The 288,358-nt window shown below is 43.7% G+C and overlaps 2 protein-coding genes across 2 annotated transcripts; one reads left to right on the top strand and one right to left on the bottom strand.

Moving 5' to 3' along the window:
* Positions 1-75,177: 75,177 nt before the first annotated feature.
* DUSP16 (dual specificity phosphatase 16) lies at positions 75,178-124,759 on the top strand. The gene is made up of 6 exons (XM_065422534.1): positions 75,178-75,408; positions 76,661-76,799; positions 107,010-107,173; positions 116,208-116,367; positions 118,579-118,702; positions 123,580-124,759. Exons 1-6 carry the CDS (start codon positions 75,178-75,180, stop codon positions 124,757-124,759), a joined length of 1,998 nt encoding a protein of 665 aa, XP_065278606.1.
* A 23,299-nt stretch (positions 124,760-148,058) lies between these two features.
* BORCS5 (BLOC-1 related complex subunit 5) lies at positions 148,059-270,744 on the bottom strand. Its single transcript, XM_065418576.1, has 4 exons — positions 270,354-270,744; positions 268,305-268,448; positions 179,502-179,659; positions 148,059-148,925 (listed from the first exon to the last, which is right to left on the bottom strand). The coding sequence occupies exons 1-4, from the start codon at positions 270,409-270,411 to the stop codon at positions 148,695-148,697; spliced, it is 591 nt and encodes a 196-aa protein (XP_065274648.1). The 5' UTR covers positions 270,412-270,744; the 3' UTR covers positions 148,059-148,694.
* Positions 270,745-288,358: the final 17,614 nt, after the last annotated feature.

The raw sequence follows: 288,358 nt of genomic DNA, 5'->3' as shown, positions 1-288,358 counted from the left end.
AGACAGTGGACTGGACTAACAATGTGAGAGAAAAATGTAAAAACCACACAGTAAGGGTATACATAGGAATATCAAAGAAAGAAATAGATGATGTACTGAGAAGGATGAAAAATTGTCTAACCTCTTGGGGTTTAGAAAGCACAGCCCCTTTAAAACTTCATCTGGAGGCAGAGGAAATGCTGGTTGTTCTTGGAAAAGGGAAGTCAAGAGAGAGAGACAGTGACAGGGGCATGTGTGTGTCTATAGCTTGAGACAAGAGGCCCTTATGTAGTGAAGCCCCCGAGAACCAGCTAGAAACCTGGGAGGGACAGAGCGACCCACGGGGGACACCCTAGAATGGGAGCCAGAAGGAGCACTGTGCCAGGAAAGAATCACCTGAGAAGGACAAACCGGAACTAGACCCAACGTCACAACCACACAAAACTGTGGGGCCGTGAGTACTGGGGCTTGTGACTCTGCATTGGAAATAAGGAGAGGCTGTAGCTAGCTCAGTGGGAGGTTGTCGCTCTGTGTGGGTTTGCAGAATGCAGCAAAAAAGGGCACCGGAGGGGTTTGCTGCGGAAAGTTTACTGGTGCCAAAGATGACCAGGAGCACCCAAGACTCACTATCAGATTGGAACTCTGCCTCCTGAACTCTGAATCTAGATGCAGTGCTCGGTGTCTATCCTTTTATATTGTGGAATCACCGGGCCCGGGGGTCCTTGTGTTGAATGTAACCTGGTTTTACCACTTCCCCATCTGTTCCCTCCTGTTGTTTTTCTCCATTCATCCGTCTGTAAATACATATTTCTCTTTTCTATATTATTTGTAGTATTCTGGGATGTTTGTGTGTTTATTCTGGGGGGGGTAGGAACAGATGCCCCTGGGGTCGAGGGGATTTTCCCTACTGCGTTCCTGAGTGTGCCTTTTCTTGTCCAGAGATGCCCCACAGAGCAGACTCCATCTTGCCCACAAGGGCAATAGAGTTACAATTGGAAAGCACACAGACCAAATGGGGTGCGGGGATTCTGGCTGAAATGCCTAACAACTTCCCACAATTGTTTACTTGAATAACTTAATAAATGTTTAAAGAACAGATGTCCAAGATGGATGGTGACAGGGACAACGGTCCTCATACAAAAAAAAGAAAGAAGGCCAGAGTGATCCTATGAATTATAGACAGATCCCATGGTTACCAACTATGTGGAAACTTCTAACAGCAATTCTGGGAAAGAAGAACTAGATAGTGCTAGCTCACAATGGAATAGTGCCTCCTGAGCAAAAAATGCTTCACAGCAAACATGAAACAGAAAAAAAAAATCACCTCAAGTTGAACAGGAGGATCACAGAAGATGCAAAACAAAACAAAACAAAAGAAATATTCAGAGATGGTGTGGACAAACTGCCAAAAAGTATATGACAGCTTCCCACCTTTGTGGATCATTGAGACACTACAGATGCACAAGATTCATCCAGAGACAATTTCCTTAATGCAGCAATCTATGACTAGGAACTTTGGACTCTACCTGGAAGGGACTCTCGTTGTTGAGGTCCAAATTAGAAGAGGAATGTTTCAAGGGGACTTCATAACACCAATACTGTTCATGGTAGCGATGCTGCTGCTGACATGGAGGCTCCTTGAGATAAATTGTGGTTGTCATAACAGCAAAGAGCAACAAACAGGTAGCCATTTGTTATACATAGATGATCTGAAAATACGTGGATGGCACAAAAGGAAATACAGAGATTGATAACGTGTAGAAAAGTTTGATGAAGATACAAAGCTATGGGTTGGCTTGGATAAATGTATGTCGGCATCTGTAAAAAGGAGCCAGCTGCTACAGTCAGATGGCATACAAGTTAACAAAGGTACTATCCAAAATGTCTCTTAGCATAGCCCTGCAAATACTTTGGAATCAGGAAACTGCCAATATTTCAACATAAGGAATTCAAAGAAGAAGTGAGGAGAAAATATTACAGATGAATAAGAAGTACTCTAAGGACAAAACTCAACTCAAATAATTTTATCCAAGTCATTAATATGTGGGCGATACCGGTAGTACATTACACGGCTGGAGTGATCAAGTCGAATCAAGAGAGAAGAAAAATGTGACATCCAAACAAGAAAACTCCTGGAGATGCATAGAGTAATGAATAGCAATTAACATGTGGACAGGTTGTACATCTCATGATGTCATGGGGGAAATGGTCTGTTATCTATGAAGGAAGCAATTCGCAGGGAAGAATATAACATCAAAATATAAGAGGATATAGCCAAAGTAAAAGATCATCTGATAGCAATAACAAGTGATGGCTGAGCATGCATCCCAAAGAAGCATAAAAGAAAGGAGAAAGCGAATCTCCAAAGAAAGACTCAAAAGATTTACACAGAAATCAATGCACAGACAGTGGTGGAGAGAAATCTAACCCACTGGTGATCGAAAATTAACAAACTCATGGCTGGCAGAAGGATACCTCAAAAGAGAGAGAGACTCATTATGAGTTCACAAAAGCAGTCCTTAAGGCTTAATTACGTTCAAAACAAAATTGACCAACGGAACTGCTCCGCGAACTGCAGAACATGTTCTGAAGGAGAAGAGATCGGGAAGCATGTGTTAAGCACCTGCAGGAGCGTGGCTGGGAGAGAATATATAAACTAACAATGAGGTAGCCAAGTGTCTGCTTTGGAGCATCTATGGCAAGTATGGATTTAAATGCACCATGCGGTATTAAGACCACTGAATTGAAAGTGCTCTAGAGAATGAAGAGGCTAAGATTTTACAGCATCTGGCAATTGTCAGAGACCAGATGGTGCAGGCAAACAGGCCAGGCATAGTTGTTGTAGAAATGAAGACAAACGAGACCATGTTAATTGATATTGCCATACCAACAGACAGAAAAACCGAAAAGAAACAAGAAAAGAAGATGGCAAAGGATGAAGAACTCTGCCACGAAGTGCAACAATTACAGAAAACTCGAAGAGAGACAATCCGAGTGATTGCTGGAGCACTTAGAGCAATCCCCAAGGGGATGAATGAGCAGCTCAATAATATGGTAGGACCACAAGACATCACCATCAGTGACCTTCAGAAGATAGTAACACTATTAGGCACTTAAGAAAAAGCCCCAAATATCGGGACTGTCCCTATAAAATCGGGACATCTGGTCACCCTTGGCACTGTGAGAATTTTCAGGAAAGTCAAAGGAGAACAAGTGCACGTGAGCACCTAAAATGCAGAAATTCTGCAGCGGGTTTAACAGAACACCTCACTACCCAAACCTGCAGAGTCAGTTCATAGGCAGGATTTATTGATAACTCATGGGGAGAAATTTTAGACAGTAGTCTTACACTTTGTATGCTTAAAGATCTTGTACATTGTAAAGGCTATTTGTTGTTTATTTGGTTTTTTTGGTTGGTTGGTTGGTTTCTTTAATCCCCATGATGTAAACTGAGGGATCCTAATAATAAATTATTTTGGTCTCATTTGTGGTGATTTTTCTGGGCTGTGATTTTTCTGACAACATAAACAGGGCTGTTGCAAGTTTTAGATTGTTAAGCAGAGAAATTACTTGTAAATTAAAATCTCTACATCCTGCAGCAGGAATTAGCTGGTTCACACTCACTAACTAGCTATCAGAAGCAAAAAAGCAAGGGTCAGACTCTCCACTACCTTGCACTTTTACTTATAGAAGTGTAAAGCTGGTGTAAACCCACAATCATTCTGAGTGGTGGAGAATTTTGACAGTGGAGAATGAGGCCTAGCAGCTTTGGAGCTGTTAGAGAAAGACATGTTACTAATGTGGATTTTGTTAAGAATTGAAATTACTCAAAGATAACGAGACAAAGCAAAGAATAAATCAAATCATTGATGGAAAGGTTGGTGGAAGGGTGGTCTGAAGCTCAATGAGGTAGTTAAGGGAACAAAAATTAATCTCATTGCTGAAACTACAAACAAAGCAGAGCAGTACAATATGCCACATTCAGGAATGTCCTGGCCATGTTGATATGTGTATCTGGCACTCAAACAACAGAGAATTATTGCGGCTGATATGGTAATTGCAGAGGTATAGAAAAAAGTGGGTGGGTCATGTGAAATTCATGACATACTTGAGGTGAACTCACAGCAGAAGTATTAGTCACTTTTAAAATTGTGTACACGGATCTCTGTGTGTGACTTGTTTTGTAAAAAGCATATTGTTCATTCTCAAGAGGTTTAAAAATCTGCTCCATCTCAGTGTTGTTTTTTGTTCTAGAGATATTTTGCAACATGCTTTCACTCCTTTGGCCTACGCTGACAAATATGCCTACATATGCATACCTATTAGTGCCAGAGAAAGTCTGTGGTCTGTAACTGGCCCTTTCAGTACTAGTGCTTGTGGTTGTATTGTAACCATGTTTAAAACTATTTTGAATACAGTTTTCCCAAACATGGTTTATGTAACATGGGCTGTGTTTACACTCAGAATATTTACAAAGCCTGAGTCTAATATTGCAATCCTATCTAAGGACACATCCAAGATTTCTACATAGTTTGGAAAAAGAGTTAAGGCTCCATCCACACTGCAGGATGGAACTGTGTTGTAACCAGGTCATGCCATACTAGGCATGCCTTCACTAGGAAATCTTATCATGTTTCTGTACTATTTGTGAGGAGTGGAGTAATGCGAGACTATGCTTAATGTAACTTGTCTTTGTCTACACTGATTAGTCCATCTTAATGGGTGGGCATCATGTCAGTGTGAACTAGACTCCTTGCAATCATGTTTAAGCTTGATAGGATTTCCTTGGGAAGCCAAACCCTCTGTAACTGTGTCGCCTGACATGACTGTAATTGTAGATGAGTCCTCATCCATGAGATTAAGCCTTGCTGACATGAGTAGTCCATTGACACCAATGGGGCTACTGATGCGAACAAGGATTACTTATATGGTCAACGATGCAGGATCAACCCAGTATTACAACCATCTCCCGAAAATGTATTGATTTCACTGCAAGTAGCATCTGACATTTAAAATCACCAGTCAATTCTAGCTCCCAAATTGTCAGATGAAAAAGGTAAGATTCAAGGGAAATGAAGTATTAATGTGCATAAATATCTGTTAACTTTATTTTCTTCTCTTTTTCTTTTTTTAATTGGTTTTAGCCTCCAGACTGTCTGAACCTTGAAAGCATAACTAATTTGCTAGAGGTGTATTTTCAATTTTAGGGAGTTAAATGTAATTATGGTATAAGCTCAACATTAATTTTTTTTTTTGCAAGCAACAGTAAAATAAACCATCTGATTTTCTTCTTCTTTTCTTATCTAAAAGAACCATATTTAAACCACAGAGTCAACTGTGGAATCACTTTTGACTTTTCAAAGTTAAAATACCCCTAACTGAAATTTCAGCAAAGCTTTGGTCAAAAGGAGGACAGTAGGCTTTGCCAAAAACTAATGTAAATTAGAATAAAACTGCCTGGTTTTTGATTGGTGCTGTCTTACCATCTACTTCAGAAGAATTTAATTTTATTAGTGGGAAGGGGCACAGAAAAGTCATCAAATGATCTTACTATGAGCTCCTAAAGGTGTCCAAGTTTAAGTACAAAAATATGCAGAGCCCGTTACACCCACACTGCCCACCATGTGCCAGGTAACTGATGGTCAAATTGCACACTGTGCATCTGCCAGCAGAAGAGGCTCTCTATAGCATTTCCTCTGGATCCCATGGAGGGTCCAGGACCAGAAACTGCATATAGAGAAGCTTTACTAACTCCTGAATGGATCCCCCTGTGTATGGTGTATTCCCATACCTCCTCTCCTTCTGCCCCTACCCCCCGCCACACACCCCATAGGAAGGTACCAGAATTATTCCCCACAAGGAAATAGGGAGCTGGAAGAAAGCTAAAAGGTTCCATGAGACAGTGTAGAGGCACAGGGCCTGTGCATAGATGGCCCCTTTACCCAGAGACTCCCCTGAGACCCACACTCTGGTGGAAGAAATTGGAGGATGCTCCCACACTCTGATGGCAGAAATTGGGGGATGCTCCATGAATGGAACTCACTGAGTTTTCTCCATGGATCTTTTCACCAGTGTGGGGAAAGCTGGGCCTGAGGAAGGAGCACACCACACACATAGAGTGTCACTCAGTTGTCACTTCAAATCCTTCAAATGGCCAACTTAAGTGGATTGCCACCAGTCAGATGGGTATTTTGCAGTAAAAAATACAAGTAGTTGTTTTCTCTTTTTCAGTTCTTTACTCGAATGAGCTATTTATTAACCAACCACCTCACTGCTACAATGTCCAGTATATAAACATTAACCAAGGAAGTGATGAACAGTTGCACAGTTGACTGCTGACTTTTCAGCTTGAAATGTTCATCGTTCATACAGTATCTGCCAGGTAAAGATATACAGTATCTTCATCCTACCGAAATAAGAGCCAGCCATGTAGAGTTGCAAACTTTCCCATTTTCAGTGGAACCATTCCCTTTTTTTCTCTATCAACTTCCTAGAAAATCCTGTCTATTTTAGACAGGGAAGGTCCCATTGCTAAATCTCTAGCAGTGCTGCTATGGAAAATTCTCCCCTGACCCTCTCAGAAATGTCATTCAGAGTCTCTCAGATAGCTTTCAGCATTCTTAAGGGGGACACATTTCACCCTTTTTCCCCCCTGTAATATTTAAAGCAGACAGGTGGCAACCCAACTGGTGGCAAATTCCGAAGTATTTATATCTTTTAACTCACAAATGAAATGAAGATGTAATTGGAAATGTCATGCATTGAGTGCATGAGTAATGTGCCCACACATCAATCATCCAAAATAAACTGGGTTATTATGTGCATTTGTTTGTAGTGCACAGTAGCTATTTGCAGATAGACTAGCTGAAAGCACTCGCCTGATTCTCCATTGCCCTGCCCCTTGTGTAGAGATTTAGAGCCAGATTCTCTAGTCTGCCTAGTTCACTTTGTGCCGCTTATGCTTTGCTCAGGCACAGTGGAAAATCTAACCCTTACACCAAACTGGGCATAAAAAGCTTCCAAGTCAGAATTCTGTACTCTATTATATCAGCATTTTACACCCACTTTGGACTCAATACAAGTGTAAATGACTATGCTAGCTACAAGGCAGTGGAGAATCAGTTCCAATGGGCCAGCTGGTGTAAACTGGCATAGTGTCTGGCCCAACCTGTTTAAAGAGAGTCAGGATTTTAAAAATGAAATAAAAACAAAAACCAAAAAAATCCCCATGCTTGTGTTGCTAATTTAATGTTAAATTATTAAAATAAAAAGAATTCATCAAGTGAGGCTGGTGGTTTACTATTCTGCACCTCACTCAGCTTGGATAGTTGTCAGTTGATTTTATTTCTAGTCTCTTTCACTTCCTGCACTAGGAAAGTGCCATTGCCTTGATGTTCAAAACATGTCAGGAATATTTTTTTTAAAATGTTTTCATTGACAATTTTAAAATATATATGCAAACATTCCTATTTGTATGATGTTTTGTAAAATTCTCTTTTGTTTTCTTTTGAAACCCAAATTTGAAGTCAATGGCCCTGTTCCCACAAACATGTAGGTGCTTCACTTTAAGAACATGAGTAGTCCCACTGCTGCCATTGGAAATAAATACTTAAAGTTAAAGTAAGTGTTTGCAGGATTGGGAGCTAAAATTGATAGATAATGTCTCTTTAAAACATTTAGAACAGGCTAACTGTCTTACAAAAATCATCTTCATTTTACATAAATATACTATTTTGTTGCTTCATGTTTAAATGTATTTAGCTTATAAAGCACACCAATAGACTGAACTCTCATTGTAAAACACTAAAGAAAGGGGCCATTTTCTAATTTTCACTAATGCCCTTCTACACCATGCCAGCAGTGTAAAGGGGCCTTAAAGTGAATGTAAATATATAAGAATTTTATAACCATTTTAAAGCGCCTTTATACTGCCAGAGCGGTATAAAGGGGCCTTCATGTAAATAAAAATTAGGCCCAGAAACTCTTTAGATATGCTAATGATGTCTATATATTAGACTAAGTCCACTTTACACCTCTCAAACAAGGCCCTTAAAGGGGATATAAATATAATTTACTACCACTATAAGGCCCAATTATAGAATACAAGAAGTTATATTGGTCCAAAAAAACCCCAGGAACTACACTACATGGTAGAGATGCCACAAAGGAAAAAATATGGAAAAAAATCTAATGTGTCTTTAAAAATCAATTTACTCTAACCTGGAACCACTAATACTAAAATGGTTTAGTCATCATTTTATGATTATTGCATAACTCACTTCACTACAGAGTTAAGATTGTCTAGCTGAGCCTTTCTTACCTTAACTTGTTTGAATTTCATTTATGTGTAGATTTAATTCTGCATTTTCTGAGTTTATAATGCTTGGTTTGGGGATAACAACACCATCCCTGCAATATTTTTTACTGTTGAGTTACTGGTACATACCCCCAACCTTAATTCCATCTTAACATTGTTTTTTGTCTGGAGAATATGTATATATCTCCTGTAACACTGCTGTAACATTTGGTAGGTAAATATTATTCCCATTTTCAGGTGGGAAAACTGAGGCATAGAGTGAGTAAAGGACTTGTCAAAGGTCACTGAGTGAGTTGGTGTCAAACGCAGGAATAGACACAGGAATCCAGACTCCCAGTCCCCTGCTGAAACCATTAGATAAACCTTTGTTTAGGATGCCAAACTCAGTTATAACAATGAATGTTTTTTTGAACTTGAAAATATGACATTGTTTGACCATAGTTCCTTCTATAAAAATAAGAAGTGATTCAACATGCACTTACTTGAAACTGATAATTAGATGAGACCATCCCAAACATTTCCATTAGAGAATTCTTTTTCCATTTACACTTTGGGAGCCAAATTACATTTACTTGACATTTACATTACTATTACTTTACCAAGTAAACTACATTTACTTTACTATTCCAACTGATTCGTACACAAACAGGATTTATCCTTATATGGGTATTCTTTGGTGCATCTGCTGACTGAGTCTAATTTTTTCAATGTCCACAGTCCCCAGTAAACACCTTAAAATGTCCTTATCCTCCAGCTGGAATTTCCCATCTTGGAAACGCCCCATCCACAGTTGATTTCATAGTACTTTAATTAGGATTTTTGATAATCACAGGGATATTAGTCAACATATTTTTATCTGGAACTCACCCTCATATGGTCAGTGGGCTGAAATGAATTTTCAATGACTGGAGAGTCAATGGGACAAATTCAGATCTGAGGTAAGCATGTGTAACCCCAGTAAACTAATTGGAAGTCTGTGGAAGATCCAGAAATAGAAGATAGAGCTCCTAACTTCCAGTCCTGTACTTTAACCTTAGGGACATTCTTTCTCTTCTCTTTACACGCAAAACTCAAGCCAACTCTTTATAAGGGTTTTTTTTTTTTAAATAAATAAAGATCTTCTTTTGTACCCCACTGTTTTTCATTTTTTAACACCTCCGCACTTTTTGGTTCTAGCCAGAGATGAAAATACAAGTATCAATATAAAACCAGAAAGACTTCTCTTGATATATATCTATAGTCTAACTGGAAGCAGGGAGTACTGAAAATCTCTTGATAAAGTCCATTCTTGTGAGATTTCCAACCCAGCTTTCTAGCCACTAGATAAGAGTATCTGTTTCTAATACAGAGGAGTAAAATAGTTCCTGCACATCTGAATGGCAATCAAGAAGAGAGAGTAAAAATAAATGATCAGTCCTTCACCCCACCTCCACCTTAGATTTTTGAACTCTTGAATGTTTCTAAAATAGGCATGAGTTAGCCTTGCACCCTGAGAAAAAAAATTCCAGGCTCCAAAATCTTCACAAGCTTCTTTTCCATGTAACCTGATATTTTCACCTGTCTTTCCTGACATGCTCTACTGTCTGTTATTAGCAATTGGTCTGGCACCAAATTGAAAATGTTCTTGCTGGTGCATTCACACAATGAGGTGCTCTTCAGAGAGAACAGTGACCTTTTCTTACTGTGTTTTTGCTGCTGAGGTCATAATACTGATTTTTGGGTGCTCTCTCCTTTATTGTTTATACAAATGAAAGCAAGTTACTGTTCAGAAGAATTCATGCCTTTCTTTCCCACATTAACCATGAACAGTAACTCACTTTTTTTTTGGTTATAGATCTGAGGTTATGTCTACACGACAAGCACTGCAGTTGCACAGCTGCAGCGCTCTTGTTACGGGGCTGTAGTGTGGACACTTACTACAGCAACAGAAGGGAGTTTTCCGTCACTGTAGTAAATCCACCTCCTCAAGAGGTGGTAGCTAGGTTGATGGAAGAATTCTTGTATTGACCTAGTGGTGTCTCCACCAGGGCTTAGGTCAGCTTAACTATGTCTCTCAGGAGTGTTAATATATTTATCAGGTGACAGTAGATTTATTTCCATAAAGTACTTGTACATGCTGTTTCTTAAGAACAATTCTTTTTTATGCTGTTCTTTGTAAATAATGTTTGCTATACTTTCCACCTTCAAATGCCTTTTCCAGATGCAGTTGTGCAGTTATACCTACAAGAAACCATAATGATCAATGATGATTTGACTGTTCATCAGTCAGAGCAGATGATTTTATTTTATTTATTTATTTCAAAATCTAAGATAATAGGGAACCATTAGAAATCCCCATATTTAACCTATAGAATCACATGATTTTATTTTCTTTAGCCTCATCCTCCCTCCCACCTGCAGTTGTTTGTCACACCTACATGTTGTTTCTTGTCTCAGATTGGGCCCTGATCCTTCAAGCACCTGTTTAAATGCTTCATTTTATTAACATGAGTAATCCTATCGACTTCAATGGGACTACTCATGCAAGTAAAGTAATTCTTCAGGGCATAGACTGTCTCTTACGGTGCTATAGATGCTGTCAAATATAAGTTGTTATAGTGTTTTAGATGAATGTTATTTTAAATGCCCCCAAAACACTGTTAACAGGGTTACGGTTGCCCAGTGGTGCCTCGTACCCTTCCAGAATGTGGATAGTGGCTAGACTTAAACCTCTGAAAACCAGGAAATGCAAAGTTAAGCTATACGCCACCTTAATTCCTCTCCTTGGAGCTGGCAGTAACCACTGGGAACGGGTCAGTAAGGAGAGTGCCACGATAAGTAGATAGGAGGAAATTCTAAGAGAATGTGCCATTATTTGCATGGTGCTCCACGGGTTTGAATTCCAGCATTTATCTACATGCACTCCAACTGCCTTCACTGTGTTAGGTGTAGCTGTATGGAAGGGTGGAGGGATTAGTTGAAGCAGCTTGATAGAGCTGTTACTGTGACATTGCAAGCGGTGTATGTGCACTTTGAAGGATTGAATATTCCTTGTTTCAGCACTGAGTTTTGTAGATCTGCCGAGGTGATCTTCTTGCCATGGAGATTGGTGGCAGTCTAATGGCACACAGGACAGTGGTCTCCAGGGTTCAGTGATGGGTAAGTGAAGGCAGTGTCTCAGCAGGAATCCTTTAGGCAAGGGTGAGGGGATGATAACATTTATCAAGTCTGGGGTGGTATGTGAGGAGTAGGCTCAGCATCTGAGTATAGGCCAGGTATAGGTAGCTCCTGTTCGCTATGCCTGACCTAAACCAAAGTTTTGCCTTTGCAAAGAGAAGGTGTTGGACTGTGTCCTACAGGGCTCATGTGCTCTGTTCCCAAAGTGTTATGTAACATCTGCGAGAGTAGAGTGCTAGCATGTGTGTTACAGGTGTGTTGGGGCATTGCTCAAAGAGGGCAGAGTTAAGGTTGTGTTGTGGAGGTGGCGTGTAACTTAACTTTGTATTTCCTGGTTTTCAGAGGTTTAAGTTTAGTCACTTTCCACATTCTGGAAGGGCATCAGGCACTACTGGGCAAGTTTAACTCTGTGTTAACAGTTTTGGGGCATTTAATTTCCTTGTTTTCTAAAAAATTCTCTCTCAGCATCCCCATTTACCACAGCCCAGCTCTCCCGCTCCATGGCCTCTGGCTCCTTGGCAATGATTACCCTGGCCACAGAATGAACTGGCTGCATGTTAGTCCCTTCACCACCTTGCATTATCTTCTTGTCTCCCATGTCTCTACCTGTCAGGCACAGCCTGGTTCTCCCCCACCCCCAGCGGTCCTCCTCACTGACAGACAAGTGTCAATGTGGCATCCAGAGACTGAGGAGTGGAGGAGGGGCTGCAGGAATTGTGCAGGGAGTAGCATGGAGTCAGTGGGCACAGTTTTTGAAGTGGGTGGGGGCAGACATCACAGGGGCATGAGAAGAAGGATGACCCAGTAGGTAGGACCTGGGGCTTGGAAAACTTGGGTTAAACTCCCTGATCTGCAACAGACTTCCTCTGTGACCTATGGGGATGATGGCACTTCACCTTACAGGGGTGATGTGAGGATAAATACACTACAGAGTCAGGTGTTCAGCTTCTATGGCACTTGGGGCCAGCCGCCATAGAAAAAAGGAGTAGCTGTCATTGGTTGATGGTTGGATACGTGAGACCTGGGGGAACAGATCTGAAGCCCCTCCAACATCTCTGCACAGCTCTGACCACTTCCTTTCCACCCCACTCTTCCCTGCACTGTTCCAACACTCCCTGCCCCACACTGCTCCAAACCCTATTTGTCCCCAACAGCTCAGAAACCCCTGTCACTGCTCCAACTCCTCCAACATGTCCATATCTCTGAGCCCCTCATGCACAATCTGCTGCTACAAGTCCCACTCCCACATCCCGAGTGCGTTAAGCCTTGCTACACACTCCAGCTCCGAACCCACCCATCCCCCAACTCCACTCTCCTTGCCACTCCATACCCCTCGTAAGCTTAGAGGGGCCATAGTGGTGTCCCTAATCCCCCTCACCACCCTTGCTATCACCCCCATTCTATCCCTCCCACTTCCCCTCATCCCCTGGCCTGAGCTCCCCCAACTCCTCTCCCTCATCACCCTTTCCAATTTATTCCTCTCCCCCTAATCCCCTTCCTTTCTCTGCAATCCCAAATCCCTCTCCCCTTATTCCTTGCCACTCCCCCACTCCCAATGCCCCCCCTCCTCTCCCTGCTCTCTCCCAACCCTCACACTCTCAGCACTGGTCCCTCAGACACCCAGTGCTGCTCTGGCACTTCCACGTTCCCTAGCTTGGCCCCAAAAAAGATATAAGAATTTAAAAAGGTTATGAGCATCTCATGTTAAGGGGACTGCGTATCAGGAACCCCCTGACTCAGTTACATTGTTCAGGAAACATGATTGCATTTATCCTAACTGTCTTTTATCTACCCTCTAGTTAATCAGTGCTCAATTGATTAATCAATGTTGGCACTCTGCTACAATAATGCCCCAGGTGGAAAGTAGCAACATGCCCAGCAATGATTCTCATATATCTGTGTAGCGCAGGTGTTATTTATTAGCTTTCAGAAAATAGTTAGAGCCCCTTCTAAATTTGTTGTGCAAATTATCAAGGCACATTTTTTAAAATAAAATATTTTTTTTAAAAAGCCCCAAACCCTTAACAGAAACAGATAGTAGCAACATTCAGGCTACATCTTGTAGTCTTGCTGCACACGTACATTCAATCTCTCTGGTTCATGAATTTTAGCATGTACTGTTCTCAAGAGCCAAATTCTATGGTCAATAACATTTTCAATATTGCTTCCCCTAAGGGGCAGTGGCATGCACTAGTGAGATAAATGTCAAGCAACTGAGATCAATTGGGGGACAATGTGTGCGAAAAAAGCATTATAACTTATAAGAACCAATAGTTTTTGTAAAATGCTGTTCTTTCAGGGGTTTTATCTCAGGAGCACCTTGCTCAAATGACCCCCCAAGTTTGGACTACTAACACTACTAAGCACCCCTAAGAGACAACGAAAGTTTCAAGACAATCCAAGTAAGCATGCAGATTTTAGAGTACTTAGAAGTATCTACCTCTAAACAGAACCTGCTGTTCAGCCTTGACCATACAAAGCTGTTGCTTCAGTATAATAGAAGATAAATCTGGCACTACTATTGATACTTTTTAAGAACATAAGAATGGCCATACTGGGTCAGAACAATCGTCCATCTAGCCCAATGTCCTGTCTTCCAACAGAGGCCAGTGTGAGAAGCTTCAGAGAGAATAAAGAGAACAGGGCAATTACCTGGTGGTACATCCCTTGTCATCCAGTCCCAGCTTCTGGCAGTCAGAGGTTCAGGAACAACCAGAGAATGGGGTAGCATCCCTGACCATCTTGTCTTATAGCCATTGATGGGACCTACTCTCCATGAATTTATCTAATCTAATCAATGTTGCAAGAGACCATTCAAAAGTGAAACGACCAGTTAACATCTCTACTGTAGTAGGACAGAGGAGGGTTATTGGGTTACAAATTGTTGTAATAAGCCGTAAATCCAGTGTCTTTATTAAGGCCATGATTTTTGGTGTCTAGCAAAGTTATGAATTTAAGTTCCCAGGCTTATCTTTTGAATCTGTTGCACAGGTTTCATCTGAGGACGAGGACTCAGAGGTCAGATATGGAATGATTGTTTTGTGAAAAGTGTCCGCCCACAAGTGATAGAGTGTTTTTGTCTTTTATTATTTTTCTGTATGAGTTCACTTGAGAGCATAGTGATTGTCTGGTTTCACCCACATAGTTGTTATTGGGGCATTTAGTGCACTGGACGAGGTACACCACACGTGGTGATAGGTATGTGTAGGACCCTTGGATCTTGAAAGCTGTCTTGTGGGGGTTTTGATCATCATAGCAGGGGAGATAAGTCTGCAGGTTTTGCATCTGTTCTTATAGCAGAGGCGTGATGTATAATTACTTTGTGTGATATAAAAAGTATATCTAGATGTTCCAGCTTAACTTTCTATTTCTTTTCCTCAAGGTTTTTGTTGTTGTTGTTTTAAATAAGGAATTTCTCTTTAAAGAAGAGTATTTCTAAGATCTTGGCCCTGATCTTGCAATGATATCAAAAGGGCTCCTCGCAGACACAAGGGTGCTCTACTGGGAAGTCAGCTGAGGGACCAGGAGCCTTGTGGCTATTTTTCTGTTTTACTTACAATTTGATGTAATATCACTTTAAATTGATAAGTACACATTTTGAAAAGTCACCTGAAGCGATTATTGCCAGGTAGGATAATTATGATTTGTTCTCATTTCTCTAGCGCAGTGTACCGTGAGGTTATTTTGAATTTGTTTTGGGACCTGTGTCACAATAAAACAATTAGTTAAAAAAATGTGAAGAATGAACAGAAAGGGAGGGGTAATTAATTCTTCCTTTTAGGGCTTGATCCTTGTTCATGATGAGTTGTACTTTACTCCATGAGTAGTCCCATTGAACCAATGTCTACACCACCTTGTCTACACTTAACATGCTGCAGCAGCACAGCTGCGCCACTGTAGCGCTTCAGTGAAGGCGCTGCCTATGCTGACAGGAAGGATTCTCTTGTTGGCATAGGTAATCCACCTGCCCAAGAGATGGTAGCTAGATCAATGGGAGAATTTTCCTGTCAATCTAGTGCTGTCTACACCAGGGACTAGGTCAGTTTAGCTGCGTAGCTCGGGGTGTGGATTTTTTAGACCTCTGAGTGATATAGTTATACCATCCTAATTTCCTAGTGTAGACCAGGACTAGGGTTCCTGAGCATGGCCCAGTGGTTAGGGCACTGGTTTAGGACTTGGGAGTGTTTGGGCTCAATTCCTTGCTCCACCACTGACTTCCTGTGTGACCTTGGGCAAATGACTTAGGGCTGATCTACACTAAGAACTTACATCGGTATAGCTGCGTCTCTCCGGGGTGTGAAAAGTTCACAACCCTGGAGAAATGTAGCTATACCGACCTTACCCCCAGTGTAGACAGCACTAGGGTCAACAGAGGAATTGTTCCATTGGCCGAGCTACTGCCTCTCAGGGAGGTGGATTACTTACACCAACAGGTAGGGTGACCAGATGTCCTGATTTTATAGGGACAGTCCCGATATTTGGGGCTTTGTCTTATATAGGCTCCTATTATCCCCCACTCCCTGTCCCGATTTTTCACACTTGCTGTCTGGTCACCCTACCAACTGGAGAACCCCTCCCATCAGTGTAGGTTGTGCCTACACTGAAGTGCTACAGTACCACTGTTGCGGCAGCAGCATTTTAAGTGTAGACATACCCTTGGTATTTCTATTCCTCATCTCTATGATGGGCTTAATAACATTCCCTGGCCTTATAGGGGTGTTGTGAGCATGTAACACAAGGGTTCCTGCTTGTGTTAAGGGTACAGTTGAATTGGGGCTGGGGCTGGTGGTAAAATTCCGTAATGTAGACATGGTGCCCAGCTGAGACTTAGCAGGGTTGGTTTAAACGGGCCTGTGAGGGAGAAGGCAGGAAAGGGAGACAGAGGAGGATGGAGAAGGGGCTAGATAAAGCCCAGGAGAGAGAAGAGAAAGGAGACAGGAGAGGCAGGGAGAAGGTGATAGAGCAGTAGGAGGCAGGAGAAGCAAAGGGAAAGAAGAAAGCAGAAGGCAGGGGCTGGGGAAGAGAGCAGGAGTGAGAAGAGAAGGAAGGAGAGATAGCAAGGAGAGGAGGCGGGAAAGAGGGAGGGAGAGCAGCAGCAACTCATTTGAATAGCTGCCTCATTGTATCGCAGCTCTCCAGGCTCCTCCCAGGGGCTGCCTCAGAAACAAAGTATTCAAACAGGAGTCCAAGGGGAAGAAATGTGAATCCCGCCCCCTTTCAAGCCGAGAGAAAAAAGCCAGACAGCACTGGCGTGACACCAGCATTAGGTTCACTTCAAGCATGTGCTGAGGGGGGGACACAGCCAGAGTTGGGGGCTGGAGCTGTTGCTGTGGGGGGAGAGAGAGGAGCAGGGGCTGCTTTGCCAGAGGTGGCTGCTGCTGTCTCCTTACCCTGCTCCTCTGTCCCTCCTCCCCCAGGCTGAGTTCATTCACTGGGATTGGTTTCAAATGACGCCATCTCTTTATTTTTACACCAATGACCTCATCCCAGCAGCTTGAAGTTTACTGACCAGCAAAACTCTCTCTCTCCTCCTCCTTGTGTCTGTTTGTTCTAGCCATTTATTAGTAATTGTGTGGTTCCTTTTGGAAACCTCAGCCTTTTTAACTTTCTTTTTCCCTTCGCAGCTTTTTTTTTCTCCCCCCCCTTCATTTTCTCAAGCCATCGGGGGGGGGGGGGGGGGAGAGGAAGAAAAGCTCCAAACGTTTCCTCTCTCTCCTCTCCACCCCCACCCCCCTTTAAATAGATCAGAATAAAGTTTTAAAGAAGAAGAACAGCCTGGAGCTTCCCAGCGGCTGGAAGGAGAGAAAGTTGGGTCTGGCAGCAGTTCCAGTAGAGAAGAAGCTGGTGGTAACTTTTTTTCCTTCTCCAGGAAACAAACGGGGGGGAAGTGTTGGGAAGAAAGTAGAGGAAGGAGGGGGCTGGCAAAAGGGTTTGGGGGAGTTTTCTCCCCAGGTTCCTAGGGGCAGCCCCCCACAAACAAGAGTCACCCCCTCTTTCCCTCCAGTGCTATAGGGACACCACTGTAGGGTGGGCTGGAGATACGATCTGTGATCTTTTTGCAAGGAATCTTTAAAATCTCCGGGGTGGGTTGCTCCTCTTCCCCAGTGTTCTGCTTTGTAGTTTTCTTGACTTGTGTTCTTTGGTGGTGGTGTGTGTGTGTGTGTTTCAGTGTGTAGGCCCTAGGAGCAGAGGGAGATAGCAGATAAATGAATTGGGGTGAGGGAAGGTGGTGGAAGCTGCTAATAGTGATGGGGTTATGATATTATTCCATGCTCTCTCCTCATCTTCCCCACAATCCTTTCATTTTCCCCCTCATTTTTTATTGGAGGGTTTCTTTCTCTGGCCCTGACTAGTCTACAATCCCTTTCCTCACCTCATACGGGAAGAAAGGGGGGACAGATGAGCTGCCAGTGTGAGACACTTTTTAGGCGTTAAAAAAGTACCAGCTCCTAACTGTTGTGCGTTTTTGATTCTCTTAAACACTGCAAGCTGTTTTGTGGCTGTATGGGGTTTGTTTTGTTTTGTTTTTAAATTCACCTTTGGAAAAAGTACATAGCCACCTGTCTTAAATCCCAGATTTTAAAGGAGAGGGACAGAGAGAGAAAGCAGCGCTTCCTTTTGTGTGAGGAGGGAAAAAGCATGATTTTAAAAACAAGCAAAAATTAGGTAGTTTGTTTACATTAAGTGTATTAAATAAAACAACCTTTGGAGGATGTTTTGGGAATTTCTTGACTTTTTTTGTTTGTTTTTGCTTCCAGGAACAATAAGTGCTTCTGACCCCCCCCTTCAAATTTAGTAAACAGTAATTTGAATTCATGATTTCAAATGTTTTTAATTATTTAAAACAATTAAGGTTTTTTAAAAACAATCTTGTTTTACGGTACTATCCAAAACTTTAAAAATGAGTGAAAGTACTGCCTTGAACTTTACTAAATATTTTAACTAAGCAAGCCAACAAAATGGAGGGTTGACGTAGAATCTTAAAAAAAGTTACCTGTGAAACGTTAGCTTGATTCCATTTTAAATATAGTGATTTTGAAAAGAGCTTGATTAGTGTTTTATATTACTTCAAACCCTCCCTGGAATCATTTTCTGAATGTTTTAAGAAACCATGGGAGAAGGAAACACCTCCACACATCAACATGTGCTGAATAAGGTGTATGTGACAAGTCTATTGCATAACCTGACCAGCAGTGGTGTTTTCAGTGTTCAACACTAGTAAACTACATCTAAGATGAAGGGCGCTAAGCTGTTAAGAAATCTTAATATGTTTTTGTACAGTTATTGCAGTTCAAATTGATTATACATGTATTCTCTTGTCCCTCTCTTTCTCTTCATCTTCCTCCACCCGCCAGATGAAAGAGGCATTACTAGTACATTTTACTGTTTTGGCTATGGCTAATTTTTGCTCACATTCGGTGTATATCCATTATAACATAAATATATACGCACACTTTAAACTTGCTGGAGGCATTTTAAGCTGTTTCTCGCTGAAAAGATGTGTTTTCAGGTTCTCTCTGATTTTGAGTGTGTATGATCTTGCTTTTAGAATGTGTTTCTGTTCCTGGCAGCATGTGGACACAGAACTTATGAAATCACAACTGCACAAGAGGCGTTGGATTTTAAATGGGTGTATTTTTAGGGAGGGTGGAGAAATGTTAAGGATTAATTTCTTTGTTTGGTGTTCACCTTGCTGGCTCACTTGAAATTGGAGCATTCACAAGCCTATTCCTGAGATGAAATATGAGGGAAGTTTGTATGTTTAAAAAGCATATAGGGTTTTTTTGGTGGTGGGTGGGAGGAAGGAGGAGGGACTTCCCCTCCTTTTTCTTTTTTTTTTTTGCTTCAGCTTCTGGAAACTGGAGACAATTTTAAAGAATATGCTATTCCCAAAGAGTTCATACAATGACCAGATATGCTTGTTGGTGTTAGCAGACATTCCATACAAAAATAGAAATTTGCAAGAGGTTTAATATATTCTCTGCAGTAAGCTTCCTATTACAGTGGTGCTTGCACGTATCCTGATAGTGTGTGTGTTTTCTTAAATACAGCAGAAGTAATGGAGAAGGAAGTGTAAGTTCTAGGTGACAGCAGCAGGATTTTGGGGGGCGGAGTTAATATTAAATGTGCTAATGTCTAAAAAGACCATTCAAGTGTTCTAAAAATCCAGTGTACTTTATGCCTTATCTAGATCAGGATTTTTTTACTCTAAATATCTTTGACTCTGATGGGTCCAGTTTTATATTTCTAAATGGAAGTACTGGGACAAAATCAGTCCACAGTTGCACCAGAGTAACTATGGAAGTAAATGGGCTTGATTCATCTTTGATTGTGTAAAGTGCACACGCTTGGTCCAGTGGGGATGGCTATCCTAGCAGGGGCATTTGACCTTGGTAGAAGGGTGGAGTTACGGTTATAGCTGCCATATGCAATTGCAAACTCCAGCACCAAACAGACTTTCTGCTATGAGAGTCCTAAGCTTCAGTTTCTTCCAGCAGAAGCTGGCGGTACGCAGGGTGAACAGAGCCAAATAAAGTTACTGGATTTACACTGGTGTAACCAAGAGCAGAATATGTTCCTCTTTCTCTCTATCTGAGACCAATTTAAATAATTCAGCTCGCTAAGGCTTTGGAGGGCTAATTTAGGGTCCCTATAGGATCTCTGGAAACCTTATTATGTCTCAAATGTATTGTCCAGCTGATAAACTAATTCCAGCTAATTTTCAGGCTCCTGTACCTGCAGGTGAGGCAAAATTCTGTTGCCAAGCAAACAAAAACCTGATGTGGACAAGTGAAATGTTGTTGTTTACCGCTATAAGGCACAATACTGACCTGCACTTAAAAATTGTGGCTGTGGTGACTGGCCAGTACCTTTGACCTCAGGCTGAAGAAGAGAACTGGCTTCCCCACCTCGGGTTTCATGTAAATCCTACCAAATGGCAAAATAAATGGATCATTTGCCTCCCTAGGTTCTGATCCTGAAATGAGCTCTAGGACTTGGGATTCTGCCCAGGCACAGCTCATTGCACCATTAGGGTATTCTGTTAAATTATTTCTCTGTCTATACTCAGTCCCATGCATCCCCATGCTGCATTTTGAGAAGAGTGGTTAATTAGTGATTGCCTAACTAGCGTTCGGTGGCGCTCACAAGGAAACTGAGGCTGGGGAGGCCAGTTTTCACTCCATTATTGCCTGGTGCTGTACTAACAAGTAGGAAATCATAGGCATTGTCCTGAATGCTGACCATCTCAAGTGGACAAATCACATGACAGACCATGGAGTTGCTAGGGCGAACCAAATCACACTAGCTGTACTGGTTCAGAGTTACTAACTTGTGTGGCTTGGTTTATTAGTCGTTGTTGTATCTTATATGATTTTAACCAAGGGAGCAACTAGCCCCAGAGCAGAGATAAATGAAGTAAGGCAAGCTAAAATAAGTGCATTTCTGAGGGAGACCGTTCCTGGCAGAGGGTGGCAGTCACCTTTAAGTCATAAGTCCCAGGCTGTCAGTGCACCTTTTGATTTTAAGGTAGGTCAGACCAGCAGCTTTCTTTTCTAAGGGGGGATACCGAACATAACACACTCTCTCTCCCTTCCCCCCGCCCCCTGCCAAATATTTCATTCCGACTACTTAAAAAAACAACAGTAAACTGAGAAACATCTTGTCCAACAATGAGATTGGGCCAGATCAGATGCCTTTGTGAAAATGCCCATATAGGAACCAGAAAATTCCATGTAGGAGAGTATCTGAATTCCTTCTGTATTCTTCTACTGAAGGAGTTTGACCAGTGGGTTGGGGGGTCAGAATTTGCACATACTCTTCCCTTACTTCACAGTGAAAAAACCTGGGTTCTGTCCCATGAGCCACATGGATTGTGTATAGAGGGGCCCCTTTATACCCTTGGAATCGGCACACAATCTAGCTTGCGTCTGTCTCTATTTTTTATTTTTAAATCTGTTGAGTCCTTGTGGCTATTTTGTTGAATGTTGCCTGGCCATGTGTGGTTATTAAAAAATATAATAATGCCCTGGGTTTCTAGAAGTTTATGTGGGAAGTAGCACGTCTCTGTATGTTAGAGTAGAAGATCATTTCCCCTCCCCCCCCCACCCCACCCTAGACTTCTGGAGTGCATTTAATATGTTTGAGATAGAGAGTTGCTTGTGTGGCATATGCAAATATCAGAAAGTGTCTTTGCATTCCATGAGTTCTATGAAGAGAAATACTCTGAGTAAACTGATCATCAGGAAATGGCAAATTCATTTTTCATGACTATTAATTGTTGGCCTAACACACATGTGGCATGTGTGTAAGTTCTGCATGAATAAAAGTTGGGGTCGAAAGATGTGGCTATTGGTTGACACTCTGATGTAAAGCCTCTTGTGTCCGGCTCTGGTTTCAACACAGCTGAGCACAGTAATGATTGGAAGTCATTGCCATCTCTCTGAGGTGGATGAAGTGTGAGTGAGTGGTCTTTGTCATGTTTCTAGTAGATACTTGAAGAACCAAATCCTCTATTCTGTTACATCAGTTATATAATAGTGTAGCTCCATTAATTTCAGGAAAGTTACCAGGTGCAATAGAGTGGAGAAACAGGCCTGGAATCTGAACTGCCTTCATTACTAGAGATGGTTCTGAGTTGAAGCACATTGCTGGGCTAGGAATGTTCCCACTACTGCTGACCTTGCTGTACCTCTGGATAGATGTTTTCGGTCTTCTGGGTTCTCTAGTATTTTCCTTTAACGTCTGAAGAAAAATAAACATGTATTTTAAGGGAAAGTTTGGCTCTGTGTCCTTTTTAAATTTCTGTAGTTTAGTCAGAGCATCTCTGAGTTTGCTTAGGGATCTGGCTTGCTGGCAGCTGCTGGCATCTCTAGTGGTGACCTTGTTGGCCACCAATAAGTTATTTTTCCTCAATGCCAGAAGCAAGTCGGCATCTAGGGGAGGGAAGGGGAGGGGGGCAAGGCCTTGCGTCTCCTGCTGCACTCTGTAGTCTGCTACTGAGCCAAGACTGACCTACTCAGAATTGGCTCTGAGAAGATTGGCTTCTTTCCATTTTGTGTCCCTATGAAATGCTCCTGCAATTTAGAAACTAAGTGGAAATAATTGGGCAGGCCAAAGAAGCAGGGAAGAGAGCGAAAGAAAGTTGCCATTGGTGCTAGAAGGTTTGCTATGACACTGCACTGTGTAGTTGTATCTTTTTAAACTTCTGAGGTGCAGTGAGGTAGGCAGAATGATCCTTTCTTAGCCTTGTTACCTTTCCTCCATCTTCCCAGTCCCACACACTGCAGTTCTTCTGATTTTTCTTCTCTTGCACTGTGTGAACCAACTGAATCATTAGCTATAGCATTTATGGTCCATAAATATGCCAAATTAATTGGTGAACAGAGTGCTTTAGCTGAGGAAATCCTTAGTTAAATCTATACCTTTATTTGACACAACATGAGCCATGCACCTTCAGCAAACTTTTTAAACATTTCTCTTCAGTCACAATATTAGAATAGTTATATAACCGATAGGATCATCAAAACTATAACTACCCATTCTCGGTGACTTGACTAAACCCCCTACACACAGACCCTTTCAAATGTGTTTTCACACCCTTTTGTTTATAATATTTCATGTTTAAGGTAAGACTTTCTCAGTTTTCTTTTTACATGTAACAAATATTGATCTGTTTGTGTTCCATCTCCTCTCACATAAGTTTTAATTTTTTTTAGATAAAATAATATAAAATACATCCTGTTGATTTCTTATGATAAATCTCATTTAAAATATTGAATGATAGTTTTATGGAGAATGTCTAACTATTTTAAGTTAGGTCAAATTTCAGCCCTAAACTACTGGACAAGGTCTCTTAATGTTGAAATCAAACTATCGATAATTAGTTTCATTGTGCTGTACTTAATTTTGCTCTGTGAGTGAAATGGGGCTGTTTAGTGACTAAATTATAGATTAATGGGTTTCTGCACATACCGTCTTTCATTTAAACGCCGTTGAATATTTGTCTTCAATGTTTGATAGTATTTAGTGGTGATGGGAGGCAAAAAGATTGACCTGAGTGCTAAATGGTAGCAACATGTGACTGAGAACTTTTGCAGAGAGCATAAAATGAAGAGGACAACAGAGACTAATTGAATGAAATTCCTTTTATGCACACATTCTTGGGTTTGAATGACTAGTATGTATTCAGCCTGCTGGATTAGAAGGCTTTGGCTCTGCATGGATAGCATAGATGTTGCTCTCAAAATAGGAGAGAATTTGTAGGCAGCTTTCCTTCCCCCCCCCCCCCCCCCTTACTCCTGATAAATTCGATTCTGTACTTCATTTTTCTTCTCTTTTCCTTAGTTTTATAGTAAGGCTTGTTTAAGGCTAAATCCCTATTAATTACTGGAATATGAAACAACATCCTATTGCTAATAGTTTTTTGTTTTTGGACTGATCTGTATAATTCACTCCTGGTTTGAAAGGCTCCTGTCTCATGCCAGGATTTGGGTTTCAGGCCAATGAAGATATTGCAGTGTAGTACGCATGGGGGAGAGGTAGGGTTGGGGGCAAGTTTAGTGCCACATTTCAGATAAGATGTTAAGGTCCTGCATGACTCTGGGTGTCTGTAAGTAAGAAGCTGATGAGCCCCCTAATATATTCTAACAGTCTAGGATAAATCTGACTGTTCTGACTAACTTGCTCTCTTTCCCATTGAAACAGATTCTAATTCTGAAGGCTGTGTGAGAGAACTGTTTAAGAGTATGTTATGACTTCAGTGTTTCCCTAAACATCAACCATGCTACCAATTTCCAGTTTATGACTGTAATGCTATTTGGAATATATGAAAGGTACTATATAAAATCTAAATTGCACTCTAATTCAAATTTTATAAAGACACATCAGTTAACGAGACATAATTCTATAAAAAGTAGATGTATGTACTTAATGATACTTTAGTCATTCTCCTTCCACCTTTGAATTCAATGTAACCAATTGCTAAAAGAAAAACTAGCTGCAGCTACACTTGATTTAAAAGTTGATGTTTGGTTCACGTCTCTGTCTTACCCCGCTTAGACCATAACACAGCAACCAATAGACAAGTAAATTAGGAATAGATACTTCCCAGAGCAAAAGAGCATGGCCAGCAAAACAACAGTATCCTAGTATTCTCCTATTACAGACGCTCCCCGGGTTACGCAAGACCTGACTTACGCAAATTTGCACTGATGGAAAAAGTTCCATAAGCCAGAAATAGGATTTTCGAGTTGAGGAAATATTGCGTAACATACGGGTATACGTTTCCGACTTATGCAAAATTCGAGTTACGCAAGGCTTTCCGGAACGGGACGATTGCGTAGGTCGGGGGCGTCTGTACTCTTGTTAAAAATATATTAAAATGACAAAGTACATTAGGGCCAAAATTTAAAGAACAGCTAAATGTAGTCATCTCAATTGATATTTAAGAACCTGCCTGACTTCCTGTAGAGCTGTCAATCCAATAGCTTCCATTCGTGTTGGATTTTGTTCTTCTAGGCTCAATGTTTGCTTTCTTATTTAAAGAGGAGCCAGACCAGAAGGGGTGGTTAAGCAACATCTATTTATGCTTCCTTTCACTTCCCAGAAATATCACCTCACTTCATTGTGTCACCCACATATTGTCAATTATATAGTTAAACCTGCTTAGTCATTGTGCTGCCTTGTCACTTTTTCTTAAGAGCCAGAACTTTAAAATTTTGCCTCGGAACAATCACCTTCCCTTGTGATGACCACAGAGTTAAAAAACATATGATGCCTTCCTGAATATTTTTGAAGAGAAGAGCACCATGTTTATTGTCTGTTCTGGATTTTGTAATGATCCAGGGGAATCTGTTTTTGAAGGCTTTCAGCCTTTTGTCTGATTACCAAAATAGTTTGGAGAAAAGCATTCGATCTGACTTGTGCCCCCTCCCTCCAAAATCCTCCTTTGGTAGTGGTAGGATGTTAATCATCAGTACATTAATTGCCCTCATTGGAAGAGTTGCACTAAAATTGGAGAAAATTAGAGGAATCTTCCAAATAAAATGTATAGAGCAAATAGTATAACATGAACTCCGTTTTAAAAAAAAACAAAACAAAACTACTCCCTTCTCATGTAACTCATAAAGATGTCCTGACAGTTGAGCAAGGAAGACAAACACTTAAGAGAAAATATAGATATCCAGTCTTAGCACAGAGGCTTAATGTATTGTGAGTTCCATATAACAGTCCAAAGATCAAATCCAGAATAGCAGAAGACAAATGGCAAATCAGCTATTCATACTGTAGAGTAGCAGGCACTTCGAAAAAGTTAACACACATTATTGCCTTTGGGTTTGGGGGTGACATTGTACCGATTTAAGAGAGACGCACGTTTTGGGCCTAACCAACATAACCCAGTGGCTGGCTGGCTGGCTTTATTTATTTTATTTATTTATTTTGGTCAAACTTGAGTAGCCCTTCTATCTTTTACCCTGTGAACCAATGTGGTGTGATTTGACAACACCGTGCAGGTGTGACCTATCTGGTATGAGGAAATGCACAGTAATATTCTATCTGCTGCTTTTGTTGAGATGAAACCTATAGAAAAGCAATGGGGAAGCTTAGGTATTTTGTTTGTCTCTAACAATGTTATGAGTTATTAATGACCTCTGCCTGTTAAGGGACAAAAAAGTTAATGGCAAGTCCTTTGTGTGCTTTATTTAATGGTGTAGTAAGCAAGCATATTTAGCTATTTTTGTCCAAACAGTCTGTATGGCAACATCTGATTTAGGTGGGTATGAAATGTCTGCATTGCTAAATGAGAACACATCTTTCCTTTAACTCAAACCTTGAGAGGAGGTGAGGTGGGGATGTAGTATTTTGAGAAATTTTTTCTCTCTGAAATTTATTGAATGACTAACCTCTTTCTAATCCAGCTGTGGCACAAATATTCAAGATTTTGCACAAAATAGGCAGGATATTTCTTGATTCATTGGCTTTTAGGTCTCATGTTCAGTCTATAATTAACATGTTGTAGAGTAGGAAAGGATATAGGGGGTGATGGTGGTCACTGGCTCAACAATTGAGAGCTAGCCTCCAACCCTTGTTCTAATAAGAAACCTCTGGGTTGTATTGTTTGGGGTTGTATGCACTTATGAGGCCATCGCTTAGCAGCACCTAAAAATAGCTGAGTATAGTGACATTTTCTTAGCAAACACTAGTTTAAAGAGACACAATGTTTGTTTTAGGAATTTTAAAGAGTACCAAGATTTCTTACAGAACTCCATCTGATTTGCCAGAAAAATGGTCTTTAGGGCATTTTAAACCAGGGTGAAATCTTTAAAGGCTTAGCTTACTGAAATACTTTAATTAAAATAAGCAATTTTTGTGGGGGTCTGGGTGAGGGGTTTTAAAAATTCCTTAGCAAGAGTCTGTCCTTAATATGGACAACTGCTGTCTTTGGCCCTGATTCAGCAAAACACATAAGCTTGTGATTAACTAAACAAAGTGCTCAAGTCCTATTGAAGTCAGTGGGTCTTAGGTATAATAGGTTCTTTGCTGAATTGGTGTATCTTTGAAGTGGGAGAAAATGTTGTTTTGAGATGTATCTGAAAATAAACAATGCTTAGGGGGATAGGACACAGAGATTTTTGGAACAGTTATGTCAGAAATCTCTTGCACTGGTGGATTTGTTCTGTGTTGTTTTTGTCCTATCTGGTAACCTCTCTTTTCAGGAGGGCCAGCCATTATTTTTAGTGAAATATTTGCTACTTTTCTGTTCTATCCTTCCTAAAACTCTCTTATATTAATATGGGGGGAAATAACTTTTATTTCTTCTTGAAATGTCTCTAATTGCTGTCCGAAGTTGGCTGTCATATGTTACAGTTGGACTTGAAAATTTTACTTACCTGTGGAAAGTAGGATTTTTAAAAAATACCCCCCCATCAAATACCATCAGCTTTTGCAGAATGTAAGCTATAGTAATTTAAAAACAAAACATCTGCCCTCCCAACAAATCAAAAACATAAACAAAACTGCTACCATATTCTTTTACCTCCATTTCCCTCCCCCCCTCTCCGCCCCCCAAAAAGCTTTCTAGCCATTATGGTTGTGTAGATAACTTTGCAAACATAAACCAAATATACCTTGATGTACCGTACTATCTTACCATGTCTGCAGACTGAGCTTCAATGCCTCTGCTGCTGCTCAGAGTGTTGCCAAGCTTCAGTGGGTGGAAATGGCTCAGTCTTGCCAGTTTCCTCTATAGCTGTCCACAGCCAGGTGGGCAGCGGTGAAACTGACGAAAATAAGGCCAGTTTGACTTTGCTGCTGCTGTTTAGGACAATGGGGATGAAATGGGGGGGGGGGGGGAGAACAAGTAGGGAACACAATTTAGAGGAAGAGAGGGCATGATATAAGGAGGAAGACGGAAAAGAAGATACAGACAGTGGAGACGGTGGAGGAGAAGATGCACTATGATCTAGTATGGGAAAGAAGAGGAAAAGGAGAGTGAAACCTGGTGGGCAAAGGAGATGTTGTGCACTTTTTAAAAAAAAAAAAGCTATTAAAATGGAATGTTGTTTTGAGAGTGTTCTAATACAATTGGGCTTTGTTCCTTTAAACTATAGGGAGTGTGGTTCTAGGTTGGTGACAAGACAGGTATTTTCATTGTGATTAGTAGCATTGTGCTAGTAGGTATCGAGTAAGGTTGTGTTCCCCCCCCCCTCCCCAGTGTACGCGCGCGTACACACACACACACACACACACACACACTTCCCCCCCCCCCCCCCCAAAAAAAAAACAACCCAGCAACAACAACCAAAGCCCAACTTTGGCACAGTATTTTAACATAGGCTTTTTGCAATTAATATATGATAATCACTAGATGTAGTCCAACTATATTTTAGGAAGTATAGGAAAATTCAATTTCTGATAGGATCAGTATTGCAAATACTACAGGTCCAACTAGAGAATGTAAGAAAATTTTAATACTAACTTACTTTGAGTGGGAGTTACTTTTAAGAGCATACTGTTTTTGTAAGTCTGTAATCCTAGTTCAGTTTAAATCATCATAATATAATAGGCACACTCAAAATCCTGCATGTGGAATTGGGATATGTGATTGCTCTTGGGAAAGGTTATATTTTTTTCTGGCCTTGTGTTATGGATTTTAAATAGTAAAACTTAGAAAGGCAACCAACAGATTAATTGCATTTCAAATGCTACACCATAAAAATAGCCTACCTTTTCATCATCTGTAGAGGCCTCTATTTATTTAAGACCCAAGGACAGTAGGCCACAAATAACTTGCTCTCAGGCACCTGTAAAGAAGTATCATCTATAAATTCCCCCTCTAAGGTGCATCTATTAGTCTTCACTCATTGATTCCCTGATGAATGCATGATTTACCTCCTTCCCCTCCGCCCCCATTTATCCTTGGATGTTTACATCTGTACAGAACATAAGTATGTGGTTAGTTCAGATGGAATAGAAATTTTGCCTTTAACATGACTTAAACTTTAAGTGATCCAGTATATGTGACTAGTGATCTGGAGTGCTTCTAAAATATGTCCAATCCAGGAGACTGATGCCCTTTAGTCACAGCAGGCACAGTGGTGCTTGTGTTAGCTTCCACAGACCACCCTGCTGTTATTTATTAATTTTTTTAATTTAAATAATCTAGTATTATATTAGGGTTCACGCTGAGTGATGTACAAACACATAAGAAATGGTCACTGCTCCAAACCGCTTCAATCTAAACACACACAACAGAAAAATATTGATCGATGCCTTATAAGCAAAATATCAAAGGTATAAAACTTCTCTAGACGTTAAAATAAATATTCCTCAAACCATTCTCTCTCCTTCTCTGTTCTGACCTCTAACCAGCCTGCTCTTGTATTGCTGACCAAAGATCAATGGGAAAGATCTTCAACTGAGGTAAATTAACATGGCTGTATTAACTTCAGTGCACCAGCTGACAGTCTGTCCCACTTTGGCTTGGTCTACACTTACCTTAGTTCGAATTGGGGGGGGGGGGGGTATGCAACTTCAGCTACGTTATTCACGTAGCTGAAGTTCAAAGTACCTTAGTTCGAACTTACCTTGGTCCACACGCGGCAGGCAGGCTCCCCCGTCGACGCCGCGGTACTCCTCTCGTATAGCTGGAGTACCGCAGTCGACGGCAATCACTTCCTGGTTCGACTTATCGCGTCCAGACAAGACGCGATAAGTCGAACCCAGAACTTCGATTCCCAGCCGCCGAACTAGCGGCTGGGTGTAGACATACCCTTTGTCTCTAGTCTGTCCTGGAGGGACCATCAAGGCATGAAAGGTTTCCCCTCTCCATACCTATTCAATGCTTGCCTCTCTGCTGAGCCAGCCAATAGTTGTAGTTGTGGCTTTGTGATTGGACATGTCTGCTAGAAATGAGACTGAAACAACAAATTCATTTCACATAGTCCATCTAAAAAGCTGTAAAATGACAACTGTTACTGGTCACTACACACCAGGACTGGCTTGAACTGGCTGCTTTAAAGTCTGAAGGGTTCTGTAATCCATTTTAAATCTCTTGGTCTCCCAAGAGAGACCAAGAGATATTACAAATTGAAATTCATCCTCACATGAAGACTGTTTCACTGCCTTAGTTAAAATTACTGGCTTTTCCTCTCTTTGCTTACCATATGTAAAGCATTTTGGAATATTTTGAATGAGTGCTATGTAAAACCATAGTCTAAATAGATCTAGGGACAGCATGTTACAGGAAACTGTTTAATATTAGTTTATTTAAACTTTTTTATAACCGTCTTGCAGACCTATCCTCTTGGGCTGCGTTCTCTTCACATTTCACAAGCTGAGCAGGGTTGAGCCGAGATTCAGAGAGCACTTGGATATGAGGTCTCAAAGGAACATGTAGGAAATGGTGTTGGTGATTCCATAGGTAGAAACACAGAAATTGGTGTACTGGATCAAGTCCCTCTAATCTAGTATCTTATTTGTGAGTGTGGCCAGCACCTGATGCTTTAGAAGAATGTGCAAGAAACCCCAGAGAGGACAACTAAGTCTTTTTTTTTTTTTTTTTTAAATCAGACTTGATTTGACTTTTCATTTTCATTCAATCTCCCTGTGTCCTTGCATTTTGAGAATAGGTAAATAGGAGTGATTGACTTTACCTTGTCCATACCATTGTTTTGTATAGCTCTAACATGTCCCCTCACCAAACTAAATGGTACCAGTCTTTTTAGTCTCACTTCATATGGAAGTCTTTCCATACTTGTAATAACTTTTCATATCTGACTCTGACCATATTAAAAAATAAGGTCAGAGATGGACAGTAAAATATTAAATATTATGTCTCTGGCTATAGCTATCTATAAAATATTGTGTGTGAGAGAGAGAGAGAAAACAGAACTGAACACAGTACTCCAGGTGAGGCTATGCCATTGATAATACAGATAATACTTCCAGTTTTTTTTTTTTTTTTTTTTTTTTTTAATCTTAGCATTTGGTTTTTGAATGCTGCTGCATTTGATTAGACATTTTTCATTGAGCAATTCCACAATGATGCCTGGATCTCTTTTCCATGAGCAGCTACAGCTAATTTAGAAACTGGTCATTCAAATTATTCCTTCTAACCTTGCTTTTGTAAACATTGACTTTAATCTGTATTATGCTGCCCGTTTACCTAGTTTGGTTAGGAACCTTTGAAGTTCGTCACAGTAGCCTTGTCTAATCTAAATTTTGTCACTAGCAAACTTTGCCACCTCACTGCTTGTCCCCTTTTCCAGGTCATTAATAAATGTTAACCAACACTGGTCTAAAACAGAAGCATGTGGCAAAAACATTAACCCTGCTGTTAACATTTTTGCCAAGTTAACTACTTTGTCTTGTCTCTAATCTGTGGTGATATTTTACTTCTTGCTCCATGATTTAGATTCCTTCTATAGCCTTTTGTTAGGGACTCTGTCAGACTTTTTGGAAAGTCCAAATAAATCCCATCAAATAGTGTGGGGTTTTTTGTTTGTTTGTTTGTTTGTTTTGTTTTTTTATAGACACTTGACGTACTCGAAATCTAATATGTTAGAGGGGCATGATTTTCCTTTGCCAAAGTGGTTTCAATTTGTTCCTGTCTTATCATGTTCTATAATTCTACTTTTAGTTATTTCAGCCGGTTCACTTGGTACTGAAGTAGGGCTCACTGGATTACTTTTCGTACATTTGCAAACATAGGTACAACATGTTCTCTCCAATCCTTCTGAAGTACCTGATTTTGAGGAGAGAGTGCATATTTTTCTCAGCTCAGTCGCTTCATTTTTTTAGTTCCCTCATAACTCTTGGATGTAGAACCTGTGGATCTGGTGATTTACTACTAGTTAATCAATTTGTTTTAACACATTGATGTCTAACAGTACCTCATCTAACCTACCTTGGGCCTACTATTTTCAGGAAAGAATTTTCCCAGTGTCCCGTGTGGTAAAGCTTAATTTCAAAAAACCCACACACTTTCTCAGCAATACTGTTGTTCTCCTTAACTGCCCCTTTGAGATCCAGTGCAACTGTTAATTCTCTAATCTTTGTATACTTAAAGAATTTCATGCTAGTGTTTTTATAACTTTAACTTTTTGGTCTCCTACACTTCCATTTCACCTACTGTGGTTTAATTATGCTCCTTTCTATTTGCTCCACTGGGTTTGGATTTCCATTTTCTGAGGCATACTCATTTGTCATGAATAACCTCTTGGATGTTGCCATTTAACCATAATGTTTCCCCCCCTTGCCTTCCTGCTTCCTTTCCTTGTTAAGTGGTATGCACACCTTCTGTAACGCTTATGGTTTGTTTAAGTAGCTTCCATGCTGAGACTAAGGATTTTAATTTCCTCACTTTTGACTTCTGAATCTCTTCCCAACCTCATACATTCAAAATAGAATTGTACTGCACTGTCACCAGAATAGCTCCATCTTTATTTGTGGTGGTTAATGCATTTGATATTAGGGACCCCTGACCAAGAAGCCCTCCTCTAGTGGAAATTGCTTTACCTAGTAGACCCTGACATTCCATTAATTAGAAAGGAGATTTTACTGCAGGGTGAATAGATGTGCATAGTCTGGCAGTGGTGAAAGAATAAAGAAAATATATTGAACAGCCCATGCTCCATGCAGGAGCCCCGGGTAAGGTTCTGCCTATACTGCAAGTTACAAACAGGTCATGAGACAATGGCTTTGAAATTGGGTAGCTTACATTACTAGGTTAGTATGTTGGGCCCTGTGTGCACAGTGGTGGAGATGTAAGCGAACTGCAAAACATGCAAAACAATCTCATGAGGATCAGTATGGCAGGTGTACAGACTTGCCTCTATTCTGAGCATAGATGGGGGGGGGGGGGGGAAATCACCAACCCCACAGCAGATTTTTCTCACTCTTGTAGCTTGTTAAACCATTCTTGAATGGCATTAAAAAACCCCTATGTTACAGCTTTTTCTTTTGCAAGAAAAGCCTTCATTAAATGAATTGGTGTAATCACTGCCCAACCTTGCCTGAAACAGTATGCAGCTAAATAGCAGGAGAAACAGTGAACTGTGACCCCTTTCTCAGCTTATTCATATTGACTTTCAAGCCAATTTGGAAGGTGACCTGAAGTGGGAGGGGGGAGGAAGGAAGAGCAGATTTGTGCCACTTTTTTGGCTTCATTTTGATTTATAGAAGGTTTGAAAGTCCTTGTGTGTGTGTGTCTGTATGTTTTCCACCCACCCCCACATTTTACTCCTAAAAATTAGTATGTTTTTTGCTAAAGCTCTCAGTTGGAGGCCCCAGAGATATGGCGTGGGGGCACTGCCATTCTTAACGGAATAAACTATTTGTTAATCATAGGAATTAAATACTGTAGTGCAACCCACCCCCTTCACCTTTTAAATGGTCTGTGTAAAAAATCACTTCTCTTAATTGACTGGGTGTATTTGGTTGGTATTTGTGGCATCATAAGCCTGTGCTGTTATCCATAAGCTTTCAGGAAATCAGGGTAGATAAAACATGAATTTTAATGGGGAAAACCCACAACATTTCAGGCTATCTTTTATACATCATAATGAAACAAGACTCCAAGACTTTTGAAACCACCTCTTAGTTCTTGTGCAGGTTAAGCAGAGTGTTCTTTAAATCATTCAAATGCTCTTCCTTCTTCTCCCCCGCCCCCTCCTTCCTTAAGCAGGAATTACCAGTCACACTAGACAAGGTGGGAAGAGACTGGGGTTTTCCCTACACTTTCACCCATGAAAATCTTCACACTTTATTTCCCTATCATCTCTTCTTTGTAGCATTTGTAATGTCACTTCACCTCCATCATATAGCATCTTTAACTGCTGTTGTAACCCACTGTTTGTGTCACCTGGTAGGTGTGCTGAGCAGTGACACAACCTGCTCGCTATCCCTGGAGGAAATGGAGAGATTCTTACATACATACATACATACAGGTTTTGCAGATGGGGAAATTAGAGCCCAGAATTAGGTGTGTGCAGTAACATGGCATGAATTATTGATTAATCTGCAACACTTCTCTTGTACAAGGATCCCTATTTAAGGGACACCACCCAGTTTTTAAAAAAAGTCTGAGGTTTTTCATCAGTTGTTGCAAAGTAACACCTATGAGTACTATGCGTTTAGAAAAATCTGTTTGTTGTGGTTACTCTGTGCATTGAGAGCGCAATGTTTGTAGTCCGTTTCTCCTGTCTATTCAGTCTGTTTCCCCTCTTGTCCGTGAGCCTTTCCTACACTGAAATAGTTATCTGACAATCCCTAGTAGTCAGTTGCATTTTTTAAAAATATTTGTTTAAATAGAATTGAATATATACAGAATAAACAGCATATAGCCTTTTCAGCTGCACTGCTATGACTTTTGGGGTTGGGGAGAGGGTGATCAGCACAAGCAACTTCTTTTCCCCTGGCTTATTCCTCAGGCTAGAGATGTACCGTAAATTTTCCAAGCCCTTGTTATGTCTCTCTGTCTTCTGCCTGTGTGAGGTGGCATTCTGACCAATATAGACATAAGAACAGCCATACTGGGTCAGACCAAAGGTCCATCCAGCCCAGTATCCTGTCTACCGACAGTGGCCAATGCCAGGTGCCCCAGAGGGAGTGAACCTAACAGGTAATGATCAAGTGATCTCTCTCTCCTGCCATCCATCTCCACCCTCTGACAAACAGAGGCTAGTGACACCATTCCTTACCCATTCTGGCTAATAGCCATTAATGGACTTAACCTCCATGAATTTATCTAGTTCTCTTTTAAACCCTGTTATAGTCCTAGCCTTAAGGACTCAGGGAAGGAGTTCCACAGGTTGACTGTGCGCTGTTTGAAGAAGAACTTCCTTTTGTTTGTTTTAAACCTGCTGTCCATTAATTTCATTTGGTGGCCCCTAGTTCTTATATTATGGGAACAAGTAAATAACTTTTCCTTATTCACTTTCTCCACATCACTCATGATTTTATATACCTCTATCATATCCCCCCTTAGTCTCCTCCTTTCCAAGCTGAAAAGTCCTAGCCTCTTTAATCTCTTCTCATGAGAGACCTGTTTCAAACCCCTAATCATTTTAGTTGCCCTTTTCTGAACTTTTTCTAATGCCAGTATATCTTTTTTGAGATGAGACCACATCTGTACGCAGTATTCAAGATGTGGGAATACCATGGATTTATATAAGGGCAATAATATATTCTCTGTCTTATTCTCTATCCCTTTTTTAATGATTCCTAACATCCTGTTTGCTTTTTTGACTGCTGCTGCACACTGCATGGACATCTTCAGAGAACTATCCATGATGACTCCAAGATCTTTCCTTCTTAGTTGTAGCTAAATTAACCCCCATCATATTGTATGTGTAGTTGGAGTTATTTTTTCCAATGTGCATTACTTTACATTTATCCACATTAAATTTCATTTGCCATTTTGTTGCCCAATCACTTAGTTTTGTGAGATCTTTTTGAAGTTCTTCACAGTCTGCTTTGGTCTTAACTATCTTGAGCAGTTTAGTATCATCTGCAAACTTTGCCACCTCACTGTTTACCCCTTTCTCCAGATTATTTATGAATAAGTTGAATAGGATTGGTCCTAGGACTGACCTTTGGGGAACACCACTCGTTACCCCTCTCCATTCTGAAAATTTACCATTTAGTCCTACCTTTGTTCCCTGTCTTTTAACCAGTTCTCAATCCATGAAAGGATCTTCCTTCTTATCCCATGACAACTTAATTTACATAAGAACCTTTGGTGAGGGACCTTGTCAAAGGTTTTCTGGAAATCTAAGTACACTATGTCCTCTGGATCCCCCTTATCCACATATTTGTTGACCCCTTCAAAGAACTCTAATAGATTAGTAAGACATGATTTCCCTTTACAGAAACCATGTTGACTTTTGCCCAACAAGTTATGTTCTTCTATGTGTCTGACAATTTTATTCTTTACTATTGTTTCAACTAATTTGCCCAGTACTGATGTTGGACTTACCGGTCTGTAATTGCCGGGATCACACATAAGCTTCTAAATAATTTAGTTATGATGTCATTGTTTCTGCATCTCCACACTGGGATGTCATAGTAGCTAGGAGAAGTACTTGTGGCACCTTAGAAAATAACAAGTTTATTTGAGCATAAGCTTTCGTGGGCTAAAACCCATTTCATCGGATGCATGCAGTGGAAAATACAGTAGGAAGATATATATATATATATATATACACACAGAGAACATGAAAAAATGGGTGTTGCCATACCACCTGTAACGAGAGTAATTAATTAAGGTGAGCTATTTATAGATTCATAGATTCTAGGACTGGAAGGGACCTCGAGAGGTCATCGAGTCCAGTCCCCTGCCCGCATGGCAGGACCAAATATTGTCTAGACCATCCCTGATAGACATTTATCTAACCTACTCTTAAATATCTCCAGAGATGGAGATTCCACAACCTCCCTAGGCAATTTATTCCAGTGTTTAACCACCCTGACAGTTAGGAACTTTTTCCTAATGTCCAACCTAGACCTCCCTTGCTGCAGTTTAAGCCCATTGCTTCTTGTTCTATCCTTTAGAGGCTAAGGTGAACAAGTTTTCTCCCTCCTCCTTATGACACCCTTTTAGATACCTGAAAACTGCTATCATGCCCCCTCTCAGTCTTCTCTTTTCCAAACTAAACAAACCCAATTCTTTCAGCCTTCCTTCATAGGTCATGTTCTCAAGACCTTTAATCATTCTTGTTGCTCTTCTCTGGACCCTCTCCAATTTCTCCACATCTTTCTTGAAATGCGGTGCCCAGAACTGGACACAATACTCCAGCTGAGGCCTAACCAGCGCAGAGTAGAGCAGAAGAATGACTTCTCGTGTCTTGCTCACAACACACCTGTTAATCCATCCCAGAATCATGTTTGCTTTTTTTGCAACAGCATAACACTGACTCATATTTAGCTTGTGGTCCACTATAACCCCTAGATCCCTTTCTGCTGTACTCCCTTCCTAGACAGTCTCTTCCCATTCTGTATGTGTGAAACTGATTGTTCCTTCCTAAGTGGAGCACTTTGCATTTGTCTTTGTTAAACTTCATCCTGTTTACCTCAGACCATTTCTCCAATTTGTCCAGATCATTTTGAATTATGACCCTGTCCTCCAAAGCAGTTGCAATCCCTCCCAGTTTGGTATCATCCATAAACTTAATAAGCGTACTTTCTATGCTAATATCTAAGTCATTAATGAAGATATTGAACAGAGCCGGTCCCAAAACAGACCCCTGCGGAACCCCACTAGTTATGCCTTTCCAGCAGGATTGGGAACCATTAATAACAACTCTCTGAGTACGGTTATCCAGCCAGTTATACACCCACCTTATAGTAGCCCCATCTAAATTGTATTTGCCTAGTTTATCAATAAGAATATCATGCGAGACCGTATCAAATGCCTTACTAAAGTCTAGGTATACCACATCCACAGCTTCTCCCTTATCCACAAGACTTGTTATCCTATCAAAGAAAGCTATCAGATTGATTTGTTCTTTCCTGGCTATTCCCTATCACCTTACCACCTTCCAAGTGTTTGCAGATGATTTCCATAATTACTTGCTCCATTATGTTCCCTGGCACAGAAGTTAAACTAACTGGTCTGTAGTTTCCTGGGTTGTTTTTATTTCCCTTTTTATAGATGGGCACTATATTTGCCCTTTTCCAGTCTTCTGGAATCTCTCCCATCTCCCATGATTTTCCAAAGATAATGGCTAGAGGCTCAGATACCTTCTCTATTAGCTCCTTGAGTATTCTAGGATGCATTTCATCAGGCCCTGGTGACTTGCAGGCATCTAACTTTTCTAAGTGATTTTTAACTTGTTTATCTGCTAAACCTACCCCCTTCCCATTAGCATTCACTATGTTAGGCATTCCTTCAGACTTCTCGGTGAAGACCGAAACAAAGAAGTCATTAAGCATCTCTGCCATTTCCAAGTTTCCTGTTACTGTTTCTCCCTCTTCACTGAGCAGTGGGCCTACCCTGTCTTTGGTCTTCCTCTTGCTTCTAATGTATTGATAAAAAGTCTTCGTTTCCCTTTATTCCTGTAGCTAGTTTGAGCTCATTTTGTGCCTTTGCCTTTTTAATCTTTCCCCTGCATTCCTGTGTTGTTTGCCTATATTCATCCTTTGTAATCTGTCCTAGTTTCCATTTTTTATATGACTCCTTTTTTATTTTTTAGATCATGCAAGATCTCGTGGTTAAGCCAAGGTGGTCTTTTGCCACATTTTCTATCTTTCCTAACCAGCGGAATAGCTTGCTTTTGAGCCCTTAATAGTGTCCCTTTGAAAAACTGCCAACTCTCCTCAGTTGTCTTTCCCCTCAGTCTTGAGTCCCATGGGACCTTACCTATCAGCTCTCTGAGCTTACCAAAATCCGCCTTCCTGAAATCCATTGTCTCTATTTTGCTGTTCTCCCTTCTACCCTTCCTTAGAATTGCAAACTCTATGATTTCATGATCACTTTCACCCAAGCTGCCTTCTACTTTCAAATTCTCAATGAGTTCCTCCCTATTTGTTAAAATCAAGTCTAGAACAGCTTCCCCCCTAGTAGCTTTTTCAACCTTCTGAAATAAAAAGTTGTCTGCAATGCAGTCCAAGAATTTGTTGGATAGTCTGTGCCCCACTGTGTTATTTTCCCAACATATATTTGGATAGTTGAAGTCCCCCATCACCACCAAATCTTGGGCTTTGGATGATTTTGTTAGTTGTTTAAAAAAAGCCTCATCCACCTCTTTCACCTGGTTAGGTGGCCTGTAGTAGACTCCTAGCATGACATCACCCTTGTTTTTTACCCCTTTTAGCCTAATCCAGAGACTCTCAACACTTCCGTCTCCTATGTCCATCTCCACCTCAGTCCAAGTGTGTACATTTTTAATATATAAGGCAACACCTCCTCCCTTTTCCCCCTGTCTATCCTTCCTGAGCAAGCTGTACCCATCCACACCAACATTCCAATCATGTGTATTATCCCACCAAGTTTCAGTGATGCCAACAATGTCATAGTTGTATTTATTTATTAGCACTTCTGGTTCTTCCTGCTTATTACCCATACTTCTCGCACTTGTATATAGGCATCTAAGATACTGCTTTGATCTTGCCTCCCAGTTTTGTCCTGACCCTTCTTTCTCTCTGCCAATATAGCCCACACTCCGTCTTGTTTCCGACCCATCTCCCAAGTTTCCATGTTCCCCACTTACCTGTGGGCTTTGCTCACTTGTCCCCGTCGAACCTAGTTTAAAGCCCTCCTCGCTAGGTTAGCCAGTCTGTGTCCAAATAGGGCCTTTCCCCTCCTTGAAAGGTGAACGCCATCTCTGCCTAGCAGTCCTTCCTCGAATAGCATCCCGTGGTCGAGGAAGCCAAAGCCCTCCTGGCGACACCATCTTCGCGGCCAGGCATTCACCTCCATGATGCATCTGTGTCTGCCCGGGCCTCTACCTTTGACAGGAAGAATTGAAGAGAATACCACCTTCGATTTTTGTAGTGATAATCAGGATGGCCCATTCAGTTGACAAGAAGGTGTGAGTAACAGTAGGGGGGAAAAATTAGCATGGGGAAACAGTTTTTACTTTGTATAATGACCCATCCACTCCCAGTCTTTATTCAAGCCTAATTTAATGGTGTCTAGTTTGCAAATTAATTCCAATTCTGCAGTTTCTCGTAGTAGTCTGGTTTTGAAGTTTTTGTTGTTGTTGGGGTATTGCGACTTTGAGATCTGTAATTGAGTGACCAGGGAGGTTGAAGTGTTCTCCGGCTGGTTTTTGAATGTTAGAATTCTTGACATCTGATTTGTGTCCATTTTATTCTTTTGCGTAGAGACCCTCAATTGGCGTAAATTGATGTAGTCACTTGATTTTTTAATGGAGCCATGCCTGTTTACACTAGCTGAAGATCTGGCCCCATATGAGCAAATATTAAGTAAAATCTTGGGTGGTGTCTTTTTTTTTTTTTTTTTTTTTTTGGAGGGGGCGTTCTTTTATGTGTCTGGTTCTTTTTAGGGAAAGGGAATGGAGAAGGAGCCTGCTTTGTGCAGTGTGTGGAGATTTTTGTTTCGGTGGGGATTTTTTTTATTGGCATCTTCCAAGTCTTTTCAAAACAGTGATCTATCACCACAGATGGAGTATAGGGTTTTTTTTTTTTTTTTCCTTTTTAATTTATTTAGGGTCAATTTAAATCATCCAGCCTGCTTCTAAAGCTTGGAAGTGTGTCCTCCATATAAGTTCCACTTCACCCATCTTCTTCCCCTCCCACACCAGGTTGTTTTTTTGTAAAACCTGACAGGTGTGGTGTGAGCACAATAGCAGGAACCAGAAACTCCTGTATTTTAGGCCTGATCTACACTAGAGCCTGACTTACATGTAAAGTTGCACTGGTTTAACAAAAGGTGTATTCTGCAGAGCAAGATAAACAGCTACAGGTTTAAACCAGTCGAACAGTGCCCAGGCAGGGATTTGCAACAGTTGGGCTAAATCCTTTTAAAACCAATTTAAGTTTAAACCTCTGCAACTTCTGCGTGTAGATAGCCAACACACATGCGTGCGTGCGCGCGCGCGCACGCACAAATGTTTTCCTATGGTTAACAGAATTTTAAGCATCTTCTGGCACCTAGTGTAGACTGGATTTAACACCACCTTGTAAAAATATTTCTGTTTCGTGGTCAATGCTAGGGGAAGACATGTTTTTCAACCCCATCTTCACTAGATGCTTGGTGGTGTTTAAAACCTTGTAAGCTAATTTTTTTTTTTTTTTTTTTTAAGAAGAAGAAAAATAATCCACTGCTTTCAGACACACCCCTTCAGTCTAGATTAGATCTTGTTATTGATTCTGACACAATCTCTGTGCCTTAGAGTAAATTGCTTACCTTTGGTCTCCAGATACCGCCTCAGTGAAAAAATGGGACAAGAAATACTTCGCACAGCCACCAAGTGACTGACTGATATTTGTAAAGCTATTTGAAGATCAACATTTCTAGGTATTTATTATTGTTTAAAAAGTTTCAATCACTCTGTAGTAACTTGCTTTCCTTAGCAGATTTTTCAGATTAAAAATGGAAACTGACCATGGTTCAGGGAACTTGGTAAACAGAAACATTCTCCTTGCTGCATTTTAGCTAATGGCTCCTCTTTGTACCCGATTTGCTTTGACTTTGTTACTTTGTCACTGTGGGTTTTTTCTTTTTTTTAAAAGGATTGTCTTTTCAGTCTTATGACATTGAGAGTGGGAAGAGACCCTTTAAAAGTGGGAAAACTCCCATTGATTTCAATGCTGCATGTGAGGTCACACCACGCAGAGGATGCCATTTTGAAGAGCGCCTTGTCAGCAGGACCTCTCGTGCACTCTGTGTGTGTGTGTGTGTGTGTGTGTGTGTGTGTGTGTGTGTGTGTGTGTGAGGTCCTGCCAGCAGGAGCAGGGCACTCTTAAAAAGGGCGTTTTCCATGCATGAAACTCGATAAAATCATGTTCAGTTTTGTCTCGGTACTAGACCAGGGATAAATGATAAAAAAAACAGGACTGCTCATTTTAAATCAGGATGAATGGTCTGCCTACTCCCTTCCTTCAGGTGGAATGGGGAGTCTTGTTTCATGATACCATCACTCAATCACCACCCAGCTCTCTGTAGTCCAGGGGTCGGCAACGTTCGGCACGCGGCTCGCCAGGGTAAGCACCCTGGCGGGCCGGGCCAGTTTATTTACCTGCTGACGCGGCAGGTTCGGCCGATCGCGGCCCCCACTGGCCGCGGTTCGCCGTCCCGGGCCAATGGGGGCGGTGAGAAGCCGCGGCCAGCACATCGCTCGCCCGCGCCGCTTCTCGCCGCCCCCATTGGCCCGGGACGGCGAACCGCGGCCAGTGGGGGCCGCGATCGGCCGAACCTGCCGCGTCAGCAGGTAAATAAACTGGCCCGGCCCGCCAGGGTGCTTACCCTGGCGAGCCACGTGCCGAACGTTGCCGACCCCTGCTGTAGTCAGTGCAGGCTGGGTCTCCTTCACCACTCCCTCCCAAGTCCTATGGAAAGATAATACAACCAAAGACTACATAAGCTTTTCCCCACCATGGGATTCCCTGGGAACTGTGCAGCCGGATGGTAATCCCTAGTATCATGACTCCAATGGATCTGTGCTGGGCGTGGGGGGACAGAGCCTGTGACTTGAGAGACCTGGGTTCAGTTGCCTGCTGTGCCACAGACTTCCAGTGTGACCTTGGGCAAGTCGCTTAGTCTCTCTGTACCTCAGTTTTCCAAATGTCAAATGGGGATAACAGCACTTCCCTACCTCACAGGGGAGTTGAGGATAAATGCATTAAAGACTGTGAGATGCTCTGATACTATGGTAAAAGGGGCCAGATATGTAGCTTAGAGAATGGAGGGGGTACTGCCAGTGACCAAAGTTGGTGCAGGGCCTCCATATATGTTGCTGATACCACACAGATCCGGGGGGCAGGAGGGAGGGAAGGGAGATCTACCAGATTAGAAAGAACCTTGTCTACACCCCACCCCTGGCAAAATAGTTTGAAGTAATTGCCGCAAGAAATTCCATGTAAAAAGCACCTGCCCTACCACCACCACTTTTGAAATGGGAAGGCTCCTTTGGGGTTTTTTGTTACCACTTAGGCCTTGTCTAAACACACAAGTTGTACCACTTTAATTATACGAGTATAGTTAATGCAGTACAAACCCCACCCTTGAGTGCAAAATGTAGTTACACTAGTGCAACTATGCTTATACTGGTATAGCTTATTCCCCTTCCCATACAGAAATAAGCTACATCATTATAGGCGCATGTACGCTGGTATAACTGCATATTATTTAAAAAATCACACATCCCCAATGACCCAATTATACTGGTACAAAAACTGTGTGTAGACCAGGCCTCCTTCCACTCCAAGGCATAATTAACACTTGAGGGTGGGGGGAAAGCTGTTTTTGTTAAATGCAATGCAACACATGTGCTCCTTCTCCGGCCTGGGGACTTGCAGTACACCTCTCCTGAGGAACCCCTCCACCCCTAAGAAGTTCTCCAGCAAAACCAGGGAAGAACAAACTTGTCATTCCTGATATTTCTAGTAATGTTTAAAAAAAATACCCCATCTTGTTTCCCTTTCTTTTGAAGGGGATAAAATAAACTTTGTGGGCCTGGTTTTTACTTACACACACACACACACACACACACACACACTTTTTTTTTTTTTTTTTTTTTGCATGTCACTTCTAAAATCAGTGGGACTGAAATTTGTCTTTTAAAATTTGCTGTGTTTTGAAAATCAGTTTGAATAAATGTGTGGGGCTTGAAATTTTTTGGAAGTGGGATTATTAGAACTACTATACTATAAATGGCTATGATGAAAACCCCTGGTACCATAAAACCAATCCTTTCAGAATGGACTTGAGCTAAATATATCACTAATATTTGGTAGAACTCCAAAGTGTTAAATAACTGTTTGGATGATTGTGTTTGGGGGGTATAGATATTACTTGTTTTGGCCTATAAAGCTAATTTCGCAAGTTGTTGGGTTTTTTTTTTTAATTAATGTGTATTTTCTATATGTTCCTTTTCTGTATTGTGTCTATTAATTTAGCACCTATGAGCCCTAGCCCTGGAACAGGACCCCCATTGTGCTAATTGCTGTACAAACACAGAACAAAGATGGTTCTTGCTCCAAAGAGCTTATGGTCTTAAGTATGAGATAACAGGAGGATACTGACAGGGAAGTACAAGGAAACGAGACCGCATTGGACAGCATGATAAGTAGTGGTCTTTACATACCAGGAGCCTAACAATGGTCTGTTTTTTGTAGGCCTCATGGCAAAGAAGGGTTTTAAGTAGAGATTTTGGAGGAGGAGGTAGCTCTGTGGATGGTTGCAAGGAGTGCTTCCAGCATGAGACAAAGCGCGAAGGCGCTCATTCGAAAATGTAACAAGTGAATGATGAAGGCTGGCGTCATTGGCCGATTTGGAGGCAGGAGCTGATATCTTAGTAGTGAATGAAAGATGATGGGTAGAGTGGGAGTAGGCCGTGAAGAGCCTTGAAAGTGAAGACAATCAGCTTACCTTTGATGTGATAAAGAAGGGGATGCCAGTAAAGGGATGCAAAGTCAGGGGTGATGTGATCCAAGTGACAGCTAGGAAAATGATCTTTGCAGCTGCGTTCTGATGGATATGGATTGTATTTGTCAAGGACAGAGAAAAGATTGTTGCAGTAATTAAAGATGTGAGATGATGAGAGCCTGGACAAGAGGTTTTTAGCTGTGTGGATGGATAGGAAAGGCCATATGGTAGATATGTGATGCAGAAAGAATTGGCAAGATTTACATAGCCTGGCTGTGAAGACCTAGAGGGAGTTTTGAGTTGAGCTGATGTCCAAATTACAAGAAAGCAGGTGGGAAGGGCTGTGTAGAGCTGTGGGTCTTCTGTACAGAGTTGGTAGCTGAATTTGTGTTTGCAGATGAGATTACCCAGTGGTAAGGTGTACAGGGAGAAAAGAGGGATCAAGGGACAAAGCCTTGTGGAACCCTCCTCCCCCAACCCCTCGTGCCCCTGAAAGTTGGAAGGGGGTTGAAAAGGATTCTCCAAAGGACACACAGAAGGAGCAGTTAGAGAAGTAGGAGCAGAACTAGGAGAGGCTAGAGTCATAGAAGTCAAAGTAGGACAAGATTTCAAGAGGAGGAGCATGCTCCTCTGTGTCATTGGTGCCTGACAACTTAAGTCAAAGAGGATGGTGCATTACTTCAGATCTTTGGCTAGGAAGAGGTAGCTCAAAACTTTGAGAGACATTTCAGTGGACTTCTAGGGGTGAAAACAAGGCTGGAGAGGGGCTTGGCTAGAACTAGAGATTGGAGAATCGTTCAGTGAGCTTAGAAATGTAAGGGAAATGGGGCAGTAGCTGGAGAGGCAGGTGAGATTTTTGAAGATCCGATTTTGAGATGACCATATGCTTCTGTGCTACTGTGAGGGGAAAGAGCCAGAGGAAAGTGAGTGTTAAGTCTGAGTGCTGAATGCTAAAGATTAGAAACAGGCCTGACTGCAGATTTAATGACCTCTTTTATACCTAACGGTGACCTAAAACTTTGAGATAATGGTGATGTCATTAGCTAATGAAATAATTCTTTTAGTTTGGCCAGTGATCTCAATCTTTTTTCCCTCACTGCCTTTATTTAATTGCAAAACAACGGGATGACTAAAAATCCAAAAGAAGTGTGTTTTTTCAATGGTACAGTGACTATTTTCACCACTCTCCATTAGTTAACAAAGGGGAACTTTTGCTAAAGTTGGGAAAACTCCCAACCATTTACATGCATGAACTTCTAAAAGATTTATGTTCAACCTCTTTTTTTTAAAAAAAAAAACAAAACCTCAGCCACAATTCCTGAGGTTAATTCTTGTCTTTCCATCAATCCTTCTTCCAGTCTGTTATTGCAAGAAGTGAATGTGTCCTTAGCCAAATCCAGTCTTGTGATATGTGGTTGTTACAGAGCCAGCTTTTGAGACAGTCTGATAGCAGGGTCACATGGGGCAACAAACCGGTAAGGGGCAAATTTACTGCCAGTCTCCAAAAAGTAAGCTTGTGAGAACTTGCTTCTGTTACATAAGACCTCATCTCTTTTGGGCTGCTGTTACTATCATATATTTTTGTGGTGCATATACTCTGTTTGGGGAGTGGGTTGTTTTTTGTTTTGTAAGACACTGATAAGATGGCATCTCTATGGGGCAGAATTGTGATAGTTAAACTGACTTTTCAGACCTTCAGAGGCTTGGTTTCTGGTGAACTGAATGAACCTTGGCTCTGAATTTCCTGCCTTTCCTACTGCTTTTAGTTTTGTTTTGTTTTGTTTTTTGTTAACTATGTTTTTGAAAGAGTCCATCAGAATCATAGAGATGCACCTGCAATCCAACATTACCTTAATGAAGCTTTTTGTTTGGTACTTTGTGGTCTCATTTGTTTTGCTCTATATTCCCGTCAATTGCAAATGCTTTGGCTGTTTGTTTAGATTTATAACTGGTAAAAGTGCTAGTCTCTAAAGCAGATCACTTTCTCAGGTACTAAAAACAGATTGCCAAATAATGCATATGTCATGGAAATTACTAGGGCTTTGGAACTCTAGCATCTCTTATCTTGTATGGCTCAGTTGATACCGTGGTATCTTTAATGCAAGTGCAGAGCAGATGGGTCCTTGGTTACATAACTACCCATTCACTGAATTGGGCAGGGTTCTTAAGAAAAGTAGTATGTAATCATGTAATTAAACTATCATAATGCATATGCACAGGGGGGCTGAATTAAGGTTGTATGGAAAACCTTAAACTGTGACATGGCCTAACTTCTGAATGCTTGACTTTACAACTATGGTGTGTGGGGTGTTTTTTTTTTTTTTTTTTTTTTAATGTAGATCTCTTAAGTAATTCCCAGGAGCAGCAACTGCAGGGAAAGTCCTTGCTCTCGAGCTGGCACATGCTTTGTCCGGATGGAATCTTACGAGAATTTAGCTGCAAAACTCTAAGTCCCTAAGGAGCATTACCAACTGCAGTTTATTTTTTGGAGACTTGAAACTTGGCTGAGTTTTCATGTGGATGGCAAAAGGCACCACCACGCAACACCAGCGTGACCTCCCTGCCAAATGTCAAGTCCCTGCTCCAAAGCACAGAGGTTCTACGGTTTCTCAGCAAAATGGTTGAAAGACTTTTTTAACATGGGCAAAACATATTTTTCCATAATCTTGTTCTCGCAAACAGCTGAACCGTTTTAGCTGAAACTTTCCAAAAAAGCTCAGCCTGAGACAGACACCTGGCATGGGAGATTTCAGCCCAAATGGTTTACATTTGGCAAAGTTACAAGCCACTAAAAGCCAGGGTTTTATAGGAAGTTCAGGCAACCTCCTAAGAATAGGCAGCAATACCACTCCGCCTATAATAACTAATTTGGTATTAAGATTTCTTTTTAATAGGGCAGTCAAGCTCAGGGGAAAGTATGGATGACGGTACAAATAAATAACTACTGATTGAATAAAAAATCAGCGTAGTATAGCTGCAGTGGGTCTTCTACCTGCTTGCAGCTCTGTGCGGCAGACTCAGACCTATCAGTTGCTGGCTCAGGAATATACTTATCTTGCTGAAGAACCATCTGATTTTGTTCTGCATCCACAGCTGCAGGCAGGTTAGTTAGACCTCCCTCTGGCTTGAAAAGTGTTTTTTCTCTGAACTAAAAACAAACCAAAATCTTACATTTCTGGTGCAATTGGGCTTTAATTTGGCTGGATCTGTGCTAGATATTCAGTTTGTGGCGCTCGGGTCACTTAATTCTTGGCCTCCACCAGCATGTGCCCTGGCATGTTGCTTCTCAGTCCCAGTATGGTGGACAAACAAGAAAAGAAGCCTGAAGGGAACAACCTGCTCTTTTTGCACCTCTTCCCAGGAAGACCAGACAGTGAGCTTTGCTGGAATTGTGGCTGAGGGGAAAATGACTTCCCTCTTGCATGTCTTGATCCATTCCACAAATACATCACCCAGGCTTCCATCCTCTGAGTCCGGGGAGAGCCGAGCTGAGGAGACAACCTCTCATTTCCAAGAGGACCTTCTCACCTAGACTTTCCCATCCAAGAGGCATCGCATTTATAGGGAGAGACTGGTTCTCCCAGTGTAACGCCATTTTTCTTTCCCTACAACCAGCTGACAGTCACTGCTGGGGACTGCAATCTTGGACTTTCCATCCTCTACAAAATCCCCAGCAGAGAAGCCCAGGAAGATATCTGAATAGATGGAGAGCTGCCTAGCTGATATTTTATTCACTGGATCTTGGCCAAGTACTTCCAGGGTACTTCGCTCCTGTAACAATTTAAAAGGCACACTTTTTTTTTTTTTTTACTCCCATGTACTTGCCCTTGGAAAATCTGTCTTGTCATTTGGTTTGTTGATACTGTATAATGAAGCCTTGAAATAGGGGAAAAACATGAAACGTTATTAGTTTGGAAGAGCCAGGTTATTGGGTCTTGGTTTCCTTCTATTCTGTACGGCTAGTTTCCATTTCTGTATTTTCTGCTATTATTGGAGTTGGTCAGTTTTTTTCCAGAGGAAACATATTTTTCAATTCTCTTTTGTGTGAGAGGGTTTTTTCAGAGAAAATACCATTTTTCTTTTTTCCAGCAGTCCTAGTTATAATGTAAAAAGCGACAAAGAGTCCTGTGGCACCTTATAGACTAACAGACGTATTGGAGCATAAGCTTTTGTGGGTGAATGCGTCTGACTGGAGCTGTAAAAAGCAACAAACACGGCTACCCCTCTGATAGTTATAATGTAGTTTAGCAGGACCACAGGTTTTCATTGACCATTCTACCAATGAAAGTGAGAACTTTAATCTTATCCATGCTGCAGTTGACACTGGTGCTGTAAACAGCCCTGACCTAGCCTGGATTTTTCTGCATATAGTGGGAAGGGATCTTTTCCCCCCAATTGCGTGCTAAGGAACCCATGCTATAGCATTACACCACAGAGTAGTCTATGGTATGGATTTATGACATCGTGTCAGGAAAAACAAAAATTCCATGTCGCCACTGGTCAGAAAAAGTGATTTTATTTTATATATATATATCTTTCATAGAGCTGGAAGGGACCCCGAAAGGTCATTGAGTCCAGCCCCCTGCCTTCACTTGCAGGACCAAGTACTGATTTTGCCCCAGAACCCTAATTGGCACCGTCAAGGATTGAATTTATAACCCTGGCTTAGCAGGCCAATGCTCAAACCACTGAGCTATCATTCCCCCTTAGTGGACTGTTCTATTGCACTTTCCTTTACACCCTTTGTATGTTTCAGTGTTGGGAGTCTCTGCTGCTTTTGTCATTAGAAGCAAAGAAATCAGTTTTTGTTAAGACGCCTACAGCAATAGATAATTTCCCCCTGTCCCTCTCCCCAAAAATTGCTGCTTTACTTGTAACTGGCCAGATACCCACAGTATTTTGCTGTCTTAGGGCCTGATCCTAAGCCCACTGAGGCCATTGTCAGTCTTTCCATTGACTTTTTGGGCTTTAGATCAGGCCACCAATGACCAAAGCTTAACTGTTAAATCCAAACTTCACAATATACTTGCCTCATAAACCATCCCTTATGCCAGAATCCCCTAAGTACTTTACAAGAACCTGGGCAAGACCTGTGTCTGAAACAATAAAGATTGAAAAACTAAATTTGTTTTTTTGGTTTAAAAACATTATATAATCAACTGAGTTTGCCTCTTTTTTTTCTTTTTTGGGGGGGCCTGTATGCAAAGTGTCTCCAAAATAAGGGCCTAATCCTGTGAGATGTGTGCCTTCAGAACTCATTCAGGACTTCACTAGATCAGGACCTAAAGGTTAAAAACAACTGGAAGCACCTGCTTCCTAGGTGCTCTAGACTAGCAGTTTTGCTTTAAGTCAATAAAGCACTACCAAACCCCCTCCACCAACCCCTCTGCGCAATATTTGACAGGAAGCCAACGTAACTTCCTCGAAACTGAGGTGGCATGCCTGAGTCAGCTTAGTATGAGCTAAGAATCTGGCAGCAGTGTGAAGGCTGAAAGAGGTGCTCAGGAAAGCTATATGCTGCTAAATGTGGCATGTTTGAACATGAGACTGACATCATTATGAGTTCATAGTCACCAAAGAACAAAGTATCAGCCACAAATTGGACTGACCTAATTTTAAGTCACTTCTGAAAACTTATTAGTACAGCATGAAGCTTTTGTAAGCTGCTTATTTCCATCTTAGCCTCTTGATTAAGCAACAAGTCATCCATTTCTCAGAGAACTTTCTAGTTTCTTTTTTCATAGGTTTCCCTCCTCGACTCTTTCTATTTTGGCCTCATGCTCCAGATGGAAGACATGATTAGAATGACCACTTGTGGCATACTTGATATTCCAGGATCAGTCTCTAAGAAGTAGAGACTGGAGGTATAACAGAAGACATATGCCGCTCATACATGCCTATCAGCTTCTTAGAGTGTAACTAGAAATCTTTATTAAAAAAAAAAAAAGGGGGGGGGTAAAATACTCCCACCTTTTGTGAAACATATTTCAGTCAAACTTTTCTTGAATCACATTGTCAAAGAAGCTCTTTATCTTCTTACGGTTTGTAATAACTCCTCTGGAAACTCAACTCTGAAATGTTTCTGTCCTAAATTTTGTTTCCCTTCATCATAAATATACATGTTGATAAATACACTTAAATTTTGGCACCGGTATTCTGGGATCTTTCTTTATGAAACTGCTTTGGGGTTTTGTTTGCTTTTTGTTTTTTAACTTCTAAAAAGCACACTCTTCCCAGGATGTTCAGGTCATGTATGATCAAGTTAATAAAACACAAAGGTATATTTGAGGTAGCTTTAGAGAGAGTGAAAAACTTGCCACTGGTGGTGAACAACCAATCCTTCCCCGATTTGCTAATTGCCTGCTAAGTAGCTGGGCTTGGCAATTTAGGGTGAGCTTTTCAAAAGTTTCAGAGTAGCAGCCGTGTTAGTCTGTATCCGCAAAAATAACAGGAGTACTTGTGGCACCTTAGGGTATGTCTACACTACAGGATTAATTCGAATTTATATAATTCGAATTTAGGAAACCGATTTTATAAATTCGAATGTATTCGGCCACACTAGGCACCATTAATTCGGTGGTGTGCGTCCAAGCTACCATAGTAGCATCGATTTCCAGAGCGTTGCATTGTGGGTAGCTTTTACATAGCTATCCCATAGTTCCCGCAGTCTCCACCCCCCTTGGAATTCTGGGTTGAGACCCCAGTGCATGATGGGGCAAAAAACATTGTCGCAGGTAGTTCTGGGTACAGCCTCCCCCTCCCTCCCTGAAAGCAACGGCAGACAACCATTTCGCGCCTTTTTTCCTGAGTGAACTCTGCAGACTCCATTCTGCATCAAGCATGGATCCCGTTGTGCTCCAGAACGCAGTCTTGAACATTATAAACACCTCGCGCTTTCTCGTGGAGTTTATGCTTACACAGGACCAGAAACAAGAGGCGAGGAGGAGGAGGAGGCGGCGATTGCAGCGCAGCGACCAGCGTGATGAGGACATGGACACGGACACAGAATTCTCTGAGACCGCGGGCCCCGGTGCTTTGGAGATTATGATGTTAATGGGCCAGGTTATAGGCTTTGAACGCCGATTCTGGGCCCGGGAAACAAGCACAGACTGGTGGGACCGCATAGTGTTGCAGGTGTGGGACGATTCCCAGTGGCTGAGAAACTTTCGCATGCGTAAGGGCACTTTCATGGAACTTTGTGACTTGCTTTCCCCTGCCCTGAAGCGCCAGAATACCAAGATGAGAGCAGCCCTCACAGTTGAGAAGCGAGTGGCGATAGCCCTGTGGAAGCTTGCAACGCCAGACAGCTACCGGTCAGTCGGGAATCAATTTGGAGTGGGCAAATCTACTGTGGGGGCTGCTGTGATGCAAGTAGCCAAAGCAATCACGGAGGTGCTGCTACGAAAGGTAGTGACTCTGGGAAATGTGCAGGTCATAGTGGATGGCTTTGCTGCAATGGGATTCCCTAACTGTGGTGGGGCGATAGATGGAACCCATATTCCTATCTTGGCACCGGAGCACCAGGGTACCCAGTACATAAACCGCAAGGGGTACTTCTCAATGGTGCTGCAAGCACTTGTGGATCACAAGGGACGTTTCACCAACATCCATGTGGGCTGGCCGGGAAGGGTTCATGACGCTCGCGTCTTCAGGAACACCAATCTGTTTAAACGGCTGCAGCAAGGGACTTACTTTCCGGACCAGAAAATAACCGTGGGGGATGTTGAAATGCCAATTGTTATTCTTGGGGACCCAGCCTACCCCTTAATGCCATGGCTCATGAAGCCATACACAGGCAGCCTGGACAGGAGTCAGGAGTTGTTCAACTACAGGCTGAGCAAGTGCAGAATGGTGGTAGAATGTGCATTTGGCCGTTTAAAAGGTCGCTGGCGATCCTTATTGACTCGCTCAGACCTCAGCCAAACCAATATCCCCATTGTTATTACTGCTTGCTGTGTGCTTCACAATCTCTGTGAGAGCAAGGGGGAGACCTTTATGGCAGGGTGGGAGGCTGAGGCAAATCGCCTGGCTGCTGATTACTCGCAGCCAGACACCAGGGCGATTAGAAGAGCACACGATGAAGCGCTGCGCATTAGGGAAGCTTTGAAAACCAGTTTCATGACTGGCCAGGCTACAGTGTGAAATTTATGTTTGTTTATCCTTCCTGAAAACCCGCCCCCTTTATTGACTCATTCTCTGTAAGGAACCCACCCTCCCCCTTCCCCCAGCTTGCTTTCAAAGGAAATAAAGTCACCATTGTTTAAAAATCATTTATTCTTTATGAATTGATTATAAAAAGAGGGAGAGAACCTGAGTGGGGTTTGGGAGGAGGATCAGCGGGAAGGAAAAGCCCAGTAAAAAAAGGTTAAGAAAATGGCAGCCTTTTGCTTGGGCTGTCCACTGGGGTGGAATGGGAGGGTGTACGGAGCCTCCCCCCCCCCGTGTTCTTACACATCTGGGTGTGGAGGCTATGGAAAATGGTGAGGAGGTAGGGGGGTTATACAGGGGCTGTAGCGGCACAGAACCTGAGTGGGGTTTGGGAGGAGGATCTGCGGGAAGGAAAAGCCCAGTAAAAAAAGGTTAAAAAAATGGCAGCCTTTTGCTTGGGCTGTCCACTGGGGTGGAATGGGAGGGTGTACGGAGCCTCCCCCCCCGTGTTCTTACACGTCTGGGTGTGGAGGCTATGGAACATGGTGAGGAGGTAGGGGGGTTATACAGGGGCTGTAGCGGCACTTGGTTCTCCAGCAGCCGTTCCTGAAGCTCCACCAGACGCCGGAGCATGTCTGTTTGCTCACGCAGCAGCCCCAGCGTTGCTTCCCGACTCCTCTGATCTTCCTGCCGCCACCTCTCATCTCGAGCGTCTCTCCTCTCCTCACGTTGGTCCCTCCTGTCCTCACGTTGGTCCCTCATGTCCTCACGTTGGTCCCTCCTGTCCTCACGGTCACTGGCTTCTTTCCTATACTTGCAAACCGTCTCCTTCCACTCATTCAGATGAGCTCTTTCATTCCTGGTGGATTGCATGATTTCGGAAAACATCTCTTCTCTCGTTTTTTTTTTACGACGCCTTATCTGGGATAGCCTTCGGGAAGGAGGAGGGAGGCTTGAAACATTTGCACCTGCTGGAGGGAGTGAAAAAAGGAGAGAATTTTTTTAAAAGATACATTTTTCAGAACAATGCTTATACTCTTTCACGGTGTATACTATTCACATTACATAGCACATGTGATTTCTGTGCAAGGTCGCATTTTGCCTCTTAATATTGAGTGCCTGTGGCTTTGCTGCTAGAGATCACAGACGCAGGTCGGGGAAACAGAATTCACCTTGCATGCTGCCATGGTAAGCCACTGTCTTTAGGCTTCTGCGCCCTGCTTTCCCACATACCAAGCAAAGCCCGTTGTGCTGCAGTTTTCCTGTTAGCTTGTTTTCTGCTGCTGAAGGTTAACACCCCCCCCCCATCCAATTCTCTGGGATGAGTGCTTTATCCCTCCCCCCACCGCCTGGCTGGTATCAGGGAAGATCCCTGCAGGAACCAAACTAACAAACCCCCCCCACCCGCCATGAATTCTCTGGGATGAGTGCTTTATCCCTCCCCCCACCGCGTGGCTGGTATCAGGGAAGATCCCTGCAGGAACCAAACTAACACCCCCCCCCCCACCCGCCATGAATTCTCTGGGATGAGTGCTTTATCCCTCCCCCCACCGCGTGGCTGGTATCAGGGAAGATCCCTGCAGGAACCAAACTAACACCCCCCCCCCCCACCCGCCATGAATTCTCTGGGATGAGTGCTTTATCCCTCCCCCCACCGCGTGGCTGGTATCAGGGAAGATCCCTGCAGGAACCAAACTAACACCCCCCCCCCACCCGCCATGAATTCTCTGGGATGAGTGCTTTATCCCTCCCCCCACCGCGTGGCTGGTATCAGGGAAGATCCCTGCAGGAACCAAACTAACACCCCCCCCCCCCCACCCGCCATGAATTCTCTGGGATGAGTGCTTTATCCCTCCCCCCACCGCGTGGCTGGTATCAGGGAAGATCCCTGCAGGAACCAAACTAACACCCCCCCCCCCCCCACCCGCCATGAATTCTCTGGGATGAGAGCTTTATCCCTCCCCCCACCGCGTGGCTGGTATCAGGGAAGATCCCTGCAGGAACCAAACTAACACCCCCCCCCCCACCCGCCATGAATTCTCTGGGATGAGTGCTTTATCCCTCCCCCCACCGCCTGGCTGGTATCAGGGAAGATCCCTGCTAGCAAAACGCGAAAAGCTCTGGGCCAATCCTCCCCCCCCCCTTGCACTTGGCTAAATGCAGGGAAGGATTTCTTTTCAGCCACAGGCAAACAGCCCAGTAGGAACGGCCACCTCAGTCCCCTTAATTAAATTCCCTTATTTCAACCAGGTTACCCTAAGCGATATCACTCTCCTGAGGATTACACAGCAAGATAAAGAACGGATGTTGCTTGAATGCCAGCAAACACCGGGACCATACGCTGCCAGGCTCTGTCAGGCAATGATACCAGATTACTTGCTACTAGCATGGCGTGGTCAAGTGTCCTACCATGGAGGACGGAATAAGGCTGCACTGCCCAGAAACCTTGTGGCAAGGCTTTTGGAGTACCTCCAGGAGAGCTTCATGGAGATGTCCCTGGAGGATTTCCGCTCCATCCCCAGACATGTTAACAGACTTTTCCAGTAGCTGTACTGGCTGCGAATGCATCCCAAGTGCTCAGGGCAAATTAATCATTAAAAATGCTTGCTTTTAAACCATGTTTTATATTTTAAAAGGTAAACTCACCTGAGGTCCCTTCCATGGGGTCATGGTCTTGGGTGCTGGCTTGGGAGGCTTGGGAGGGTACTTCAGTCAGGGTGAGAAACAGTTCCTGGCTGTTGGGGAGAACGGAGAGCTGGGTGCTCTCTGCCAGCTCGTCCTCCTCCTCCTCCTCCTCTTCCCCTTCCGCGGAATCATCAGGTGTCCCTGATGAGATTATCCCCAGCTCGGAATCCACAGTCAGAGGTGGGGTAGTGGTGGCGGCCCCCCCTAGAAATGCATTTAGCTCAGCGTAGAAGCGGCATGTCCGCGGCTCTGACCCGGAGCGACCGTTTGCCTCCTTTGCTTTTTGATAGGCTTGTCTGAGCTCCTTGACTTTCACGCGGCACTGATCTGTGTCCCTATTGTGGCCTCTCTCCATCATGCCCTTGGAAATTTTTTCATAAGTTTTGGCATTTCGTCTTTTCGAACGCAGTTCAGCTAGCACTGAATCCTCTCCCCATATAGAGATCAAATCCAGTACCTCCTGTACGGTCCATGCTGGTGCTCTTTTTCGATTATCAGCCTGCATGGTTACCTGTGCTGATGAGCTCTCTGTGGTCACCTGTGCTCTCCACGCTGTGCAAACAGGAAATGAAATTCAAATGTTCCCGGGGCTTTTCCTGTCCACCTGGCCAGTGCATGCGAGTTCAGATTGCTGGCCAGAGCGGTCACAATGGTGCACTGTGGGATAGCTCCTGGAGGCCAATAACATCGAATTGCGGCCACACTAACGCTAATTCGAATTGACAAATTCGATTTTGGCGCTACTCCGCTCGTCGGGGTGGAGTACAGAAATCGAATTAAAGGGCCCTTTAATTCGAATTAAATGGCTTCGTTGTGTGGACGGTTCCAGAGTTAATTCGAATTAAAGCCACTAAATCCGAATTAAAGGTGTAGTGTAGACCAGGCCTTAGAGACTAACAAATTTATTAGAGCATAAGCTTTCGTGGGCTACAACCCACTTCTTCGGATGCATATACTTCTTCGGATGCATATAACACTTTTCAAAAGTGTTTTGCATAATGGCCTTACTCTGCTTCCATGGAAGTTAATGTTAACTTTTTTTTTTTTCTTTCACTATTTTATTTGTTCTTGTAGAAGTAAGACCTTGAACTACTAATTATAGCATAGAACTATTATTTTTTGTATTCTCATTGCACCGAGGAGCATGAATCAATGGATCAGGGCTAGTATGAAGTCCAGTGCTTCTTCATTTGTCATTGAGAACAAATGCTCAACAAAATAACAGCTGCTGACCTACAGTTGCTATTTAAAGGGATCTGTAAAATCATTCATTGTGTAGCTGGAGGAATCTCTGAGTAAATGTAATTAAATCCAATGCTTTTTTTTAAATTCTTTTGTGTATATCTATTTTATAAATGTGTAGACATTTATAGGCGCACTTCAGACAACGAGTATGTCACGTAAATAATAGCCCACGTTGTTCCCTGCATCTTCAAAGCTCTGTGGCAACATTCTTGTGTTATCTGCTGCAAAATTATATAATCCCTGTGGGTAATAAATGCTCTAGAAAACACTACATTTGAAAATATTAAATGCTTCCAAACTGAAAGCGTAGTAAGGGAGCCTAGCAGATATTTTGTAGGGGGAAATTGTGTGGTTATGGCATTCTTCTGTATGTATCTGCTACTATATATCCGAGGTTCTCAAACTGGGGGTTGGGACCCCTCAGGGGATCGTGAAGTTATTATGTGGAGGGGGGGGGGGGGGCGTGAGCGGTCAGCCTCCATCCCAAACCCTGCTTTGCCTCCAGCATTTATAATGGTGTTAAATATATTAAAAAGTGTTTTTAATTTATATGGGGGGGGGGGTCACACTCGGAGGCTTGCTAAATGAAAGGTGTCACCAGTACAAAAGTTTGAGAATCACTGATATATATAAAATATTCAATTTGTATTTTTTGATAAATTAAAGGATAATAGCAATGCTTGTTTTAAAGCATTGTTTTAAAGTTATCAAATTTTTTTTTAAACTTTCCCGGTTGTGGGAAAGTATTGGGGGAGGGGAAGGGGTCAGACAATAAAAAAGTATGACAAATGTTTCCTGACAGTAGACGTTAAGATTCAAAAAGTTAAAACTTTATGACAATTTATGTTTTAATGGTTAACGTCACATGTCAATATACAAAGTGAATATCCTTTAAAGCAAACTCTAAGTTCTTAAGCCGCATTTTTCTTTCTTTGGTAACAGAAATTTACAGATAGGCAATGGAAATATTTTGTCTGTGTATGCCCAGTGAAATAAACATCTACTGACATTTATTGATTTAAAAAAATGTAATCCTTGCAAGCGTGTGTGTGTGTATGTGTGTGTGTGTGTGTGTGTGTGTATATATATAATATAAAAAATATGGTGCCATAGAGAGGTGCAGGTGGGGCACATAAAGCAGAAGTCATATGGCTGGAAACAGTAAACCCCTAAAAATTAAATACAAATTCTGTGTTTTAGCATGCCGACTACCTGATTGACCTGCCCATTGTGCCATGTGCTCTGGCAAGTTAAATACTGTTGTGGCTTTGAGACTACTGCTAAACTTGAACCCTAAATGCAATACCAAATAAGCTCCTAGCACCTTTCATACAAGCATCTCCAAGCACGTTACAATAAGTACCTGCTGTGTGCTGTCACAGACCTCTGTATGTCCAATAATAGAAAAATCTGTTCGTACAATGTCATTCAAATGACAAACTGGAAGTAAATGGCTGATGGGAACAAGAAGCATCCCTACAAATGATGTGCATGGGGCTAAACTTGCCAGGAAAATGTTTTCAGTTCTGATTTTTCTGAATTATCCTCTCAGAAGTAAGTGTGTGTTGGTGGAAGGGGGAATGATAGGATTTTGGCCCCAATCTTGGATCTGAAGACCCTCATGTAGACTCTCTCTGCATTGCAGGGGTGAAAGTAAAACTGATCTCTTACTGGTACAGGGGCTGGTGACTCGGGCAAAAGGGGCGGGACTGGGGGTCAGCGTCCCCCCAGCCAGCCCATCCGCGCTGCCTGGCCCACGCCGCCTGGGGCTCCAGCAGCGATTTAAAGGGCCCAGGGCTCCAGCTGCTGCTGCAGTAGCAGCGGCCGGAGCCCCGGGCCCTTTTAAATCACCGGCCCCGGGGCAGCTGCTCCCGTTGGTGGCTGCGGGGGGGTGGGGAGGGCAAAAGAGGCAACAACGTTAAAGCCTTTGCCATGGCAGCGCTTTAACATTGCTGCCCCTTTTGTGCCCCCCACCTCAATCGGCGGCCCTGCTGCTAGGGACCCAGCAGGGCCGCCGACGGGGGGCCCAAAAGGGGCAGTGACATTAAAGTGCTGCCGCAGCAGTGCTTTAAAGTCAGCTGTACGGGCCGGTACTGGCGGCCACTTTTTACTGGTACTCCGTACCAGCCCATACCGCATTACTTTCACCCCTGCTGCATTGCCTCCTAGCTCCCAAGAGAATCATGCTTCAGTGACTTCTTACGCTCTCCATCTGCTGGTGCTCCCCAAACACCTTCTGCTTGGGGGTTTTGTATAATAGAATTGAGACGACAAGAAGCAGCTTCATTTCTTTGCTTGATAGGGATGGGCTTAAGCACATGCTTAAGTGCAATTGCTGGACCCAAAAATATCCCTTCAGATCACAATGGTGCATATTGGATACAGACATCTTGCAGCAGCATTGCTCTAGGTGCTCTGTTAACAGAGGACTTCCCCTGGGCTCTCCCTAACACTTAGGCTTTGTCTACACTAGCACTTTTGTTGGTAAAATTTTTGTCGGTCAGGGGTAGGGACACCCCAACTGACACAAGTTACACTGACAGAAGCCCTGGTGAGCACAGCGCTCTGTCAGTGGGAGACACTTTCCCGCCATCATAGTTACTGCCGCTCGTTGGGGATGGTTTAATTATGCTGTGGGAGAACTCTCTCCTGTTGGCATAGAGTAGGTACATGAGAGATGGTATAACAGCACAGCTGCAGTGGTACAGCTGTGCCGCTGTAAGCTCTCTAGCGTAGACACAGCCTTCACCTCATTTTAAAAAAAATTACAAAAGTCTTCATTTGGGGGTAGACTTGTGCAGTGTCTTGAACTTGTTTGACAATAAGATGTAACTTACATTTAATAGCTATCTGAAATGTTACTTGTGGTAATAAGATTGCTTTTTTTTTTTTTAAATATATTTTTGGGTGCCGTTCCTGAGAGCTGACTAGACACGTGCAATACTGTGTTTCCAAACAAAGCAGGAAGAAGCAATCTATTAAAGCTGACCTAACACTTAAAAAAATCCCTGTAGCTTTTTCTCATGCCCTGGTGTGAATGAGTTGAACGTTTGTTGCCCTCTGAGAACTAGTGTCACTTCCTCAAATGGGTGAAAGCTCATAGAAATTAACCCACCATTTACCACAGTGACAGCGTTTAATGCATTTTTCAGTTTTTAAATGAGGCCCGCTCCTCTTGTGAAGGTGATATTTTGTTTAGAACTATGATATTTAATTCCTGAAAAGTCACCCCTCCCCCCCAAAAAGAGTTATTCTGTTTCTCTCCCACAATAAAACCACCATTACGCGTTCTAGGCTCCTTGGTGAAGAGTTCAGCACTATCCTTCCACTTGCTCCCTGAAGTGGCCACAGAAAAGGATACTTACTTTTGCTGGATCATTACTGGGGCTTGCCGCTGATCCACTCTCTCCCAAAACCTCCATCATTACACTTGCCTACTAGGTTTTTTTTTAAAGAAAGCTAATCACAACACCCTTTTACTATACCTGCGATCCTAATCTTAAAGGGGGGGAGACATTATCTATATCCTCAGGGGTCATGCTGGATAAGACAGACTTGTGAAAGAGGTGTTGTACTGGAAATACTGTACTTAAGTTTTTACTCTAGCATTCCTCCTCAGTCCATTGGCTTTTGTTTTTAACTTGTTCCCTCGTAAAGATGTTACATAAAAACCACTATTTACATTGGTCTACCCAATTAGGGTGGTTCTTGTGGAGCAATTGTATGCAATTTGATTGTATTGCTTCTATATTAAAACCTTGAATGAATTGGAATTGCCCCCACGCTGTAAATGAGTGTGTGGCCTATGCTGCTTAGACACATGGGTTACTGAAATGTAAAGAGCTCAGAGCCATTGCTAGCGCTACAGAGTAGTTGGTAACTCTAGTCTTTATTCGTGCATTTTAGGTTTTTGAATCATAAACCACAGTGTCACATTTTTGGAATGTATGTGGCCAGTCTCCACATCCTGTGGGATCCCATAAATAAGACTCTTACGTATTCTATGTAGGGTTTATAACGGGAAAGAGGCAACTACCATTGACCTCCCAATTTGCATATTTGAGGGTAACTGTAAATCCTTAAATCCTCCCTACATCCTGTAACTTAGGTCTTGAAAGCATTGTCTTGAGAGGAGGATTGTGTGGAATCAGACAGATGAGTCTTTAGCTGGAGCAGAATGACCCAGCCTTAACAGACTGACCAACTTTATATCAGACCCTTACGAGGCAGAGGATAAACCTACATGGACCAAGACAAAAGATGACAGAGCTCATTGGCAAGAGGCAGTGCCCCTCTAGCTGCGAGGGGAGGAAAGGGTGCTGGGATTCCTACAAGGATGCTGTCCCAGAACCATGCTAGAAGGCTTGGTGTCTCACATCAGCTTTTAGTTAGTGAGTGACACATTTGAAGCCGCACCATTCAACCCTAGTGGCTGCTAAGAGGGAGAGGCGCATTCTGTCTCTCTTTTTGTTACAAGATTGCAGCACAGTAAAAACTGAGCAGTTTGGGAAAGCTCTGAGTAGCAGCAGGGTAGAAAATACCCACATTTCTGATGCAAGATACAAGCAGAATGTAGTACAGTAGAACCTCCGAGTTATGAACACCTCGGGAATGGAGGTTGTTCGTAACTCTGAAATGTTCATAACTCAACAAAACGTTCTGGTTGTTCTTTCAAAAGTTTACAACTGAACATTGACTTAATACAGCCTTTGAAACTTTACTCTGCAGAAGAAAAATGCTGCCTTTTTTGTCTCTGTTGCTGCCTGATTGTGTATTTCCGGTTCCAAATGTGATGTGTGGTTGACTGGTCAGTTCGTAAGTGTACTGTTGTTCATAACTCTGAGGTTCTACTGTATTAATAATAATTTTAAAAGGCTTGACGGCTTTTCTTATATACCATAAATAAGCAAAATAGTAAGTTAATTGTTTTATAGTCACCTTTATTTACGGTGTATTAACTTTTCTAGGGTCAGCAGAAAAATCCGTCTTTGTCCCAATGAACAAAAACTATTGTTTAAGTGTGAATAGCTGAAGTTTGCATTTTATATTCGGGGATCTCTCTCACATTTTGCTTAGTTATAACATAGCATCCTCCTCTCCCTCCCCCTCACAACAGGCTAAAGAGGAGAATAAAATGCTTCCGAAAATTACAGGAAATGTCTGTTCCTGCAACAACGCTGCCAGGGAATTTCCAAGCGTACTTAAGTGTGGTTATGAACATTGCCGGGGCCCAAGCAGTCTCGAGTTATGAGGAATTCCTATTCTAAACATGTTTTACTGGAAGGCGGTAAAGTGCTTTGAAATTGCTAAGTGTGTCTGTTTGGTTGTTTTATCTGGTCTTCAGCAGAGTGAATGTTGTCTAGTTGTAGAGTGATATGCTGGAATTCAAGAGTTCTGTGTTCCATTGTATATGCCTGGCTAGGATACTTAGCTTCTCTGTGCCTCATTTAGGGTGACCAGATGTCCCAATTTTTATAGGGACAGTTCCGATATTTGGGCTTTTTCTTATATAGGCTCCTATTTAACCACACACACACACACACACACACACACACACACACACACACACACACACGGTCCCGATTTTTCACACTTGCTAGCTGGTCACCCTAGCCTCATTGCCCCGTGTGTAAAATGGGGAGAATGCTAATCTAGCTCCGCAAGGCGCTGGTTAGGTTTAATAATTGTTTGTGGGGACTTTGAGGCCCATGGATGAAAGACGCTGTGTATGTGCCGAGTGTTACTACACTATTATGATGGTTATCTGAGGCATTGTGGGGGAATTTGCACAAGAGGGACTAAGTCAAGACTTTGGCAACCACACACCATGGCAAAAGGTGTCCTGGGGACTATTCCAATACTGACTCTAAGAAGTTTTCTCTAAGCAAAACCAAAGGTGTGTTAAGCACTAGGAACAATTGTTAATAGGCTGTTACCAGCCAAATGCTGAACAAAGACTGCACAAAGAGCTTTCACTTCTCTTGCCTCTGTCCCTACCCTGCTGCCTTCTATTGGGATCCCACGTGGTGGGGAAGAGGGGGGAGCAAAGGGAAGAGATTTGCAGGTTTAATTCCTGTGTGGGCTTCAAAGGAACTCTGCTGGAGAGAGCAGGTGTGAGGACATGTTGAATTGGCACAACACTGAATAGATTATCTTGTGCTGTTGTTCTTGGTGTGTGCTGTCCTTCCTCTTTCTCCCCCCCGCCCCCCCATCCCCTTTCTCTATTACACACATGTATGTGCATGCAAGTGTTGCATCCTTAGCCTGGAACTCTGGAGGAGTTTCTGCCACCGGGGAACCTCTGCTGGCATAAACTTAGCTGTTGGTGGCTAACATACTTTTATAAAACTTACCTACCCAGGGCTCCTGGGGACAAACTACCTGCTAACAAAACAAGTTAGAGGTTGTGGGTATTGTTTTACTGTATCATGTGCAAACATGCCATATTTTGCAAAGATTTTAATGCCTGTTAACACAAAAAAGTGGAGAGGCCATTCCTGCAGGTCCTTCCAATGCAAGATGGCATTAATTTGAGAGAATCGATAGCATCTTTCAGAATGAGCTCTGCCCTTTTTTGTGATGACTCCTTATGGTTTTGTTAGATTGTATATGCTACATTGTTGAGAACCACTTCTGGATTTCATAATAAGGCAATACTTGGCAATGGTTTGTTATGACCATTAAGTAGAGTTGCCAACTGTAGATAGTGATTTTTGTTTTGTTTAGCTTCCCAGGATCTATTGAGTGTGGAATGAGCATTAGTGTCTTTATTTTTACTTCGTTATGATCCTTACTTCCACTTAATTATCTTGCAATAACCACAGGTACTTGTAGAGTTTTTATACAGAAATTAGTACATATGCTTTAAATTCTGAATAAGTTAAATATTGGTTCTAGGCAGTTTCCGCTATTGGACTAAGTTGCAACGTGATGGAATTGGGAGCAGTTAGTTACCATTTCATATTCATGTGTAGCCAAAAGACTGTCAGCTAACTTTATTAATAGACACTAAACATGCACCTCTGAGGACCCTTGTAAATGTTTATATGGGATGCAGTTGTACAGGTCTGAATTTAAGAACCCAGCAGGAAGGTGGGTCAGCCCAGTGTTCATAAAGCATTACATCTGTTTTAATGTCCAGCTTTTCATTGTAGTCAAAGGCTAAGACGTTTGTCTCTAGAGAATAGCAGTTGAATCCCCCCACAATATCTTCCATTTTAATGGGAAAATTTCTAGATCTACAGCAAGTTGTGGGGAGGGAGTACTGCAAATTAATGTGTTTGCTTTTGACATATTTTTTTTAAGGCTTTACTTTGTTTTATGTTTTAGGTACTTTCTTCTCAATGATGTGTAGGGTGAGGGAGTATCCCACCTGGCCAATGTAGAAATTGGCTTAGATTTGGGTAATCGTTGGCAATTGCAACTGTGAATTGATAATGTTCATACCACCTCTTGACTTCTTACATTCCTTTACACTTTTTCATAAATTACATTGCCAGGTGAAAGTGAACTAGCTCCCAGGTACCTTTTGGTATCTAGAATGAGGTGAATTTTGAATGTTCTTATGTTAAAGATCATGTTGGGCTAGTGAACTTCTAAAATCAGTTCTAGTCTTTGCTGGTTGTCTGCAGTTCCCTGAAGATGGGAAGCTTAAAAATTTGTACTCTGACATTTGGCGTTGAAGCAGATTAGATAAGCTGCCAGTGCAAATGACACATGCTCTCACCCAACAATGAGAAATGTTTCCATCTGGAAACAACTTATTGCTTGGGTGGATGTGGGGAGGGAGGCCAAGAAATAAACTGGGTGTGCGAGCTGCGGATTATTGAGCGAAGCACTATATCAGCAACATTCTTCAGCGTTTCCCATGACTTCATATTCTAGCAATCAGGTTTCTCTGCTATAATAAACATTGTAAATAACCCTAATTGATCTTTGGAATGAAATAAACAGCTTGACATCTCAATAAGAGCAAGTGATGATCATCAATTAAGGCCACTCTGAGTTGGTATTCGTGCATTAGGAGGCCTCTCAATAACATTACCCGTGGATTGAGAGATAAATAGGACAGTAACAACCAGTTGTTGAGAAGCACACTTTGTCACTTGTGAACATTGTTTTAAATGACACTTGTATAGTGCGCAATATCCCACCGTTGCTTAAAAGTAAACCCCGCCCATCTTGCTTAGCTCAGCTGTCTGAATCTGCTGGTCGTGAAAAGCACTTCAATGCAGAAATCAAACGAGACATGTATTTTGAAAATAAAGGGCAAGACTTTGCAGACTATAGACCGCAAGGTGACCGGAGTGTGCATCTGAGTGAAACTTTTCAGCTGATCTAGGTCAAATGAAACAGTTCACAAATTCGTGTCACTTGTGGCAATTGGTTTGGTCAAAACGAAAAAAGAAAACATTCAGAACTGTCAGTGTCAAAACGAACCACTATCAAAGCTTTGTTGTTGTTGTTTTTTTCCCCCCAGGCTAGGGGATTTATGCACCATTTACAAAATGTAGGAGATGGTAGTGGTGGAGGTGAGGTACCCCCTTTTACCAAACAGCCCTGTGGTTATGGCATTCACCTGGATGGGGGAGAACTGGGCTCAAGTCCCTGCTCCAGCTATTCTGAGGTGAGTCCCTCTTAGTCTCTCCCGCTGAAGCTGTTCTACTCTTTAAAAAAATACGTAAATATTAATTGGAGCAGAGACTGGAACCTGGGTGTCCAGTACTCCATGTATTCTATACAAAGCGGAACAGCTTCAACAGGAGAGAGGGCGCAAGCCCCACCCCAGAATAAATGAGAATTCCAAAAAGCTTCAGTTTGATCCACACCAATTTGTGTTCCAATTTCTGAAGTTGCCAGCGAACCCAAAAAATCAGCTCTACACAGGAAAAGGCACTTTGCATTGTTAGGGCCTAAATAATTTTTAAAAATCTAGCGCCAGGTCTAAGGTTTGTAACTACAACTTTCCAGTTAGTGCTGATAAGGCATGCTTTCTGAAAAATGATATTGTTTGGGGCTTCAGACAGCAGCGTATGAGACTAACTACATTTCCAGTAAATACCCAAAATAAAAAATAGATTGTAAGAGGTCTTTTTAAATGTTTCTATTCTGCTTTCTATATCGATTCAAAAATTTGGACAAGAACTTAATTAATCGCTGATGTGATGCTCTAGAATATGGTCATTTATTGGCAGTAGAGTCAGGAATGCAAACTATAATTTTAATATATAAATTTCAGATACGTTCTACAGGTTATTTGTGCAAAGGAGGTGCTTTTCCTCCATCCCGGTCTGAGCTGGGCAGAACAAAATTTATCCAAAACTCATTTAAAACTACTAATCACAACTACTAGCAATTACTGATCAAATAGCATGAAGAACAATTTGCTGAGCAATGATGCATTGACGGAAAACTGTCTCTAATGCATGTTTGCAATGAATTGCACTTCCCTTTATCATAAACAAGCATTCGGTTTATCAGGTAATCAAAAATGCATGCTACCTGCATCAGAGTTGGGCAAACATCCTGGGTTTCACTGCAAAATCAGCCAAAAGGGGGAAGTATTAATTTTTAAAAAATTAAATAAAATGCACAGGGTCAAATTTTCACTTATAGGCACCCTCTGTTCATACAAACCATACCACTTTACTAAGACAGAGACAATAATGCACTTGCATTCTGGCTCTAGATGGTTACAGACATGAATTGCAGATAGACTGGAGGAAGGGCAGGCAGGAGCATGTGGTTGAGCACAGAGATAAAACTTTCACAAGTGCCTAAGTCACTCTTGAAAATAGTACTTTGGTTCTGTGGGCCTGAGATGCTTTTGAAAATTTTTACTTGAGGTCCTCTCTATCTCATTGTCTTCCTCACTGCTCTTTACCATTAGACCAATTTAGAATGCCCTAGTGGGGTAGTGCAAAACCTACTTTTTTCCATTCTCTGTGTTGATCTTAAATCTTAAGTTGTCCTGTTGTATTCATTCTCTCTGAAGCACCTGGCACTGGCCACTGTCAGAGACAGGATACTCAGATGGACCATTAGTCTGTCCCAGTGTGGTCGTTTTTATGCTCTTAAGAGGTGAGTCTGAGTAACAATGGTGCTGCTTGGGTCATCTGCAGTTATTGAACCCAGGGTCTGTAGGTGTAAAAACATGAGCATGAGTCTATGGGTTCATCTACACGGCAGTATGGACGTTGTGGCTCCAGCAGAGACTTGGGCTAGCCCACACAAATTCAGACTGGGGAGTTGGATGGGCTTGAGACCCCAACCTGCCTCCTGAGCCACAGTGCCCAGGCTGCTGCTGTTTTTAGCGCTGTAGCTCCCATTGGAGCTAGTACGAGTCTGTCTATCAGAGCTGGGAGGCTCACTTTCCGGCTGCAGTATAGACATCCCTTCTGTGTGGTCTAGGCCAGGGGTGGGCAAACTTTTTGGCCCGAGGGCCACATCGGGGTTCCGAAAATGTATGGAGGGCCGGTGTAGTGTATTGTACTTGCTTAGGGTTACCATATTTAAAAAATAAAAAAAGAGGACACTCCATGGGCCCTGCCCGCCCCCCCTTCCCAACTCCGCCCCTTCCCCGCCCTAACTCCCCCTCCTCCCTCCCAGCCACGCGAAAAGGGCTGCCCGAGCGCTACCAGCTTCACGGTTTGCTGGGCAGCCTCCAGACCCTGCGCCCCCGGCCGGCGCTTCCCCAGCGCAGCTGGAGCCCGGGAGGGGAAGCGCCCAGCTGGGGGCGCAGGGTCTGGAGGCTGCCCGGCAAACCGTGAAGCCAGTAGTGCTCGGGCTTCGGGCAGCCCCCATGCCTCTGGACCCCGAACCGCCGGCCGGGCACTTCCCCTCCCGGGCTCCAGCTGCTCTGCTCCGGTGGCGCAGGGTCCGGAGGCAAGGGGGCTGCCCGAAGCCGGTAGCGCTCGGGCAGCTTGGCTCTTAAACAGAGCCGAAGAGTCAGGGGAGGAGCAGAGCAGCTGGAGCCCGGGAGGGGAAGTGCCCGGCCGGTATTTTCCCGGACATGTTCGGCTTTTTGGCAATTCCCCCCGGACGGGGGTTTGATTACCAAAAAGCCAGACATGTCTGGGAAAAAACGGACGTATGGTAACCCTATATTTGCTCCCTGTAGGAATGTGCTACTTACGGTGTACTACTTACAGCTGCCAGTCCTGGTGCTCTGAGCGGCATGGTAAAGGGGTGGGGAGTGGGTGCGGGGGAGTTCCGGGGGGGCGGTCGGGGACAGGGATCAGGGGGCAGTTGGATGGGGTGGAGGTCAGGGGACGGGGGGGTTGGATAGGCGTGGGAGTCCCGGGAAGCCTGTCAGGGGACAGGGGTGTGGATAGGGGTCAGGGAGCAGGGGGTATTGGATAGGGGGTGGGATCCTGGGGGGAACCGGGGGGGTCACGGTCAGGGAACAAGGAGCGGGGGGGGGGGTTGGATGGGTCGGGAGTTCTGAGGGGGGCAGTCAGGAGGCGGGAAGTGGGAGGAGGTGGATAGGGGGCGGGGGCCAGGCTGTTTGGGCAGGCACATCCTTCCCTCCTCACGTGTAGTGTACTAAATTGCTCCCCGTAGGAATGTGCTACTTACGGTGTACTATTTACAGCTGTCAGTCCTGGTGCTCCGTAAGTAGCACATTCCTACAGGGAGCAATTTAATACACTACACCCCGGCAGCTCTCGCAGCCGTGCTGCCCGGCAGGAATTCGCAGCCCAGAGCACTGACGGCACGGCGAGCTGAGGCTGCGGGGGAGGGGCTGGGGACAGCCTCCACGGCCGGGAGCTCAAGGGCCGGGCAGGACGGTCCCCCGGGCTGGATGTGGCCTGCAAGCCGTAGTTTGCCCACCTTTGGTCTAGGTACTAGGGAGGAAATGGAGAACCATAACTTGTTAGCATGAGTTACGTACGTGACATACAGACTTTGTTATTTTACGCAGCTGGTCTATAGAGTTAATAGGTTTGGTCTTGCATCATTGATTGAAGTTGATGGGGGTGTCCCCACAGGACTTCACTTTGAGCAGGATCCCTTATGCCCCACTTCTCACTGTAAATTATCCATCCCTCCCCCACATACATACAGCTTCTCACTACTGGTAGGTAACAATTAGATCTAGCCGTTTACTGTTCTGTTGGTCTTGAATTGCAATATACCTCCAACTGTATGGGTAATAGACACCTTTCCAGAACAATTTTGTTTCCTTTTTTCTGCGGTCAGTGTGGGGAGACCTCTAGTTGGTAAATGGCCCATAATTTGAAACTTGATTCTGATGCAGTTTTGCTTAAACAGCAAAGGTTTTTGCCTTGAGAATGTCTTGTTCAGTCCCCAGATAATCTTTTTAGAATGCTATTGATCATGTGGGTAGGAGAGAACTTGTAAAACAGGTTGCAGAAAGTAGAATTTATCCTATGACCTATAGATGCTTGACCTCTGCCCATATATTATTTTGTTTGGATCCATGACCAAGACTAAACCTCAGATTATTATTATTTTTTTTTTAAATCTTTTTGCAAACAGCAACAGGAGAAAATCCACTCCTTTTCTAAAACCATCATTTTGAAATGCCTTCCTTACACAGTTCTACCACATGAGCAATTTTGGGGGTGGGGTTTGGGTATCCGATGTGATGTACTTTAAGCAGCTTCGCTTTGTGTGTGGGTTTGGGGTTTTTTCTGGAAATGAGTACCAGCATTCTGAAAATGTAAGCACCCCACGTGAGAGAGACTCATCTTTCAGATCTCCTCAGAGTAATACAGAAGCTTTAGTACCAACATTTCAGTGGAACCTTGTCACTTCAGTAAAGAGGTATCGTTTAGAGCCGGCAGCACGGCAGTACCTGGTATAGCAGGCATCACTGAAGTAGTAAAGGTTTCAGAGTGGTAGCTGTGTTAGTGTGTATCAGCAAAAAGAACAAGGAGTACTTGTGGCACCTTAGAGACTAACAAATTTATTTAAGCATAAGCTTTCGTGGGCTAAAACCCACTTCATCGGCTGCATGCAGTGGAAAATACTTCCTAGTTCTTTTTGCTGAAGTAGTAAACTAATTATTACTACCATGAGTAGTGTTCAGGTAGTGCCATTGCTATGCAACAGACCCAGGTTCAATTTACGTACTTTACTACCTATGCTGGAAATGCTGTGGAGATCACAAGATCAGTCCTTACAGTACTCGCTTCTCCCCACTTAAAGAATCAGCTGAAATCAGAAGGAGCACTTTTTTAAAAGGAATCCGCTTTGGCCAGAATAGTTGTTATAATTTGGGGCCTTTGAGAGAGGCTGAGATATTTTGTGAATGGGTATACGTTTTAGGGGAGGAAAGAAACTTCACAACTCTGACTCAAAGAATTCTCCTAGAAAGTGGTAGAAGTTAATCTGAAGTGTTTTAAAATGCAGTATTAAAAACTGTGGAGTACTTTGGTTGCAAAGACAAGCACTAGAAAGTTAGATGTCAGATTTACAATTGTCTGTGCAACCTTAATTCTGCCTCCTTGTGCATTCAGCCTGCTCACGGAATGAGGGAAGGGTTCTATGGGGAGGGGTGAATATGTGACCGTGGAATTAAAAACCTGAGTCATACATATGCTCAAGGGCTGCAAATTTAGGTTACATGGGCAGACACTAAAAACAAACAAAAACCCCTGTAAAACCCATAAAAATTGCCAGAAGAACTCCGGGGCAGGTGTAGAAAACAGTCACTTTTGACTTTTTTTTTTTTTTTTTTTAATTGACTAAATTTCAAATTGACTGTCCTTTTGTTTTTATTATTATTAATTATTATTATTTATTTATTTTTCAAATAAGTAGTAACTAATAAGCAATGTTGGACATCCCAATTTATTTGTGACAAAAACTCACAGTATGGTAAAAAGACCAGGAGTACTTGTGGCACCTTCGAGACTAACAAATTTATTTGAGCATACGCTTTCGTGGGCTACAGCCCGCTTCTTCAGATGCATAGACTGGAACATATAGTAAGGAGATATATATACAGAACATGAAAAGGTGGAAGTAGCCATATCAACTCTAAGAGGCTAATTAATTAAGATGAGCTATAATTAGCAGGAGAAAAAAAATCTATTGAATCTATTTCCCCCATGTTAAGTATTCTCACACCCCTTGTCGACTGTCTGCAATGGCCCATCTTGATTATCACTACAAAAGTTTTTTTTTTCTCCTGCTGATTATAGCTCATCTTAATTAATTAGCCTCTTAGAGTTGATATGTCTACTTCCACCTTTTCATGTTCTGTATGTGTGTATATATATCTCCTTACTATATGTTCCATTCAATGCATCTGATGAAATGGGCTGTAGCCCACGAAAGCTTATGCTCAAATAAATTTGTTAGTCTCGAAGGTGCCACAAGTACTCCTGTTCTTTTTGCGAATACAGACTAACACGGCTGCTACTCTGAAATCTGTCACAGTATGGTGACCTTCCATGTTGACAACTTAATGCAACATCCTCATAACTGGCTGATGTTTTGTAGTTCCAGCTAACTTCAATACCTGTGATCATCCTGTAACTTGGATTTTCTAAGATGTTTCCTGGTCCAAAGATCAGCAATATAATGGCCTGCTTATGACACTGCAATTAAGTGCAGCCTCATGACGTTGTCACTTATGTTGCAGTGGAGCGCAACAAATTGACAGTGAGTCACTCCATGATGCAATTTAGTACGTGAAACTGGCAGCCGTACAAATGAGACAAAACTAAAGTCAAAGTGCTTGTAACATTCAAATTACTACTATGTAAACACAGCCAGAAGTTTGCAGATTACAAAACTGTATTAGAAAATGTACTAAAAGGACTCAGAGAGACATGCCTCTTTATTTAAAAAAAAAAAAAAAGGGGGGGGGGTGGAGGGGAGTCCCTACTATCAGATTTTTTGGGTCTTTAAGAAGAATTTGTGGCTTTAGAAAAACTCACACTGTGAGAGAAGGTGCTGACTGAGTCAGCAAGATGGAATAAATTGCCTGGGAATATTTCTCTTTTTCATAGCCTCCTAACTTAATTAATAATCCTTTTCTGAAGGAATGTTTTTAAACATTTGTAAATCGGTAAAATTAAGAATGTTGAAAGTTCATGAAACTTCTTACCTACTGTATTTCTTCTTGTTATTCAGACTTCAACTCAGCCCTTTACTTATCCAAGCAGAAAGGCACCCATTGACTTAATCAAGCTTTGGATCAGGCTCTAGTATGTCTGGGTACAGAGAGGTGAATCCAAAATTCAGGGTACAATATATTAATAAAAATCTAAAAATATTTTTTTCTTGCTGGTTTTAGAAATTAGGCATAACTCACTAGGCTAACAAGTTCCAGCCATGCTTTGTTCTTTTATAACTAGATAGTTTAAAGCCTGTTAACTAGTTTAGCTTTTTTTATTCCCTTCAGCCTACTTTTAAAATAAGCGTGTACTTAATAGTGAATATTCTATTTAGGAAAAGCATCTGCCAATCAGATTGCATAGATAGGATTTCACTAGTTCCTAAAGGTCTGCTGTTGTAATTTTCCCCACTACTTATTTTGGCCTCTGGAGAAATATGTATTTCACTAGGTCTGAATAGAAATGGTGGCAACTTGCCATTAAGCAGTGGGGTCTTGGCAAATAGATAAACAACATTTTATCAACCCAGTGACTGCTTATGTAAAAGTCTGGCATTTTTCTTGTGCTGGTAAATGCAACGCTGTTCTCTTTAAAACATGAAACAAGTTATTTATCCTAGGGTTGGTTGGGGTGTGTGTGTGTGTGTGTGTGTGTGTGTGTGTGTTTTAAGACTAACTCTTTCTGTCAGAATGAACCTTGTTCACTTTTCTGAATTGAGCTTAGATATATGGGACGGGGGTGGATGTGTTTGAAGAATAATTATCTAATTAATAGAACACCTACTGCTGTGGGATTTCCCACTGCTAAACACAAATGACCTGTTACTATAACAGAAGCCATGTATACAACCATTTCTGAATTAATTTGAATTCATGAGCTTATCACAATAAAGCTGTTGTTTTCTTCAGACTTGTCTCCGCAAGGTGTTAAGTGCCTCCTGCAGGGTGCTGAGCTCCTTTAATTCCACTTGTAATCAGTGGGATTTACAAGCACTCACCACCTTACACAATTGGAACCCGTGTTGTGTTCGTTATGCTTGCAGACCAAGGTGCATGTGCTACTTTAGACCCCGATTCTGCCCTGGGAAGTCTGCAGGCCCATCCCTATCTCAGCACTGTTCGTAGTTCAGGATTAGGGCTGTAAGATGTGTGTTCTACCCTGGACGTATTATGGATAGATTTAGATGAACACTAAAAGAAATTTGAGGTAAGATTTTTCTTTAAAAAAATCCAACAACTTAGTATTGCAGATGGGGTTGTGTTCAAAGCCTCTTATCTTTGCATGTGCATTGTGTATTAAATTTCAATTCCCCCCCCCCCCCCCAAATTAGTGCTTTGAAGTTTATAGAAATGTTTCAATGCTTTAATTTGTATCCTCCTAAGACAGGGGTGGACAAACTTTTTGGCCCGAGGGCCAAATTGAGGTTGCAAAACTGTATGGAGGGCCGGGTAGGGAAGTCTGTGCCTCCCCAAACAGCCTGGCCCCCGCCCCCTATCTGCCCCCTCCCATGTCCCGCCTCCTGATTGCCCCCCTCAGAACCTCTGACCCATCCAACCTCCCCCGCACTTCTTGTCCCCTCACCGCCCCTAACTGCCCCCCCCCAGGCCCCCCCCCCAGCCAACCCCCCTGCTCCCAGTCCCCTGACCTCCCCCACCCCATCCACACCCCCACCTCCTGACAGGCCCCCTGGGATTCCACGCCTATCCAACCCCCATTCCCTGTCCCCTGACCGCCCCCCCTCAGAACCTCCGCCCCATCCAACCGCCCCCTGCTCCATGTCCCCTGACTGCCCCCTGGAATCCCCCCGCCCTCTTACCATGCCAGAGCCAGCCACGCTGCCTCACTGCCCGGCAGGAGCGGCGGGCCAGAGTGCTGGCGGCGCAGTGCGCTGAGGCTGCGGCGGGGACAGCAGGGGAGGGGCTGAGGAGTAGCCTCCCCGGCTGGGAGCTCAGAGGCCGGGCAGGATGGCCCCATGGGCCAGATGTGGCCCGTGGGCTGTAGTTTGCCCACCTCTGCCCTAAGAGACTGATCGTTATGGGGATTTCAATTTTTTTTTTAAACCTCTTCCCTCTGCTCCTTTTCTCTAACAATCCTGCTGGTTGGATTATCCTGCTCATGTATCATCAGTCTGGTACAACCACTAGCAAATTAAGATTGCCTGGTTTGCAGGTCAGATGCTACAAGCCTAGGCTATAGCTAGTTGACATGACAGAGCTGCTGGATTTGTACTTTGCTTTGTGTCAGAGGTACTTCAGTTTTACATACAAGACATTTCCCTAAACGACAGAAAACAGCAGCACTACACTGCAGAACCACATATAAACTAGAGAATGCAACCACTTGTATCTGAGAAGGATATATTGCACAGATTTAAAAACAAATGGTTCATTTTGGGTATGTCTACACTGCAATTAGACACCTGTGGAGGGCCCATGCCAGTTGGCTCGGGCTAAGGGGCTGTTTAATTGCAGTGTAGACATTCAAGCTCAGGCTGCAGCCTGAGCTCTGGGACTTGAACATCTACACTGCGATTAAACAGCCCCTTAGTTCAAGCCTTGCAAGCATGGACCAGCTGTGGGTTTTTAATTTCAGTATAGACATGCCCTTTGTGGTCCTGCTAGCCATGCTGAATTTCTGGCAGGTTTGCCCTTGTTTGTTAACCCTAAACTGTGTCGGTTGCTCTGCCCTCTGAGTACATATCCCACAGGTTCCAAAGCAGTGTCCTCTGGGAGACTTCAAAAAGCAACTGATTGACTGTATTGGGAGGACAAGTTGAACCATTTCATCTAGTTTGTCCACCACTCTGGCACTAAAACTGTTTAAGCTGGATTGGTTCAGGTTAAGTCAGTATTTAGCTCTGCTGAAGTCCCCTCCAAATGGTATTTAGCATGCATGTAAACTGTTTGTAACACACCTCTCACAAGTGCTCCAATTAGACTGAACAAACAGGGCTTAGCATGGTGAATTTCTCTAGCGTAGACAAGACTTATGTCATTGGTACTGTATGTTGAATGATAAACCAAAAAGTTTGGGTCCTGAGGGCAGCATGTTGATCGTGTGTTCTCTTCACCCACCTTCTCCAACCAGGGGAGACAATATTCCATTTTAGCTCCTGACAATTTCCACTCAAATTTTTGCCCTCACCTTAAGGTGAAATTTTCAAGAAAGACAGTGCACAAGCTCACACACAAAATCCTTTTCAAAGCATCAAGCTCTTACATTTCCCTAATAAATTGTAGATCTTCTCACTAAATCTGCTGCAACACACCTAGAAGAAGTTTCTTTGAACAGGAACACCACTGCTTAGAGCAGTGTCGCATAATTCTATTCTAATGCACAGTCTTACAAAGAGATTGTTCCAGTGGCAACAAAATTCTTCAGTTAAGACTGACTGATTGTATTTGCCCCAACAGGGTAATTGTACAGCCGGGATAGTTGGAGTAGAGTCAGAAAAGAGTCAGAGCCCACACTTCCAGATATTACCCCTAGCTCTTTGGAATGTACAGCAAAGAAAATGTGAAGTTTCAAGTGTATATTAAAAATGTAATGTCCACAGAGCATGGGCTAGATTGTGATAATTCAAATACTGTATACTGCAAGCCCCCTTTTTTTTCTTTTTTCTTTCTTTCTTTGTCTTCTAGGCCCTCAGTCCGGTGCAAAGCTGGGAGCATAGGTAAAGAATGATGTAATGCAGTGGCAGCCCAAAAGCATCTTTTGTTTGAATTGTGAAATGGCTACTCCATAGTCGTCTCCTGATGAATCAGATGTGAGGGGCTGCTTTGTGGAATGAGTCCTTTGTAACAGCGCATCAACTGGAAGCAGAAGGAGACATTCATTTGGAGGGCTCTTTCTGAAAATGGGTTTAACTTTTCTTTTGCCAGTCACTACCAGCATGACCTCATACACTTTCAGTACAATGGAGTGGCTAAGCCTTTGAGTACATAGCCATTACATCATCTCTGCAAATTAGAGAGGGAGGTGGTAAAAGAGGCCTTATTGTTGTCATGGCTGATGAGATGATCAGGACTCAACTCATGGTTGCTGAGAGGTTGGTGGCTTTACTGGAAAGTGGCACAGAAAAATTGCTACTGATTGATAGCCGTCCCTTTGTGGAATACAATACATCCCACATCTTGGATGCTATCAATATCAACTGCTCCAAGCTTATGAAGCGGAGGCTGCAGCAGGACAAAGTGTTGATTACAGAACTCATTCAGCATTCAGCAAAACACAAGGTAAGGATGGTTTTTGCCTTTTTTATTATTATTATTTTTTATTTTAAGGCAGTGTGGAAGTAAAACTTTAAAATAAAATTAATTTACATTGTAGTGAAATGAGTAATGATGAACTGCAGTCTTCCACAACTTTATTATCTACTTCCCAGGAGCTACAGTAAATAAACTATTGGTGAAATTATGCTATAGGCGATACAGTAATGTTTAAGAATTTAAGATTACTCAAATAAAACTCCCCATCAGTTTACTTTTCTATAACCCTCTTAAGGGTTTTTCATGTAGTATGGTCCTTATATGTAGTTAATTCATATTTCAAGTATATGTTTTTGCAAATTAAACTTCAAACTTCTTGGTGTATGAAATACAGTGAATCCCATGGTAAGGAGCCCCTCGAGAGACCAACACAAAAATCCAGTTGTTGGAAGTTGTTTTCTTTATACATGTGGAAGAGAACTATATTTAATACTTTCAAGGATTGTTTGGGATGGTCTTTTTTTAGGCAGCAAGGATTGCTTATTAAGGGGTTTCACTGTATGTTGTGGAAGGAAATGTGTAAATTAGAAAAAACCCACCCATTCTGGGTAACTGTGAAATATCTTTTGTTTGGATTGAAAAGGTAAGCATTTCAGAGTTAGGCCAATGAGAGAGAATTTGAAGTGTAACTTACGTGAAGCTATTTGTGGATTTTATTTAAGAGGTCTGTTAATGTTTTTCCAAAATATTTTGGGTTGGGCAGAAAAGATTGGGGTGGGGAGGGGAAGAGAGTGAATGTCTGCATAAACTTTTTGCCTCAGGTTGACATTTTATACATGGTGTAATCTGGAAAGTCTAATTTTCAAAAAAGTTAATCAAATTTTATAGATGTAATAAAATATACTTGTAGCAGTTCAAGATCTTTTGGTTAGATAAATAGTTTGGGAGAAGAAACTAAAGGTTTGTTGATTTACATTTGAATGCAAAACACCTTTAATTTCAGGTAAACTTTTTTTTAAAGTGGCTCAGATTTGCCCCGTGGATGAACCTCATGCAACAAGCTTCAGCCCTGATCAGATATTCCATTTACTAAACCCCGAAGGGATACAGTACAGTCAGGTCTAATAAGAGGTCTAAAAATGTCAGTTTTGTTTAAACCTGTATGTAAAATCCAGATACTGAAACCACTGTACAGTAAATATGTAGGGTCTCTTAATTCTGTTTGGTAAGGGGGAAGGTTTCCTATCCTTTCCCTTATCTGCAATTATTTGCTTTTCAGATTGAGATTGATTGCAAGCAGGAGGTGGTGGTATATGATCAAAGTTCCAAGGATGTTGCCTCTCTCTCATCTGAATGCTTTCTTACTGTACTACTGGGCAAGTTGGAGAACAATTTCAACTCTGTACACCTGCTTTCAGGTAGGATGCAAGAAAATCACTTGAGCGAGGGAGGGTGTAATTCTTTATATGCAGAGAGAGTGCACACTTTTTTTGCTTTTTTGCATGTATTAAGAAAAGTGTTGTACTGAACCTGCTGTAGTCAGTTCACTTCAGTTTATACATGTAACTGTAGGGTTTAAAAATAGTTACAGTACTATGTGCAGATGTATATGCTGCACATGTGAGCATCTCTATAAAGCTTAAGGTCTTGACTTCTATTTACACTAGGGCTCTTTACAGTATTCTGGCTCTGTAAAATCAGAATTGGGTCTTAGGCTTTTTACCTAGAAATGCTGATTATATTTGACCCTGAAGCAGCTTTAGGAATGCAGTTCCTGGCTCTTAAAGCCTTGTATACACTTGGGGGGAGGGGGGTAAGGAATGTCCCTCCATCGCTGAATCGGAGCATAGAACTAAAATGTCCACGCTGTGGAAACAAGCACTATATTCTCAGTCTTGTGTAGTTTTTTAAATCTGTTCTCTCCCCTTTCCCCTGCTCTCAATTCTCTGAGAAACAGAAAGCTGAGACACTATAATACAGGGTTAGTTTTTGTTTGGGGTGTTTTATGGGGGGAGGGTTGAAATGGAGGGGCAGCAGGTTCTCCTATTCAGAAGAAAATGCAGCAGACACACACACACATGATACCAAGTGAAGCCAGTGGTGGGGAGGAAGAGAGAACTGTATAGAGCAGTGGTTCTCAACCTGCAGCCCGTGGGCCGCTTGCGGCCCAATCAGCACAGAGCTGCAGCCCATGTGACATCCTCAGGGCCATACAGGTAATATTGGATGCAGTCCACATACCCTACACGGTCAGTCCCCTCCTTTCATTGAGTTACTTTCAATGGGTTAAGTGGACCAATGGGAGGCGCACACACATCAGTATAGGACTGAGTTCGGTCTCTGGGCCAAATAGGAGTCAGCAACACTGTGGATGCAGCATGTATCTCCTACTTGTATCTCCTACTCTAGAACCCACATCCTTCACTTGGGCAGATTAAGGAGAAGAGTTGGTAGGCTAAGGAGAAGGGAGCTGAAAGAAAGGTTTGCAGGGCTTGTTTGGCAGGGGAGGAAAAATTTTAGAAACCTGCCCTCCAAAAACAACAAAAACCCTCAAAGAAATTACTTGAGTCATTGGGAAGGGAAAGGTGCATAGAAATTAAGGAGAAAATGGTTATAAGAAAATGGAATGCAGAGGGAAGGGGGGAAAGGGAAGAAATTCTAAAGAAATGTTTCCTTGTAGCAGGAGGCTGCATTTGAGGTTTTTCAGTGACTTCATCCAACAGTGGTGGTGAATCGCTTTGGTTGCTGATAGAAACTGAGAAAATTGCCAACTCTAATTTGAAAGCGGGGTGTGAGGATCTCAGGGAGATCTTCCAACAGAGAGAAACTTAACTAAATGCCTGTTGCTATTGATGCAGTGAAAAGTCTCCAGTGCTTGAAGCAAAATGAAGTTATAGTTATTTGACTTCAGTGGGAGCTATGCACAGACACAGAGTAGACTTGTTTAACTGTGTCTGAGTGCTCGGAGACTAGTTTTTACTTCTTGACTGTCTTATAAAGAGTTATACTTCTGAGCTTTAGTTTCAGTCTCTACAGCCAAATAATTCTTCTTGTGTATGAGACACCCCCCCCTCCCCCCAGCCCAGTAAACAGGAATAGTTTTACCCTCAGGGCACTGGATACATTTATTGAGAAATGCTGAGATATGTGACACATGCTTTATTAAAATTGAAACTGTTTTTGTTTACAATGGACTTGTTAGAAGCAGTTCATGCCACATCATGAAATCCTTTTTCTGATCAAATGTTACAAGTGTCTAACCTGTCCAACTGGCTATGTTGAGGGTGCTTCCCTTTTTTTTTTTTTTTTTTTTTTTTAAACATATACTGGACTGTTGCATCATGCCACAATACAAAGTAGTCATACTTAAAGCACCCAGAGGGAAGACGTACCAAATTCTTACTCCTAGAAATGCCATACAGCTCCATAATAACTAAGGGACAGATCACCTGCAGAGGAACCTGAAGGAGGCGGCCAGAGAAAACTCCATGAGGCTCACCTCCTAGCATTTTCAGGGAACCATCATCCTCTAATGGGAGTGGGGAGATCAGTCATGGGATCAGTGAGGAAAAGACACCTAAGGTCTGTGGAGATTGACACTCTGTGCATCTGCTGTTGTTTTCCTACTGGTGATATCGCTTGTCTCAGCTGTGATGGAGGTGCAGTAGAACTCAGTACTGCTTTGGAAACAGCAGTGTGTGTTTAATAAAAAAAAAAAAAGGACGGAAAGCTGGGTGCTGAGCAGGGGAGCATGTTCAGTCTCCTGCTCTGCTCTCCCAGCCACATCCTCCATGTGCCTCCTAATCTCCATGGAGAGAAGACCCCAAAGAGCAGCCACACAGACTCTTCTGTGGCGTCTAGGTGACGAGTGAGTGATAGTGCAGAGGGAAAGCACCCCAACTCTCCATGGCCAGGGCAAATCCCACTTGTGTAGGTCATGTTTACACTAGGAATAAACGTTTATTATTGGCATGCTAGTTACGTGTTTAAAATTAAAACTTGCCTGGCCTGGTCTAAACTATTAAAGTGTTAGCTGATCAACGTAAACCTAGGCTCCCCACTAAAGTTGAGCCCCGACCAGCTAATGTGTGACTACCCTAGTGTAGACAGGACAATATATACTTTAACATGTATTTAAAAACCTCTTTTCTTAGTGAAGGTGAGGCTGTAGATTCACCCTCACGTAAAGTGGGGATACTCTGGTTTTTGTGGTTGCAAAGTATAAACATAATTGAGAGGTGGAAATATTTACTACATGTAGTAGATTAATAACTGTGCTATTTCAGGAAAGATGAGCCAAATAAGAAACGACTATGAAAAAAAAATTGATATAACTATTTGTATACTCAAACTACACTGCTTCATTGCCAAATTTCCTTCTTTTATATCCAACTTCCTCTGTTTTTAGTATTTGTGTAGGAAAATATCTTGCCCAGTCTAAAATTCTGTTTATTTTTAATAGAAGGTTTGTAACTAAAAAAGGAGCAAGTCTTACACAAGTGGTGGACAGGGCTATAGATTCTTCTTCGAGTGCTTGCTCATATCCATTCCAGTCAGGTGTGCGCGCGCCGCGTGCACGATCGTCGGAAAACTTTTACCCTAGCAACACCCGGTGGGTCGGCTGTGGAGCCCCCTGGAGTGGCGCCCTCATGGCGCCGGATATATACCGCAGCCGACCCAGCGCCCCCTCAGTTCCTTCTTACCGCCCCTGACGGTCGTTGGAACTACGGAGCACAGCTTAGCTGGTCTCCACACTCCCTAGCGTCTAGCTTATTTCTGTAGATAGTTTAGATAGTTGTATAGTAGTTAGAGTCTTTAGATAGTTGTTATTTAGCTGGTAGCTGTTATAAATTGTGAGCGGGGGTTAAGGGGGTTGTTCTCCCCCCTTTTTTTCCCCCCGGAGCATACCGGGCTCATGCCCAAGGCTCCTGGCTTTAAGCCGTGCGCGTCCTGCGCGAAGCCGATGCCAACAAGTGACCCGCACGCCTCCTGCTTGAAGTGCCTCGGGGAAGCCCATCACGCAGATAAGTGCCCAATCTGCAAGGCCTTCAAGCCTCTAACGAGGAAGGAGCGGGACTTTCGGCTTCGGCAGCTCCTCATGGAGGCGGCGCTCAGCCCGGATCCTCCCTCGGCGCGCCCGACCCCGGCACCGAGCGCGTCGGTGCGCAGCGCCCCAGCGGCTCCGACCGGCGCCGCGGACAAGTCCTCCCGGCACCGGCAGACTTCGGCACCGCGCCCACCTCAGGGGACTCGGCGCCGATCCCTCTCTCCAGGCCATAAGAAGGCCCGCAAGGCTCAGGACACTGCTGCCCTGAAGACGCCGGCTCCCCCTGTGCCGGGGGTAGAGCCGCGTCCGCCTTTGGACCGCCAAAAGCAGGCGGCCACACCGTCGACTCCGGCACCGAGGCCGTTGAGTCCGGTACGGACTGCTTCCCCACCTAGGCTGGTGGTGGAACCTTGTCTCCCCTCGACTCCGGAGACGTTTAATACCGCGAGGGACCTGATCGCACTCACGGAGCCGGCACCGTCGCAGCTCCCGGCACCGGTGGCTCCGCGCATTGTGCAGTCGAGAGGCAAGCCTGCACTGGTGCGCCCACCGTCTCCAACCGTGGACTCTCGGCACCGCTCCAGGTCTCGGAGCAGGTCCCGACGCCGCTCGGAGTCCCGGCGCCGACTATCACCTCGGCGCCGGTCGTACTCGCGGTCGAGATCCTCTTCGCGACGCCGCTCTACATCTCGGCACCGTCGCGACCGCCGGCGCCGATCGGACTCGAGGCGCACCTCCCGGTACCGGTATGAGCGCCGATCGAGGGACCGCTCCCGGCACCGGGTGTCGTCGCGATCGTCGTCCCGCTCCAGATCCGGATCGCGGCACCGGCGGGGCTACCGGCACCGATCCCGATCCAGGCACCATTCTCCGGCACGCTGGGACAGATCGTCCTACGACCGGCACCGACCGGCACCGCACCAGCCGGGGACGGATGCTTCGCGTTCGGCACCGCCATGGCCGTCAAGATCCGCGTCCCACTCCTCTGAAGGGGCCTCTAGATCGGCCTACCCTCCACAGGGACAGGCGGCTTCGGCGGACTTCGGGCACTCGCAGGACATGGCAGAGGACCCTACGCAGGGACCTGCTCACTGGTCCTTTTGGACCCCATGGGCCTATCACCAAGCCCAAGGGGCCCCACCGTCTGCCTCCCGCTCGGCACGCTCTGAGCCCAGAGCCCCGGAGGCCACCATCTCCCGCCCCCCGCCAGGGGGCATGGAGGCTCCAGTGCCCACGCCGGCGCAGGCCATAGACACTGGGACGAGCGAGGCCCAGCTCCAGGAGCACCTGGAGCAAGACTTGCCTTTGGACCCCTTGCCACCGGGCGTATCCTCCTCCTCCTCGCCTGATGAGGCGGTAGCGGGGACATCCGCCATGGGTCCGCCCCCCATAGACCTCCGGGCCCACCAGGACCTGTTGCGCCGGGTGGCGCGCAATATGGACCTTCAGATGGAGGAGATCGTGGAGGTTCACGACCCGATCGTGAACATCCTTTCAGCGGACACCCCATCCAGGGTCGCGTTACCGCTGATTCGCTCCATTCAGACCAATGCCACCTCCATCTGGCAAACCCCGGCCTCTATTCCCCCCACGGCCAAGGGCGTGGAGAGGAAGTACTTTGTACCCTCCAAGGACCATGAGTACTTGTACACTCACCCTCAACCGTGCTCGCTGGTGGTCTCATCAGTAAATGCACGGGAGCGCCATGGTCAGCAGGCGGCAGCGCCGAAATCGAAGGACGCTAAGCGCTTCGATTTGTTCGGGCGCAAGGTCTATTCCGCGGGGGGGCTTCAGCTTAGGGCGGCCAACCAGCAGGCGCTCCTAAGCCGATATAGTTTTAACACCTGGTCCTCCATGGAGAAGTTCAAGGAACTGGTTCCCCAGGAATCTAGGGAAGAGTTCGGAACTTTGGTAGAGGAGGGTAAACGGGTGGCACGCACCTCCCTACAGACCTCACTGGATATAGCCGACTCGGCCGCTAGGACCCTAGCGTCGGGTATAGCTATGAGGCGAACCTCCTGGCTCCAGGTGTCGGGCCTGCCACCTGAACTGCAGCAGACCCTCCAGGACTTGCCCTTTGAGGGTCAGGGCCTGTTTTCGGAACAGACAGACTCGAGGCTCCAAAACCTTAAGGACTCTCGAACAATGATGCGCTCTCTGGGGATGCACGTCCCGGGTCCACAACGCAGACCCTTCAGGCCCCAGCCTCAGAGGTTCTACCCTCCCCCGCCTCGCCCGAGACAGGACTTTGCCAGGAGGCGGGGTCGAGGCGGTAGGCGACGGTCGACCGGCCCTCAACCCGGTCAGAACCAGGGCCAGCCGAGACCACCTTCAGGGCCTAGACAAGCCTTTTGAAGGTGCGGTCGAGGACGGCACCAGAACCAGCACCCAGGATTCATCTCCCCCCTTCCGGGATCGCCTTTCCCGTTTCCACCGTGCTTGGTCCCTTATAACATCAGACCGTTGGGTCCTTCGCACGGTGGAGAAGGGATACGCCCTCCAATTTTCCTCGCCCCCCCCCTCCCACTCCCCCTCCCCGTCCCTCTTCAGGGACCCTTCTCACGAGCAACTCCTTTCACAGGAGGTTTTTGGGCTCCTCTCTATGGGAGCCATAGAGGAGGTTCCGCAGGAGTTAAGGGGCAGGGGGTTTTATTCCCGCTACTTCCTGATCCCCAAATCGAAAGGGGGTCTACGTCCCATCTTAGACCTGCGCGGACTCAACAAATTCATAGTAAAGTTGAAGTTCCGCATGGTATCATTGGGGACCATTATTCCCTCGCTGGATCCTGGAGACTGGTTCGCCGCCCTCGACATGAAGGACGCTTACTTCCATATAGCTATTTATCCGCCTCACAGGCGCTTCCTGCGATTTGTAGTGAACAAGGTGCACTACCAATTCGCAGTCCTTCCCTTCGGCTTGTCCTCGGCTCCCAGAGTGTTCACGAAATGTCTGGCAGTCGTCGCGGCATACCTTCGCCGACGAGGGGTACAGCTGTTCCCGTATTTGGACGACTGGCTGGTGCGCGGCCGCACCAGGGACCAAGTTCAAGCTCACGTCCACATGGTGACACAGACTTTCCACGAACTGGGCATTCTACTCAACAGGGAGAAGTCCACTCTGGTGCCAACACAGAGAATAGAGTTCATTGGAGCGATCCTGGACTCCAGAAGCGCACGAGCCATTCTGCCAGAAGGTCGCTTTCAGTCCATCGCACGCGTCATTCATGGACTGCGGGCATCTCCGTTCACCATCATAAGAACATGCCTTACCCTGTTGGGTCACATGGCCTCGTGCACCTACGTAACCAGCCACGCCAGACTGCGGCTTCGCCCACTGCAGGCTTGGGTGTCATCGGTGTACCGTCCTCACCGGGACGACCTGAACATGCTGGTCACGGTCCCGCCCTCGGTCTTGACCTCCCTCACCTGGTGGTTGGATCGCGCAGTGGTCTGTGCAGGAGTGCCTTTTCACGCCCCACAACCTTCCCTCCACCTAGTCACGGACGCTTCATCTCTAGGATGGGGCGCTCACCTCGGGGAGCGTCATACCCAGGGTCTGTGGTCCGCTTCCGAATTAGCCCTACACATCAACGTCCGGGAACTGATGGCGGTGCGCCTAGCCTGCCAGGCATTCCTCAACTTCCTACAGGGCCGTTGCGTGCTGGTCCTCACCGACAACACCACGGCCATGTTTTACATCAACAAGCAAGGCGGAGCCCACTCATCGCTCCTATGCCAAGAGGCCATTCGCTTGTGGGACTTCTGCATCGCCCACTCGATCTATCTCACCGCATCATTCCTGCCTGGAGTCCAGAATACGCTGGCGGACCGTCTCAGCAGGTCCTTCCAGACGCACGAGTGGTCGATTCGCCCGGATGTCATCTATTCCGTCTTCCGGAGGTGGGGATTTCCCCAGATCGACCTATTCGCATCCCGGGCCAACAGGAAGTGCCACGCATTCTGCTCCCTTTACGGACGAGCTCCAGGCTCTCTGTCGGACGCATTCCTTCTAACGTGGAAGGGTCACCTGTTCTACGCCTTTCCCCCATTTCCGCTTGTCCACAGGGTGCTGCTCAAGATCCGCACCGACCAGGCACGAGTAATTCTAGTGGCTCCCGCTTGGCCGAGGCAGCACTGGTACACCACACTGCTAGAGCTGTCGGTTCAAGCGCCGATCACGCTCCCCTTGAGTCCGGATCTCATCTCTCAGGACCACGGCCGTCTGTGTCACCCCGACCTACAATCGCTCCACCTCACAGCGTGGATGCTCCATGGCTGAGTCAGACGGAGCAACAATGTTCGCAGTCCGTCCAGCAGATCCTGCTGGGAAGTAGGAAGCCCTCTACACGGTCCACTTACTTAGCCAAGTGGAAGCGGTTCTCCTGTTGGTGTCAGCAACGGGCTACGTCCCCCTTGCAGGCACCTATCCCTCTCATACTGGACTATCTCCTGTCACTAAGACAGCAAGGCTTGGCGGTATCTTCAATCAGGGTTCACCTCGCCGCCATTTCGGCATTCCACCCAGGAGAACTCTCGTCATCGGTCTTCTCTAACCCGATGGTCGTTAGATTCCTCAAGGGCTTGGACCGGCTGTACCCACAAATACGCCAGCCGGTTCCAACGTGGGACCTCAACCTTGTTCTCTCCAGGCTCACAGGGCCCCCGTTTGAACCATTAGCGACCTGTTCGCTCCTGTACTTATCCTGGAAGACGGCCTTCCTCGTAGCCATTACCTCAGCACGGCGTGTTTCTGAACTCAGAGCGCTGACGTCCGAGCCCCCATACACGGTGTTCCACAAGGACAAGGTGCAGCTTCGCCCCCACCCTGCCTTTCTTCCGAAGGTGGTTTCACCTTTCCACGTAAACCAGGACATCTTTCTCCCGGTCTTCCATCCAAAGCCACACGCTACTCGTCAAGACCAGCGTCTGCATTCTTTGGACGTACGCAGGGCCCTGGCTTTCTACATTGACCGTACAAAGCCGTTTAGAAAGACGACGCAACTCTTCGTTGCGGTGGCCGACCGGATGAAGGGCTCACCGGTCTCCTCACAGTGCCTGTCCTCTTGGATCACGTCCTGCATTCGTGCTTGTTACGACCTGGCCGGTGTCCCGACGCCACGCCTCACCGCTCACTCCACGAGGGCCCAGGCCTCCTCGACTGCCTTCCTGGCTCAAGTCCCGATCCAGGACATTTGTAGAGCTGCAGTGTGGTCTTCGGTGCACACGTTCGCAGCGCACTATGCGCTGGTGCAACAATCCAGAGACGATGCTGCTTTCGGGTCAGCGGTTCTGCACACAGCAATGTCTCACTCCGACCCCGCCACCTAGGTGGGGCTTGGGAGTCACCTGACTGGAATGGATATGAGCAAGCACTCGAAGAAGAAAAGACGGTTACTCACCGTTGTAACTGTTGTTCTTCGAGATGTGTTGCTCATATCCATTCCAAACCCGCCCCCCTTCCCCACTGTCGGAGTAGCCGGCAAGAAGGAACTGAGGGGGCGCTGGGTCGGCTGCGGTATATATCCGGCGCCATGAGGGCGCCACTCCAGGGGGCTCCACAGCCGACCCACCGGGTGTTGCTAGGGTAAAAGTTTTCCGACGATCGTGCACGCGGCGCGCGCACACCTGACTGGAATGGATATGAGCAACACATCTCGAAGAACAACAGTTACAACGGTGAGTAACCGTCTTTTAGGCCACAGTAGGAAATGTAATCTTAGAAAAGTTGCCTTTCCTGCTTGAGAGTATTTTAAGTATGAGTCTAATGGAATGAATCTCTTTTTGCCTGTTTAAAAAAAAAAAAAAAGCAATAGCTTGCTGGTGCCTTGCTCTGTAGAAGACTGGATACAATTGTTCTTTCAGCAAGTTGATGACAAATCCTTGTATAACATTTATGGCTAATAACGAGTTTAGGGGTCACTGCACTTTGCAGAAAGGAAAAACTTAAGTCTAAAGGTTTTTCTTAATCGCTGTGTAGCTTATTTACAACAATGACCTGAAATAAATGTGTGTTTTGCGGGAGGAAACAAGCAAGTCTCAACAACAGTTAATAGACTTCTTGGGAGTGATCTCACTGATCCCCATTGCTGAGTGTTCAATGAGGTGGGTTTTTGTTGTTGTTGTTTTTTTTTAAATTGAGGCTTAATATAAAGGCACGCTCCCCCTTGAAGATTACTTTTAATTGAACTTACAAATGGAAAGCTCCTTAAAGGGACACTATTAGCTAAAACCCTTGATTTGACCTAGTAAAAACACTTAATCTTGTAGGCAACATTCTTAGGATTCTAAAGATCTGTTTTGGCTCTTAAATTTACTACTGTGCTCACAATATTGAAAAATGGGCACCCACTGCTTATCCCTATTCCCAGTGCAGTCAGTGGCACAACTCCCATTGACTTAAATGGGATCAGGATTTAAAAAACCAACAACTTTTGACTTGAACATTCTGTTCCTACCTCTTAAAAGTGGACGGTGTCTTAGCCAAGACCTTTTTTTAAAGCCACTATTGTTGAGGTGGTGTTGCTTGTTGCAGGATCAGATCCATTATACACATGTAAAAATGTCTAGATCCAGGCCTAATTCTGTAACCCTTTGACACAAACATAGTTCCAGTTACTTCATTGGGATTGCTTTTGGGTAAGGAAGGGTGGCAGCAATAGGGCCCATTTTGGTGGTAAGTCTCAAGGGCCACTTTTACTTCCGTCAGTCACTGAACTGCCACATGCATTTGATGCGCCCATTACTCCTGGGGGAATTCTGCGCAACTGTGCAATGCAGAATTTTGCAGAAATTAACGTTATGCATGCAGAATTTTCTTTCCCCCACAGAAATGGGCTGCTATCCACCACTAGGGGCCACCGGACCCAGCACAGCTCAGCTCACACATAGACACTGCTGAGGGGAGGGAAAAGGAGATAGAAGGCTCCTGGTAGCTGCAGTTACCAGTGCGCACTGAGGGAAGGAGAGGGCAGCGTGCAGGAAACTCCATGCAAGCCTGGAGCATCAGGCTGTTTCTCCCTCAGGATCCTTGGGTTCGGGGGGGAGGGAGGGGGAGAGCAGTTGTCTGAGCTGGGGGGCTTATGGCTGGCCTGTGGGGGGGTTGGGGGTATGGGTATCTGGGCAAGGGGGAGAGGGTGCAGGTATCTGGGATGGGAAGGCCCTGTGGCTTAGCTCTGAGGGGGACAGGGAGTGGGGTTGGGTGTATTGGCTGTGGGGGCCCTGCTGCTGGGCTTGTGGGGCAGGGGAAGGAGGCAGAGAAACAGGAAGTGGGTTGTCATAGGAGTTTCTTATACACAAATTCCCCCAGGAGTAGAGTGTTAGTCTGTATTGTCAGCAAGTATATGTCTGTAAAAGGTATTTTGAAATAAATTACCAAAATAATTGAAACTGGTGTGATTATGTAGTGTTATTTTGACAAAAAATGTACAGAATTTTAAAATATTATTCATAGAATTTTTAATATTTTGGTGAAAAATGCCCCCAGGAGTTACCCATGTAGCACTATAACTGGCATCTTACAACTGCACATAACATGAGTATGGCTGATATAGAAAACTTGCATAAGAGAGTATGTACACTAGTGCTAGAACACTACATTAGAAGGATGTTAAGGTTGCACTCAGTAACTAGGAAATGCCAGAAATAAGGTTACCTGTGCAACCCTAATTTGGCCCCCCTTGTACATATACATTATGATACAATAGCTAATTACATGATCCCATACTATTTTTCCATAGGACCTCTGCCTTAGTTGCTACACAGGATTAATTCACAGATTTTTGTATCTTTTTTTCATTGTGTGTGGCTCCATGCATTATTGGACACCTCCTTCACCCATGCACACACAGATCATCAGCAGGGTCAGGATCTGTAGTTCCCCAGAGCTGTCCCCTGCCACTTGAGTAATGGTTTAAGTCTTAGAAGATAAGTCTTCTATCTTAAACTAGGCAAATACAATTTAGATGGGGCTACTATAAGGTGGGTGCATAACTGGCTGGATAACCGTACTCAGAGAGTTGTTATTAATGGTTCCCAATCCTGCTGGAAAGGCATAACGAGTGGGGTTCCGTAGGGGTCTGTTTTGGGACCGGCTCTGTTCAATATCTTGATTAACGACTTAGATATTGGCATAGAAAGTACGCTTATTAAGTTTGCGGATGATACCAAACTGGGAGGGATTGCAACTGCTTTGGAGGACAGGGTCATAATTCAAAATGATCTGGACAAATTGGAGAAATGGTCTGAGTTAAACAGGATGAAGTTTAACAAAGACAAATGCAAAGTGCTCCACTTAGGAAGAAAAAATCAGTTTCACACATACACAATGGGAAGAGACTGTCTAGGAAGGAGTACGGCAGAAAGGGATCTAGGGGTTATAATGGACCACAGGCTAAATATGAGTCAACAGTGTGATGCTGTTGCAAAGAAAGCAAACATGATTCTGGGATGTATTAACGGGTGTGTTGTGAGCAAGACACGAGAAGTCATTCTTCCGCTCTACTCTGCTCTGGTTAGGCCTCAGCTGGAGTATTGTGTCCAGTTCTGGGCACCGCATTTCAAGAAAAATGTGGAGAAATTGGAAAGGGTCCAGAGAAGAGCAACAAGAATGATTAAAGGTCTTGAGAACATGACCTATGAAGGAAGGCTGAAAGAATTGGGTTTGTTTAGTTTGGAAAAGAGAAGACTGAGAGGGGACATGATAGCAGTTTTCAGGTATCTAAAAGGGTGTCATAAGGAGGAGGGAGAAAACTTAGCCTCTAAGGATAGAACAAGAAGCAATGGGCTTAAACTGCAGCAAGGGAGGTCTAGGTTGGACATTAGGAAAAAGTTCCTAACTGTCAGGGTGGTTAAACACTGGAATAAATTGCCTAGGGAGGTTGTGGAATCTCCATCTCTGGAGATATTTAAGAGTAGGTTAGATAAATGTCTATCAGGGATGGTCTAGACAGTATTTGGTCCTGCCATGCGGGCAGGGGACTGGACTCGATGACCTCTCGAGGTCCCTTCCAGTCCTAGAATCTATGAATCTATTATGTGGATAGGCTAATGGAGTGGGATGGAGATGCGCTTTGCCAGTGGGTTTCACAGCTATTTGCTAGAACATGTCACCTGGGAACAATGGTTCAATTTTAGGCTCTTTGGAGGAGTGTGATCTAGTTGTGTTTATTAGAGCATAAGCTTTCGTGGGCTACAACCCACTTGAAATGGGTTGTAGCCCACGAAAGCTTATGCTCTAATAAATTTGTTAGTCTCTAAGGTGCCACAAGTACTCCTGTTATTTTTGCGGATACAGACTAACACGGCTGCTACTCTGAAACTAGTTGTGTTAACTCTTCTGCTCCTCACCCCTCTGGAATTCAAGCCAAGCAGCTTCCTCCTTCTCCTTGTTGCATGGGCACCACTGGGAGAGATTTGGGAGCATAGGACAGATGGTCTCTCTGCTTTCAGTTCTGGTGCCTGGCACCACACTGGCCTCAAGCAGTTAAATGGAGCAATTGCAAGAGTCCTGCTTGGCCCCTGAAGCCCTGGGAGGGAACATGTGCAGTTAGCTGCAGACAGGAGCTGGAGCATGCCCAGTGCAGATAACATTTTTGGAGAATTTAGTTGCAAAACTCTAACCATCTTTCCCCCCCCCCAGAAGCTTATAACTTGGCCAAAATTGGACAGTTTCCTCTCCCCCCCCCCCCGACTCCCCACCTCCCCCTCTTCCCCCCCCCCCCCCCCCCCGGGGACAGCAAAAAGCTCATCCTTTTCTTCTGGCCAGCCCCCTTCAAACTTCAATTCTCTGCTCTGAAGCCTGGAGGTGCAAGAGCTTTTCAAACAGTTAAGGGTTATTTTTAAAATGGGCAAAGCAGTCTATTCTTCCCTCAGCTGAGAAATGGCTGAATTGTTTTTGATAAGACTCCTCCCCTCCCTGTCTCCCCCTCCCCAGACCCCTCCCTGAAACAAGCCCCAAGGTATGCCTGGCATGGAAAAGCTCAGCCTGAATGGCTGAAGTTTGACAAAGTTATAAGAAACTGAAAACCGTTTTATAATGAGAAGTGACAGGCAATCTTAGCTATAGACCTTTCTACCAGCATCACTTATGATTTCAGTCTACTCCTCCAACTGGATTGTTAGCATCTGTGAGTTTCATTCTCAAGGTCTGAGAATTTATTGATATTTACTCAAGTGATAGTCACAAAAAGCATGTCAGTGAGTTAGTATCTTTTTAAGTATGTTCTATGCTACAGCCAGTGCATAGTAACTGTTCGTTTTCTCCCTAGACCTGCCCCATCTCAATAGAAAAAGAGAGAATTCAGACTAATTTTAGTTGTATGCAAGACACAAAAATGGAGCCAAAAAACTTTTCTGTGGCCTTGTTTTCACAGATTATTCTCAACATTTGCCACATAGAGCTCCATTGGTGGCAGTAACCCTGTGTAAACAAGATGTGCTTGGCCTTTGGCATCTTTACCACCATCTACACTTGTTCTGAGCAGAGTTGGATGAGATGGTAGTAAAAACACCAGTACAGTAGAAACTCAGAGCTATGAACACCTTGGGAATGGAGTTGTTTGTAACTCTGAACAAAACATTATGGTTATTCTTTCAAACCTTTACAACTGAACATTGACTTAATACAGCTTTGAGACTTTACTGTGCAGAAGAAAAATGCTTCTTTTAACCATCTGAATTTAAATGAAAAGCACAGAAACAGTTTTCTTACCATGTCAAAACTTTTCCTTTTTTTTTTTTTTTTTTTTTAGTAGTTTACATTTAAACACAGTGCTGTACTCTGTCTTTTCTTTGGTCTCTGCAGCTGCCAGTACTTCCAGTTCTAAATAAGGGGTGTGGTTGATCGGTCTGTTGCTCATAACTCTGAGGTTCTACTGTACTCTGTTCACACTAGAGCTCCCACCATTTCTATCACGGGTGGAGCTGCATCTGCGGTAGTGCAAGAGTAGGAAATCTTAAGAAAAAGCTCAGTATAGATCCAGCCTGTCATTGTAACCTATCTTTGAAATGAATAGGGCCACTCGTGTGAGTGAAGAGTTATAGAATTAGGGGGAGATTTTCAAAGGCACATATGATAGGTGCCTGATTGCTATTTGAAAATATTTTCCTGAGGACATTTTTACTTTTGGCACAGCCTGGTGTGACAGACCCAGACCAGTGGGGTACAGGAGTCTGGTAGAGGGCAAATATACTGGTCACTGGATGAGTAATTTTCTGTTCCCTGAGTGACCAGAGCAGGGGCTGCACTAGAGTAATCAGGAACCTGCTAGAACCAGTTAAGGCAGGCAGGCTAATTAGGACACCTGGAGTCAATTAAGAAGAAGCTGCTAGAATCAATTAAGGCAGGCTAAGCAGGGCTCCTGGGCTTTAAAAAGGAGCTCACTTCAGTTTGTGGTGCGAGTGTGAGGAGCTGGGAGCAAGAGGCGCAAGGAACTGAGAGTGAGAGGGTGTGCTGCTGGAGGATTGAGGAGCACAAGCGTTATCAGACACCAGGAGGAAGGTCCTGTGGTGAGAATAAGGAAGGTGTTTGGAGGAGGCCATGGGGAAGTAGCCCAGGGAGTTGTAGCTGTCATGTAGCTGTTACAGGAGGCACTATAGAAAGCTGCAGTCCACAGGGCCCTGGGCTGGAACCCGGAGTAGAGGGCGGGCCCGGGTTCCCCCCCAAACCTCCCAATTGACCTGGACTGTGGGTTCTTCCAGAGGGGAAGGTCTCTGGGCTGTTCCCCAACCCACATGGTGAATCTCTGAGGCAAGAAAATCCGCCAATAAGCGCAGGACCCACCAAGATAGAGGAGGAACTTTGTCACACTGGGTAAAGACCTGTGTGCTCTTAAGCTTCCCTTTGATCTGTCTCTTTTGGCCTCTCTGGCACACAGTTCCTGGGCATGCTCTCCGTTACTCCTACCCGGAATAGGACGCGCTGGCCTAGGCCCCCAGGATGAGCGCTGTAAAGCATCCCAGACAATGGGGCCATGATCTGGTTAGGAGCCTTCTACTCACTGCTGTAATATAATGGATTTGGTTTTTAATCTGTGCTAAGAACTCAACAAAAATCTGTGTGAAGGGATAGAACAGGAGAGTGTAAGGAAAAATAATGTCTGCTGAAATGGCAGTGTTCCTAACTGAGCTCTGCTGCGTGAACTTATGTAATGGAAAATGGCAGGCATCCCTGTTTAGCTGAGCTGGAATGCATGAATTGTAATGATCTGAGTAGATCTGCAGTTCATTTAAACAAGGTGGAAACATTGCAGATTCATAGAAGTTCAAGTCAGAAGGCTGACAACTTCATTTTCTTTGGTATGAACGGGGGAAAAAACTGCTGTAGCTTTAGATAAGCATTTTAATATATATACGGGGAAAATATGGAAAGGGAACACAATTTTGAAGGTGCTACTCATAAGCCACAATTTGAAGAATATCTAATCCTACATGAAGCGAAGTACCACTTCACTAAAGTTTAGGTATTTGTATACTTATGGGTTTTTATATTTAATACTGCTTAATTTTGTTATTGAATGGTACATAAGGCACCTCTACAACTCCCACACGCCCTCCGTCTCAGTTCAACTCTTGTTTGGAGGACAGCAACTTCTTAAATTCTGGTTTGCTTTCATGGTCTTTGGTTCTAGGCTAGTCTTTTACATAGTCTTAGCAATTGTGCTGAAACAATCCACAAGTGAAAATAGAAATGAGGTCGATAAAAATAGATAAGTTTGCATACGTTAGACTTGGTTTTCAGGCAAAACATTATTTAAACAATTAGAAATGTTGATACATAGCTTTAATTTTTTAATGGACTTTTTGTTTCGAGGAGTATTAGAGTCCCACTTTATAAAACTTACAAATGGAAGTGGCCCTAGCTGAGGAGGAAAAAAGGAATACCAACCCAGAAATTTTTTGGTTAAGTGGGAAACCTTTTATCAGTCAAATGATATCTCTTGCTGCTTCTCTAGTGGATGCTTGCAGCTTGGTTTTTGGTCTGTCACCTGGGATTTAGACTCTACCATCTCTCACTTCCCATGCCTTCTAACCTAAAATCAATTAAATGTATATTTAACACTGAGATTGGGAATGGCTATGCATATTATCTAAGGCAAGCTTGGCAATGCTGAGAAACTGGCAGAAAGATGAGTAGTTTTTCTTTCCCCACCTGTCCATGTTTACAGAGAATACATTGAAGAAAACTTCAAAGAGAAGTTCTGTCTCACTTTTTAACTCAGATAATCTCTAACAAGAATCCAAGATGGGGAAGGCAGGGAGGTTGTGGAAAATCAGACTGTTTGAATGACACTAAAAAGGGTGATACCCAAGAAAAGCAGTTACAAAGATTGTATCCCCAGTATGCATTGTCTCTGGGCTCCTCCAACAGGCCTTCCACCCTTTCAAACAGACACTGTTACTGATTGATCTCTGGTTTAAATCGAGTAGCTAAGGAAGGAATTCTTCTGTGAATCTTGCCATGTAACCATATATCTGACTTTTGGTTTTCCAGCAGGATGTGTTTGTCAGACTGCTGGGATATTGTGCTAAATATTTCACAAGAGAGAAATCTCTTTTTTAGTTTTAAAAAGGATGTGCTGTTTCTTTGGACTTCATTTAATAGGTGGTCTCTGTGGATTTCCAATACCCTCATTCACACCTCTAAACCAGGAGTTCTCAAACTTCATTGCCCCGCCACCCCTTTCTGACAACAAAAATTGCTACACGACCCCGGGAGGGGGGACTGAAGCCTGAGCCTACCCAAGCCGAAGTCCATGGGCTTCAGACCCAGGCAGGCGGCATGTAACCTGGGCTCAGGCTTCGGCTTCAGCCCCAGGCAGTAGGGCTCAGGCTTCAGCCCTGGGCCCAGCAAGTCTAATGCTAGACCTGGCGACTCCGTTAAAACAGGGTCGCAAGCCACTATAGGGTCCCGACCCACAGTTTGAGAACTGCTGCTCTAAACTGTGGTATCTAAAATTAATTTAGTCTCTCTTAGTTTGAGAAAGGGACAGCTTGAATTCCTTTGATGGTTTTAACCTCTCACAACTGGGGAGCCTCATTATAAAAGTCAGTTTTCTCTCACCCTCCCCCAAATTAAATTTCTCCTCTCTTCCTCTCCTCCTGGGCTTCTAGGGTTGTCACCCAGCCAGGTTTTACCCAGACAGTCTGTTTTTTGGCTTCTGTGTCCAGATGCCATTTAGGGTTGCCCGGTGCCCAGTTTTTGACCAGGAAGTCCAGTCAAAAACCGGACCTGGTGACATAAATGGCTCCCAAACCACAAGTCTGGTTACCACAGGGTGGGGGGAGGGGCTGGGTCATTAACCCGCACCAGCCCCTGCTCAGCCAGGGCTGCCTCCTACCTGTAGACAGTCTCCTTGAGACAATCCAGCGAGTGATGGGAGGGTCCTGTTACCAGCAATTAGAAAGGTGGCAACTCTACAGCTCCTCTACCAGATTTTTGACACAGAAGAACTGCATTGGGCTCCCTTCAGAGCTTGTGATGTTGCTCCTCTTTGATAGAAGTGCGAGGAGTAAATTAAGTGATGAGTGGAACTGTCTGTTCTTCTTACTAACTTTTCCTATTTCAAGTGGAATTGCCTGACAATCTCAAAAATAAGGAGTTTTTTTGGTTTGGGAGGAGATAAGGTATTAACACACGCACGCATGACTCTTGCTTTCTTGTGCTTTGTCCATGTGTTTTCAACTCACTTAAAAAGGGCACTCATCTTTAGACACTTACGGAAAAATTTCAGTTGTCGAGCCCCTAAAGCACTGAGGGCATTAAATAATTAGTGTGAAGTATGTATTGATCTTCTCAAAGTAACTTTTAAAGGGATGTTAGGAGGAAGGATTGTCTAGTGGTTTGTGATTTATTTGTATTGTAGTTATGTCTAGAAGTCTGAGCTGAGGACAGGGCCCTATTATGCAAGGCATGCATTCAATGAAAAGACTAATCCTGCCCCAAATAATTGTTTCTTGTCACACACTTAGGGCTGGTCTACACTGGGGAGGGGGGGGTATCGATGTAAGGTATGCAACTTCAGCTACGCTATTCCCGTAGCTGAAGTCGACTTATCTTATTTCGACTTACCTCCCGTCCTCACGGTGCGGGATCGACGGCCGCGGCTCCCCCGTCGACTCCACTACTGCCGCTCGCTCTGGTGGAGTTCCGGAGTCATCGGAAGAGCGTTCGGGGATCGATATATCGCGTCTCATCTAGATGCGATATATCGATCCCCGATAGATAGATCGCTACCCGCCGATCCGGCGGTAGTCTGGACGTACCCTTAGATTGTAAAAGATGGATACAAGAGACAGTGGGGAGTACAAGGTAACAGTGAGACTACTCTGATTAGTGTAACAGTCAGTGATTACAGCCCTCCAGCTGCCTACTCATTGTTGAGTATTTTCTAGGCATCACAGAAGAGGTGAGTTTTTTTCAGAAAGATTTGAAAGAGGTTAGCGTAGTGGTCTTGTGGAACTTTACAGGAACTTCCTTCCATGCTAAAGGGGCTGCATGGGAGAAAGGGCAACCGTGAAATTAGACTGCTGGGCAACGAAGGCTGGCATTGGCAGAGCAGGAGCAGGGATTGACCACTTATGACCAGGTAAGAGAGGAGTTAGGGCAGGGCTAACCCATGTATTACTTAAAACTGAAGATGAGTAGCTTGTGCTTGTGGTGAAAAGGGGATGTTTGAGGTAGCTGGAGACCAAGAGTTATGACCCCTGGATTTTGAGTTATAATTGACTGCCAGGGACTTCCTGTGTGACCACTGTGCCATTGTCCCCCATATATAAAATGGGGATAAACACTTACCTCACAGGGGTGAGGAGCCTTTATTAAAGGGCTTTTGAGCTGCTCTCAGCAAACATACTATGTAAATTAAGTATTTCTAATCAGAACGTGCCAACGTTTAAATTTTTGCTGAAATCTTCCTGATTATCTTTCGTCAGCACTACCCCTTGAAGTGTGTATGAAGGCCTAGCTTGAACCAGCTGAAGGAACTAAGGTGTGAATACACTGTACTCAAAATAAGTCACTGGAACACAGTCTGAGGAGAGGAAGCTTCTAATTTTATTTTCCTAGTTTAAAATGCCTTTGCAGTAGGATTTCATCTTGAATGGTGTAAATGGGTATTAGATCGTACTGGTAAAATATTTAAGTTACACATTTCTGTGATTTGTACTTTACAAATCCAGATCATAGATCCAGAACCTAGTAGAATCTGTTTTTATATTAGAGGTTGTTGTCCCTCTAGTGAAAGATGCTGGTTTGATGGCCCCGGAGAAGGGAAATTCTCTGTCTACAGAACTGATATAGTACCTGCAGCAGCAACCAACAATATTTTTCCCCGTGTTATCAAACTACCCCATTCTGACCCAGAGGGACCAATTCTAGGATTGTGAGAGTAGTTCTGTCTCTATGCCTATTCAGTCTTTTGCATGTTAAACTAAGCAGTTTTAAGGACCAGTCTCAGTTTTCTCCTACAAACTAATTGTGACAATTAGTAGTGCCAATTTTCCCATCATTTGGGTACCCCGTGGTCAAGGTGTGTGGTACAGGCCTCTTTGTGCCAAGATTATGATGAATTTGAACCGGAAAATAACTCCGCCTGAAGGAGTTTGTGAAAACTTTTCATCCCTTCTAGGTTTGGCCCTATATTGTTTCCTGAGTTAGCTAGGAAGGGAGCTGAAATGCCTCTGGTATTAGGATTCCTTAACAATCGTAACACATCTAAACTGTATTGGGAATCTTGAGTGTTTTGATCAAAGGGAGGTTGAGCAGCCACCACTTTTCAGATCCATAGCAACAGGGTAATTAAATAGGGGACTGGATTTTGGCAGAAGTCTGTGAACGGAGGTGGAGGCATGTATGCAAGGAAAGCTGGCTTTACAGTAAAGATTGGGGGGCGGGGGGAAGGAGGCAACTAGGTTTTCTGCCACCCACAAGCATTTTGGGCTGCTAAACCACTGAAGGCTTTTGGCACCGTAACGTAGTTTCATAGAAACTCCATTTGAGAATCATAGCCACAAGTAATGAACTAAACAAGTCTGCACTAGAATGCACTGTGGTACATCAGTCTGTTGAAAGTGCTGCGACCGCTGCCTAAAATGAGCGGATGTTGATGCTTATTTAAAACTGTGAACTCATTGAGGAGAATCCAGTTCATTCTAACAAGCTACCTAATGAATTGATTTAGGTTTAGCCAATTATGTCTAATTGTAATTTCTTGTAGAGCTGTATCTTCCAAACTCAGTAAATAAGTTTACAGAGCCAAAACAAAAAGCTGAACTATAGTGGATTATTTTTTCAGATAGGTACAGTCCAACTGACTTAATGTCAACATCTATTTACCAGATTTTTTTGGGGGGGGCATCTAATATCTTCTTCTATAGGACCAGACCCTTCTCCAAACCAAAAAAGAAAATTGCCAGACTGAATCATATTTTTGCAATTCTTTGGTGCTGAAAAGTGAAATCCATTATGCGTCTGTCTGTCCATACATACTCTGCAAATAGGTTGCGGTGAAAAGCCACTTTGACAGTACAGTAATTGACATTAAGTACTCCTTTGGAACTGGCAATCATTTTTTCATACAATAAATAAGAAATTGCAATTTAGCTTTGATGAATAGGAACAGATTTCCATTTAGTTTATTGATATGAAGTGAACTCATCTGTGTTACCATATTTTTATTTGCAGGGCACAGGTAATCTTTCAAAACCTTCATTTTAAAAAGACCTTCAAATTTCTGCACTTATTGGAGGGATTGTTGGTTGTGTTTTGAAAAGAGAATGAAAATAGCGCACAGTTTATACTTCTAGGAAATTCTCCCCCCCCCTGCAACTCCCCTCCCTCTCCCCCCCCCCCCCGATAGTTTTAAAACAAATAAAAGAGGCTTTGTTTTGTTGTTTGATTCCAATTTCACAGTAAAGCATGGAAGAACCTGAATGGCTCAGTAATGCTATTTAAAAACAAATATTTCAAAGTTCTTCTTGACTTTTTCAGTCTCTCTAATTTCAGTCCTTTGTGCATTTGGCAGTTGCCCTGATTGCTAGGGCTACAAAGAATAGCTTGCCAGATACTTCAAACAGAGGATTACCCTTGTGGTTTAGGCACCCTTAGCTAGAAGGTGAACTGAGATTTACCAAAACTTGCCTAGGAGGTTAGGACCTAGGCCCAGTTAAATTTATCAAAAGCTTCAGTGAAACTTTGTTAAACTACTACCTTTGTTAATGACCTGTAGATCTTCTTGCTACAGTTTCAACATGCCCATGTGATTGATTTACTATTTGCAAGGGCTGGAGTGGTAGTGGAGAGTGGGTGTTGTTTAGAAATGAGTGCCAAAAGAAAAGCACATTTTCTCTTCCTAAAACAAACAGCAGGGTGCTGCAAATCTGATCTTGCCAGTAGCCTAGTTCCAATTGAAATAGTTATGGAGATGATTTAAAGATTAAGTTTGCCTTGGCATAAAGGTGATGCACACATTCAGGGCTGGCCCACAACATTTTGGCACCTGAGGCGGGGAGCTCAAATGATGCCCCCTTGCTTGGGCCAAAACTTTGAAAGGTCTCAATTCTGCCTTCTTCCTGTTCTACTCCTCTCATAGTACTGCTCTGCTACCTACCCCAATAAAGGAGAACTGACCACTTAAAATGCCTTACTTAAAATTTTTGAACAACACTTAACTTTCAAATGCCTGAACAGCAAATGTAACTTTTCTTGTCTGCATAGTAAACACTGGCATTTTTATCTGGTTGAATAATCAAAGTGGTGCTTTCCGTGCCTTCTTGGTTGCAAAGATTTGAACTGCTTCCTGAAGGTCCACAGTCTGGGCCAGCTCATGCTCTATTGAGATGGTTGCAAGGCTGACTAGCCTCTCCTGTGTCATTGTGGAGCGTAGATGTGTTTTTATTAACTTCAGCTTGGAGAAGCTGCATTCTCCACTGGCAACTGTTACAGGAAGTGTTAGAAGTATGCGCAGAGCATCAAAAGCATTTGGTGAGTGGTCATCTTATTTGTGCACATATATGCCAGAACAGCCTTTGGAGCTGATCCTGCTGAAGTGCATCTTGAAAGGGCTTTCAGTTCATCACCTAAATCACTCGCATCAATATCGCGCATGTCATCATGTGTTAACACTGTCTCTGGTGCCCTGCATTGCTGGTGTAGGTCTTCTTCCGGTATAGTGAGGACTTTTGGAATATCATACAACATCACAAATATACTGCTGTGTTCCTTGAGCTGCATGAAACATTCTTCAACTAACTGTATTGCACAATCTAGCACCTGGTTAAAGAATTCAACTTTGAATTGTTGTTTGGGGTCTCTTATGGGATAATCCCATACCTCATAATCAAAATGTCTTCTTTGGTGACTCTTGTATTCTTGAATGGGTGGGAAAATAGCATCAGTGTGAAGTTCCTCTGCCAACTTCTGTGCAGTCTTCAGAAAGTTTTGAAATCCCTCATCTGACCGTTAAGACTGTAGGTATGACTTTGTTTTGTCCAGTTGTTCCATTGCTCCAGATATATGAAGGTCAACACCTTGGCGTCTCTTGCTTACAACATTTATTTCAAACAGTATGTCATGCCACAACACTAAGCCACACAGAAATGTGAAGTTACGTATGTTTCTGGTGATTCCATTTCCCTCTGCCACTGTTTTCTCACGAACAGTTCCTGTAATAGCATTATCCTCCATAATGGCAACTATGGCATCGTCTATCTTCCCAATTTGGTTCCAGGGAAATTTTTTTTTCACCAGACAAAAGACTATATTATATACACCTCTACCCCGATATAATGCTGTCCTCGGGAGCCAAAAAATCTTACCGTGCTATAGGTGAAACCACGTTATATCGAGCTTGCTTTGATCCGCCGGAGTGCGCAGCCCTGCCCCTCCGGAGCACTGCTTTACCACGTTCTATCCGAATTTGTGTTATATCGGGGTAGAGAGAGGGTGTGTGTGTGTGTGTGTGTGTGTGTGTGTGTGTGTGTGTACACACACACACAGTATAAGTTTTAAACAAACAATTTAATACTGGTACACAGTGATGATGATTGTGAAGCTTGGTTGATGTGGAGGAGTCAGAGGGTGGGATATTTCCCTTACTGCTAAATGATGAACTAGCAATTGGCTGAGCCCTCAAGGGTTAACTCTCTCACTCTGCAAGGCCGCAGGAAAGGAGGGAGATATGCACATTTCCCTTAAGTACACTGCCTTGTTCATTAGATCAGCTTGCTGAGACCGCAGCCTTGGTGTGTCCCCCCTGCTCTATGGAAGATGGGGAAGCAGGATACAGAGCAGAGAGGTGGGGGACACCCTGACAGCCCCCCTCTTCCTTCCCTCCCCCCCCCGGCACAGCAAGCAGGAGTCTCGGGGAGCAGCACATGGCAGTGGGGGGAGGGACACAGCTGAACTGCAGGCAGCTGCTGCACAGGGAACTTAGGGGAGCGGGGAGCTGATGGGGGTGGGGGGGCTGCTGGTCCACCCTGGTTCCAAGCCCCCACCAGCTAGCTGCAACAGGCTGCTCTTCCTGCAAGCAGTAGACAAAGCAGGCAGCTGCCAAACGACGTTAGAAGGGAGCATTACACAACTTTAAACGAGCATGTTCCCTAATTGATCAGCAACGTAACAACAAAACAACCGGGACGACTTTAAGTGAGGAGTTACTGTAGTGGTGTGTGTACATTTCTTGGGTGGTGACTCTTCTTAGATGCTCCTGGAGTACAGCATCAAACTCCACCATCAGCTCCACAATGTTAAGGAAGTTTCCATTGTTTGGCACATACAGCTGATCTGAAGTGCCACGCAGTGCTAGGTTTTGGGTAGCAAGCATTCTCACAATGGCAATGAGCCTTTTCAGAACATTTTGCCAGTAAAGAGACTGATGCAATCTTCTCTTGATGCTGATCATCTATGGTGGCCTTTAACCTTAGTCTCATCTCAAGCTCTTTCCACCTATGGAATGCTCTCTGGTGATTTACTGCCTTCTCATAGCATTCCAGATTTCTAGCCAGATTTTTCCAGTCTTTTGTTCCTGTAGAACCCAATGTGGCTGGAACATTAGACTGGAAGACTTTGCAACAAAAACAGTATGCAGCGTTCTGGAGTTTTGAGTACATAAGCCACGGCCTCTCCACTTTGTCACTATTGGGGATTTCACACCAGTAATGTGTTGGATGGAAACTTCTATTTTCATTGTCTTTGGGGAACATGAAGTTTTTCACTTGCTGTGGCCCATGCAGTACAAGGAAGTCCCTCAGGCTACTGCTCAAGTGGATCCACAGTCCTGGATCATCTAGACTTAGGAAACTAAACTCAGCAGCAGCTGTTTCTTGCACCTCCACCACACTCTTTTCCGATCTACACTTTTCTTCAGGAATGTGCATGGTTACATCCATTTGAGATGGAGATATGGATGCTGCAGTAGCTGCCAGGCCACCTGCACTCTGACTAACTGGAAGACCAGGCATCTCCTCACCACTCACATCCTCACTGGGGCCGGAAGGCTCACCGTGAACATTTGTGTCTATGTATCTCAGGAGAGCTCCTTCCTGCTTAGATAGAAAAGCTTGCTTTCTTTTTCTGAATGCTGCCCCAGAGAGGTGTTTTCTTCTTTCTTTCATGACTGCTGTTCTGTGCCAGCTATAGTGGCTCTCAACACTCAATTGAAGGGGACAAATAAGCAGGCTGGTGGTAGGGCCTGAGTGAGGGAAGATATCAGTGTCTTAAGGGCCTAGCTGGCTCCTACTACTTCAGTTGACTGCCTGTTCTCCTCAAGTGGGTTCAGGGAAGCAGCAGGAAACAGGAAGCTCCCTGGGAAGCTGGTGTTAATCAGGCCAGGCTCCTGGGGGTGCTAGAGAGGTACATAAGAGGCTCCTCTTCCTCCTATCTCTCCCTGCAGCTCCTGCTGCTTTCTGTTATTCCCTCTCACCTTTTCTCCTGCCTGCCTGTTATGTCTCTTGTGCCCTCCTTCCTCCAGCACAGCACTCCACCATCTCTGTGCATCTAGAGCAGAGAGAATACATATGCACCAGCAGCAGACACAATTTTCTACACTTTGGGTCGTAGTGCCCCCCCCCCCCCCCCCCAGTCTGGCACCTGAGGCGGCCGCTTCAGTTCGCCTCATTGTAATGCCAGCCCTGCACATGTTATGAAAGTGGAGGGTCGTCCCCCACCCAATCTCTTTCCCAGTAAGTTACTTTTCCAGTTACTACCTATTGTCTTGCTGTAACGGTATCCTTAACTAAAGCTCTGTTCTTGCGTAGGAAGATGCTTATATAGGGTCATGCTAGTTTTCAGCCTGCAGGTACGCTAGTATGGAACACAACCAATCTTTACAGCCAGAGATACTTGAAACAAGATGGGATACTTTTTCACTATCAGAACATTTTTATGTAAAAGTTCAGTATCGTGATTCAGTACTTCTGATGTCAAACATTAGCTAACAAAAGTATGGACAATGCCAGGTCTTTGGGCTGGAATTTAGTTTCACTCCTACATTGCAGCTTAGAGTTATGGTACAGATAGATGTTATTGTTTCGAGTTCCGGATACTATGCTATTTATTTGGATCAGAAAGCCTGAACTGAAATTGTTGCATTTCCTAGTGACATCTGTCAATATTTTTACTTTATTGAGGCTGTGTTTGTGTGGATAATGGCTGCTGTTTGGATTGGTCTCTATTGTTGTGGGGAAGAAATAATAGAAGGTATTTAACGGAAGGGAACTAAAGACACATTCATTAAGATGTTGCATCTGGTTTTGAAAGGAGTGTGGCATATTAAAAGTAGACCAAGTAATTAAGAAATAAGGATTGTCTCTCACACCCTTTGAAGGCAGTGGCTCTGTGGAAGAGTGTACTCACCACAGGCACGCCGCCTCATTGCTGGGCAGGACATAGTGGCTTCTTCTTTGGCAGCCCTTGAGCTTCAGCCCAACTTCAGGCTTTGTGGGCCTTCCAGCAGCTGCCTCCACGGTCTTTGCACCACTGCCTTAGGTGGGCCCAGAGGGGAGCCCAGGCCCACACTCTGCTCTGGATTCCAGACCAGGAAACAGATAAAGACTGTTTCTTCAGAGTCTCTCTTCTGTATCCCTTGGCTGCTTCCGACCATAGGACACAGCAAGGCTCTTCTCACAGCATATTCCTAGGCTGACTCTCTTCTGCAGATCCACCCCCAAAATGGGAACCAAACTAGGTCAGGGGAACAAAAGAAACATAAAGGTCCTGCAACAGGCCTGCCTGCCCTCAGGAGGCTCTGAGACTTTAGAGGCTCTGGTTTGGCTCTGGCTCCAGCTGGGCCTTGCTTCATGAAGCCAGCCTAAGAGGTCCTCTCCCAGTCAGCTTCTACTGGGCTGGGCTGGACTCTTCCTCTTTTAACTCCTCCCTCCAGGCTTGGCACTTCACACATGTAACAAGGTGGGGCTGATTTGGCCCACAGACTCTCCTTAACCCTTTCTTAGTTAGTGTGGCGTCTACGTACCCCATCACAGGCTATCATTGATGCCAGTGGGACAAGATCAGGCAGTGATGTACAATACAAGAATTAGGAAGACATTTAAAGGAACTGAAAGGTCTCTGTCATGAGACTGGGTGTAGGGAGAGTCAATTAACAGAATGTCAGTGGTATCTTGATACTCGGGGCGAGGGTGAGGGCATCTTCCTAACGGTGAGCTCTATTAGACTAGGGAATAGTATCCCAGAGGAGGTGTTTGGAAGCATCAGTTCCTGAATCATTTTAAAATGAGCCTGGACAAAGCTCTACAAAATCAACTGTAGCAAGCAATTTTATGCCAACAGGAGGTGATCTCTATGGCCCACTCTCTCTCCCCTCCCCCATCTCTAGCTGTTAGGATATTAGTCTTTTGCTGCTATGTACATGTAGAGATAAAACTGATCCAAAAAGTATTGGAAAAGACACTTTCACTCCTTCAGCTTTGTGATCTGTGCCTTTTTTTAAATTTATTTTTCTTCATTTTGTTCTACTTTCCTGTAATGAACGTAAGTCACTTTCCTGCTACCAACAGTCCTTGTGCTGAGTCAGACTTCAAAAAGCAAACAAGCTTTTCTGAGTGGGGGGCGGGGGGAAGAAATCTCAAATCATTAGTAACTGAAATAGAAGATGATAGATAGTTTGACTCTGTTTAATCTTCCTTCTCCTTTCAGATGGGCTGCTGGGACTCTGGCCCTGCAACATCTTAAATCAGTTCCATCTAAAAGTCTTGACCTGCTACATAAGTGACTAAATAGTAAAGGATCTCTTTTCATAAGAGGGAAAAGTTGAAGCAATATCTGGTAGACTTTAACAATTGTGTAAATTATTTGGAAAGGGCCTCAATTAATCCATAATGCATTGCTCAACATATTTATCAAAGGACAATTAATCTCTCTTCTCCAGAATGGAGATGATGTAGAGTAAAATATGAATTCTCTGGGATGGGAGCCTAACTAATAGGAACTCTTGAAAACACTGAAACCATGAATGCTATTCTTTTCTTCCCTGCACTCCAAGTGGATGACTGAATTATTTTCCTCGTCCACTCATGACCTGAACTTGCTGCTGGAAGCTAAGGGTGTGTATATACTGGCAAGTTTCTGTCTCTCACACAGACAGACACAGACACCTGCCTCTGTGTTCAACAGCACAAGCATTCCACATTAATGGTTTGCTTTGTGTCCTGGAGCAGATCAGCACAGCACACAATGGCTGTCAGAAACAGGGGAGGAGCGCATGTCTCCAGGGCAGCTGAGCTCAAAACAATGAGCCGAGCGGTCACTTGAGGCATTATGGGACAGCTCTGGAGGCCGATTACAGCAATCAAGTGTCTACACTGGCAATAGAGCGCTGGAGCCTCTGCGCAAATAGCCTTACGACTCTCATCAAGGTGTTTTTTGTTTCTGTTTTTTTGCAGCGCTGCAACAGAGGAGTTTCTGCGCACAAAGTGGCTTGGCAGTGTGGACACACGTCTGCAGTTTGAGCGCAAAAAGCTGCTTTACTGCGCAGAAACTTGCCAGTGCACACAAGCTCTAAGAGAATACCATCAATGAAACTCTTCTAATGTAAACCTCTCTTCAGCTGGGCTTGTTACCGGCAAGTCGTTTGGCATAAGGAATAATATTTTGGAGACTAATGTTTAGTGCTCAGTTATTGAAGACTGATTGAGATCTTTGGCTAATACTCTATTCCTAACATAACAAAAGGAGACTTCTCTCTCATCTTGATTTGTATCATACTTACTGTCTAACTTTGATATAGCATTGGCAAATAAACAGGTGTACTGAATAAGTGGCCGGGTACTTTTTAATGGTAATATGTAAATTGTTCATGAGGCGTGAGAGTAAAAAGCCCATGCTTTAGTTTAATTTGGTTTCCAGCATGCTAGCTAGCCAGATTTTGCTAGCACATGTTTGCCAACAACTATGTTGAAGCATGATTTTTAAACTCTGTAAGGCCAGTGCAGATGGAGCATATAGCATGGCTTTTTAACACTAACACAGTTCTCCTGCCCACACAGGAGAAAGGAATAGATCTTGAACTGCGCTTACATGTTTGTGGCTAACAGTCTTAACCTTGTCTGCACTAGCATTTATCTTCATATTTCCTGCCAGCAGAGCTACATGAATGGTGGGAATGCTAGTGTAGACAGGTCAGTGGTAACCACTGGGGTTTTAGTCCTAGTGTCGGTTAGAACTTCTTTGAGCAGACTTAAACAATACTGTGGTTAAAACACTAGCAGCCAGTCTACATATGTGATAATGCAATGAGGGGAAAACTTTAATAAAAATACTAGGGTAGCCATAATGTGCAGAGAAGCTAAAGCATTAACCAGAATGAATGAGGGACCACTTAGTCAAGATTCTTGTTACTTTTACTGACCATCTGCCAGGGGAATCCCAGAATCTAGATTTTTACTTTATTTAAAAAAAAAAAAAAGGAAGAGACTGAGAAGAAGTTTCTACTTGTTGCAGCTTTGAAATGTGAGGTCTACAGGGAGACTGGCTGAATTTTTTTGTTGGGGCACAAGGCTAGGATAATGGAAAAATTTTGCAGTCATTGTTCATTCAGCTAACAATGCATTTTAACACTTTTAAAAACCCTGTACCGATGACACATCCTTCTCCTTTCCATTGCTGTGACAGCGATTGCAGTGAATTATTAAAGCCTTGGCTCAAGGGGAAAGGGACAATGTCATTGCTAATTCTAGGTGATCGGATATCTTTTTGGGGGCTATTTTTTGTTGTCTCCATTCCACAAGTAAATGTTGAGAATTGACAGGTACCTCAAGTTTTTGAGGTAATGAAGAGAAGAAACATTTCAGGATTTTTAGATCTTTATATAATTGGTGGGGGGCATATGAGGCAAGACTCTGTGCTGGATTATATACTGGACTTGGCAGTCACAGCAGCTGTGGCAAAGACGCACATGCAGATTTATCAACTTGCTTCTAGGGTTTTCCAGCTGCATCCCATCACCGCCCCCCACCCCCAGATTATTTTTGTGTGTTGAGAATTGATATTGGGGTACACTAAAATACTTTTACATGGCTTTGACTTGCACTCTCCCGATTGAACTGAAACTCAGGTTTTTGCTTTTCTTAGGTGGGTTTGCTGAATTCTCCGGCTGCTTCCCTGGCCTCTGTGAAGGAAAATCTGTTCTAGTCCCTACTTGTATTTCTCAACCTTGCTTACCTGTCTCCAACATTGGTCCAACCAGAATCCTGCCTCATCTTTACCTTGGTTGCCAGCGAGATGTCCTCAACAAGGTGGGTACTTTGAAATTATTATTTACGGCCATGGATGTGTAGTTTTCAGGAGTGAAAAGAGTTGCTTATAAACAAAACAAAAAAATATACAGATCATGCTTTCTGAAATAATTGCATCTCAGTGTTTTGTGAGTGTGTTGTGATGTTACAGCAGTACAACTGCAAAACACCTTGAGTAAATGCAATTGACAGCCTTGTGTGGGCTTAACTTCAATCAGCTATGTGATACCTATTTCAGCAATCTACCAACCAACGGGAAATTAATCATCTGTCACTGCAGAAGTTGAACTAGCTTCATGTGTGGCTCCAACTAGTTCTTCTGGCAAACATACAAGTCATGAACACAAGTGTACTGATGGCAAGTACAGGACAAAAAAAATTGTGTTATTTCATGTATTTTCTATAAGCGCTAGGAAAAATCTGTTTGAAACACCTTCTAAAATATAAAGTCTTGGACAGTCCATTGGGCCTTTTAAATTCATCCGTACTATAGCACTGTAATCACGGTAAAACACTGATCACAAGTATAAATAAGTTTAATTAGATTGCTGTTCCTTGGCTGCTTTCCTAAAATCAGCAGTTCTGCAGTGTCTTTAAAATAGCCAATTACACCTTCTGTGGGGGAACTAAATGTTGTTCTTGCAGGGGGCCGGGCTCGTGATTTATCTAAAAGCTTCCTCAATATCTAATTTCTATTGCCCTATGTGCATACATAAACTATCTACATCCCTGGCTCATGCTTCAGCCCTCATGTCACCTCACCATGTAATAACTTTTTTTTTAATGTTGAAATGAAGGGGGGGGGGGAACCTTCCCTCTTTTTCTCAAAATTCCAGTTTATTCCCATTTGACAGCTGCTATTTACAAGGTGTTTAAATACTGAGCTGTGAGAACTATCTAAGACCCACAAAAGGGGTTTTTTCCCCTCTCCCTAACATGTTAGCTCTTCACCCAAGTAGGGAATGTCCAGTTTCGTATGCATGTAAAAACTTGTGTGTGAAGACATTTCTTGTTCCAGTCTTTACAGGCCTGTAATTCTATCACATTCAGATCCCTTTACCATAATTAGATTCTTTCCAGTTCCTTCTGTTTCTCTCTGCTTTCCAGTCTGTTTTTAATAAGGTATTGTTCATGGCTTTTTAGATCCATTATTTTAATGGAGTCCTTGCAGTACAGGCAATTTACTAGTTACTTTTTTCCACAGCACATAAAGCAGCCAATATGGAGGATAGTCCATGGCAATTATATTCACTTGAGATATTTCTTTTAAAACTTGCACATATTTTACTGTGCAACAAGCCAGCAGTTTAGACCTGACTTATTTTTGGTGGATGTCTGAGCAATTTATCATTTTTCTTAGCGTGTATATTCTTAGTGGCCCCAGGACAGTACAAATCAAAGATTTTCTTTTTTCCCTTGCCACAAACCCATAGAACTTCTCCAAGAGGCTTCATTTTCTGTTCTGATTATTTTAAATACACAATGGTCCCCAAGGAGGGTCATGTCCAGACATGACAACGTCCTGCTCAGCAGCCCCACCAGGTTCCTGATCAAGGTCCCTGCATTCAGGATGAGGGACAGAACTCTTGCTCTCATGTTATCCATCTGGTTCTGAGGTACTAGAGGCTTTGCTATTTGTTATGCCTATAGTGGCCCCTAGCCAGTGAATAATCCTGGAGGGGAAAAAAGAAGCTCTTCTCCACACTTACAATAAATTAATGCCTGTAAAGGGAGGAGAGTACTTGCACAGTTGTATGTGTAATCTTCAAGGACAAAGCTTGGGTTAACTTTGGTGAGAAATGGGTGTGGGGGAAGGGGAATGAATCATTTCAGAGTGGAGGGGTTGTCTGTGAGCCCTGGGTGTCTCTTTGGGTATGTCTACACTACAGGATTAATTCGAATTTAGGAAACCGATTTTATAAATTCGAATGTATTCGGCCACACTAGGCACCGTTAATTCAGTGGTGTGCGTCCAAGCTACCGTAGTAGCATCGATTTCCAGAGCGTTGCATTGTGGGTAGCCAATAACATCTAATTGCCAATAACATCGAATTGCGGCCACACTAACCTTAATTCGGATTAACAATACCGATTTTGACGCTACTCCTGTCGTCGAGGAGGAGTACAGAAATCGAATTAAAGGGCTCTTTAATTCAAATTAAATGGCTTCGTTGTGTGGACGGGTCAAGCATTAATTCGAATTAAAGCAGCTAAATCCGAATTAAAGTCATAGTGTAGACCAGGCCTTTGTTCAGCAGAAGCAGGGGAACATGCAATGAGAATTTCTGATCTTGATGTAAAGGTATGTGGCCGCTAGATTGATAAAAGTCCTTCAGTTGTCCATGACTAGAGCTAGAGTGGGACCCTAGAATTCCATCAAATCCTGCATTTCTTCATCTATCTGTTGAGGGAATTCAGGTCTATAATCACTATCCACTTTCCATTTCCTTTGGAGAGCCACATAAAAGGTAGAATAAAGTCTACAGAATCTCTCTCCCCCCCCCAGTTGGTTCTTCTGTCCTAGTCCTGGATAGATTATTAATTTCTTCATTTATCAGTTTGCTAGAAGTTCTGACAGAAACTAGGAACCTGTCTTTTGGGTTTCTTCTCAGTTCCAGGGCAAAGCTGCATCTTATGATCTCAGACCTATTTGTCCATCATACATTGTCCTTCCCCTCTGTCTCTGTCTCTCTCTCTGAACAAAAGGTGGAAGACTCCTATTGTGAGCTAGACATCTCTGATGGGGCTTACACTGCAGTAAGTAGGTAGTTTTAAGGGTATTGATGGCCCTCTGCTTATTGTCCTGGTGACTTGCCTCTTCTGGCAAGTCTGTACCAAGGCTTTCACCTTGAATATCTGTAGCCTTTTCTGCCTTGTCTATGTAGCTGAGAGAGCAAAAGGAAGATCTCTGCGTCTGGAATCCCATTGACACCTTCCTAGGTGATTTAGCAGCAGAAAGAGACTTTCCTTCTCTTTGGTGGGAGATGCCAACAGCCTTCTTCATTTAGCTTTCCTGAGAACCTCAGTTTTCTGGCAGTCTGCTAGTACCAACAGTGAGGGACATGTGAGGTACTACGTTCCAGTGAACAGGTTGGAAGAGGGCTCACAGTGATAAGAACCTCCAATGCTTGATTGCCTAGATCAAAGGGCCACTTTCACAGCCTTTCTCTAGCACCAGGATATGACTGTTGTGTGCTTCTAAGGAGAGCAATCTAGAAGAGACGGATCATTTTTAAAAAAATGTTCCAAAGGGATGAAAATGAGGACTCGCCGCTGGAAGGAAGGAAGGAAGGATGGGAACCAAACTTAGTGACAAGTGGTAGAAGAACTTTCGCTGAGGCAGCCGTTAGGATTGCATGCCCCTGACTGACAACTCGGCTTCTGTCTCTGCTGCTTCAGGTTACAAAACAAGGCCCTTACTAGGATGAGAAGATAGGCTTCTTGTTCACGTTTTTAAATTGTGGAAAGTGCAGTAAAATATGTGGGTAATTCTGCAGGGAAATCCCAAATTCTATAAAATTCACAGATCTCTATTGTCCTTGCTTTTGCCTTCTAAGTGCTCTCTGATCATCGATTGTCTGTGTTGTGAGCAATCCTACCCAGACCAACTGATCTCCACATCACTGAAACTGATCCAAAATATTCTGCAAAATGAATTATAAATCTGCCATAAGATTCAGCTGTGGCTATTGGAGCCTGTAGACGATTCAGTTTAGTTTATGGGGCTGGAGGAGTCTCTGACACATCATTTGGCAAGCTTGCTAAGTGTTGTCCTCTGCAGTCTTATGTGAGACTCCTGGGAGAAACTAAACATTTTATCCTGTTGCAGAAGTTTTTTGTACCTTGCAATCTGAAGTTACCAGTAATCCCCAACCTAGACCAATTAAAACAAAATTCACAACGTTTCTGATTCATATGTATAATTGGTAAATAGTATCACTTATGTAAAGGTAAGGCATGCAGAAATGTGTGGTTTCAATTTTTGTTAGTCATAAAAATTTGCAACTTCTTTACAAGTCCCAGGGATTCTTTACATGTTCACTTTATTGACTTTACAATTTTTTTTAAACAAATATTTGAAGAGAACACCTATTTCTATTTTAGGATTTTATATTGGATAGCTTTTTAGTATTTAAATAGGCACAAAGTTCAGAAATGCTTTTCGTGTACCCATTATGAATTTAGTACTTGAGGCCTGGCACTGGAAATATTTAGGCATTTATCTTTACTCCTATGAGTAGACCATCGAAATCAGTCAGACTGTGCATGCAAGCAAAGTTGGGTATAAACATTTGTAAAGTCAGGCTCTTATTAACCATTTATACTATTAACTTTCTGTATTTTTGGATAATGAAAATTGACTAGTCAGTTCCACTTTCTGGGTCTCAAAACATTTAAGACAAAGTTGAGTATTTGCAAAAATGTTACAAGGGAGTATTTAGATCCAAACACACTCTGTTTTTGTTAATCTTAAAATTTTGTGTAAGGCCACAACCTACATTTTGGGCATACGCTTACCTGACTCTGTCTCTTTCGAAGGATGGCATATAACGTACAAGTTTTTTATAGTCCGTGTTTTCAGGTGTAAGCAAGAGTTGCTCAGGCTCATGTATATTTCATAAGCACATTTTATATAAGTAACTGTAAAACCTTTTGCTTTGCTCCTTACAAAACTATTTTGTTTTTCTAGACCTGGCTTTTGTGTCCTGGAAAAATATGGCATTTTAGGGTAGTCATTAATTTTAAGATTAAACAAGTCACAAAATGTAAATAACTTGATAAAAGAGCATTTACCTCCTTTTCACATAGTTGTTAGTATTAGGATTTCTGGATCTTCCTCCCATCATAATTCATTTCTTCCTCTTGGGTGCCTTACAATGAAGTCACTGTTCTGGTTATTACATTATAGTCTGCAGCTCTGTGAATGATTGATATCCCAAACACAAGGAATCGTAACTTCTTTCTTTAGACCTAGTCCCAAAGATGACCATTAACTCTTACTCAAACACACACAGGCTTGGAATGCTCTGTTTTATGCCATCCTCTCCATTCCAATTTACATAATCAATTCCTCACCAAAAATCTTTAAGTTTGAGTTGAGGTTCGTAGAGTGAGTGGCCCACCAGCACCATATGAAAAAGCTAAGAAAGAAGCCATTCAACGCCCCATCTACATTCACTCATCAGTTCCCCTTCCACAGCTCGTATATCTCTTCCCTCATCCTGAACAAACCGTCTCAAACTCCAGCAATGGTTGTTGGCGATAAATTTGTTTTTTTTCCCCCCCCACCCCCCCGGTGTGGCTTTCATAAATTACATTGAGTGTGGTTCTGTGTGTGATTTTGTATGGGTGTGTGAAAGTAAGTGAGGTACACTGTCAAACTGCAAATGGCAGCAGCATTCCTGTAACATTTAGGAGAACTTACGTGAGTTGGTGATCTGTATTATTTTTAGTGATCTAAATTTGGTTCTGTGGGGTTTTTTTTTTTTTTTTTTTTTTTTTTTTTTTTTTTTTTTACAGTATTCATAACTGATTTCTACACTGTTGCACTGTGTTTATGGCCAGAGTTAAGGCTTTATGTTGGTTATTCAGGATGAGCTCGGAGATATATGAACTGTGCGTGGTTTTGCTTTTTTTTAGCATTTGCATTGATGGGAGTCAAGCAACCTTGACTCAAACGTAAAAATATCATGCCCACGCCCACCCCTGCCAGACCCCATTCCCAACCCATGCCACTTTCTGTGCACAGCTCAGATTAGCCCCTACATTCCTGCCATACTCAGATTTCAACATGTGTATCTCAATATGTGATAGCTGAATGGGTATAGTGGGGAGTGGGGGAGCATGTTGCAGAGTGGTGCTGTAGAAGATGTGTGGGAAGCAGGATTGGGGAGGAGGTTGCAGAGCCTATGTGTGATGGAGAGAAATTAGAATTGGGGCTTGATCTGTGATGGGGGTGGGGAGGAGAGAGACACTGTGCTGTGAATTGAACTCCTGTGGAGGTGTTGGTAGCAACTCCCTGGTTAGGGTAGCATTGAGCTTGGCACTCACATCAGGACTAAAATGCCTGTTGCATGTTGGAATGACTGAATTTACTTCCAGATTTGGCACAGTATCTCTTAAGAGGACAAATGACTTTTCTGTGTGTGTTTTAAGCAAACTATTTATTGCCTCTTGTGGAGGAAACATTTATAAATGCTCCCTGTTGGAAACATTGTGCTGTATTCCTCACATTTCTCTAGGTCCCTGGCTATACAAGATTCTCAAATATAGTAGTAAAGAGGGTTGTATGATCAATAGTTAAAGTGTGCAACTTGCCAAATATGTGTTTGTGTTCTGTTTAATCCCTAAGAAGTTATATCCTTATACTGTGCCAAAAAATACAAACACACACACACACACAAACCCACAAGTTTACTATTGCCAAACTGATTTCTTTTTTAAAAATAGAACTGGGTATGCAAACAGGAAAAGGGAGAAATGAATTTAATGGACAAAAGATCAAGTCTGCAGACATCTTAGGAGCCAGCTGTTTGGGAAGATACAGTAATGGAGGGGTGGGGGCACGAATTGCTGTAAACTGTATATTTTAAAAATATTTAAATTGCTAGACCAACATTTTTCTTACTGAGTGTGCTTACATGTAAATCGCAGCCTTAATGTGACAGCTGTATCAATTATTTTTAAACACATATAAAGTTGTGCAGCAATTAATTTCTCACACACACACACACACACTGCCTTTACTATTGCATTTTCCCAAACAGAGGACTATTAAGGAGGTGTATGCCTACACCTGAATTTCAGTAGAAGCTCGGTGCCTAATTCCCCTAGGGTCCTTTTGAAAATCCCAGCTGGAAGGGTTTGAATGTCCTTATAAGCATGCTGCTCATCACTGTTCTTTGGAGAATATTCACCCAGCAGCAGAGAGCTTTCACAAGTCCCGAAGCCCCACTTACAACTCCTGTTTTAGGCTGAATTTTACCCACGGAGTACAGCAAGCCAAAATGGGGGAAGACTTCCTCTTTAGCTCAAACTCTCTTGCACCTCTAATCTCCCGACAATTCTGTTGGAATAAGGTGAGCGCATCACACACATACTCTTTCCCTCTCTGACAACCCCTCCCCCCCCCCCACACACACACCTCTCCCCAAATCTGGTCACATGTGTCAGATGTCTTTGGTTTAGGGCCCAATCCAGTTGGTAGGCAGGCTCAGAGCATGCCTGGTTGGGCCCTGCAGGTGAGAGAGGTGGGGGATGGCCTACTTTGAAATCCCATGGGGTTTAGTCATGAGCTAGAGCACCAAGCAGCTCAGCAGCATCAGGATTTAGGCAGGTTTGCACAGGCCCACCAGCAGAAACTGAGGTGCATGGGGACTTTAAGTGCCTATAGGGTTAGGCAGCAGCTGAATGGGAGATTTGAGGATCTCAGTGCTGCCTAAATGTTGGACTTGGGTGCATAAGTCCCATTGTGGATCTGGCTGTGAGTGACTTGCCCAAGCTCACAAAAGAAGTCTGTGGCAGAGCCAGGAAGCTAGGATGAAAGCCCCGATTCTGACAGATGTTGGGAAAATGTATTCCAGATCAGGACCTTTAGCTCGTCACTAACCAGGGTAGACTGATTTATATGCAGAACCTACCTTCATACAACTCTCAGAAGCCAGGGATATCCTTGCCAATTGGGGAGGTGGTTAACTTATTATTTGGTGATGAAAGTGTTGGTTTTAGCAGGGATGTTTACACTTGCCATTATTAAGGCTAAGATTTTGTCATGGTTATTTTAGTTAGTCATGGACAGGTCACAGGCAATAAACAAAAATTCACTGAAGCCGTGACCTGTCTGTGACTTTTCCTGCTGCAGCTCCATGGTTTCTCCCGCCACCGGGGTGGTTGGGAGCTATGGGGTTCCCCCTCTGCCTGCGGCAGCTGGAAGCTGCAGAGCCCCCTCCTCCCCCACCACGGCGGCTGGAGCTGCAGGGTCACTATATTTCCCAAAGAGAAAACGGGACACCGCCAGCCACTCAATCAAGGTGTCCTCCTCCCCCTGCACGAGGCTGTTGCCTGTGGCTGGAACCCCGAGGAGGGCCCCCTCAGGAGTTTGTCACCTGTCGCTGGAAGCTTGCAGGGGGGCCCCTGTCACTGCAACCCTGTCAGGGCCCTGCTGGTTGACAGCTTCTGGGGCTGAAGCAGAAAATGTCAGATCTCTAGAAATCAGATTCCGTGACTTCCACACCTCCATGACATAAACATAGCCTTAGCCATTATACGTGCAAAAATGCAGAGAATATTGACTGCAACAACAACAAATTGGAATTGCTAATAAATTACATGCATTTTAGGGATCATTCTTCTATTGTATTAGCAGTATGGGAGCTATCAGATTCATTTCACACTTTTTTCATTGACCCCTCTTATGCCCTCACTGAGAGGGTAACTTTATTCTTTGACAGGTAACCCAGAACTACATATGTGGTAAGTAAGCCAGTTAATACTGGACATGTTGGGAGTGCCAGTTCTGTTGCCATCAAACAAACATATATTTTAACAAAAGTGGCAGCGAATTCCACCTCTCCTATTAACAATGCTTTACACTTTAGATTGGGGGGGGGGGTTCCCCTCTTCTTTTTTTGTAAGTCTCCCCTTATGAGTATGTAATCATTCCATCCATTTAAGTGTCTTGATCAGATCGTTTTTAGCAAGATAATCCAACACATAGAAGTTTTGCCAGAAGCTGAGAATGGGCGACAGGAGATGGATCACTTGATGATTGTCTGTTCTGCTCAATCCCTCTGAAGCACCTGGCATTGGCCACTGTCGGAAGACAGGATACTAGGCTAGATGGACCTTTGGTCTGACCCGGTATGGCAGTTCTTATGTCTAACATATAGTTAGAGTTATGCAAATTGGAATTCTGATCTAGCTTCCAGTTAAGTAACACTCCAAGTAGGCTCAGGATTACTTTTATATGCTTAATTTTTTTACCTGCCAGAGATAGGGCTGTGTTTTTTTCACTCTTGATCTTTATCTCTTATAGGAGCTGATGCAGCAGAATGCTATTGGTTATGTATTAAATGCAAGCAATACCTGTCCAAAGCCTGACTTTATCCCAGAGTCTCATTTCTTGAGAGTTCCTGTGAATGACAGCTTCTGCGAGAAAATTTTGCCTTGGTTAGACAAATCAGTTGATTTTATTGGTAAGAAGATGAGATATAATAGCTCTATGCTAATTATGCCATGTATTTTTTTTTAAAGCGTTTTTATCCATTTTAATTCTTTGATTTTTTTTTTTTTGCTAAGTGTCTCATTGTCTTTTATGATGCGAAAGTAAACAGAAGCACCTGATCTACCTTCCATATTGCAATTGTCATTTTATATACCACTCTTGTATCCCTACCCATACATCTAAACTCAGCAGTCCCAAACCATCAACTTCTGCTCCAACTCAGGTCTCTCTGTCTCTAATTATGTTCTTGCCTATCTGTGAACCCCTTTCATTGCTGCTCTACTTATTTTGAGATAGAAGAGTAGATCTGAACATGCTATTCAGGCACCATCAACTTTATTTAATAGCACAATAATATTTTCATTATTTTTGTTCCTTCTCGATGTATACTGACATTTTGCTTATTTTTAGCGGGGGTGAGGGGAAAGCAGTGCTACACACTGACTAGATGTTTTTGTGGAGTTGACACTGAAGACTTTCTCCTGAGTGGTTACAGTTACGTTGAAACGTTGTTGGGTTTTAAAGTACCCCTGTACCCCGATATAACGCTGTCCTCGGGAGCCAAAAAATCTTACCGCGTTATCGGTGAAACCGCGTTATATCGAACTTGCTTTGATCCACCGGAGTGCGCGCCCCCCCCCCCCCCCGGAGCACTGCTTTACCGCGTTATATCAGAATTCGTGTTATATGGGGTCACGTTATATCAGCGTAGAGGTGTAGTTCAATTGCATTTATCAGCATAAAAGGCAATGCCACATACAGGAACAAAATTACATGTATAAATATAAGTGTGCATGTGTGTTTTAAAATATATAAATATATGCAACCATTCTGCCATCAGAAAACGTTCATTAGCTGGTAATCTTTGGAATAAGTAATGCTGTACCCTACCTACATGGTCTCTCTGTTGGCTAGGAAACAGCCTGCCTCTCTACATCACACTAATAGTTAAGAAATCTGCTGACAATTTGTAGAGGGGATTTTTAAGGTCCTGGAAGCAGTAGGAGCATCAGCACATACCATAGCAGTGCCATAAAAAGGGAAGTAGAGTTAAGCGCCAATTGCAGAGTCCTGCTGAACACATATGTAGCATTACATAAATGTCATGTGTGAACAAAGAACTCTGCCATAAACTTTCTTAAAGGGACATAGGTGGGTCAAATTTGGCTTCAGATTTAGGATTTTTGTAAAAATAAGCTTATCCAAAAGCTAAGAAACGTAACCACAGATTTTCTGTACAATTGGACAGAAGGCTTTTAACAAATAAACAATTTTATAGTGACTTAGCAACAGCATTGTAAGGTTTTCATTCTCCAGCACAGATTAAAAGGACAGTTGACATTGACTTACCTTTTGCATATGTCTTAGCCTAGATCATAGAATTCCCCCCGGTCACGTACCATGTGATGTAACTAAAATTTTTAAATCATTGCTCTAAGTATGAGTTCAGTATAAATGTAAATTTTGGCTTCAGAAGAAATGGAAAAATAAAAGTTTTGAGCTCCTCTCTTTTTTCCCTTCTCTTGTATCATCTCCTCCCTGATCCAAAACAAAGGGGTGTGTGTGTGTGTGTGTGTGTGTGTGTGTGTGTGTGTGTGTGTGTGTGTAAATGTTACAGGTTTCCTTAAAAATCTGCATGAAGAGCTTGAACTTTCCAACACATTAATGATTAAGCTCCCATTGAGTTCATCGGGTGCAGGACAACAAAGCTACTGCTCCATCAGATTTTTTTTTTTTTTAAGGAGAGAGTATTGGGTTTAGAGCAAGAGGGAGGAAGCCAAGAGAGCTGCACTTTCAGGTCCTGCTCTCAGCTTTGACACTGACCCACCACGTGAACTTAGTCAAATCATTTAATTTGTGTTGCATTTTATTCATATATAAAATGGGAACAGATCCCTCCCACTGAGTCCTTGTCAGGATTATTATTTAGTGTATCGTGAGATGGTTTCTGTAATGCTGTAAGTATACAGTAATATTCTTAATACAAGAACAGATCAACAGGGGTACATGAATGAAAGAGAATGTATCAGTCATAACACTGATTTCTGCTTGACGCTTCCATGGGATCTGTAATAAAGAGTGAACTTTAAAGTTCTATCATTTTAACAGGGAGCTTTTAAATATTTCATCACCCTGTGCCGTTGACAGTGACACTTCTTGAATTTTTCTTTTTGTTGTACAGAGAAAGCAAAAGCCTCAAATGGGCGAGTTTTAGTGCACTGTTTAGCAGGGATCTCCCGCTCTGCCACAATTGCAATTGCATACATCATGAAGAGAATGGATATGTCCCTTGATGAAGCCTACAGGTAAGGGTAGACTTTTCCTTTTAAATGAGCTTTTGTGCTTGTCAGCTTGAAACTTATTAACATTATTTCATCATGTACTCTTTCCTCTTCATCCAAGAATGCCTGAAGTTACTCTTGCTTTAAGTATGGACTTCCTGCAGACTCACCTGCCGTTGTTTTGTAGGAAGTAAAAACCTAACATTGATGTGGACACAGCAGCAAAATGAGGACAGACACATGCATGGAATGAAGCAGCAGGCTGCAACTTTTATTAAATTTTAATACAGGAGGGGCACTACCCACCCATCATCCATACTCTCCTATACCAGGCATTTAATTGGTTCCAGTGTGGGGGTTACAGGGCTTCTTACCATATAACCCATAACGTGGGGTGGCTTTCTTCAGCCGACCCCTCCTACCCCCTGCTCTGAGTCCTAGCCTCCCTACCCCCCCTACAAGGGGGACAGAGGCTGCAGCAGGCTAGGGACCTCCGTCCGCGAGGGCCACAAGGTCTGACCTATCACATGAGCCCAAGGCCCACCACCAAAATTCCAGGTATTTTACTTGTGGGAACCATTCATTTTATTCTCTTAACTGCACTGGAAATGGGCCTCAAGTTGCAACAAATAAACTCTACCTCGGTTAGGTACTAAGCATATTGCTATTTAACCCACTGTGGCTTGAAGGTGCCACAAAGAAGGCAAAAAATTCCCTGGTCCTCTGCCAGCTCGTCCATGAGAGAGAAAATTCCTTCCTGATCGCCTAGACCCTATTTAGTCTATCAGCATCTGTCAGACCAGGTTCCCATTTCTACTTCGGGTGGGTAGGGTGAGCTGCTGAAATGGAGCCAAAAGAGGCTCCACGTGGCCCCTGTGCTGAGCTAAATCCTGAGAGCTGGGGATGGTGGCCAATCAGCACCTTTCTCCCCCAGCTGGCTAATGGGTGCCAGAGACCCCAGGAGGAGAAGCTACCTATTGTCCCTTCAAGGGGGAGGGATAGCTCGGTGGTTTGAGCATTGGCCTGCTAAACCCAGGGTTGTGAGTTCAATCCTTGAGGGGCCACTTAGGAATCTGAGGCAAAATCAGTACTTGGTCCTGCTAGTGAAGGCAGGGGGCTGGACCTGATGACCTTTCAGGTCCCTTCCAGTTCTATGAGATAGGTATATCTCCATATATTTGGTGAGTGTCTCCCTCTCTTGCTACTGGGACTGTCCCCCTTTCACCACTGGCCCCATCAAGTTCCCCCACCCATTCATATGGGTGTGTGGCAGTTAGCTCCCAACTGCAGAATATAGTCTTGGCCTCTGCTCTGTAGGTAAGGGGTAGAATGTTAAATAATAGTAATAGCTAGGAAGAAATAGAATACACAGATGAGACCACCTATAGGCCACCATCTAGTAGTCTGTGCCAATATAAGCCACAAAGAGAGAGGAGAGAAACCAGAATAGCAAATGTTGTTTATATAGTGTGTGCACTTTTTAAAATGCTAGATTGAATCTAATGATTTACCGGTGGTATTGGATGATGATCACAAATGGTTGTAGTGAAGGTCTTCTAGGAATTAAGTAAACTGAAAGATGAATCATTTGTTGCCATTGAAGTCCGTCAGTGATCATTCTGAAAATCTTTTGAAGTGACCGTTTTTTGGGCAGCCAAGGATTTTGTACAAGAATTGAGCTCTGTTTCACATGAGTCGGCAAGTTTGGAATCTAGTTTGACTGTGAATGCTTTGGGAAGGTTGAACACAGGCTTGTTACCACCATTTTTGTACTTCATTTGACAAACATTTTGTTGTTCTCAATGCCGCGGAAAGCCAACCTGGCTTTCTTTTTGTGCGCTTCTGAGTACGTGGTTATCTGTAATGTGCACTGTAAGCTCCCAAGAATATAATTTTGAACAGCTGCTGCTGAGCTGGTAAACATACCTTGCAAATTACTACAGGTGTCGCTGTGATGGGAAGAAAGGTATTTGAAAATCTGCCTGTGAGTAACTTCTATTTGAGTGGCAGAATTTCTTCTGGATCTAACCAATATTTCATTAGAGGGGGGATAGAAACTCTAGTTTTTAAAGGCTGCTCTTTACAGAATGTGGGAGATGTATCATGCAAGATCTGAACACTGCACCTCCTCAGAACTAGTTAGGAACCTACTAATGCAAAGGAACTTCCATTAGATATGGTGAAAGTGGCGCAAATATGGGATGCTGATGAACAAACTAGGAATTAGACAGGACATAGACAAAAAATACATGGTTTATGTGCAGTGATTACCTGTTTCACAAGGCAGACTGAGATTCTGTTACAATCACTTTAGGTTGGCAACATTGGGAGAAATGAAACTGGAGCTGTATGCATGACAGAAGTCTAACACCTTTTCTAATGAGATTTCTCATTGGCTATAAGCACTCGCAGTCAATTGAAGGAGTGTTTTCTCCAAACTTTTGCAATGAATTCTCGCATGTCCGTGTCAATCAAGTCCACAACTTCTGTGCAAACTTGTGGTAAAGGACTTTTTTTTTTTTTTTTTTTTTTTTTTTTTTTTTTAAAGCAGTTGTTTAGCGTTGTTTTGGTGCAAAGCTTTTAAAAATGAAAATCTACAAAGGTCATATTTCATTTTCTGAATTAGTGAAAGGTAGAAGATAAACAACTATAAAATAACTTGTCTGAAACCTTAGATTTACATTTGTTACAAGTAAAATCCAAGTGAAGGATCAAAGTATTTTCTCTAGTTTATTTTGTACATCTGACTACCGTATAAGGAGAAACATCAAAAATGACTAAAAATCAATCCATTTTGTTTGATTAAAGAAACAATTAACATGCTTGTAAAATCCCAAATTGGCATGTTGTCTTGTATGTTTGCAGAACTACTACATTTTCCTTATAGTGTCCCTTTAAAAACAGCTTTGGGGGCCTCTAGCAGCACACAGGGCAGAAGTGCCAACATGATGGAAAGAAACTACTGGGTTAATCCAACCAGGGCAACCAGCAGAGAGGAAAACAATTAGAACAAAGATGGTATGAAATCAATGACTGAAATGACACATTAGAATGAAGTTCCTTGCTCAGGAGATTCTGAGCTGGAGAATTGTCTGCAGGATGTACCATTTCTCCCAGCTGCCAGAGAATAATGTGGATGCATGTGTGAGAGTGGTAGTGTCAGCTGCCATTTTATGCTCGTTGTCTGATCTTCCAATTCAAATTATTATTATTTATTTTGCCACTAATCACAGGATTAGCACCGAAAGGGTTCGCATACATTGTAATCAAAAAGTTCCAGGTCCTCTCCATGACTGGTAGCGGTGGCTACTGCAAAACAGACCAAACAAAAAAAGGAATCTTTTGTGTTTTTGTAGTTCTTTATTTCATGGTCCTATAACTTAGTTATATGGATTTTTCTGTTTTAGTCTGCCTGGAACAGTTTCTTGTGGAGACTTTTTTGTGTTTAGCTTTTTTAATATCGTAGTATATTTTGAGTGTTTTACTTTTCCACATGTGCATGTGTGTAAGAGAAAATGACTTTCCTCTAGAGTTCACTAGTTCTTGATGGTTTTTGCTCCTCTTTTAATACTCTTCCTCACCCCATTTCCTAGATTTCCAGATTTTTGCCTTTCCCTGGTGGGTTTTTATATTTTCTCCTCCCACCCAAATACATGATCACAGGGACAGATGCATTTGCTGCCACTCCCACTTATACTGGCTGTTTGTGATTGCTCCTGCCATTTTGTTACTTGTGTAATTCCAGGAATGAAAACACAAGTGGGGTTGGACTCCTGTATTGGCACGTACATTGACAATGGTAACTTCTTAGAGCCTGTAAAGAACAGGTAGTATTCATGGGCTACAATGCAAATCAAACAAGTTGTCAAGAAGTAACTGTATATAACTTCAGAGGAAGTGTTTGCCAAAACTTCAGTATTGAACCTCTGTTTACTTTTGGAGTCTAATTTAGCAAATGAACTTTCTTAACTTTATATATTTTAAGTTCATCCGGTTCAATACTGGATGCTTAAATTTAAGCATGTACATAAATTCCATTGATTCCAATAGGATGTAAGGCGTTGTTTCAGTGCTTTACTGAACAGGCACGAAGTAAATTTTTACAAAATTGCCAGCCAAGGAACTGGGGGGGCGGGAGGGGGAATCTATTTCTGAAAAATTCTGAAATGTTGACATAGCCCAACTGTGTTGCATTTTTATATTTAATTAATCAAATGATATAAAAGTCAATTAATTTTCAGTTGGCTGAAGATAGAAAGACTGATGCATCATAGAAGCCAGTGGTCCTTGTTGCACAAATTAGGCCCAAGATATTGCAGAACAGGCTGACCCTGCCTACACGAAGATAAAAACAGGATAGAGAGAAGGTCAGAAAATGCTAATATTAGCAAGATAAACTAATTTAAAATAATGAGAGAGAGTTAAAGGTGATCTACGAGGAAGAGGGGGGAAAGAATGAAGAACTCTTTTCTTTAATGTATGAAGAAGGTCTGAGAGGCTCTTAAAAAAAATCCAGCAAAACAGGTTATCCAGAACCAGAGAATCTGAAGTAAAAACTTGCACAGAATAACCCCAAACCCCTGTTAGGTTTTCTTTATATATAGTGAGGAAGCAAAAATAAAGGCACCTTTTTCCCCCTCTTCTTTAAGAAGAGCTGTGTAAACTGTAAAAAGGAGAGAGAATATGTTGGGTTGTCTAGTTGCTTACGTTTGAGTCGTTCAATTCATTGCTCTCCCTGCCTTTCCCATGCATCCATTAGTGGTGCTTCTTTGAACCTGACTCCAAATATCTTAACAAGAATCAAGACACCCCAAGGACTGTAAGCCTCGTACTCCGAGTGGGAATATTATTCACATTTTAAACAGTAGGGTTTTTAAATAATTCTTGCATTTTCTCTTTAGATTTGTGAAAGAAAAAAGGGCAACAATTTCTCCCAACTTCAATTTCCTGGGCCAGCTTCTGGATTTTGAGAAGAAGATTAAGAACCAGACTGGGCAGCCTGGACCAATTAGCAAGCTGAAACGTTTGCATTTGGAAAAAAGCAGTGAGCATGGACTGGTCCCTGAAAGTGGACAGAGCAGTGGCCTCTCCACTAATCAGCTTGGCACTAACTCTACCTCCGAGCCTGTGGAGCAGAAGCCAATGGACTCTGGAAGTCTGCCATGCTCGCACTTGCCAGCATTAGAGGATAGCCCGCTGGTACAGGGCATAAATGGACTCCATGTGTCCTCTGACAAGGTAGAAGATAGCAACAGACTGAAGCGCTCATTTTCTTTGGATATCAAATCCGTATCCTACTCAGCAAGCAGCAGCTGTGTGACTGCATCGGTGCAGGGGTTTGCAGCATCCGAGGACACTTTAAAGCAGTTGAATGTTTGTAGTATTCTAGATGGCGGCAACAAGCTGTGTCAGTTCTCCCCTGTCCAGGAAGTTTCAGAACAGACGCCAGAGACCAGCCCCGATAAAGAGGAGGCAAATCCTCCTGAGAAACCTCAAAACGCCTGGCAGCTGGACAGCCAGAGCAAGCGGCAGCACATGGGGAGAACCGGCAGCGGCAGCACAATTCAAAGGTCACTGTTGTACCCGCTGCATCGGAGTGGGAGCATGGAAGACAACTACAGAACAAACTTCCTGTTTGGTCTTTCCACCAGTCAGCAACATGTGGGAAAGTCTGCTGCTGGGCTGGGCCTCAAAGGCTGGCACTCTGACATTTTAGCTCCTCAGACATCCACCACATCCCTTACCAACAGCTGGTATTTTGCTACGGAATCCTCACACTTCTACTCTGCTTCTGCAATCTACGGGAGCAGCGCCACTTACTCTGCTTACAGCTGCAGCCAGTTGCCCACTGGCTGTGACCAGGCCGGCGCTGTGCGCAGGAGGCAGAAGCAGAGTGACAGAGGTGATTCAAGGCGCAGCTGGCACGAGGAAAGCTCCTTTGAAAAGCAGTTTAAGCGAAGAAGCTGCCAGATGGAATTTGGGGAGAGCATCATGTCAGAAAACAGATCCCGAGAGGAACTGGGGAAAGTGGGCAGCCAGTCTAGCTTTTCGGGCAGCATGGAAATCATTGAGGTATCCTGAGAAATGGCAGACAATTGTGACACTGTAGCTGGCTTATTTTTCCCGTTGTTTAAAACAATTCCCTGTAAATCTGAAATTATTTTAAAAACTGGGGCTTCAGTGTGAAGGCAATGAATAGATTTAAACCAGACATGACAAACTAATATGTGCATGGGGGAGAGCCGTTGTATTTTTGTTTTTTCTCCCCCTCCCACTTAAGGTGGAAGGCCAGATGTTTCAGAAGTTTTCCCTAACAGATGAAGCAATTATATGTGACAAATTGCACATCCTTTAAACGAAGCTTTCTTAGTGACTGACAGGCCATCTCCCTGGTTCCACTGACACACATTACTAAAAATCACAAAAACGAATTCTAGCGCCCCTCTTCAAATCCTCCCTTCCCCCCGAAATCAACAGTGCACCTTAGCCCTGAGACTGAGCCGACTTCTGGAGAGAGATCCTTTTCCTTAAGGACAGAGACTAGTTATGAATCCAAACAAGTGGCGACTGATCACAGCAGGGCTAAGCTAAAAACAAAGCTCAGACAATGTAAATATTGATGTAACTATCATTCTAATGGACAGGTTTGAGGTGACTTGCCAGAAAGCTGCTTTAGAGCAAAATCATACCTCAAAAAATAAATAAAGCTTTCATGGCTACCCACTCTCTGGTAGTCAGTTTGCAAGCAGTGTGAATAGATGACTGGCCACACAGTGAGACTGATTAAAGCTGCCTACGCACAAGTTCCTCAGTTGGCTTAGAGACCAGTGGTAAAATTTAATCTTCTCAAATGTGCTCACTCCCCAGTTCATTTAAACACAAAACCAGACAGGGTTTTTTAGTGTGTGATTATGAAGTTGGCTTTTGAGGTGTGGATCTGTCACCTCTAAACCTGATACTAAAGGAAGAACTGAATGCTGGTAGCATGAATGGTGGATAATATTTAGGGCTACGTGCAAGAGATAAGTGGCTGGGTGCAAGTAGCACCATCCCTTTGTCTACTGAAAATTAATTGGTGAGGAGAGAGCAGATTTTTTTTTTTTTTTTTTTTTTAAAGAAAATTGGTAGGAGCCTTGGATTTGTCCTCTAGAAATGTAGTAGGCTTAGTAGTAGGCTTAGTCTCTACTTCCCACCTTTAAAAAAAATAAATAAAATAAATAAAAGTAATTGTTTCCACATCCTTGCCCAAATCTTGAGGATTCGCACATACCTAGGCATGTACACATCCCTTCTTTAATCCTCAAACTTTGTCAGACCCACTAACTTCAGATGAGAAGTGGAGCAGCCTGTTAAGATCAAGGCTCAATCATTTAAGAGGGACAGAAGGGGTTCCACATTATTATCCTTCATGGGTTGGGGGTAGACGATGGCATTTAAAGAAATAAGATTTAAAAAGAAAAATCAAGACCAAGTGCTGGAGATAAAAGAATTTCCCATGACATGTTATAAGCTAACCTGAGAATCTGACCATTGAAGTTCTGTCTCTATCCCCACTGTAGGGCTTCTATGCTAATACAACATAGTTTTGCTGATGGCAAGAGTTGTAAATCCTGCCACTGCTGGATTTGTTGTTATTGCTGGCCAGTACCTGTTTCAGAGCCTTAACTACCTATTGGAGATTCCTGCTAGGGAATCTTGTCATTTCCTTGCTGCCAGAGGAGACAGGGATAGGGCTTGTTCATTTATTTTATTTTTATTTATTCTGAGAGGGAGAGAACCAGCTGCTTTCTCTCTCCAGCCTGATATTCTTGTGGTACTCTGGCTGCCACTTCCCCAGGCCACTTTATATGCCTTGTTAGAGGATTATGGTATTAAAACAACAAATGATACGCAGGGGTCTAACATGCTTCGTCGTTCAGTCCAGGGTTGTGACAAAGATCACAATGTGAAAATTCTCAGATCCCTACAGTGGCCTGCAGTAGGTGTAGGGGAGGGGGAGACGTGTAGGACCCACTGTTTGTACAGTTTCAGTGCAGGCAGCTGAAAATATAAAATACTTTTAAATGATTAACTGCTTTTTAAAGCAGTTGGCTGAGGTTTTGTCAGTTAAGATCTGGTAGTCACTGAAGCCCTAGTTCAAGTCAGCAGCTTGTTTTTGTTCTTTAAGAGTAGCTAGTTGGTGACTCAAATCTCAGGTTTTACTATATTGAGAAATGGACAGGATTGTCTTTGTTTTGTTTGTGGCTAGGATGTGACTTAAATGTCCTATGATGGACTTGTTTTAAACTAGCACTGAGAGAAAGCTACAGAGTTGATTAACTTGATCCTAAAGAGTGCAAGACACACAGACTGCAACTGGAATGGTTGAATCCATAGACTGTGTTTGTTATGTGTGTATGAAATGCAGGAAGGGAGGGTAGTTTGGGCAAGCATGTAGGTTGATACCACATTGTAAAGCATATCAGGTTTTGGCTAATCACTACCCATACTGCCACTTGTTTTATATAGCAAGTGAAAGTGATGTTCAGCCTATAAACACACAATGTGTGTAATATACAGGATACATGTGATCCATTTATGAGATCTCATGTAAACCAGATTTCAGTTACAACCACTTTAAGTAACAGTTGAAATCAAATACTTCACAAGAAGGGGGTTTGGAAAGTATTTTAAAGACATCCCTGCCAGCAGAAACAAAGCTGAGATCTTCCAGGCTTCTGCTAGGAGACTTTTTTTTTTAAACCCTCTTTCTTGGCAACTGAAATCTGGTCTCATTGCAATTCCTCATAATTCCAAACATCCTCGAATCAACAGTTAAGTGATGGCTGCAGGATCAGCAGTCTACGGGATTGGGCTGTTGAGCACACCACCATGGGAGAAAGAAGCCTTGGAACCTGTCTAGTAGTGGTATCTCCTTATCTCATTTCTGTACTCGTATCCTGTACCTGAGAGATGCTAGAAAATGGGTTTAAGAAGTTTGGAAAGTGAGATGGAGGCTGGTGGGAGAAGTGTGTAAATGTTTAATCTGAATATAATGTTCTTTGGTGTATGGCAAGCTGTTTAAATGGTTCAAAGATGAGTTTCTCATCTTGATGTGTCATGAGCATTACTTGTATGTTATGATGAAATAAAATCAGAAGTGGTACCTGTTTCTATAGAATGGCTGTGAGACTTTTTGCAGTCAGCTGCAGAGCATGCACCTACCTGTCTGCATACAACACAGTTCCAAGCAACCAGGAGGCTGGATCTTTCCCAACGGCTGCTTCTGGTCATCTACTTATTAATTACAGAATGGGTAGCTTTGTTGAAGTGGAGGCGAACAAATGTTGAACTTTAACTGAGCTTAGTCACACCTAGCAGTCGGTAGTGATTCTACATCTTCAATAATCATTTGGTGTTCTTGCCTGTTACCGCACACCCTCTTCCCATTAGAACAGCAACAGCTGTTGTATCCTTGTGTTAACCTTTTAAACTGTCTATTATTGTTAAACACACATGCCCGGTGGTACTTGCTTTACAAGGCAATAATCCAGTTTCCCAAGTGGATATACTGAGGCTTTGTAGAACAGCTGTGCTACTGGTCTTGCAGCAACTATTTCACTGTTTAAATTACCTAGGGGCCGGGGGAGTGCCTCATGTGCTATGCTCTCGTGCTGCCCTTCCCCTAGTTTGTTTAGCATGACGGATAACTGCTTTGACTGATGCTGCATGTGCAGGTGTGCGCACACAGTGCCGCCTTGCTGCTGAGGGGGAGTGACACATGAGGGGACGGTGGACTTGCCAGCCTGGCCTCACCTTTGAGACTAAGTGGTAGCAGTTATACAGTAAGTGTGCTGCTTTCTTTTCTGGGAAAAAGCGTGTAAGCTCTTACAGTACTGAACTGAGGATGAGATGAGGCTGTTTCTTTGGCTGAGATGTCAATCTACCAGCTGGTCAAGGCATTGGTGCTGCTGCACCCCCTGTCTTGAAGTAGTTTCCATTATATACAGGGTTTACAGTTTGGTTCAATGGCTCTCAGCACCCCTGAGTCAAGGGTGATACCACCGGAGGCTATAATGACTCCTACAAACCCTTGCTTGCCAGCTTATTAAAATCATTCCTAACTATCCACCCAAAATTCAGCAGTGTCTTGTAAACGGAACTTTTTTTTAAAAAAAAAAAATATTAAAAGGGAAAGGGTAAAGTTTCTGTATTTCCCCTTTCCTAGGAGGTAATAGCACCATGTAACTAGAAATCTTATTTTGTGCTGGCTTTCTGAAAACAAACTGCCAGTGCTAAATAAATGCTTGAATCCAATACAGGAAAAAAAATAGGGCAAGAGCGACATCTCATCTAAACTGCTTCATGTTCTTATATGAAGAAAAATGCACATTTTGAAAACCACCTTGCAGTGTCTGCTCTCACTCGACTTCTCTGCCCCCAGCAAGTCGAGTTCTGATTTAAATAGAACAACATTTTGCACTCGAGTTCTCCTTGAGAAATAGACCTTAAAAGGAACAAGAGTAGTTTCAAAATGAGTCTGCTTATCTTCCAATTGTTCCTCACACCCACTCTGCATACACCACCCAGCCTTTGCATGATTTACTGTACTCCTCTCCCCCCACCCACCCTCCTGTGCTCCATGCTGGTGCTATCAGAGCACTGCAACAAGAGACCCCAAGCCCTCTCTGGCAGAAGGGAAGGAGATGAAATACAGTTGGACTCACCAAAACTTCATCAGCTGCATCAGCAGCTTGCATGTTGCCACAAGCCAGTTCTAATTACATTCTCAAATCTGCCTCCTACTATTTCAGGGGTCTGGTAGCCTACTGATTAAATGCACTGCCTTTTCACCGGTGGAACCTCTGTCTACACAGCAAAGAAAAACACGGGGCTGTTTCATTGCTGTGTAGGTTTCCAGGCTCAGGCTACAGCCCAAGCTGTGAGACCCTCAGACCTCTCAGGGCTCTGGAGTCCAGGCTCCAGTCCGAGCCTGGAAGTCTACACAGCACTGAAATAGTCCTGCAGCCCAAGCCCTGGTTGTCTAGTTGCTGCGTAGACATGTCTTTAGCTTCATCTCAAGGCCAAGTTTCGGACCTGGGTTGTTCAGTCCAGATTCTAGTGGACAACTTGGTCTACTTTTCCAATCATAAAACAAGAGAACTCCATAATGCAGAAAAAGGCAATGTTGTGCTGCTGAGTGTAAGGCACTTAACAAATTTGAAATGCTTTACTTTATTGGTATTAAGAGAGCAGTAAGTAACATTTCTATAGAGACATTTTTCCAGATTGTTCAAGCTTCCCAAAGTGTGCGTGCAGAGTGTTCATCTGTCAAAACTGTAACTTGCTGTAAGTAGTGAAGGGCTGTGGGACAATCTGCTGCTAGTTATGAACACAGCAACCACACAACCTGATTTGATCGGTGCTTGTTCTGTTTATGAAAAATCACCAAGGAGTGGTGGTTTCAAAAGCACTCCGTGTTGGCCTAACTCTACGGCCACTGTCTTCAGTAGGAGCAGTTAGACCATGGCTGAACAGTTCTGAAAATCGGAGTTCTTGCTAGGAGCTCCTGACTGACTCTCACATTAAAGCTGAGCAAAAACTCCCTTGCATTTGTTTTTAACCTTTAACTTCCTCCTGAGGTAGAAAATATCCCATTGTTGTAATACTGTGATGATCATACTAAACACCCTTCCCACAACACAATTTGTTTTGAAGCCCAAAAGAATTCTGCTCATAATTATCCTTATTGGACAACTGAGTTCCTGGCAAACTACCCCTCTAGAGTATTACTTGAAGTTCAACTGGAATTCAGGTCTTCCAGGTGGAATTGTCATATGTAAGACTTATTAGAGTTTCTAGAAACAAATCTTCCATTACAGTTTATACCACCAGACTATTAAGGACAGCTGTTTATAAACAGAAAAGAAAAGGGGGGCTATTTCTAGCATTCAGCAGTTCCACCCTTTCCCATAAAGTGCTGCCTTTTTAAAAAGCTGGAGTGTAATTAGGCTTATCAACTGCTGCAAAAGAGACAAAGATTATAGAGTTGTCCTATTAGAGGGAGGTGCTGACAATTAGTCATTTACATTATATTTTTAGCTTATGGGAAATTTTTGAACATGTAATTCCACCTACTGTTTGGGAACTGGCAGAGGTAAAGCTCTGACTATGGTACTACAGATTATGGCAACAGAGCTTTTGATTAAGTCACTGCTTTGACCCTGCCAGAGCAAAGAGGTCAAAGACTGAACTGGCATGGAGAAAAAATTAAGGCCTCAAACCTGCAACTGACTCCATGCAAACACACACCTACCCCACATGTAGTGCCCTGAACAGTGCTGAGTCTCTGTGGGTACAGGGGACTTACTGCCTGAGTGGCTCTCAGTTCAGGAATGGACCCTAACTCTATACCTTAAGAGATGGCCATTCCAGGTCACAACTGGGGTACAGTGACAGACTCCTGTGAGAAAGTAGGAGTTCCAGGCACCTGGACTACAGCTGTGGTAACACTGCACAATCACTTAAAATACAAATTGGTTTAACAAATATTTGTATTGTTCAAAACCCCAGCACAAAGGGGAGTTTTTGCACTGTTTGCTGTTTTCCTATCCCAAGCCCAATGTCTGCAGGCAAACTCACTCGCTTTTTCCTTTTAGCCCTGGGTCTTCCAGCTCGCTGATCGCTGTTATGGGTTGGTCAGGGAGGTGCAGCCTGCATTTCCCCACCCCTGAATTCCTTGTTTCCCCTTGAATAATCCTTCTCCCCCCAGCAGAAGAGAGACCCAGTGAAAGAACTTTAACAATTCTGTTGCAGGAGTGTGACAGGCAGCAACAGGATTTAGGAAGGCTTCCCTCTGGGTCCCAGCCCAGCAGATGTTTCAAGTCCTCCTGCTACACACAATTCAGTCCTAAATGTATGACACTAAACCCATTGCCCAGTAACACACTTTTACATCAGGAGATGGCTACTACTGTACTGATGGTGTGTTTAACGCTATGCTTATGGTAGCAAATGCCAGGGGTCAATGGTCAACCCTCCTGCTTAACAGGCTTGAGGCCCACTGCTGTATTTTGAAGCTAGAAATTATCATGCAGAAAACCTGTTGTCAAACTAATAGTGCATGTGTGAAAAGGTAATACAAACCTAGTGTGATTAATAAACTCTTAGAGCACTCTCCTGCAGCTTAGACGGCTGCTGGCTGAATCACTACAGGATTACCCCACAGCTGAACTCCGAGCATTTTTCAGAATGAGATGGTTACCTTCAAATGATATGCGTCAGAAAACACAGAACAGGGTTAAAGACCTCCACCCACAGGATAACACACAGGAACTGGACAGTACTTCTAAAGATAAGAAGTTTCTCCCCCCCCCCCCCCCCCCCCCCGGAAGAAGTCACCACAGAGGAGGTTCCAGCATGAATCATACATCCTTCATTTATTAATAAAACCTAAGCAGTGCCAAACAGAATAAATATTTCAAGTCAAGGTTGTCTCCTGGGCTAGAGCGATTTGAAAATGTCCTTAGACAACAGCCCACCGTGAGAAATCCTCCTGCTGCCTAGCACTGGAGGAAGCTGCATTTAGTAAACAAACACACACAACTTTCATACAGCGTTAAATAAACTGCTGGACAATCAACCTCACTCAATAAGGGGGGGAGTGGTTTGAGCATTGGCCTGCTAAACCCAGGGTTGTGAGCTCAATCCTTGAGAGGGCCACTTAGGGATCTGGAGCAAAATCAGTACTTGGTCCTGCTAGTGAAGGCAGGAGGCTGGACTTGATGACCTTTCAGGGTCCCTTCCAGCTCTATGAGAGAGATCTATATATATAGAGAGAGAGAGAGATACCTAACAACATAAACCACTGAAGCGGCACTAAAGTGTTGGTGGGGCAGGACTGCATCTACACTACAAGTCTCACCATCCCAGTGCACAGTTAGGTTATGGTAGAACGTGGCCATCCCCTATCTTAGCTACTCCTATAGCCTCCATTACTATTGTATCTGAGCACCTCACAATATTTAACATAGTTATCCTCACAGCACCTCTGGCATTATCCCCATTTTACAGATGGGGACCTGAGGCACAGAGAGAATAAGTGACTTGCCCAACATCACACAGGAAGTCTGTGTGTAGCAGAAAATTGAACCTTGGGCTAGCACCCTAAGCATTAAGCCACCCTTCCTCTCTTCCCCAATACAGTTCTATAATAATGTCCCATCCAGACTTTTTCACTCCCGAAGCTATACTAGACACCCCTACCTGTACCAGATGACCACAGGCTAGTAAGGGGCAGACAGATTGAACAGAAATTAGAGTATGGCATCAGATGGCTCATTCAAAGCTGTAAACCGGTCACTGCTGACACATTCACCTACCCATCCCACAACTGTGACTATTACTGAATGAGCTTATGCCCTTTATGTTAAACTGAAGAGAGGAGGGGCAGAATTATTGAGGGCGCAAAATCTGAGGCAAACTGTGGAAGGTGGGAGGCAAAAATGGGGCACCCTCCAACCCAACAGTGCCAGGCTTCCCTTTCTGCCCTCTACCCCCTTCTACCTCTGTGCTACTTTAACTAAAATTGGAATATTGAATGGCTGTTAGAGCGGGAGCTGCAGGTGCCTGTTGAGACAAACTGCTGCTGAAAGGCTTCCTGGCTTCTGGAGGGCTGGACAGCGGACCCAACTCGACCAGGGAACCTTCCAAATGGAGAGAGAAATGAAAACACTCAGTATTTTTCCCTATTTCTTTAAACATTGTTTATAACCTTCCCCTGCTCTTTTCTCCTCCAGTTAGGATCTATTTTTCTTAGTGGAAGGATAAACTTACTAATCGTCATTTGTCGATCTAATCCCCCTCAAAATGGTTTTAATTTTTTTTAAATCAAACATTTAAAATTATAAGGAGCCATACGCCGGCACTTCTCTGGTGGCTGAAGCAACACAAGGTTGAACTTTGTCCTATGTCTCACTTCCACCAGGGCCAGCTCCAGCTTTTTTGCCGCCCCAAGCGGTGAAGCAAAAAAAAAAAAAAGATAAAGACGATCGGTGGCACTTCGGCAGCAGGTCAATTGCGCTGCTTCATTCTTCTGCAGCAATTCGGCAGTGGGTCCTTCGCTCCTTCTCTTCCTCTTCGGCGGCAGCTCAAAGAGGAAGAGAGGGACTGAGGGACCCGCCGCCGAATTCCTGCCAAAGACCCGGACGTGCCGCCCCTTTCCATTGGCCGCCCCAAGCACCTGCTTCCTTCACTGGTGCCTGGAGCCGGCCTTGACTACACTGGTCTACAATTTTTGAGAAGTCGTCTGCTTCAGAGATAAAATGTGCTATTTATGATGTATTTTGATGTGCTGAATTCAAATATGACAATTAAAACAACTGATTGGCTACTGTTTCTAAGATATTTAAGTTTTTACATTTTATGTCTATGTATATTGTGTAGATAGTAGAGTTTTAATCATAAATTGTAAACCTAGGTCTTTTCATGTGTTTATGGTTGCTTTACATGATAATATTTCACCTGTCCTGTTTATGTAACACTTTAAAAATCAGCAAAAGAGTTATATAAATAAAATTTATTATGAAACAAAAGGCAAAAAACTATTCTGTACATAGTTTAGTCCTATTCAGTGTCTACTCGGCGCTTCTTGGCTTGTCTCTTGTATTCATTAAATGGAGATCTCTTGTCACTGTCCAGCAATAGTCTGCAAGCATTGATGGGCTCCATTTGCCCTGATAGTGTTTCTCCATTGTTGCAATGTCCTGGTGAAATCGCTCGCCGTGCTCGTCGCTCACTGCTCCGCAGTTCGGTGGAAAAAAATCTAGATGAGAGTGGAAAAAATGTATCTTTAGTGACATGTTGCAACCAAGGCTTTTGTATGCCTTGAGGAGGTTTTCCACCAACAACCTGTAGTTGTCTGCCTTGTTGTTTCTGAGAAAATTTATTGCCACTAACTGGAAGGCTTTCCATGCCGTCTTTTCCTTGCCACGCTATGCATGGTCAAATGCATCATCTCGAAGAAGTTCACGAATCTGAGGACCAACAAAGACACCTTCCTTTATCTTAGCTTCACTTAACCTTGGAAATTTTCCATGGAGGTACTTGAAAGCTGCTTGTGTTTTGTCAATGGCCTTGACAAAGTTCTTCATCAGACCCAGCTTGATGTATAAGGGTGGTAACAAAATCTTCCTTGATTTAACAAGTGGTGGATGCTGAACACTTTTCCTCCCAGGCTCCAATGACTGCCGGAGTGGCCAAGCTTTCTTGATGTAGTGGGAATCTCTTGCACGACTATCCCATTCGCAGAGAAAACAGCAGTACTTTGTGTATCCAGTCTGCAGACCAAGCAAGAGAGCAACAACCTTCAAATCGCCACAAAGCTGCCACTGATGTTGGTCATAGTTTATGCACCTCAAAAGTTGTTTCATGTTGTCATAGGTTTCCTTCATATGGACTGCATGACCAACTGGAATTGATGGCAAAACATTGCCATTATGCAGTAAAACAGCTTTAAGACTCGTCTTCGATGAATCAATGAACATCTCCACTCATCTGGATCGTGAACGATGTTGAGGGCTGCCATCACACCATCCATGTTGTTGCAGGCTACAAGATCACCTTCCATGAAGAAGAATGGGACAAGATCCTTTTGACGGTCACGGAACATGGAAATCCTAACATCACCTGCCAGGAGATTCCACTGCTGTAGTCTGGAGCCCAACAGCTCTGCCTTACTCTTGGGTAGTTCCAAATCCCTGACAAGGTCATTCAGTTCACCTTGTGTTATGAGGTGTGGTTCAGAGGAGGAGGATGGGAGAAAATGTGGGTCCTGTGACATTGATGGTTCAGGACCAGAAGTTTCATCCTCTTCCTCTTCCTCATCTGACTCAAGTGAGAATGATTCTGGTGCATCAGGAACCGGCAGTACTTCTCCGTGGGGTACTGGGCGTATAGCTGATGGAATGTTTGGATAATGCACAGTCCACTTTTTCTTCTTTGACACACCTTTCCCAACTGGAGGCACCATGCAGAAGTAACAATTGCTGGTATGATCTGTTGGCTCTCTCCAAATCATTGGCACTGCAAAAGGCATAGATTTCCTTTTCCTGTTCAACCACTGGCGAAGATTTGTTGCACAAGTGTTGCAGCATATGTGTGGGGCCCACCTCTTGTCCTGATCTCCAATTTTGCAGCCAAAATAAAGGTGATAGGCTTTCTTAACCATAGTGGTTATACTGCGCTTTTGTGATGCAAAAGTCACTTCACCACAAACATAGCAGAAGTTATCTGCACTCTTCACACAAGTACGAGGCATCTCTGCTCACTTTGGCTAAACAGAAATGTGTCCCTTTTGCAAAATCAAACACTGACAAATAAGAGAGCACGACACTGTATGATTTCTAGAGCTGATATAGGGCAATTTGTTCAGCAGAGTGATGTAAGCTTCGTTATGATTGCATCATCCATGACTTCTAGGAATACCATGATGTAATTCATATCATGTATGACGCAATACCAGCTTCAGATTGCATCATTCATTGTTTTGCCTAAAAAGCAAGTACTCTCCAAACCCAGTCATAGATTTATTCATAGATCCAGTCAAAGATGTATTTTAGTCATTTCTGGTTTAAATTGAGATCCCTTCCCTTTATAACTCACTTATCCTCCGCCATTCCCAAGTCAAGGGTCGTATATACTGACCCAATAGCATATCTTGAAAACTAGAGCCAATCAACAATTTTAAGCATCATTTTCGTTCTCAGTGACCCAGAATTAGTAACGTTTGACTACATTTATTTCAGAAGCATTTTGGCTGTAGAGCAGTGCTACCACAGCCCCTGCTCTGACGTCTATCTGGGTTTCACACTCTCTAGTGCCACATGACTTCAAGCAACCCCAACCACATCTTTCCTCTTCAGCATAGGGATGGTGGCAGGCAATACTTACACACTGTCCTCTCCAGAGCTTTGGCAAACTTTTGGCTGCGTACCCTCCAGGCCTACCTAGAAAGGCTGCAGGAAAGCAGCCAATCAGAATGCAGCAGGCTCAGTTGAAAGGCACTGCAGGGCCTGAGCAGTTCAGTTGCTGGCTGGGACCAGAAGGGTGAAGATGGACTAAGGGACTGTAAAACTCCACAGGTAAAGAGACTGGGGAGAATCCCTGCTCAAGCAGGGATAGGATTGTTACAAGCTCTCCAGGCAAAAATGCCTGAGAGAAGACCCTGAGAAATCATGATAGAGACTGGGAAACTCTCCAGACAAGGAGCCCTAGGACAGACCCTGCTCAAAAGGGACCAAGAACCCAAGAGGAGGAAGGGGCTACGTGGGAAGTAGCCTAGGGAATAGCAGCAGCAACTATTGCAGGAAGCATCACCTGGCTGCTATTTATAGGGTCCCTGGGTCAGGATCTGGAGTATTGGGTGGGCCTGGTGTGGCCAAAGCCCTGAGAAGGGGATAAAGCTCGTTTAGACGCCCAAGTGAAGAGTAGGACTTAGAGTCTCCAGGGTGAAAGCCCTGCGGGAACTGCTCTCTACCAGGGCAGACACAGACTTAAAGCTAGCCCAGAAGGGGCTGAGGACTGAGCCCAGAAACAGGGTTAAAGACAGTAACAAGGTCACAGGGACAGGCCCTGTTGGACCTTTTACCCCAAGAAGGGTTCCTTCATGTGTTTAGATTATGTGTGACTCGTTGTAGGGCTGAGCCACTGAAGACCAACCTGATGAGGGCAACAGCTGACGGGGCACCGCAAGCAGAGAGTGCAGGTTTGCACCTCGCTGACAAGAGGTACTCACAAGAAATGAGTCACAGCAACAATCTACTTAGTGAGAAAACTGATAAGTCTCTGCACACCCTCAAAGACTCCTGTGCAACCGTCTGCTCCACTGGTATTTACACCCCAGCACCTTGGAGAAGTACTCCAAACCATCTCCTTATAAACTACGTCCTGCTCCTCACCCCTTTTACCATCAGAGAACTTATGAGCCTCCCAGGAAGTGCCAGAAGATGCAGCAGAGCAGACAAAATGCCCCCGTGTCATCCTCTGCCCAGTCCCAACCTTCTGTCCCATTTTGATGGGACCCATTGGAGCTGCCGATCAGTCCCCACTTCTTCTGATACCCGTTTGGGTGGCCACTTAGCCAGTTTCTTTCCAGTACTGCATCATATTGTGTCAGACAGATGGGTCCTAAAGATCATCTCCAGCAGCTACACGATAGAACTTCCTTCCGTCCCTTTCACAAAACCCCCTTCCCCATCCTTCTTCACGGACCCCTCTCACAAGAGGATCTTCAGACAGAAGGTAGACTCCCTAACCCAGCTTGCAACTGTAGAAACCTGCCTCCTCGACACAGGGGGGAGGGGTTTTCACTGGAGATGCTTATTCATTCCCAAACAGAAGGGAGGTTGGAGACCCATTCTGCACCTCAGACAACTGAATATCTTCATACGCTGTTCAAGATTCAGGATAACCACCCTCGCATCTATAATTTCCTCCCGAAATGAAGGCGATTGGTTTGTAGATTTCTGAAGGATGCCTATTTCCATACAGACAGTCATCCAGCTCACAGGAGATTCCTGTGCTTCACTGTGGGCCTAAAATGTTGCCAGTACAGAGTTCTTCCTTTCAATTCTAGATGGACCCCCAAAAGGTGCTATGTGTAGTAGCAGCATACCTGTATCACCAGGGCAGCCCTGTACTTTCTTACTTCAAATGACTGACTACTCATGGGTGAGTCATTCTGGGAGTCAGTCCTTTCCCTTCTCAGTCGCCTTCAATCCTTAGGACTTCAAGTAAACTGAGAAAAGTCCACTTTAGTGCCAACGCAAACTAGAATTTGTCAGAGCAACGCTGAACTCACTTTCAGCCAGACCATAGTTATGCGATGAGCTTCGACTGAGCCCTCAGATGAAAGCTCGATCCTGCCTGGTCCTCCACAGGCACGTGGCCTCCTGCATCTATGTGACACCCTTTGCAAGCGTCCACCTCTGGTGCCTTCAGGCTAGTTACAGACAATCTATGCTCCTAGCAACAAAAAGCTGGACAAATGAGTCTTGATTCTCCTCAGTGTCCTGACATTCACCTGATGGGAAAGCAAAGAAGCTATGTGCAAAAGTTTCTCTTCATTCCCCCATCAACCACAAAGATACTCATTATAGATGCCTCCCTACTGGGCTGGGGAGCCCACCTGGATGATCATGTGGCCCAAGATTCATAGTCCCAACAAGAATCCAAGCTGCACTTCAAGCGCCTTGAACTGAGAGCAGTACACGAAGCCTGCAAAAGGTTCCTGCCTTTCATCCGTGCCCTGCATCTTCAGGTCACGTCAGACATTATAATCATAATATACTATGTCAAGAAACAGGAAGAGTGAGGTCCACCCCTCTGTGAACAGAGGTGGTCAAATTCTGAATCTGGTGCATCCAACACCAGATCATCATCTTGGTAGTGCACTTCCTGGGAGTAACAAACATGTTGGCGAACAGTCTCGGCAGGCATTTCAACAGTGAGCACAAGTGGGGACTCCATGGCTGGGTGGTACAGAACATCTTCCGACAGTGCAGATTTCCAGCGTGGAACCTCTTCATGTCCCAAGAGGACAAAAAATGCCAAGTCTACTGCTCCCAAGCAGCTCAGGTCACGATTCCAAGGCTGATGCACTCCTAGTTCAGTGCTCAGAGCCACTAATGGAAGCTTTCCCACCCATCCCTCTTACCTTGAATCCTGAGAAAAATCAAGCAGGACAAAGCATTGGTAATTCTAGGCACCTTGCTGGCTGAGGTAGTTTTGGTTCACCAGCATCCTTCATACAGCGGCATGTCTGTGCCTATGACTCCAGCAGTTTCCAAACCTGCTGACTCAAGACAAAGGCAAGACCAACCATTCCAGCCCAGCATCCCTCCATCTATAAGCCTTGTATTTGGATAGACGACAAGCTTAGAAAGGTCATGTTCACAGGGGGTACAATACATCTTCTTCTAACAGCAGGAAGATCTCCATGAGAAAATGTTACACCGTTAAATGGAAAGATTTTCTATCTGGTGCCAACGTCGTCCAATACCTCCAAAGCACTCAGAGCCCTACCATTTTGGACTACCTCCTTTCCCTAAAGAACTCAGGCCTATCTCTCAGCTTACTGTGTGCATTTCACAGCAAGCAACGCCTTCCATACTGTGGTGGTGAACTATTCAGTCTTCACCCACCCTACAACTTTAAGGTTTTTCAAAAGGACTTACCAGAACATTTCCTCTGGTACCAGAACTGGCACCAACCTGGGACATCAATCTGGTGTTGTCAGCGCTCATGAATCCTCCTTTTGAATCTTTGGCTTCCTGCTCCTTTTATTTGTCTCTGAAGGTGACCTTCCTGACTGCAATCACCTCCACAAGACTCGGTGAGCTCGGCGCCCTTATGGCAGACCCTCCAGACAAGTTCTTTCATAAGGATAAGGTTTCTTTGAGGTTACACCCCAAGTTCATTCCCAACGTTCCCTCTGAACTCCTCTTGACTCAGATCATATACCTGCCTGTTTTCTACCCAAAACCCTCACAACACCAACCAATGAAGACAGGAAGCTCCATTCTCTGTATGTCTGCCGTGCCTTAGTTTTCTACCTGCAAAGGAGAAAATCCTTCAGGAAATCTCTGAGATTCTTTGTGTCCATTACTGAGAGGATGGAAAAGGAAGCAATCTCCTCACCGAGACTTTCTAAATGGAGCTCAGATTGCGTCCTGCTCTGCTATGAGCTGATGGAGACTCCTCCCCCTCAAGGGGTGGAGGGCTCACTTGGCTAGAGCTCAGGCTACCTCAGTGGCTTCTCTTCAGGGTGTTCCCCTCCTGGATATTACAGTCTGGTACAAGCACATCCTTCAGTGTGGAATAGTGGTCCTGCAGTCTGTGGTGCAGCATGGTTCCTCGCACCCTTCTCCTCTATGAATACTATGTGAGTCATCCTCAGTGGAGTACACCATAGGGACCACCACTCAAAGAAGAAAGGAAGGTTATTTATCTTGCAGTAACTGGAGTTCTCTGAGATGTATGGTCCCTATGGGTATTTTGCTGCCTACCCTCCTCCTCCTCTGCTTCAGATCCTTTCCTAAGGTAATTCACAGTAGAAAAGGAATTGGAGAGGTGGTCAGGCTATGCCGCCTCTTATGCCCTTGGGTCAGAGCACGAGGTGACAAAGGCATGGACGGTCTCAGTGCATGGAGCCCATGCACACCCACAGTGGTATACCCACAGGGATCACACATCTCGAAGAATTCCAGTTACTGTAAAGTAAGTAATCTTCCTTTCTCCAAAAGGAAAGAGTTTGAGTTAAATAGGTGTTACTAAAACACACAATGTTTAGAAAATCTACTCAAGTTTCAATCCCGCATGATAGTGGTTCTCAACCTTTCCAGACTACTGTACCCCTTTCAGGATTCTGATTTGTGTTGTGTACCCCAAGTTTCACTTCATTTAAACGACTTGATTACAAAAATACAAAGGTGTCACAGCACGCTATTACTGAAAAATTGCTTACTTTCTCATTTTTACCATATAATTATAAAATAAATCAATAGGCGTATAAATATTGTACTTACATGTCAGTGTATAATATTTAGAGCCATATAAACAAGTCATTGTCTGTATGAAATTTTAGTTTGTATTGACTTTGCTAGTGCTTATTATGTAGCCTGTTATAAAACTAGGCAAGTATCTGATGAGCTGAGGTACCCCCGGAACACCTCTGTGTACCCTCAGGAGTACATATACCCCTGGTTGAGAACCACTGCCCTATGACATCAGAAACCCACCTTGTTCTCCAGAGGCTTTTCAATCAATAACAGGAGGCCAAGGACTAATATTTCTAGTTTAAAACAAAAGAAACATAAGCCACCAAGCATTATTAGCAACCCCCAAACCATCAGACCTTTTTTAACATCATAATGCAGCAGCAAAGGACAGGAATGTTTATTTTCCTTTTACAGTCACTTTTGAGTATTACTAGTGTCAGGGTGTGGGGCTTAATCTCTTCCAGAACTACTGGCCAGCTGTGTTTCATGGATGGCATAACTGAGAGAGTTATTGGGGGACTATTTTTGATGCTGTTCGGGAGGAGGTTTGGGAAAGGAATTGCATTAGTAGGCTGGTGACTCAAGGCTTACATCAAATGCCATACTAAACAGCATGAAGGGAGAAAAGAGCATCGAACACCTTGAGAATCGCATATGTCTGAGATGAAGCCAATAAGCAGGACATGGAGCAAACTGGAGAGCAGCAGCAGTTAAGAAAATCAAAAGCAGCAAAACGACCAAAGCAGCAGCTTATGGAGATATAGAAAGGAGTAGCTTTCCCACCGCAAGTGGTCCAAAGACTTATGGGTTACAAAATCTAATGGTGGAGAAATTAAATAAAATTGTGAACAATTAGAGAACACGTACACGACATTTTACAAAGCAATCGTCACACGTACGCTTTCTGTGCCACCCATTGAATAGAATCATAGAATATCAGGGTTGGAAGGGACCTCAGGAGGTCATCTAGTCCAACCCCCTGCTCAAAGCAGGACCAATTCCCAACTAAATCATCCCAGCCAGGGCTTTGTCAAGCCTGACCTTAAAAACCTCTAAGGAAGGAGATTCCACCACCTCCCTAGGTAACCCATTCCAGTGCTTCACCACCCTCCTAGTGAAAAAGTTTTTCCTAATATCCAACCTAAACCTCCCCAACTGCAACTTGAGACCATTACTCCTTGTTCTGTCATCAGGTACCACTGAGAACAGTCTCGATCCATCCTCTTTGGAACCCCCTTTCAGGTAGTTGAAAGCAGCTATCAAATCCCCCCTCATTCTTCTCTTCTGCAGACTAAACAATCCCAGTTCTCTCAGCCTCTCTTCATAAGTCATGTGTTCCAGCCCCCTAATCATTTTTGTTGCCCTCTGCTGGACTCTTTCCAATTTTTCCACATCCTTCTTGTAGTGTGGGGCCCAAAACTGGACACAGTACTCCAGATGAGGCCTCACCAATGTCGAATAGAGAGGAATGATCACATCCCTCGATCTGCTGGCAATGCCCCTACTTATACAGCCCAAAATGCCGTTAGCCTTCTTGGCCACAAGGGCGCACTGTTGACTCAGATCCAGCTTCTCGTCCACTGTAACCCCTAGGTCCTTTTCTGCAGAACTGCTTCCTAGCCATTCGGTCCCTAGTCCGTAACAGTGCATGGGATTCTTCCGTCCTAAGTGCAGGACTCTGCACTTGTCCTTGTTGAACCTCATCAGGTTTCTTTTGGCCCAATCCTCTAATGTGTCTAGGTCCCTCTGTATCCTATCCCTACCCTCCAGCGTATCTACCACTCCTCCCAGTTTAGTGTCATCTGCAAACTTGCTGAGAGTGCAGTCCACGCCATCCTCCAGATCATTAATGAAGATATTGAACAAAACCGGCCCCAGGACCGACCCCTGGGGCACTACACTTGAAACCGGCTGCCAACTAGACATGGAGCCGTTGATCACTACCCGTTGAGCCCGATGATCTAGCCAGCTTTCTATCCACCTTATAGTCCATTCATCCAGCCCATACTTCTTTAACTTGCTGGCAAGAATACTGTAGGAGACTGTATCAAAAGCTTTGCTAAAGTCAAGGAATAACACATCCACTGCTTTCCCCTCATCCACAGAGTCAGTTATCTCCTCATAGAAGGCAATTAGGTTAGTCAGGCATGACTTGCCCTTGGTGAATCCATGCTGACTGTTCCTGATCACTTTCATCTCCTCTAAGTGCTTCAGAATTGATTCCTTGAGGACCTGCTCCATGATTTTTCCAGGGTCTGAGGTGAGGCTGACTGGCCTGTAGTTCCCCAGATTCTCCTTCTTCCCTTTTTTAAAGATGGGCACTACATTAGCCTTTTTCCAATCATCCGGGACCTCCCCCGATCACCATGAGTTTTCAAAGATAATGGCCAATGGCTCTGCAATCTCATCCGCCAACTCCTTTAGCACCCTCGGATGCAGCGCATCCGGCCCCATGGACTTGTGCTCGTCCAGATTTTCTAAATAGTCCTGAACCACTTCTTTCTCTACAGAGGGCTGGTCACCTTCTCCCCATGCTGTGCTGCCCACTTCAGCAGTCTGGGAGCTGACCTTGTTCGTGAAGACAGAGACAAAAAAAATAATTGAGTACATTAGAGGATGTGGAAAAAGCTGTTACTAGGTTGCCTCCCTCATTCAGTAAGGGGCCCACACTTTCCTCGACTTTCTTCTTGTTGCTAACATACCTGAAGAAACCCTTCTTGTTACTCTTAACATCCCTTGCTAGCTGCAACTCCAAGTGTGATTTGGCCTTCCTGATTTCACTCCTGCATGCCTGAGCAATATTTTTATACTCCTCCCTGCTCATTTGTCCAATCTTCCACTTCTTGTAAGCTTCTTCTTTGCGTTAAAGGTCAGCAAGGATTTCACTGTTAAGCCAAGCTGGTCGCCTGCCATATTTACTGTTCTTTCTACACATTGGGATGTTTTTTTCCTGCAACCTCAATAAGGATTCTTTAAAATACAGCCAGCTCTCCTGGACCCCTTTCCCCCTCATGTTATTCTCCCAGGGGATCCTGCCCATCGGTTCCCTGAGGGAGTCAAAGTCTGCTTTTCTGAAGTCCAGGGTCCGTATTCTGCTGCTCTCCTTTCTTTCTTGTGTCAGGATTCTGAACTCGACCATCTCATGGTCACTGCCTCCCAGGTTCCCATCCACTTTTGCTTCCCCTACTAATTCTTCCCGGTTTGTGAGCAGCAGGCTAGAAGAGCTCTGCCCCTAGTTGCTTCCTCCAGCACTTGCACCAGGAAATTGTCCCCTACACTTTCCAAAAACTTCTTGGATTGTCTGTGCACCGCTGTATTGCTCTCCCAGCAGATATCAGGGTGATTAAAGTCTCCCATGAGAACCAGGGCCTGCGATCTAGTAACTTCTGCTAGTTGCTGGAAGAAAGCCTCGTCCACCTCATCCCCCTGGTCTGGTGGTCTATAGCAGACTCCCACCACAACATCACCCTTGTTGCTCACACTTCTAAACTTAATCCAGAGACACTCAGGTTTTTCTGCAGTTTCATATCGGAGCTCTGCGCAGTCATACTCTTCTCTTACATAGAATGCAACTCCCCCACCTTTTCTGCCCTGCCTGTCCTTCCTGAACAGTTTATATCCATCCATGACAGTAGGCCAGTCATGTGAGTTATCCCACCAAGTCTCTGTTATTCCAATGACATCGTAGTTCCTTGACTGTGCCAGGACTTCCAGTTCTCCCTGCTTGTTTCCCAGGCTTCTTGCATTTGTGTATAGGCACTTAAGATAACTCGCTGATTGTCCCGCTTTCTCAGTCTGAGACAGGAGTCCTCCCCTCTTGCACTCTCCTGCTCGTGCTTCCTCCCGGTATCCCATTTCCCCACTTACCTCAGGGCTTTGGTCTCCTTCTCCCGGTGAACCTAGTTTAAAGCCCTCCTCACTAGGTTAGCCAGCCTGCTTGCGAAGATGCTCTTCCCTCTCTTCGTTAGGTGGAGCCCGTCTCTGCCTAGCACTTCTCCTTCTTGGAACACCATCCCATGGTCGAAGAATCCAAAGCCTTCTCTGTCAACGGCTGACACTTTGAGGATGTTTGGCATCAGGGCCCAGTTATATTTTCCAATTAAGCTACTGATTTTTACTGGTTTCTTTTGATACCCGACACTGAGACCTGCATACCACATTGTTGTTTCCTTGCTATTTGTAAAGCATTAACAGGGTGCTCAGCAGCGTCCAGAGAGCTATACAACCAGATTCTCACAAATAAGAATTTTTTTCACAATCAGACCATTTTCTAAATGTTTCATGGCAACAGTGCATAAATTAAGAAGTTGCTGATTTGCTGTGGCATCTAAATTCTCTCTAAGCTGCGCCGCCACACAGCAGGCTATCAAGGGCCACAGAGGCAGGGAGAAGCGCCTCTTCCCCAGTCCCGGAGCTGCCGTGGCCAGGGAAAGGTGCCTCTCCCCCGGCCCCAGGCTGCTCTGACAAGGGTTGGGGGGAGTCCTCTTTCCCCGCTGCAGCCCCGGGGCAGCCTGCACCCCAAACATCTCATCCCCAGCCTCACCCCAGAGCCCGCACCCCCAGCTGGAGCCCCCGGCCTCACCCCCACCACACATCACCTCCATACTGGTGGATGTAACAAAATTAATTCCGCACATGGATGTAAAAAATTAGAGGGAATATTGTGTCATCTGCAGCAAATTACATCATTGCCTTAGTTTCTGCAGCTGTAGTAAAATGGAGAGAATACTCAAGACACCTGCCTCACTTGTGCTGCAAGGAGCAATATTGGAAAATACTTAGAAGATGGGAAATGTTGTGTATGCGCGTGTGCACCACACTTAGAGAGACAAAATAAATTGCGGAGCCACAGGATATATTGCCTACTACCTTAATACCAGGAGTCCAACTGTCCAGACCTTTATGGGAGAGAACACATTTACAGTACCTACCTTCTAAAAAAAGACCTAACAAAATGTAAGCTCTGGTATCTTGTGACCTACCCAGTGGTATAAGCCTCCAGCTTCTAGCTCTGCACAGTTGTGAGATATTGATCATTCAACTCGTCATTAGTCTAGGACTGACTATTGCCCATCCTGGATCTCAAGCCAGTGTAACTCGAGAGAGGAGGTACTACTTGTGTCTCAGGTTGATTTAAGGAAATATGGCAGCTGTTTGAAGCTGCTCGAGGGAATGTCAGACACCCAGGGATGATGGAATAGTGGGCAGAGATCAGGGTTGTGCCAAGGTGCATGATAAGGGATCTTATTACAGTGCTCCCCAATTTAGCAAATGGATCTCTCCACTACGGAGGCGATGTGTGTTATATGGCTTTTGGCTTGCAATTGTCTTGACAATCTAAGAAAGAGCCCAGGACCTCAGGGCCCGATTCCCCCTTGCCTTGAACTTTGTGTTGTCATTAGCACTGGTGCAAAGCTGTTGTAAAATGCTACCATTGGTGTAAGGAAGGGGAGAATTCTGATTTGGCAGTGTTTTGCTCACAAGTACACAAGGTATAAAGCAGTGGAGAACTGGGCCCGTTAAGCTGCCTTTACTTGCATGTATCCTGCCAATAAATCTTTTGCCAAATCTGAATAATTAATTGTTCCTCATTTCAAAGGGACTCTATTCCCACACAATGTTCAGAGGGCTTGAGTCCAACCATTGCTATGTTTCAAATATAAGTCAAAGTGGGCTGCACTCCACAATATGGATACCAATACAAACCACCTGGCCTTAGGTAATGCAACAAAAGAGAACAACAGACAGCAATTAATATTGACAGGAGCCTGAGCACTTATTCACCAGTGCTTAGACACAAACTTTGGCTGAGCACATTCTCTACATGTACAATAAGGTTTTCAAAGCCCTGTAGGAGACATTCAAAAAAAAACCCTTTGGGTAAATTACCTAACCATCCACTACAGGGGGGGAATGTCACAGGAGGCTCTCAAACAGAACTGCGAGTAGACTACTAGCATTCAAAGCAGCCAACAGGAATCACACCCTGCTTCAGGACTCCAAGACCCAGGCCTGCTGCAGCATGCGCCCTGTGGAATGGTGCAGTGACTACCCAAGCCAGGTACAGGTGTGCGTTTCACCCTCAGTGACATTTTGTGGTTAAAGTAACAAGCACACGTTTGGGCCTGATTGTGGGTCTTGATTTCTTTTCTCAGGTCGCTACAAGCCAAAAGCAGGGAAGGGTTCCTCACTTTTGAGTTAAGACTATGAAGCAGCTATTCAGATCATTACATATTTGTGGCTTACACAGCGCCGTTCATCTAGAGATCTCAAAGCACTGTACAAAGGCGAGTAAAGTATCATTACCCTGTTTTAGAGACTGAGAAACCATGGCCCAGAGAGGTGTACTGACCTGCCAAAGGTCACCCAGCAGGCAAGTGAAAGATCCAGGAATAGAACCCAGCTGTCTACGTCCCAGAGCAGAGCTTTACCCGCACGAGCACACTGCCTCCCTTGCAGAGCTGCATGGTGTTTGCAATAGAGTGAGAACATCCTGTTGCCTTTGGAGCAGTTTGCTGAGCACAATCCCAAAGGGCGGTGTGGTTTTAGTCATGAAACACTGCACTCACAACTGCTCTCAGAATGAAGGCAGCTGAGCCAACACACCAAGCTCAATGGACACTTCAGCCTCCCTTCAAAGATATAACTACAGTCTTCCAGCTAAAGGCAGCAGCAAACAATCTGACCAGCATGTTAAAGGCTCCCATCACATTTATCTCCTGATGCAAAACCAAAGGATGCCAAGGTTTCGATAGACTTGCTCTGGGATAAATGTTCTGTATTAGCATCACTACGTGGGGGGCTAGAGCAGGGCCTGTATAACAATAATGACACAGACACATGGAACTGGAACAGTTATTCATTTACAGCCCCATAAATTAGTAAGACCATAAAATAGGAGCCTCAAGGAAAGAGATGCTGACTAGAACTGAAAGGGAAACTTCCTTGCCACGCAAACCATGTTAATTACAACAACAGGCAGATTTAATAAGCCTGTTCCTGGCTCCACATTTTCACCTATAAAATATACATGTTTCCAGGGCTGGGGAATATTGTAAATATCTGCCAGCCATCTAATTGTCCACCTCTCCAGTGGCATGGAAAGTACATTACAGGGTTTATTACACCCAGTACCCCTTTGAAATTTTTCTAAAAAGATCAGGTGGAGGAATCGCTCCTCTTTGAGACTGAATCTAGTTACAGGAATGAAGCACATGTTTCAATACAGATGGCGCTGCTATGGGGATAAAGGAAGGGTAAATTTTCTTCTCCAAACAATCCGAATAGGGAGCTCCTTTATTCCTGGCTGTACTGTTTCAATTCACAGTTCTGGCAGCTGAGACAGCTCTTCCTCTTAAAGCCTGGCAAAAAGTCAGGCAGCAAAGCGGTCTGTTCCAAGTGACTGCCAATTGGGCGTGCTGGAAGCGTGTCGTTGTGCTGAATGTTTGAACGAGAAGGTGAGGAAAGGGAGTTTGGAGAGACTATAACTTGAGCTCCCTGTCAGGTTTCATGGTGAAGGGTTCCAGCCTCTCGCTTTCAGGCAGCATGCTGTTTAGCTTCTCCATGAGAGGGACCGTCTGGTCAATGCCCATCTGTATGCGGCGGAGGATCGCAGACATCTCATTGACCTTTTGGATCTGCTCTGCATACTTGGCGTACCTTTTCTGGCGCTCCTGCATGAAGCTATAGAGAGTTTCCACTGAGAGATCCATCTGTTTAAAAACAAAACAGAGAGGGCTACGTTAGGCTAGAGTTTCCAAATGCCTTTCAGTGGGGCATGTGACTCTTACCAGTGATCAAGTGTATTTGTCACTCTGACAGATCTCCCAGTAGCTATAAAAACGAGCTTCTTTAGCAGCTCTCTCTTGCCAATCTATACAATTAGATATAATATGTACGTACCTATCATGGAAGTGGTATGGATCAGTTAGTGCTGGAATAGCACTTTGCATTTATATTGGTTATTTCATCTTCAAAGTAATTCACAATGCATCATCTGTTCCCAGCTTTCTAATCTACAATTTTAAAACCTATTAAGTGTTCCAGCTGTTAGTCATTTATAATGAATGCATGACAGGATAATTCCTTTTTTAAGTATTTTGAATATTGACAGATCTAGTGTATACATCTCTCTCATTCACAGCAGTTGGGAGTATTTACATTCCAAACCCTCTGGAACCATCTAAAACCCCAAAATACCCAACCTTGCAATGGCTCAGGCATATGATCACACACTTGCACGCACTTCAGTTTGCTGACTATTCAAACTCTGGTATTTCCAAGCACTTGGGCACAGGTCTTGTCTCTGGCATGCAACATTGGTAAGTGGGAGTCCTCAATCATCAGCTGAAGTAGGATAAATATACAGAATTGTGAAAGTACTACATTCAGTCTCCGCAGAAAACGACCTCCTCAGTCACGAATGAAGAAATGCTAGGTGGTGGCTACCAGCTGAAGGGGAGAAAGCAGGCACGATGGCTTAACTTTAGCCCACAGGCCTTCTGCTCTCATTGTCACCAGTTCAAGTTACCATTGTGCCCTTAAATTGGCAACATCACTGCAGTGAGTTTCAGGAATCCAGTCACACTACTGTAATATGGGGAGGAAGAAAAGCATTTTTGATCGTGGAACTGCTTTCCTATTTCCTCAACCAGCACTGCTTTCTGTTGTTCTGCTGTTGTGAACAAGCTTGACCAAGATTCCTCATTTTAACTAATAGTGTTCGATTGAGGGTGTTGACCCCAGGAACTGGAAGCTCAACAGTGATGTACAAACTAGCTAACTTTGCTGATCACGTCTGCACTGTACATTTTCCCACACAGCACTCACTAAACAACTGAGGTCTTGTCCCAGCATGCACTAGGGAAGGATACTCTGGGAGCAGACTCTTTAGCTGCTCCAAAGTCCTGCTTGTGAATCGGTAGGGGATGTCCCCGAGACAATAGAGAGGAGGAGTCAGACAAGGTTTTGTTAAATGACCGTTGATGACAGTTGATGCAGTCCACACCAGCAATGTCTGGCAAGAGCTCAGGAAGAAAAACAGCAGGGAAGGAATCAAGGCAAAAGTAGTCAGGAAAAAATATTTTGCTAAGGAACTGAACTTACAAGTAGTATTAAAATAATATGTGTCTGTTTAATTGCCCTGCGGATTTAAGAGCATTTTTTCTATCACCTCCACCAGTGCCGGATACAGTATCAATTAACCTTCAATTCTTTCTAGCCTGCTTTCTGTCACTCTCAGGCTGAAATCCTTACTTTCCCCTCTGTTCTTTCCTGTGGATTCCTCCCTCTACCCTTTCACACATGCGACAAAATAAAAGCCAGCAAAGCAGGAAACTCCAAATAGTGTGGAAACAATTTAAGCCTGCTTAGGGGTTTCCATTAAAACTCCAGCTTAATACTTTGATGCTAGCTCTGTAAATTGTAGTGTGTAAAAGCAGATCACCACCAGGTCGGCTTGGGATGGAAGTAAATTCAATCCAGTGCTTAAAAATGAGACACCTAATGAGAGAGTGCTGCGATATGGTAGCCAGTTGGAATCCTTTCAAAAGTCAGCATGCCTCATTAAACAGAGCAACACGGGGTCTGAAGTAGAAATAGCCCCTGGTTTTAAAGTTTTCCTCAAGCTACGTTCTTCACATGGCCTCAAAACCCCAAGCAATAGGCAAAGCTTATCTTTACAAAAGGTTTGAACATAGTAAACAATCAAATAATCAGAATTATTAGCTTCCATATAGCGCACTTTATTAATAGATCTCTGGGCACTTTGTGAATGTGAGTAAGTATCATTATCCCCATTTAGGGAAGTGGAGGCACAGAAAGTTTACACTTGACCTGCAAAGAAGAAAAAATAATGGACTTGTGCTACTTTGGATGTACACACAAAGGCTAAAAAAAGAGCCTGTCCCCCACCCCCACCTCCCAAAAGAAGTGGGTGAGTTCACTTGGTGGTTGTTTTTTTCCACATTAGTAATTCAGGTTTTGTCTACTCTGGAAGACTATGGCAACTGCACAGCTAGTGATCTCACAAGAGGGTGAAATTTGCGCAATTGATTGAGGGGAAATGGGATTTTTGATCAGACTGTTTAAAAAATAATGTTTTGTGTTAACATCTGTTTATAATGCCAATGCCTACCTGTGTATTTGGGCCTGTCATTGTTACAGGGCAAGCTGCACCTCTGAAGTCAATGGGTGTCTTTTCCTTTACCTTAATGGGCTTTCAGGGCATAAGCAACATGCTCAAGGACAAATAAGAAGTCTGCATCAGAGTCCAGAACTAAACACAGACTTCCCAAGTGCCAGTCCAGAGTGCGAGCAACACAACAGTCCTTCTTAACTGGGACTTGGGGAAAAGGAAGTGTTTATCAGTTAGGGTGCAAGAACTCAAAATACACATCCTCCAAGACTTCCTCCCTTCCCTCCTCCTGTCCAAAAGAATTCCTCCTGCTAAATCTAGGCTTCCCTGATTTTGCATTTCTAAAGTAAAACAGGTTTTTTCCCCCGTATAAAAAAGTAAGTCTTAACTGTATAACAGTAAAAACAGGTACAAGCCCAATGTTTTTTAAATACGTTCTTTTGCAAGTCAATGGCAGAGTCAGCAATAGAATCTGGGTCTGCTGGTTTCTAGTCCAGTGCCCTAGTCACTGGGCCAGTAATGTAGAGATAACATTTCATGCACCTAAGAAGTAAACAGGCAGTGCGTTTACATTCATGAAAACTGGATCTCAGCCAACTGTGGTTGAAATGCTGCAGAGGACTTTGGAGGTGAGAAACTTCTTTAGACAGGAGATTAACTTTGTTAAGTTTAGGCTCTAGAAAATTATGATTTTGTTTTATTCTTACTTTCTATCATTTGAATCTTGAATCTTTGATAACAAACGTATTCTGATTTTCACTCTATATATATCTAAGTGCTGTGATATTAAGCAAGGTGCTGATCCTGAGCTGAATCATTCAATCTGGTGTGTATTGTTCCTTTGGGGCCAGCAGACCTGGTATTACTGTGAGCATTCAGTGGAGAACGGACTGAACACACTATAGGGGAATGTTTCAAAAGGGATTCAGGGGCTGGGGTGCCCCTATTGTTAACCTGCAAGGCAAAGTAAGGGCTGGTAAGGGCTTGCAGAGCTCAAAGGAGAGTGCTTGGGTGGCTAATGGGCTGGTGCTGGAAACTGACACCCAGTTAAGCACAAGACTCCCTCATGATGAGGCAGGGGCGTAACAAGATGATGTTCAGTCCCGGGTACCCCAAGAGCCATCACAATGGTGTACTCGGCAGGACCGATGCACAGTTTGTTGGTTAGCTAAAGATCACAATCCCAGCAATTGCTAACTAGATTCTAAGAGGTTCACAAGAGAGAAGATTGGGAATAGACAAAGAAAAGTTTGTTGTTTTCTGTTCATTTCAGGTAAGGGAAAGAGAACAAAAGAAAATATAAAACGAGCAAGCAGGATGGATGGCCAAAAGATCAGGGTGATCCAACAAAAGGGCCTGAGAGCAAGGGGGCAAAAACAGCCTGGCATATCCCTCAGCAAAATAGCCAGGAAGTTGGAGCTCACCAGGATGAAGCTGATAGCAGAAAAGGAACAAGAGCACCAGAGGTGAGCAGCTGCAGAGAACGCCAAAGAGCAAGAGTCAGAGAGATTAGCCCAAGAAGCTGTACATGAGGGAGCCATGGAGATGGAAGAGCAAAAACACGAGGAGAGTGAACATGTACACAGGATGCTGGAGATGCAGATACAAAACCCAGTAAGCAGTCCTCTCCAAAGATCACACAGCTGGGGCAAATTGTGACCTAATTACAAGGAAACTTGCTGCATTGAGGAATATTTGACCACCTTGGAAAGGATCTGCAGTGTACAGAACATCGCTGAGGACCAGAGAATGACTGTTGTGTTCTCCAAGCTGATGGGGAAAGCATTACAAGTGTTTAATGATATGGATGTAAGTGAAGCTATATGAAATGTGATGTTTTTAAACTGTTTCCATTAAAAAGGTTTCAAATTACACCAGAGGCTTATCGCCTCATATTGAGGAACCTTAAAATGATTGATAAATTAAGTCAAGGAGAATATGTGCATAAAATGGTGGATTATTTGAAAAAACAGATTAAAAGTAAATGGGCAAACACCCGTGACAAATTGGTGGATTTAATAGCTCAAGAGCAGTTCTCTGAGATTTGCACTGAAGAAGTGTGAACTGCTGTGTGGGAGAAAACTCCTGTATCAGTAGAAGCAGCTGCAGAAACAGCTGACTTATACGTAAGAGCAAGACAATGCAGGGAGCGCAGGCCCCAAGGAGAAGGACAAAGATTTGGAGTAAAAGTGGGTCCCTGGTTTGTCCGTAGGAATAAGGAAGGGGGAAGTGAAATCTACCCGACCCCAATACCACTCTCCTCCTAGGACCCCAGCCCAAGAAGATGGTCCCTGAAAGTGTTACTCATGTGCTTCCCCTGATCACATGAAAAGGGAGTGTCCTATGAATGATAGTTCCAAAGTCATTCAACAATCTGTTCAAGTTAATATATCTACCCTGAAGTCAGAAATTTCAGTGGTGGCAGAGGGAGCTCTAGTTAACTCTGTCAGGTTTGACCTCTCAGAGGTGGACAAAGAGTTCATTAAAATGGCCAAAGTAAACGGCAAAGTCTGTCAAGGCTAACAAAACAGTGGTGCTCAGATCTCCCTAATGAGGAGAGATGCAATTCAGGAAAGCAACATGCTCTCTGGGGAAGAAGTGAACCTGCTATCATTAGATTAGGTTAAAATGACAGTGCCTTTAGCATGCATTCTATTGGAATGGGAAGGTTTAAGGGGTAACTTAAAAATGGGAGCTCTTGAGAATTTACCAGCTGATGTGCTGGTTGGTAATGATATGCTCTTACTGCCCAAAGCTGTTACTATTGTGACCCATAGTAAAAAGGAACATGTCTCTGAGTTCCCAGAAGTTAACACTGAGGAAGGAAAGGTGGATTCTCTCTCTTTATCAGCAGACGATAGTTTTGTGTCTCAAAGTGTAACCTTTTGCAGGAGGAGGGGGAGCCTTTCCCCTTACCTGTGCCAGACTTCCTTGCAAGCAAAAGCCAAACAGTTTTTGATGTTGAACAGGAAGCAGGCCTGGTCTACACTGGTGGGGAGGGGGTAATCGATCTAAGTTATGCAATTTCAGCTACGTGAATAACATAGCTGAAGTCGACGTACTTAGATCAACTTACCGTAGTGTCTTCACTACGGTGAGTCGACTGCTGCCGCTCCCCTGTCAACTCCGCCTGCGCCTCTTGCTGTGGTGGAGTACAGGAGTTGACAGGAGAGCGCTTGGGGGTTGATTTATCGCGTCTCGACGCGATGAATCGACGCGACAGCACTCGGGGGTCGATTTATCGCGTCTACATGTGATAAATTGACACCCCCCCGCTGGATCGATCGCTGCCTGCCGATCCGGCGGGTAGTGTAGATATACTCTCCCTAGAAAGCATAAAAGGAACCATATTCATCAAGCCCCAAATCAAGAAAACTGGGGAAGTTTTTTTGTACAAGAGGGAAGGATGTACAGAAAAGCACCCTTGAGGAAAAATAGAAGGCCTGGGAGCCCTACAAACAACTGATTGTGCCCACTAAGAATTGTGGGGAACTAATGTTACTAACCCACGACTATCCTTGTGCAAGTCACTTGGCATCAGAGAGGACATATGAAAAGTTAAAGGCAGCCCAATATTCTGAGTATTTATGGCCCAATATTCAGAATGAGGGAAAGAAATACTTGTGACTTATGTCAGAAGTGGAAAAAGCCTGTAGGGCCCCACAAGGCCCCTTGCACTCATTACCAATAATCAAGGAAACACTTTTCCAGGGTGGCCATCGATATTGTTGGGCCAATGCCCCCAGGCAATTCAGAGAGGAAAGAAATATATGTCAGTAACAGTGGATACACCACAAGATACCCAGAGGCAGTTGCTCTGTCTACTATAGAGGCTGAAACAGTGTCTGGGGCTTTGTTCACTATATTCAATGGAGTACGTTTTCCAAAAGAAATCTTATCAGATAGTGGGTCAAACTGCATGTCCCAGCTGTTTACTGCGTTAGGGAGGATGTATCAGGTAAAACAGCTGAGCTCTGCCCCATATCACCCATGAACAGTTTAGTTGAAAGCGTCAACGGGATTCTAAAAAAATATGATGGGTATATATGCAACCAAAAGGGCAAATGGCTGGGCTATAATGTTACCCACCCTGTATGTTAATTGCTTAGAGGGAAGTACCCCAAGAGTTCACTGGGTTCATCCCATTTGCTCTCCTCTATGGGAGAAAGGTCAGAGGTCTCATCAGAGACTCCTGGGAGGGTGGCACTGAGGCTAAGGGGGAACCAGTGACTGAACATATACAGAAGCTTCAGAAAGATCTAAAGTCTGATGGAAATGGTTCAGCTGAACCTCAGTAAAAGCATGGTATGACCACAATGCCTGTGAATGATCATTTGATGTTACTCCTCGTAAAAAGGAGTAAAAATTTCATAAGGAAATACAAAGTATGCTAAAAATAGGGCTAATTAAAGAGTCAAACAATCCTGGGCCTCACCAGTCATTATGGTTCCTAAGAAGGATGGGACAACAAGGTTTTGTGTTGATTACAGAAAACTTAATGCTGTCACTGTACCTGATTCATATCCTATGCCCTCAATTGACGATATGTTTAGGCAAGGCAAAATTTTACTTAAGTACTCTTGACTTCACTAAAGGATATTGGTAAATCCCATTAGACAGCGAAGCACAGAAAAAAACCCACTTTCATTACTTATTTGGGAGTTTATGAGTTCAAAGTGTAACCTTTTGAGTTAATTAATGCAGGAGCCACCTCTCAGAGGCTCGTTAATAAAGTGTTAAATGGGTTACAGACTTTGTATGGGCTTATATTGGTGACGTCCCAATAGTTAGCAAGTCTTGGTCAGATCATAAAAACCACTTGGGAATTGTGCTGACAAAACTCAGAGAGACAGCTCTCACTATGAAAGGTGAGAGTGTGTAAAATAGGCACAGTCAAATCCCTTATTTAGGACACAGGGTAGACGGTGGCCAAATTTCTCTTGAAAGTGGAATCTATTGTTAACTGGCCTAGACTGAAGACTAAGGCCTGGTCTACACTATGACTTTAATTCGGATTTAGCAGCGTTAAATCGAATTAACCCTGCACCCGTCCACACAACGAAGCCATTTATTTCGAAATAAAGGGCTCTTAAAATCGATTTCTGTACTCCACCCCGACGAGCGGAGTAGCGCCAAAATCGATTTTGTCATTTCGAATTAGGAGTAGTGTGGCCGCAATTCGATGGTATTGGCCTCCGGGAGCTATCCCACAGTGCACCATTGTGACCACTCTGGACAGCAATCTGAACTCGGATGCACTGGCCAGGTAGACAGGAAAAGCCCCGCGAACATTTGAATTTCATTTCCTGTTTGCCCAGCGTGGAGAGCACAGGTGACCACAGATAGCTCATCAGCACAGGTAACCATGCAGGCCGATAATCGAAAAAGAGCACCAGCATGGACCGTACGGGAGGTACTGGATCTGATTGCTATATGGGGAGAGGATTCAGTGCTAGCAGAACTTCGTTCAAAAAGACGAAATGCCAAAACTTTTGAAAAAATCTCCAAGGGCATGATGGAGAGAGGCCACAATAGGGACTCAGATTAGTGCCGCGTGAAAGTCAAGGAGCTCAGACAAGCCTATCAAAAAACAAAGGAGGCAAACGGTCGCTCCGGGTCAGAGCCGCGGACATGACGCTTCTACGCCGAGCTGCATGCAGTTCTAAGGGGGGCCGCCACCACTACCCCACCTCTGACCGTGGATTCCCAGGCGGGGATAATCTCGTCAGCTACACCTGAGGATTCTGTGGACGGGGAAGAGGAGGAGGAGGAGGAGGAGGAGGACGACGAGCTTGCAGAGAGCACCCAGCACTCCGTTCTCCCCAACAGCCAGGAGCTTTTTCTCAGCCTGACTGAAGTACCCTCCCAACCCTCCCAACCCAGTATCCAAGACCACGACCCCATGGAAGGGACCTCAGGTGAGTTTACCTTTTAAAATATAAAACTTGTTTTAAAAGCAAGGGTTTTTAATGATTACTTTGCCCTGAGGACTTGGGATGCATTCGCAGCCAGTACAGCTACTGGAAAAGTCTGTTAACGTGTCTGGGGATGGAGCGGAAATCCTCCAGGGACATCTCCATGAAGCTCTCCTGGAGGTACTCCAAAAGCCTTGCCACAAGGTTTCTGGGCAGTGCAGCCTTATTCCGTCCTCCATGGTAGGACACTTGACCGCACCATGCTTGCAGCAAGTAATCTGGTATCATTGCATGACAAAGCCTGGCAGCGTATGGTCCCGGTGTTTGCTGGCATTCAAGCAACATCCGTTCTTTATCTTGCTGTGTAATCCTCAGGAGAGTGATATCGCTCATGGTAACCTGGTTGAAATACGGGAATTTAATTAAGGGGACAGAGGTGGCCGTTCCTACTGGGCTGTTTGCCTGTGGCTGAAAAGAAATCCTTCCCTGCAGTTAGTCAAGCGCGGGGGGGGGGGGGGAATTGGCCCAGAGCTTTTCGCGTTTGGCTAGCAGGGATCTTCCCTGATACCAGCCACGTTTAGTGGCCTTTTCCTTCCCTCCTCCCAAACCCCACCCGGGTTCCCTCCCTCTTTATAATCTATGACTAAAGAATAAATGATTTTTAAACGATAGTGACTTTATTTGGTTTGAAAGCAAGCTGGGGGAAGGGGGAGGGTGGGTTCCTTACAGAGAATGAGTCAATAAAGGGGGCAGATTTTCATGAAGGAGAAACAAACAGATATTTCACACTGTAGCCTGGCCAGTCATGAAACTGGTTTTCAAAGCTTCTCTGATGCACAGAGCTTCCTGGTGTGCTCTTCTAATCGCCCTGGTGTCTGGCTGCGCGTAATCAGCAGCCAGGCGATTTGCCTCAGCCTCCCACCCCGCCATAAAGGTTTCCCCCTTACTTTCACAGAGATTGTGGAGCACACAGCAAGCAGAAATAACAATGGGGAGATTGGTTTGGCTGAGGTCTGAGCGAGTCAGTAACGATCGCCAGCGACCTTTTAAACGGCCAAATGCACATTCTACCACCATTCTGCACTTGCTCAGCCTGTAGTTGAACAGCTCCTGACTCCTGTCCAGGCTGCCTGTGTATGGCTTCATGAGCCATGGCATTAAGGGGTAGGCTGGGTCCCCAAGAATAACTATTGGCATTTCAACATCCCCAATGGTTATTTTCTGGTCCGGGAAGTAAGTCCCTTGCTGCAGCCCTTTAAACAGAGTAGTGTTCCTGAAGACGCGAGCGTCATGAACCCTTCCCGGCCAGCCCACGTTGATGTTGGTGAAACGTCCCTTGTGATCCACAAGTGCTTGCAGCACCATTGAAAAGTACCCCTTGCGGTTTATGTACTGGGTACCCTGGTGCTCCGGTGCCAAGATAGGGATATGGGTTCCATCTATCGCCCCACCACAGTTAGGGAATCCCATTGCAGCAAAGCCATCCACTATGACCTGCACATTTCCCAGAGTCACTACCTTTCGTAGCAGCACCTCAGTGATTGCTTTGGCTACTTGCATCACAGCAGCCCCCACAGTAGATTTGCCCACTCCAAATTGATTCCCGACTGACCGGTAGCTGTCTGGCGTTGCAAGCTTCCACAGGGCTATCGCCACTCGCTTCTCAACTGTGAGGGCTGCTCTCATCTTGGTATTCTGGCATTTCAGGGCAGGGGACAGCAAGTCACAAAGTTCCATGAAAGTGCCCTTACGCATGCGAAAGTTCCGCAGCCACTGGGAATCATCCCACACCTGCAACACTATGCGGTCCCACCAGTCTGTGCTTGTTTCCCTTGCCCAGAATCGGCGTTCCATGGATAGAACCTGCCCCATTAACAACATGATCTCCAAAGCACCGGGGCCCGCGGTTTGAGAGAATTCTGTGTCCGTGTCCATGTCCATGTCCATGTCCTCATCACGCTTGTCGCTGCGCTGCCGCCGCCTCTTCACCTCGTTTTTCTGGTCCTGGCTCAGCATAAACTCCACGAGAACGCGCGAGGTGTTTACAATGTTCATGACTGCTGTCTGGAGCTGAGCGGGCTCCATGCTTGCCATGGTATGGAGTCTGCAGTGTTCACCCAGGAAAAAAGGCGCGAAATGGTTGTCTGCCGTCCGTTGCTTTCATGCAGGGAGGGAGGGAGGGGTGAGGCTGTACCCAGAACCACCTGCGACAATGTTTTTTGTCCCATCAGGCACTGGGATCTCAACCCAGAATTCCAATGGGCGGGGGAGACTGCGGGAACTATGGGATAGCTATGGGATAGCTACCCACAGTGCAACGCTCCAGAAATCGACGCTAGCCCCGGTACATGGACGCACACCGCCGAATTAATGTGCTTAGTGTGGCCGCATACATTCGACTTTATACAATCTGTTTCCCAAATTCGAATTATATATATTCGGATTAATCCCGTAGTGTAGACATACCTTAAAAAGCAAATCCAGTCTTTCATAGGCGTGGCTAACTACTATTGCCAATTTGTACGTGGTTTCAGTGACACAGTGTCTGCTATCGCAGACTTGTGCAAAAAGATAAAAGACAAATAAAGTAGTGTGGACAAAAGCTTGTCAGAAAGGTTTTGATGAGGCAAATAAAACCTTATCAAGAAAACCTGGACTGGCCAGAACAGGTTTTGACAAAATACTTGAAACATGTACTGATGCAGACACTGGTTTAAGTGTGGTACTGATGCAAACGGGGAGGTAACAAAAAGCATCCCACTGCTTTCTTTAATAAAAAACGGAGAGCTACTGAATAGAATTATTCTGTCATAGAAAAAAGAATATTATGCTATTATGTGGGCAATCAAGCAGTTACAGTCCTAGCTATTTACCAGAAAATTTAGGATCCTGACAGACCATTCTCTCTTTTGGTATGGCTACATCGAACCAAAGGTACCAATGCCAAACTACTACACTGGACCATTGCTCTAAGAATATGACATGGCAATTGTGCATATTAAAGGGAGAGAGTATATAGTGGAAGATGCCTTGTCCAGGCAAGAGAGTTATGGCCAGACAACTATGGATCAGCCAGTGGCTAACCCCACTACATCAACATAAGGGGGGGAGGTGTGACCCAAGAATCCCTTAATGCCAACTGGTAAGGGGACTACAGGAACATCTTGATATTAGTATGTCCACTCTGGTTCACCAAAAAATGTCAAGTGAGGTCTTAAATGAAAGCCAGGGTCACACTGGTCATTAATATCATTGTGAAATGTATTTAAGGAATTATGTGTATGTACTGAAAACATGTCCTTAGATTTTGTATCAAGACATGAGTCACCAGCAGAGGTGAAGAAACGGGTTTTTTGCCAGACAAGAGATGTTTATTCACCTTTCTCTGTCATATGTAAATTAAGCACTGTAAGCCAGCATTGTTATCGAAGAGATGTGAAATCAACAGGGCAGCAGCATACAAGAACAAGAAGCCACGGGGGCTCACACTGTCTCAGAGTACACACAAGGAACTTTGAGGCTATAACTAGAAAGCAAAGAAAACACTGCAACTAGGAAATAAACACACTGCCGGTTTATATTAATGAAAATGGGATCCCAGCCAACCTTGGCTGAAATGCTGCAGAGGACTTTGGGGATGAGAGAAACTTCTTTAGACAGGAGGTAAGCCTGTTAGTTAAGTTTGGTCTCTAGAAAGTGTGTCATGATTTTATTTTATGTAACCATTTGTTTCCAATATTCTTGTTCTCTATTGCTTGAATCTGTGAGAATAAATGTATTCTGGTTTTCACTATAAATATATATAAATACTGTGATATTAAGCACGGTGTTGATCCTGAGATGAATCATACAAGCTTGTGCCTACATGTGCCTTTGGGGGATGGCAGACCTGGTATTTCTGGGAGTGTTCAGTGGAGAAGGGGCTGAACACTATAGGGGAATGCTTCAAAGGGCCTCTGCAACTGGGGTGCATCTATTGTTAACTTGCAAGGGAAAACAAGGACTGGCAGCGCCCAGAGGAAAGTGCTTGAGTGGCTAACAGGCTGACACCCTCCTGATGGAGGCAGTGGTTAGAAGATGACTCTCAGTCCTGGATACCCTGACAACCATCACACAATTCATGGCATTTTGGGACATTTTGCACACACTGAATAGTTGCATTTCATCCCACAATTATTTCTGACCCATGCTGCTGACCAGAATGAAGATGTTAACTTAGTCAATGGAGGATTCAGATCAGCACTGGACACTACCTTCTCCTTTTCAAGACACAGTGCAAAAAAATAGTATAGCAAAAATGAATGATTCCTATTCCCGAGCCAGTGGGATTTTATAGCACGTTTACAGTGAATACACCTTGAGCAATGGGAGGTTGAGGTCACAGCTTCTAATTTTGATCTCAATTTTGTCTTCCCTTGTGCCACTCACATTTTTTCATAGTTTCAAGATTTAATATGGGAAGAGAAAATATAATGAAAGTTTCATGACTCTTGAGCTTTGAGGCAATTTTTTAAAGCAGCGTTTGCCACATTGACAGCGGTAGAAAAATATATTCCACAAAAAAAATGCTTTGTCATTTCCAACCCCTCTTGAAATTTCCCTGGTGGCACAAAGATTTTTCTCTTTTCAATAATAACCTTGCAGATCCCAATGACATGTTCCAAAATTTTGGTTTTTGCAGGTTTCTCTTGTCCCCGTTGCCTTCTCTGCAGGCTTTCAACCTCGATCTCTGCTGTGGCTCAGAGAACACTGCAATTAGAAGCAGATCTTTATTCTGCAAAACTCACTTATTAGAACAATGCCCTTTAACATGAACGGCCTCCACTGTGCACTGTCAGGTGCCTGGCTCTGAATGAATGAGTTTCTTCTTGCAGCTGCACATAAATCACATCTGAAAATGACAGATAGGAACACGACTGCACGGAATATTAGTCATGATGAGCTGGTGTGGAAATTCTTTTAAATAAATACTCTCCAAGCTGAAGACAGACCTTCTCTCTGTCAGAAGCTAGAGAAAATGTGTTTGGCGAATTACATTTCTGATAATGTTATGCAAAGTTAACACAATATCATGATGATTTCTTGATATCTCCTTTCTCCCTATCTTATGTGCTTGAAAATGAAAAGCATACAGGGTGAGTAACCTGGTCAGTGCAAAACACAACACACAAGAGATCCCGGAAGCCTGAACCCTGCTGTGCAAAAGCAATTGTGGATAGTTTTTTTTCTAGAGTGTTACCAGGCCAACATATGCAAAACAGATGATTTCAGGTTTTGTTTACCACTTCCACGACCAAAACCCACCTCAACCCCCTCCTTTTCCATTTATATAACCTATCTTCACTGCAAACAATGCCAAGGACTCATTCAATCCATGCTCTGCAGAGATATAATCTGAGCTAGGGGGAAAAGAAGCATTTATTCTAATTGGATGTAAAAGTCCTACTAGGATTTGAAAAAGTACACTGGAACCTGTACTACACACAAAGGGCCAAATTCCATGCCCCAAAAGCTCCAGTTATTTCAGTGGCGTTTCTCTACGTTCATCTACATGATCCTTCATCACTAGAGTGTCTGAGCTGCAGAGTGTCTTAGCTAAGGTTTAGCCAGGACTGCAGAGTCTGTTAGCCAAGGTCATTCATATATTTGGATGCAGGTTGTGCATATATTTTACTTAAAGCAACACCAGAGCGGTTTTTTAAATTAGCTTGTGTATTTTTTAATGTGAACCTTTTCTCTAGGTTGCCATGTACAGGGTGCATTTTTGGGCCTTTTTCTCATGACCTCCATTCAGCACTTCCATATTTCTAACCAACTGGCATCCCCTTAATAAAACAGACTCAAGGTAAGACGTGACAGATCTCTCTCATCACTAAATGCTGCTATGAAGCCTCCTGAAAATACTGGCAAAATTGTGTGTTGTACTGCTTAAATACGTCTAACGTTAGAAAGTCCTGTTCTCAGTGTTGTGTTGTGTCACTAAAAACACACCCAAGTTCTTGAAGGCCTCACAGAAATGTGTGTTGTGGACAATCGCTGTCCACTATCATTGCACATGTGCTAGCTCTATTCTTCTTGCCTTTTATTATGGTGAATAAGAGTAAAGTTGCAAGTTAAGAACAACTGGAAGGCCAAACATTTACTTAGTGTCCCTTTATCTGGATCTGTTGAGTGATGGGTTAGCGCATATTAAGGGAAGTTTAACCCAATGCTGACTCAAACACATTTATAAAATCAAAATTGTAAGAATGGACCAAAATAAATTTCACTGTAACTGCACTTAGCTCAGATCTAGACTGGAACACCACAAAATGCCACTTGGTATTAAGTACTTCATTCCCTATTTCCCCGCCTCCCTCCCCAGGTATTTACAGTCCCTTCAGGGTCTTCCATTTTTCTCCCTACCATCTATAAAACCCCACATTCAAATAAAAAAGGCGAGGCATTTAAACCTAATAAAATTCAGTGCTTTCTTATGTATCATAAGATTAATCTGTGCAACCCATGCTACAGGGACATTACTATACTACATGCCTTAGTAACAATCTACACATGGTAGAACTGGCTGTCAGTGCACGTGCCAGACAGTTTACAGGATAATAACCAACCTCAAAGTTATTAGTTTGATTGTTATCATGAGATTTGTGAAATCTGAATCATCACTTGGTTCTTGACTTCCTAGTCTAAGCTGCAGATTGTCCCTTTTTAGATTTTAAAACTCTTCAGGAAGTATTAAATTACACTATTTTAACAGTTATGGGTGATTACTTACTTTAGGAAAGAACAAGCTTTTCTGTCTTCAGCAAAATTACAGGAATTAACAAAACTTGCTACCATGAACAGTTCAAACAGTATGTTCTTACCCAATTCTTTGAGGTATTTACCCGCTGCTGTTTTTTGCCACAAGATTACTACATTTGGTACACAAAAACATCATAAAATTAGTCCTTTGACTTAAGCAATTTATCAGTCAATTGTCTCCCCGTCACTGGATTTTGTTCAATCGATTCAGATTTCAGAAAAAAGGTATTGCAATTCTTAATATTGCAAATTTTTCCAAATTGGCAGGAAAACTCCCTAGTTGACCTCAAATAATAAATCATTCAGTCAGTACTTTTACAGAATATTGGGCACAGACTTAAAAAGGGGTATCTGTGAGACAAGTCTTTTCCAGATGCATTAATATGGGCTACACCTAAAATCCATTCAAACCAAAGCTCGTCATGGAATGTGACTGCTCACTTATTAAATGAGATATCGCACTAGAGTACATGACACTGGGGCCCTGGGATCTGCACTGGCTGTCTATTAGTTTCTGTAAGGAAAAATTAAAGTAGTAGTATTTTTGATCTATAAAAGGCCTAAATACCTTGGGACTCACCTATCTGAGAGAATCACATTAAAGTGGAGTACAGAATCTGGTCCAACAGGTGCATATAGCTGAACCTCTAAGTAATAACAACCATGATGTAATTATATTATATTAATTATATTTAATTAATGTAATTATATTTAACATCCTTGTAAAGGGGAAATGTGAGCTAATGTAACATTGATTTTTTTAAAACACTCCAGAGGAGATCCTGGCAATTACAGGCCAGTAAGCCTAACTTCAGTACCAGGCAAATTGGTCAAAACTATAGTAAAGAACAGAATTAGAAACATAAATGAATACAATATGTTGGGGAAGAGTCAACATGGCATTTGTAAAGGGAAATCATGCCTCACCAATCTATTAGAATTCTTTCAGGGTGTCAGCAAGCATGTGGACAAGGGTGATCCAGTAGATATAGTGTACTTGGACTTTCAGAAAGCCTTTCACAAGGTCCCACACCAACAGCTCTTAAGCAAAGTAAGCAGTCATAGGATAAGAGGGAAGGTCTTTAGTAACTAGTTAAAAAATAGGAGACAAAGGATAGGAATGAATGTTCAGTTCTCACAATGGAAACTGGTAAATAGTGGGGTCTCCCAATGATCTGTACTAGGATCTGTGCTGTTCAACATATTCATAAATGATCTCAAAAAGGGAGTAAACAGTAAGGTGCTAAATAAAGTCTGCAGATAATGCTAAATTACTCAAGATAGTTAGGTGCAAAGCAGACTGTGAAGTTACAAAGGGATCTCACAAAACTGGGTCAACTGGGCAACAAAATGGCAGATGAACTTCCATGTTGATAAATGCAAAGTAATGCACATTGGAAAACAATCCCAACTATACACACAAAATGATGAGGTCTAAATTAGCTGTTAACAATCAAGAAAACATCTGCTTAATGTGCAGTGGCAGTCAACAAAACTAACAGAATGTCAGGAACCATTAGGAAAGGGATAGATAAGAAGACAGAAAATATCATAATGGCACTATATAAATTACTCTTGGGAGGATTCTGCATGACTGTGTACCTGCAGAAAATGCAGCCCCCCCCCCCCCATTTCCTGCGTTTCCCTGCAGAAAATGGCAGGGAAGCAAAGGGAAGTCACGCGGGGGAGGGTGGTGGATGACCATGGGCGCAGTTTTGGGGGGGGGGGAGATTGCCCCCCTCCAAACAGGCGAGGCATGGGGGCAGGGCCACTTCCCCCCGCATTCTGCAAGTGCAGAGCTGCCCAGCTGAAGGAGGCTGTGTCTGGTCTCCGCTAACTCTGCAGCTGAACGCTGCATCCTGGGTCCTAGTGCCAGTCGTGCTCCCCTTCTGTGTGCTGGGAGCCTTCCTATTCTCTATTCTGTGCAACAGTGAGTGCCCGCGGTGGGGCTGGGTAAAGTGGGGTGGGGGAAATGAGGGAAGAGGAGGTGAGGGGGTGGGGGAAGAGGCAGTGGGGATGGAAGAGAGAGTGGAATAGGGCAGGGGGGGAATGAGGAGAGGGATGGAGAAGAAAAGGGGATAGGGGAATCGCGGGGGGAAGCAGGAGCCCGGCATGCTGCATCCCCTCTGCAGCAGCTGGGGCTCCCCCATTAAGCAGCCCATTGAACCCTCACCCTGACAAGCCCTACCCCCATACACCTGGACCCCTCTGACAAGCCCCCCACACTCAGAGCCCCACCCCACTGATCCCCAACCAGCTGCACTTGGACCCCCACCCCATCAAGCCCCACACTCCCAGTACCCAGACCCCCCCCACCAAGCCCCACACACCCAGCTCCCCCCCCCCCCCCCCGCCGAGCCCCATCTCCCCATACTCAGCTCTCCCTTCCTGAGCCCCAACCACCTTCACCTGGATCCCCTGCAGAGTCCCCACTGCCCCTTCACCCAGAACCCTCCAACAAGCCTCTGTGCATCCAGATCCCCCACTGAGCCGCCCACACCCAAATTGCCCCACACAGAAACCTCTCACCCCACACCTGGATCCCCCCACACTAAGCCCCTCCATACTTGGATCCTCCTGGGCTGAGCCTGCCCACCCACACAGCATGCACCTGGCGCAGAGGGGCAGGCCCCGGGGTGTTTCTGGGGCAGGCTCAGCCCTTCCACTGTGTCAGGGTCAGGTGCAGCTTCACTGCCAAGTTCCTGTGGGGGCTGCAGGGTATTCTCCCACCTCAATGCAGCCAGTAGCCCGTGCTCCCCACTGCCATGCTGGAGACACATTTATTTATTGACGAATAAAATTTGCAAAATTTTAAAATATTGTGCACATATTTTTTAATTTTTTGGTGCAGAATTCCCTCAGGAGTAGATTAAATCCATGGGTCAGCTACCCCTTGAATACTGCATATAGTTCTGGTTGTTCCATCTCAGAAAAGATATATTAGACTTGGAAAAGGTAAAGAAAAGAACAACAAAAATTATTAGGAGTATGGAACTACTTTCATATGAGGAGAAATGTAAAAGACTTGGACTGTTCAGTATAGAAAGAGACAATTAAGAGGGATATTTCAGAGACCCCTTCTTTGCATGATATCATAATTCTTTGTTTGTGGCCACAGAATAGCTTGTTGTGGGAATAGATTAGGATGCCCCAGTTTTCTATGAGGCCTTCCTGAAGTCAAAAGACGTTTGTGCCATAGTGGAAGTGCAGCCTCATAGAAAAAAATTGCTGGAGTACTTAAGCCCTGGAGTGGAGGGAGGATGGACATAAAATCTTAAAAGGCTAATCTTCTGGAAATGAAGGTGGGTGAGCTTTTTGTTCGTTTGTTTTCCCCAAGAGGACTTTACCTCAGAATGGAAAAAGGAGGGACTGGACAAAGTGACCAATTCAGAGGTTCCATCACTCAAACTTGATACCCAGTAATGTGAACAACTTGTTTCTCGTTCTCCTCCTACCTCTTAGTTTGTAGGAAACATGTTAACTCTGTTCTCAAAAGGGGTAAGGAGCAGAGATAGAGAGCTTGTTCACTTGAGCTATGTGACATTCTTGCACTCCCCTCTTGTCTGTTCCTGACTTGCAGTACATCTAACCCTTTCTAAGAGTGGCAAAGCTTAGCACCTCCATTTGAAAAGTTATAGTAGACTTTCCTAGGCCTTCCGGAAAGGAAAAGGAACACCTGTCGGCTCCGGGGGGGGGGGGGGGGGGGGAGGAGAGACGAACCTGCAGCCTGCAAACTTAATGATGTTCACTTTGACAGGGTATTTTACATAAACACCTTTTCACTTTAAAACGCAAACAATGATCTTCATGAGAAACATCTCAGTAATGGTCTTGGTTCTCTTTTAAAATCAAAGCTTCAAAGATTGTTGTACAGATAGAAGAACAACTTGCAAAAAAAATCCGCTTGGTTGAAATAATAAATACTTAGCACTTGGACAGTGTTTGTCTTGAAATGAATCCTCACAGAATCCCTTTGAAATATTATTTACTCCATTTTAAAGAGCAGGAAACTGAGGCCTCCTGGTCTGATTTTCTAAGGCGCGGCGCATCAACTTTAATAGCCACTAGGGTTGCAACTCCGAAAATCAGACCATTAGTAACTCCCACAAGGCTAGAGAGAGAGACAGAGAGAGAGAGACAGAACACCAGTAACAGAGTTGGAAATATCTCCAGACTAACGCTCTGCTATAGACAGGAATGTAAAAGAAGACAATTAAGCTCTTTTTTCCTAGCGTGTGTATATACACCTCTACCTCGATATAACACGAATTTGGATATAACGCGGTAAAGCAGTGCTCCGGGGGGGCGGGGCTGTGCACTCCAGTGGATCAAAGCAAGTTCAATATAACGCGGTTTCACCTATAACGCGGTAAGATTTTTTGGCTCCCGAGGACAGCGTTATATCGAGGTAGAGGTGTATGCACTAAAAAGGTGTGTTTTTATCATTGGATAGCTAACACACTGGAAAATCCTAGTGTAGACAGGACAAGTTGTCATTTTGCCTCAGTTTAGCAGGTCAAGGTAAAATACAGATTTCAGCCTGAAGTATCCCAAAAAACTCTCTGTACACAAGAGTAACTTCACCCACCATAGAAATGCAGCTATCTCTGGGGTGAAGCCCCTGAGGAGGAATGGGGGGGTCACCTAGACTTATTAAATAAAGGTTAACTATAACTTGTCCTGTGTACACTAAGATTTTACAATTCGCTAACTATTCTGTCTTTAAAATATACTTTTCCCCCTAGTGTAGACATTACAAAGAAACTCACTTTTTCCCCATATTGTCAGTACTCAAGCTTCTGCAAACCAGCTTCCAGTTTGTTTGAACAGCATGGCCACAGAAATCAACTGTGTAATAATTAATCCAACAAGCTGCCAGTTTTCATCCTACACAATATTGCAATCCACTAAAGGGCAGATATACCACCCAGACAAACCTACACAAGTCATTTTGATGGGAAACTGACAGGTGATATCAAGTGCCACAACACAGAATTAAAGTTCCACAATCTGACACACAAAAATCTAAGTTGTTCTTTCTGTAGTTTTTCAGTCAGAAAAAAAAAAAAGATGTATTAATTGCACAGTTTAGCAGTCATGTAACAAGCAATGGTGAATGCAAGCAATATTGTGACAGATGGTGATTCAGATGTCAATAATTCATGTGTGACACAGAGTGAAAAATAATTTTAACAGGGACTTAATTTAAAGGAGTCAGGGCTCAGATTTCTAGATTAGGAAAAAACTGCCCTGGTTTTAAAACATGATAGCTAACAGGCTTTTAAACAGGGCATTGAACTTAGTGTAGTCAAGACAAGTTGTGTTTAAAAACCATGTTAAGATGTTTGTATTCAAGGATTGTTTGTTGTGCAAAGTATTGTTTAAAATCACATTGCTTAAATCATCTTAGGTCATTTTTTAAATGTTAGCTATTTCCCTAGGCCTTGTCTACAAACAGAAGTTGCACTGGTTGAAGTTGTATTGGTTTAATCAGTTTAAGAGGCTGAACCAAATTAAGCCAGGTTTAAGCCAAAGTAAAAGCATCCAAACAAACTTGTATTCGTTTACAAAACAATTTTCAGTTAAACTAGTACAACTTCTGCACGTAGACAAGTCTGTAGGCCTTGTCTACACACAACAGTTGTGCCACTTCACTATACTGGTTTAGTTAAAGCAGTACAACCCTCCCTAGTGCGGACGCAGTTACACCAGTATAAAGGTGCCTTTACAGGAATAAGCTCTACTAGTATAAGACGTGGTCAACCTAAGTCAACTTGTGTAGACCTAGTTATGAACGTGTCTACACCAAAATTTGTCTCCTGCCAACACATGCATCCCATTACAGAGGTACAATAAAGCCACCTCCTTGATGCAGAGCCACAAATCAACCTCCTTAGGTCAGCGCCATGCAAGTGAAAACACTGCATTAGTTGTGTCGACCCTAAGAGTCCTCCAGCAGCTCTCCCACAATGCCCCTGTCCTCATGACAATGGCTGCTCCAGTAACAATTTTGAACTCCATTGCCCAGGGGTCACAGAGACCAGAAGCCCACGCACCAGTTTTAAAAATGCCTTTTCCTGATTGCCTACCTTGGTAAGCACACCTACCAGCTCACTTCAGCTGTGTGCATCTAACTATGCCAGCTCCAAATAGAGAGAACACGCTACTAGACAAGTTCTTGCCTGGAGCAGGAAAATAATCTTCAATCTCCATAACCTATGGGGAGAAGAGGCTGTGTAAGCACAACTATGGAACAGCCACAGAAATACTGACATCTAATGGTGTGTCGGTCTCTTTTAAATCAGTAGCCTCTGGTATGGTGACCTTGAGAGATCCTCCTTCCATGACTTCTAAACAACAGACACTTATCAGGAAAAGAAAGAAGCAGACTAAGGGAGGATATGTTTGGTGAGCTCCTCTAGGCCTCTATGGCCTCAGCTCATGAGCACAATGAGTAGAGTGGCCATGTGATTGACAATGGAGGAGGCCTGATAATTAAGGGTTCAGTTGTTCCACGAGACGGAAAAAGGACCAAGAGGCACATCGGGAAATGTACTAGGACATCATGGGTTTGCTCAGGCAACAAACTAACACATTGCAGAGCACTTCTGATATACATGTCCAAAGACCCCTGAATCAGAAGCCTTTCCAATCTTTGGAGAATTGCATGGTAAGTTCTCCCAACACCACTCAACGTAATAGGTGGGAGCATGGTGTACATCTCTACCTCTACCACTCCACGCTGGGGAAAAACAAGGAAAACCATACACCAACCTGTGAAAGCACAGGCTCAGACACAACTGTGATGTTAAGCATATTTCCATAAAGAATATGGGGTGTATGATATGGATATGGCATAACAGATATATTTTATGCAAGATGGGTCTTGTAAGATATAATTGGAAAGGTTATGATTTACTCAATGTGATTATCCAATTTGTATGCATGTATCATTTCTGTATCTGAAGTTAGGAATATTAACTATGTAACAATTACGACTGTGTGTGTATTTGGGAGACACCCATCAGACAACAGGCCCCATCAGCCTTGATGGGTCATTAAGAAGAAACAATAAGACTTTGAAGATACTAATCTCTCTCCTTCCTGTGAGGTGTCCTGGGACGTAGCTGTGACACTAATAGGTCAGGTGGTCCTGTCACCTGGTACTAAACACCATCTTGGACTTCTAGTAATTTTCCACTAAAAGGACGGGGAGGTCAAGACTGGGAAACAAAAGATTGCCGCCTCATGTAAATCTTATTTAAGGCTGGGGATTAAGGCAAACAGGGCTCTTCTCCATTGCCTTCTTGCCCAAGAAGAAAGACTGATGAAAGTACCTGAACAGACAAAGGAACTGAGCTGTGTGAAAGGCAAGGGCTGAGTCCAGACTGAGACAGAGAAGTCTAGCCTGTGAAGAGAAATACCTGGAACTCTAAGCTACAGAAACTCTGCAACTTGCCTAAAACAACATTTAGGGTGAGAAATTACTTCTTGAAACCAGTCTCTAAGATCTTAAGCTTAATATGTGTGTTTTGTTTTATTTGCTTAGTAATCTGCTTTGGTCTGTTTGCTATCCCTTATAATCACTTAAAACCTGCCTTTTATAGTTAATAAACTTCTTTTTGTTAATTATTAACAAGTTTGTGCAATTCCTAACGGGGGGAGAAGTTGTGCATATCTTCCTCCACATTGAGGGAGGGAGCGAATTTATGAGCTTACGTTGTATAGATTTCTCTACAGTGCAAGACAATATTATTTTGGGTGTAGTTTCCAGAGGGGAGCTGCACTTGAGTGCTGGGCGATTTCCTAGCAGAGTCTTCTCATAGAGAGCTGTTTGCAGACTGTGTGATTCTACAGCTGGGGCGTCCCTACCTGTGTGTGTGTGCTGCCAGAGGCCGGAGAGCCTGATTCAGCAAAACAGGGAAAGGGAGCTAATGGAGCAGGCAGGCTCAATGAAATCCCAATATATCAGGTGGCATCCCAGAAAGGGGGAAGGGGGATGGTCCAACCCGTCACAACAATTATTGTTTACTTCAAATTTGAATGTGAGGATTTAAATTATGGTTCATGTTGGCACACTGTTTTTATCTTGTATGTTTGTTTGCATTTTACTTTTCTTGCCCAGCTTCTTTGTATACAAAGTTCTATTTCTGGAAACTCAAATTATCTTTATCAGTTTACACCACACACTGAGGAATTCATTGCGGGGCCCAATAACCCACCCAGATTTCCTAGTTTGTACCATACATTACAGAATTTACAGCAGCAGGCAATAACAGACACATGAACTGTTTCATAACATGTTCATCAGAAAACATTTAAATGTGCCTAACTATTAAAATTGTCGTTTAAGGCCTCCTTGAGCTGTACAGCTCCATGATAGGTTCTTCTGATAGCCCTTGTGTATAGTTGTTCAAATTCAGCAGACAGCTACTCCACCTCACTCCTCTACCCTGGCAGTAGCTTTTCACCTTTTGCCTCACAGATATTGTGGAGCATACAACATGCAGCAATAACAATGGGGCTATTTCCCTCACTGAGATCCAATCTGGTGAGCAGATAGCGACAGCAACCCTTCAGTTTACCAAAAGCATAATTCCAGTCATTCTGCACTTGCTAAACCAGTAGCTGAATCTTTCCTTGGTACTGTTGAGGTGGCCTATTACAGCTACCTAAGCCAGGGAAACAAGGGATAGGCTGGATCCCACAGAATCAGTAACTGGCATTTCAACTTCGCGGATGATAATACACCAGCTGAGGAGATGTATCCATGCTTGCAAAGTCCTGTATTCTTAAAGATGCAGATGTCATGCACCTTCCCTGACTGGCCCACGCTGATAACAGTGATGCATATCCGGTGATACAGGGTTTGCAAAACCACAGGAAAGTATGCCTTTCTGTTGATATTCTCAATGGCAAGGTGGGCTGGTGCCAGAATAGGGATATGCATGCCATCTATCATACAGTTTGGAAGCCCTAATCCATTCAATATCTCCTGCATTTTACAGAGAGTCACAATCCTGTATAGCAGGAGACAATTAAGAGCCTCACCCTCTTGGATAACAATAGCCCTTACTGTGGATTTTCCAAAGCCGAACTGATTACCCATTGACTGGTAGCAATACGGCGGTGTCACAAGTATTCAGAGCATAATCCCCCCTTGCTTCTCCACTACCAATGTAGCTGTCATTCTGGTGTGCATGCGCTGGAGGGTGGGGTGAGCTCAGCACAGAGATCCTGGAACGTGGCCTTTTGCATTCAAAAGTGTTGCAGCCACTGCTTGTTATCCCAAACCCCCGATATGATGCAATCCCACCAATCAGTGCTCATTTTTCTGGGCCAGAAGCAGTGGTGTGGAGCTGTTCCATGAATACCAGCAACAGCCTCGTTTTGTTTGTTTGTTTGTTTTTGCTGTGCCCATCAGCATCCAGTTATTGTGCTCTAACATCTCTGCATCTTCCTCATCACACACACACACACACAGTTCTGCAAATAAAGGGCAATTGTGTGTCCTGTATCAGCAACACTCATGAGAATTATGCTGAACTATGCAGGGTCCACACTACTGCCAGAAAGATGGCAGAGACTGAAAAGCATAATGCAGGACTGTGGGAGGTTGTTTTTTTTTTTAAATGGCACAAAATTATAGGATGGGATAAGCATTATTGGATGGAGAAAGTGGCATGGTGCGAACTTGATCCCTAGCTCTCAGAAATCCATGGGCAAATGGATGGTATCCCACAAAGCACTACGAAAATGTCCCACAAGGCATTGAGCTGGATGGCAGTTCGGGGCCCACTGGGATCCCTATCCATGGTGTAATATATTTTACATCAATGCAACCGCTCGTGCATACACACACCAACCAAGCATTCAAGGTGCAGGTGCCCAAGCAATATACAACAGCTGATGGTTGTACACCGAGGCAACTTGTGTCAACAAAAGTCTGTACTATAGAGTTGGCCTAAGGGATCTTTATACTGGTGTAACTACGTACACAATAGGGGTCTTGCAGTGGTTTAACTAGGGTTATGTCTTCATTGCCAAAAAAGGAAGGGTTGGTTTTTTTTGGTTTAGGTTTTTGGTTTGTTTGTTTTTTACAGTAAGATAGCGACCTCGCTCTAAAAGCCCAGTGAAGACAAGTTGCAGGTGATTTTTACTGCGCTGTTATTAGGAGAGGTCAACAACATACCCCAACCTATGGTTGACCTTTCTTAGTTACATCACAGTTTAAAAAAATATATATCCACCTTGCTTTGTCTTCACTAGGATTTTACAGCAAGATAGACAATATGCATTAATTCTTCTTCTCATGTGGTATCTCCATTACTAGAAGTTCGCAAACCTGGTATCGCATTCTGTACAATCCTCTGCTAATCTCCTTTGTGGATGGAGAAGTCATTTTGATCCAACCAGGATACCACATCATTCATCCAAGTTCTTCTTTTTCTGTCTCATTTTCTGCCATCAACCTTCTCCTCCAGTGCCTAAACATGCATCACCCATGGAACCTCTTAAAATGTGTCCTGCAAATCAAAACTCTTTTCATAAGATCTATAACAAGTGTTAGATTTCCAATAATCTCAGATACTTTTTCTTTGGTTATGTGGCCTACTCATGATATTTTCAGAATTCTTCTATAACACCATCATTCAAAAATTGTAGTTTCTTTATTATACATTATTTGAAGGTCCATGTTTCACAGCCATAATTTAAACACAGACCAAATGTAAGTTTTTAGGAGAAGTGACAAATCTGAAGATTAAATTTTGACTCAGATGTTTATTCTTCCACAATGTCCCTTTTGCTCTAGATATTATGGTGTTGCATTCAATTTTTGATCTTCCATAATGATGCTTCCTAAGTAGTAGTAATTTCTCACTTGATGTATACTTGTGTCACTCACTGGAATCTTGTTGATCTTAATATATTGAGCAATTTGTAGTGGTAGATTCTGTCAAATGCTTTTTGGAAGTCAATGAAACACAAGTCCCCGTATATACTCGATCATAAGCCGGTTCGTTTATAAGCTGACCCCCCCCCAAGATGGATAAATAAAAATGGAAAAATTTTACAACCCATTCATAAGCCAACCCTATAATTCAGGGGTCAGCAAACTTTGGCTCCCGGGCCATCAGGATAAGCTGCTTGTGGGCCGAGATGGTTTGTTTACCTCAAGCGTCTGCAGGCACAGAGATAAACCTAAGTAAATAAAGTGTCCCGGCATGCCAGCTGCTTACCCTGACGGGCCGGGACAGCAACTGGTGGGGAAATTTGGGGGGGCGGGGGGGGAGATGCTGGGGGTCAGGGGAGTAACCCCTGTGACCACCCCCCACATGACCCCACCCCTAGCCCGGGACCCCCACACTCTCCCCATCCCATCCCTTCCCACCTTATCTGGGGAGGGCCAGGGGAGGATGTCTCTGGCCTGGCTGGAGCTGCTCCAGCAGGCTGGGCAGCGTGGCCGTAGCCTGCTCCGGCAGGCCAGAGTGGGCGGCACGTTCCAGCGGGCTGGGCTGGGTGGCACGGTTGCAGCATTCTCTGGCGGGCTGGGAGGCGTGGTCACAGCCTGCTCTGGGGGGTGGGGCCGAGTGGCACGGCTGCAGCCTGCCAGTCCCAAAGCTGCAGCTGCTTCGGAGGCTGGGGGGAGAGCAGCGTGGCCAGAAGTGGAGAGACTCTGGCCCCGCCTCTTCCCTTCTGGCTCTGCTGGCTGTACTGCCTCTCCTTGCTCCCTCTGTTGGGGGGAGGGGCTGTCCCTCCCCGCAACCTCTCCCTCTCTATACCCGTTCATAAGCCGACCCCCTTCTCTGGTGCTTCCCTTTTCTACTAAAAAAAAATTCAGCTTATGAATGAGTATATAGGGTATACTGTTTTCCCCATTTCAAATGATCTTTCTAATATGAGCTTTACGTTCATGAAGTCATTTATCTTGGCTTTCCACGTTTGAAGCTGTATTGCTGTTCATTTATTTCATTATCAATCTTTTCTTTTATACAGCCTTGAACAACTCACAAGAGTATCTTAGAGACATGTGACATGAAGCTGATTGTTCTGTATTCTTTACAATCCGTCGCATTGTTCTTTTTTGGGATTTGGATACAAAGTGAGATTGTAAAATCTTCTGGCAATTCTCCTGTCTCAAACATTCATTACCTCTGTCAGGGCTTTAAAGCCTTCATCCCCTATTCTTTCCAACAATTCACCTGGTATCACATGATAAGCTATGCTTTTCCATTCAGAAGTCCTTTTATTGATGTTATGATTTCTTCACCCATTTTTGGTGGGCTTATTTGACTGGTCTCTAGTTGAGGTTTTTCAGGTCAATCATCACAATATAGTTCCTTGATATATTCTCCCCATCTCTCATTCTTGTCTTTAGGGTCTGTCATATATTGTCCACTTTTTTCCTTAAGGAACATATTGATTATTTTTCTTCTGTAATCAAAGACTTATCTTTTGATATATCTCATTTTATTTGTTCTCTTTATCCAACTGTTCAATTTCTGTGCATTTCTCATTCAACCATTTAGACTTTGCTAATCTGCATTTATTCTTTATCATTTTATTTAGTCTTTGGTGTTCCTCTTTTTCTGATGTCGATCTTTGTGCTTTTACTTTCCTTCTTTCACCCATCAGAGCAATGGTTTCATCTGTTATCCAAGGGTTTTTCTTAGCTAGTAACTTATTTCCTACATGTTTATCTGCATTAATTATCTTGCTGTAAAAAACACACCTTTTCAGCTGTGCAAACAGCCTATTTTGATCAAAACAATCATACCCATGTTGGTACAAAAACTGTACATAGACCAAGGCCTCGATACAGCTACTGAGCCTAAGATAACACCTTCCCTCAGAGTAAGGTATTATGAACCAAATGAAAGCATCACAATCATTAAGTCGAGTGGTAGCCATGCCACCTACCCTGCATAAAATAAACCCATCTACAGAAAGTGAAACTGCATCAGAAGCCAGTTGTAGAGTCTACCAGTCCTTCAAATTAGTTTGATACTGGCCCTTGCATTCTAATGGCCAAAAGAATTACAAACTATTTGAATTAATGCACTGTACTGTCATTAAATTGGCAATTTAAATAAGTTCTGGATTTATGTGATCTGAGTCACCAACATCTGCAAGTATCTTTACATCTTGCGTAATAGCTGGCTTTATATCTTCACTCACCAAAGTAGAAAAGGGGATTTTTATTTTTTTTTTTTGGTATGGCTCCCATGATATTTTGGACTCAGCACATCATGAAAACACAGCAATTCTCCAAAACAGCCCATTAATCACATTTATTATCCAGTTCATATTATGGGGTTTCTTAATCCTGAGCCAACAGAACAACAAAACAAGGTCATTGTTTATGGGGAGCGGTATGGATTAACCACCTGCTCATCAAACTCTCCACCCTGTTGGTACTAAAGTGCATTTGGTCTTGGTGACACCACTTACTCTTGTCAAAAGCAACATTCCCAAGTGTGTTCCACTGTGCTTTGGGTTGGGTTATCCACCCATGGATATGTTTATTGACAGACATGCTGTTCTAAGAGCTCTCTCTCCCTTGCACTGTACCTTAACTTCTGAAATCCATACGGTCTTGGGACCACTGACAACACTAGTAAGTATACATACAAGAATAATCCAATTGCAAGCTTCAAGGTGTATGCTGTTTGCATCAGGAATTAATTTCCTTCCCATGTGTGCCGTTGCCTAACTGACCAGGTCATTGATTCTCAAACATTGGCTTAGTGATAACCCATGCTCCATGAAGCCCTTTTTGCTCGTCTCCATATTGAATCACTTTCGAATTAACCAGCTGGGGTTAACAGGCACTGGGAGAGAAGGAGGTGTGACGTTGTGCAGTCTATATGGTTTTGTAAAAACTTGATAATAAGTCCATATAATGTAACTGGGATAGTTTTAGAGAAAATACGGTAATAAGTGAATGTAACGTAACTGGGATATGCTTCATGCAAAAGGTCTCTTGTAAGGTATCATTACAAAGCTTATAAGCTACTGAGTGTGATCATCTGATTTGTATAAATGTACCACTCTTGTATCTAAAACTAGAAATATAAAATGTAACTCTGAGGGCCTATTGTAATTATGTAAAGTGTGGGCCATTAATGATGGTTTGGAATCTTGGTGACTCCCATTGTCTGCAGATGGCTGTTTACCTGTGAGTCTCCCTGTATATGTGTGTGCTGGCAAGTGAGTAATGAAGTCTTGCAGTGACATGTGATCATGTCACCTGAACTGGAATCCATCTTTAACCTGGTGCTTTTCCAGTGAGGGGGGGTGGAAACCCAGAGGGACAAAGGGTTCCCGCCTTATGCAAAAGATATATAAAGGCGTAGAACAGAAGAGAGAGAGAGGAGCCATCATGAAGAATCGCCTAGCTACCACCTGAGCTGGAACAAGAGCTGTACCAGGGGAAAGAATTGTGCCCAGGCCTGGAAGGTGTCCAGTCTGAGAAAAACTTACTGAAGCATCTCTGAGGGTGAGATTATCTGTATTCAGCTTGATTAGACATAGATTTGCGCATTTTATTTTATTTTGCTTGGTGACTTACTTTGTTCTGTCTGTTACTACTTTGAACCACTTAAATCCTACTGTCTGTATTTAATAAAATCACTTTTTATTTAGTAATTTACTCAGAGTATGTATTAATACCTGGGGGAGCAAACAACTGTGCATATCTCTCTATCAGTGTTATAGAGGGCGAACAATTTATGAGTTTGCCCTGCATAAACTTTATGCAGGGTAAAACGGATTTATCTGGGTTTAGACCCCATTGGGAGTTGGCCATCTGAGTGCTAAAGACAAGCACACTACTGAGAGCTGTTTTCAGGTAAACTTGCAGCTTTGGGACAAGTGATTCAGACCCTGAGTCTTTGTTAGAGCAGACTGGAGTGTCTGGCTCAGCAAGACAGGGTGCTGGAGTCCTGAGCTGGCAGGGAAAACAGAAGCAGGGGTAGTCTTTGCACATTAGGTGGCAGCTCCCAAGGGGGTTTCTGTGATCCAACCCGTCACAGGAGGGTCCACAAGAGATTCTCTCACAAAATGGCACGCAGTAAACAAGGAAAGTCTGAGAACCATGCTGGGCAGGTGCATTAAAGTGCAGGTCAGTGTACATTTGCCTCAAACATCAGGAACTGGACACTAAATGAGGCAGGATACTGGTCCAACGATCTAGTCTCATATGACAAATCTTTCACCAGTAAGGTTTAGGGTGCCCATTGCTCAAGCCAAGGGGATACTCAATCACACACACTTACTTACCTTTAAAGTTTCTCTTTGAAAGAAGAACCTAAGGGATTACTGCAAATGACTTAAGGTGATAGATAGCAAGCACTGCTATAGCTGTTGAGCTAGTCCTAGTTCAACCCCAGCTATCTCCCTCTCTGACAGAAGCATGCACCTATTGTACAGAATACCTCTTTGATTCGTTTCACTAGAGCATTCTGATCAAAGGCAACAGCTTCTGCACACTGATGAAGGTGATCTTGGTATCGGAGGCACAGCTGTAACACTTGCTGAGAGTCCAGCTTCTCCAATTTGCTGTTTGTAGGGGAAGTCTGCCCACTGAGCAGTCCTAGAAGAGATGGGAAATAATGGAATTAATCTGACTGCTTAAACAACTAATAATACACAACTGAGCTGTGAAAGATCAGCAGTGGAACAAACCTGTCAAAAAGAACGAAACCTTTAAGAGGTAATTAAAATTAATTCAGGATTAAAAACTACTAGATGGCCTTGGATGATGTAATATAGTCATGAGAGAAGAAAGAGGGGGGGAAACCAAAAGCGTGTACTGAAAAGATGGAGCTAAAATAAATAATGCAGTAGAAAGGAGTGCTAAAACAGTATCTTTGACATAACTTAAACACATTCTAAGTGCAGCAGCACAATTTCAGATAACATGATTTGCTGGTGGTGGGTTACCTAAGAATTTAAATCCCCTTCCTTCCTCCTCAAACAATTTCCCATTTTTAATAATTCCCCCAACATTTTCAAATTTTGGAAGGCGAGGAAAGAGGTAACATTCCCAAAAGGTCATCAGATTCGGGCTATTTTGGACCAAAAAGATAATACTGCCAACCACAAGAGTTCCCACGTCACGAGTCAGGCTTCCACAAAGAAAATAATGAGTTGAAATCGTCTTTAAAAAAAGGAGGCGGGGGCCTGTATTTTTTGTTTGCTTTCTGCTTTTGAGACTCCAGAATGCTATTGAGTCGTGTTTTCAAGCTTTCCTCCACAATCCTGAGGACTAGACATTCACTTTTTTCTTTAAATGAAAGCTGAGATTCTCACCTAATCACATGACTCGAGGGACTGAGACTCATGATAAAAATGTGAGTTGGCAACGCTGGGAAATCAACTTCCAGAGTTGTGGGGCCCTCACAGAGAATGCTCTTCTTAGCAATCCCATATTATTTGTATCAAAAGGAGTCTAACTTGAGATCCTCTTCTGATTTCAACCGCGGCAATTTGATATAACTTTTTTTTTTAAGTTATAAGGAAGAAATTATACTAGTACTACTAAGCTCCTCCTCGTACTATTTCCTACTGTTTTGTTCTAGTTTTTCTGCTGGTTTAGTTAAACCTTTTCCTTGTTCAGGCTAAGCACAATCTGAACCTTCTAGCACTAGAGCTGGGATAGGCAAATACCACAAAAAGTTTTCCAATAATATCTGTCAGAGCTGCTAAATAAATTTAGTTTGACTGCACTTGCATCCCTTTTGTGCTCATTGCCTGTGAATATTCATAGGCATTCTAGTTTACTGGCAGGAATATCCATTGAAAAAAGCAAACAAACAGAGAAGGCAGATTTCAAATTGATAATTGTGAGTATTTTGAATCAGAAACTGCTTCTAAGAGTCCACCCAGCCAGGAAATTGAAACAATGCTATATGACCAATATGCCTATTAGAAATAGCTGGAATTTCAAATATCAAATACTTGCCAGAAAATGGTTTATGAACAAGCTACAGATCAAGAATCAACTTGTTTGACAAATAAACTTGAGAAAAAATACATCTGGTTACAGATCAGTCACAATCAGAAATAAAAGAATTATTTATTCTACTAAATTAGCCATCAGTTATTTAATTAGCTCTACTTAGCAGTATCTATTAGAGAAAAAGTTCCACAACAGAGGTTCCCTCAACAGAGTCTAGTTTCTCTCCTCCCAAAATCATCCTTCCCTCACCTCACTGCCTGTCAGAATTCATCTTTTTGCCCCAACTTTGTGCCCAATACAGTTGCTTGGGTTGATAAAAACTAAACGTTTGTCACTGAAACCATATTAACACAGTGAGTAATGGTCTTTGTCATTTACATTCTGAAAGACAAACCAACCTCAGGTGAAATCCCGGTTCCACTGAATGTAATGGAAAAACTCCCATAGACTTCAGTGGACCCAGGAGGATTTCACCCTTGATTCTCAAATAGTAAAGCTCATGTATAACTTTAATCTCACTGAAGCGGATAGGATTCCTTATGTGCGTGACTTCAAGCATGTTTTAGGATTTTGCTGGATCTGTTTAACTCCAAACTTCTCAAAAGTAATGAGAGCAAACATCTCATGACACAGAACCAGGATAAAGTCTGACAAGCACGGTCAGCTTGTGTCTTACTGGATGTTCACACAGGCACAACATAGCATTCCCCATCCTAGATCAGACCACTGGTCACTGAGGTGCCATCCTGCCCTTGGAAGCAGCCAAAAACCTGACGCCCCTGGCCAAATAATTTCATTTACATTTATTATTACTCACTCACCAATCTTCAACCAGCAGAGGAGAAGCTACATATCATTTAGGATATTGAAGTTTAACCTTAAAGTTTTGTATAGGTATTTGGGGAACTTTTCAAGCTGTTTGTTGGAATTTGCAAAGATAGCTAGGATAAAGACTGCAACATGGATAACATGTTCCTTTTATGGCTCTTAAGCTTATAGACATAAAATCTTGTACCGGTTCCGTACTGTGAAAAGCAATTAAAAGACACTTAAAATATAAGAAAGAGCCTGTAACTCACTATCCAGGATATCTGAAGTGAAAGAGGAGGAATGTTAACTGTTCAGATAGAGTTTATTTATTAAAACAATGCATCATAGAATCATAGCGCTAGAAGGGACTGCAAGGGTCATCTAGTCTACCCCCCAGTGTTTCATCACTGGTTGAAATACAATCCAGCACCAATTTATGAGGTAGCAATAAAAAACAAGTAGTGTAAATCAATTCAAGAAGAGCTGGATGCTATTTTTTGAGGGGATGGGGATGGGATTCAGAGCCTCTCTAGGATTTCTGGACTCAGGTTGATGATGTGTGCCATTATAGGTAAATTTAACTCACATGGCAATCTTCCATCCATCTGAAAAACAATCAGAGTTAGTACCAACAGGCTGAAATGGGCATGTGATGTTCTCTATTGGACTAGCTGCTCCAAGTCTCCATCAGCTATAAAATGATCAGTTATTTATTGTTTTTAAAAAACTTACCGACTACTGCTATGGAATTTGTACTATGAATATTAATGTTTCATTAATTCACAGCATTTTCAGCAAGTTATTAACTTCTAAATTGCTTCAAGAGAGCAGATTATGTTGACAGTAAGTCATCTTAATTCTTCATGGAAGAGACCGTAAACACTCCGGTTTTAGAAGGGTTTTGCATGGGTGAAGGAGGAATACTGGGAGTTCCAAGGCCAAGATTTTCCAGAAGTGACTAGTGATTTGGGTACCCAATTTGAGACATCTTAATTTTCAAAGGGGAGGGGTGTTCTGAACTTTCTAAAAGGCAAGCCTCTTTTAAGGTCTCTCTTAAATCACTAGTTACTTTTTAAAGCCTTGGCCCAAGCTTTGAACTCCCCACTAAATAGGCTCCTTCCTATTATAAAATTTGGGTTCTGATGACTAGCAATGGATGGTGTACACACAGTTTGCCATAAGGCTTCCAAGTAGGGAAGCTCATAAGTTTTAATACAGCTTGGGCCCCAACAGATAGGATGTTTGGCACATGAAGTGCTGCAGCTTGTCCTGAAAGACAGGTAGGGGCAAGGCATATGGAAAGTGCGTTATGACTAAAGCTACGATTTAGTCACAGAATCTGTGATTTCCAGTGACCTCCATGACTTCAGCCTGCGGCAGTCAGGAGCTGCAGGGTCCCCCACCACCTCACAGCTCCTGGCCACTGCGGCTGGCGGGGGGACCCCGGCAGCCGCGAGCGGCAGGAACACCTCACAGAGCTCCCAGCCCTGGGCAGCATGGGACCCTGGAGGTCCAACACCCAACTTGTGGTGGGGGCCCCTAGAGCTCCAAGCCGCCACGCAGCTGCCCCGCTGCAGGTGGTGTGGGCACCCGCAGATCCCCATTTTGTCACAGATATTTTTAGTAAAAGTCAGGGACAGGTCACGGCTTCTGTGCATTTTTCTTTACTGCCCGTGACCTGTCCGTGACTTTTACTAAAAATATCCGTGACAAAATCTTAGCCTTAGTCATGATTAACTGGAAAGAAAGGGAGAAGTGGGTTACAGAGAAGCAAGGAGCAAAACACTGGGGTGAGGGGAAAGGACTACTGCAGGGTTGAGGAGCAGTAGTGTATGGACGCAAAATGTCTTGGCAATTGCTAGCTGTCCACATTCCTAGCTTTTCAAACTGTACTGCAAAATAATTAAATAACGGCAGACTGCACTACACGCCTGCCAGAGAGGACCAAGGGGAGTCAGCTTCTATGTTACTCAGGATGTGTCCGATCACTAAACAACACACAACCATGAAGGTGATGTTCAGCAGTTGTTGGGGCAACCAGATGGGAAATCACAATTCAGCTGCTAAACGGCACTTTAAAAAAAAAAAAAAAAAAAAAAAATGTGGCATGCTTACAAAAACACCATATATCACTACTAGGCTAGTTGACCCACAGACTTGACAAAGCTCTCATTGTTTTCATATTCCTTGGCAAAGCAGAGGCATGTTAAAACCATTTCCCTCCTAGTTAGTCATCATCTTGCTGGTTCCAGTTTATAGTTTTACAGTTTACAGTTACAACAAATCACATCCTACTGAGCAGAAGAAAACTGTTAATATGAAGCATTTCTATGAAGCCAGAGGGACAACGAAGGAGTGTCTTGAAGAGATCCTTATAACACCAGTACTGTAAATGTATGTGCATAACACGTTAACCAATTACAGTAACATTCAACTGATTTAAATACACGATCCTGAGAAGTGTCAGCTCACTTTGCAGGCTGAAAAGCAACATGAATTACTGGATTTTCACTTAGTTACATATCCTGGCATTTTGTTAATCCCAGTCCCAAGCAGACATGACACAAAAAGGAATCAACACGTCTGCTGCTGACGTTTTATATATTACAGAATACACAATATTAGGGACAGTACACGATGGTGTGGTCGTCTTATGAAGATTTTAAATCAGCATGAGAGTTTGAGATGCTCACATTACTCACAAAAAGTATAGCTCCTGAAGAGCTTTCTTCAAGGCATTCCAACAAGTGCCAGATATTTTACAGAAAAGCTACGTGAGAAGTATTTTGTGGCGTTCTCTTTTCTAACATTAATGGCACTATTTGTTATCTCCCTCCACAGGTTAAGCTAGCCTTCTTCCACGTCATGAGTCCAACTGCACGAACCTCAAGAGTCAGAAAAATTCAAAGCAACACACTAGAAATAAGTTATCTAAAACTAGCATAACGTCACTGTCTTAAAGTTCATTATCTCAATATTTATCAGAACTAGAAACAAGAGGCTGCATCTCATTCGAAAGGGCAAATCCCAGTAGTACCCATTTCTAGCCATGGTGGTACACAAAATACTTTATTGATAACCTGTTATTGGCCTAGTATTGAAGACTGGTGGCAGGCTCCATAATCATTTGGTTTGTGCAACAAGCAATAGCAGGCTTTTCTAAAAATTCACCCCTTTGCAGAGGGCCACACAGGATATGCCCCACTTATGCCTTTGAGAAGCAGGCTTCAAGCATTGCATAGGCCTTTTGTTAAGTTCTCTGAATTTCACCCTCTGAGCACAATTAGGCAAGACCTGCTACAGTTGAGGACATTGCTGCACAAATTAAATGGCTATGGATCCTACCGCCTATAGTCAATTCCTAGCACACAGCCCCACAAACACCCCTTCTCTTCCTGCTTAGCTGCTTCAAACTGCTCCTGCACAGCAATTTCTCCCAGTGTACAGGTGAACAAACCAGCTTTGATGGACCCATTCGGTATGTCCCCAGCAGCCTTGAGTCCCATTTCTTGATCAATATGACCTGGACTAGATTGGAGACAGTGGACTTGCTGGTAAGTGGGGATATTGAAGCCTTTTTGTCTCTACTTTAAATTATTTTAAAGCCTAACTTAGTGAAAGAAATAGTCCTGTGGGGGGGGAGAGGGACAGGGGAGTCGGTTGTTTTTAAATACTTCCAAACAGAGAAGAAGTCTGGTTTGCAGAACTTATAAATACTGTGAATTTAAATAGTATTCTTCATCCATAAAAGGTTCTCTGAATGGAAGTGCCTCTTTATAGCCTCAAAATGCTAGGTTTTAACCAGTTTTAGAGTCAGGAGAAATGGCCAGGCTGTCCAACTTCTTTACTTCAATAACTGTTGCAGACACAGGTATAATGCACCAAAACTTGTCTCACTATGCTTTGGAAATCCCTGTGTTCCTTCCAGCTCTCAGGCACACTACAGACCCTGGACAGATGAACATTCATGTAGCAATGGAAAAAATTGTACATATTGAACATTAAAATGCTACCGGTTTCAGTAGGATATGAGAATCTACTGATCATTACTTACCTTGAAAACCAAGTTAGTAAATCTAAGGTCATGTCTACACTACAAAATTATGTCAACCTAACCTTACATCAGCATACAGCCACCACAGTTATTAAATCACTTGTGTGCGCACACGCGCTTGGCTCCTTGTGGTGGTGGTGCTCAACCTCACCAGAAGCACTTGTATTGATTGTATTTTCAGCATCGGCCATTGTGGGATGGTTCTTGAAAGCCAGTAACAGTCGATGTAAGCAATTGACCTAATTACATTGACCACAACTCTACGCCACTTGGGGAGGTAGTGTTACTAAATCAGCGTAGAGAGGCGCTTAAGTTGACAGGAGCCAAATTTCAGTGAAGACACTTTCACAGCTAGGTCGACGCAAGGCAGCTTACATTGACCTAAGCATATAGTGTAGACCAGACCAAAGGCACTAAGAATTGCAAGATATCACACTTTAACCCACTGCTGATTATGTAGAAATCTGTAAACTCAAATATAGATAATGCAAACTCTTGTTACCAACAAATTTATCTTAAAAGTGTAATTTTAAGAGATCTTGTAATAAAATATGCATTCGGTCATGATCGCACAGGTTTTGAACCTGGGTCCTCAGCCAACTGTTGCTTCCCTGCTCTCAGCCAGCAGCTGAGCAGGACAGACCATGAAACCTGAAGTTACATCAGGAAGGGCTTCTTCCCTCGGCCTGACCGAAGGAACACCGTGAACGCCAATTGGTCAGAGCTTCCTATTTAAACCCAAAGAGAGGCACAGGAATTTGTCCGCACAAGTGGGCTGCTACATTGGACCTTGCCGTCTTGCCAGATTCCTCGCCCATGGTCTCGGACTCTAATTCTGACCGTTGGCTCAACTCCCTGATTCTGATTCCAGCTCCAACCACTAGACTTGGCAGCCTGCATCTCGCCCCTGACACATCCATTCTAAAATAAAATTTGGTTTTATACTCTATGTATTTTAAAATGCTTTGCAGTTGGATGAGGTAGTGCAATGACTATAGGCAAACTGTGCAGCCATTATGTGAGCGACAACAGCTTATATGCAGCCAGGAACATTTAACATGTTTTTACTGTGACCAGGAATGTTGGCTGAAACAGCAGTTTCTAGCCCTCTCCAGGGCAGCTTTAGCATGGTTCAGTTGCACCTACAGAAATCTTGACATCAATAAACAGGAAAATATACATTTCTCTCAGCTGGGTGCAGAGGGGAGGCCCCGGGGTGGAGGCAAAGAGGGACTGGAGTATGATCCCCCTCCGCATTCGCCACGCAGTGGTACCTCCTGTCCCACAGGGCTGGGCTTAACTTCCTGCTCCGGGTGTGGTGACCTGGCACAAAGGGTCGCAACGCCACTCAGGTTTGGCCCCGTTGCCTTTCTACACTGGGATGGGATTAGGGTTGCAGTGCTGGGGCAGCTGGTGCTGTTGTAGATGTTCCGTGCCCCTCTGACAAGGTTAGCATAGTGCACCCATTGAAACAGGAGGCTGCATCTGCCCCAGCCCTCTCGTTGAAAAAGCACCTTCTGGTGTTTAAATTCTGCAGTTGTAGCCCCCCAAAGATGAGCAGAAGGGAAATCATCTCATGTTACTTTTTTCTTTTCTTTTTTAAACAGGTGACAGCTCTAAAAGTGGAGCACCAACACCAGCTCACTATCAACGCTATGCTTCAATTCTGAGACTGTAATGTCTAAACCTAAGACCACATCCTGGTACACTGTGAGAACACAAGTCCTTTCAGTTCAGCAGCAAAAGCATTACCACTGAGGAACTCTGCCTTTCCCCAAATATTTCCCAAGTCTCTAACTCCCCCTTTCCTGGGCAGATTTGAGACTAATTCCTCCCTCCCAAGTCCTTACACCCCTTTTCCTGGGTGAAAGGAAAGGCTTCAGAGTATGCCCTCACCAATTAGTCCTGGTGAACACAGATCCAAAACCCTTGGATCTTAAAACAATGAAAAAAATCAATCGGGTTCTTAAAAGAAGAATTTTAATTAAAGAAAAGGTAAAAAAATCTCTGTAAAATCAGGATGGAAAATAACTTTACAGGGTAATCAGATTCAAAGAGCCCAGAGGAACCCCCTCTAGCCGTAGGTTCAAAGTTACAGCAAACAGAGGTAAACCCTCTAGCAAAAGGAACATTTACAAGTTGAGAAAACAAAGATAAAACTAATACGCCTTGCCTGGCTGTTACTTACAAGTTTGAAATATGAGAGACTTGTGCAGGAAGATTTGGAGAGCATGGATTGATGTCCGGTCCCTCTTAGTCCCAAGAGCGAACAACCCCCCCAAAAAAGAGCACAAGATTTGAAAGTATCTTGTTCCCTTATTGGTCCTTTGGGTCAGGTGTCAGCCAGGTTACCTGAGCTTCTTAACCCTTTACAGGTAAAAGGATTTTGGTGTCTCTGGCCTGGAGGGGTTTTATAGTATTGTACACAGGAGGGTTGTTACCCTTCCCTTTATAGTTATGACAGCCCCAATCCTGCAAAGCTTTGTATGTGATTAATGTTATCCACCTAGGTAAATAGGCCTACAGTAGAGCTAATTAATGTAAAATTAAGCATATGCATAATCTTTGCAGGATCAAGGCCCTAGCTTTTCAGTTCCTTGAAGCAAGGACTACTGTCTCTTATTTTATGTTTGTAGAGTGCTTAGCACAATGGGACTCCCAACTCATTACTATAAACCAAAAGTATTTTAGTGATGCTGTAGATGTACAGAATTTTAAACTCCCACATTTAAACAATAGTAACACTTCACCATTTGCATTATTGGAATCCTTGTACTCTATAATGATTAGAAAAACAAAAACATGAATAACGAGACTGAATACTTCATAAGTCCAGTATACCGTCTTTATATACGTCTCTGTGTGCGTGCAGATTGTTGAATGGTTTGCACCATGGAAAAGTCATCAGCAGTTGCCAGAACTTTGGAAAATGTTGTGTCAGCCAATACCTTTCTTTAAAAGCTACAGGTAAGAAAAAAAAACAACACACAATAGTCTGATGGCACAAACATAGCTGTGTTAAGCCAGCCACACACAGCCAAACTGCTGTCCAGTCCAGCTCCATGTTGATTCTCCACTTCTGGGGCTCAGAGATGGTTTACAAAGGGTGCTTTCTTCTACATATTTGCAACACTGTATGTCCCATTTCCTGCCACAGACTTGAAAATATAAAAATAAATCTAACACTGAAAAAAATGGTTGAGAGAGCCACATGGAAAAGTGTCAAGATGTGCAAGTGATATAAACAGAACCAACAAGCTGCTTTTATTATTCAGGAAAGTGTCTTTAAAACACATCAAAATTGATCAAAGACCTATTATTATTATTTGTATTATAGTAGCACTTAGAAGGCCGCAGCCAAGACCAGAGCCCCATTATTCTAAGTACTATATAAATACACAGAGAAGAAGAAAGAAAACATGACTATCCTCGTAAAACGGAATTGACATACAGGGAGATAAGGTGACTTATCCAATGTTGCACAGGAATAGCTGTAGCAGAGCCAGGAACAGAATCCAGATTTCAAAGTCCCTGTCCAATGCCTTAACCACAAGACCATCCCCTTTCCCTCTCCAGGACTTGGGGGGAAAAGAAAAAAACAAACAGCTAATTTGTCTTATTATCAAACTACCGATATGGCACCAAGTCACGAGCCTGGGTCAACTGACTCGGGCTCACAGCCTCAAGGCTAAAAATTGCAGTGTAGATGCTCAGGCTGGAGCCTCGGCTCTGTGGCCCTCCTCTCTCACAGGGCCTCAGAGACCAGGCTCCATCCCAAGGCCAAACGTCTATACTGTAATTTTTAGCCCCACAGCCCAAGCCCCACGAACCTGGGTCAATTGACCCGGGCCAGCCGCAGCCATGCCCACTGGTCTTTTATTGCAGTGCAGTTATACCCTACGAGCCCACCTGTCCCCCTTGAGGTACATCCATGCTTATGCAGCCCAGACTGAAGTCCACACCACTGCATTTTCACTGCTATTTTTAGCAAGCTACCTAGAGTACAGTTAGCACAAATATGTCTGCAGGAACTGCAAATTACAGTGCGGACGTAGCTTAAGACAAAGATATGATTGTTAGGGATAAATGGGACAGAACAGTTTAAAAAATGGAGGGAAGTGACTTGCCTGAGGTCACCCAGCAGGAGAGTGGCAGAGCCAGGAGCTGAACCCAAGTCTCTCAAGCCCCAGACCAGTCCCTTATCACTCTGCCACCCCATCAAGTCTCTGAAGACTTCCTGGATGCAGTCCGGTGTGAATGAAGAGGGGAAAAACCTCCAACTTTAAGTGTAATGGCCAAACCTGCTAAAATGCCACAAAGTTCTTAGATTTATCCTCATTGGGGTGAGAGGGAGGAGGAGAGGGAGGGGATTATTAACATTCATTCTCAAAACCATCTTGGAAGTCTTATGGGAAGTTCATTCAGTTTGCAAGTCCAATTTCCCTCACCAACTGCGGGCAGGTGAGCAACACAGGCCTTGAATCTGGATAGCAATGTAAAAAGAGCATGTAAAAAAGTCTTATCAAGACCAGCTTGTTACGTAAGGTGCAGGGCCAGACAACTGGGTTTGGTCATGGTACTTGCTCATTTGGCTGCACTGACATAAATCAGTCGACAGAGTTGATGATCCCATCCCATTGTCCTGCATGTCAATTCCTGTGTTTAGCAGTTGCTCAGACTTGATGCTTCAGAGGATAACAGAAATACCCATTAAGGTACCTCACAATAATTGTGGGGTACATGAGTGGAGAAAGATCTCTACATTGTTTTCTTATCATCCGTTTAGAATGGTCTACCTTATATGTCTAGGTCTCTCTTTTCTATTAGGGGTCTGTCAAAAATGTTTCTGCCCTGCCCCCATAAATTTGCTATGCAGTACTCTCTAATCTATCCTTTCAAGTATCAGATTCTCCTTATTTAGGGTTAGATTGTGGATCTGTCACTAGCCGTGAGTAGGGAGCAGTGTGTAGTTTCAGTGCCCCAGGATCGACCAGAGACTGAAATTTGAAAATCACAATTCTGTCTCTGGTTATGTCATAGTCTGGACAGGGGGGAATTAGCACCAGTCCTTTACCTGGGGCAGATTACTTCTCCCTCCACATCAGCTCACTTTTGGATAGGGGCCCCCCCAGAGCAAAGGCTCCACACACTCTCTGTGAAGGAAGCTGCGTAGCAGCCCCATGGAGGTTACTGTCCCCACAGCAATACTATATACAATGCAGGTAGCCTGCATAGAGGAGTGTTTTGTGCATGTTAATTCCCCGGCACTGGGAGAGCCAAAATCTTGCCCATGGTGCTGGGAAGGTTTTGAATTTATCATTTTCAAATGTCTTTCATTGTTTCATTTGTTTTAATATATGTATTACAGAAGACATTTTAAAAGTCTTTTACAGCTACAGTTCATGGCCACTCTCCTCTGTTGCCTATCCTACAAGCTTTATTCTGCATTCCTGACTTTATTTTGTAAATGCCCCCATTTTCCAATCTCAATAAACTCCATCATGCTTGACTTCCTGTGAATCATTGTCTGCGTTCCTCTGTTTCTTTCCATTATTCACACACATACTCACCCGGGCTCTTACTCTGACTTGATTCTCTCTCTTAGGTTCTCTAACAAGATTATTAAAAAGAATCTGGCCATTACCTCAGGAGGTTCATTTCTCCACATAGCCTATAACCAACTTAACCAAGATTCAATAGACGTTGCCCCCTTTGGGAAAAGACAAGGATGCAGTCAGACTTGATGGCTTAGAAGTTACCTGTCTGCTTTAGTTTGATGATATGTAACCTGCCACTTAGCTTTTGTATGCGTATTGCAATATAGCTTCGTTTTCTCTATTTAGTAATATTTTTCCTAGATGGTCACCCGGTAGGTCTGTTAATGGAAGCAGAGACAGTGGAAATTAGAGTACTGGCAGTTTGCACAGTGAGTACTAGGAAGAGTAATTTAAGCCTATTACTGGTACATTACATGTATTCAGTAAAATACAAAGAAGAGCAGCAGCGATTTGTAAATGCCACAAGCCTAGCTGGCATTTTCCATTTTAAACCCTTTTTCCTCTGCAGCAATTTAACACTCAACCACTTTCATTTGTGTCATGGGCTACAACTTCATGCACAGATTTCATTCGGATGACAGTCTATTTCTTAAAAAAAATTGGTTAAAACCATTGTTTTTAGATGATTTGCTATATTATGACATTTTGGTTGTCTCCATTTTCTATTTTTAAAACGCAGATTTGTTTTAAAAGCCAAAGAACGAAACCTTTTAGCAGTGCAACACCACACCACCATGAGCTCTATATGTGCTCTGGCCCGTATTTCACAGAAATGAAGAAAGAAATGTTCTGGACAGGATATATATATATATATATATATATATATATATATATAAAAAAGACAAATATTCTGATAATATATATATATATAGGAATGCAGAATAAAGCTTGTAGGATAGGCAACAGAGGAGAGTGGCCATGAACTGTAGCTGTAAAAGACTTTTAAAATGTCTTCTGTAATACATATATTAAAACAAATGAAACAATGAAAGACATTTGAAAATGATAAATTCAAAACCTTCCCAGCACCATGGGCAAGATTTTGGCTCTCCCAGTGCCGGGGAATTAACATGCACAAAACACTCCTCTATGCAGGCTACCTATATATATATATATATATTATCAGAATATTTGTCTTTTTCTGGCTATAAGCCTGGTGGCACATGAGTCCAACCGAACAAGACTTAGGAGAGGAAAGTTATATCCAATCCATTTAATACACCTATACTAAACAAAAAATTGTTTAGCTATACATAAAATGTCAGATTTAAGATCTGATATCTCATGATAGTCCTGAAATAGAAGCAAGTGCTGTATCTTCAGTGAGAATACCCCCTTTCCAAAGGGACAAAGCTTTTTTTTTCTGGCCAACCTCGGTTTTTAAACACTTTCCATCACCAAGTTACCAAAGCACCTTACAAATTTTCAAGTCTATATGAATGGTCTACAAGGTGACTTGATTTTTCACTTCTTTCACAAGTAGAAAGGGTTAGAATTTCCTTTCTTTGTTCATCTCCGCATTCTGAAAGTGAGCAGAGTAGTAGGTGGTGATTAAGGTGCACACCAGTGGGTGGGAGCTATGCTGTGCTATGAGAAAGCAATGTGAAGAGGCACATTTCATATTGTCTTGAACCTCGTTGAGTTCCTGGTCAAAAATCAGCCCTTTCTGAAGCAAGTTCCTCAGCTTTCAGCCAGCTGCTGAAAAGGCTCAAATCTCATTGTTCCCCAGGACTGCAGCTACCTACTTCCAAGCAGCAAGCAGGATTTTAAATTCAAAGTTCTGGAAGGACTGTGCTAAAACTGAGCTCTTCCAAAAGACCAGAACTTTGAATACCACCAAAATCAACTGATTTGAAGAGCATCCTGAATTCTATGTGGCAGGGCCACACACCATCATATTTGAAAATATGCACCGCAATAGAAGTATACTGAATTGGCAATAGTGACAAAGTCGATGTTGCAATGCAGCTGCTTTATGCTGCACCAGGAGAGCAAGGTGGCCATAAAGCCACCATTGCTGGCAATGGGGGAAATCCCTCCACTGTAGGGGAGGTCTGCTGTTTGAGTCAGTGTAACATGTAGGTGGAGAAAAGATGGCACAGCTGATGCCTCCCTAAGCTTAGCTGTCACATCAGCCCCTTGGAGGCATTCTCTTTCTATCTATTTATATGCCCCTCATCACAATACTATTTGAAAGCTTCGCAATGATTGCTAGATTTTATTTTACCACCAACACCTCAGGTGGTAGAGAAGTAGCATCCCCATTTTACAAATGGGGAACTGAGGCATAAAATGGATTAAGTTACCTGCCCAAGGAAGTCTGCGGCTGTGGCAGAAACTGCACCCAGGGCTCTGAGTCCCAGCTCAGTACCCTACCCACAAAACTATCCCACTGACAGTTACTACAAATTAGAACAGCCCTCTTAATTAGCCTTGCTGCTACAATGTATGCCAAAGAACCATACTGGTTCACAGACAAGCCAGGAGTGCAGAACTGTGTGCCTTAAAACCACCTTTGCACCACCGCTATTTGAACTGCACAGCTCCACAAGATCTGGACCATTATTATCTAGTTCCCTATTTTTTTTTTTTAAAGTTATTCAAATTAAAATATGGTTGATTGCACCCTTTCCCCTCCTCTTGATACTGAAGAGGAGACAAGAGCCACTGCAGAGCTCCCACAGGAATGATTCATCTGATCACAGCAGGTGGTCTGATACTAAAGGTCCCTTCATGCTAGACGATAAAATGTTGGCAGACTTCTAATGTAAAAGGTTAACAGAGATAGTAATGCTTTGTTATTGCCTTTAATACCACAGTGAAAGGGATATTGTCCTGAAGTTCGTGTCCAGAATTTGACCTACCTTAACACTTTTTATGTGATGGGCATCTCAGCCAGGTTCACAATAAATATTTAAAGAAAAAGAAAAAAAACCTTGCCTCCCCTGAGATTTTTTGGTAACAATCCAGTGACAGCTCCTCAGCTAGTTTAAGTCTTCACAGGACTTCAAATGGATTTGCCTCCCCCCTTGTTTAGGTTGGATGCAATTTTGTTTTGTACTGAGCTAGTGCTTCGCTAACAGATTCATTGCAAGAACTCTGCTGGTGCACAAGAAAGGAATTAAAAAAACAAACCATGGTGGGGATCAGAGAGAAGAACCAATGTTTGCCAGAAAGAAAAGTGACAACACTAGAAAAAGGATAAAAACAGATTTTAATAGAGAAAAGAACAGAAATGGCATTTTGTGTTTCTAGTCTGCAGTGTTGTAGCTGTGTTGGTCCCAGGACACTAGAGACACAAAGTACATCTTCTATTGGACCAACTTCTACTGGTGAAAGAGACGAGCTTTCGAGAGCTCTCAGCTCCCCACCAGCACTTCCTTCCTCTCAATTTATATGCTCCCAGCTCCTGAGGTTGCTTGCCCCTCAGATGTAGCTCTGCTCAGTTAATTGACCTTCTAGTTAGGACCCACTCAATCTATGTTGGTGCTATTAGAGTTACAGGGTGTTGAGTCAGCTGCTTCTACACACCCTGTTACATGACCCTTTAAGACAGACTAGATGTACTGGCTTCTTTTAATCAAAAATGCAGTTGATACAAGCTAAGGGAGAGATAAAGGTATTAATTCGACCTAAAGTAAGGGAAGTGGGAGCCCAACAAACAAACAAAAAAGAAAAAACACACCCCAAGACATTTTTGCTTTCTTCTGATGACACAAAGAGCTATAGTAGACAGGTATCTATATAGGAATGAATGGGGGGCGGGGGTGGAGAGAAACAGTACCTGGAGCAGATATGCTTACCAAACCAACACAGAAAATGTCTTGGTTACTAAAAATGATTTTGCTAAGAAAATATTCAAAAAAACAAATCACATTAGTAAGTACAGATCTACAATATGTGGTGATTCCCTTAAATAATGATTTAGAACTTGGATGGGAGAAAGGGAGCTCCTGCTGTTTACACATGGACCACAAAGCAGAGCTCCCCGCAGGGGAACGGGCTTGTGGAGGAAAGGCACATGCGTGAGGCGGGAGGAGACAGCGACAGCACTCCGCATTCCCAGGAGGGCGCGGAGCACGGCAGGGAGAGGCTGTGAGGTTTCCCACACCTTCCCCCCTTCCAGCAAACCCCACCCATGCAGACATTTACCAAAACGCTCACTACCCACAAATTTAGATCATTCATGGGATGGATGAGTAAGCACATAATGTTCCATGGAACACGTAAAACAAGTATTTCTTAATCAATAGTCCTAAAATCAGAAAGATTGTGAAGATGGGAATTATTAGGCTGCATATTGTAGGCCTGGCTTGACATGAGTAATTAGACATGAATGAAGCTTCATTTTTTGGGAGACAGGATTAGGAGGTAAATGAATTAGCAGGGTGGAAACAGAATGTCTGTGCTAACTAAAATAGCTTACTGACCCATTTACCTAAGAGACAGAATGCCTGTACTAGCTAAGATAAGGGGGAACAACACCCAAGGAACCATTTACAGTGGACAAAACAACAGTGGACGAGATAAGCCTGGAACATAAGATGAGATAAAGAGTAAGTCATGCGTGGACAGAGCATACTGTACAGGGATTGGTTCCTACAAAGTAACCAAGTCAATCTCAAAATGTGTAATGCAACATATAGTGAAAGCAACATAATGTGTAAATGTATATAAAGGATGAGCTCTTCTGTGCTGCCTGGTACGCCCTATACACACCCTCTACGCTCGAGTCTGATCAACTCAGAGTTGCTTTGCTACATGCCAAATAAAGATATCTAAGTGACGAAATCTGGAGTCAAACTGAGTTCTTGGGAAGCCAAGTGGAAAGAGGTCTCAGAGGGAATCCCAACCTAGTGGTGCTGTAATTCGGGTTCCATTTGTCTGGAATATGTGTGCAGCTTTGCTATCAAAAATTGCAACCAAACAGCTTAGCAATGGCATTGAAAGGGTTCAAATTTAAGAAGGTTTCCAGGGCACTGGAGAAGTGTATTAGACCTAAAGAAGGTCCCCATGGACTCCCTGGGAAGTGATAAGGGGAGACTGGGACCAGGTGAAACAGGAACTCCAGCAAATAGTATTAAACAAGAAATGAAAGCCCTTCTAAAATATTAAATTATATTATAAAATTCTCTCCTAAAGAGAAATTCAACAACATAAGGGAAATAAAAAAAAAATACATAGAATACCTAGGTAAAAGAATGCTTGGCAAAGCCCAGCAAAAAGATCTGTTAAATGCCACTAAACCTTAAAAAAAAAAAAAAAAAGACTGCGGGATGATCAGAGAAAAAACAGTAATTGTAGCTAAAGACTGAGTGCATAAAAGCACAAAGATAATCTCAGAACCCCCAACAGAAAATCAGTTGAGAAATGTGTCAGTTTGGAAAATAAGTAAGTAATTTAAAGAGAGAGAGTGAAGAATTAAAGGGAGTATTTATGCAGACGTTAAGAACTTTACAAAGTGCTGAAGCGATTAAGCAGGCTAGTGTAGTAAAAGTATTAAATGTAACATTAAATAAGAAAGGAAAAAATAATGCTTAGTTTAATAATAAAACCTGGTTATGGCAGTACAACTCAATGCACTCTCGCCCAGTGAAACCTTGATAGTCAAACAAATTATGCAATGGAGGTCAGGTGGTGACAACCACTACGCTTTTGTCCCTAAAACCTTTTACAGTCATTCTGAAGGAAAATGGGCCCTTTTCCCAAAGCAGCAGTCTGTAAATAACCATTTGTAAATGACCGCTGTAGGCAGAGAGACAATCTGATTTGGATTATTTGACTGTGGACAATTTAGTCAAAATTACTCAAATGGAAACTCCTTATTTCCTTTTAATTTGGCTGCCTCTAAATGTATAAGTAGGAAATGTAATTTAAGGACAGTTGTGTAAAAAATAATTAGAGCAACACAAGGAGTGTTGAGCAAAATATTTAAAGAAATGCAAATATAGTTGTGTAATTATGCAAAGTGGTAAGGACCTAAACACAGATTCCTGGCTTGTAAAACCCCATTTTATATGTTTAAAATGAATTGGCTTTCAAAAAATTCCAATAAAAATTAATTTGTCTTTCACTCAAAGTTGCAAAAACTGACAGATGCTTTTTGAGCAGCTGATGATATTTCCTGGTAGGCTTTGCTAAATTCTTTTTTTAACCCCTCTCAAGCCAAACACAAGTAGGTGGTGTTATCTGGCTTTGTTATTTAGCATTTGTTAATTTGAGTACCTCAGTGTTATTATGAAGTTCAACATCTTTTTAAATAAGGACTAGACTGTAGTTGTGGCTGTGGCAGGGACAGCCAGAACCAGAATAGAAGGGGAAAAACACTCTAAATCCTTTTGTATTAATACAACAGCAGCTAAAAGAGCTGCAAGAGGAAAATAAAGAGATAGTGTACCTCTGAAGTAACTGCAAGAGAGTGTTGGTGGTGAGGGGGAAGGCGGGGGTCACAAGATTAGCAATATTAGGAACACTGAGCCTTACCATGGCTCTAAGTAATCAATCAATCACTTTGATAGGGGTACCTGAAAAAAACTCTATAAATCACAAAACAGTTACACTTCATGTAAAAATTAATATAGCTAACAATTTTACAGCAACTAAAGGGTAAGGATTGCACTACTGAAGAAAAGTTCATTCCCATGAAACATGTAGTGTATACCATAAAAAGGGTCAAACAAACGTGAATAAAACATGCTATTTAATTAAAATCCTACAGAAGCTCCAAAGAGGAGTCACAACAGGTTGTATTTTCTTTTTCAGATGGCTGTGTGCTTTAAAAGCAAAAACCAACCCAGTACCGAGAAAGGTCAGTGAACATAAAAAATGGAGCTTAACCATTATCAATTTTATCCAAAAGTCCTATTTAACTGTAGTGTACGGTAAATGTTATTAAAAAGTAAAAACCTATATGGTAGCATTTTGTAAATGGAAAAAGAATAATTGTATTAAAACTAAGCAACTTAGGGTTGTAATTCCTAGTAACCAGACTCCTTTACCACCTCTTCCAAAGCCCTACCCCCTTTGCCGCCTCTTCCAAGGCCCCGCCCCCTTCGCCTGCTCCTCTCCCCCCAACACTTGCTGGATCATCTCAAGGAGCCTACCTGCAGGTAGGAGACAGCCCCAGCTGAGCAAGGACTGGTGTTGGTTAATGACCCGGCACGTTCCCCTGCCCTGCGGGAACCAGGCTTTTGGTTCCGGTGCCATTTAGGGTTGCCAGATCCCCGAAAACTGGGCACCTGGCAACCCTAACTGACACCCAGACACATAAGCCAAAAACTGTCTGGCTAAAAACTGGACAGGTGGTAACTCTAAAGCAGCTGCATAAAAAACTGAAATGCCCTAAATTAAAAACTAATCCAACTGATGACAGCATTAAATTTATTAAAATGTTGTTCAATTATATTAATGTGCTAAGAATTATTAAAATTTCACCAACTCTGCAGTCGCTGGGCTTTGGTCAAAAATTATTAAAAACTATTAAAAGGACTTTATAGATAAAAAAAGTAAAACTTTAAAAATGCTTAAGCCTGATAAGGTGGGACAGCAATGAAACTGGAGGGAGCTTGACGGAACTGGCATGGGAGTTGAGCTTTTCAGGAGTGGTATATTGCACTAAAACGAAGCTCACAGAGATGCTGTAGGAACACCAATATACAAAATAAAGTTACTTTTATAGCATAAAAAGGTAAAAGGCAAAAATAATAATGAGTGAAATATATGCTGCATAAAGTAAAAGAGTAACATAGAACAAGAAAGGTTGCCTTCCTGTATCACCATAGAAAAGTTAAAAAATTGGTACAAGAGAGTGAATACTATTGGCACAGGGTAATAAAAATTAACAAGGGTCCAATAGCACAAAGTTTGGGGGCAGGTGGAAACAACAACAAAAACACCTTGGTCAGAGTGTTACCAGTAAAAGTACTGGAAATCACTGCAATTCATATGGTGTGGAAGAAATTGTTTTTCCTCCTCAAACACTCCAATTCAAGGTCTGGAAAGCCTGACACTTGAAATGTTATTTGCACCTGGGAGACTCTTACCTGTGCAGGTGTAATGTCTACAGAGTTACCAGAATATGAGTTCACTCTGGGGGAACTTTTTCCAAATTGCACAGTGTGGTTGAGACACTGGGATGTTGGTAAAGTATCCCAACACATATTAGGCACAAGCAGGAGTGCAAGTATGGCGGTACCCTCCAGTACCCTGTACCTGGAAGAGAGTTCTAGCCGGTACGGGGTACCGGAAAGATGTTGGGCCGCCAGACGGCCCCATGCCGGCAGCTCCACACCCTCCTGTGTCCTCCCAGAACTGCATAGCCCCACCAGAGGACACGGCTGGAGGGGCAGGGCTGCGCTCTGCTCCTTTCCTCGCTGCCACAGTGAGGAAAGGAGCAGAACGTGGCTAGGGCATTTGATGGGAACCAAGTGGCTTCCCCAGCATCTGTGAATAAGCACATGAATGGGAAGAGGGAGAGTCTCCACCCACCCATTCTCACAGGGGAGGTGTGAATCACACTGGCTCAAGTATAATCTCCCTGCGGCCAGATTCAGTCCCCAAGGAAGCCAGTTCACTGCCTGCTCTTATCAAGGAAATTCAGGCAGAGCTGAGGCATGCTGTGTATCACCTTCCATTCAAGATGGTGAAACTGAGGCAGTTAATGAGTAATGCCAAATGTATGACACCTGTCCAGCTGCCCAATGTAGAAGTAAAGCAGATGCTTGGGAGAATGCTTGTAGGCCTGTCACTTGAAAGATGTTGCATATGGAGAGACTGGGAGAGAGAGAGGGGGCAATGGGACAGCTCACCCTGGAGCCACAACAACATTGATTTAAAATGTTAGAGATGCATATAGTCAGTGAAGAAACATGTTGACTGCATGACTCTGAGATTTCAAATTCTGAGTCAGAAATGAAGCTTCTCAGTTTTTCGGTGTTGGCGGAACATACAGACTGTAAGTTCCATGCCATTTCACAATCTGTGGGTCTGCAAAACACTCCAGTGTAAAATAAATGTTATGCTAATTTATATATAGGAGTAAATCAAAAACAAATTAAGTACCTTAAATATTAGAAGAATAATTAACAATCAAATTACTAGTCATCATCCTGGTAATTTATGGGTAAACACTAGGGACTCTATCCACTGGTGCAGATCCTGGCAGAAGGCTCCCAACAGCAGAAAATCTAGCTGGGGAGGGGGCGGTTGTAAGAATTCTGTTGCAGGGGGTGGGAGGGCTGGAGCAGGGGAGCAGTGACTCAGTAGCTGGCCGTGCTTACCAGAGAAGGAGAATGACCAGTCTGACTAGGAAATGTTCACTGAATCCTATTCATTCTTAACAGCACAATACATATGCTAACGAACTTAAACAAAGGCTTTGTTTAAGTTCGTTAGCATACGTATTTTTGTTTTACCAAATCAGGACCAAGTCAAAGGCACAGGAGTTGGTCCTTAGTGTCCTCCTCGAACAATGCTATGAAGAAGCTGACTGTATGGGCACAGAAGCATAGTTTGGACATAAGGGAGGTACTGATAGTGTGTTAAGGGAAAGTGAGGTGATTGTCCTTCCTAGCCTTCTTTCATTTAAGAAGTTTTTAATTTGGGGTGCTGCTGGATCCTCAATGACCCCTGGAAGTACAGGTGGCACCGGGGGCCCAAAGCATCATTTTACAACTGCATCTGTTTAACAAATGGAGCTGTAAAATTCTAGACAGGTAAGGGGGATGTTGGAGGGGACAGAGAGAGCATGGTGGCCCCAGGCTGGGTGCAGGGCAGTGAGGAATCACATGGAGGGTCACGTGGGGAGGTAACGTGCCCCCCCTTTGTGTCCCTCCCATGAGTGCAGTACCAGCAAGAAATTATTTCTACTTGCACCACTAGGTGCTAGTTGGTCAAGAGTTTTAGTGTAAATTCAGCTCAAGATGGACTTCACATTTGTGTTGATTATTGAATGTTCCTCTAATGTGAGCATCTTCATGAGAAATCCACTTAAAGGTATTCTATTTATGTAAGCTCATGATGTTTTGGAGCACATGCAGTGTGTCTGTCTACACTATTACTGCCTTCTGAAGCAGTATGTTATCAAATTCTCTCTTTTTTTTTTTTAAATAGTTATGAAATACATGACCATTGTTCACTATATCAAATATAGAAGTTGGAGCAGTATATGAGAAATATAAGTCTATTTTGAAATATAAGTCTTAATCTGCACATAACATGTAGCAGAAGCACAAGCCTAAACTTGTGTTTCAAATCTCCCCTAAATTCTTCCAGCATACAATAACCTCCAATGATACTGTGACTATGGCACTGTACCAAATCAGTTAGCAGAAAAACCCCTTACAAAACAATATTAAGGGCCTTTTAAAAAAATTCAGAGCGTGCTACTGCTATTTAAGGAGAGACCATATTTTGTTTTTAAAAATTAGTTAAGAAAAATCCAAGTCGACAGTGTCCCTTTAATGTCTTGAGTGCTTTGCACTCTGCATGTTAGCCTTAGGAGCATTAAATATTATATTTTATATAGGTTCTTATACCACACTCATCATCGTAGTATCCAAGCGCTCTCCAGTAGTGCATTAAGCAACACGACTATACATCTGTAACGTGTTTGTTCTCTCACCCACTCCCCAGAGGAGAAGCATGTGCAATGGAGTGTCTTGTTTTGGTAGGTTTTGCATGCAGGCAGACAGAGAGACAGAAAAACAGAGAGAGGGCAAGGTTCATAAATAATGGACTTGCTTATGATGTTGCATCTCAGTGGGGAGAAGTCAAGACAATTTTCATGTTTAACATGAAATCTACCACCAGGCCTATCACTTGGTGTGTCTTAATGTTGACATTTTTGGTTTAAGTAATTAATCTTTTAGTTCATCTGGCCCTACAGTGCCACCTTTATTCTCCTGGAGTACTGCCTTACTGTACTAAGGGGTTACTCACAGAACTAAGTACTACTTGATGTGAGTGAGGTGGAGAATTTGGCCCTTTGCAGTTAAGGATCTCTGAGGGTATGTCTACACTACGAAATTAGGTCGAATTTATAGAAGCCGGTTTTATAGAAATCGGTTGTATACAGCCGATTGTGTGTGTCCCCACATAAAATGCTCTAAGTGCTCTAGTCGGCGGACCGCGTCCACAGTACCGAGGCTAGCGACGACTTCCGGAGCATTGCACTATGGGTAGCTATCCCACAGTTCCCGCAGTCTCCGCCGCCCATTGGAATTCTGGGTTGCGATCCCAATGCCCGAATGATGCAAAACAGTGTCGCGGGGGGTTCTGGGTACATGTCGTCAGGCCCCTCCCCCTCCGTCACAGCAACGGCAGACAATAGATTCGCGCCTTTTTACCTGGGTTACCTGTGCTGACAACATACCACGGCAAGCATGGAGCCCGCTCAGCTCAGCTCACCGTCACCATATGTCATCTGGGTGCCGGCAGACGTGGGACTGCATTGCTACACAGCAGCAGCAGCTAACTGCCTTTTGGCGGTAGACGGTGCAGCATGACTGGTAGCCTTCATCGGCGATCTGGGTGCTGGCAGCCGTGGGGCTGGCAGCCGTAGGGCTGCATTGCACCAGCCCTTGCCTTTTGCCTTTTGGCGGTAGATGGTTTATTACGACTGGTAACCGTCCTCGTCGTACAGCAGTGGCTGTCAATCATGGGCACCTGGGCAGACATGGTCAGTCCAGCAGTGGCTGGAACTCCGTATGTCCCCCAGTCCCCCATCCTGCTTCCTTCACAATGACGATGATGGCTATCAGTCGTAGTATGCCATTTTCTGCCAAGCGCCCTGTTGGCTCATCACACATTAGCAGAGTCTTCCCTGAGCAGCAGATCGTGCAATAGGCCTGAAGGCTACTGCCAAGCGCCCAGTATTTGCTGCCAAGCACCCAGAAGATGCCGAGGGCTATCAGTCATGCTGCACCGTCGTCTTAAGATGTAAAAAATAGATTTGTTCTGTATTCATTTGCTTCCCCCCTCCCTCCTTCAAATCAACGTCCTGCTAAACCCAGGCTTTTGAGTTCAATCTTTGGGGGGGCCATTCTGTGTGACAGTTGTTTGTGTTTCTCCCTGATGCACAGCCACCTTTCTTGATTTTAATTCCCTGTACCTGTATGCCATGTCGTCACTCGCCCCTCCCTCCCTCCCTCCTTCCCCTGGTCCGTCAGATACTAGTTTCGCGCCTTTTTTCAGACCAGACGCCATAGCTAGCACTGGGATCATGGAGCCCGCTCAGATCACCGCGGCAATTATGAGCACTATGAACACCACGCGCATTGTCCTGGAGTATATGCAGAGCCAGGACATGCCAAAGCAAAACCAGGACCAGCCGAGGAGGCGATTGCAGCGCGGCGACGAGAGTGATGAGGAAATTGACATGGACATAGACCTCTCACAAGGCACAGGCCCCAGCAATGTGGAAATCATGGTGTTCCTGGGGCAGGTTCATGCCGTGGAACGCCGATTCTGGGCCCGGGAAACAAGCACAGACTGGTGGGACCGCATCGTGCTGCAGGTGTGGGACGATTCCCAGTGGCTGCGAAACTTTCGCATGCGTAAGGGCACTTTCATGGAACTTTGTGACTTGCTTTCCCCTGCCCTGAAGCGCCAGAATACCAAGATGAGAGCAGCCCTCACAGTTGAGAAGCGAGTGGCGATAGCCCTGTGGAAGCTTGCAACGCCAGACAGCTACCGGTCAGTCGGGAATCAATTTGGAGTGGGCAAATCTACTGTGGGGGCTGCTGTGATCCAAGTTGCCAGGGCAATGAGAGACCTGGTGATATCAAGGGTAGTGACTCTGGGAAACGTGCAGACCATAGTGGATGGCTTTGCTGCAATGGGATTCCCAAACTGTGGTGGGGCCATAGACAGAACCCATATCCCTATCTTGGCACCGGAGCACCAAGCCACCGAGTACATAAACCGCAAGGGGTACTTTTCAATGCTGCTGCAAGCCCTGGTGGATCACAAGGGACGTTTCACCAACATCAACGTGGGCTGGCCGGGAAGGGTACATGATGCTCACGTCTTCAGGCAGTCTGCTCTGTTTCGAAAGCTGGAGGAAGGGACTTTCTTCCCGGACCAGAAAATAACCGTTGGGGATGTTGAAATGCCTATCGTGATCCTTGGGGACCCAGCCTACCCCTTAATGCCATGGCTCATGAAGCCGTACACAGGCAGCCTGGACAGGAGTCAGGACCTGTTCAACTACAGGCTAAGCAAGTGCCGAATGGTGGTGGAATGTGCATTTGGGCGTTTAAAAGCGCGCTGGCGCAGCTTACTGACTCGCTCAGACCTTAGCGAAAAGAATATCCCCATTGTTATTGCTGCTTGCTGTGCGCTCCACAATATCTGTGAGAGTAAGGGGGAGACATTTATGGCGGGGTGGGAGGTTGAGGCAAATCGCCTGGCCGCCGATTACGCGCAGCCAGACACCAGGGCGGTTAGAGGAGCACAGCATGGCACGGTGCGCATCAGAGAAGCTTTGAAAACGAGTTTTGTGACTGGCCAGGCTACGGTGTGAAACTTCTGTTTGTTTCTCCTTGATGAACCCTCCGCCCCTCCCCCCCCACCCGGTTAACTCTACTTCCCTGTAAACCAACCACCCCACCCTCCCCTACCCTCCCCCCCTGCGAGCACCACTTGCAGAGGCAATAAAGTCATTGTTACTTCACGTTCATGCATTCTTTATTAATTCATCACACAACTAGGGGGATAATTGCAAAGGTAGCCCGGGATGGGTGGGGGAGGAGGGAAGGAAAAGGACACACTGCAGTTTAAAACTTTAACTCTTATTGAAGGCCAGCCTTCTGATGCTAGGGCAATCATCTGGGGTGGAGTGACTGGGTGGCCGGAGGCCCCCCCACCGTGTTCTTGGGCGTCTGGGTGAGGAGGCTATGGAAGTTGGGGAGGAGGGCTGTTGGTTACACAGGGGCTGTAGCGGCGGTCTCTGCTCCTGCTGCCTTTCCTGCAGCTCAACCATACGCTGGAGCATATCAGTTTGATGCTCCAGCAGCCGGAGCATCGACTCTTGCCTTCTGTCTGCAAGCTGACGCCACCTATTATCTTCAGCCCGCAACTTGCTCTGTTCATCCGGCGATTCAGCACGCCACCTCTCCTCTCGTTCATATTGGGCTTTTCTATAATCAGTCATTGACTGCCTCCACGCATTCTGCTGTGCTCTGGCAGCGTCGGAGGCAGTCTGTAGTTCTGTAAACATGTCATCACATGTCCTTCGCTTCCTCTTCCTAATCTTCACTAGCCTCTGTGAAGGAGAAAGACTTGCAGCTGGTGGAGGAGAAGGGAGAGGTGGTTAAAAAAGACACATTTTAGAGAACAATGGGTACACTCTTTCACGTTACATTTTGCTGTTCACATTACACAGCACATGTGCTTTCGTTACAAGGTCGCATTTTTCCTCTTATATTGAGGGCCTGCCGGTTTGGTGTGAGAGATCACTCACGCAGTGCCAGGCCACAGATTTCAGCTTGCAGGCAGCCATGGTAAGACACAGTCTTTTGGCTTTTTTAACCTTCTTAACATGTGGGAATGGTTTCAAACAGTAGTGCTCTCATTTCCCATACCAAGCACCCGTTGGCTTGGCCATTTAAAATGGGTTTGCAATGTAAAAGGAGGGGCTGCGGTTTCAGGGTTAACATGCAGCACAAACCCAACTAATTCCCCTCCCCCACACCCAATTCTCTGGGATGATCACTTCACCCCTCCCCCCACCGCGTGGCTAACAGCGGGGAATATTTCTGTTCAGCAGAGCAGGAACGGGCACCTCTGAATGTCCCCTTAATAAAATCACCCCATTTCAACCAGGTGACCGTGAATGATATCACTCTCCTGAGGATAACAAAGAGAGATAAGGAATGGATGTTGTCTGCATGCCAGCAAACACCGGGACCATACGCTGCCATGCTTTGTTATGCAATGATTCCAGACTACGTGCTACTGGCCTGGCGTGGTAAAGTGTCCTACTATGGCGGACGGGATAAGGCAGCCCTCCCCAGAAACCTTTTGCAAAGGCTTTGGGAGTACATGAAGGAGAGCTTTCTGGAGATGTCCCTGGAGGATTTCCGCTCCATCCCCATACACGTTAACAGACTTTTCCAGTAGCTGTACTGGCCGCGATTGCCAGGGCAAATTAATCATTAATCATTAAACACGCTTGCTTTTAAACCATGTGTAATATTTACAAAGGTACACTCACCAGAGGTCCCTTGTGTGCCCTCAGGGTCTTCGTTGAGTTCGGGGGTTACTGGTTCCAGGTCCAGGGTGACAAACATATCCTGGATGCTGGGGAAACCGGTTTCTCCGCTTCCTTGTGGCTGTGAGCTATCTACATTTCCTCCATCCTCCTCTTCCGAACCCTCTTCCCTGTGTGTTTCTCCAGTGAGGGAGTCATAGCACAGGGTTGGGGTAGTGGTGGCTGCACCCCCTAGAATGGCATGCAGCTCCGCGTAGAAGCGGCATGTTTGCGGCTCAGCCCTGGACCTTCCGTTTGCTTCTCTGGCTTTGTGGTAGGCTTGCCTTAGCTCCTTAATTTTCACGCGGCACTGCTGTGCGTCCCTGTTATGGCCTCTTTCCTTCATGGCCTTGGAGACCTTTTCTAATATTTTGCCATTTCGTTTACTGCTTCGGAGTTCGGCCAGCACTGATTCATCTCCCCATATGGCGAGCAGATCTCGTACCTCCCGTTCTGTCCATGCTGGAGCTCTTTTGCGATCCTGGGACTCCATCACGGTTACCTGTGCTGATGAGCTCTGCGTGGTCACCTGTGCTCTCCACGCTGAGCAAACAGGAAATGAAATTCAAACGTTCGCGGGGCTTTTCCTGTCTACCTGGCCAGTGCATCTGAGTTGAGAGTGCTGTCCAGAGCGGTCACAATGAAGCACTGTGGGATAGCTCCCGGAGGCCAATAACGTCGAATTCCGTCCACACTACCCCAATTCCGACCCCCTAAGGCCGATTTTATTGCTAATCCCCTCGTCGGAGGTGGAGTAAAGAAACCGGTTTAAAGGGCCCTTTAAGTCGAAAGAAAGGGCTTCGTCGTGTGAACGTGTCCAGGCTTAATTCGATTTAACGCGGCTAAAGTCGACCTAAACTCGTAGTGTAGACCAGGCCTGATTCGATTTAATGTCTGAGAATATATTTCTTTTTAGTGGAGACAGTAACGATATTTAGTTATTTCAACAAAAGTCACCTTCTCAGCGTTACAAAGTCAATTTGTAAACTCAAGTCTGGGAGGTAGGGACCATATGGATGGCTTAAATATGGAAAGAGAAAACATATGAGGAAAGTGCTAGCAGTTCAGCAATGAAATGTACTGTGGGGTTCTCCGGCAGTCCCATAAGCTATTTCCAGTCTTGGTTTACTATCATAAGCCCCAATTCAGTAAAGTAGGAGAGTTACTCACCTTGTGAAGTAACTGAAGTTCTTCAAGAACTATGTCCCTGTGGGTGCTTCTCTTCAGGTACCCATGCACCTTTGATTGGAGATTTTTGGTAGCATTGCCTGTATGGCCCATGCATGTGCCCTGCACATCCTCATGCCCCATACCAAGGCTCTATAGGGTTGCTAGTGTGAACTGCCCTCTGTTCCTTCTGCACCACAAAGCCTGTATAGGAAAACTCTGAAGCAGAGGGGAAGCATTCACAGGGGGACACATCTCAACAGTTGGTCTTTACTGCACAAGGTGAGTAACCTCTCCTTCCTCTTTGAGTAGTGTCCCTTTGGGTACCCCACTTCAGGTGACCGCCCAGCAGTATCCCCAACAGGAAGAGGAAGCTTCAGAACAGAGTCTTGTCTTTAAAACAGAACTACGTTCCAACTACAGCGTTGGACCAAAGGCATGAACCAGAATATAATGGTTGGAGAAAGTATGTACAGAGGTCCAAGTTACAGTTCTGCAGACTTCAGTAAATGCCACATTACTTAACTATGTTCCAAATGAAGATTGTGACTTTGCAGAATGAGCTACTCCAGAAGGAGATTGAATATCAGCAGACTTATAATATGAAATAATACACCCCAAGTCCATCTTGAGAGTCTCTGGGTGGAGACTGCAGATCCCTTGGACCTGTCCACAACTGAAATAAGTAGTCTAGGAGACTTTTGGAAAGATTTGGTTCTGTCCAGGTAGAAGGCTAATGCTCTTCTGACATCTAAATTATGGAAGGCAGATTCCTGCCTAGAGTGATGTGGTTTCAGGAAAAAACCTGGAAGGTGAATAGTCTGGTTTATGAGAATTTCAGAGGACACCTGAAATGTGGGATATAGCCACAATGGTACCTTGTCCTTAAAAAAAACCAACGACACTATGAAAGGAGGATCCACCATGAAAACCCCCAGTTCTCCAACCCTCTGGATGGAAGTGATGGTCACCATGGAAACTGTTTTCATAGAGAAGTGAAGCAATTAACACATACTTAGTGACTCAAAGAGGTGTTTCATAAGGCTACTAAGAAAAAGGTTCAAGTCCCATACAGGGGAGATTCTCTAATCTGTGGGGAAAAGTTCCCAGGTCCTGTGATAAGCCTTGAAGTTATGGGGTGAGGGGAAAAAAATAAATCTTCTATCAGTGAGTGAAAGGCTGGGATAGTGGCCAAGTGAACTTGTGACAAGATCTGATCTTTTTAATTTCAACAGGTAGTCAAGGGCGGTGGAAAGAGAAGAGTGAACTGGAGAAACTTGTCGATGCGTAAATCGGTGATGAAATCTCTTCTGTTTCTGGAGGTAATTATCTCTCGCAGATGTCTTTCTGCTGTTAAATAATACCTGTTGTACCTCTATTTTACAGGAGGCCTCCATACACAAAAACCATCCATCCAAGAGCTATGCCTGGAGTCACAGAATCTGCAGATTGGAGTGAAGTGTCTGACCAGAATGCTAAAACAACAGAGTGCAACTGGTTGGAAGTTTCAATGGTGGACAAGAAGCAGCTGAATGAGGTAAGGACACCAAATCTGTCTCAGCCAGATCAGTGCAATTAGAATGATCCTGGACTTGTCTTGCTTGATCTTGTTCAGTACTTTCAAATGTAATGGTGTTGGTGGATACATGTAGAGATGACCTCTTGTCCATGAGATAAGGAAGGCATCCCCCCTTGATTGAGGACCTAGTTCCCATCTCAGCAAAATTTCTTGTTTTGTGTTGGCTGCAGTAGCAAAAAGGTCCACTTCTGGAAATCCTCAAGTTAAAAATAGGCTGTTGAGGACTCATGAATCCAAATGTCACTTGTAACTCTGGGAGAAGTGTCTGCTGAGGTCATTGGCCATGATGTTCTGTATACCCAGAAGGTAAGAAGCTGAGATGAGTATCTGGTTGGCTGTGTACCAAATTACAGCGTTTTACTGCTTTGGCACAAAGTGAGTAGGCAAATGGTCATTCCAAGACCAGCTTCTCCACATCAAATTTCTAGGAAAACTTGCGTGGACTTCCTTCCTCTTATCAGAGCCATGTCTATCAAGATCATGACAGATAACATGGCCTGCAGGGCGCATTCCTACTCACTTTGTGCCAAAGCAGTAAAACGGTGTACTCCTAGTCTCCTGATTGGTAGCCTGAGACTCAGATAATACATCTCTCAGTACCATGGACACCTGGACAGAAGCGGTCTCTCCTAAGGCTTTTGGTGACCGCAACGTGGAGATGGATGGTGCAGTAGCGCTTGTATCCCTCGAGGCTCTCGGTCACCAGAACCCTGAGGTAAAACAGGACACTAGGAGTACTGGAAGACTTGCGGGTGGGGAAGAGCGGGAGGGAGGGTTCTCAATATCCAGGTCAGAAGCTGGTCTTAACGTTTGCTCCTTCATTAGTCATTTAAACTTGCTTTCCTTATTTTTTCAAGATCTACTTTTGAAGGAGCTACAGATTTTACACTTGCTAGGGATGCGAATGTCTCCCAAACAGCAGAGGCAGCAAAGAGGCTTGTCACTGACTGGGATAACATCAAGGCAGGAAAGACATCACTTACAGCCCAGGGATCCAGTTATATCCCAGAACAAACTCCACTTAATGGGGGAGGGGGGAAGTGAAAAGGGTAAACAATGGTGCCAACAACTAACTAACTAGCACCAACAATAATAACTACACTAAACTAAGTTGTGAAGAGAACAGGCATGCGCTGTACTCCATTTCAGGCCGAAGGTGGTTAAGAAGAAACTGAGGGTGGGGTCGCCCACACAGCCCTAGATAGTCTCTGGACAGACATCAAGAATACGTAGGGCACATGTGTGGGCCAAACAGGCACTGCTACCAAAAATCTCTGATCAAAAGGTGAACAGGCACATATGTATCTGAAAGGGAGCACCCATCAGGGCACTATTCAAAGAAGAACTTAATGTACTCTTCAGCACACAAACTAATTCCTCTCCTGTGATCCTAAGGATGCGCGTCTCAGCACTCCAAAACCCCCTGCAAGCTTGAAAAATACGAGAAAGAATGGAAAATTATCTTGCATCTTCCATTCAGAAATGCAAAGCACCAGCCTCTACACTGCTGGGATGGTGGCTCTTCTCTTCCTCTTGTAGAATACAGGATGGAGAAGCCTGACTTGCCTGTGCACGTTAATTTCTGTCTTTGGCAACATGATTGTCCAAACAGAACAAAATGATTAAAATAGCTCAGATCAATCTGTATTAAAAGATACTACCACTGCCTAACTAATTGGCTTGAGGAATGCCAGCAGTTATACTTGGCACTAGTATATTGTAAAAATATCTGCTTTTGCTGTTCTTACCTTCATGACTTGAAGTAACAAAACTAAACCACTGTTTCCCATTTCTTCCTCAATCTGTTTTGAATTTGTTTTTCACATCCATAAGAACAACTGATTTTAAAGTCACTTAAAGGATTCAATATATGCCTTTCTCCCTCCCTCCTCCCCAAGAGGTGTATGTTCTAGCAGCTGCTATTGTTCTCAGTTTTGTATTGCAACATTCTGGGCACTTTCTCTGAGGCTAGAGGGATACATGGGGAATGGAGTTGACCTGGAAGTGAAATTAGCAAATGTGGCAAATGGATGTTAAATTCAGCCACAGATTGAGATGGAAAGTTGTGAAGGAGAGTACAAAATATACTTTTGAAAATGTTTTTTAAAAAAATCATTTGGCTTTTTGTGGCTTATTACAACACCCAAGATATGCAACAATTACTCAGAAATAAGTGACCTGTTTTGCTTTGTAGCACTTCAATATTTACCCTCTGCTGTCATTTACATTAAGTGGCAAAGCACCTTGAGGAAAGAGAGGAATCCATGTCATGCAATGTTTTAAAATCTTTGAAAAACAAATCAAATATTCCCTCTCCCCATAGTAAATGGTTTACATTCCATTCAGACCTCTTCAGTAAGTGAACTCATTGGTATGATCTATGTTATAAGATAGCGTCATCCAAGTTTTAAAAGCAGATTTACTTATGCAGGGACTGAATAATCCCTTAAGAAAACACTTGATTGTATCCTTAGAGAACGATATATATTTGCAAAGAACTCTATCATTTGGACCCAAGGCATCTATTAATTTTCTCCCAGACCCTGCAATTTCTTCCATTATACACTAGTTTCACTTCTAAGAGTACCACTTTATCAGTCATACCTACCACAAATGACATCATGCATTAAGCAAGCATAAGAGTTTCCTGAACCCTGGCTTCCAACATTGTCAGATGACTCTGAATCTCAGGATGGTCATCACACATCCAATGGAGTGAATTTACACATTCCAGCTCTGCCAAGCATGTGCATCACTGCCTTTGTGGTTAGAGATACCCAGATAATAAAAATTCATTTTTCTCCTACTGCCCCCAAAGAAAACAGCTGTAAAAACATGCCCATTTTCCGATAAAAACGCTGCCCATGATGCACTCAAAACATAGCATAGAACTATTTCCTAAAGCCTAATATGGAAAGTATCCGTAATTTTACAGTCCATTTTCAGGATCTCATTCCTCACAATACAATTTTTAAGTAGATACCCTACTACCTATGTGTGGCAGAGTTTATTTTTCCTACACCACTTCTGTGTCCATCTGTTTATCTTAGGTACTTACATGGCTCCCCTGACCCTGGCTCCTTTCAACCCCCTGCATTTATTGACACAATACCTCTTTGTGGTAGGGAGGTACCCTTACCCCCATTTTACACATTGGGACCGGAGACACAGAAAGACAAGGGTATATGTACACTTTGAACTGGGGGTATATTTCTAGTGTGCTAGAAATAGAGCATCGCTGCGGCAGCGCAAGTGGCAGGAGGGGCTAGTCATCCCATGTACATGCCCAGCATCTCGGATGCATTCAGAGTGGCTAGCCTTTCTCGCCACTTGCACTTTCACGGCTACACTCTAATTTTAGCACACCAGCTTGATCAGAGCTAGCGTGGGTGTGCCTCCTTGCGCTGGGATTACACCCCCTGCTTGAAGCATAGACATACCTAGTGTGACTTACCCAAAGTCACACAGGAAGTCTGTGGCAGAGCAGGATACTGAGTCCAGATCTCCCTTGTCCCAGGTTAGGGCTTTAACTACTGGACAATCCTTCCTCTCGCATCAATGATATTTAATCAATCAAGCGAGTCAATCTTGTCAACACACCAGTATTAAGGAATATACATAGCTGCACCCACAACAACACTAGATACAACTGTAACATACTACTGCCTGTATTATTAGAAAATATGCACCATGTGCCACACAAAAGATTTTGTATTTGATTGAATAGCTACTCAGTTACTTAGCATTAATCTGGTGTGGCTTTAAAAAAAAAGTCAGATGTGTGCTATAACTGAAGCATACTGTATTTCACTGAATAGACTTCCTTTGGGTAGTGCTATACATGCAATGCTATTAGAAATAGTGCACCAGACTCCGCACCCCTCTCCCATAGCACAAAGAATCTATAAATCCAGCTGAGAACAGGCTTTGCATATGGGAATCCCCCAAAACTTGGCACAGCTGTCTCCACATCACCCCTTAGCAACCTCATTCACCCAGCAATCACTAGCTAGCAGAAGGACTCTGGGGGACAACTTCGGTCTCCACCTCCATCCCCCCCTGCATCAAATGGAGGCCAGGCTGAGTAGAGGATTGAGCTTAATGTGTGAGATAAAATATAAACAAAATATAAAAAAGTTCACACACACACACATTCATATACAATTTCCCCTGCTGCTTACTCCACTTCTGAAGCTATGATGCTGTGTCTGTGACATTGACAGCAATTAATTTTGATATTATATGCAGAGGGTTGTGACTTCAGATAAGGAACAGAACAGCAGGAAGGGATGAGCTCGGAAGCCAAAGACATTCTTGTTGCCAGGCAAATGCCCTCAGTAATTAAAAAAAAAAGCAGAGGAAGAATCTTGTAATAAATAAAGAGAACATATAAGCAGAATTGCTTCCAAATAGATTTTTCAAGGTTGTCAGTGTCAACAGTCAGAGTCAGATGTAGAACTGAAACTTTTAGCTTCTAGTCCCAAATGTAATAAAGCCAGCTTCACTCGCAGTATTCTTAAAGCTTGAAACTGTTTTACCAATAACTTTATCCTTTTGGCATGGGACTTGATATTTTCTCGGTTTCTTACAGAAATTGAAATTAACAGACTTTTTCGTTTATTTCACTGGGCACAGGCATCTTCAAGGATGGTCATCGCAGCCCTGAGAACAGCATTTGGTAACAGTAGCTGCTCGTACTGCTGTTTTGGTTTAGGTACTACATAAACTTATTTCCATAAGACTTTTCAAGAAACAGTGGAGTAGAACTTAAAAAGCTAGAGGCATTGAATTCTGGACTCTCTTTAAAATTTACTCCAGCTCAAATTTTAGGCATAAAACTACAAGACAGTGTTGTGAAATCCTATTGTACATTCACCTCTTCATGCAGTCAGAGGTGCTGGAACAATTTGTATAGTGGGGGTGCTGAGAGCCATTGAACCAAACTGTAAACGCTGTATTTGATGGAATCCACTTCAAGACAGGGGGTGCAGCAGCGCCCCTAGTTCCAGCACCTATGCATGCAATAGACAGTGTTTATTTTCTTTCTCTCCTTTAGCCATGATAATGGGGTCAAGGAGATCCATGTAGAGCAATTGCTCAGTGAAGAATTTTACTTTGATAATCCTTATAATTATGGAAATAGAAAACATGACAAACTTGACCATTCTCTGGAAGTTACACAGCCTTCTTTTTTAACTGCCCTGAGTCTGAATGCCACTGCTGGCCTCTGTCTAGCCAGTGTACACGGAAGTGATGTATTACTCTGTGTCCATACCCACAAATGAATCATTGCAGGTTAAAAGAAGTGTAAATATTTCTAATAAGGTCGCTCAGCATAACAAAGTGCTCATTTCTACTCAACCCATCACACATCAGCAGGACCTTTTGAATGATATAATGTGTGCCTGTCAGGAAGTTATCAAATCAAAAACATTTCCAGATAGGAGAGAATTATAAAGCTAAGGGGTCAGATGTAGAGTTATGCCTGCTTATACTAGCATAAATTTAACCAATGCTTTTAAAGGCGAAGTGACAACAATTTGCTGAAAATAAGTTTAAGATCCCCAAATTGTTTACAAATCATTTACATTTTTAAAACAAGCTGCCCAATTTGTAGGAGTGCTAAGCATCCATAAATCCCATTGGAGGTGCTCAGCTTTGGGGAAAAAAAATCTGACCAAAAATGTTTGAAAAGCATCTCGTCCCAATAAATAAATGAAGAGTCCTCTGAGTGGGTGACTATACTCTTAACCATTAGAGGGAAAACACACTCAAATGCCTTGAACAGACCAGAGAATGTTTCCTTGCACTCCTTGCTGTATTTTAGGTTGTATGATGACATCATCTGCTATGGGACAATAAACAAGGAAGGAGGAAGAGTTGGGGGTTTTTTAGACACACTGTCATTATATTTGTAATGTCTCTGGGTCCAGATTTTAATGGCAACTCAAATAACCTCTCTGTTGCAAGCACAATTTGCAACCTTATCAAAGAAGACACCTACGTGACATTAACTGATCTGTCAGTTAAAGAAAGCCAGATTTTAAAAATCTGGCACTGTGGGCTTGTTTACATGGGAAATTTACCAAAATAATTATATTGGTAAAACTATAATGGCATAACTCCCTACATGGATATTCTGGAATAAGAGTTCCTTTTTCTGATTTAGTTTGTGTCACTTTGGAAGTGGCATAAACTAAACTAGACAAAAGGCGCTCTTATTCTGGAATAAGGGTGTCCATATAGGGAGTTAGGCCAGTACATTTCCAAATAGATAAATCCTTAGATTATATGTTAACAATCCTTTTATGTTCTTCTAGGAGAAGGGAGGTTAGGATAACAAAGGGGAGCAAGTTACGACTTGCAATTAGAATACAGCAAAGAGTCCTGTGGCACCTTATAGACTAACAGACGTATAGGAGCATGAGCTTTCGTGGGTGAATATTCACTTCTTCGGATGCATGCATCCGAAGAAGTGGGTATTCACCCACGAAAGCTCATGCTCCTATACGTCTGTTAGTCTATAAGGTGCCACAGGACTCTTTGCTGCTTTTACAGATCCAGACTAACACGGCTACCCCTTTGATAATTAGAATACAGACCATCTTGTTGTTCCGTGTTTGTACAACACCTTGCACAATGGAGTCCTGCTCCATGACTAGGGCTCCTATATGCTACAGTAGTATAATTAATAATAAACTACCACTAAATTCACTCAGCAAATCTACCCCATTTCTGAGGACATTTAAAATCCACTGCTGTCTGTCAGATTCACATACAGTACTGTCTGTACGCTTGTGAAGAATACACCAATTACTGCTACTTCCTAGCTTTCAGATGTTATACATTAGATGGCATGCTTTTTGTTTCATTGTACATCTTAGCATCTCTTTTTATAGTTAAAATTGTGTTACTTATGTTATATAACATGCAATGACATTTTAACACAAGAAGCATCTGCAAGTTACACAGAGTGCATCATATAAATTTTCAAAGCACCGAAGTTACCAAAGGTCACACAAGCAAAAACTCCCATTAAAATCCATTAAAGGTTTGCTTGAGTAAGGATTTGAGGAATGAGTCCATAGCACTCTTTACTGGAAAAGATTCAAAGCAGTTATGCAACATTCTGCAGGGATCTGTGTACAGTTCTTCATAGCTGCAGTGTAGGAGGGGCCCACACGCATCTTTAACCTTTGTCTATTTATGTCCTAGGACTCAAGACTCCTTCCAACAAAACAAACAAAGCTTTTATATATTTTTATTAGTTCAGTTTACAGAAAACAGCTCTCTCTCCCCTTTCCTCTTCCCCTCCCTTTTCCCCCTGGCGATGTTGTGCTGTTTGAATGGCGGGTGGGGGGGGAGGGGGAATGAGCTCCCAATCTTGCCAAGTGTGACCTCAACTCATTCTTATTCAGTGATGTCCAGTAGAATCTCACTCTGACAAACATTTGCTCTGTTCCAACGCCACAAGGTTACTGGCTGCGTTTTGTTTTCACTGTTTGTTTTCTGACACTTTCCTGTTGTTTGTGCAAGTCACAATACGTTAAACCCACCACATTTCCTAGACCTGGGACCACCGTAGCATTGCAAATAAAAAAAAAATAAAATTAAAAAATTAAAAGATTCCACTGTGCTCACATTAGAGCAAGGAAAACACTTTGTAACAGGAGTCAGTTTGCTTCTCTTTCAGCAGTGAAAGAGCGATACTGGGGGCAGGCAGAAAGTCTACAAAACAAGAATGAAGAGCAATTCTGAGTTCAACCCTATACACCTCTTGATACTTTCTGAATTTCTTTGAGATTGCTTAGCATAGCCAAAAATGAATAGGCCTGTAACTTCCCGCATCCCATGCCTCCTACTCAGAGTAGGAGTGTGTAGGGAAAGGCTCCATTCAGAGGCAGTGGTAGGAGGAAGCGGGGAGAGAAGAGGGGAGACACAAATCCCAGATGCTATTCCTTTCGCTGGGGCATTTCTCCACCAGCACCCCAGATTTTTCTCGTCCATAAATGCTCCTTCCCCTCTACCTTCCTGGCTGTCTCTTTCCCTTCTTAAGGGTGGGGTTTTGTTTCTCCCTGCTCACTCCCCACAAACTGCCCCAATTATTGGGACAGAAGGAACAACATGTTCCTTTCTCTCCCTCAGCATTTTAGGCTGCTCCTGGTAGAACTCTGAGGCACCCATCAGCCAGTTGCCTTCAAGCAACCAGTGCTGCCCTAGGTATTTCAGCTGCTTGGCCTGACCTCTGCTAAGAAAGGGATTTAGGGGTTCCCAGCTGGCCTAATAATCAACCAACAGACCAAGAGTAGCCATTTACTCTCCCTGACTTGTGACAGCACTGTGTCTAAGCCCACTTTAAGCAAAAGGAATTTTATGAGCCTCCATACTCCAGAAGAACTAGTGTATTCACAGTGCACCTGAATCATTGATTTTCTTCAGCCAGTGCGGAGAGTGAAAAAAAGCAATTTATATAACTCTCCAAAAGGGAAAGAAAGAATCTAGATTGTTGTAATTAAAGGGAGAAGTCCTGGTAGCATCCACCTACAGGCTTCCTCTCTTGCAGGAAACAAGCCCTGCAGACTCCTCTGGTGTTCATGAAAAGGTTGCAGCTGGTCAGAACAGCTTTTAACAACAAACAACATCCTTTTAGCTTAATCCGGGGCAGAAGTTAATTACCTTTAAAATGAGAGTGAGGAGCAATCACTGTCAAGTATCATCATTAACACATACCACCTGTACGGATGTCTGTAAGTACTGAGAAAGTCTATCTTGCAAGGAAGATTATTTCCCCCCCCCCCCCCCCCATCTATAAACACAGACCATACCAAAAAAAAAAAAATGTTTTCCTCACTTTTCTACTATGTCAAAATATTTTAGGGACCTGATTTTCAGACTAGCTTCAACAGCTCATCCTCTTTATTTTTTTAACACCCACAATTCTTAGCAGATGCAGTTAATATCATTTAGACATCTAAGTAAGTACCTGATTGTGCCTGCACATTCACAAATAAGGCCCTTTGCATCTGCCATTGCAAGAAAGAACAGATTTTTAAAAGCTGGCCTAAGTGTTCTTAGCATCTCCTCTGTAACATTGATAATGCAACCAAAAGCGTTTCCTGAACTCATTACCTGATTTTTTAACGTACTGAATCCCTTGCTGCTCCCACTTAAGTCAATGGAAGCAGCAGTACTTTAGACTATCAGGCAGAAAATGCTTAGTACAGGTAACAACTACAATCAAGGCCAGGCAGGAGTATGTTCCAAAGCAAGCCCCGAACAAGGCAGCTGCATAAGGCATACGCAAGATCTCACTGAACAGCAAAATGATACCAATTTTATCACACACACAGTTTCTGGTGGGAAGAATGTTCATTTTTCAGGCAGAAGCACAGGAATTACCAGATATAAATCTTCAGAATCTCATATGCTCTACATCAGCGTCTCTTAACCTTTTTGATACCAGGGACCAGCTTGCTGCCTTCCTAAACTGTGTCAGGGAGATCTCAGGGACTGGCGCTGGTCCATGGTCTGGTCATTGAGAACCACTGCTCTACATCACATTCTATTTGAAATTGTAAAAATAAATGTTTTTGTTTTATTTAAAACAAGAGCCACCAGCTAGTTTGGCAGAAACACATTTGCACAGCACCCGGCACAATGGTGGTCCATGACTGGGACTCCTCAGCACTATGGCAATACAAATAAATAATTTTGAGCAGAAGGCCCAGTAAATTAATCTATTTGATTCTTCAGAAAAACAATGGGGATACACTAGTAGGCAGCCATCTAAGTGAATGAACATTCTCTCCCCCTCCTCCACTCTCAAATGGCTGCTCCCATATCTCAGCTCCACAAACAAACACTTCATGAATTGTCCTTTGGTATTTTTATGCTGCTTGTCCCCAAGTACTGTCAGGTTATAGACAATATGGGGCACCAGTACCACATTGGGCTGCCATGGAAAGGACAACGTGATGCCGTAACTGGACATGCAACACTACCCCAGGGATGCAGCTATGGGGGGGGGGGAGGAGAATTAATCCAAGAACAGGTCTTTAAATCTGTTTATGGAAGAAACGCCTCCAGAATTTATTTATTTTTAAAAGACAGAGTGCATTAATTGTTACCACTGAATTCTTACATGAAAGCCATGAGACTCAGATAGGGAAGTTTTTCCCACACACAAAACAGCCTTATAAGAGTTCAGTTTGAAAGAAAATGTTTTTAAGATTACAGGAGCACAAAAATACATCTGAAACTAGCAATCTCAATTTGTTGCATTGGGGTTAGTGTAATTTAATTTTAAAAAAGGGAGAGAACAGATCTATTTTACATTTTGCAAAAGGGAAGGCAGTGGAGAAAATACACATCTTCCCTATCCCCGACAGAAATTCAGGCAATTTTCACAGCTTTGTTCATTTCCGGGCTTAAACCTTTCCCCACCAAATTGTAGTTCACAGCATATTTTCACATGTGTTTCAAACATCTAGAAATAGGATGTTTGGTCACAGAAATATGAAACAGAGAAATAATGAAATGAGCTTGACTATAACAGGTCAAATGCCACTATAATTAGATTGCTTACCAAGACATCTTAGCAGCCTTGGGTTGTTTTGTCTCAGTTTATGCAGACAACAGAATTTGTCGGAGCTGCCCGTTTAGCCAGATAAAACTCCAGTGTAATAGGAGAGGTGATGAATTATTTTACTGCAGCTATCTATACTGTATACTCATGGACAAAACAAACACTTATTCAGGACATACAGTAACACATACATTGCAACACTGTCTAAAGGGGCTAATTAGCTCAGCAGGAAAGCTGATAAAACATCTTATCACCAGTTTTTGCCTTCCACAAAGCCGATGACTATCAATTTAAACAGAACAAGCTGTGATAAAAACATGAACATAACATGCATGACCTTCATAGGACAAAACTGACATTTCTTCATATAGCTTTCTTGTAAATATTCAAATCCATTGGGAAGTTTAGGTTCACAGTGCTTAATTATTAAGGACTGGATCTCTTCCTTCTTGGTCAGAAAGAAGACTTTTAAAAACAATAACCAAATTAAAATTTGAAAATTCTCCTCTAAGCAATAACAAGGTTTATAATTCAACACACCAATTTCTGCCAATCCTCATAATAAGCAAAAGTTATGAGGGAAGGAATGGACCTCAGGTAGGTTGTGGGATCTCAAAATTAGTTCAAATTACTGAACTTTTTTCTCCTGTAACTGTAAATCTTTTCAATATCAATCCAAATTTTTAAAAAGACTTATGTTTTCTAGCTGGAGAGAAATCTGTGGGGACAAAGGAGAACAGCACCCTTTGAGTTCATGAAAGGAGGATCCTCTTGACCTGGGAGGCAAGAACAGCTGGAATCTGATTATAGTTGAGAAACCTGCTTAGATAAAGACTGTAACTTGCTGAAATTAAGGTTTAGTCACTAGAAAGTGTATTTTGTTTTAATTTTAACCACACCCGTCTCTTTCATCCTTACCTATTATCACTTAAATCTCTGTTCTTTGTTAAAACAAGAATAAGTTTATTAGTACAAAATCATCTCAGTGCTGTGTATTAAACTGGAGAGTGAATACTCAGCTAGCCTAATGGATTGATGTGCATGCTATCTCTATGGAGGCAGAGAACTTAATAACCCCTGCAAGTGTCCAGGGAGAAGGACTGGACACTGCAGAGAGACACTTCTCTGGAGACCTCAGGAATTGGGGTTCACTGATTGTTACCTGCAAGACAAATGTTTGGGCTGCCAGAGTCCTGTAGGTTCTCAACTAGGAGTCCAGGGCCCTCTAGGGGGCCGCGAGCAGGTTTCAGGGCGACCACCAAGCAGGGCCAGTGTTAGACTTGCTGGGGCCCAGGGTAGAAAGCTGAAGCCTCACAGGGTAGGGTTACCATACGTCCGGATTTTCCCGGACATGTCCGGCTTTTTGGGACTCAAATCCCCGTCCGGGGGGAAATCCCAAAAAGCCAAACATGTCCGGGAAAATCCGGCGCCGCTGGGTGCTGGGCCGGGGCTGGGGGTGCCGGGCGGCCGGGGGCCGGCGGTGCCGGGCGGCCGGGGGTGCGCTGGGCCGGGGCCGTGCTGGGCCGCGGGCTGGGGCCGGCGGTGCTGGCCCGGGGGTGCTCGGCCGGGGGCTGGCCCGAGCCGAGCCAGGCTGGAGACGCTGGGGCCGGGGCCGGCCGCCGGAGGGGGCCAGACTGGGCCGCGCCTCCTCCCCCCACCCCCCCAGCTTACCTGCTGCCTGCTTCAGGCTTCCCGCGAATCAAATGTTCGCGGGAAGCAGGGGAGGGGGCGGGGTTGGGGCGGGGACTTTGGGGAAGGGGTGGGGCGGGGGCGGGGCTGGGGCCCCGTGGAGTGTCCTCTTTTTGGACACTCAAAATATGGTAACCCTATCACAGGGTGGGGCTGAAACCCAGGACTCCCAGCCCTGCCACCTGGGGCTGAAGCCGAAGCAACTTAGCTTTGTGGGTACCCCTGTGGTATGGGGCCCTGGGTAATTGCCCTGCTTGCTACCCCATAAGCCAGCCCTGGCAGAAAAACAGTTGTGATACTGGTGGGTCGTGGAGTTTTTATAGCACGTTGTGGGAGCCTCAGAAAGAAAAAGGTTGAGAACCCCTGCTGTAGAGTTTGCTAGCCAGGCAGACAAGCTGGAGTGTCAGAAAGCTGGCATAGCTTAGCAGCAGCAAAACTCTCATTTACTGAGGTTGAGAGGGTAACAGTGGCTCACAGTTCTTGGTACCCGAAGAGAAGTGTCACAATATTTAAAGACAAAGAACTTTTAACATGGTATTTATTTGCATTTGCCACTTTAAGCCAAACTATCATCTAATGCTGTGGTTCTCAACCCATGGCCTAATTAGCACACAGCTGCGGCCCAGCTGTGTGCTAAAGGGCGGACCCCTGCAGCAGGCTCAGGGCTGCAGACCAGCCCCACACAGCCCCGCCGGACTTTTAGCACCTAATATCCCCCAATTTGGCATCAGTAGCCTCCGGGAGATCGTGCCTGATTCCAGGAAACTCCCGGTGAAACCGGGAGGGTTGACAACCTTAGGGTCAGGGTCGCCGCTCGGCCGCGCACGGCGGGAGTGGGAGTCAGGACTGGCGGCGGGGTTGGGTCGAGGCTGCTGCCCGGCCCCACACAACAGGATCCGGAGTCCCTGCCACCCGGTCCCATCACTAGGGCTCCGCTCCTGGCACCACTCTGTGTACGGGTCTCTGGGCTGGGGGAGCTGGGCATAGCAGTATGTGTGTGGGGGTGCTGAGTCTCAACCTGCGGCCTAGGCAACACATTGTGGGCCGCAATGATTAATAGGTTGAGAACCACTGATCTAATGTAATTTTTAAGACGTTCCAAAATATTGGCCAATAAGCATGCATGTGTGCTCAATCATTTATACTACAACAGAAACAGATGCATTTTTAGATATCTTTGGGTCCTGCTACACAGGCTGGAAGTTTAACCCTGTAGACTTCAATTCAGACAAAGTTTTGGGATCTCAGCTGGGCACCACACTGCAAATCAAACCCTGATATGTTGCCTCATGTGTCCAAGAATCTTGAAATTCTACTGATCTACACATTCAGTAAGTAGGTTTAGGAACATAAGAACTACAAATACTGGATCAAACCTGAGAGCCATCTCTAGTCCAGATGCCCTGCCTCCAACAATAGCCAGTATCAGATGCTTCAGAAGAAGGTGAAACAACCCCATAGTAGGCAGATCTGGGATAATCTATCCCCAACTCTATGTTAGGTCTCAGCCTGATTTCTAATCATTAAAGACTGACATAAGCCCCAAAGCATGAGGTTTATTTTCCCTTCCAAACTTCGTTATCACAAATGATGACAACTCTGGATAGTCTTGCTATCCACATAATTGTCCCTTCCCTTTTTTAATCTTGCAAAATTATTGGCCTCAGTTTCCTGTGGCAATCAGTTCCACAGTCTAATTAGGTTGATCAAACTATGGAGCAATGCAACAGTCACTTTCCTCGCTTAAGTATTGAGCCTCTGTGTTTTTATTAAAAGTTACTGTCTAATACTTTTGAACATGTTTACATTTGTCAAGAGTAACTGGTGTGACCAGAGGGCCTGAAATCTCATTTAGCAGCCCAGTAAACAGATGTGAAAGAGAATGTGCAAGACTGACTGCCCCCTGAAGCAATTAACTTATTCTGCTGGCCAAAGAAAATGCAGATGAAGGGACCAGGAAAGCTACTCAGTGTCCACATCCTACTCTTAAACACTCACTGCGAGTAGACAATCTTGTAGATTCTTCTAGTGTTTACCTGATTTCATGGCACACTCTCTCACAGTCGAACATTCCCTAGCCAGTTGATATTCATCAAGTAAAATGCATATGATGTGAACCAGTGCTAGCTCACCCCTTTCATGCAATTGTGCATTAATGAGCCATACTGTCCTGGCAAATGTCAAGAATAAAAATCTCACAGTCTGCTATTCAACACAATGAGCTTGTATCCCAAAAAATACCACACTGGTGTCATAGCCTGAAAGTAATTAAAATCGATAATTTCTCATTAATAAGAATGTCAAGTTGCATACCTATCTGGGGAATAAAGATCTGTTAACAATAAACAGGATACTTAATGACTTGGGAAAATAATCATTAATACATATTATAGCCTTTGACATTCAGAAAAGTTGCAGCTATGGCTAAAAAAGTCTAATTTTGTTTTTCTACATACACTACAAAAAAAGCAGCTAGTGAAAATGTATTTTGCTTGATTTTATGATCAGGCAGTTCAGCTGAGATGGCTAATATACACTGCAAGAGTATCACCTAAAACTGAGACTAATTATGCTTTGCAAGTGCTGCCAGTAGACAGAGGGCATTATTTCATCTAAAGCAATATGACTAGCTTGTTGGGCACACATTGCAGAATTCACCCAAACCCCAGCTACAGTGTAGAAGGTCCCATTTTTCCCTTGGAAAACACATCAAACTGTCCCCATCGCCTCTCTGTTAAAAGATTCCATCCAAATGGAAAGCTACTTGATTTTGGCAACATCCCGATCATCAGCAAAGGTCAAATACATACTGAACACCCTAAACAGAGCAAATAAGAACCATACAATTATTCTTCAAGGGATCAATCCTGCAGTCATAGCACAAACCAAACTCTCATTGCACTTCACTAGTATTTTGCCTTCTTAAAGCTTTTACGGTGAGGCTCTCATTAACTGCAATTTGTCGTGCTTCACTTGTTTATTAGAACAGGAATATAATATTCAAATGCAACAAGTCCAATTCCGATAGGATTTAAATGCGTATTAAAAAACCCAGAGCATATTTCCTTACCATGTTATTTTCCCCAAACCATACTGGAGGTACAAGTTTACTATCAGTGGCCAAAATCAAACTTAACTATTGGATGCAGTTTCTTAATAGAGGGACTGAAAGGAAAGTTTAGTGAACTGCATTCCAGAAGAGCTGTCCGAGGGGAAATTAGCAGTTCAGTGACGCACTGAATCATGTCTCTTATGACAGAGAGGCTATCCACTCTGTGAAAGCAGCATTATTCCAAAGCAGTGGTTTTCAGCCTGTTGTTGGTGTAACTCTGGGGGGTCTGCAGACTATGTCTAAGATTTCCAAAGGGGTCTGCACCTCCATTTGAAAATTTTTAGGGGTCCACAAATGAAAAAAGGTTGAAACCCATTGTTCTAAAGGCCTGGATCAGAACATGACTAAGCAACTAAGCCATTTATTTGTATTTAAAATTGTGGGACAACTAAGAATGAAAATGATGGCCAAGATTTTCGGCAGCGACTAGTGGTTTGGGGGTATTTCCATTACGGGACATCCAATGAGACACCATATAGAGTTCCAATTTCTGAAAAAAATTAGGCCCCTGTAAAGGTAGCTCAAGTTGAGTACGCAAAATCGCTAGCCACTTTTGGAAATCTTGTCTTTTATTTAAACTTGTCATCTCATAGAAGGAAAATCTGTCCCATATCGGTCTGACTCTAAGAGTTTGATACCTTTAGTACAATCAAAGAAGAAGCCTAGAAGGCCTACTAATAGGATTAAAATAAATAATCCAAGGCGGCTTGTTCAACTTACTCTATGCAATGGAGTCAGATTTTTATACTAATGTCCCATAAGCATTTTAATCTACCCTACCCAAAGTATTCAAAATAAAAAATTTTAAAAGTCAAGTTAAATGTAAGTGCTAATGTCCTGAAATAAGAGAGTAATATTACAACCACAGCAGAACCAGCCTATAGCAGGTGGTGCTTATTTTACTATAAATCATCATTCTGTATAAGGTTTTATTACTACTTTGTTCCAAAATGTATTAAATTGTGTTCAAGCAGGGTTCTATGGCAATCATCCTGGACACTGAGGGACAGTCAAGCACATGATCCTGTATTAAGATTTTGAAAAACACCACCGCCTCCATATACCTTTAGAGAGTTAACAGTGCATCAAGAACATTACCAGGCACATCATCACTTAGGTCCCAATCCTGCAATGTACAAAGCACAGGCAGACCGCTTCACCTTCATGAAGGGCCACTGAAAGTAACAGCCTACTCTCATATTGTACATTTCAGGATTGGGGCTTTAAACTCACCATACTTTCTTTTTTAGTTTCTACCGTTGCACCTTGAGACACTAGAGTCAGACAGAGTAAGTGATCCCACCCCCCCCTTTATATTACCCTTTCACACATATATAAGAACAATTTTATGCCCTCACCAACTGTCTATATTTGATTTCATTGGCATTTATTCAGAAGGCTAGTATTTTTCATATCCCTTCATCAGTTTTGTCACCTCCCTTGGATTCTTCGTAATTTGAGATTTGTATAATGGAGGTAATTGAGTACTATCTACAATTTTGAGTTGCAAACAATATCAGAGATGTTTAATGAAGTATTACTACTTCCTTGCCTCTACTCTGAAGTAGTACTCTCAACTAGACATGAAGCAATTTTGGATTTGGTTGGCTATGATTGTTTCAGGTTTGTTTTTTTCCATCCAGAGAGTGTCTTGGGGGGCAAAGCTCAAGACCTGACATGGAAAAAAATGTTAGGGTTGTGCCTATTTTATTGCTTTTATGGTATATAAGATCTTGAAGGTTTATTATTATAAGCAACCCATTTTCCCTGCATGTTTATTAAGTCAGAAGTTTCAGAAATGTCAAGTCTGGTCTTCCTTGATTTTGTTGATGGACTCACTGGTGGGACCAGGATTTAACCACAATTAGCAAACATGATATTGAACATGATTTGTCCTAGGGTTAGCTACAGACCTTAGACTGTGGTCAGCTAATTATTCTTCACAACCCAAACTTGGTGAAATTTTGTAGTGTTGACAAGTCCCTTCAGGTAGATAAGATCTGAACCGCTAATGTAAAGAACAAATAGGAAACAACAACCAGGAACAAACACAAGCATTTCAGACCTTTGTTACACATGGTAAAGCAGCAGAAAACATGACAAGAGTCCATGTTTTTTCCCTTTCTTTTTGTGGTAATTTGGCTGCCTTAATTGATTTCCATCCTTTTATTTCTTTGATTTTCTTTTAAATTTTAATCTTAACCGACCATTAGAAATTCAGGTTTGTTTTTTTTACAATAACAATTTAAGAAATAAAATAATAAATTACCCATATTTGTTCTTAACCTTAATTCCACGTTAAGGACTTTTTCCCTGGTGAAATACTGAACAAATTAAAAAGCCTTAATTAAATTTTCTGATCTCTCCTTTGCATGATTAAACACATTTGTTTAACCTACTCTGCCATATTAAACAAAATAGAAAAATACTAGCTATAGGGAATTCCAGATTTGCAGCAGAGTGAGGCTCATAGGAGCGAAAGACACCTGTAAAGAAGCTCTACATGAATGAGCAGGGGATGGCTTAACTTCAAGAGAACATGTATTACAGCTGAGAACGTAAACTGGAGAAGCAATGGCTCTGGGCAAACTACTACATTCTAATCAATGTAGCTTAATCTAAGTTCTTACCAGCAGGATGGCTTTTTTCACCTTAAAGCAAGAAATGTATAAAAAACAGATATCCAGAAATTAGAGGGGTAGATTTGTCCTTGAGGATTGCGATGGCATTTCATCCAACTGAAATAGTTCTTATCTCACTATCACAGTGAATGCAAGTGCACTTTAAAATATAACAGACTCCTGTGCCAAGATACACTGCAGTAGGACTTTGGCAGAAGTCCTCTCTTTTGGGCTCAGGAAAGGAATTCAAATTTCTGGCCTTTTATTTATTTATTTAAAGTGTTCTGTTTTGCTGACATGTAGTGCTTACAGAATAGCAGCATCCAAGAAGCCAACTGCGTGCACTCAATCCCTGTAACATATCTATTTCTCAATGGCTTTGCAGAAGAGAGCACCCATTTAGCTGTTGAGTCACCTGTAACAAGGACACGTGTCAGCAAATACTACAGCGAACGAGACCGGTGAAGAAAGGTAAGGGGCAAAAATGCAAAGTAAATATTATTCCTTACATAAGTGCAGTCAAAGGAACAAACAGAAGATTGAGCCCATTTAAACACACACCCACACCCACATAGAGGAGAGCTGGTCAAAAATTTTCCAGGGGAACAGTTTTCCATCAGAAAAATGCCAGTTCAACAAAAACATTTTATTTAAATTATCATTTTGACTAGTGTTATAATATAATAGAACACACAAGTCCAAATGTTTCCAGTAGCAGCTGCTTCAAAGGAAGGTGCAAGAATTTCCACATCGAACAACTATTGAATAACCTGCCCATAGCAGAAGTTAGTAGGTGGTTTATATGTAGAAATATTAGGGTTTACCTGTTTTAAAAATATTTTTATTTAATCTAGTGTAACTGTGGATGTTCTCATTATTCATATAAAAAAATCTAATTTTTTTAAACCTATTGAGATCTTGACTTCAAAGATCTCTAGTGAAAGTGAGTAAAATATTTAAGTTCATTGTCTTTCAATACAGTCAGTCAATCTCCCCTTGTCCTCATATTATGAGAAATGGTAAGTAGGGAGAATTTGATTTTATCTTCACCATATTATTCTGTATACCTCTATCATATCCCTCTCTTATTCATCTCATATCTGAACAATTCCAGTATAAAGAAATCTTTACATCTCTCAAAACATTTTTGTCACTCAACTCTGAGCCATCCCTTCTAGTCCATGTGTGTGCATGTGCACACCTGTACATATTAGAGATAAAATGACCAGCTGAAGAACACTGACAGAAATAAGTTTACTTTGTCAGTATAGGCAGAAAGGGTGGACATAGGCAGCACTAAACTGTCAACAAACATACACAGCTGAGTATCATTTTAAACCTGGTAGCACAGGCTAAGGGCTTTGTCTACATATGAACATCAATCTGGAATAAAGTATGGTGTGAATTTAAATATATTAAATATTGTTGATTAACTCACCGTGTGGATGCTCTTATTTCAGAATAAGAGCACCTTATTCCAAATTAACCTAATCTACTGGATTAAGCTAAATGTAGAGGGTAGAGTGGATTAAAGTTAGTTCAGAATAAGGTGCTTTTATTCCAAAATAAGAGCATCCACACACTGAGTTAATCAGGAATTGTTATTGTTATGTAGAGAAGACCTAGGAGGTAGCAGGGGAGAGAGATTCTGCGCTCTCCCACACTGTAGGATCAATAACATTTGTTCTACTCAGAGGTCAAATACATTGCCTAATATTCAGTGAACACCATTATCTTGAATTTGGTAAGATAGAAAAGACGAGATGTCAGAACACCCCACATCTTTAGGAGAGTAAAAAGTATAAATAGCTCAGCACAATACAGGGTATCTAAATTGTGCTCTCTAAAACTGAAAAGTAGCATCAACAAGCAGAAAGAGTTGCTAAAGCAGCAAATGCTTCATGCTATGCCCTTGGAATTAAAATTAAGGAAGAAGACCCAGAATAAGATATCTTCAGAACAGTTTCTAAATAAAGGTTTCATGTAGAGTCAGCAAGTTTTTAAGCAGAGTCCTCTCACGATACAGCTTCTTGAATAGGATTATGTTTTCCTACCTTTGGAAAAAGAAAATGAAGCAGTTAATCAATCTTCTCCATTTATTCCTACTAGTGAAGACTAACTGAACCAAATATCTAAGTCAAATTGCAGGATGTCAAATTAAATATTTTCTCTCACACACACACAAAATCAGATGCTAATGACCAAGGAAGAGTCTGAAATTGAGCCAAGAAAATTCTCATTGTAGTATCTTGGGCTATGTCTACACAGAATGCAGCACGTAGAGCACAAACACTGCACACCCCACTAGCATGGGTATAAATAAACAGTGCAGATGGTGAGGCACTGCTTAGGAGAGTAAAGACACACTAGAACCTTAGGGTATATACCCTACACGGCTCTCTGCACACCAAAGCAGTGCCTCTCACATCTCACTGCTAATTTTAGCTCTCTAGTGTCCTCCTGCCTGCTCACTTCTGGAGGCCTTTCCCCAGCACAGTGTAAGGCTCCAGCAGCTGGGGGGCAGTAGGGAAAGGCCTCACATCTCAGTGTGGATGCAGCCTACTTTTCACTGCAGCATATAGCTACAATACCTTACAAGCATAGACAAATCCTTGGGGTAGGGTGGACCAGACAGAAAGTGTGAAAAATCGGGACGGGGGTGGGGAGTAATATATAAGGAAAAGCCCCAAATACCAGGACTGTCCCTATAATATCAGGACATCTGGTCACCCTACTTTGGGGTCACACATCTCATTCCTTTAGGACACACCTCCTCAGCATTTTTGAAATCTAAAACAATTAGTGAAGTGGGCACATCTGCCTTGAAGGCTAAGTCACCCAATAAATTCTGTGATGGTGCAGAACTTCTTCCCCTTCTGGAGGCCTGAATCTAGTTTGGTAACATATTTACCAAAGAACCATTAAGGTAAGTGTTTCATTAATTTTAAACACGGTGCCAGCATGACTCCTATTGCAAAGGTTCTGACTAATAACCAGCACAGTGCCAGAATCGGAGCAGATGTTTTCTTTTAAGTCTTTATGATACCTGTGACGGGTTAGATCACAGAAACCCCCTTGGGAGCTGCCACCCAATGTACCAAGACTACTTCTGCTCCTGTTTTCCCTGCCAGCTCAGGACTCCAGCACCCTGTTTTGCTGAGCCAGACACTCCAGTCTGCTCTAACACAGATCCAGGGTCTGAATCACTTGTCCCAAAGCTGCAAGTTTACCTGAAAACAGCTCACAGTAGTGTGCTTGTCTTTAGCACTCAGATGGCCAACTCCCAATGGGGTCTAAACCCAAATAAATCCGTTTTACCCTGCATAAAGCTTATGCAGGGCAAACTCATAAATTGTTCGCCCTCTATAACACTGATAGAGAGATATGCACAGTTGTTTGCTCCCTCAGGTATTAATACATACTCTGAGTAAATTACTAAATAAAAAGTGATTTTATTAAATACAGACAGTAGGATTTAAGTGGTTCAAAGTAGTAACAGACAGAACAAAGTAAGTCACCAAGCAAAATAAAATAAAATGCGCAAATCTATGTCTAATCAAACTGAATACAGATAATCTCACCCTCAGAGATGCTTCAGTAAGCTTTTTCTCAGACTGGACACCTTCCAGGCCTGGGCACAATTCTTTCCCCTGGTACAGCTCTTGTTCCAGCTCAGGTGGTAGCTAGGGGATTCTTCATGATGGCTCCTCTCTCCTTCTCTGTTCTCTTCCACCCCTTTATATATCTTTTGCATAAGGCGGGAACCCTTTGTCCCTCTGGGTTTCCACCCCCCCCCCCGGAAAAGCACCAGGTTAAAGATGGATTCCAGTTCAGGTGACATGATCACATGTCACTGCAAGACTTCATTACTCACTTGCCAGCACACACATATACAGGAAGACTCACAGGTAAATACAGCCATCTGCAGACAATGGGAGTCATCAAGATTCCAAACCATCCTTAATGGCCCACACTTTACATAATTACAATAGGCCCTCAGAGTTGTATTTTATATTTCTAGTTTTAGATACAAGAGTGGTACGTTTATACAAATAGGATGATCACACTCAGTAGATTACAAAGCTCATAATGATACCTTACAAGAGACCTTTTGCACAAAGCATATCCCAGTTACATTATATTGACTTATTATCAAGTTTTTATAAAACCATATAGACTGCACAACGTCACAATACCAATACATAAGGAAAAATCATAGTAACAGCCAGTGAACTGAAAAATCGGTCAAGAACTCTCAGGACCAAACAACGATTCTTAAAGTTGAACAGCTTGGCCTTAATTTCAAGGCTGTCCATCCTATGTTGCAGCTGGTGGCAGTCTCGGATAGGGGTGGTAGGCAGAGTGCTATCAGATTATCAAGATATTACCACCCAATTCCACAACTTGCATTTTTCCAGCCAAAAATACATTTTTATGGGCTCATCAACAAACTATTTATGAAAAATGACTTTTAGAAAATGATGCCTTAAGTCTGCATACTTAAATCTGAGTCTATGGTCTGAGGTAACTTAGAATTATATAAAATATTTGAGCTGGAAAAGGCCATAGTAGGTCATCTAGGCTGCTCCTGCCAGGGCAGCAATTATCCCCTAAAAGAATTACTGTATTTTTTGTTCTTCTGGTGAGACAGTTATCCTATTTCTTCTTCCTATCACCTTAAAATTGTACCAGTAGTCAGTCATATTAGTATCAACTTCTTATTGTCTGCTGTTTTTCTGATGGAGTTTAAATTGGTTGGTGCTTTAAGATGTTCTAGGTTGTTGGGTTTTTGGTTTTGGTTGTTTCTTTGTTTTTGTTTTTTTAAGAAATACATCTGAGTTGATATTTAAATGATTTTTGTGTTATTCTTTGTCCTGAATGACAAATGTGAATTACCTTTTCCCATAACTCCTTGTTGAGGTTGACCCCCTTAAGTCAATGTTATGAGCAGTACATTCAAAAGAAAAACTGCCTTATTTAAGATGTGTATAATGATCTTATTATAGTTAAAAATCGAGTGGACCATCATCTGCCTGGATTCTACTGAACTTGTTTGCAGCGTTTGACACAATGGATCAAAAGATGCTTTTATCTCAACTTCTTCTCAGTATCTGGTATCCAGGACAGTCTCTTGATTGAAGTCCTATCTTTCTAAACATTTGTTGCCTGTGGTTTGTAGCTTCCATCTAACTTTTTCTCATGATTGGTTTGGTGAATGTTCCTGGCTTAGGTCCTTTTTTCCCCCTCAGACACATAGGATGCTCACACTTACCGTTTTGAGTACCACTTGTACTCAGATGGCATGTTTTTCATGTACATTCCAAGGTGCACAACCTCAGCTGGTGTAAATTGTTTCAGCTCCATTGATGCCCACAGAGTTATGACAATCTATACGAGCCAAGCATCGACCCTGTAGTCTCTCCATTCTTGTACCTCGTGCTATCTGAATATTATTGCTAGATGAATCTATTCCCCTATCCACTTCAGAATCTCTCTCTTTGGAGATTACTTTATTCACATCACTCCTGTTACTGCGGGATGACATTTAAGTGCTATCTTTGACTGACCTACAGTCAATCCCATGCACCTTTGTTGATTCATTGTGCAGGTCTGCTGATGTGTAGTAGGGGCTGGTTTATTTTATTTTTTTTTATTATTAATGCAACAAAATTGGCACAACTTCAGCACATGGACTGGTTCTTGCCAGGCTAGCCTTTCATAAGAACCTCCTTGCTAGCCTACTGATGTCTATCACATGCAAAATGTAATTACTCCAGAGACATGAAGCTGCTCTGATCTTTTGATGCACCAGTTAGTCCTACATGACTATATTAAGTGTTCGCTGATAAAAAATAAATTGACAGAGTAGTTAGCACTAGCATGCAAAGCCATTCATTTTTACATTGCCATCTTCTCTACATGATTTGCCACACTTTCCATTCAACTTGGACACAATATTCTGTGTTTTTTGTCACTCAGATATAGACTCTATAGCATTATATAGAAATACTTTCCCCGTGTATGATACTTGTGACCATGGAGTCAATTCTTATGTTGACCAACCACCTTGCATTAGTGACAGTCCTGATTCTTTTACTTCTACCTTTAAATTAAATGCAAAATTTTAACAGTGAGGGTAGTTAAACCACTGGAACAAATTACTAAGAGATGTGGTAAAATTTTCATCGCTTAGAGTCTTTAAAGCAAGAATGGATGTCTTTCTAAAAAAGACACACTCTAGCTTCGCCACGAGTTAAAGTGAACCAGTTAAGTCACCAGACACAGAATGAAATCTATGGCTTGTGCTCTGCAGGGGGTTAGACTACAACTACATAATCATAATGATGCCCTTATGGTCCCCCTTTCTTCACTTGCAGTAGTGGTCCTGCAAGTTTTAGTTTTATCTGGAAAAGTATATCCAGGGTAAAGGACTCCAGTTGCTTCTTTAACCTGACAGTTTGGTTAGAGCTAGTCAGAAATTTTCTGATAGAACTCCCACCATTCCACCCCTCAGAAAATGGTGATTTGTCAAAAGCAAAATGTTTAGTAAAAATGCATCAATTTCAACAAAAGCTCGTTTCAAAAGTAAAACAGAAAAAGTGACAAGGTCAAGACAGTCTGTTTCAGCTTTTTCAGAATGGAATATCTCAATTTTCCATTTGAAATTACTTTTCATTTCAATTTAATTTATTGTATATAACATAAAATACAAACCATTTTGATTATATTGAAACAAAAAGTTTCAGTCGTCCTGAAATTACTTTGGGGGGAAAGGGCTGTGGAAGGGGAGAAGGTCGGATTTTGTTTTGCAGGGTATTTAAGAAATTTTTGGTTTTGCTACATTTCAGAACAGGAAATATTAAAAATCACCACAGATTCTCCTATGAAAAGGAAATCCGATTTCTTCCCCGCTCCAAGTTTGGTGCTACACTGAAGGCAATATTGTTAGTATAAAAGAAGGTTGCGACTTTCCCATCATCAAGTTCAAGCCTTTCCCATTCAGTTCTTTCTATAGCATAACTGGTGACTAATTATTGCCATTTCTTGGGTGTCAAAATGAGCAGCACCTGCTCTTGAATTAAGCTGATGCTGAGGACTTATTATAGTCCTCAGCATGCAACTTTGATAGCATAAAAAATGTCACACCTGCAGGATTATTAAACTCAATGTCTTCCTTTCCATTCCAGAAAATACAGTTTCATTCAATCACATATTTGATCTTGAAGAATAAAAGAAACAGATTTTCTTCACTTTTGAAAGGAGCATGAATCCTTTCTATCTTGCTACTTAACAACTCTTGACTCTTATGTTAGAAGAATGTATTTGTTTTCATTACTTCACTCTATTCAATTGCTTGTTTCCTTATCACTGCCTTCAAATTTAGGCATATTGACTCTGACAGTCATACACCAATACTTGATAATTACCAAATACTAAGTCACCCATTTGCAATATTGATCAGCAACTTTTGTATTTTCTACAATTAGAATGAGAAACAACCTATATGCAATGCAACACTACAAAGCCAGAAAACATAAGATGGAGTTAGCCAGCTTCAACAGAACCATGTTTTCAAATACCCTGCCCACCTTCCACAAATTTCTAGATTCTAGCAAATTAAGCCTCCATACCACTTTATAATCCTGACTAGTCATCTTGCCAACATCCAGTGACAGTTGATTCCACAACTCTTTCCAGTCAGTGACTCCATCTATTTCCCACTAGGCTTCTAGAAAGTTCTGTAGTATTCTTATTGCTTCCTACTAGTTATAACAAGACACTGGATGTTCTCATCAATTTCCCCTTAATTTTATTAAATTTTTTAAGGAAAAAAAGTTAGAATTGTCATTTAGATTAACTCTTCTTTCAGTGTTTCTAGCATAACTCGACCCCCCCCACACAGACATACACATCTTTCAAGTATATTCACGCAAATTTCAGAATTACAGATGCCCAAAAGTGACAAAACCGTCAAAATTCCTCTGACTTATAATAAAGATTCTTTAAACTCCTACAGTAACATCTGATGAGGACAACTGTTTCTACAATCTCTCCAAAACGGGATTAAATACAACGGTGTTGCAAAAGACTTTGTTACTGTGTTTCATAGTTTGGTTAATGTCTACAGAGGTTCCCAAACTGTGGTCCGCAGACCACCAGTGGTCCGCGAGCTCCATTCAGGTGGTCCGCGAATAGTTCCCTCTAAGATGCATGCCTGGGCGGCCACACACAAGAGAATGAAGGGCCACCCACCTAATTCGTGGAGCCACGCAGACCAGGCTCCACGAATTAGGTGCCTGGATCCTGGAGAAGACACACATGTAAGGTCAGGTGGTGGCCTTGGGGGGAAGAGGTGATAGTTGGGAGGGGACAGTGGGGTGAGAAGAGGGGGTGGGGGGAATTTGGGATGTGCAGGGCTGCGGCAGCCAGAGAAAGAGGTGACTTTCCCCAGCTCCAGGGCTGCGGCTGCCAGGGAGAGAGAGCCTTCCTTCCCAGCCTCTGCTCTGTGGGTGCAGCTGCGTTGTGGGAGAGAGGGTGACGCTCCCCCTCCTTACCAGCCCCAGCTCAGGGGCTGGCTTGGCAGGGGAGAAAGGGTATATCCATCGCATTAGAAAGGTAAGACTACTGATATTAAAATATGAGTTCTGTACTTTTATTTGTAGAAAAAAAAACGTTAATTATTATTAAGGTTTTTTTTTTATATAGCACTTTTATCCAAAGTACTTTACAATAGTCAGCTAATGGTATAAAAACATTTGGAAAAATTATTAAGTGGTCCACCGAGACCCTCAGCAATTTTCAAGTGGTCTATGGAAAAAAAAGTTGGAGAACCACTGGTCTACACTGATATCAACAGATGCTGTACTATCCAGATCTTAAAAATAGAGAATACTATTAGACTAATCCAAGAGGTACAGCCAGAAGCAGACAGATGTCTTCTACTTACCATATATACTAATCTACCGACTCATCAATACTCAATACCACATTACAGGCAGTGAGTTATGGAAGACTAAATAAGTTAATTTTAAGACATGAACTGAACTCTTCTCTTTTGTTAACTATCAAGATATGCTGTGTCTCAGTCAAAATGCCTGCATGACAATGTGTCTTTACAGGGATCACAGTTAATTTAATTAGATTCACAGTGTGAAAAATTCATTTATCAGAATAGCCATCTGTATCCTTGAAATGATTTGTGGTTCATATATTAAATTGGTCCCAAGTCTAATTCTCATCCCCCGTTGTCTTTATTAGGAAATTACGCAAGCCAAAACCTGCTGCAGGCAGTGAAGATTAACCTATGATCTTGTGTTTGTTATTGTGTTTAGTTATATTGATAAAATGTCAAATAAATGATTGGAGGAACCGGGAATAGCAGTCCAAGGGCTTGCACTTTATGTAACTTCAGTGTAGCTGAAGTTCAGCCCATAAACCAAATGCAGTCCAGAATTCCAAAATACAGCCCAATTTCCTGCTCATCTTTAATACAGGTCCCAGTATGCAATGCTCCACCTTGATCAAAGTGAATGCATGCTGGGAATCCACCTCTGAGCTGAAGAAGAGGATGTGTGCAATCAATACTATTTTGTACTAATCTGGGCATCTGACAAGTTGCAAGCATGGCACTAGGTTGGGCAAAGCTTGGGTATCGCTGATACAGTGACCTGTTCCCTCTTGCCACCAAAACATCCACATGCTTCGGAGCTTGGGAAAGATTTCAATGAACACAACCTACACAGATTTGGGGAAGAACTTAAGAACAACAACAAGACCTCCATCTTCACCACTCAGCTCAATATCCAATGTAAGGTCTCACATAGTACCTTCTACATGGTGGGACACTAAAGAGACAGACCTGTAGCAGAGGGAATACAAAACAACGGAAAATTTCAAATAGACTAATGAGAGTAATTTTAATAGCACCCTGCCAGACATCCAAGGCTCCAGCTTTGCAATAAATTCTGAATTCACAGCTGTGACACTGTCTACCCTGGTGCCAGCTCAGGACAAAGTCGCAGGCTAATTCACTCATATCAAAGGAGCGTCAAAAGATATTGTAATGTAATCAGGCCAATTCACTTGTGTGTTAAGTTTAGTTCAAAGGAAATGTTAATGGTATTGTCTTCACTTAGCTATAACCTGTTGATTGCGGTCACATTATATTATGTATATCCCTTTAACTAGTTAACTCTAGAACAAAAGTGTGAGAGAGTGTTAAGATGAGAATCTACTCGATGTGTAAACTTCAAGAAAACTAATGAAGGATTGTTGTTTGCTATTACATTACCTTTTACATTGTATATATCCCTGTAATTAAATTACCCATCAAACACGACTGGAACCTTGGAAATGTAAATAAAGAAGAGTGCTACCTGTGATGGGTTCCCCCTGGGGTGCCACCTGGAACTGGGGTACCACTGAGCCTTCTGACTGACCAGTCTGGGCTCCCTCTCACACTGCTGCTGTGACAAGCTGCAGACCGGCTCCCAGCCTACACTTCCACCAGCATTTACACAGATAGGGACACACCCAGCTGCAGTTACAGGTCTGTCGCATCTTACGCGCATTTAACATGCGCGATTTCAGCTTTACGCGGTCGGCAAAAACAAAACAAAAAACAAACAAAAAAAGAAAAAAATAACAATTTTAATACTGTACCTGTAGTGCGGGCGATTACGCCCGCCATTACACTCAATGTAATTTTGACTATATGCGATTTTCGCTTTACGCACTGACTGCGGAACGTAACCCCAGCGTAAGATGCGACAGACCTGTACATGCAGGCTCTCTAACCAGCTACTGCATGAACCAACAATAGAGAGGCTACAGCCAAGATAGCCCCCAGCTTCCCAGGCACACATTCCCCCCCAAAATTGTACCATCTTGCACTGCACAGGGATTTATACAGTATAAACTCATAGAGTTCGCCCCTCCCTCAACATGGAGAGGAAATGCAACAGCCCCTGCCCCTTGAACTAAGATTCCCAAGCATTTCACTCTAAACTTACTGGTTTAGATTAAAATATAAAATAATTTGATTAACTACAAAAGATAGATTTTAAGTGAGTATAAGTGATAGCAAACAGATCAAAGCAGATCACCTAGTAAATAAACAAAAATGCAAACTAAACTTAATATACTAGAAGGATAGAATTTGAATTAACAATCTTTCACCCTGACTGAGGATGCAAGCAGGCTTGCAGATTCTCAAGGCACAAGCTACACTTGCTTTGCAGCTTGTGATCCCTATCCCCGTTCCAAGTCCTTTTCTTTTGAAGCTTTTCTAAAGTGTTCAGTTGTGGGGGTGTGGCATCATCTTCATTATGGTGTGAGATCCAGAGTACCAAATTGATCTGGGGTAAGTGACTAATCAATGGGATTGAGAGTAACTTGATGTGGTATGATTTCTGGTTTATGTGACCATTACTATTAAGTCCAATTTGTCTGGGAAAGAGACAAAATCTGGAGTGCGTAAGGGAACTGTTTGAGACTCCATGGTAAGACAGGTATAGTGATCCAGGAGTGCACATTTATTACTGGCTTGGTGAAATCTAAGTATAGAATATACCACCAGTTTGGGGAGTCTGCCTTATTTTCTGACAATCTGACCTGGCATTGTCACACACAGTTGTGAGCCACTCTAGACAGCGTGACAATAGCAACATCTCTAGACAACAGGTAATAAAAACAAACAGTGTAGGTATTCTACTCAATCTCCTGTTTGGAGATGATGCTTGTATTTGAATATACAATCTAACCATTTATGTGATTAACTGCTTACTGTTGGTTATATATTTTGAGATATAAGAATAAGGCTTAATATACAGTGGGAAATGGAAGAGGCATATGCTCTTATCAAAGCATCTGTTTTGGTAGAGCTTTTGTCACTCTTAAAAATAAAATTCTGCCTCAGCTTATCAGAGTGATTTTGAAAGGCAGAATTTGGCCCTCTGTCTTAGTTATCTTACTAGAGAACATATAGAAGTGAATGGTTTTTTTCCCCACTTTCTGCTTAAATTTAAGTTTTGCCACTGCTACATAATGATGGAAACCTGTCAAGAATACTGTATTGAAAGGATATTACAAAAGATAAACCCCTGAAGAATATTCAGCCACTCTCTTTCTTCAGTTAGATGAACATTCTGACATGTCTTCTTAGCAAGAAGCCAGCATGAGCTACTAACGAATCTCCACCAACAAATCTCCAGCATTTATTGGTTGGGATTTGTGTTATTTAAGAGAAAAAAGAGCAGTGGAGATGCAGGTTTTTGCCTGGAGCTGGAGCGGAGCCGGAGCACAGCTCCAAAGACCTGGAAAAAATAAAGCAATGTTTTAAATGCCTGTCAAGGCTGTATCCCCACTTTGAACTTTAGGGTACAAATGTAGGGGCCTGCATGAGGACTTCTAAGTTTATCTACCAGCTTAGCTCTGGTCCGCTGCCACCATCTCAAGAATTCCCTCCCTGGGAAGCCTTGAGAAACCTTTCACCAATTCCCTGGTGAATACAGATCCAAACTCCTTGGATCTTAAACAAGGAGAAATTGACCCTCCCCCCCTCCTTCCTTTCACCAACTCCTGGTGAATACAGATCCAAACCCCCTTTGGATCTTAAAACAAGGAGAAATCAATCAGGTTCTTAAAAAGAAGGCTTTTAATTAAAGAAAAAGGTAAAAATCATCTCTGTAAAATCAGTATGGAAAATAACTTTACAGGGTAATCAAACATAAAGAGCTCAGAGGAACCCCCTCTGTCTTAGGTTCAAAGTATAGCAAACAAAGATAAGCACTCTAGTAAAAGGTACATTTACAAGTTGAGAAAACAAAGTAAATCTAAGACGCCTTGCCTGGCTTTTACTTACAATTTTGAAATAAGAGAGACTTGTTTAGAAAGATGGGGAGAACCTGGATTGATGTCTGGTCCCTCTCAGTCCCAAGAGCGAACCCCCCTTTCAAACAAAGAGCACACACAAAAGCCTTTCCCCCCCCCCCCCAAGATTTGAAAGTATCTTGTCCCCTTATTGGTCCTTGGGGTCAGGGGTCAGCCAGGTTACCCGAGCTTCTTAACCCTTTACAGGTAAAAGGATTTGGAGTCTCTGGCTAGGAGGGATTTTAGTACTGTACACAGGAGAGCTGTTACCCTTCCCTTTATAGTTATGACAATGCCTAACTGATTTTTATTTAAAACTCATTATAAAAATGAGATAACAACATGTACAGCAACATCTGTCTCTTGTTATTGGTGTGGCTGAGTTCTTATCACAATCCTTTCAGGTGCACCCAAGCTGATTAACAGCAGAGGGCTAGCCACTGCAGCACATCTGAGTGAATATTATTACAGCGTTTCTACAGTCTCTTCAAATTAAAGGTGCTTCTTTCCCCTACTGACCACTATGAAGCCAACCTTATAATGGTTCAACATACAAGCAGATCACATTGGGAAAAGAATGCTTGAAAAAAATCCAGTATATACTACAGTAGTTGTGAACGGCACTCCTCAGATTTTGTAGGACTTTATATAGGAATGTCACCTGCTTTATCACTGTCAAATTATTATTGTTCTTTGTTTATTTCAAAGCAGCCCTGTAGATTGGCATGTCTGTGGTGATAACAGGCTATTTAAATTTTATTAGAGATTTCATCGATTCTGCACGTTATATTTTCATATTGGCTCGAGACTTATGAGGGCCATTGGTAGAAATGCATAAAGAGATCAAATTACACAGTAGTGGACTGACACCAGTGCTATACTACTATCGTTCATTGTATTTTTCTGACTGGCTTGGAAGGTGTAGCATTTTGTGAAATGCATGGGTCAAATGTCATGCAGCTCTGCAGCACTGCTCTTTTAGTATAAATTTCAAACCAATCTAGTCCACTAAACAAAGCCTTTAAAAGGCTGCAGTATTGACATCAATAAATGGGTCGGCAAACTTTGGCTCCAGGGCTGTCAGGGTAAGCCACTGGCGGGTCGGGATGTTTTGTTTACCTGGAGCATCCGCAGGCATGGAGCCCCTCAGCTCCCTGTGGCCACGGTTCGCCATTCCCAGCCAATGGGAGCTGCGGGAAGTGGCTGGGAACGGCGAACCGCAGCTACAGGGAGCTGAGGGGTTCCATGCCTGCGGATGCTCCAGATAAACAAAATGACAATGTATTAGATATTCAATTCAATGATTCCATAGAGTTTAAAATCATCAAATTTTGGTGTAGACCCGTTTATAAGCCGACCCCCGCTCTTTGATGGGTCACTTTTTTACCAAAAATATTCGGCTTATGAACGAGTATATACAATAGTTATTCTGGGGTGGTCAGAATTGAGTTAAAAAAAAAAAATCTATATGACATAAGACTGAAAGGGACCTCTCCTTGGTCATCAAATCCAGTCCCCTGCTATTGCAGGCAGCCTTCCACAAGGGCTTGTACTCTAAGGCTTGGTCTACACTAACCCCCCAAATCGAACTAAGGTACGCAACGTCAGCTACGTGAATAACGTAGCTGAAGTTCGAAGTACCTTAGTTCGATCTTAACTCGGTCCACACGCGGCAGGCAGGCTCCCCCGTCGACTCCGCGGTACTCCTCTCGCCGAGCAGGAGTACCGCAGTTGACGGCGAGCACTTCCGGGTTCGACTTATCACGTCCAGACAAGACGCAATAAGTCGAACCCAGAAGTTCGATTGCCAGCCGCCGAACTAGCGGCTGGGTATAGACGTACCCTAAGTTAAATCAAGACACAAAGGATAACTCGTTGGGAGAGAGATAGCAGGAAAGACAGGAGGAAGAGGAGAAGATTACTGCTCTTGGGAAGCCCAGGTCAACTCAGAGAGAGAGACCGGGTGTTTTGTTGAAGGGGTTTGGCTTTTTTTTGTTTTTGTTTTGTTTTGGGAAGGGGATGAGAGGGAAGAGGTGTTAACATTAAACAGAACTTCCCTCCTGCCCCTAACATGTGAATTAGTTTAGAAAGGCTTTGCAGAAGTAGTGAGTTTTAAGGAGGGACCTGAGCAAATCTAGTCAGATTATACCAAAAGCAGGAATGCTTAAGAAGCAAAACCTGCAAGTCAACCACATTGTGAACACACACACACACACACAATATTTCCGTTAATGTCTCACTGAAGACAAGTCTAAGCAAGTATTAAGGTTTTGCATATGTATATCAAGCAGTTATATGCAAATTAGGTATAACCTCAAATTCTTGCTAAATTGTCAATCCAGCTGTCGGTGGCGCAAAGTTTGGACAGCCTGTAATAAAGAGCATACTTCTCGAGTTGATGCCTGAATGTTCTAGCATACACCTCCCACTAACATGTTAATGAAAGATAGGCATATAAATCTCTTGTGAAGTAGAAGGGCTTCTGCTGGGTATTATAGATTTTGGATAAAAATGTCCTTATGACATCTCTAAGGCAACAGAGATGAAGATTCTAGACATTACACACATGCGCGCGCACACGTAAATGACAGGAATTAGCAGAGCACTGGACTTCAAGCTGACTAGGTGTGTCTGATGACTAGAGATGGAGGAACATTTTATTCAGTTAGAATAGCCTTAGAAAAAAAGGCTGAAGTCTTATATTCTGATTCTGCAAAGATTTATGCATTTGCCTATTTCTACACCCTGCAAGTAGACTTACAGAAGTGAATGGGATGACTCACAGCATGTAAAACTACAGGCATAAGTCTTGAATAGCAAGAGCTATTATCTAATCTAAGGTACTTACATAACCCTCATTACCATAGTACCTGTGTACCTCAATCTTTAATGTACTTATGTTCACAATATGCCTGTGAAGTAGGGAAATATTATCCCCATTTTACAGACGGGGAAGCGACACAGAAAGATAAAGCAACTTTGCCCTAAGTCACACAGGAACTCTGAAGTGGAGACAGAAACTGAACTCAAGTTTCCTGAATGCCTTAAGCACCAATAATCTTCTGTATCATTATATTAAAACACCAGTATGATTAATAAACAAAAATAATAAGGGTATCAACAATGGAAGAGAAAATTAATGCAAAGTCTTCTGTCTGAGACTCCTATATTGAACATTGCAGATTCCAATTTCTGAACAACTGTCACAGAGAGTACTGTTTTCATACCATTCCCCCTTGACTGATCCTAAAATCAGTCATGTCTTGGTTATATGCAGCAGGCTCAGCCTATGTAAAAAGTCTTAGACATAGGAGGAACTAACTTGTATCAAAGCCAGTTACCAACCTGGCTGCACAGGCCAAGATAGCTTAGTAAAAATAATATAAACTTGCAAACTGTTAAAGACACACTTTCATTTTCTCTTAAAAGAGAAAGAGTTTTCATGTATAATTTCAAGAATACTTCCAGATGTTTTCATATTCCATCTTTTTGTATTATAGTGACATCTGCTGGTTTAATGTTTGCTAAACAATATCAATTTGAATTACTGTACTAGTATTTGACATGGATGTCAGAACAAAATGAAGAGGCAGGAAATGTAGGAGCAAAGCTGAAATGCTGCACCTAAACAGCCCTGATGTGTTTCATTAGTGAAGCATGAAATATACATGCCTTCCCTAATAGAAGAGATTAGAGGGTGCTTGGGATGTGTTGTCCCAATCACAGTGCAGAATATAGAGAGATTCAAAGGCAATAAATGCAGCTGTTGAAATATCATACCATTTTTATTGTTTCAGAGTAGCAGCCGTGTTAGTCTGTATCCGCAAAAATAACAGGAGTACTTGTGGCACCTTAGAGACTAACAAATTTATTAGAGCATAAGCTTTCGTGGGCTACAACCCACTTCTTCGGATGCATATAGAGTGAACCATATATTGAGGAGATATATATACACATATGTATATATATATGCAAACTAGACACAATCAACTCAGGGCTAAATAGGGATTGGGAATGGCTGAGCCATTACAAACATTGAATCTATCTCCCCTTGTAAGTATTTTCACACTTGCTTCTTATCAAACTGTCTGTACTGAGCCATCTTGATTATCACTTCAAAAGTTTTTTTTCTCTTACTTAATTGGCCTCTCAGAGTTGGTAAGACAACTCCCACCTGTTCATGCTCTCTGTATGTGTGTGTATATATATCTCCTCAATATATGGTTCACTCTATATGCATCCGAAGAAGTGGGTTGTAGCCCACGAAAGCTTATGCTCTAATAAATTTGTTAGTCTCTAAGGTGCCACAAGTACTCCTGTCATTTTTATTGTGGCTTTCACATGGGTGGGCCAAGCCTTTCAAAGTTGATATAGAAGGGTGAAAAATTAAACACGCTTTACTACCTAGGAGTCTTAAGTAATTCATTGCAAGGCGGAAATGCAGGTCTGCAGTCCATTATTTCTGTCTGATTGTTAGTGATATACCTATTCTGTCAAGGATTTAATCAGCCTTAAAAACAGAACTGCAGCCTTCATTCTGAAAACCTTGCTTTTTGTTGAATTAGAATATACCTAACATTTTCTAGAGGTAGGGTGTCTTAATACAGGCCAGCTATAAAAAAAAAAAAAAAAAAAAGCACTGAACAACACATCCAAGAGTGTAGACTAGTGTTTCAGTGCTTTGCTCTGAAACATGTGTCTCATTTTTGACTGATAAAACGGAAGAAAGACTCAGATTTCCGTGCATCATTAACCCTTCTTTCTGTCTTCTATCTGTATAGGGCCTTAAAATCTACTCCAAATGCCACTCCAGTACAATAGGCAATTGGAAGACATTACATTATGTTCCATTTTGTACTTTATAACCAAGTCATTGTGAAACAGGTGCTCTCACGTCACTGTCCTTTGTGGAATAATGCTCTGGTTGTGCACTCACTGTGTAGACAAGTGAAGCAGCCAAGTGAAGCTGCCATTATGCACTCTGTAACAATAGCTGACAGGTAGCCTTGAGTATGCAAGGCTTTTTTCTATAGAAATAGAAAGGCAACAGTACCCAAAAATCCAGTGTTATCTCCACAGTCTTTTCCAGAAGAGTTTTGGGTTCTTAGATCAAAGTGTCTTTTGCCTGTTTCTTGTGCAGTTTGCCACTGCAACCTCCCTCTCCCATTCCAAAACCCAGCTATTTCTCAAATGACATCCATTACTATGCCAAATTGATTTTAAATAAATACATGACCAAAGTGAGTGCCTGGCCCCGCTCACATCTATGGAAGCTTTTACACCGATTTCAGCACAGCCAGGATTTCACCCTGAATATGCATTACACAAACTTCATAACATGTATGCCCATTCCTTCCCCTTCCTCACTCCTTTTGTCCAATGTTCTCGCTCCCTATACCACATCTAATTTAGCTGCACTTAGAATCTTGCAGCTTATCTGCCATATTTTACTAGTTTGCAAATTGCTATGCACATCTATAGTACGATTAATAAAATAATCATAAAAGCATGGGTGTAGTTTGGGGGAGGCAGAGGGATGTTGGCCCCCCCAACCTGCAAACCTCAGGCAGACGTGGAATTTGCCCCCCGATGCACAGCCCCATTGGCCTGACTGGAGCTGCCCCCACAAATATAGAAGTCAAGTTACGCCTATTTATAAAAGTCCAATAGAAGTTAAATGTCACAGCTGAAGGACTGCATCTTAAACAGAGCCCACAATGTTGCATCAGCACTAGGTATAAACCCAAGACACAGCACGAGATCTGAACCTATGACACTCTGGCAAGAGAGCTAGCAACTGAGACATGTAGTACAGGATCAAGCCTTTACAAAGAGATGTTGCACTTACAGAATTCATTATCTCAGACTTCAATATTCAAATCAAATGCATACAAAACATTTTAACTAGGGCTGTCAATTAATCGCAGTTAACTCACGTGATTACTCAAAAAAAAAAAAAGAATTGCGATTAAAAAATTAATCACAATTAACTACAGTTTTAAATCGCACTGTTAAACAATAGAATACCAATTGAAATTTATTAACTATTTTTGGATGTTTTTCTACATTTTCAAATATATTGATTTCAATTACAACACAGGTTTCAGAGTAGCAGCCGTGTTAGTCTGTATCCGCAAAAATAACAGGAGTACTTGTGGCACCTTAGAGACTAACAAATTTATTTCAGCATAAGCTTTCGTGGGCTACAACCCAGAAAGCTTATGCTGAAATAAATTTGTTAGTCTCTAAGGTGCCACAAGTACTCCTGTTATAATTACAACACAGAATACAAAGCGTACAGTACTCACTTTATATTAGTTTTATTACAAATATTTGCACTGTAAAAATAACAAAAGAAATAGTATTTTTCAATTCACCTCATACAGGTACTGTAATTCAATCTCTTTATCATCGTGAAAGTGCAATTTACAAATGTAGATTTTTTTTGTTACATAACTGCACTCAAAAACAAAACAATATAAAACTTTAGAGCCTATAAGTCCACTCAGTTGTACACTGGAACCCCGCTATAACGCACCCCGTGATAACGCGAATTCGTTTATAACGCGGGACAAGTCTGGCCCTGGCAGCTGCAGCAGGCGCGGGGCTAGTCTGGCAGGCGCGGGGCGTTTGGAATCCATGCCCCAGCGGCTGCAGCAGGAGCGACTCTCCCTGCAGCCCCGGCCCGCCCCTGGGGTTCTCACCTCTGTCCCCGGCAGGGCCGGCTCCAGCCCGCGTCCTTCCCTCCGCGGACCGATGTAGGGGGAGGCAGCACGGAGGAGGGAAGCACCCTGCTGGGAGCGGGCTGCAGAGTGGTGCAGAGCCCTCCAGGCCGTCGGCCCGGCAGGCCGACGGCAGTAGTCTTCAGGGGCCCCACTCCCCTGGCCAGAGCACCGGCCGGAGCGCGGCCAGCCCCGCTCTGCCGGCGGGCCCTCCGGCCGGAGCGCAGCAAGCCCCACGGCCCCCCTTCCCCCAGCCGGCAATCCCAAGTGCCACCCCAGGAATCGGGCCCCGCCGGCCCTGGCGGCAGGAGGGGCCGAGTGGCCAGCGCCCCAGCTGAAGGAAGCCCTGGCCGCCCCCCTTCTCTCTCTCTCTCTCTCTCCTCCCCTCCCTCCCTCCCCCTAGCCAGGGCGCTGAAGCTGAACACAAGTACAGTGGAACCCCGCTATAACGCAACCCTGCATTTACCGTGATTGAATTTTTTGGACCCCAATGATTGCGTTATAGCGGGGTTCCACTGTACTTCTTGTTCAGCCAATCGCTAAGACAAACAAGTTTGTTTACATTTACGGGAGATAATGCTGCCCACTTCTTATTTATGTCACCTGAAAGTGAGAACAGGCGTTCGCATGGCACTTTTATAGCTGGCATAGCAAGGTATTTACATGCCAGATACAAATGTTTAGCATATTTCCCTTTCATGCTTTTACCACCGTTCCAGAGGACATGCTTCCGTGCTGTTGACGCTCGTTAAAAAAATAATGCATTAATTACATTTGTGACTGAACACCTTGGGGGAGAATTGTATGTCTCCAGTTCTGTTTTACCCATATGTAAGCGGGGGAATGGTCCCGCTATTGTGGGGAACTTTCCTGGCTTCTGCACTACCCCGGTGAAGTGGGCTAGCGAAAGGATCTGAATCCTCGCTCCCACTCCCTTTACCCAGAGGCCTCCCTGCCCTTGAGGGCTCCCCTTCCACTCTCCTGTCTGGCAGAGTCCTCGTAACCCCAACAAGGCTGGGCCCAGGATTCCTGGGGGGCTCAACCCCCAACCCTGCTGTGGTCACCTAGGACAGGGGCTAGGGTGTCCCCACTCCGGGGTACTCTCTCTGCACTGGGCACCTCCCTGACCCACTGAATATTCCATACAATTTAAAACAAATACAAGTTGTTTAATTAACAATTAATCTAAAGAAAAGAATAAGGAAAAATGGGAAAGGTTAAAGGAAAACACATCACCCTGCTTTGTGGCAGGGAACATCACAAACAGTGTCTCTGGACATCAGGGCACTTCACAGTCTGTTCCTTGTAGGTCCCAGATTTCCGTCTCAGGCCCTGGCTGTGCTGCAGGTATGCTGCGGGTTGGACACTTGCAATGGTGGTGGCCACACACCTCCGGGCTTTGAGTGGTGGGACCCTTCTTCCCAGCGTCAGCCCCCCGTCAGGTTAAGGTCCCCCTCCCGGTCTGGCCTGCAAGGGCCCTTGTCTGGGGGTGTCTTTCTGTGCTGGGCCCTTTGCCCAAGGTCCCCCCTTGGCTGGCCCCACTTGCTCACCACACCTGGCTCTGTGGCTGCAGCTCTGCTCCCAGCACAGGATCTGCTCTCCCTGGGCTGCGTCTCTGGCTCTGTGGCTGCGGCTCTGCTCCCAGCACACGATCTGCTCTCCCTGGGCTGCGTCTCTGGCTCTGTGGCTGCATCTCTGCTCCCAGCACAGGATCTGCTCTCCCTGGGCTGCGGCTCTGGCTCTGTGGCTGCGGCTCTGGCCCCTCTGGATCTGGCACGGTTCTGCTCTCCAGCTCAGCTTAGGCCCCTGCTTTCTCCTTAGCTCGGCCCCACTCAGTCTGACCCAGGCAATTCCAACTCACACGGAGGACGGGACCCACCCTGGCCTCCTGTCATGCTGATTAGCCTGCCCGCCCTGTCAATCAGGCTGACCTGGAGCATTGGCCTCTCGCCATTGTTCCTGGGGACTGTCAGTCTCAGGGTCCTGATTTCCCATCGACCCCTCCCCTTTTAGTGCTGGGAGCTAGCCAACCAAAACACCCCCACTGAATGTTAGTAAGGGGCAACAGTCCCCTTACACATATACTGCCATATACTTCATGTTATAGTAGTCTCGGATGATGACCCAACACATATTGTTCGTTTTAAGAAAACTTTCACTGCAGATCTGACAAAACGCAAAGAATGTACCAATATGAGATTTCTAAAGATAGCTACAGCACTGGACCCAAGGTTTAAGAATCTAAAGTGCCCTCCAAAATCTGAGAGGGACGAGGTGTGGAGCATACTTTCAGAAGTGTTAAAAGAGCAACACTCCAATTCAGAAACTACAGAACCCGAACCACCAAAAAAGAAAATCAATCTTCTGCTGGTGGTATCTGACTCAGATGATGAAAATGAACATACGTCAGTCCACACTGCTTTGGATCATTATCAGCATGGATGCACGTCCTGTGGAATGGTGGTTGAAGCATGAAGGGACATGAATTTTTAACACATTTGGCACATAACTATCTTGTGACACCGGCTACAACAGTGCCATGCAAATACCTGTTCTCAATTTCAAGAAGCACTACTCCTGGGGGAATTCTGCGCCACTGCATGTGCGCAGAATTCATGTCCCCTGCAGATTTATTTGCTTCCCCGCAGAAAAATGACTTTCTGACGAGGAAGCAAAGGGAAGCTGCAAGAGCAGTCACACACCACTCCATAGCAGCGCAGATACATCATTTCAGGCACCCAGAGCAGCCACTGGAGAGGTAAATCACTGCGGTGGCTCCAACCCTGAGCTGGGATCAGCTGCCAGCCTCACACCTGGTGCGCCTGGCAGAGAGGGGCAGGGTCCCAGGGTGTTCCTGGGGCAGGCCCAAGCCTTGTGCTGTGTCTGGGTCAGGTACAACCTCACCACTGAGTCTGTGTCCCACAGGCAGGGGTGGTGGGGCTGCCGGGTGATCTCCCACCTTTGTGCAGCCAGTGGCCTGTTCTCCCCACTGCTATGCTGGAGCCTCTTTATTTATTGACAAATAAAATTCTCAGAATTTTGCAGCATTTTTAAATATTGTGTGCAGAATTTTTAATTTTTTGGCACGGAATGACCTCAGGAGTAAAGCGCCTGGCGTGGGGCCAAAGGCAGAGAGGTCCTTGGCATGTCACACAGTTTTTCCTTTTGTTAGGAGCCTAAATCAAATACAGCATCCCCAGGAAGGGGAGAGACCTTTTCATTAACTCAAGTGTCCACTGTCTCTTACCATGGGGAAATCTGGGCTCTATTACAATATAATTTATAACCTGACCGTGTCCCCGTTAAATGTTGCTCCAAACACTATTACAACACATTGTGTTGCTCATCCAGCACTACAGACATTTATTATTAGAAAGTCTCCTAGTTTATTGCTCTTCAGAATTTGAGACACTTACTCATATATATCTGGGCACTTATGCATCCCTCTTCACTGTAGTATTCGAGTGCCTGTCTGTAGCAACATTCTCTGCCTGCACCCAAGAGACTCCCTCAGGGGCCAAGTCATGTTCTGAAAGGCCCAGCACTTCAGGCCTTTCAGTGAGATATAAGTCACTTCAACCCTTTGCTGGTGGATGTGTCTGGAATCCTCTTGTTAGTACTAATGCACATTTACATCATGTCTAGAAATACTCCAAAGTATTATGGACTATCTACTGCACACATGCATACACACACCCTTCATGATATTACTGATGAGACAAAACAATAAAAGTAATAGGAGCAATGACTACAGAATGGCCATTACTGGAAGAAGCCAGCCCTGCTGCCACTGACATCATAACCCAGCTTCTACTACTCAACCCTTCTTCATACCCCCAACCTCCAAACTCCATCCCCAGCACTTACCTGCTGCTTTTCAAGCTGCAAGGGAATTGCATAGCTCAGGACTAGGAAATACTTTTCCTGCTTTCCATCCAGTCACCAAAGCAATGGGACATAACATCAACAGACCAGAACCTCAGCTAACTAACTCGAGTGATGCTTTCTAACTGATTTATCCTTACTGGTTCCAGCTGTGTAACCAATTCTGTTGCACTGCTGATTGTGCTCCCTCCTATCACTGCCATTTTTTGGATTATGATGCCATTTAATTGTGTTCAATTCCTCCTAATTAATTCCATTAACTGTGTTTACAATTTGAGTAATTTAATGAATTGGCTTCTAATCTGCTCACTCCTTTCTAAACCTGATTGACAGGAATGTGGCAAGGCATCTCCTGGCTATTGATTTATGCCCCCTTAACTCTCCCCTTCTCCTCCACAACCCCGCTTTCCCAGCTCACCCGCCTCCCAACTACACCTCTACCCCGATATAACGCGACCTGATATAACACTCCGGTGGACGCGGTAAGATTTTTTGGCTCCCAAGGACACCGTTATATTGGGGTAGAGGTGTACTATGTCTCTTGTTACTATAAATTCTCTTTACACCTCCACCTCTTCCCTTTGGAGTCATTTGCTCTGTCATCATCCACACCTCTTTGGCTCCTCCCACAATCTCCATCATATTTTCCCTCCCTCAAACTCAGACCACATCTCCAAAAAAATGGCTACTACTCATGATCTTTTCCATTTCCTGCTCTTTCTATCTCCTTGCTTCCTCAGAGACTTGGCTCTCTCACTCCAATGCCATATCTGCCTTCCTGCACCATACCATGAGATCACCTTGCTCCCACTACCACTAATTCCAACTTCTCCTGCCTCGGTCTTTTCAGAGTACCTGGCTATTATCTTCCTCCTCTCCTTCTGCATAGCAGCTGTTTGCTAATCTCCCAGCTCTTCCTCTTAGATTCCTGGTTTCATCCATCTGCTTCTTCCAGTTCTCCAGCATCCTTTTCTGTAACTTCCACTTCCATGCAGATAACCCCTCACGTCCTCTCACTTTCTGGGCCTCACTTTCTCAACTGACCTACATGTCTGGATCAGTACCTCACTCATGTGGTCACTTGACCTAGTACTAACCCAAAACTGCTCTTTCACTGACCTCCTCACCAAATTCCCTCTCTCCTCTTTGCCTTCAGTATCTCTAACCCCCCCAACACCCTAGTCCTCTAAATGACCTACAAGCCATCAATACCTTTAACATCCTCCACCAACTCCTTCCTCTCATTAGCAATCTGTACTTAAAGCTCTAACTCCAACCACACTTCTATCTGACCCCTTTGCCCCTAGTCTTTGGGGGGGGGGGCGGAGGGAGTCTCTGCTGTCCTGCCAACACCCATCCCTTGTATCTATTCTTCTCTTCCTGTGACCCTGATCCTGTTCAATAGAGAGGTGTGAGGCGAGCACTAATACAGCAGATAAATTTAAACTGTAAAGCATGAAAAAAGGAATAGTTTAGTGAAACAGATTACTTTGCTTTAAAGGACACTATGTAATAAGATCCCAGGAATGTCTCTCACAAGCCTAACATGTCCATTGAGTCCGTGTGGTGTGATGGAACAACCACATGCATAGCTGAGGGCTTGTTTTGTTCAGACTGTCATGAGGTTGAATCACTGTTACCATCCAATTTTTAAGTTCTTGGTCATTTTGACTTTATGAATTACACCCAGTTGGCATACAGCTACAGTAAGATATGTATCTATGCAATGCCAAAATCCTAGATCACAGTGATATAGGTAACTCAATCGCCACACTTACTCTATAGCTAATTTGCATGCAACAATTTCATTGGTTGGATGGGCGAGACTGCACAGACGGTGGATTACTGCCATCCGCACAAATCTCTCATCACAACCCCCCAGACACAAATCAACACAACCACCCACAATAATCCCAAACACCACTTATCTGTTAAGTCTGTGTGAAGCAATGGAAACAGCTACAAGCATGGTTGAAAACTTTTTGTTAAGAATAGCATCGAGTTCAGTCGTCACAGAGCCCTGTGAGAACCAGATGGAATGCTGGAACCCAAAGGTTCGGTGGCAGTTGGAACGCAACGGTTGATCAGAGAAAGAGTAACCGCTACCTGGGTGACAAAGAGGTGGCTGTACCCCCAGACGGGGGGCCACTCTGTGCACAAACTTTGAGGAATGTGTACTCGCGACGCTACATCACAGTTCATGGAAACAAGAGCTCCCATTCCCCCCCCCTCCCACAAACACACATGGCTTTACAAATTACACCTCCATGACAGCTACAAGCCTCAAATATTTAAAAGTCACAAATGTGTCCTGATTTTGCCAGACTTTGCATTTTGCACAGTAATTCACCATCAGGCAATCAATTTATTAGGTCTTGACTTCACAAAGGAGTTCCACCTCTTAATCAATTTAAGTTAAATCAATACAATACTCTATCTACAGGCTTATTTTGTATTAAGGCTTATTTCAGTTTAGGTTAAACTTGTTCCAAACTGACTTCAGCTACAGTGATATATGCCAGGTTTATATCAATTTAAGAGTGTCCACACAGCCTTTGGAATTGATCAGACTATACTGATTAAAAAAAAAAAAAAAAAAAAAAAATTAGATATCACCCCTTTCATTAAGCCAGTACAACTCTGAACAGTCGAGTCCTTAGTCTCACATGAACGCCTCAGTTTCATTCAATGGAAGGGGCAATGTGAAGGGTTTTATTTTGCAATTTTATTTGCAAAAGGAAGCAGGTGAAAGTTAATATGACCCTCCCACCCCACAGCTTTTTTTAAGGTTATATTTTATAAAGACGAACTCAGTGATCGCAAAAGGTGCCTGACTAGTCAAAACATGAACAAAAATTCCAAAATTGTTTCCATTTTGCAAGGTTCAAAAATTACCCATTTGCATTTTTTCCAAAATGTTTTGAGTATGATGATTTAAAAAAATTCCCAAAAGTTATCAAAATTTTCATTTACAAAAACACCCAGCTTTTGGTAAACTAAAATACATAGATTTCAATAAGGTTTGGTTTTTTTTTTTATTTAAATAAAAAAAGCCACCTTATTGAAATGGATATATACTTAATATTTTAAAAATAAGTAGCGTCAAAGCATTGCACACAAGCAAAATAAAAGGAAAAATGAAGTTTTTCTTTACACAACATTTTATTTTCAATAAAAGGCAGTTTTCAACAAAAGAATTTTTGTCTGAAAAATTTCAATCACTTCTCATGTCAGTTTGACATCTCTGGAGGCCAAAGACCAACAAGTACACTCAGGACAGGTATAGGAATGGTGACAGCAGTATGAAGCTCTCCATGTTTCCCCATCATTGGGATTCTCTCAGCCCTTTATTTGGCTGCTCTACTAAAAATGCCAACAAAGATACTAGTTTTGACAGACACACTTTATTGCTAAGTTTTCCCAGCAGGTCAGTTTATGGCAAAACCAGCACTAACCACACTGTATCTACCCTTCAGATACAGACCTTGAATCTCCTTCTTGCCACAAACTATTTAAGTTCCTTCTGTTCCCCCCGGCCCTTTCTCACCCCAACTTTTGAGTCTGTTACTAACCCTTATGTTAAGTTAAAACTTTAGATTGTAGATACTATGGGGCAAGGATTGAGTGTTCTGCTTGTAAGAAATGCCACCCACATTTAGAACACCATCCTAATTATTTGTATTAGGGTAGCACCTGGAGGCCAGGATCCCATTGTGTGAGGCAACGTGCAAACATAAAGATGGTCCCTGCCCTACTCTAAGATTATAGACAGCAGATGGATACAACAGAGATAGGGGAGCACAAGAAGACAGTAAAGTGATATTGATCTGCATGATAAGCAGTCAGCAGCAGTTCCATCAATCCAGCATATTTCACTACCATGAGGGGCGGGGGGTGGGAAGTACATTTAAAGTTATTTCAGGTTTGCGCCACACCTAGCATGAAACATTAAGAAGAGCTACTCAAATAGCTCTGCGCAGAGGTTAGAATGCTCCCCATCAGTCTTGGGCACCTGGTTCAGCAGATGTCACTCACTCATTCACATATAGAGCAAACACTATATTGGAAACTGCCATTACAGCAACTGGAGAGTTGAATTTAGTATTGGAGAAAATGAGAGGAAAATACCAGCACAAACCTGCCAAAATTAACAGGGTAATGGCTCCCATCACTTTGTTTTGAATTATTAACAATGTTGTTTTAGTGATGAGTGTTTCAATTGAAATATACAAGTACATGCATCTAGAAGAGAGCCATAATACTCCACACATGTATGCCATTCTCACACAACAAGCAGCCCTGATGGAACACAGCACAGGACTTTAAAACGAACACATCATAAAGGTATTCACCACTAGATCATCCATCCAACTGGATCAGCTAAAGAGCCAGCTGGTGTCTGCCAAACACATACAACCAATCCTGGTTTTCATTTTTAAAGAGTCTGTGTTCACTCATCTAAGTTACTGTCTGGGGATTTTATTTGTTCTTTGAAGTTGAGAAAACATTTTCCTTAATACAATACAATTACCACCAGTAGACAGTAGTCCATTACCAATCCAAAAACACTAACAAAAAAAAATACAGCACAACCATACTACAGATACAGGGCTCCCTTTCTGCAAAGCTAGTCCTTTAACAAATCCAGATTCAAACAAGAGAGACAAGTTCAGGAACATACAATTAATCGTCTGTCCAGAAGGTATTTTACGAAACACAATAGTCACTTCATGGCCTACAATAAGGACATTCAGATGAGTCTGGCTAAAAATGCATTGAGTGAGCAAAACCTAGGGCAATTCTTCTGATATCAGTAGCACAATGGCAGAATCGGCAGTTGAGAAGGTACTGCTCACTGCAAGTCCTTGTTTTCAGGTGCTTACAATTTTTTTAGGCTGATATTTTTCATACTTGTTCTCACTGAAAAGAGAATTTTGGGAGGGCAGTTCTGTGAAAATCTGGTTTAGCAGACCTAGGAAAGTAGTCCTGGGTGGATTGGGTCATGGGGCAAAGATAAAAGTTTGGGTACAAATAGGCCAAAAAAATCAGACCTAGTACAAGCAGACACAACTATGCTAAAGTTAATGGGGTTGTGCCCATTTGTAATTGATCTGAACTTGGTTCATCATGTTAGCCCAATGAGATACGCAGTGCTAAAAGAGTAATTAACTGATTTCTCGGTTCCATATACTGATGCTCACTCTTATCTATCCTTACTTATGTCTAGTCTTTCCCACAACCACACTCTAAGGCTATGTCTACACTACTGTGGTAAGTCGACCTACACTACGCAACTCCAGCTTCGTGAATAACGTATCTGGACTCGATGTACCTTAAGTCGAGTTACCTCGGGGTCTACACCGTGGTGTGGGCGGGGGGGGGGTCGATGGGAGAAACTCTCTCGTTTACTTACCTTAATCTTCTCATCAGGAGTTGAGTACAGGGGTCGACTGGAGAGCGATCTGCTGTCAATTTGGCGGGTCTTCACCAGACCCACTAAATCGACTGCCGGTGGATCGATCTCAGAGCATCGATCTTGGCTGTAGTGTAGATGTAGTCTAAGTTCTTATTGATGCACTGTATCATCTATTGTTGTAGCTGCTATGCAGGGAGATATTTGTACAAATGACACTCAAAATTAAACTGCAATGTCCCAGTAAAGAAGCAAATAGTGCCACCTTGTGGTAACTCAAAAAATTTATCTAGTAGACTGGACAAGATTTTCAAGTGATATGGGTCTCAAGTTGGTTGCCCAAAATGACTTATCAGGACCTGATTTTCAGGGGTTGGGAATTCATCACTTTCTGAAAATCAGGCCCCTTCATGGTTTTTCAAGTTGAGTACCCAAGAATTCACACATAAGGCCAGAGGGAACCGTTATGATCATCTAGTCCAGAGGTCGGCAACCTGAGGTTCCAGAGCCAAATACGGCTCTTTGGCTGCCCCCTTGTAGCTCTTTGGTTGCCCCCTTGAAGGCAGCCATTTTTTGAGGGGGTGTAAGGTGCAGGCTCTGGCCGGGAGGCACTTACCACTCATTTGCAATGAGAAACTATTCAACAATAAGAAATCAAACCTAGAAAGACATTTTGGAAAGAAACATTGGACGTTTGCTGAAACCTCTCCAGCTGGTGATGCGAGGAAAAAAGTAGTAGAGGAGCTCTGACGCAAAGCAGAGCAAGAAGTACGTTTGCTAAATAGATGAAGGCACCAAGCGGAACCACTACTGCTAGTTTCATGGCAGCTCAAGAAATCATCAAATGAGGGAAGCCATCCACAGATGGAGAATATGTGAAAGAATGTTTCATTAAAACATCTGAGCACCTCTTCAGCGATTTTAAAAACAAAGATGAAATACTTAAGAAAATTAGAGAAATGCCATTATCTGTGAAGACTGTAAAGGACAGAACTATTAAGATGGCCACAGACGTAAACAGCCAGCAGGTTAGTGACATTAGATCAGCACCAGGTTTTTCTATTGCCTGCGATGAGACATTGCTCAGGTTGCCTTACTCGGCAGATACACTAATGATCAAGGTCCTCAAGAACAGGTGATATCGTTATTGCCACTCAAAGGACAAACTCGGGGCGAAGATATTGTATCTGCTGTCACTGAACGTCTGATACAAAAAGATATTGACATCAACAGAATAATTTCTATTGCTACAGATGGAGCACCGAGCATGAAGGGGGCACACAAAGGTTTCGTTTCTTTACTTAAAAAAGAAGTATGGAGCATGATGTAATTTCATTTCACTGCATAATCCACCAGAGGGCACTGTTTTCACAAACCTTTTCCAGAGGAAATCTCAAAAGTAATGGAAATGGTCATGCAGATTGCTAACAAAATAATGGCAAGCGCTCTCAACAGGACCGTCCTTAGGCATACGCAGTATATGCACCCAAAAATTTGGTGCACCACCCTCACTGGCAGTGGCTTGGACTCCTCTCCTCTCCGGCCCCTCCCCCGTGCTGGGCCAGCAGGCTTCTCCCCAACCCAACCCCCTGACCCCTCCCCTCCGCCCACCCCCTCCTCAGCCAGCCAGCTGAGGGCTCTGGGAAAAGAGCAGGGGGAGAAGGCGAATACCCAGAGGCTGGGAAGAGAGGCGGGGAGCACCTCTCCCCCTCTTCTGCCCTGCCAGCAACTCCCTGCAATCTCTCTCCTAGTCTCCTTTTCACTCTGCCTTCCTCTCTGAAGTTTAAGCCCAGACACCGAGGATCCCCTTTGGACCGTCACCTTTTCCTCTCCTCCCATGCCCAGCAGGGATCAGCAGTAGCGGGCTGGGAGGAGGGAGAGGCGCACACACAACCTGGCTGGGAAGGAGGGAAAGTTAAAGGAAAATAAAAGAAGGTGGTATTTGCTTTTCCTGGCTAGTCACAATATTCCAGTGTCAACAGGAATAAATTGCCTAGGAAGGTTGTGGAATCTCCATCTCTGGAGATATTTAAGAGTAGGTTAGATAAATGTCTATCAGGGATGGTCTAGACAGTATTTGGTCCTGCCATGCGGGCAGGGGACTGGACTCGATGACCTCTCGAGGTCCCTTCCAGTCCTAGAATCTATGAATAAAACAAAAGGAGGAGGGGGATGTACCTGGAGCAGAAAAGCAGCAATCAGGGCTGCAGAATGCAAGGGAGGGAGCAACCTCTTAGCTGGGAAGGAAGATGAACTCGCACTTGATAAGACTGGAGTAGCTGAAACCTTTTATTTAGGGAAAAGGGACATGATTTTTTTTTCTTGTGGATCCAAGTATCTCCGGGGCTCTCTCTCAAGCTGGTAGCATTTTGAATGAGGGAGAGTTCTAAACAGTGCAGAGTTGAGTGGGATTTTAAAGGTCCCTTCAAGAATGCAGCACCTTCTTCCTCACCCATGGGAAAGACCTTTAAAAACAGCCTTAAATAATCCAAAACAAGAGCCACTGTTCAAATGAGACTTGGCAGCTTATGGCTCCAGCCCCACTGTTGAAGCACTGTTGAAACTGCATGCTGAGTTATACCCAGTACAATCCCACTGAGCCGTGTGTGACAACCAGGTGTGTAAATCAGGGGAAAAGACTGGTGCCTGACTATAATTCCTTTTCTTATTAAACTGCACATCCCAAGCACCCCTTTACTTTTCAGGATTAGAGGGAAATGCTCTGTTATAGGGAGAATGAAAGGCAATTTGGGAGTTGATGGCCCAGAGCAGTGGCAGGCAAGGGCCTGGATGAAGGCTGGACTCAGCCATAAGTATCAGCTATTTCTTTTTTGTCATTCAAATGGGTTTTGGGTCATGGCTGACATCCCGGCCATCATGTAAAAGCCTTCCCTGTGGCCTTCTGCCATGCACACAGAGGTATCTCCCTGCCAAGTCCCTATCCTAGGAGGTATGGGGAGGGGGAAGGCTGCAGAGTGATCTCCCACATCCATGCAGCCAGTGGCCTATGCTTGCCACTGCCACGCTGGAGCCTCCACATTTATTTATTGACAAAATTTGAAGAATTTTAAAATATTGTGCACAGAATTTAATTTTTTGGTGTTGAATGGGGGGGCGGCTGTGAGGAGGGCACTGGGCAGTGGGCGGGCATTTGTGGGTGGGATATCACTAGGCATAGGGATCTGTGATGGAGATCTCTGGGTGAGGGGCCACTGGGCATGGGGGTTGCTGGGCATAAGAGGGTAGGGGGTACTGGGCAGGGGGCAGTGTGGCAGGGCATGCTGGCAGCACAGGGCTGGGTTTGGAGGCACAGGTGGGAGGAAAGTGCAGGGGTTAGTGGTGAAGGCGGCACAATTAAACTGTTTTTAATAAAGTGCATGTGGCAAGTTTTCCAATACTGTAAGCTTATGTTTGTGTTGCTAAGAGCAAGTCGGGCAAATGGGCGCCAGTTTAATAATACTGTGTAGGGCCCCATAAATCCTAAGGATTAATCCTAAGGCTCTCAATCAGCGGCAGTTTTGCAAGCTTTTTCGAGAAGTTAACAGCCAGTATTCTGATCTTCTCATGTATAACAAGGTAAGATGGCTTTCCAGAGGTGCAGTCCTGGTGAGGTTTGTGTCACGCCTTGAGGAAATTAGGGAGTGCCTCCGAGAAAAGGGCCTTAAATATGTGGTGCTAATGGATCCTTACTGGCTGCAGAAATTCAATTTCATGGTGGATTTAACTTCTCATTTAAACGTGTTGAATCGGAAGCTACGCGGAAAAGAAAATACTGCAATTTCGCTTTTGGAAGAAGTTCTTTCATTTGAACGAAAGCTGTCTTTGTTTGTAAGGGACATTGAGACGGGCATGTTAGTGCATTTCCCAACACTGAAGCAATACAAACAAACGACTGTGACATTGACGTTAGGTTCCTTGAAGAAACATCATCAAAATGCTAGCTGCATTTGCTGACTGATTTCACGAGTTCAGAAGGGAAAAGGCCACTTTGTCATTTCTGTTGAAACCACTTGAAGCTGAAACTTCTGCATTGAATTTTTCAGCATTTGTGGGAATCAATCGAGCACAATTTGAACTTGAATTAGCGGACTTGCAAGACAAGGATTTATGGAATTCAAAATTGAAAGATCTTGTCACTGATCTTGTCCACTGAAAATCTGGAAAGGCAGAAATCCACCCTAGGGCTACAACACAAGTCATCTGAAATGGATGACCTTAAACGGCAAAACCAGATTATATTCAACATTTGGAATTGCCTACCGGATACATACAGTCTGCTGAAGAAATATGCCATTTGGCCTCTCTCAACCTTCAGTTCAACGTACTTCTGTGAACAAGTGTTTTCCAACATGAATTTCATCAAAAACAAACTGAGGAGCCAACTACAAGATGTTAGTCTTGAGTCCTGCTTGAAAATGAAAATCACGACATATTCACCAAACATTGAGAAACTCTCTAAAGATGTCCAACAGCAGAAGTCACATTAAAAGTATTGGTGAGTTATAATAACTTTAATATGTTCCATTATTATTAGTTGATAAATTCTAACTCTACAAGTAGCTTTGCGTGTGATGCAGTTCTCAAAATAGTTTGATCAAAAACAAAAAAATGGCTCCTTTGAAAAATTGCCAACCCCTGATCTAGTCTGACCTCCTGCATAACACACAACAGAGCACTTCCATATTGCTTCTTGTTTGAGCGAGATTTTCTAAAAGATACAAACATCCACTCTTGATTTTAAAATATCCAATGATGGGGCAATCCACCACAACCCTTGGTGAGCTGTTCCACTGGTTAATTACCCTCACCATTAAAAATGTGTACCTTATTTTGGGTATTAAGGCACCTAAAAAACAATCACTTTTGAAAATCTTGACCATTATTTAAGCACTTACAACGCATTGTGGTCCCTAAGCAGACGGGTACAAGACATGTTAATAGACCCAGAGATGGTTCTGTGTTGCACTATTTGGGTTTAAGTAGTTTTCTTAGTGGGTGACATTTTCACTGATGTATATCAGTGTTTTGGGCCTCAGTGAAGATATTGAATGTAAAGAATCTTCTCTGCAATTAGGAAGAGAAAATAAAGCTCAGAATGGTTAATTCTCTTCTTCTGCTAGGAAGGACTCAGCATTGTGTGTGTTATGAATTGGTTTAACAGTACAGCTTTGCCATAGAAAACGCAATATAGTAACATTCCTGGTATGGACTATTTTCCTAATTCTGTCAGACTGGATTTTCACAGAATTACAATGCAATAAACTCAAATACTGGAACAGAAGAAAGGGAAATGTACACATTCTGTCAAGAATTGTTTTCTAAAATGAAACGCAACACTGACAGAATGCAGGGGACTCAGAAGAAATATAGCCAAGCCCTCTGAGCCAAGGTTACATTCTGAAAAGAAGGGGCCAAAACCAAGGGAAAGGATACGAGTGGTATAGAGAAGTTCTAACTCGGATCCAAGCCCTGGATAAGATGGCTCAAGATATTTAAGTATGAACTGTATAGTTATTGAGCACATTAATATCCAAGAGTGGAAGCGCTGATAGCAATACAAGTTTTACCTGATTAAGGACTGGAAGGTTTGACCCTCCAACCTTTTTTTTTTTCTTCTTCTTTTTTTTTTTTTTTTCAAGAGGAAGAGCTGCCCAGAGCTCCTGTACCTGTTTATTTTCCTTTCCTGCCTGCAGTGGCCATGATATACCTCAGAAGTCTAAGTTTTTTCTCAACTTTAAATGTGGAATTTTCTTGGTGTTTGGTTTTAAATAACCTCATGTAAGAGCTGCAACTCAATCACCATAGTGCAGTGGTCCCCAACCTTTTCGTGTGGCGGGCGCTGGACGACTAGCTGCCGAGGTTAGTCGTTGCTGGACAAGCAGCCGCCGAGAAGCGGCAACGCCAGGAAGCATTGCCGCCGAAATGCCGCTGATTTTCGGCGGCTGCTTGTCCGGCAGCCAGTAGGCGGGCGCGCATAGATGCCCCGGCGCGCGCCATGGCGCCCCCGGGCACCGCGTTGGGGACCCCTGCCGTAGTGTTTTTCTTAAAAGCCTTCTGGAAAGTAACTAGTCTTTAAATAGAAATGAAAGCAGTATTGCTAACTCATAATTTTGTCATGACTCTCATAATAATTATTGTTTTTCTTAAAACCCCAGCTCCCAGAGTCAAGTGGCTATGTGATGATTTCAGCTGTCATTCTTAAAGAAAAAGTTCGTTTCTAGCTGTTGTGGCTTTGGAGAAAACTTCAAAATGTGACCCCAGTGCACCCTAAAGGCTCAAAAAGCAGAAGGCAAATAAAAAGATCAAATCTATTACTTTTACATAATCTCATGATTTTTGGTGAGTCTGACTCATGATTTTTGAACATTTGGGGTTGGCAATACTGGGAAAGTAACTTGAAAGTGTCAGTTTCTAGTCTATTATTTGTAGTGGGGTAACACCTCTAGAGCCCCAGGCAAGTGCAGTATAAACTCACGGGGCCTTGCCCTAGTAGGAGGTTTCCAAAAGTTAAATGATCTATTCTAAGCTTGGTGAACTACATAAAGTAAATAGCCGAAATCTAGATTTCTTTCTACAATTGTTTCAATTGTTGTATTCAAGAGTAAGAATATACTTTAAAATTTTAAACCTAACCAGTGTCCCTTAAGTGACATGATACAAGATGTCAGAACATGTTAGAGTATTAGAGATTCTTATGTATACATAGTCAGCTAATTTCTATGTTTTCTGCAAAAAAAACTAGAGTTTTCAGTTGCCTAAGTAGCCCCTGAATCACGATTAAAGTTGCACCCTCCAACCAAAATCTGAAATGGCGCCCCTCGTCATGGGCGCATGCTGCTATACTTACTCCAGTTGACTGTCTCATTTTAATTGCTTCATACGACACACGTAAAACAAAACAAAACAAAAAAGATAACCCACATCCCTTTTATTTTTGCTCAGTCTAGGAGGAATCAAGAAGGGAGAAGAGCCTGGCCTGATGCGCTAATATCACTGCTACATGGGATATATGGGTTTAGGTCTTTAGCTCTCCAGGCCAGCAGTGCATGAATGAAAGGGCAGTAGCTTAGCTCCTAAAGAAAGGCCATCTCAAGCATCCTCCTTTTAGCTGATTCAGGAATGAGATCTTTGCAGAGGAGAAAACGGTCATCTTGAATTGGCTAATCTCCCCACTGAAAATAAAGTTGCATAGCCAATTAGAATACCTACGAGAGTAAAGGCTCTGAAGGTTACTTGTATTTTGTCAGCCAAGCACTCAAAGGAAATTCCTTGGAGTTTCCTTCAAGTAGTTTTGAAGTGACATATAGGTTATAAGTAATATTAGTGACTTCCCAGCAGCCTTTTATTTTGTCTATATCTTAAGTTGTTGAAACACACACTGAAGAAATAAATCATATACACTCATGCTATAGTATGTGTGTTTGTGTGTGAGAGTGAAATATAGAATACAATCTTGGCCAATAAGGTGAGTACTTCTGGAGCAATGCTTCCCTTTTCCACGTTTTTCAGCTGCAATCTTTGAATCAAAATCCCTAGCAGTGCCTGCAGAGCTCTTGACATTAAACGACTTAATGTGCTAATGAAGATGGATGAATGTCTATAACTTCAAAGTGAATTTTGTGTGTTGGTGAAAGATGCAGGGTTAATAAACAGTGGAAATGAAGCCATCTGTTTATCCATAGCACAGGTACAATCTGGGCAGTGCAAGTTTCCACACAGTGCCCTGCCTCAAAACCCCTTACCCAAAGGGATCACTGATCTCTGGGGCCTAGTGGATAGTGTGGTCCCCATGCTGACTTGATGACTCTTCCAAGAAGGATGCCAGTTAGTGTAATATTTAATGTGAATACCTGCCCACTAGCCACTGAGAAGCAGGTGTTAAATGGCAATGACTTTCAGCCTCTGCTGACCAAGCTTTTTGTGAACACACTAATTTGGGGTGCATATCCCATGACTAATTCCAAATCCTCACACTAATCAGTTCCATTAACTTGATTGGGACCAATCATGTGAGTTAAGGGTTTGCAGAATCTGCATTAGATTTTGAAAGTGGCATAAAATTTAGGGAATGACCTTTATACTTGTATTTAGTGGCATTTATGGAAAAACTGAAAAAGAGAAATCTTAGGGGTCTGTTAGCTAACTCTGAAAATGTCAGCCACTTTGAGTTGCCTTGTATTTGGTCCTAATTAAAATTCCATTTGCTACATATTGATCGTACATACTGAGCACGGAGACCAGTGAGCATTTAGGTGAGAATCACATGCAAGATCAGGTCAGGCAATGGCTAAGGGACAAATTCTGTGTACACAACTTCTCAAGACTTCAGTCTCCTGGGTTGTCGAATAGATCTTTGCTCTTGGGCACAGGGATTGTCTTTTTGTTCCGTGTTTGTACAGAACCTAGCACAGAGGGGTCCTGGTCTGCCACTAGGGCTCTTAGGTGCTAGCATGAATACAAAGAGAGAATCATCTTTCACCAGCACTACATTCACACAAACAGAAGATGGAGAGTGCACCACATACTGGGTCAGCGAGGCAGTCTAGTGGCAACATGCTGCATTGCCATTTCAGAGATGCAAGTTCATGTCCCACTTCCTCCCCCCTCAGCTGGCAGCACTGAAGAGTATGTTCGGTCCCAGAAACAAGCCCCCCTGTGATGTTCTCCTGCAATTCCTCTAACTGCCTCAGAGGGGCATTGTCTTGTACCTGAGGAAGCCATTTCCAGCTCTCCTCACAGAGGATGCCTACTGAAGACAAGAAGTTTGGTACTGCCAGTTTAAAGAATTAGTACATACATTTCATCAACTGGTGCAACAGAAACTGATTTTAAATGGGAGTGGAGGATAAATTGGGTGTGTTAAAAAAAAGTCACAACTCAAAAATATATTTGAGAATGGCAAAGTGATTCCACAACAGAATGTAGAGAGCTACCAACACCTCAGGATAAAAACTGACAAGCATGCTACATAGAGACCACTCTGCTAACTGTACAATAGAACACATTTTCTGTATTTTGATTCTCTGTGTTTATTACTAGGGGTATTTGTATGAAAACAGGATCTCTGCCTCTTAAGAGTCCACTAGAGCTTGCTGCTCATTCCCCCCTTGAAATAATAACTGGCAATGTGCAAAATCAAAGTCTTCTCCTCAACAGCTTAATGGGAGTCACAAGTATAGAACATTAGGATTTCAGGTGAGGATTAAGCAGCAGAAGCACGGCTCTTACATAAGTGAAATCCTGGTTTTCCATGTAAATTTTACTAGCAATTAAAGAAGATGGGGGAGGGGAGGAGTGGACATTAATCTCCCTAGACATTTCACAGAAATACACCTCATTTTATTTTTTATGTTGAAAGACTGAATGGTTATCAGCGTTCTCCAGAAAACATTCAAGAGAGGCCAAATGTTTTCCTTGCAACAGATACATGGGTTGTTTTGGGTTTTTTTTAAAAAGGAAAAAAAAAAAAAAGAGGAGGTAAAGGTTTGCTTGCACAGAGAGCCTATGATGGATGTCAGTTATACGGGACAAGTTGTTCAAGGACTAGTCATCCAAGTACAATTGTAACTTCTATAATGCACCAAGGTCAGCAAACCCTAAGGCAAATGGCAAAGGAGATATCGTCTGACTACATTAAGCATTTCTTAAATTTTTCTAAGATTTAATAAAAGTGAATTTTAATAAAACAATTAATTCCCAGTTTCCTATTCTTCACTGATTTGAGCTAGGTTTCAAATCTGTTCTTCCCTCCATGTAAACCACACACACAGAGCAAGATTTCCCCAGATGCATGCCTAGTAGTAATACCTAGTTCCTATATAGCACTTTTCATCAGTAGTTCTCAAAGCGCGTTGCAGAGGAGGTCAGTATCATTATCCCCATTTTACGCAGGGGAAGTGACTTCCCAAGGTCACCCTGCAGGCTAGTGGCAGAACCATAAATAGAACCCAGGTCTCCCAAGTCCCAGTCCAGTGCTCTATCCTAGGCCATGCTGCTTTCAGTGATTTCAATGCAAGAATCACACACATTTTGTTTTACAAATACAACACGTGGGCTGCAAAGACAGGATATAATTATTTATTCAGTGCAATATAGTCTAGTTTGCAGCTCTGCCCAAGAGCTAACAGATGTCAGCATGACCTACATGGTCACACCAATTAAATGGCTAAAGACTTCCTAGCAAACAACTATATAATATTTTTTTAAAGGGGAGGAAGGGGCTGGTCACCAGTGATCTAGTGTTCAGTTCTCTGCACGGTCTTATGTGGGATCCAGGTTCCATTTCCTGGTCTCTGGATTCTTGGACTGGCCCGGGTAGAGTGCACCAAACTGGTAACACTTCAGCCCTTTGATGGCATTCTCTCTCACCATTCAGCAACATTGTAGCCACCAGTTATGAAGCAGTGCTGATAGGCTTTGAAGCAAGTCACAAACATGGATTATTTGGAGCACAGCGGTCTCTTTTCTCCCCCTGGGAATACCAATCCAAATGAAGTGTCCTCACTTATCCCTTTCCCTCACCTCCACCCATTTGCTTCCCCTCCTTACCTCCCTTTTGCTGGAAAGGATCCTTCCAAGGTCACTTCTATTGCATTCATCCACTTGCCTCACCTAAGAGCTCAAAGCATAACCATACAGAGCTCTAAGGGGCTTCCCCAGCTCAGAGGCACCCCAGCACCGCGAAACTCAGAGACTGGCCTATGACACTCGCAATCTCTATAGCAGGGGTGGCCAAACTTACTGACACTCCGAGCCGCATAAGACAATCTTCAGAAGTTCAGGAGCCAGGGCTTGGGGCTTCAGCCCAGCCGGAGGCACCTGCCGGGGCTCAGAGCTTCAGCCCTGACAGGCACGCCCCATGGGGCTGGAGCCCCAAGACCCTCCACCCCACTGGGCAAAAACCAGAGGCAACATGTGGGGATGCACGTGGGGTGACATGCCCCCCCCCTCAGATTTTTGCCAGGGTTTGCTGGCCCCGCTCGGTTACATGGTGCCGCAGGGCCCCCTCCCTGAATGGCAGCTGCTGGAGCTGGCAAGCTGGGAGCTGCGGTGGTGAGGAGAGGCAGTGGCAAACAGCTGGGAGCTGGAGGGGAGAGGCCACTGAGAGTAAGGGGGAGGGGGCATGACTCAAGCTGTTGGGGGGGCAAACCTTTAAATTGTGCCCCCCATCCCTCCCCACAAGGCTGGTAGGTGAAATTAGAGGAGTCGGGGGGGGGGGGGGGGGCGAGGACTCCACAAGTCGCACTTTAACTATAAAAGAGCTGCATATGGCTCGCAAGCCACGGTTTGGCCACCCCTGCTATATAGCATGCAGGCCACACCAAGGTAACAGACAGACATGGTGCTCCTATCAGCAACACACTCAGACAGGAGAGATGTGGAGTATCACTTTCATACAAAGTACCGAAAAAGCAACTGAGCAGCAGGGACAAAGGAAGGGTCAGCTCAGAAGGGGAATAGAACAGGCAAAAGAATAAGGATGGGGTGAAGGGAAAGAAGAAGAAGATGTGGTGGGAATAAAGGTTTTGAACTGATACTAAGGGACACTATTATGTTCCATAGGCCCCAAAGGGTATTTTCTTTCTCTCTACCCATTTTATTTTCCAATAGCCTCCAATAACAAAAAGTCCAAAACAGTTTTAACATATCTACACCGGGCTGGGCAACCTAACAACTAAACCAGGTCTCTAGATCTCTTGTAATCACAGAAGCGTGCCCACGGCCTCTGGGAGGGGCAGAACTTCCACCATTCCCATTACGCCACTGCCCCTGCTCACCACTCCTCAGGATAGCACAGCGGGGTAGGGCTTATGGGTGAAAGGCATAAAACATAGATTGGGGAAAGAAGGGCAGTGATTAGATCATCAGGAACCTGGACTCTGACAGAGATGGGGTTGTGTTCCCTATTGAGTTTCCGAAGGGTGAAAAGTGCCTGGGGGGGGGGGGGGGGATTCTCTCTTACCTGTCAAAAGGGGCTGGAAAGTTGGAATCTCTTGCAATTTTATCACATCAGGATCGTTGCTTACATTCCGCGAGGTCTGTGTTCCCGGAGCCACCACCACAATATCATCCATTTTAGCTCGTTGCTTGGCTGGAGAAGGAGATGCTGTAGGGAAAAATAAGTAAATCAAACATTTAAATGAATAAGGAGGTACAGTGCTAACGCTATCACTACTGATCTGCTTCATCCTTTGCCAAGAAAGCATGACTATGGTGTGTGCAATCTGTCTATAATAAGGTTTTCTGTAGCAGCCACCACTGGAGTACCTAGATGTCTCCCAGGTAAGTGAAATGGACTTCACTGTGCTCTTCTACTTTCCCTGGTTATAAGAGGTTCTGCTTGATAGATATAGATCACACACACACACACTTTTATATTGGGTTATATCACATTCAGCATTATTCCAGGGCTTTTTAAAAGTCAATGGAATGCTGAACGAAGAATATTTGTTACTTAAAAATAGATTGAGCTATCAGAAAGTAACTGCTGTGGGCCATTTCAAACCTTCACTTAGACCCAGAAATGCTACACTTCTTAAAATTTTAGAGCATTACCATCAACTTAAATTTGGCCCAAAATTTTAATGTTATTAAAAACAAGACAAAGAACAACAAATATTTTCATTAACACATACCGCGCCCCCGCTCTTCCCCCCCAAGACAGTTAAGGACTTTGTTTCAAACAAGTGAACAATCCCCTGCACCGTTTGAAACTCAAAATATTGTAGCCTAAAGAATCTTACAGTGGCATGAACAAAAGTGAAACTGACTTTGTTAATGTTCACTACCTAGAGAAATGTAAAAAAGTACATATAAAACGCAAATACAGCATTTTTATATTTCTTTCATTTTTAATAATCTAAAGGGCTTATTAGTAACACAAGTAAAGATATTTTTGACAACACATGATTTTGAAGGTGACACTAGCCCATTACATTTAGGGTTTTTTAAAATCCTCAAAATATTTCCTGCTACAGTCACTTTCTGCAGTTAACTGGATGTACATGGTGTTTCAGCTATTTGTTTTAAACTAATGTTGTTACTCATTGTGATGAAAATTAGATAAAACAAACTCTACTGAAGTCTCTCTCTCCAGGAATCTTGGCTGGGGCTAAAGCTCCTCCATCCTCCCATGGCCATCTGATTAGCATGCAGCACAGCTAGAGAGATGAAGTGTGCAAACAAGACACTCCGTAGCCATGTTGCCTGCAGTATTCCCCCACTCTCCTGAGACACATCTGCCAGTACACACAATATGATCACTAACATGCAGGGATAAAGTTAGACAGATGTTTCTCTCCCTCTGCTCTGACCACAAAATTTCCTCTTCACTGACCCTCCACTCATTTCATCTTTTGCAGCATGAATGTAATGCTGATCCTCACCTTCAAGACTCTGAACAACATCTCTGCTTCTCTTCCCATATCTTAGTCCTAACAGATATTTTAATATTCTTCTGCCTTGCCACCCCTTGGGATCAAACAGTCTCCCACCTCTTGTCTACAAGTTACCCACGCTCTCATCATCCTGATCCTTCCATACACAGATGCATCTTCACAATCACCCACTACAACAGGAATAAGAGGAAGAACTAGAACAACATATACAAGCTGCTTTCTGCAGGGAAAAAAACTGCACACAGACCGTAAGGCTCCACCATCAAATGCTGTTTTCCCTTGCTATAGAAATTGTGTCTTGTCCCCCTTGCTGTCAATTTGTTGCATCCCTGAGACATGTATAAGCAGGGGCTGTCATTTTAGTCTCCTGTAAAACACCATGCAAACACATAGGGCTCAGTAATACATATAATCATCCAGCCACGTATTAACAATGAGTACACAAAAATCCCTGCCACTCCTAACAGCCAGCACTACCCAACTCACCCCAGAAATCCAGACTGCACACAAGAGCTTATGCTGCTGCTGCTACCCCCTCCCCCTCTGACTGGTGGGTTATGACTGTAGCAAAGGGGTGAGAGATGGAGGTGAGGAGGGGACACAGAGAGACCGACCTGAAGTGCTCAGATCATTTGGCCGGATCTCAGCTTCTGCACTTTGCTCAGCTCCCATGGTGGCTGCTGCTGCTGCTGCGCTGAAGGATTCTCCCTAGGACCTCTTCGCTGCTGGAAATACCCCACCCACTCCTTTCCCCGGGGGAAAACAAGGGCAGCAACCTGCCCTGGAAACCAAGCACCTGCCACTGCACTGAAAGCCAACCTCCCCCCACTCGCGGGCCTTTAACTGCTGTAGCCACAGGGCTCTCCCTCTGGTCCTGCTGACTAGGGAGAAGGGGGTGCAGTGCATACACAGCACCTTAGACCCCACACCCAAAAGAAAGCGCCCCCCAACTCCCTCCTGCTGCAGCCGGTGCCGCCTGTGTGGGAATAAATGTATGCAGGCTGCAGAGAGATGGCTTCCGGGCTCCAGCAGCCAGCCAGCTAAGAGGATGTTTCTGTTCCTGGGTCAGGAGGAGGCCTCGCCCATGCAGTAGATGGGAGGAGGGAGATCTCAGTGGCTCAGTTTTAAAGGGCCAGCTTCATTGCCTCATATCATACAGACAGCAGCAGCGATATTATTATCCTTACCCTCGGCTGGGGTTTTGTTTGTTTGTTTGTTTGTTTGTTTTGGGGTGGGGGGCTTTTGAGCAGGAAAATAGTGATAACAAGCATCTCGCCTGCCAAATGCACTGAGAGAGAAAAGGGAAGGCGTTAGGAGAGAAGACTGGAAAAGGAAAATAAAGGAGCCTTTTAAACTGCTAACTAAAATGAGAAAGGAAAGGGATGGGGGAGCCAGAGTATACTGGAGTATTGAACATCCCTGGGCCCTGTTTTCGGCCCTCCCAAGCGGGAAAAAAAAAAAAAAGGGGGGGGGAGGGGAAGGGATAGCTCAGGCCTGGTCTACACTAGGCGTTTATGTCAAATTTAGCGCCGTTACATCGAATTAACCCTGCACCCGTCCACACCACGAGGCTATTTAGTTCGACATAGAGGGCTCTTAAATTCGACTTCTGTACTCCTCCCCAACGAGGGGAGTAGCGCTAAATTCGACATGGCCATATCAAATTAGGCTTGGTGTGGATGGAAATCGACGGTAATAGCTCCGGGAGCTATCCCACAGTGCACCACTCTGTTGACGCTCTGGACAGCAGTCCGAGCTCGGATGCTCTGACCAGCCACACAGGAAAAGCCCCGGGAAAATTTGAATTCCTTTTCCTGTCTGGGCAGTTTGAATCTCATTTCCTGTTTGGACAGCGTGGAGAGCTCAGCAGCACTGGCAACGATGCAGAGCTCTCCAGCAGAGATGGCCATGCAATCCCAGAATAGAAAGAGGGCCCCAGCATGGACTGATCGGGAAGTCTTGGATCTGATCGCTGTGTGGGGCGATGAGTCCGTGCTTTCCGAGCTGCGCTCCAAAAGACGGAACGCAAAGATCTATGAGAAGATCTCTAAAGCCATGGCAGAGAGAGGATACAGCCAGGATGCAACGCATTGCCGCGTGAAAATCAAGGAGCTGAGACAAGGCTACCAGAAGACCAAAGAGGCAAACGGACGCTCCGGATCCCAGCCCCAGACATCCCGTTTCTACGAGGCACTGCATTCCATCCTAGGTGCGGCCGCCACCACTACCCCACCACTGACCGTGGACTCTGAGGATGGGATATTGTCCACGGCCGGTTCCTCGGACATGTTAGCGGACGTGGAAGATGAGGAAGGAGATGAGGAGGACGAGGCAGTCGACATCGCTTACCAAGCTGATTTCCCCGACAGCCAGGAGCTCTTCATCACCCTTACAGAGATCCCCTACCAACCCTCCCCAGCATGTAACCCGGACACAGATTCAGGGGAAGGATCAAGCGGTAAGTGCTTTAAACATATAAACCTTTATTTTTTACAAAACTGGAATATTAAGACTAAGAACAATGTGTGATTCATGATTTCTTCCCCCTGGGCGCTTAAGTAATCAGTTCCAACTATTTAAAAAAAAAATCAAACAGTGTCCGGTTGTGCATGATTCTGCTGCCCAAGCTGCTCCACTCTTTAGTCCCTGCAACTGCAGCTATATGAAAATCCAGTCTATATGTCCGGGGATAGAGCAGTAATCCTCCACGGACATCTCCACAAAGCTCTCCTGGAGGTAATTGGAAAGCCTTTGCATCAGGTTCCTGGGGAGAGTGGCCTTATTGGGTCCTCCGTGGTAGGAAACGTTTCCGTGCCAGGAGACAAGCAAGTACTCGGGGATCATTGCCTTGCAGAGCATGGCGGCATACGGCCCTGGTCTTTGCAGGCTTTCCCGAAGCATTTTCCCTTTCTCCGTCTCTGAAATCCTCATCAGAGAGATGTCGCTCATGGTGACCTGCTTTGAATTAGGTAGGGGACTGTTAGTATTGGGACTGCTTGCAACAAGTTCCTTTACAGAACTGTGACCGCTGGTTTACAGCCACGCGGTGGGGGCGGGAGAGGGGCAGCATACAGGGATCTTTCCCTGGGACATCCGCGAGGGGGTGGGACAGGGCCAGAGTTCCTGCTTGGCCGATTGCTGGCAGCAGAGACTGGCAGTGCTTTCAATGTGAAAGGAGGCCAGTGGTACTACTAAAGTTTTAAGCAGCCACAAGTCTACGGCTTACCATCTTTGCCTGCTACAGAGATTACCGTGTCCTGCCCCGCTTCCCAGATCGGCAGTGCAGAAGCCCAGGCACTGAAGGTGAGGTCCGAAAATTCGACCTTGTCCTGAGTGCGCATGTGATAGGTGTGGTTCATGGTCTTGTTCACAGAGAAAGACTATGTTCTTGGTTCACAACTACATTTATCTTTCGGAGGAATTCACTACCTTTTTCTCATTCCCACAGCCACATCTGCAACTGTCTCCCAACCTAGCCTGTCATCACACTCCCAGAGGCTAGCGCACATTAGGCGGAGGAAGAAGAAGACGCGAGAGGACATGTTTTCAGAACTAATGGGCTGCTCCCGAGCCCAGGCAGCACAGCAGAACCAGTGGAGGGAGAATTTGTCCCAAATGCACCGGACACACATGGAACGTGAGGAGAGGTGGCGGCAGGAAGACCAGCAGGCGACTCAAACGCTGCTTGGACTTCTGAGGGAGCAAACGGACACGCTCCGGCGCCTTGTTGATGTTCTGCAGGAACGGAGGCAGGAGGACAGAGCCCCGCTGCAGTCTATCAGTAACCGCACTCCCCCGCCACCAAGTCCCATACCCCCCTCGCCCAAAGTCCAAAGAAGGAGGGGCGGCAGAGTCCGTGAAAACTCTCACTCCACCCCTGCAGACTGCTCAAGCACCAGAAGGCTGTCATTCCCCAAAATTTGAAAAGTCCTTTCCTGCCCGCCTCACCCAAGCCCCCGTCCAACTTTCACCCCCCAGTTTCATGTGTGGTTGTTAATAAAAAATACGTTTCTGTTCATTACTGTTTCAGTCAGGTTCTTTTGAGGGAGAGTCTGTCTGAAGGGGGGGAAGGGGCTTGGTAATTGGACAGGACAGTCACCTTTAGCAGGGTACAGAGGCGGGGGCAGGTCCAGCAGCAGGGCACATACACAGTGCAGTGACTAGTTACCCTGGTCAGTCTGGGAGGTGGTTTTCATGTTCTGTGGGGGGCAGGGGGGGGTTGGTTGCTCTGTGACTTTGTGGCGGGGGAGGACAGTTACAGATCTTATGCAGCGGTCCTTGTCCTGGATCACAGAGCCACGCAGCAGGGGATCTGTAACCCTCCTCCCCCTGCCATAAAGTCACATAGCCCCCACATACACGCAGTCACGCTCAGGAGGGCTGGCAGGCTCCGTTGAAACAACCAGTCCGCCACTGCGAATCCTGTCATTCCTGGAGTTTAGAAGGATCATTTGCATCAGTACACTACACCCGCTCCCCACCACAGTCTGCGTCCCAGGTTTCAAACATTCCCGCGAAAACAGTACCAAAGACAACGGTGTTCAATAACAAAATAAAAATGATTTTATTATTTTGGAAGGGGGTGGAGGGGGTCTGTAACTGGAGAGGATAGTCATCATTAACTGGGTAAAGAAACGGTGGCAGGTTCAGCTTCTCTGTACAGAAACTTAAAAGTCACTGGTTACCCTGCTCACTGTGGAACCTAGCTTTCAAAGCCTCCCGGATGCACAGCGCGTCCCGCTGGGCTCTTCTAATCGCCCGGCTGTCTGGCTGGGCGTAATCAGATGCCAGGCTATTTGCCTCAACCTCCCACCCCGCCATAAAGGGTATGCTCTCACACAGATTGTGGAGCACACAGCAAGCAGCTATAACAATGGGGATATTGGTTTCGCTTAGATCACAGCGAGTCAGTAAGCTTCTCCATCTCCCCTTGAGACGGCCAAAAGCACACTCCACCACCATTCTGCACTTGCTCAGCCGGTAGTTGAAGAGTTCTTTTTCAGTGTCCAGGGCGCCAGTGTAGGGCTTCATGAGCCAGGGCATTAGCGGGTAGGCTGGGTCCCCAAGGATCACTGTAGGCATCTCCACATCCCCAAGAGTTATTTTGTGGTCCGGGAACTAAATACCTTCCTGCAGCCGTCTAAACAGACCAGAGTTCCTGAAGACGCGAGCGTCATGAACCTTGCCCGGCCATCCGACGTTGATGTTTGTAAAACGTCCCCGATGGTCCACCAGTGCTTGCAGCACCATTGAAAAGTATCCCTTTCTGTTAATGTACTGGCTGGCCTGGTGGTCCAGTCCCAGGATAGGGATGTGAGTTCCATCTATAGCCCCACCGCAGTTTGGGAATCCCATCGCGGCGAAGCCATCTATGATGACCTCCACGTTTCCCAGGGTCACTACCTTTGAGAGCAGTACCTTAACGATTGCGTTGGCTACTTGCATCACAACAACCCCCACGGTAGATTTGCCCACACCAAACTGGTTCGCAATAGACCGGTAGCTGTCCGGCGTTGCAAGCTTCCAGAGGGCTATGGCCACTCGCTTCTGGACAGTCAGGGCTGCTCGCATCCGGGTGTCATTGCGCTTCAGGGCAGGGGACAGTAACTCACAAAGTTCAAGGAAAGTCCCCTTCCGCATGCGAAAGTTTCGCAGCCACTGGGATTCATCCCAGACCTGTAGCACTATGCGGTCCCACCAGTCCGTGCTTGTTTCCCGGGCCCAGAATCGCCGTTCCACAACATCCACATGACCCATTGTCACCGTGATGTCCTCGGAGCTGGGTCCCGTGCTTTCTGACAGGCCTGTGCTACTCTCAGACTTCAGGCCCTCACCGCGGTGCCGTAGCCTCCTCGCCTGGTTTATCTGCATCTGCCTCTGGTAAAGGTGGATGATAACCTGCGAGGCGTTGACAACGGCCACAACTGCAGCGATGGTCGCAGCGGGATCCATGCTCGCAGTGCTGTGGCGTCCGCGCTGTCACTGACCAGAAAAGTGCGCGAACTGATTTCCCGCCGGCGCTTTCAGGGAGGGAGGGAGGGCAGTAGTGACGGACGGATGACGACAGTTACCCAAAAGCACCCTCGACACATTTTTTTACCCAGAAGGCATTGGCGGCTCGACCCAGAATTCCAATGGGCAGCGGGGACTGCGGGAACTGTGGGATAGCTGCCCACAGTGCACCGCTTCCAATGTCGACGCTTGCCCCGTTAGTGTGGACTCACAAAGTCGAATTACTGTCCTTAGTGTGGACACACACGTTCGAATTTGCAATATCGATTCCACATATTCGATTTAAGTGAAATCGAAATACCCTTGTAGTGTAGACATACCCTCAGTGGTTTGAGCATTGGCCTGCTAAACCCAGGGTTGTGAGTTCAATCCTTGAGGGGGCCACTTAGGGATGGGGGCAAAAATCAGTACTTAGTCCTGCTAGTGAAGGCAGGGGGCTGGACTCAATGACCTTTCAAGGTCCCTTCCAGTTCTAGGAGATAGGATATCTCCATTAATAAAAATAATTAATTAAAATTATTAATTAAAAATTAAATCAGCAGCACCTCAATTGCACCAATCCACTCTTCAGCAGCAGGTCCTTCACTCCCTCCCCTCCTCTTCAGCAGCACCTCAAAGAGGAAGAGAGGGACTGAGGGACCTGCCACCGAATTCCCACAGAAGACCCAGACGTGCCACCCCAATAGCAGACAGAGTGCCTCCCCTTTGCATTGGCCACCCCAAGCACCTGCTTCCTTAGCTGGTGCCTAGAGCCAGCCCTGCTGATCCTGCAGACATTTATTCATAGAACATCAGGGTTAGAAGGGACCTCATCTAGTCCAACCCCCTGCTCAAAGGGGGACCAATCCCCAGACAGATTTTTGCCCCAGATCCCTAAATGGCCCCCTCAAGGACTGAACTCTAGCAGGCTAATGCTCAAACCACTGAGCTATCCCTGTATATGCATCCTGCAGACATTTATGCATATGCTTCTTGGCTCCTTGGAGCTAAGATCAAGTGTAAGTAGTTTCTCGGCCTATTAAAGACTATGATCAAGTGTCTTGATGTGTTTGGTCTTTTGGCCCCGAGATGAAAACCTTGTCTGTGTCCCTTGGACCGTGAAGTGCAAACATTATCTCCTAAGCTAATATCTAACCTAGCTGATCTCTCTAAGGATTTTATACTGCCACCACCCATCACCTTACTATCTGAGCACCATCCATGTGAAATAGATTAGCAATAGCAAAGTCCCTGCTAGACCTCATTGCATCTTCCTTTGAGGGGTATAAACACTTTCCTTGGGAGCAGGTTATTTGTTGGTTTGTGTGGTCTTTTTGTTCATTTGGGGTCTGTTTCAGGAGGGATGAGTAGGAAGGGGTATTGGTGTTGTGACTGCCATTCTTGTTATATGGGAAGGCTTTATCAAAGAGGAAGATTTTGAAATGTTTCCTAAGTATGGGAAGACTCTGGATTCATTTAATCTGGACATTGAGTCCACAGGCCTCCGTGGGGTTACTCCTATGAGTAAACGTACACATGTGAGTATGCGTTTGCAGGATCAGAGCCTAAAACTTCCCTCATATGCTCCAATCCTGGAAACACATACTTAACTCCTAACCAGTCCCATCAATACTAGTCAAGTTAAACACATGCATAAGTGATCAGCACCTTATGATGAATTTGTTATTTGTGTGTTTCATTGAAACATTTTAAATGTAATTCAATCATCATTTAAATTGTCCCATTTCTGAGATAGCAATGAATATGCCCACCTGATTTTTCAGGAAAAAACCCTAAGAGTAGCATTAATCCATGTGCAATTTGTCAGTGATTTCTATTTATTAATTTTTCAATGTATACAAACATTTTTTGGGAAATCACCTGCAAACATTTTTCTTATTTTAAAATCATTGTTCACAATGATGGGATTAGAGCCTAAATGTGTATCCTGAACACCTTAATAACAAAAAACTAAATAGAAAATCACCTTATTTTTCTGACTTTATATTTTTAATTATTTTTGTTGAAACTATGAAATTTAGCACCCATCTCTTAAAAAACAAGTAATATCTTTCTGTGATAAATAACTAATCAGCTTCAACATGCAGGAAGCAGCACGCCATATTTATCGTTGTGACAGAGCTGAGATAATAACAGCCAGATAGAAAGTTCATAGGAGGCTTAGGGTAAGCAAAACGAAAAAAAATCCTCTTTGAAGGTTTCAGGTTTATTGTTTTTGTATCTAACACAACTAAAACAGCAGCAAAAACCCCTCAGTGTCTCTGGACACATTCCCTTCATAAAACTTGAAAAACAGGACTATCTATAAACACAAAATAATATACACAGACCAACTCTTCAGGGCTGGCCTTACCATGAGGCAAACTGAAGCGGCCGCCTCAGGTGCCAGACTGTGTGGGGGCGCCACTAGGACCCAGAGTGTAGAAAATTGTGTCTGCTGCTGGTGCATATGTATTCTCTCTGCTCTAGATACACAGAGATGGTGGAGTGCTGTGCTGGAGGAAAGAGGGCACAAGAGACATAACAGGCAGGCAGGAGAAAAGATGAGAGGGAATAACAGAAAGCAGCAGGAACTGCAGGGAGAGAGAGGAGGAGGAGCCTCTTATGTATCTCTCTAGCACCCCCAGGAGCCTGGACTGATTAACACCAGCTTCCCAGGGAGCTTCCTGTTTCCTGCTGCTTCCCTGAACCCACTTGAGGAGAACAGGCAGTCAACTGAAGTAGTAGGAGGCAATTAGGCCCTTAAGACACTGATATCTTCCCTCACTCAGGCCCTGCTACCAGCCTGCTTATTTGACCCCTTCAATTGAGTGTTGAGAGCCACTATAGCTGGCACAGAACAGCAGTCATGAGTGAAAGAAGAAAACACCCCTCTGGGGCAGCATTCAGAAAAAGAAAGAAGGAAGCTTTTCTATCTAAGCAGGAAGGAGCTCTCCTGAGATACATAGACACAAATGTTCACTGTGAGCCTTCCGGCCCCAGTGAGGATGTGAGTGGTGAGGAGATGCCTGATCTTAGAGTTAGTCAGAGTGCAGGTGACCTGGCAGCTACTTCAGCATCCATATCTCCATCTCAAATGGATGTAACCATGCATATTCCTGAAGAAAAGTGTAGATCAGAGAAGAGTGTGGTGGAGGCACAAGAAACAGCTGCTGCTGAGTTTAGTTCCTTAAGTCTAGATGATCCAGGACTGTGGACCCACTTGAGCAGTAGCCTGAGGGACTTCCTTGTACTGCATGGGCCACAGCAAGTGAAAAACTTCATGTTCCCCAAAGACAATAAAAATAGAAGTTTCCATTCAACACATTACTAGCGTGAAATCCCCAATGGTGACAAAGTGGAGAGGCCATGGCTTATGTACTCAAAACCCCAGAATGCTGCATACTGTTTTTATTGCAAACTCTTCCAGTCTAATGTTCCAGCCACATTGGATTCTACAGGAACAAAGGACTGGAAAAATCTGGCTAGAAATCTGGCATGCCATGAGAAGGCAGCAAATCACCAGAGAACATTCCGTAGGTGGAAAGAGCTTGAAATGAGACTAAGGTTAAAGGCCACCATAGATAATCAGCATCAAGAGAAGATTACATCAGAGTCTCTTTACTGGCAAAATGTTCTGAAAAGTCTCATTGCCATTGTGAGAATGCTTGCTACCCAAAATCTAGCGTGGCACTTTAGATCAGCTGTATGTGCCAAACAATGGAAACTTCCTTAACATTGTGGAGCTGATGGCTGAGTTTGATGATGTACTCCAGGAGCATCTAAGAAGAGTCACCAGCCAAGAAATGTACACACACCACTACCTTGGAAAAACAATTCAAAATCAGATCATACAGTTACTGGCAACAAAAGTCAAACAGAAGATTGTGGCAGATCTGAAGTCAGCAAGATATTACTCTGTTATTCTGGACTGCACACCTGACATCAGCCATACGGAATAAATGACTTTAATGGTGCGTTTTGTAACAACAACAGAACCAGGTGAAAATGTCCCTGCAATGGTGACTGTCAGAGAGCATTTTCTAGAATTTATTGACATTGATGATACTACAGGAGCTGGTATGACAAATGTGCTTCTTAAAAAGCTGGAAGATACGGGAATTGCGATAGCTGACATAAGAGGTCAGGGCTACGATAATGGTGCCAACATGAGAGGAAAGAACAGAGGAGTGCAGACATGGATCCGAGAGTTAAACCCTCAAGCTTTTTTTGTCCCATGCAGTTCTCATTCATTGAACTTGGTGCTCAGTGATGCGGTGAGGCTGCTGAATTTTTTAATGTAATTCAAAGCATCTATGTATTTTTCTCTGCATCAACTCAGCTATGGCAAATTTTGAAACAACATCTGGGAACATCTTCTCTGACACTGAAACCACTGAGTGCCACACGATGGGAAAGTCGAGTAGAGGCGATAAAGCCTATCAAACACCAAATTGGGAAGATAGATGATGCCAAAGTTGCCATTATGGAGGATAATGCTATGACAGGAACTGTTCATGGGAGAACAGTGGCAGAGGGAAATGGAATCACCAGAAACATACATAACTTCAAATTTCTGTGTGGCTTAGTGTTGTGGCAGGACATACTGTTTGAAATAAATGTTGTAAGCAAGAGACGCCAAGGTGTTGACCTTGATATATCTGGAGCAATGGAACAACTGGACAAAGCAAAGTCATACTTCCAGTCTTACAGGTCAGATGAGGGATTTCAAAATGTTCTGAAGAGTGCACAGAAGTTGGCAGAGGAACTTCACACTGATGCTATTTTCCCACCCATTCAAGAATACAAGAGTCACCGAAGAAGAATACATTTTGATTTGAGGCATGGGATAATCCCATAAAAGACCCCAAACAACAATTCAAAGTTGAATTCTTTAACCAGGTGCTAGATTGTGCAATACAGTCAGTTGAAGAACATTTCATGCAGCTTAAGGAACACAGCAGTATATTTGGGATGTTGTATGATATTCCAAAACTCTTCATTATACCTGAAGAAGACCTACACCAGCAATGCAGGGCACTAGAAACAGTGTTAACACATGATGACATGCATGATATTGATGCGAGTGATTTAGGTGATGAACTGAAAGCCCTTTCAAGATACATTTCAGCAGGATCAACTCCAAAGGCTGTTCTGGAATATATGTGCACAACTAAGATGACCACCCTCTTTCTAAATGCTTTTGTTGCTCTGCGCATACTTCTAACACTTCCTGTAACAGTTGCCAGTGGAGAACGCACCATCTCCAAGTTGAAGTTAATAAAAACACATCTACGCTCCACAATGACACAGGAGAGGCTGGTCGGCCTTGCAACCATCTCAACAGAGTATGAGCTGGCCCAGACTGTGGACCTTCAGGAAGCAGTTCAAATCTTTGCAACCAAGAAGGCACGGAAAGCACCACTTTGATTATTCAACCAGATAAAAATGCCAGTGTTTACTATGCAGACAAGAAAAGTTACATTTGCTGTTCAGGCATTTGAAAGTTAAGTGTTACTTAAAATTTTTGAACAAGGCATTTTAAGTTGTTAGTTCTCCTTTATTGGGGTAGGTAGCAGAGCAGTACCATGAGAGGAGTAGAACAGGAAGAAGGCAGGAGGTCAGACTAGACGATCATAATGGTCCCTTCTGACCTTAAAGTCTATGATTCTATTAATTGTTTTATTTCATAGGAGCAACATTGCTTAAGACTGGCCAATTTTTAGTTCTTCATCAGGATTTTTATTAACAAACTGCTAGACATTTCTGCCTCGCCAGTACCCTATTGCAAACAGGGAGTTTCGCAAGGGAGTTCTCCAGGTGAAGGAGGAGCAAATACAGCACCCTTGGGGTAAGTGACTGTCTGTAGTGTGTGTTTGTTTGTGTTTGGGGGTTACTCGCTGTGTGCTGAGCTTGTGTTTGTCCATCTGTTTGGTTGTTTGGTTGTTTGGTTGTTTGAAGGACCGTGTGCTGTGGCTGCCAGTTGGAAGCTGTGAGCTTCAAAGGAAGGTTTGAAAGCTAGAAGCCTCTGTTAATTGGCTGAGCCTTAGTCAGTGGGCAGGGCTATCAAGCAGGCCAGGGCTTTATAAAGCAGTGCACAAGCGACCAGGGGCTGCTAACAGGGAATTTCGCAAGGGAGTTGGGAAGGGGGCAAGGGCCCCTTGCTGTTTTCTTTAAAACTATAAACTAAACTACATTCAAAACTTCTTGATTTAAACAAAACCCTTTCATTAACTAGGAGACCATGCAGGCAGAAGCCCAGCAGCAGAGTGGGGGCTATCCAGTTTATTGCGTTGAGTGCAGCATGTATGATTACCTGCCCTGTGGGCAGGTGGCGTATGTGTGCATTCGGTGCAAGGAGCTCCTGGCCCTCAAAGACCGCGTACGGGCTTTGGAGGCCAGGGTGGCGGAACTGGAGGAGCTAAGGGAGGCAGAGAGGTATGTTGATGAGGCTTTCCGGGACACTGTAGAATTGTCCCACCTCCGGTCAGACAGCCCCTGCGCTGTTGAGGAGGATGAAAGGCCCAGGGAAGCAGAGCAGTTAACAGGAACAGAGGGAAACCTTCCCATAGTTGGGACCCTCCTTCCAGATGGTGTGAGGGTATCCTCTCGCACTGAGATTACCTCTCCGGGGAAGGGAACTCCAGTCACTAGGAAAAGGCAGGTGTTAGTAATGGGAGATTCGATCATTAGAAACATAGATAGCTGGGTTTGTGATGACTGGGAGAACCGTATGGTGACTTGCCTGCCTGGTGCGAAGGTTGCGGATCTCTCGAGGCATCTGGATAGACTTATGTGTAGTGCTGGGGAGGAGCCGGTGGTTGTGGTACATGTAGGTACCAATGACATAGGGAAGGGTAGGAGAGACGTCCTGGAGGCCAAATTTAGGCTGCTAGGGAAGAGACTGAAATCCAGGACCTCTATGGTGGCATTCTCAGAAATGCTCCCAGTTCCACGCGCAGGGCCAGGTAGGCAGGCAGAGCTTCAGAGTCTCAATGCGTGGATGAAACGATAGTGTAGAGAGGAGGGGTTTAGATTCATTAGGAATTGGGGAAACTTTTGGGATGGGGGAGCCTATACAGGAAGGATGGGCTCCACCTAAACCAAAGTGGAACCAGACTGCTGGCACTTAACATTAAAAAGGTTGCAGAGCAGTTTTTAAACTAGGAGATGGGGGAAAGCCGACTGCTGCAGAGGAGCATGTGGATCGGACAGAGACTTCTCTTAGAGGAGAGTCTAATCATAGAGATTCTCCAGGTTATAGTCAGGAGCAGAGGATGGAAGAGGATAATGTAAGGGCCAGATCAGACTAGAAACATTCACATAAAGAATCGGACACATCAGAAAAGGGCAGACAAATAAACAGTGACAAGTTTTTAAAGTGCTTGTACACAAATGCTAGAAGTCTAAATAATAAGATGGGTGAACTAGAGTGCCTCATGATAAAGGAGGATATTGATATAATCGGTATCACAGAAACCTGGTGGACTGAGGACAATCAATGGAACACATTCATTCCGGGGTACAAAATATATCAGAAGGACAGAACAGGTCATGCAGGGCGGGGAGTGGCACTATATGTGAAAGAAAATGTAGAATCAAATGAAGTAAAAATCTTAAGTGAATCTACATGTTCTATAGAATCTCTATGGATAGTAATTTCATGCTCTAATAAGAATATAACATTAGGGATCTATTATCGACCACCTGACCAGGACAGTTATAGTGATGATGAAATGCTAAGGGAAATTAGAGAGACTATCAAAATTAAGAACTCAATAATAGTGGGGGATTTCAATTATCCACATATTGACTGGGAACATGTCACCTCAGGACGAAATGCAGAGACAAAATTTCTCGATACTTTAAATGACTGCTTCTTGGAGCAGTTGGTACAGGAACCCACAAGGGGAGAGGCAACTCTAGATTTAGTCCTGAGTGGCATGCAGGAGCTGGTACAAGAGGTAACTATGGCCTGGTCTACACTACAAGTTTAGGTCGACTTTAGCCGCGTTAAATCGAATTAAGCCTGGACACGTTCACACGACGAAGCCCTTTCTTTCGACTTAAAGGGCCCTTTAAACCGGTTTCTTTACTCCACCTCCGACGAGGGGATTAGCGATAAAATCGGCCTTAGGGGGTCGGAATTGGGGTAGTGTGGACGGAATTTGACGTTATTGCCCTCCGGGAGCTATCCCACAGTGCTTCATTGTGACCGCTCTGGACAGCACTCTCAACTCAGATGCACTGGCCAGGTAGACAGGAAAAGCCCCGCGAACGTTTGAATTTCATTTCCTGTTTGCTCAGCGTGGAGAGCACAGGTGACCACGCAGAGCTCATCAGCACAGGTAACCGTGATGGAGTCCCAGGATCGCAAAAGAGCTCCAGCATGGACAGAACGGGAGGTACGAGATCTGCTCGCCATATGGGGAGATGAATCAGTGCTGGCCGAACTCCGAAGCAGTAAATGAAATGGCAAAATATTAGAAAAGGTCTCCAAGGCCATGAAGGAAAGAGGTCATAACAGGGACGCACAGCAGTGCCGCGTGAAAATTAAGGAGCTAAGGCAAGCCTACCACAAAGCCAGAGAAGCAAACGGAAGGTCCGGGGCTGAGCCGCAAACATGCCGCTTCTACGCGGAGCTGCATGCCATTCTAGGGGGTGCAGCCACCACTACCCCAACCGTGTGCTATGACTCCCTCACTGGAGAAACACACAGGGAAGAGGGTTCGGAAGAGGAGGATGGAGGAAATGTAGATAGCTCACAGCCGCAAGGAAGCGGAGAAACCGGTTTCCCCAACAGCCAGGATATGTTTGTCACCCTGGACCTGGAACCAGTAACCCCCGAACTCAACGAAGACCCTGAGGGCACACAGGGGACCTCTGGTGAGTGTACCTTTGTAAATATTACACATGGTTTAAAAGCAAGCATGTTTAATGATTAATGATTAATTTGCCCTGGCAATCACGGCCAGTACAGCTACTGGAAAAGTCTGTTAACGTGTATGGGGATGGAGCGGAAATCCTCCAGGGACATCTCCAGAAAGTTCTCCTTCATGTACACCCAAAGCCTTTGCAAAAGGTTTCTGGGGAGGGCTGCCTTATCCTGTCCGCCATGGTAGGACACTTTACCACGCCAGGCCAGTAGCACGTAGTCTGGAATCATTGCATAACAAAGCATGGCAGCGTATGGTCCCGGTGTTTGCTGGCATGCAGACAACATCCATTCCTTATCGCTCTTTGTTATCCTCAGGAGAGTGATATCATTCACAGTCACCTGGTTGAAATGGGGCAATTTTATTAAGGGGACATTCAGAGGTGCCCGTTCCTGCTCTGCTGAACAGAAATATTCCCCGCTGTTAGCCATGCGGTGGGGGGGAGGGGTGAAGTGATCATCCCAGAGAATTGGGTGTGTGGGGGAGGGGAGTTAGTTGGGTTTGTGCTGCATGTTAACCCTGAAACCGCAGTCCCTCCTTTTACATTGCAAACCCATTTTAAATGGCCAACCCAACGGGTGCTTGGTATGGGAAATGAGAGCACTACTGTTTGAAACCATTCCCACATGTTAAGAAGGTTAAAAAAGCCAAAAGACTGTGTCTTACCATGGCTGCCTGCAAGCTGAAATCTGTGGCCTGGCACTGCGTGAGTGATCTCTCACATCAAACCGGCAGGCCCTCAATATAAGAGGAAAAATGCGACCTTGGAACGAAAGCACATGTGCTGTGTAATGTGAACAGCAACATTTAACGTGAAAGAGTGTACCCATTGTTCTCTAAAATGTGTCTTTTTTAACCACCTCTCCCTTCTCCTCCACCAGCTGCAAATGTTTCTCCTTCACAGAGGCTAGTGAAGATTAGGAAGAGGAAGCGAAGGACACGTGATGACATGTTTACAGAACTACAGACTGCCTCCGACGCTGCCAGAGCACAGCAGAATGCGTGGAGGCAGTCAATGACTGATTATAGAAAAGCCCAATATGAACGAGAGGAGAGGTGGCGTGCTGAATCGCGGGATGAACAGAGCAAGTTGCGGGCTGAAGATAATAGGTGGCGTCAGCTTGCAGACAGAAGGCAAGAGTCGATGCTCCGGCTGCTGGAGCATCAAACTGATATGCTCCAGCATATGGTTGAGCTGCAGGAAAGGCAGCAGGAGCAGAGACCGCCGCTACAGCCCCTGTGTAACCAACAGCCCTCCTCCCCAAGTTCCATAGCCTCCTCACCCAGACGCCCAAGAACACGGTGGGGGGGCCTCCGGCCACCCAGTCACTCCACCCCAGATGATTGCCCTAGCATCAGAAGGCTGGCCTTCAATAAGAGTTAAAGTTTTAAACTGCAGTGTGTCCTTTTCCTTCCCTCCTCCCCCACCCATCCCAGGCTACCTTTGCAATTATCCCCCTAGTTGTGTGATGAATTAATAAAGAATGCATAAATGTGAAGTAACAATGACTTTATTGCCTCTGCAAGCGGTGCTCGAAGGGGGAAGGGGAGAGTGGGGTGGTTGGCTTACAGGGAAGTAGAGTGAACCGGGTGGGGGGGGGCGGAGGGTTCATCAAGGAGAAACAAACAGAAGTTTCACACCGTAGCCTGGCCAGTCACAAAACTCGTTTTCAAAGCTTCTCTGATGCGCACCGCGCCATGCTGTGCTCCTCTAACCGCCCTGGTGTCTGGCTGCGCGTAATCAGCGGCCAGGCGATTTGACTCAACCTCCCACCCCGCCATAAATGTCTCCCCCTTACTCTCACAGATATTGTGGAGCGCACAGCAAGCAGCAATAACAATGGGGATATTCTTTTCGCTAAGGTCTGAGCGAGTCAGTAAGCTGTGCCAGCGCGCTTTTAAACGTCCAAATGCACATTCCACCACCATTCGGCACTTGCTCAGCCTGTAGTTGAACAGGTCCTGACTCCTGTCCAGGCTGCCTGTGTACGGCTTCATGAGCCATGGCATTAAGGGGTAGGCTGGGTCCCCAAGGATCACGATAGGCATTTCAACATCCCCAATGGTTATTTTCTGGTCCGGGAAGAAAGTCCCTTCCTCCAGCTTTCGAAACAGACCAGAGTGCCTGAAGACGCGAGCATCATGTACCTTTCCCGGCCATCCCACGTTGATGTTGGTGAAACGTCCCTTGTGATCCACCAGGGCTTGCAGCAGCATTGAAAAGTACCCCTTGCGGTTTATGTACTCGGTGGCTTGGTGCTCCGGTGACAAGATAGGGATATGGGTTCCGTCTATGGCCCCACCACAGTTTGGGAATCCCATTGCAGCAAAGCCATCCACTATGGCCTGCACGTTTCCCAGAGTCACTACCCTTGATATCACCAGGTCTTTCATTGCCCTGGCAACTTGGATCACAGCAGCCCCCACAGTAGATTTGCCCACTCCAAATTGATTCCCGACTGACCGGTAGCTGTCTGGCGTTGCAAGCTTCCACAGGGCTATCGCCACTCGCTTCTCAACTGTGAGGGCTGCTCTCATCCTGGTATTCTGGCGCTTCAGGGCAGGGGAAAGCAAGTCACAAAGTTCCATGAAAGTGCCCTTACGCATGCGAAAGTTTCGCAGCCACTGGGAATCGTCCCACACCTGCAGCACGATGCGGTCCCACCAGTCTGTGCTTGTTTCCCGGGCCCAGAATCGGCGTTCCACGGCATGAACCTGCCCCAGTAACACTATGATTTCCACATTGCTGGGGCCTGTGCCTTGTGAGAGGTCTATGTCCATGTCAATTTCCTCATCACTCTCGTGGCCGCGCTGCAATCGCCTCCTCGGCTGGTCCTGGTTTTGCTTTGGCATGTTCTGGCTCTGCATATACTCCAGGACAATGCGCGTGCTGTTCATAGTGCTCATAATTGCCGCGGTGATCTGAGCGGGCTCCATGATCCCAGTGCTAGCTATGGCGTCTGGTCTGAAAAAAGGCGCGAAACTAGTATCTGACGGACCAGGGGAAGGAGGGAGGGAGGGAGGGAGGGGCGAGTGAGGACATGGCGTACAGGTACAGGGAATTAAAATCAACAAAGGTGGCTGTGCATCAGGGAGAAACACAAACAACTGTCACACAGAATGGCCCCCCCCAAAGATTGAACTCAAAAGCCTGGGTTTAGCAGGCCGTTGATTTGACGGAGGGAGGGGGAAGCAAATGAATACAGAACAAATCTATTTTTTACATCTTAAGACGACGGTGCAGCATGACTGATAGCCCTCGGCATCTTCTGGGTGCTTGGCAGCAAATACTGGGCGCTTGGCAATTAGTGTACTAAGACTGATAGCCACATTTTTCCTGTATGATCATTTTTCCTGTATGATAACGATGGCCTTCAGGCCTATTGCACGATCTGCTGCTCAGGGAAGACTCTGCTAATGTGCGATGATCCAACTTGTAATAGGAAAAGACTGCGGTTACCAGTCGTAATACACCATCTACTGCCAAAAGGCAAAAGGAAAGGGGCTGGTGCAATGCAGCCCTACGGCTGCCAGCCCCACGGCTGCCAGCACCCAGATCGCCGATGAAGGCTACCAGTCATGCTGCACCGTCTACCGCCAAAAGGCAGTTAGCTGCTGCTGCTGTGTAGCAATGCAGTCCCACGTCTGCCGGCACCCAGATGACATATGGTGACGGTGAGCTGAGCTGAGCG

The sequence above is a fragment of the Emys orbicularis genome, chromosome 1, assembly GCF_028017835.1.
Source record: "Emys orbicularis isolate rEmyOrb1 chromosome 1, rEmyOrb1.hap1, whole genome shotgun sequence".
NCBI lineage: Eukaryota > Metazoa > Chordata > Testudines > Emydidae > Emys > Emys orbicularis.
This window is presented reverse-complemented; position numbering and strand designations above follow the sequence as displayed.

Coding starts and splice junctions, on each gene's coding strand:
- DUSP16 (XM_065422534.1), top strand. CDS start 75,178: ATGGCTGATGAGATGATCAGGACTCAACTCATGGTTGCTGAGAGGTTG. Junction 107,174..116,207: donor AGCGAGATGTCCTCAACAAG/GTGGGTACTTTG, acceptor TATCTCTTATAG/GAGCTGATGCAGCAGAATGC. Junction 118,703..123,579: donor TCCCTTGATGAAGCCTACAG/GTAAGGGTAGAC, acceptor TTTTCTCTTTAG/ATTTGTGAAAGAAAAAAGGG.
- BORCS5 (XM_065418576.1), bottom strand. CDS start 270,411: ATGGGAGCTGAGCAAAGTGCAGAAGCTGAGATCCGGCCAAATGATCTG. Junction 268,449..270,353: donor AAATGATCTGAGCACTTCAG/GTCGGTCTCTCT, acceptor TTTTCCCTACAG/CATCTCCTTCTCCAGCCAAG. Junction 179,660..268,304: donor TTTCCAGCCCCTTTTGACAG/GTAAGAGAGAAT, acceptor CATCTCTTCTAG/GACTGCTCAGTGGGCAGACT.